General features: G+C 36.7%; 2 protein-coding genes across 3 annotated transcripts; both read left to right on the top strand.

Moving 5' to 3' along the window:
* The first annotated feature begins 30993 nt into the window (after positions 1–30993).
* Positions 30994–216861, top strand: LRRC28 (leucine rich repeat containing 28). 2 transcript variants are annotated; one of them, XM_082837704.1, is made up of 10 exons: positions 30994–31065; positions 34686–34913; positions 50494–50534; positions 63422–63459; positions 64122–64259; positions 153824–154030; positions 168224–168326; positions 183366–183541; positions 185287–185446; positions 216138–216861. In XM_082837704.1, the coding sequence occupies exons 2-10, from the start codon at positions 34746–34748 to the stop codon at positions 216208–216210; spliced, it is 1104 nt and encodes a 367-aa protein (XP_082693830.1). In that variant the 5' UTR covers positions 30994–31065; positions 34686–34745; the 3' UTR covers positions 216211–216861. The 2 variants fall into 2 exon arrangements, with proteins under 2 accessions (XP_082693830.1, XP_082693831.1); XM_082837705.1 differs by lacking the exon at positions 30994–31065 and adding an exon at positions 34175–34244.
* On the top strand, positions 154335–155437 carry LOC309962400 (protein O-glucosyltransferase 1). The gene has a single exon (XM_082840235.1). It carries the CDS (start codon positions 154434–154436, stop codon positions 155385–155387), a length of 954 nt encoding a protein of 317 aa, XP_082696361.1. The 5' UTR covers positions 154335–154433; the 3' UTR covers positions 155388–155437.
* Positions 216862–228590: the final 11729 nt, after the last annotated feature.

Below are 228590 nucleotides of genomic sequence, written 5' to 3'. Positions count from 1 at the left end.
CTGTGCAGCCCGCCACTGCCAGGGTCCCGTGATCCAGGGACAACTTCCCTGGGAGAACACACAGCATGCCTCAGGCTGTTGCAAAGTCACGCTGGTCTCTGCCACCACAGGCTCGCCCGCATTCCGTAAACCTCCCTTCCACAGGCCTAGTGAGCCGGAGTTCCCTAATCAGCTGCTCCTTTAACCCCATCCTGTCTGGGGGAAGAAGAGACGCCCTCAGGCGACCTACATGCAGAGGTGGGGCCAAATCCAAAGATGAACCCCAGGAGCTGTGTGAACAAAGAAGAGAAAGGGAAATTTCTCCCAGCAGCCTCAGGAGCAGTGGAGTAAATCTCCACAATCAACTTGATGTACGCTGCATCTGGGAATACCTGAATAGACAATGAATCATCCCAAACTTGAGGCAGTGGACTTTGGGAGCAACTGTAGACTTGGGGTTTGCTTTCTGCATCTAATTTGTTTCTGGTTTTATGTTTATCGTAGTTTAGTATTTAGAGTTTATTATCATTAGATTTGTTTATTGATTTGATTGCTCTCTTTCTTCTATATATATATTTTTTTTCATTTTTCTCTTTTTGTGAGTGTGTATGTGTATGCTTCTTTGTGTGATTTTGTCTGTATAGCTTTGCTTTTACCATTTGTCCTACAGTTCTGTCTGTCTGGTTCTTTTTTGTTTGTTTTGTTTTTTTAGTATAGTTTTTAGTGCTTGTTATCATTGGTGGATTTGCTTTTTGGTTTGGTTGCTCTCTTCTTTCTTCCTTTTTTAAAATTTTTAATAATTAAAATATTTTTTATTTTAATAACTTTCTTTCCTTTCTTCCTCCCTCCCTCCCACTCTCTCTCTCTCTCTCTCTCTCTCTCTCTCTCTCTCTCTCTCTTTCTTTCTTTCCTTTTCCCTCTCTTTTCTTCTGAGACTTGTGGCTGACAGGGTCTTGGTGCTCCAGCGGGGTGTCAGGCCTGAGCCTCTAACCTGGGAGAGCTGAGTTCAGGACACTGGTCCACCAGAGACCTCCCAGCTCCACGTAATATCAAATGGCAAAAGCTCTCTCAGGGATCTCCATCTCAACGCTAAGACCCAGCTCCACTCAACGACCAGCAAGCTACAGTGCTGGACACCCTATGCCAAACAACTCGCAAGATAGGAACACAATCCCACCCATTAGCAGAGAGGCTGCCTAAAATCATAATAAGGCCACAGACACCCCAAAACACACCACCAGACGTGGTTCTAACCACCAGAAAGACAAGATCCAGCCTCATCCACCAGAACACAGGCACCAGTCCCCTCCACCAGGAAGCCTACACAACCCAGTGAACAAAACTTAGCACTGGGGGCAGACACCAAAAACAATGGGAATTACGAACCTGCAGCCTTTGAGAAGGAGACCCCAAACACAGTAATTTAAGCAAAATGAGAAGACAGAGAAACACACAGCAGATGAAGGAGCAGTGTAAAAACTCACCAGACCAAACAAGTGAAGAGTAAATACGCAGTCTACCTGAAAAAGAATAGAGAGCAAAGATGATCCAAAATCTTGGAAACAAAATGAAGAAAATACAAGAAATGTTTAACAAGGACCTAGAATAACTAAAGAGCAAACAAACAATGATGAACAACACAATAAAAGAAATTAAATGTGCTCTAGAAGGAACCAATAGCAGGATAACTGAGGCAGAAGAACGGATAAGTGACCTGGAAGATAAAATAGTGGAAATAACTAGCACAGAGAAGAAAAAAGAAAAACGAATGAAAAGAACTGAGGACAGTCTCAGAGACCTCTGGGACATTAAATGCACCAACATTCGAATTATAGGGGTCCCAGAAGAAGAAGAGAAAAAGAAAAGGACTGAGAAAATATTTGAAGAGATTATAGTTGAAAACTTCCTTAATATGGAAAAGGAAATAGTCAATTACGTCCAGGAAGCACAGAGTCCCATACAGGATAAATCCAAGGAGAAACACGCCAAGACACATATTAATCAAACTATCAAAAATTAAATACAAAGAAAAAATATTTAAAGCAGCAAGGGAAAAACAACAAATAACATACAAGAATCACCATAAGGTTAAGAGCTTATCTTTCAGCAAAAACTCTACAAGCCAGAAGGGAGTGGCAGGACATATTTAAAGTGATGAAAGGGAAAAACCTACAACCAAGATTACTCTACCCAGCAAGGGTCTCATTCAGGTTTGATGGAGAAATTAAAACCTTTACAGACAAGCAAAAGCTAAGAGAATTCAGCACTACCAGACCAGCTTTACAACAAATGCTAAAGGAACTTCTCTAGGCAGGAAACACAAGAGAAGGAAAAGACCTATAGTAACAAACCCAAAACAATTAAGAAAATGGTTATAGAAACATACACATTGATAACTACCTTAAATGTAAACGGATTAAATGCTCCAACCAAGATTGGCTGAATGGAGATAAAAACAAGACCCATATATATGCTGTCTGCAAGAGACCCAAATCAGGCCAAGGGACACATACAGACTGAAAGTGAGGGGATGGAAAAACATATTCCATGCAAATGGAAATCAAAAGAAAGCTGGAGTAGCAATTCTCATATCAGACAAAATAGACTTTAAAATATAGACTATTACAAGAGACAAAGAAGGACACTACATAATGATCAAGGGATCAATCCAAGAAGAAGATATAACAATTGTAAATATTTATTCACCCAACATAGGAGCACCTCAATACATAAGGCAAATGCTAACAGCCATAAAAGGGGAAATTGACAGTAACACAATCATAGTAGGGGACTTTAACACTCCACTTTCACCAATGGACAGATCATCCAAAATGAAAATAAATAAGGAAACACAAGCTTTAAATGATACATTAAACAAGATGGACTTAATTGATATTTATAGGACATTCCATCCAAAAACAACAGAACACACTTTTTTCTCAAGTGCTCATGGAACATTCTCCAGGATAGATCATATCATGGGTCACAAATCAAGCCTTGGTAAATTTAAGAAAACTGAAAATGTATCAAGTATCTTTTCCAACCACAATGCTCTGAGACTAGATATAAATTACAGGAAAAAATATGTTAAAAATACAAACACATAGAGGCTAAACAATACACTACTGAAAAACCAAGAAATCACTGAAGAAATCAAAGAGGAAATAAAAAAATACCTAGAAGCAAATGACAATGAAAACACGATGAACCAAAACCTATGGGATGCAGCAAAAGCAGTTCTAAGAGGGAAGTTTATAGCAATACAATCCTACCTCAAGAAACAAGAAATATCTCAAATGAACAACCGAACCTTACACCTAAAGCAATTAGAGAAAGAAGAACAAAAAACCCCCAAAATTAGCAGAAGGAAAGAAATCATAAATATCAGATCAGAAATAAATTTAAAAAGAAATGAAGGAAATGATAGCAAAGATCAATAAAACTAAACGCTGGTTCTTTGAGAAGATAAACAAAATTGATAAACCATTAGCCAGACTCATCAAGAATAAAAGGGAGGAGACTCAAATCAATAGAATTAGAAATGAAAAACGAGAAGTAATAACTGACACTGCAGAAATACAAAGGATCATGAGAGATTACTACAAGCAACTATATGCCAATAAAATGACAACCACGAATGGACAAATTCTTAGAAAAGCACAACCTTCCAAGACTGAACCCAGAAGAAATAGAAAATATACACAGACCAATCACAAGCACTGATATTGAGACTGGGATTAAAAATCTTCCAACAAACAAAAGCCAAGGACCAGATGGCTTCACAGGTAAATTCTATCAAACATTTAGAGGAAAGCTAACACCCATACTTCTCAAGCTCTTCCAAAATATAGCAGAGGGCAGAACACTCCCAAACTCATTCTGTGAGGCCACCATCACCCTGATACCAAAACCAGAAAAAAAGTCACAAAGAAAGAAAACTACAGGCCAGTATCACTGATGAACATAGATGCAAAAATCCTCAACAAAATACTAGCAAACAGAATCCAACAGCACATTAAAAGGGTCATACACCATGATCAAGTGGGGTTTATCCCAGCAATGCAAAGATTCTTCAATATACGCAAATCAATCAATGTGATGAACCATATTAACAAATTGAAGGAGAAAAACCATATGATCATCTCAATAGATGCAGAAAAAGCTTTTGACAAAATTCAACACCCATTTATGATAAAAACCCTCTAGAAAGTAGGCATAGTGGGAAATTTCCTCAACATAATAAAGGCCATATATGAGAAACCCGAAGCCAACATCGTTCTCAATGGTGAAAAACTGAAACCATTTCCACTAAGATCAGGAACAAGACAACGTTGTCCACTCTCATTACGATTATTCAACATAGTTTTGGAATTTTTAGCCACAGCAATTAGAGAAGAAAAAGAAATAAAAGGAATCCAAATCGGAAAAGAAGAAGTAAAGCTGTCACTGTTTGCAGATGACATGATACTGTACATAGAGTATCCTAAAGATGCTACCAGAAAACTACTAGAGGTAATCAATGAATTTGGTAAAGTAGCAGGATACAAAATTAATGCACAGAAACCTATTGCATTCTTACACACTAATGGTGAAAAACCTGAAAGAGAAATTAAGGAAAATCTCCCATTTAATGTTGCAACAAAAAGAATAAAATACCTAGGAATAAACCTACCTAAGGAGACAAAAGACCTGTATGCAGAAAACTATAAGACACTGATGAAAGAAATTAAAGACGTTACAAACACATGGAGACATATACCGTGTTCTTGGATGGGAAGAATCAGCATTGTGAAAATGACTATACTACCCAAAGCAATCTACAGATTCAATGCAATCCCTATCAAACTACCAATGGCATTTTCCACAGAACTAGAACAAAAAATTTCACAATTTGTATGGAAACACAAAAGACCTTGAATAGCCAAAGCAATCTTGAGAAAGAAAAATGGAGCTGGAGGAATCATGCTCCTGGACTTCAGACTATACTGTAAAGCTACAGTAATCAAGACAGTATGGTATTGGCACAAAAACCGAAATATATATCAGTGGAAAAGGATAGAAAGTCCAGAGATAAACCCACACAAATATGGTCACCTTTTTTGATAAGGAGGGAAGAATATACCATGGAGAAAAGAGAGAGACTCTTCAATAAGTGGTGCTGGAAAAACTGGACAGCTATGTGCAAAAGAATGATATTAGAACGATTCGTAACACCACACACAAAAATAAAGTCAAAATTGGTTAAAGACCTAAATGTAAGGCCAGACACTATAAAACCCTTAGAGGAAAATTTAGGCAGAATACTCTATGACATAAATCACAGCAAGATCCTGTTTGACCCACCTCCTAGAGAAATGGAAATAAGAACAAAAATAAACAAATGGGACCTAATGAAACTTAAAAGCTTTGCACAGCAAAGGAAACCATAAACAAGATGAAAAGACAACCCTCAGAATCAGAGAAAATATTTGCAAATGAAGCAACTGACAAAAAATTAATCTCAAAAATTTACATGCAGCTCATGCAGCTCAATATAAAAAAATTAAGCAACCCAATCTAAAAATGGGCAGAAGACCTAAATAGACATTTCTCCAAAGAAGATATACAGATTGCCAACAAACACATGAAAGGATGCTCAACATCACTAATCATTAGAGAAATGAAAAACAAAAGTACAATGAGGTATCATCTCACACCAGTCAGAATGGCCATCATCAAAAATATCTACAAACAATAAATGCTGGAGAGGGTGTGGAGAAAAGGGAACCCTCTTGCACTGTTGGTGGGAATGTAAATTGATACAGTCACTATGGAGAACAGTATGGAAGTTCCTCAAAAAACTAAAAGTAGAACTACCATATGACCCAGCAATCCCACTACTGGGCATATACCCTCCAAAAACTATAATTCAAAGAGAGTCATGTACCACAATGTTCATTGCAGCTCTATTTACAATAGCCAGGACATGGAAGCAACCTAAGTGTCCATCCACAGATGAATGGATAAAGAACATGTGGTACATATATACAATGGAATATTACTCAGCCATAAAAAGAAACAAAATTGAGTTATTTGTAGTGAGGTGGATGGACCTAGAGTCTGTCATACAGAGTGAGGTAAGTCAGAAAGAGAAAAACAAATACCGTATGCTAACACATATATATGGAATCTTAAAAAAATAAGTGGTTCTGAAGTACCTAGGGGGCAGGACAGGAATAAAGACACAGATGTAGAGAATGGATTTGAGGACATGGAGAGTGTGAAGGGTAATCTGGGACCAAGTGATAAAGTGGCATGGACATGTATACACTACCAAATATAAAATAGATAGCTAGTGGGAAACAGCTGCATAGCACAGGGATATCAGCTCAATGTTTTGTGACCACCTAGAGGGGTGGGATAGGGAGTGTGAGAGGGAGACGCAAGAGGGAGGAGATATGGGGATATATTTATATGTATAGCTGATTCACTTTGTTATAAAGCAGAAACTAACACACCATTGTAAAGCAATTATACTCCAATAAAGATGTTAATGAAAAAATAAAATAAAAAGATAATCAACTATTTAAACAAAAAAAATGTACTGTGGGGCTTATAACATATATATGTATATATATGTGTGTGTGTGTGTGTATATATATATATATATATATATATATGAAATGTATGACCAAAGTTGTATAAAGACTAAGAGGGGTGGATGGAACTGTGAAGTTCTTATACTGTATGTGTAATGGTATAATATTACTTGAAGGTAGACTGAGATAAGTTAAAAATGTATAGTATAAACCCTACAGCAAGTATTAAAATAAAAAGAGTTACAGGTAGCAAGCCAACAAAGGAGATAAAAATATAGTCATAAAAATAATCCAATAGAAAAAAGAGGGAAAAGGGAACAAAGAACAGCTGGGACAAATAGCCAATAAATAGCAAGGTGATAGACTTAAATCTAACTATAACAATAACAACATTAAATGTAAATGATCTAAACAACCCAGTTAAGAGAAAGACATTGACAGATTGGATAAAAATGCAAAACCCAACAATATGTTGCCTATAAGAAATTCAAAGACACTAAGATTAGAAGTAAAAGAATGGAAAATAATATTCTAAAATTAGTCAGAAACAAATTTGGAGTATCTATATTAATATCAAAGTAGATTTTACAGCAAAGAATATTACCATAAGGAAGGTCATTTCATTATGATAAAGAGTCAATTATTCAAGAGGACATAACCATCCCAAGTGTTAATATACCTAATAACAGTTTCAATATATAAGACCCCAAACTGATGAAACTGCAAGGAGAATGATCAAATCCTCAATTATAGTCAGAGATTTAAATACCTTGTTGTCAATAATTGGTACACCAAGTAGGCAGAAAATCAGTAAAGGATACTGAAGACTTGAACTACATCATCAACCAACTTGATTTGGCATTTACTATAACACTCTACCAAAAAGCACAGAATATCCATTCTTTTCAAGTGCATATGGACATTAACTAAGACAGATTCTATCCTGGGTCATGAAACAAGTTTCAGTAAATTTATAAGGATTCAAGTCATACAAAGTACATTCTATGACCACAAAGGGATTAAGTTATAAATCAGTAACAGAAAGATATCTGGAAAATGTCCAAATATTTAGAAACTAAATAACATTTTTCTAAAAAAATAAAAAGCCCCATGGGTCAAAGAAGACATCAAAAAGGATATTTGAAAGTAGTTTAAACTGAATGAATATAAAAAGACAACATACAAGAATTTGACAATGCTGCTAAAGCAGTCATTATGGGGAACTTTATAGCATTAAATGCCTGTATTAGAAAAGTAAAGTAAAAAAATCTCAAAATCATGGTCTTAAACTTTACCTTCAATGACTAGAAAAGGAAGATCAAATTAAACTCAAAGTAGGCATAAGAAAAGAATTAATAAAATAAATAATAAAGCTAAATTCACAAATTACAGTAGAAAAATAGAGAAAAACCAATGAAACCAAAACCTGCTTTTCTGAGACCAATAATGCTGATAAATCTCTAACCTGACTAATCAGAAAAAAAGGAAAGAAGACACAAATCACCAGTATCAGGAATGAGAGAGATACCATCACTGCAGATTCTACAAGTGTTGAAAGATTAATATGGGAATGTTATGAACATGTATGCCAATAAATTTGACAACTTAGATGAATGGAAAAATTCCTTTAAAGACACAAAATACTAAAGCTCACTGAAGAAAAATATATATACCTGACTAGCCCTATGTCTATTAAAGAAACTGAATTTGTATTTTAAAAACCTTACAAAAAACAAAACAAAAGAAACAAATAAAAACCTCTAGGCCTAGATGGCTTCAATAGTAAATTCTACCAGATATTTAAGGAAGATATAATACCAATTCCATACAACCTCTTTCAGAAAATTGAAAATGAGAATATTTCCTAACTCATTCTATGAGACCCTCATATCAAAACAAGACAAATATATTACAAGAAAAGAAAATTTCAGATCAATATGCCTCAGGAACATAGATGCAAAAATTTAAAGTAAAATTTTAGCAAATTAAACCCAGTAATAGATAAAAAGGAAAATACATCATGACCAAGTAGAATTTATCTCAGAAATGTAAGATTGGTTTAACATTCTAAAAGCAGTCAATGTAATTCATAACATTAATAAACTAAAAAAGAAAAACTGTACGATCATCTTGATAAGCACACAAAAAGAACATGACAAAATCTAATATCCATTTCTGATTTTAAAAAATCCTTACAAAGTAGTAATAGAATTGTACTTTCTCAACCTGATAAAGGGCACCTGTGAAAAACCTACAGCTAAATTAGTGAAAAATTGAAGGCTCTTCCCCTAAGGTCTGAAACAAGACAAGGAGGTTCACTCTCAACACTTCTATTTAACATTGTACTGGAGGTTCTAGCCAGTGCAATCAATCAAGAAAAAGAAATAAAAGGTAACCAAATCAGAAAGGAAAAAGTAAAATTGTCTTAAGTCACAGACAGTATACCTCTATTATCATCTGTGTAGAAAATCTGATGGAATATGAAGAAAATCTCCTAGAATAAGTGAGTTGAACAAGGTTATAGAATATAAGAGCACTATACAAAAATTATATTCCTATACATTAGCAATGGACCTTCAAATTGAAATTAAAATACAATACTACATGCAATAGCATCAAAATATGAAATAAGGAATAAAGCTGCATTATTTATTTAAAGATGAATATGACTTGCACAACTAAAACTTCAAAACATAGCTGAGAGAAATTAAAGAAGACTTAAACATTTACCATGTCCATGGGTTGGAACACTCAATATTATTAAGATGTCAATTCTCCACAAGTTGATCTATAGATTGAAAGCCTTCCCAATCCAAGTCCTTGCATTTCTTTTTTAAAATAGAAATCAACAAACTGTTTCTAAAGTTCATATGAAAATTCAAAGGACCTAGAACTCCCAAAACAACTTTGTAAAAGAACAAAGTCAGAGGACAAACACAACTTTTTATCAAGATTTATTATAAAGCTACAGTAACCAAGGCAGTTTGGTATTGCTGTCAAGATAGACAAATAGATGAATGGAACAGAATGGAGAGTCCAAAAATGGATGTCTGCATACATAAACAATTGATTGTTGACAAAGCTGCGAAGGCAATTCATAGTCTGTTCAACAAATGGTGCTATAACAACTGGATGTTCACGTGTAAAATCAAAACAAAACAAAATAAAAATCTTTGATCCATACCTCGCAGCATGTACAAGAATTAACTCAAAATGAAACATAGACCTCTATAAGAAAATCTTTGTGACCTTGGACTAGGCAAAGATTACATATATATGACATAAAAAAATTCATAAAAAGAATAAAATGACAAATTGGACTTCAAAAATTAAAAATGTCTGCTCTTCATAGAAACTGTGAAGAGGATAAAAAGACAAGTCATGGGCTGGGAGAAAATATTTACAAAATATGTATCTAATAAAGGACTTGTATCTTAAATATATAAAGAATTCTCAAAATTCAATAATAAGAAAACAAACAGCTCACTATAAAATAGGCAAAATTTTAACACATATTTCATCAAAGAAGATATATCAGTAACAAATAGGCACATGAAAAGATGCTCAACATCACTTGTCATTAGGGAAATGCAGTGAGATACTACTCATAACAATTAAAATAACTAAAATTTAAAAGTCTGTATTAAGTGCTGGTGTGGAGGTGGAACAACTAGAACTCTCATACGTGTTGGTAGGAATGTAAAATGGTACAACCACTATGGTAAACAGCTTGGTAGTTTCTTAGTAAGTTATGATCTGTCCATTTCACTCCTAGGAATTTACACAAAAGAAATGAAAGCATATATCCATACAAAGACTTATGTACAAATGTTCATAGGAATTTTCTTTCTAATAGCCCAAAACTAGAAACAACCCAAATGTCCATCAATAGTTAAATGGATAAACAAACTGGTATAGCTATATAATGAAATATTACTCAGCAATATAAAGGAACAGATATGCTACAACATGAATGAATCTCAAAATAGTTATGCTGGGCTTCCCTGGTGGCGCAGTGGTTGAGAGTCCGCCTGCCGATGCAGGGAACGCGGGTTCGTGCCCCGGTCTGGGAAGATCCCACATGCAGCGGAGCGGCTGGGCCCGTGAGCCATGGCCACTGAGCCTGCGCGTCTGGAGCCTGTGCTCCGCGATGGGAGAGGCCACAACAGTGAGAGGCCCGCGTACCGCAAAAAAAAAAAAAAAAAAAAAAAAAAAAAGTTATGCTAAGTCCAAGAAGCCAGACCAAAGAGAGTACATACCGTATGAGTCTATTTATATAAAATTCTAGGAAATGAACATCAGTGTTTAGTGACTAGATCAGTGGTTGTCTCAACCTGAAGGGCGTGAGATGGTGGAGTGGTGGGGCAAGGAGGAGATGTGGGGAGGAGTGGGATGGAGAGATTACAAAGAGGCATGAGGATATTTTGGGGGGTGATGGATATGTTCATTTTCTTGATTGTGGTGGTAGTTTCATGTGTGTATATACATTCATGTGTGTTTTTCAGATTGTGCACTTTTATGTCAATTAATAAAGCTGTTTTAAAAAACCATATATATGTATCAGCCTTTCAGAGATCCCTCCCCATTAACACTACTCCCCATGTGGATACTTCAAACTCCAATTCTATAATTTACTATGGATAACTTATTTAAAATTTCACTTTATTGTCATTCATTTATTTATTCATTCAACAAATATTTATTGGATTCCTATTATAAGCAATGCTAGAAGTGTGGGTAGTGGTAAGAACCCAGAAATGTGAACATTTTCTGTTGCTGCAACTCAGCTAGTTTGATTGAAAAGATTTCAGAGAACAAGGGCAGAGAAGAGAAAGCATCCCAAGTAGAGTGAATAATTAGCAAAGGCTCAGGGGTGTTAAGTGAAATGGGTATATGACTAACTGCTGGTGGTTCAGTTTGGCTGGTATGTTTGGGGGCTAGGGGCCATGGATGTAGAATAGCATTTTCCAAACCAATTTCTGTAGTTCACTAGAGTCACAAGACATTAATGCACAATCTATGAGGGAAGGTTACTGCCAAAGATGACCAAATAAGCTGGGAAACACAAATATTGGTTCCACAAAAGAAGGGTTCTAGGACCAAATAAATAGATAAACATGAACAGGTTTCTTCACATTTTCTCAAAGGCTTTAATGTGGTGTAATTCCTTGTGAATATACTGCAGAGGGGTATAGTATGTAGCACTTTCCCTAACTTTTTTGACCATGAAATCTTCTTTTTCTAGAGAATCTATTAAATCTTATGCAAGCATATTTTGAGCATTGTTTGGGAGACCCTTGAGGTAGAGGAAAAATAGAAGGGTGAAGCGATGTTTAGAAGACATTGATATCAGGCTAATAGTTTGACTGACTATTTGGCAGGTAGTGGTGAGCCCCTGAAGGTTTTCATCAGGAAAGAGAAATGAAAATGCTCCTATGAGACTAATCTGTAATTAGTAGACAAATATATTATAATGGAAACCACTGGAGGGAAAGTGATTTTCAAACTTCAGATATTCTAGTACCTTAACATATCTGTATTCTGCCTGCAATATTGTTAATTTTTTCTTTGAATCTGCACAGTTTTTAAAACCTTAAATACTTGCTTCAGCTTCATCCTAATAAACAATAAGTGACATTATGAGTTTGATGTTATATTTTCTCCTAATACACTTTAAAATAAAAACATACATATTAATATTTAAAGTGTTTGTGCTCCACCTAACATCACATTAAGCATCACGAAATGTAAGCACTACACACTTCAGGAATTTCTAAATTTGAGCAATGTTTCACGACCATTTTTAACCATGATCCATCACTCAAGAAGATTTCATCAAGTTTTACTTTCTATAGTTTATATTCTGACAAAGTAGGCATTTTCCCTAAAAATAAAATGAGAATATTCTATATGGTTCTTAAAACTTCCCCCAAGAAATTCTGATACTTCTTCAGTAAATGAATATGGTCCTGAAGCCATCTTCTTACCACAAGTTGAAAAAAATCACTGGGTGAGTATGTTACTGCAATTGTAGAGAATGAATTCAGGGGCATAGTAGCAGGGGGAAGGAAAGTGCAGGGAAGGGAGGGATGAGGGGGATTACGGAAAGGAATAATTATTGTAATTTGAGAGCTATTTGGATGTAAAAATTAAAGAAGGGGGACAATCAAGATGGACTCTTGATATTTTCAATCTGAGACTCTGGAATAGGGCTTGGCACATTTTGGCAATGGGACAAATCCTGCCCAGTCTGTTTTTATAACTAAAGCTTTATTGGAACACAGCCCTGTTCATTCACTTACATGCTGTCTATGGCTGCTTTCACAATACAACAGCAGAGGTGAAGAGTTGTAACAAAAACCCTATGGCCCTCATGGCCTAAAATATTTACTATCTGTCTCTTCACAGAAAATGTTTACCAACCCTTAAAAATGGTGATGTCATGAACAGAAGTAGCGAGATAGAGAGCAATTGTCCTATTGATTAGACAATCAATTTGGTCTCAGCCAGATTGAATTTGAGGTTATGGAAGAAAGTTTATATATAATGTCTAATTTAGTAGTTAGAAACAGATCACTAGTTCTGAATGACACCTTTAAAGTTAATAATTTTTCCTTTTCTTTAAAAAAATTATAAATTATTCCATGCCTATTTCCAAATAAGATTTGAGATGGCTACAGGCAAGTGTTGAAGTGTGCCCTCTCCTTAATAATCCAAAATAGAGCTTTACATTTTCACCAGGAAGGAAGTAGGAGCTTTTCTTTTCTTCATAAAGCAATATAGAATGAAAATATCAAACATAGCAGGAAGGAACAAGCCTAAGGTCAAACTATGAGAAAGATACAGAGCCTGAACTATAATCCGGGCAAACCCCTCATTCCTGGGTAGCCCTTCAAAATGTGAAAAGCGAATCTTTCAGGTTCAACATCTAAGCTTTGCCTAAGCCGCACGGTACAGCAGCTCCAATTCTAACATGACTTTTGGATGACTTTTTTTTTTATAATAAGCTCTTGCCCTATTGGCAAGATGAGACAAACAATTCAGTAGGTGCTGTGGTCTAGAGAAACAGCAGTAGCTTGGGATGGGGAATCTGAGATTCCAGAACCTGTGCTGTCCCAACTACTCGTGTAATGTGGGAAATACCAGAACAGATATTTACATAACACTTTATACTTTCACATATTTTATCTCATGTGGCCCTTACCATAGCCATGTGAGGTACAGAGGCAGGTATGATTATCCCTATTTTATAAATGAGGACAATGAAGCTGAGAGATGTTCAATTACTTGCCCTATGTTGCATGGCCAGAATCAGGACCCTGGTCTTCTAATAATTTGGTGGTTTCCCATCACATCATTCACCCTTTCACTGACCACAATCTATAGTAGTAGGAATCGAATGCTTTTGCTTTGTAAACCTAAGAATGCAATTTTAAAGTAATCACATTTTAACAATCAGAAAATGCAATATCTTTACCAGATTTTACCACACTTTCTTATCTTCTGTTTAGGGGAAGCAGAGGTGAAATTTTAAAAGCTACATAAGTAATATGTCCTGCAGTATCTGCTATTCTGGGCCTCTGAACTTAGTGTTAAACTTTGAAATTGATTTTTCTTTTTCTTTTTCATTTTCTTTGCTCAACTTTTGGTTTGTTTCATGCTCTCTCTTAATAGTGAATCCTTAAAACAGAGGTTATAATCTGAGCACTCACATGTTGGATCTAATCCCTTTACTTCCCTTTTTTTTCCTTTTGGCCAGTTAAAAAGTTGAGCCATTATTTAAAAATTAGAAGTTTCACATAAAGATCTAGATTTCTAGATTTCTGGCTTCCTTTGAAGACACCTAACACTTGTCAACACTGGGCCTATGTCACCACAGGCAACAATTAGGTGGGGGAGGAGGTGAGAGGCAGCTGCCCCTGGAGGTTGGATGCACTCTCTAGTTTGCCAGTTGCCACTGCTATTTATTCCTGGACACAGAAGCAACAAAGTAGTTGCCATTTGTCATCCCTCCTGTGTTGTTGTTTTTCTCATTGTAGAAGAATAGGTCTCTGTATCCATACCTCTCTTTCAAAGTGCAAGGCTGACATAAAAGGATGTGATTTTCCTGGCCCATGCCACTAGCCACTCATTTCCTGAACTGAATTTAATCTAAAACATCTGATTATGATACACTAGTATTTTATAACACTAAGACAGAAACAACACTGCCATTAAACTATGACTTACCATTGGTTGTAACATGAATTCCAGTTTCAGAGATGTTTAGATGCCAAAAGAAATGTGCATCTCTGAATCAATGAAATGAGGAATGTTATGAATACCTGCCTGGCTTCTGGAAGCATTTGAATTAGTGACCTTTCTTTAAATATGTGTCTGTTTCAATGTGTGTGGCACCATATAGTAACACCTTTAGCACAAAGACACACTTTTCAGTTCACTTACTTTGAGCTACCCGCTTATCATCAGTCACTTTTCTTTTCTTTGTAATAGCCATAGCTGGGATTTAAATTTTCAGTATAAATCAGCCCAGGCCCACACATTACCCTCTTGGGCTGGGCTTCCCAGGCCTCTCAATCCACTGGCCCACAACTGCCAGTCAGACATACCCAATCAATTGATACTATTTCTTCTGCCAGACCTGCCCAGTAGAATGCTGAAGCACATGATCAGCACCAGATCAAAGTGGGAGGAAGTAGAGGTCTGAAGCAGGGTCTCAGTCTTCCATTTCCAAGAGATGATATTCAAAAATTTAATAACTGGTATAGCAGGAGGACCAACTAATCCGTATAGATGGCAACTATGCTGGAGCTGGGTTCTGAATGTCCCCTGCTGTTAACCCAGGTGTTAACCTTTGGGTGCTGACTTGTGGGGAGCTGTGGGGAGGCTTGAGGAGGTTACTGGCTCCTAGGAAATAACAACCATTATGACTGTATGAGAGTGTACTAGTTAAACACCAACTTTACCAATATGTAAGCTGAGGCATCAAAAAGCTGTGAAATTGAAAAACACCCTATAAAGATACAAAATACCAAAACTGAATGAAAAGGAAATAAAAAATCAGAATAGAATTATAACAAATAAATTAGTAACTGAAAATATTCATACAAAGTTAAACCCAGGCCCAGACAGCTTCATTTGTGAATTCTACTAAACCTTTCAAGAAAAGAATAATGTGTACCTTTTGCAAACTCTATCAGAAAAAAGAGGAGGAACCCTTTCCAACTTATTCTACTAAGCCAGTATTATCCTGATACTGAAGCCCATGTTATCCTGATACCAAAGCCAGACAAAGATAACCCATGAAAACAACAAACCAATACCCTTGATAAATATGGGCACAAAATAATCCTCAACAAAATATTAGCAAATGAAATCTAGTGACATATAAAAAGGATTATACCCTATGACTGAGGGAGATTCATCCCGGGAATGCAAATTTTTTTTAACATCTGAAATCATTAATGTACTACACCATATTAATAGAATAGTGGACAAAAACTGCATGATCATCTTGATAGCTGCAAAAAAATTATTTGGAAAAATCCAACACCCACTTATGATAAAAACTTCTTCAACCTGATAAAAGTCTTAATTTTAAAAATTTAAGGCTAACCTCACACTTAACACTGAATGTTTGCATGCTTTCTTCCTAAGGTTGGAAACAAGGCAAAGATGTTTACTCTCACCACTTGTATTCAAGGTTTTAACAGATGTTCTAGCCAGTGCAATAAGGCAAGGAAAAGAAATAAAAGGTATGCAGATCAGAAAGGAAGAAATAAAACTTTATTATTAGATGACATGATCTTCTGTGTAGAAAATCCTAAGGGATCCACACAGAAAAAAAATAAAATACAAAACAAAAACAACAGTAAAACCCTATTAGAACTACCAATTTCAGCAAGTTTGTAGGATACAAAAGAAACAAAAATTGTATTTCTGTCAATCTGAAAATGAAATTAAGAAAAATTTTCATTCACAATAGCATCAAAAAGAATAAAATACTTAGGATAAATTTAACAAAAAAGTACAAGACTTTCACTCTGGAAAACATTACTGAAAGAAGTCAAAGAAGATCTAAATAAATGGAGAGACATTCCATGTTCATGGACTAGAAGCCTTAATAATATTAAAACAGCAATACTCCCTAAATATTGATTTATAGATTTAATGTAATCTCTATCAAAATTCCAGCTGCCTTTTCCCCACCAGAATTTGACCTTAAATTCATATGGTAATGTAAGAGACCTAGAATAGCTAAAATGATATTGAAAAAGAAGAACAAACTTGGAGGAATCACACTTCCCATTTTAAAAAACTACAAAGCTACAACAGTCAAAAGAGTGTGGTGCTGACATAAGAACTGACATAGAGTTCAATGGGATAGAATTGAGAATCCAGTAATAAACACTTACATTTACTGTCAATTATTTTTTGACTAGCATGCCAAGATAAATCAATTAGGAAAAAATAGTCCTTTTAATAAATGGTGTTGAAACAATTGGATAGGCAGATGCAAAAGAATGAAGTTAGAGCCTTACATCACACCATATACAAAAATTGACTCCAACTGGATCACAGACATAAAAGTAAGAGCTAAAACAATAAAACTTTCAGAAAACATAAAACTATGCATGAACTTGGGTTAGGCAAATATTCTTAGATACAACACCAAAGGCACAAGGGATAAAAGGAAAAAAAATAGATAAATAGGACTCTATCAAATTAAAAACTATCGTTGCTCTAAAAGAAAACCCACAAAATGGGACAAAATATTTGCAAATATATCATATACCTGATAAAGGACTTTTATCTAGAATACACTTACAACTCAATAATAAGACAACACATAACCCAATTAAAAAATAGGCAAAAGATATTTTACAAAGATGATATATGAATGGCCAATAAGCACATGAAAAGGTACCATTATAAGTCATTAGGAAAATACAAATCAAAACTATAATGAGAACCACTTTACAACAACCAGAGTGACTATAAACAAAAAGACAGACATTTAGAGGTGTTGGTGAAGATCTGGAGAAGTTGGAACCCTCATTCAACACTGGTGGAATGTAAAATTATGCATTCACTTTAGAAAGCAGTTGCATAATTCTTCAAAAAGTTAAACACAGAGTTACTATATGACTCAGCAATTCCACTCCTAGGTATATACCCAAGAGAACTAAAAAGCACATTCACACAAAACCTTGTGAATATCTTCATAGCACTATTATTTACAATAGCTAAAAACTGAAAGCAATCCAAATGCTCATTAACTGGTGAGTGGATAAAACAAATGTGGTAGTATCCATATAATGGAATATTATTTTGCAATAAAAAGGAATGAGGAGGGAACTGATCAAGATGGTGGAGTAGGAGGACACAGAACTCACCTCCCCCCACAAATACATCAAAAATACATCTAAACGTGGACAACTCTCACTGAAAACTAACTGCAGACTGGCAAAAAGACTCCTGTACAACCATGGCTGTAAGAAAGATCCACACGGAATCAGGCAAGAAGAGAAGAGATGAGATCAGGTCAGTACCTGTGCCCCTGGGAGGAGGTTCAGAGGAAAAGGGAGATTACACAAGTAGAGATCCTCCCTGGGGAGTGAGTGGTTTGAGCAACATATTGGGTGCCCCAGCCTTGGGGTCTGACACAGGGAAGACAAGTCCCCATGACTGGTTGGAATGCCAGTGGGACTAACGGGAAGGCTGTGGGAAGCCTGAATTCCACTCACAAGTATCATGTGCCCACTTGATTGCTCCCAAGGCAGGGCAGAGGGAGCAGACTGAGGGCTGTGCAAGTGACTGGTTGGTTTCCCATGATTACTATGGTGTGCGCCACAGCCTGAGCCGAGTGAATATTGAAGTCCTGCTTGGGAGCTTAGCTGTGAGACACAGACTTGGCTCAGACCTGAAGCAGCATCTAGAGGGCAGGGGCAGCCACTGCTGGTGCTAAACATAGCTCATCAGAAAAGCCGTGTCTCTGACTGTGGCTGGACCACCACAGTTCACACTCCGACACATGCTGAGACTCCACGCAGGCCCTGCCTGCTCTGTGGTGCATCTATCTCCATACTAGGGCAGGGGTGGCTGAGGTTATGCGGAGAGCCCAGCTGTGAGAGACAAAGGAGTCTTGGGCCTGAGGTGGCATCTGAACAGGGCAGGGGCAGCCATCCTAGCTGCTTACACAGGCAACACATCAAAAGTAGTCCAGATCTCTGACCCCAGCTGGACTCACAGCCTGCGCCCTGACACATGTCGAGTGACCACACCAGCCCCTCTTGCTCAAGTACAGCTCCCCTCTGGGGCAGTGGTGCCAGTGCTGGGAGGGAGGAGAGCACACACTTGAAGGGAACTGAGGCAGCTTGGGCCCGAGCCTCAGGGTTTCTGCTTCAGGAATTGACACCCACCCCCAACCCCAATATGGTGGTAAAAGCCACTGAGCAGAGGGGAAGCCTTGGCTCACACCTGGCTCTGGCTCTAGCCCCTCCATCTCCAGCCTCACCTTTTACCAAGGTGATAGCTGCCAGTTCACCTTGAGGAAAGACATGACTTGTGTTCACGCCAAATCCCGCTCTCCCACCAAGGCTACTGGGGACATGCAGACTGTATAGGGATGCTTCCACATAAGGACACCCCTTCAAGACTGCAATAGGTTACTATTTCACCTAATTTCATAGAAACAGAGAAAGTTAAGCAAAATGAGAGGACACAGGAATTTGTCATAATTGAAAGAGCAAGAGAAAACTCTTGAAAAAACAACTAAAGAAACAGATATGGGGGACTTATCTGGTGTGCAGTGGTTAACAATCTGCCTGCAAATGCAGGGGATGTGGGTTCGATCTCTGGTCCAGGAAGATTCCACATGCTGTGGAGCAACTAAGCCTGTGCACCACAACTACTGAGCCTGGAGCCCGCGAGCCACAACTACTGAGCCTGTGCATCACAACTACTGAAGCCTGCGTACCCTAGAGCCTGCGCACTGCAACTACTGAGTCCATGTGCTGCAACTACTGAAGCCCGCGTGCCCTAGGGCCCACAGGCTGCAACTACTGAGCCTGCATGCTGCAACTATTGAAGCCTGCATGCCTAGAGCCTGTGCACTGCAACTAAGAGTAGCCCCCACTCACCACAACTAGAGAAAGCCTGCATGCAGCAATGAAGACCCAACACAGTCAAAAAATAAAAAAGAAAGAAATAGATATAAACAATTCACCAGATAAAGAATTCAAAGCATTGGTAATAAGAATGCTAACTGAATAAAGAATAGATGAACACAGTAAGAATTTTAACACAGAACTAGAAAAATATAAAAAAGAACCTGTCAGAACTGAAGAGTAAAATAACAAATGAAACACACACTAGAAGGAATTAATAGGAGACTAGGTGATACAGAAGAATGCATAAGTGGAAGATAGAACAATTTAAGATAGAATAATGTAAATAGAATAGAATAATGTAAATCACCCAATCAAACAGCTAAAAGAAAAACAAATTCATAAAATGAGAACAGTTTAAGGGACCTTTGGGATAACATTAATGTTACCAATGTTTGCATTACAGGGTTCCCAGAAGGAGAAGAGAGAGTGAAGGGGGTTGAAATTTATTTCATGAAATTATAACTGAAAACTTTCCAAACCTGAAGAAGTAAACAGATATTCAAGTACAGGAAGCACAGAGGGTCCCAAACAAGATGAACCCAAACAGACCTATACCAAGACATATCATAATTAAAATGGCAAAATTTAAAGAGAGAATTCTAAAGCAGCAGGAGAAAAACAAAGAGTCATATACAATGGAACCCCCATAAGACTAATCAGTTCATTTTTCTGAAGAAACTTTGCATGCCAGAAGGGAGTGGTGTGATGTATGAGTGGTGTGACATACTCAAAGTGCTGAAAGGGAAAAATCTGCACCCTAGGATACTCTACCCAGTAAGATTATCATTTAGAATTGAAGGAGAGATAAAGAACTTCTCAGACAAGCAAAAACTGAAAGAGTTTATCAATACTAAACCTACCCTAAAAGAAATGTTAAAAGGTCTTCTCTAAATGGAAAAGAAAAGGTTATAACAAGAAGTAAGAATCTATAGGAAAGGAAAAATACCACTAGTAAAGGCAAATGTATAGTGAAGACTGAGGATCAACCACTTAAATAAGGTAGTATGAAGATCAAGAGACAAAGAAATTGTAAAATCAACTATAATGACAATAATCAGTAAAGGGATAAAAATGAAGATGTAAACTATGACATCAAAATCCAAAATGTTGGGGTGGAGGGAGAGAAAAAACTGTAGATCTTGTAGAATGCATTTGAACTTAAAGGACTACCTTTTTAAAACAAGTAGATATAGTTATAGGTCAACATATATATAGGTAACCACAAATCAAAAACCTATAGTAGATACACAAAAACTAGAGAGAAAGGAATACAAGCCTACCAATAAAGAATATCATCAAACCACAAGGGAAGAAACAAAAAAAGAAGAAATAAACAGAGAACTACAAACACAACTGGAAAACAATTAATAAAGTGGAAATAAGTACATACCTATCAATGATTACTTTAAATGTCAATGGACTAAATGCTCCAATCAAAAGACATAGAGCGGCTGATGATAATAAAGCAAGATCCATCTATATGCTGCTTATAAGAGACTCACTTCAGAACTAAAGACACACCTAGACTTAAAGAGAGCAAATGGAAAAAGATATTTCATGCAAATGGAAACAAGAAAGTGGAGACAGAAAAACTCGTATCAGACAAAATAGATTTAAAAACAAAGTCTATGACAAAAGACAAAGAAGGGTATTATATAATGATAAAGGGAAAAATACAAGAAGAGAATATTACACTTGTTAACACATATGCACCCAATATAGGAGCACCTAAATATACAAAGCAAATATTAACAGACATAAAGGGAGAAATTGACAATAATACAATAATAAGAGGGGATTTTAACACCCCCTTACATCAATGGACAGATCATCCAGACAGAAAATCAATAAGGCAGCAGTGGTCTTAAATGACACCACAGACAAGTTGGTCTTTAGAGATATCTACAGGACATTCCATCCCAAAACAGCAGAATACACATTCTTTTCAAGTGTGCAGGAAATGTTCTCCAGGATAGACCATATGCTAGGCCACAAAACAAGTTTCGACAAATTTAAGAGGACAGAAATTATCTCAAGCATTTTCCCAATCACAATGGTATGAAACTATAAATCAACTACAGGAAGAACAATGGGAAAAGCACAGCATATGGAGACTAAACAATGTACTACTAAAAATCCAATGGATCAATGAAGAAGTCAAAAAGGAAATCAGAAAATACCTTGAGACAAATGAAAATGGAAACAAAACTTTCCAAAATCTATGGGATGCAACAAAAGCAGTTCTAAGAGTGAAGTTTATAGTGATACAAGCTTACCTCAAGAAACAAGAAAAATCTCAAAGCATCTAATTTCTCATCTAAAGGAATTAGAAAAAAAAAATGAAGCCCGAAGTCAGCAGGAACATGAAAATAATAAAGATCAGAGAGGAAATAAAATAGAGACAAAAATAGAAAAGATCAATGAAACCAAGAACTATTTTTTTAAAAAAGATAAATAAAATTGATAAACCTTTAGCCATGGTCATCAAGAAGAAAAGAGAAAGGCCCCCAATAAACAAAGCAAGAAATGAAAGAAAAGAACAACTGCTATCAAAGAGATACAAAAAAATTTATGACACTAGTATGAACAGTTATATGCCAAAAAATTGGACAATCTAGAAGAAATGTACTAATTTCTAGAAACACACCTCCTGCTAAAACTGAAACAGGAAGAAATAGACAATCTACACAGACTGATCACTAGTAGAGATATTGAATTTGTAATAATAATTAAAAAAACCTCCCAACAAACCAAAGTCCAGGACTGAATGGCTTCACAGGGGTATTCTGCCAAATATATAAAGAAAAGCTAATACCCATCCTTCTTAAACTATTCCAAAAATTGAAGAGGAAAGAACACTCCCAAATTCATTCCTTGAGTCTCCCACTACCCTGATACCAAAACCAGACAAGGATAGTACAAAAAAGGAAAATTACAGGCTAATATATCTGATGAATATACATGCAAAAATCCTCAATAAAATAGTAGGAAACCAAATTCAACAATATATAAAAAGGATCATACACCATGACCAAGTGGAATTTGTTCCAGGGATGTAAGGATGGTTCAATATTTATAAATCAATCAATCTGATATACCACATTAATAAAAGAAAGAATAAAAATCACATGATAATCTCAATACACACAGAAAAAGCATTTGACAAAATTCAACATCCATTCATGATAAAAACTCTCATCAAGATTGTTATAGAGGTATCATATCTCAACATAATAAAGGCCATTTATGACAAACCCACAGCTAACATCATACTTATTGGTGAAAAGCTGAAAGTATTTCCTCTAAAATCAGCAACAAGACAAAGATGTCCACTCTCACCACTTTTATTTAACATAGTATCAGAAGCCCTAGGCATAGCAATCAGAGAGGAACAAGAAATAAAAGGCATCTAAACTGGAAGGGAAGAAGCAAAACTGTCACTATTTTCAGATGACATGATACTATACATAGAAAACCCTACAGTCTCCACCGAAAAAACTATTAGAACTAATAAGTGAATTCAGCAAAGTTGCATGACACAAGATTAATATACAGAAATCTGTTGCATTTCTATATACTAATAATCAGAGAGAGAAAGCAAGAAAACAATCCCATTTAAAATTGCATCAAAAAGAATAAAATACATAGGAATAAACATAACCAAAAAGGTAAAAGACTTAAATTCTGAAAATTATAAAACCTTGATGAAGGAAATGGAAAGATATCTTGTGTTCCTGGATTCAAAGAATTGGTATTGTTAAAATGTCCATATTACCCAAAGCAATCTCCACAGTCAATGTAATTTCTATCAAAATACCCATGAAATTTTTATAGAACTAGAACAAATAATCCTAAAAATTATGTGGAACAACAAAAGACCCTAAATTGCCAAAGTAATCTTGAACAAACTGGAGAACAAACTGGAGTTATCACACTTCCTGACTTCAGACTACTACAAAGCTACAGGAATAAAAACAGCATGATACTGGCACAGACACATAGATTAACGGAACAGAATAGAGAGCCCAGAAATAAACCCACACACTTATGGTCAATTAATCTAAGACAAAGGAGGCAAGAATATACAATGGAGAAAAGACAGTCTTTTCAGTAAGTGGTGCTGGCAAAACTGTACAGCTACATGTAAAAAAATGAGACAAGAACATTTCCTCACACCATACACAAAAATAAAGTGGATTAAAGACCTAAATGTAAGACCTGAAATCATAAAACTCCTAAAAGAGAACATAGGCAGAACATTCTTTGACATAAATTGTAGCAATATTGTTTTTGGATCTGTCTCCTCAAGCAAAAGAAGTAAAAGCAAAAATAAACAAATGGGACCTAATTAAACTTAAAAGCTTTTGCACAGCAAAGACAACCATTGACAAAATGAAAGACAACCTATTGAATGGGAGAAAATATTTGCACATGCTATGATCAATAAGGGGTTACTATCCAAAATATATAACCAGCTCACGTAACTCAATAACAAAAACAAACAACCCAACTAAAAAATGGTGAGAAGACCTGAATAGACATTTTTCCAAAGAAGACATACAGATGGCCAACAGGCACATGAAAAGATGCACATTACTAATCATCAGAAAAATGCATATCAAATACACATGAAATATCACCTCACACCTGTCAGAATGGCTATCATCAGAAAGACCACAAATAACAAATGTTGCAGGGATGCAGAGAAAAGGGAATCCTTATACATTATTGGCGAGAATAAATTTGTGCAGCCACTATGAAAAGCAGGATGGAGGTTTCTCAAAAAACTAAAAATAGAACTACCATATGATCCAGCAATAATTCCACTCATATATCTGAAGAAAATAAAACAAAATATACATTCACCCAATGTTCATAGCAGCATTATTTACAACAGCCAAAATTTGGAAGCAACCATCAACAGATGAATGTATAAAGAATATGTGAGATATATACACACACACACACACACACACACACACACACACATACAATGGATTATTACTCAGCCATAAAAAATAATAAAATTCTGCCATTTGCAATAACATGGATGGACCTAGAGGGTATTATGCCTAGTGAAATAAGTCAGACAAAGACAAATACTTGTTATAACTTACATGTGGAATCTAAAAAAATAAAAGAATTGAATGAATATAACAAAATGGAATCAGACTCAGAGATATAGAGAACAAACTAATGGTTACCAGTGGGGAGAGGGAAGAGGGGAGGAATGAGATAGGGGTATGGGGTTAAGAGATGCAAACTACTATGTATCAAACAAATAAGCAACAAGGTTATATTGTACAGCACAGAGAAATATAGCCATTATTTTGTAATAACTTTAAATGGAGTATATAATCTGTAAAAATATTGAATCACTATGTTGTATAGTTGAAACTAGTATAATATTCTAAATCAACTATACTTCAATAAAAAAACAAAAGGAATGAAGGACTGACACATACTACAACATGGATAAACCTCAATAACATTATGCTGAGTGAAAGAAGCCAGATGTGAAATACCACATATTGTATGATTCCATTTGCATTAATGTATTAAATGTCCAGAAAAGGCAAATCTATAGAGACAGAAATTTTATTATTGATTGCCATGGCTGGGGGTAGGAATGAGAAGTGCTTGCAAATGGGCATGAGGTATCTTTTTATAGTGATGGACATTTTCTAAAATTGGAATGTGGTGATAGTTACACAGCTCTGTAAATTTTCTAAAAAAATCATTGAGTTATATCCTTAAAGTGAGTGAATTTTATAGTATGTAAATTATACCTTACTAAAGCTGTTAAAAAATAGCTATGAAACCACCATGCAGTTTTATATGTAATTCTGACTTTTATACATCTTATAACTACAAGACTTTCATAAGATAGGGCAGCACTGATTCCCAAAGACAATATGGCACAGGCTCCAAAAATTTTGAAAATCAATCTTAACATTCTGGCTCTACGAATAGATGGGTCACATGGTATTATTGCCTGACACCTAATAGGCCTCAATAAATGTTTACTGGATGAACAATTAAACCATCTTTATAGTGTGATTTCCCCCAAATGTATCATCTACCTGATAGATGAAACTCAGTTGATTAGGGCATTTTTTCTTAAGAAAACTGAAATAAATGAAATGCCGATATCCTCAGGGGAAAAGCTGATAAGAGCTTAGGCAGTCAGCATCAGTTAGGCTATAATGAGGTAAGACACTAACTCCTACATGCTACAGACTCACTTGATTTAGTAGGGGTGGAGATGGAGGTGGGGAGTGGGAATGTCTGATCCACAGTCTTTCAGAGATCCAGGCTGACCAAGGTTTAACTGTACATCAACAGGAGTCATGGTAGACTAACAGAGATTGAAAAACTGTGTATGGGCTTTTCACTACCATTACCCTTAAGTGACCCACCTCACTTCTGCTAATATTTCATTTGCTCCCTAATTCCAAAGAGGGCTAGATATCCAGGGGAGTAAATGGAATATTTGGCGAGCAATGCAGTCTGCCACATTTGTCATCAGGGGACTTTGTCTCAGGATTCTTTTCCACAGCTAGAGATAACCTCCTTCTCCATCTATCTGATTAGGAACCACTGATCAAGAATTTAGAATAGTAAGACAGATAGCTAGTGGGAACCTGCTGTATAGCACAGGGAGCTCAGCTTGGTGCTCTGTGATGACCTAGATGGGTGGGATGCGGGGGTGGGGGGTGTGGGTGGGAGGTCCAAGAGGGAGAGGATATATGTATACATATAGCTGAGTCACTTTGTTGTACAGCAGAAACTAACACAACATTGTAAAGCAATTATACTCCAATTAAAAAAAATTTTAAATAGATGAACTTCAGGTTCTTTGAAGCAAATTTTGAAGCAGGAGACAAATACCCTGCTTGGTATCCCTGAAGCTTTTTTGGGAGGAGATGGTTCTTGATTCACCTTTTTTTGCCCAACACTGAGGATATCATCTGGTACATGGTAGCAGCTCACTGAGGTATGGAACTGAGTTTTGTCTCAGAGAAACAGATCAGGTGAAAGCCTACAGTCTGAGTACAAATATCTCCCATCTTCCCATGGTGTTCTTCAGTCACAACTTTTTTTTTTTTGGTTGAAATTCCTTCAATTCGTTAAATAGAAACAAGAAACCGTTAAATTCTGAGGGCAAAGGAGCAAGAACTGATGCAATGTAAACAATTACTTTTACTGTTTTATTACACCACAACTAACACCTCATCTAATAAAATTTATATTTGTAGTGTTTAACAAAAAATAAGCTCAATGCTTCAGAAGAGTAGAAAGAAATGCATCAAGATTTATATTATTCAACCATATGAAGGTATTTGGAGAAAATGTCTTATGAGGCTGTTACCAATCTGCACTCCATTATTTATAGTATTTAGCCCCTTAGCTTCTGGTCTCTGTTCTTGCAATGTCAGTTTTATCTTTTACAAATATTAATTTAAAACACAAGACCAAACTCCTTAATTCTGGCAATTTTGACTTTTCGTGTAACTTTTCATGCTTTTTAAAAAATTTTTATTATACCAAGGTCCCCAAATGAAGCTTTTGCTGCGTCAGAGCTAATTATTCTCTATTCTTTAGGCTGCACATATTTGCTAACAACTCTCCCACTACCCGGGATGCCATTTCTTTTCTTTTCTATCTACTGAAAGTTTGCTCATTGCTGAAGCTCAAAATGTGTCTTAACCCTACTGTGAAACTCTCCCTGAATATTTCTGCTCACACTGATCTGAGCACCTGAAGCATCTAGGGTCTACAGCAGTCATCTATGCACCAAAAACTATCCAGAAGTCTTCATTTAAACTTTTTGCGTCTCTTTCTCCCAGCTAGAGTATGAGCTTCTTGAGAGACTGTATTTTATTACTTTATATCCCCATATATGGATTAACAGAGGACCCTCAAGAAATATTTATTGCATACCTACTCTGAGTTAGGCCTTGTAGAGGTATAGATGTGCTACTAGGTATTATATTTACTAGCTGAATTAATGTTTGAAGAATCTTTAAGATGCTATATTTTGGAATTTTTTATTGGGCTGGATTTTTTTAAAATGTTGCTATTTCAAATATGTTTTAATATACATTATCCTCATTTATCAGTATTTCCTGAACTTTTATATTTTAGTTTTAGTGAAAATATCATTTTTGAAAGTATAAATGCTGGATTTCATTTTTGAGAATTTATCCTTACATTCATTACCTACTGATTCTGTTTCATACACCAATATTATGTTTTCCTTTGTTGTTAGCAGATCTGTCCCTGGATCTCCGAATCTACAAATATACACAAAACTTGGGTCCAAAGATGATGATAATTTTCTCTTATATCTTGTAACAGCTGGATTGTCTATTATGCTAGGTAAGACAATATACATACAAAAATATTCATTTCCTCTGATAATTACAATAATATTACTGTGTTCCTCTAAATCCATATTAAAGCAACAAAAAACCACAGCTTCTTGGAGTATAAAATAATCTATTATTAATCTTACTACCTTTTTCCCTTTACCATTCAAAAATCCATTACTGATCTGCGAATAATGTTCTTTCTAAAAACACCCTCTGAAACTCTCTTCATGCCACTCTTACATTATGCCAGCATTTTATCTGCTTTTCCTTTGACACTTACTCCTTTAAAACTAGCAAAAAAAAAAAAAAAATCAGAAAAGTTTAACTCTTACATCTCTCACTGTGTTGTAAAATCCTTTGTCAAATACTCGATGTGCTTGAGAGGTTGTCCGTTTCTTTTTCGATCGAATTACACAATGTCCCGGCAGCCTGATTTATCAGTTTGGTCCACGCTGTATCAGTTTGGTGATTCTTTGTACAGATTGATAACCAGAAAAAGTCTAAAGTAGGGCAATTCCAGACTAAATTGGCGCAGCCTTTTCCCATAAAGCAACGTAGTATCTCACAAAATTCCAGGGAGAATGAATGATAGAGCATGCACCAATAGGGAGTGGAGAAGAGCGTTTTATCTAAGTTTGCAACCCAATCCTTGGGAGCCAGAGGTGGGAATTTTAAAATGGGGCTGTCCTTTCCTTGGAATTTTCTTAAAGTGGTATCGCTGCCTGATGATGTTAAAGTTTGCCAAAGATTGTCCAATCACTAGTTTGTATTAGAGGATTCCCCCCCCCCTTTTTTTTAAAGACCTTTTGATGTGGACTTTTTTTCTTTTTTTAAAGTCTTTGTTGAATTTGTTATAATATTGCTTCTGTTTTATATTTTGGTTTTTTGGCCAGGAGGCCTGTGGTATCTCAGCTCCCCCACCAGGGATAGAACCCACACCCCCTGCACTGGAAAGGGAAGTCTTAACCACTGGTCTGCCAGGGAAGTCCCTCCCCCTTGTTCTGAGGGAGGCAAATTGTGAAACTGACACTTGACAAATTTAGAGAACTTTAAAGAGTGGCCATAGGATAACATACTAATACGAAGAATCACATGGCTACTTTTGTGTCAGTTTCAGAGGGCAGAAGTTGTTTTAAGATGATTCATTTTTCATGATCAAATATCAGATGTCAAATTAATGCATTAAAATATTTCGTTTTTTAAGAAATGAAAACTAAGAGACTAACATTGATTACTTTTTAAAAATTGCTCTATCTATAGTTGCCTTTTTGTATGTGTGACTCTTCAATATTAGGAGCAAATATATATTATTTGGGTTGATCTTTAATAACCGAAAGATTTTTGTTTTTACATAAACTGAGGATTTCCTCATTTTAAGTCTAGCAAAAAAGTTCTAAGTACTACAAATTCTTAAGTATTTGGAAACCTGTATAAAAGGTCTTAGAAGTACATGACATATACCATCCATATACTTCAGTAACTTCTGAAGACCAGGTTTACTAAATAGATAATTGGTAAGTATTTCATTATAACTCATACTTTGTTTTGAGATAGGTCTTATTTTTATTTAATATAACTCTGCTTTCTAGGTTATTTACCTCTAACAGTAATTAAATAAACCAACGTAAATCTATAAAGTCAGGATATCTTGACAATGAACTGCTACATTATAATCAACATCAAGCTTGCCAAAGAACAATAAATAACAGTATCTATAAAGTCAGGATATCTTGACAATGAACTGCTACATTATAATCAACATCAAGCTTGCCAAAGAACAATAAATAACAGTATCTATAAAGTCAGGATATCTTGACAATGAACTGCTACATTATAATCAACATCAAGCTTGCCAAAGAACAATAAATAACAGTAGTTTCATGAGAGGAAATTTTTAAAAAACTTCATTTCAGAAGAAAAGTTGTCATGTTAACAAGCAAGGTACTTAAAAAAATATTTTTTTGCTGTTCCTTAACAATGCTTTTTTTTTTCTTTTTACCATCATAAAGGTCTCTTCCTTTGACGACTCCTTCTGCTGACATAGGAAATTCCGTCCTGAAGAAATATTTATTGATGGCCTACTCAGTCATGCTAGGAACTGCCAGAATATTTAACTTACAAAGTTGTTATTGTTGTTTTAACGATTGTTTCTCACAGCTGTTATTGTCGTTTTAACGATTGTTTCTCACAGCAGACCTACGGTATTTCAAGAGCAGAAACTAGGTTACTGCCTCACTCTTGGAACGAACCTGCCAGCGTGCAGTGACTTCTTTTATACTGGGCTTAAGCTCACTACTTGATTACTAACCTTGGCCATATTACATAAACCTACCTGACCTAGGTTTTTCATCCGTCAAACGAGTATAGTAATAGTACCTGTGTCATAGGATTGTTGTGAGGGTTGAGATAACCTATGCACAGATCTTAGAACGCTGCCTGGTATACAGTAAAGCGACTGGGTGTTATTACTGTTGTAATTTCTCAACGTATGCATTGAACGAGAGGACGAGTGCGTCAGTGAATGCATGAATGAAAGAACTGATCAGTTACTGACGGTCCCTGAAGCTGCAGCCGGCTAAACTACCCCCTCAAAATTCTGAGCAAAAAGCTGATCTCAACAACAAACCCGGAAGCCGGAGCCGGAAGCAAAGACAGGGCTAAGGGCGGGGCCAAGTCATGGAGAAGCCACATTGTTGGCCAATAGGCACATCGCTTGGAAAACAAGCCTCTCGTGCGATCTATCGTAAAAACCGCGAGAACGGTGCAGCATTATCGCGAGGTTTCGTCTTCCTCTCCTCCGCTCTGTCTTCCCCCAACCCTCTGAAGTGAGGGTTCCGCCCCGTCCCGCCCCGCGTCGTCCGCGCCCCGCCCCGTCCCCTCCCGGCGCCCCGCCCCGCCCGCCGAGTCCCGGCTTGCCGTCCAGCGCACCTGTGCCCGGGAGCGCTGGCTCCGCTGGTCGAGGTGAGTGTGGCGCTTCGCCGTTTCGGGTGGCTCACGAAGCAAGGCCCTCTGGCCCGACCCCCGGCCCTGAGGCCGGGTCTGGCAGAAGCGTCCGGGCTGCAGCCAGTGGAGCCCGGCCCGAGCGGGCCCGCCCGGGCCTCGGGTCGCCACAGCTGCCGGGCCCTCCTCGCCCTCGGTGGTCGGAGAATCCCGATACCGGGTCTGTGAAATCCCTGCCACTGGGCTCACTGCTTCCAAACTCTAACAACCAGAGTGTTTCGTTAACTCGGGCAAAACGGCATGTGTTTTAACTAAGACTTCTGACAGCCTTCTTTTCAGTACTGAGAACATAACCTTTAATAAATGCTTTTAATGTGCGGGTTTTAATTCATTAATCTACAATATTAGGAAATTGGAGTGGGTATTCCACTCACTTAAGTACGGAAGTCAATCTAAGGGACTCCTTTCCCTTAAAACACACCTGTTTTAAAATGTGTGGAATTTTCTTAAGATGGAAAGGTTAGTTTGCTTTAAATAATAATAGAGTGGATTGGTGTTTACCTGTCAGAAAACTGTTATGCAGGTGCAGTTGTATACAGCTAATATTAAGTATACCATTTGCTTTTAATCGTAGATAAGAGGTAGTGAAGGGAATATGTGTAAGAAAATTATGCTGGTAAAGGCTGTGCATTGCCAGTGAATGCATACGGAAAACCATTACCATTATTTATTATTGAAAGCTTTCAGATTTCATTTGTGTAGATTTCATCTCCCAAACTGCCTTCCTAGCAAAATGCATTTTAACAGAGTGTAATGACGTTTTAAGGGCAACCAATCCCACCCATCAGGATTCAGCAGGATTAGAAGGAAAGCCATCAGGTTACACTGTATTCTCTTATTGGATCTTCCCATCAGGGAGTGTGGGTTTTGCTTTGTAGTCTTAGATTTGCATAAGCTTTGCCTACCACTTAAATAATAATAGGAAGAAGCACAGGCCCCACTGAAGTTCATGGAAGTCTGCCTTGTAGAGCAATGCACAGGCTTTGGAGTTGAACACCTGGGTTGGTATTCTGGCAAGTTATCCTCTGAGAAACTCAGTTTCCTCATCTATAAAATAGGCTAAATAATGTCTATTGCAGTGCAGAGTTTTAAGGATTGAGAGATCTTTATTGCACATAGCACGCACTCAGCATATAGTATCTGCAAGCTGACTTTAGATCAGAGGTGAAAAAAAATCTACCTTACAATATTACTCACATGTCCTACTGTCAGTTGTTTATCAGCTGTTTGAGGGCCTGCTTTGTGCTAGAGGCAGGTATACAAATGTAAAGAAAACAGCAAGGTCTCTGCCCTCAGGAGTTTACGGTACAGTCTCTTGGCTAGATTGACGATAGATAGATGCACCGATAAATATATAGATTACAAATTGTGAAGAGTCCTACAAAGAAAGAGTAAGAGAGAAGACTTTAGCTTGGGATGGGGAAGTGATTTTTACATTGAAACCTGAAGGGCGTTGGGATAGTGCTTTCAAAGGCTAAAGGAGAGCAGGAAGTGGTGTGAAGAGTTTAGCACTTCGAAGCACTAGAAAAGCCCAGGAGTTTGGTGAGAAGCCAGGGAGGGTGCTGCCAGTCTGGAGAAGTGGGTGGGGCCAGATTGTGAAGAGCCCTCAATACTTGGTAAGTTTGATTTTTCTTAATAAACTTTTGAAGGGTTTATTTAGAATGCATGTGACTAGGGAGCAAGTTTACCTGAGAAAGAGAGGCAGACATAGTTGGATTTCTTTTTTAAAGGCTCCCAGCTAAGTGATTAATGTATTGCAAAGTGACTCGAGTGGACACAGGGAGACCAGTAATACATATGGCAGGGCAGGAGATGACAGTGGCTTTCCATCTGGGCAGATGGAGAGATGTGGATAGATTTGAGGTGTATTTTGGAGATGGAAACCATACGCCTTGTGATAGATTGGAGGTGGTGGAGGAATCATTCATGACTTCCGGCTTTCCTGGTGGTTGGAAAGACTGGGGAAGATTTGGATTGGTGATGAATATCAAAAACTGTTTTTGAATCTGTTAAGTTTGAGATGCTTGTGAGACATCTAAACGGCTTCTAGTTTACTATTTCAGTGAATAATTACCCAGAAAGCTTCCCTTTCTAAATACAATCAACGATGTTATTTGTAGCCTAGTTCCCCTTGCTTTACAGGGAGAGAACTAAGATGTGGAAAGGTTGAGTATCTTGTTCAAAGTCAAGTAATATGTCTCATAAAAATAGGTAAGTGAGTAGCTAGTATAAATATGGGAAGGTACTGGACTCTCATGTTGCATTAGGGATATAATTGAATACTCCATATTCTCTGACCTTTTATATAAAATAGCAAATACTTTCTTATTAGTTGGGAATTAAGAGTTTGGAAATAATAGAAAATAACCAAAAAGTTAGAAAACTCTGCTTATTGAAAGCTTATGTTACTGAATTTTGTATTAACTTGGTATTAATTCCCTGTGAAAATAGTTTTTCTTAAGAAAAAACATTTTCTTTGAAAGGTACTTCTCTTTGGAGAGTTTGAGAAAGGGTGCCCAGGAAAACCAGAGTAGAATCTTTGAACAAAGCTCAACTTGTTTTTAGTGTTTTAGCATTTTCTTAGTATCCTGTGGAATCCTGTCAGTCTGTGTGTATAAAGACTTCAGGCTTTGAAATCCACTGGACACCCTTCCCCAGCCCAAGAAAAAAAAATCCTTGTTCCCTTATGAACTGTTTGACCTTGGACAAATTATTGAATCTCTGAGTTTGTTTCTTCTTGTGGTAAGTGATGTGAAGTTTGTTTCTGCCCTGTGCCTAGTTGGTAAGATGGGAAATGTTATTTCTCTTCCTATCCTTGTCAATTTGGAGCTAGAAAGGTATTTAATCTGTTCTAGGTTCTGGCCCTTACCAATAAATTGCTGTCTCCATTTTATGTAAGGCAACTAAGGCCCAGAAAGATTGTAATAGAAAAGTACAGGATTCTTATTTCCTAGTGCAGTATTTCTTCTTTCATTGAAATAATTAAGTAAAACTCTATGTTCCCAGGCCTGTTTCTTTGCTACTTCTGATCATCTGCAAAGCTAAGAAGAAAGAAAGAAAAGAGAATAAAGAGATAAAAGAAAGAAAATATTCGCATATAGGACAATATTTAGGTAGTAAGAAGTGAAGAAAATGAAGTTGTAAGTGATCTAGTTATATTATATATTATATACATTTAAATATTTTTAAAATGTTTTAAGCTAAAGACAAAATGAGGTAGTTCGAGAAGGAAATGGGTTTGCTGTGTCTAATTTTTTAAGCTCTTTCTTTGGTTGCATATTATGAAACTGGTCTCTGTTCTCTTAGTTAGGGATTCCTATCTCAAGTTAAAGAACTATTTTTTTCAAATAGGACTATTTCTGCTAAGTAGTAAATATTGCTTAAATAGTGAGAGTATTTTTATTAAATAGTTATTCATTTTAATCTCCTTCTAAATATGTGTGAAAATTTAGTTGTTAGAAAAATATAGGAATTGATGTATAACTCTTTTTAATGTCTGCAAATAGCTATATATGCTAACTGGTTTATTTGGCAACGTTTGTTAGCAGTATCATAATTTTCCATTTTTTTGTTCTCTTTAGAAATGGACCAATTTTGACAAGATGTAGTGCTGCAGTGTGCCTGATGGGATATGTTCAGTCATGGCATCCGAACTTTGTAAGACGATCTCTGTGGCAAGGCTGGAAAAGCACAAGAATTTGTTCTTAAATTATAGGAATCTGCAGCATTTCCCATTGGAGTTACTAAAAGATGAGGGACTACAGTACTTGGAGAGACTCTACATGAAAAGGAACTCCCTTACAACCTTGGTACAGTATTATGTTGCATTAAAAAAAAAAGTCATTTATAATGTGGTTCTGACCAAGATATATTTTATATATCTTAAGATATTCAGACCAAGATTTGTATCCCCTCTTGTTGTATAAACAGGTAATAGAAGTACACATACAGGGGGTTCTCATTACTTGAGAATTCATTATCCAAGTTCTTGCAGTTATGAAGTTTCAAGAGTCGTGTAGGAAAGCAAAATATTCACTAATATACCACTTATAAAATTAGTCCCACACACTACTACATATAAGATAGATAACCAGCAAGGACCTACTGTATAGCACAGGGAATTCTACTCAATATTCTGTGATAAGCTATCTAAGAAAAGAATCTGAAGAAGAATGAATACATGTATCAATATATGTACAACTGAATCACTTTGCTATACACCTGAAACTAACACAACATTGTAAATCAACTATACTCCAATAAAATTTAAAAAAAAATTAGTCCCTATTCAGAAACCCCTCTTCACTTAGCCTGTGCATCTCTCTGGGCCTGTGCTTTCTTTGTGTGTTAAGATTCTTAGATGATTTATGGATGTTACAGTACCCAACAGATCAGTTAAAAAGTAAAGAAGAGAAAGACCAACAAGGATGACTTTGATTTAGGCGTATTTAAAAAGGGAATGATTTGAAGATTAAAATATTAAGACAGGCATTAGGAGGCTTGATGTAGCCTTTGAGTGTTTTGAAAAAACCCCCAAACCAAAAAACCTTCTTTATGATTGCACTGTGAAAATCAGATGACTTTGAATTGGGCTGTCATCCAATTTGTTGGAAAAATTTTTGCCACAAAAGCCAACATTTGATTCACTCTTTTTATGTTCTAAGAATAAGCACATAGTTATCGTTATAACCTAAATTTTATTACATATGAGATTAAACAAACTAAAATATTTTTCAAGAGAGTGTGCATGTCAAACTTTTTATTCCCGCTGTATCATGATATTTGGTCTCTGTTTTAAATGGATTTTGCTTTATGTGGCCTTTTCTGATTATCACTGAACTTCATTTAAGTCTTACACTTTGAATTCTAGTTCTTTTTCACTTTAGATGATTTATGAATTCTTGTTGTTTCTTTGTGAACAGACCCATTTTTCATTCCCTTCTCTGAAAGTATCTGAGTATCTGAAAATATGCCTTACTGGCTTCATATATATGGAGTGTTTTTCTGGAAAAGTTTTAGTTAATCTGTGCAAAATACCTACAATGTGTAGAAAGCATTATAAAATTTGTTTATCTTTGTTGTGTCTGAAAGTAAGTGCAAGTATATCTTTCATTTTTAGTGTTTGACATATTTGTATATATTATTTTGCATGCCTAATTAGATTTTTTTAAATTAGATTTTTCACTTTCCAAACTTTAATAATCTGTATATAGTTATATTGACCCTTTTTGCGAGATCATCATTGCATGAAGCGAAACCGTATTTACCTAGTGTTTTTCTGCCCTTTGGAGAAGTGGTGTAAGAAATAATTTGTCAAGGATTACAGCCCACATTTTCTCATGTTTATTGTTGATGTACAAAGAAAAAGTTGTGAGTGGATTACTTCTCAACCATCAGTTATAGTCCACGGGTAGAAGAAATTGACCTTTGCTTATAAATGTTACAATAAACTTTTGGTTTTGTGGCCATTTCTTGGCTGCAGTTTTCTATTTATGAAAATATTTAAGTATCTACTATACAATTTTAACTGATATAATGGCTCCCAAGCATACATTTCAAGTTCATGCTTTGCCACCTTTGTAGTCACTGAAGATTAAATTGTTGCATATGTTTATAATGGTAGGTGTATATATTTTATTTTAATGCTTTGTCTTAGCTGGAACATTTCATTCCTTTGTATCAAAGAGCTTTTTAAACTGTGAAGTACCATACAGATATCGGGATGGTGGGAATGGTAGCAGCCATACCATTCCGTGACTATACTGAGTCATACCATTCCGTGACTATACATTCATATACAACCATACCATACCATTCCGTGACTATACATTCATATACAACCATACCATACCATTCCGTGACTATACATTCCGTGACTATACTGAGTATAGGACAGCTTACTTATATCTGTATATATATATATATATATATATATATATATATATATATATATATAGTCTGAGAATGGCATACTGCACAGGTTTTCAAAGCTGATGAAACAGTACTTGCCCTTGAGTGTTCCAAACTAGTGACTGCAGGCTTTTAGAATGTTTGCTGGTGTTATTGATAAAGTATATTTCCTATAGAAATAATAGAGATTTAGTATGTAAAATTTGACTTAAACTGCAATACTGTCCAAAGGAAAAAAACACATTATTGGAAGCATTATACTATCTCAAACACATTATGAGTTAATTGGCCTTTTTTTTTTTTTTAGAAAAGCTTGGGAACCTGCCAATCATTTCCATTTCCACATTGTTTTATTATTTCTTATTAACATTGTTTTATTGTGTTTAAATGTCTTCTCCTCAGCATTCCCCTTCTCCCCTCTTCGTATGAAGCCTCTTGGTGAGGAGTCACTAATGCCCAACTTCTGTCCTTCCTTTTTCCCTTCAAGCTGCTCAGTATTGCATTATGGTTTATATTTGTAGGATGATTGTATGTCAGATGCTTAGAACTTGGGAAATGCCCATATTAAAATTAAAGCACAGGGAAAAGCCGTTTTTATATACAAAAGAATAAACTGTTCATATTTTACATATAAAAATATGTGCCCTTATAGCAACCAACATAAGAAATATATGGAAAGTAGTAGTTTCTCTTTCTATTCCTCCAATTCTGTGCTTTGGAATAACCAGTGTTAATAGTTTGGTTGTGTCCTTCCACTCCTTTGCTTGTGTTTATGTAATTATGTACTCTGTATTTTTTTCCCTTTTTAAACAACAAAAGGGAATCATACTCTACATATTTCTCTGCAGATTTCTCTCTTCACTTCATTCTCATTCCACTAAATTCTAGGCCAAGAAATATATATACATCCTTATATTTAGGATCAGGTCTCAAAAGTAGGATTGCTGGGTCAAAGGGTAGGAACATTTTATATTTTAAAGTACTTTTTAGCAGTATTTCATTTTACAATATTACCACTTATTTGTATAACTGAAAAGTCTTAAAACTGTTTAAAATATAATGAGTCAATTTATATAAGAATCCAGTTATATAATTAATAGGTGAATAAGAAGTAGTTAGGAAACATTATGATTTTGGTTCCTAACATTTATCTTAGAAAGTGATTTAAAGAATTTTTCTATAATTATTTTAAATGCAGTTCAAGAATTATTAAGTCTCTGATCTTTGTGGTAGTTTGAAGTTAATAAGAGAATAGGAGATACAGGTTCTGTATTTGATAGGCATCCACATAGTTGTTGAATGAATAAATAAATGAATATAAAGTAGAAGAGCATAATGTCTATAGTACAGGTATAACAGATGCAGACTGAGAGTCTTTGAGGGCAGGGAGTCTGTCTTAAATTCTGTATCCCCAGTGCCTGGCTACTGTCTAACATTGGTAGGACACATAATCTAATTCTGTGTAGCAGGATTGTAAAAGATTTTTTAAGGAAGGTGCTATTTGCATTGACCCTGAAGAATAACTTTGTCAGGAGCCTGGGAGGAAAACTATCATTTATTCATTTATTTATTGAGTACTTTCTGTGTATCCAGTACTCTACAAGGCACTGACATAGATACATCATGGAACAAATTCTTACTCTCATGGAATTTTTGTTTCTTGACATCCCAAGCTGAAGAAAAAAATATCTGAGATTCAGTGGCAGAAGATTAGGATCAATATTTGTCCAAAGACTTTAGTGACAAAGTGATGGTGACTATGATGGTGACTATGTTAGAAGCTCTGGAGAGTAGAATGCAAGTTTGAGGGGTTAATTGGTGAGAAGGAGATGAAAAAATAGATAACAAGGTAGATGGGTCTTCAGGTTTGGTTTTGATGTGGAAAAGCGGTCATAGCTGGAGGGGTCTTGACAAAAAAGGAGAATTTTTTCTTCTTTCTCCTTTTCTCTTTCCTCTTCACCCCTCTTCTCTTTTCTAAGAGGAAAGAGTTGAGCCTGTGTAAATGCTGATGGGAAATCTCCATTAGAGAGGAGTTGAAGATTCAAAAATAAGGAACAATTAAAAGTTCAAGATTCCTAAGAAGGTAGGAAAGGATGGGCTCCAGAGCACAATTGGAGGGAAGGACTTAAGCTGTGACAAAGCGAGAGAGAGGCATGGACATATATACACTACCAAACACAAGGTAGGTAGCTAGTGGTAAGCAGCCGCATAGCACAGAGATATCAGCTCCGTGCTTTGTGACCGCCTGGAGGGGTGGGATAGGGAGGGTGGGAGGGAGGGAGACGCAAGAGGGAAGAGATATGGGAACATATGTATATGTATAACTAATTCCCTTTGTTATAAAGCAGAAACTAACACACCATTGTAAAGCAATTATACTCCAATAAAGATGTAAAAAAAAAAAAAACCTTACACGGGGACCACATCTGGGAAAACGTCGCAGCACCCTCGTAAGTTACAGGGGGAGAAAAAAAAAAAAAAGAAATAGTATCTCTTCCGCCTTTAACAAGAGAAAGGAAGGATAGGTGCAAAGGAAGATTCAGATTGTCGGGGAGAGATTTCTTGTCTGGTGACTACCAGGCAAGGCCAGCTGCTTAGGGAGTGAAGATTTGTGGAGATTGCAGGTTTGAAATTATTGTTGCGAAGAGTCACAGCAGTTTGGTTAGAGAAAGGTAGTCGAATCATTCAGCAAGCAGTTGATGGCTAGGCTTATGCTGGGGAACCATCTGCTTGTTTAGGGAGTTTTCTCCTGCAGTTCTCAGATGTCTGAGGTATGAAGAAGTTGGGATGTCGCATTTATGCAGGCTTAGGTTTTTGCCAGGTATAGAGGGACTAAGGAGGTTTAGGATTTTGGCAAGAGTGATTAAAATGATGGGACATGGAGTCTGAGGTGGATTGGAGGCAAAGAAAGAAAGGAGTGAGTGAATAGGGAAAATGGAGAGGGTCCAAAGGATCCATTGATGTTGAAGACTTATTATACTGGGCATGATTGAGTAAGCCATCTGGGAGGATGGGGTATTGTAGCTGTGGAGAGAAACATCAGTCATGGAGAAGTTTCAGATGATGACGGGATATGAGTGTGCAGGCTGGAGGGGGGCTGAGGTAGAGCCTACCTTGTCCCCTTGCAGCCTAATCCCCACACCCCCTCCCTGCAAGTAGCTGGGGTCTTTGTAAGCGTTAGAGAAGGAATGAAACATGGAAGCAGGAATTAGCAGTGGAAGCATTTGAGTTCTGCAGTCCCAGCAAGAGAGTGTTTCATTGCTTGGTAGCACAACTTAGTACTAGGAAGTAATAGACCAAGATCCTATGTGCTTAACCTCTTTGAATCTCAGTTCCTTCATTTATAAAATAAAAAGCCACAAGCGACTTGGAGAGGAAAAGAAAAAAACTCAACTTGGAAGCAAAATCACTTAATGGATCTGCCAGCTTCTCTTAATGAGTGTAGTAGGCAGCAGGTCTTCCTGGGGATGTGGAAGAGTGACCTCCCCAAATACTGATAGAGCTCTCATCTCACCTGTTGACAATTTTATTTATAAATATGAATGGATAAGAAAGAGGCATCTAAATTTTAGTGAAAGAAGGGAGTTTGGCTTATGGCTAAGAGCAGTAAGGGTAGATGGATCCTGATTAAGCAGTTAATCTATGTAACAGGAGAGAACTTAAAAATGATATCTTTCTGAGATTCAAGGGAAGAAGAGGTATGTCCATCACAATCCTGAATTGGGGTGGGGGGATGAGGTGGGGGATGAGGATGTTATTTCTTTCCTGTTGACCCAGGAGAAAATTTTCCTGACCTCCCCCCATCAAATATAAACAGGCAAATCATAAAAGAATACAGATAGTCAAAACAAAAAAATGTTTAACTTTCAATAGAAGTGATAAAACATTGATCATCCTTACCTAGTAATTAGAAAAGATTTAATACCTGGTGTTGAAGATTATCAGTGCCCTCTGTTGAAGATAATGGGGAGAAGATGCTCTCATACACTATTGGAAGGAGTGGAAATTGGCTCATTACTTTGGTGGGTGGTTAGACCATATCTAGCAGAATTTTACATGTGCGTATGTTTGAACCAGCATTTTCACTTGCAGGAATTTACCCAACAGAAAAAATAGTCAAGTGGACAAGGATACTCATCACAACATTGTATATGATGAAAAATTGTGAAAACCTAAGTGTTCATCAATATGGGGTGGGTTGAAATCTGGTAGCAGCTACCATCGTTTGAGTCTTTACTAAGTGCCAACCACAGTTTTAAGTGATTTATATGTATTAATCTGATTAATCTGCAAGACAGTCCTATGAGGTAGGCACTATTATTCCTACTTTATAGACAAATAAACTAAGGCATAAAAAAAGAATACATCAAGCAATAGTGATTATAGCTGTGGAAGAGGGGAGGGCACAAGAAGGGGGGTGGGAGCTGGAATAAACAGAGCCTTACATTTAAGTGTTTACTGTAAAAGGGAAAGTTCCTACTACTAAATTTGTTTTATATTCTTTTCAGTATATGATTTTTATAATTAAAAATCAAAATAAGATTGTTGGAATTTAGTGCCACTAAGATCTTATCCAGCTCTCAAATTTTATTAATCAGTGAGTCTAAACGTTTTGATTTACAATGATGGTCATGCCTGCGTTTATGCTCCTTGCAACTGGTGGCTGGGTTGAGGGTGAAAGGGGTTGATGACTGAGAAGTCACACAGCTACACGCTCTACCCACTTTGAAATTGGTAGGAGTAGGATCTGGATCAAATGAATATCAGAACACCCTGAAGGGAAAAACAATAAGTTAAAGAGATGGTAAAAAAAAAAAAAAAGAGCACCATGCAATCAAGTGTGCCAGAAGAAGTAGGGAGAGGGAATGGTTTTGTTTCTGTTTGATTGGTTCATTTTGAATTCCAGCACAAGGGCTTCTTGTTTTTCCCTAATCTGTCGGACCCCTGCAGCTTCCATTGCTGCTAGGGTGTAGGGCCTCCATAATCACTGTGAATACTCTGTTCTTGAGTTAGCTCTGTATAAAAACATCTTAGTTGTTTCTTAAATTGAATGTGTGGAAACGACTTATGTCAAATGGTAAAGCATTCTGATGCTCTGTTTATGTTTTAATGCTTATAGTCCTGCAAAACATTCATTACAAATGTACCCCGTCTCAGTAATATACCTGTGCCTGAAAAGTGTGGGTTTTGTTATAAATCAAAGCTATTTTTCCTACTGAATTTTCAGATTTAAGTAACTTTTCCTCATTGTTACTGGTTGGTTGACAGTAGCTCCTTGTCAAATACTTAATAAACTATTTGAAATAGCTTGGAAAATGAATGTCTGACCTATAATTTATTCTGTTGAATCATAGAACTTCAAAGCTATATGGAACTTTATAGATGATTTAGGCAGTTTTTCTTTTTTGAGGTAAGTAAGCTTAGAAGAGGTTAGTAGATGGGTCTAAAGTCATTTTTATGGCCAGTTAGAGCAAAAATGCAGGTCTTCTAATTTGTAGTCCAGTCAGTATTGCTTTTTTAATTCTGCAGGTATTTATTGATGACCTGTTTCTAGCCTAGCACCATGTAGTTAAAATTTAACCACATTTAGCAACTGTGGAGCAATGAGGTGTTCCATGTTAGGTGAGTTTTCCTAGTTACCTCTTTGAAGTTTACCTCTGAGTTTTACTGTGAGTCTAACTGTTTTGATAGAAATACTTTTACAACATGCATCATTCTATACTTTCGTAAAGAAATATGGGGAACATGATTTAACCCACTCTTTGTGATTTGTAGTTTTTGCCTGGGGAATTAGGAGGGAGGGTTTAGAAGGAGGGGGCAGGGATACAGATCTTTATCTAACACTAGACCATATCCTTGTCCACTTGAGGGATTCTGTGTACAAGCAGAAGACTCAGAAGCCATTACTTTGTATATGTTTCCACAAGTTTAAATTCATTTTCAAGCATTCACTATACTAAAAATGAGGTACCTGTGCACTGAGTGAGATACCAATTTTTAAATGTTAGCCCCATCGAATCAGTCTCTGTGTCTCCCTCTCCCTCTCTAGATAGATAGATAAATAGATAAAATGTATGTAATGTGCTTAAAATATCATACATTGAGCTTAGAACACTGTTCCCTCCTAAAATAAACAATTATGTTATAAGCATATAGAATTATAAAGGGTAGGTATATTTTTAAATGGTTGATCTGGCCTTATGGAAAAAATGTTTAGTATTCTTTTTTTGTGTCTATTTTTGTTGCTTTGAAAATTCCATTTATAAAATCATACTTACTGAATGCATATTAAATAGGTTTTTTAAAAAATAAAAAGTAGGTGGGGGCATCTGATGATCTAATCTTCAACCCTTGTTTATGATACCTATATAGCTTTCCTTTTTAAACAAATATTTTTAATATTAATACTTTACAGAAAAATTTAAAAAAATATTTATTTATTTGGTTATGTTGGGTCTTAGTTGTGGTACCCGGGATCTTCATTGTGGCACGCGGGATCTTTTCGTTGCGGTGTGCAGGCTTCTCTAGTTGCGGTGTGTGGGCTTCTCTAGTTGTGGCGTGTTTTGCAGTTTTGCAGATACTTAACATTTATTTATTTATATTTTTTAAGGTGATAATTTTAGCCTCTATAAATGTCAAACAAATATTTCATCATTTTGAAGGAAAAAAATCTAAAAATTTTATCATTCATGCAGTTAAGTAGTTCTTTTATGTTTTATATCTAAAAGAGCTGATTTTAAGTGAAAAATTGGTAGTGAGTGTAATGATATAAATTTTGCACTAACATTATAGCTACTAGTTATGTGTGGTACTAATGTTTAAATTATTGATATAACAAAATAATACTGAAAATTCAATTCCATAGTCACAGTAACTACATTTTAAGTGCTTAATGGCCACATGTGGCTAGTGGCCACTATATTGGTCATGTAGCTAGAGAATATTTCCATCATTGTAGAAATTCTGTTGGACCAGTGGTGTGAGTGACTGAAAAAAAAAAAGAATACCTTAAAATTGGTAGTAGCAACTCATTTTTATCATGAAAGTCAAACTGCCACTGTGTTAATGCTACAGAATTGTAAAGAAAAACTTTCCCAGAATTCTTTTTAGACACCTCAAAGACAACTTTAGAAACAAAAGAACTTGTCCACATTTTGAAAAATTTTCCTTTCCTCAATTTCCTCCCCTTTCCTTCCCTTTTGAAATGGCTTTATTTTAATATTTGTAATGCTTGTATTCAATGAATTTCCAATGAAATTTTTGTTTTAATGAACTTGGGACATAAAATATCTGTGATTATTTTGATGGATGCATTCCAAGAAATTTGGGTATTTGCCATGGTTTTTCATTGTTTTTCTTTTAGAACCAAGAAAATAAACAAAAAACCCTAAAGATGCTATGCTTTCATATCCAAATAATCAAAATTTGCACTTACCCATAAAACACTGACATATGTTTGGGATTATCTTTTTGTATTGCTTATGACTAGATTACTCATTATTTGCCCAGTGTAGTCATTACATTTTTGCTGGGAAACAGGATGTCAGTGGTAACTTCTAGTGGTCCTTGACCTAACAGTGATTGCACAGCCCTTGTTAGGAGGGGTTAGTGAGCTGTTAATGCTCTTAAGCACGTTTCTTATTGCCTCTTCTCCCTCTCCCTAGCACCTCCCCTCATCCCTCTCCTCCCAAAATGTGTGTCAGGCTTTCTAGGATAATTCACATGAAAACGATACTTAATAACATTCCTTTGTGTCACTCGTTTCAGAAGAAAGGAATTTAACCATCAGAGATTTTGATGATGGTAGATGCAGATATTGAGAATCTGATGTGTTTTTCTATCTCCCGGAAACACCAAGGAAATATGACAAGTGTTTAAGACAGGCTCATGCTTTTTTGGTCTGCTTAATGTTTATTTGGAGAGAAATTTTAAAAGAGGAAAATGAGTAGTTAATGGGAAGTGAGCCAAGAGACAAGAGGGTAAATGGTAAGGGACATTGGGGAGCAAATGGTGAGTAGGACTGTGGAGGGCCTTTCTGCTATTGGGGACAAGGAAAGGTGGTGCTGCTAATTTCTCTCTGTTCCCATTAGCCTGCCGGAGCTTCTGACTTTCCTGCTGAGAGATCCTCCTCTATAGCATATATAAAAGAGGGAGAAATACTGGAGGAGGAATGAAATAATATTCCTGGTAGTAAAAGAGGTTTACCTTAGTTGTTCTCATATAGCCACATGGTATTTAACCATTGCTGTATGCTTGCCCAGAAGCAGTAACACCAGTAATGCAACTAGAAAGCTTGTTGAGTATGTTGTGGTGGTTTTTGAATGAAGTACTTTTTGCCTTCAGTACCAAAACTGTATTAACTTTATTAAAATTAAAAATAATTTATTGAGGTGAAATTGACATAATGTAAAATTAACCATTTTAAAGTGAAAAATTAAGTAACATTTAGTATATTCACAGTGTTGCACAACCAGCACCTCTTTCTAGCTCCAAACATATCCATGACTCCAAAGGAAAACCCCTTATCCATTACGCAGTTTCTCCCCACTCTCCTCCACACCCCAGCCCTGCAACCAGCAATCTGTGTTCTATCTCTCTGGATTTATCTATTTTGGATATTTCGTATAAATGGGATCATTCAGTATGTCACCTTTTGTGTAGGGCTTCTTTTCACTTAGCAAAATGTTCTCAAGTTTCATCCAAGTGGTAGCATGTATCATTCCTTCGTTCCTTCTTATGACTTAATTAGATTCCACTGTATGAGTATACTATAATTTGTTTATCTGTTAATCCATTGATGGACATTTGGGCTGTTCCCACCTTATGGTTATTATGAACAGTGCTGCTATGAGCATGGGTGTACATGTACATGTTTAAGTACCTGTTTTTAATTATTTTGGGTATATATATAGAAGTAGAATTATGGAGTCTTATGGCAATTCTATGTTTAACTTTTTGAGGAACAGCCAAACTGTTTTCTACGGTGGCTGAACCATTTTACATTACTGCCAGCAATGTACAAGGGTTCCAGTTTCTCCACATCCTTGTCAATAGTTGTTATTTTACATTTTTAACAAATTATGGCTATCCTAGTGGTTTTGAAGTGGTACCTCATTGTAGCTTTGATTTGCATTTCCCTAATGCTAATGAATTTGGGTGTCTTTTCATGTGCTTTTTGACCATTTGCATATCTTCTTTAAAGAATGTCTTTTCAAATCCTTTGCCTGTTTTCAATTGGGTTGTTTGTTTTTTGTGGTTGAGTTGTAAGTGTTCTTTATATATTCTGAATGCTAGACCCCATTGGATATATGATTTGCAGATATTTTCTTCTATATATTGCCTTTTCACTTTCTTGAAATGTCCTTTTATGCACAAAAATTTTAAATTTTGATGAAGTCCAGTTTATCCATTTTTTCTATTGTTGCTCCTGCTTTGGGTTTCATATCTATGAATCCATTGCCAAATCCATGATCGTGAAGATTTACCCATGTTTTCTTCTATGAGTTTTATGGTTTTAGCTCTTAGATATAAGTCATTGATCCGTTTTTAGTTAATTTTTAGTTAACTTTTGTATATGGTGTGAGGTAGAAGTCTGACTTTATTCTACTTTTTATAACTGCTGTAAAAACTATGCACTTAATTCATGACTTCTTTTAAATGTGTTGTTAGAGGCTGGATGGCAGGTTTTGCAGAACCCTGAATCCTAGTGGTTTGTAACAGCACAATGATTTCTCATTCATGCTGCACTACTCTCTCAGATCTCTCGGGGACTTTGGTTCATGGCATCTTTACTCAGGGATGAAAGCTGATAAAGGTCACTGTGGACCTTTCGTGCTCAAGCTCTCTAAGGCCTCTACTTTGACATAATTCCATTGACCGAAGCAACTCACTTAGCCACGTCGAGCTTGAAGAGAGAAGTGTAATCCTACCAGCTGCCCAGAAGGAGAAGAAAAGAAAGTAAGTAGTGCACAGTCACTACAAGAGGACAAGATTGAACATGTGTTTGCAACATATTTGAAATATTTGTTCCAAGATACACAATTTTAAAACATTCCCATTTAAGGGGGTTGAAAGTTCTCCGTAAAAGGACATGGTAAAGCATCATTGATTCAAAATTTGAGGTAAATTTTATACTAACTGTGCTTGCTGAAGTTTACCTTTACATTATTTGTAAAGAAAAAATTGTTCAGTTAAGTGATAGTATGAGATTTAATGAAGAGAATTTTGTCTTAATTTATAAAACAATTTTTAAGTAGTTTAGTAGGAAGTATTCATACTCAAGGAATTTGGATACAGGTTGTTTATTAAAACTTTTGTATGTCAAAATTGTGAAAAAGAAGGAAATATTAGTAATAACAGTTTTGCAAGGCACTTTAAGGTTATTCCTTTTTTTTTTTTTTTTTTTTTTTTGCGGTACGCAGGCCTCTCACTGTTGTGGCCTCTCCCGTCGCGGAGCACAGGCTCCGGACGTGCAGGCTAAGCGGCCATGGCTCACGGGCCCAGCCACTCTGTGGCATGTGGGATCTTCCCGTACCGGGGCGCGAACCTGTGTCCCCTGCATCGGCAGGCGGACTCTCAACCACTGCGCCACCAGGGAAGCCCTAAGGTTATTACTTTTGTCTATCAGGATTTTAAAATTTAAAAACATTTTAAAACTTAATAGACTAAATCCTATAAATCAAGATAAACTAGTTTTGTGTGGCATCTGTAATCCAGCATTAGAGCTTAGGTACCCGCAGAGTAACAAAAATGTTGATGTTAACATATAGTTGTCCAGTCTCTTACCCACTTTTCATAAACTATGGAAATAGAAAAATTAAAATGTATAATATTTCTCTTATATTATTTAGTTACATTGCTAAAATGTGCCACTAGATAGCAGAGAATGTATTATAGAACACCAGTAGGTGTCAGCCACAGCCTTTGCAGTAGGCTGATTATTTACCAGGCTTTTGGGGTTTTTTAAAACCCAGTATTCTGATGAACTGCAATTTTCTCAAGGTTGGTGTGCTTATTTTTAAATTAAAACTCAGGGTACTTACTAATAAAGACATAGTGATGCACTAATGGCAGCAGGAACATTATTCAGTGCTTAATTGTGTGTGTAGCTAAATAGCTCAAAGAGGTAACTAGTTTGTCATGGAAAAATTGCGATACTGTCTGATGGAGACAAGTAGGCATCCGGAAAGAATGACCATGGGTCCTTTAGTTAGCCAGATATGATACTGATATTGTAGCAGATCAAACTAGATGAGGGTCTAATACCACTTCTTTTCTGGACAAGCCTTTCCTTTTTAGAGGAACAACTATTAAGCCTCTTACCTCCCCTCCACCACCCACAGAGTGCTTTAATTTGCCTGGGATGCTTTGTAAGTATGCCCATAAGTGGAAGTGTATATTCCTCTTACTAGACGAGATACCAGTACTAGAAGCAACATTTTGGGGACTTGGACAGATCCAAGAGCAACATTCAAGGAAAGACCATTCATGAAGGACCTCATTGCAGATATTGATGTCAAAACATGGGGGAAAGGGAATCACAGCATTCAGCATTTGAAAACAAAATGTGGTTTTATCAAAAGTGGGAACTCAATAAATGTTTCACTGACTTCATAAACAGTATTCATATTCAGTGCTATTTTATTGTAAAAGGGCAAGGATATTATATGTGTAAGTAGCTTGGGATACTGTTGCTAAGTATTTAAATACATCAATATACCTATATGAAAATTAATAGTTTTATTTCCTTGATTAAAATAAACTAGTGGATTTCCATTGTGTTCAAGATTTTTAAAAATAGTTTTTCCTCAATATAAAATATAAGCCCTTAGTGATATGTTCCTTGGTACTCTCTGCAAAATCATATACCTTCATACCTGATGGCCCAGAAATACCAAACTAATGGCATTTCTCTTATTGAGTGTTTAGAACCTAAATTGTGTATCACATGATTGGTTACTCAATTATGTAGCAATTTAAATACTACATTTTAAAATTTAATTTTTTTTAATTTAAAAGACATACATGCTCATTGTTAAAGGTTCAGATGATAAAAAAGTAGATGGAGAATAGCAACACTGGTCCTTTTCCTAATGATAATCACTGTTTATAAGTTTCTCTCAGAAAAATTATTCGTTACAAATCTAAAACTTTATAGTCCCCCAAACTTTTGTTTTTCTGTTGACACAATTGTTTTTATAACAGGTGTTTGAAAATATAAGATTTTTGTCATGAGTACTGTTGGGGAGTTACAGCAGAAAAAATTATATTTTTGATTTCCCAAACATACCTCTCTCTCTTTTTGTCTTTTCATATGTTGCTTCATGCGCCTACAAAGCTAACCAGAACTTTCTCCTCCCCGCTCCATGGCAACCTCTGATAATTTATATTTGTCTTTCAAGCCTCAGGTTAGACATAATTTCTTTTAAAAAGTCATTCCTGATTCTTTGTTACTGATATTTAGCTTAACTCTACAGTATGTTTTAATGTAGAATAAAAAAAAAATTACTCCTAACTCAGTGTGCTCCTTTAGCTTTAACAACTCCTGTCTTTGTGTTTATGTGTATCTGTGTGCATGTGCATGTGTGAGAGATGCAGGCTGACTTTCAGTTACTTACAGGAGGCTTTTCCTTCTACCCAGGGCCTCCAGCAGAGAGAAGTCTGCTTTCAGTCTACGACTGGAATTTTTCTAGGATTCTTTTCATGGAATAGCCACTTCCAGAGCTATGACTCTGTGTAAGAGACCTAGACCCATCTCCCTTCCTCTCCTCCCAATGGCCAGTTTCCTATCCCTGCCACATCACACTCCTACTCCGAACTTAGAACTTGGGCCAGATGTGACACTCCCTTAGACCACCTGAGCTCCAGCTTACTCTTTTTATCCTGAGTTTGGTTAGGTTTTGATGTCAGCCCCCTGGGATTTTAGTTTCTTCCTCCTGAGGTGCAATTTGGGATTTTGGTTTGGTGGGGGGTAGGTGTTATTTTCTTAGGGCTGCTATAACAAATTACACAGGCTATGTGACTTAAAATAACAGAAATTGATTGTCTCACAGTTCTGGAGGGCAGAAGTTCAAAATCAAGGTGTTGGCTGGGTTGGTTTCTTCTCGTGGCTCTGAGGAAGAATCTGTTCCTTTCTCTGAGCTTCTGGAGGTTGCCAGCGGTGTTCCTTGACTTTGCAGCTGCATCACTCCAATCTCTGGCTCCGACGTCACATAGTGTTATTCCCTCTGTCTTTGTCTATTAAAAACATTTTCATTTCTTCCATGATTGTGGAGTATGAGATCTGGTTTCTGTTCAAATGTATAAATTTAAATTGTAGTATGGTCTATGTAAGTATAAACCCAGACCTGCTGATTTATTATTTTCACATTTTCTGAAAATTTACAGCCCTTCAAAAGATAGTACTTTGTGTTTAAGCTATTTAGAAATGTTTATACATTTTTCAAAAATAAAATTTAATTCTGAGTTTTTAATTTTCAGCCAGAAAACCTTGCTCAGAAGCTTCCAAACCTTGTGGAACTGTGAGTCTGCTTATTCAAATTTTTTTAAAAGACAAGAATGAACATAATTTTAAGTTATTTGAAATAATGGGAAATACAATTTTAATGTATTATTATTTTTAGGTATTATGATCATGGTGCTCATGTAGGTAGACCTGTGGTTCTGCTAAACCCAATAGTATTTTAAAGTATTTTACCATTTAAATTTGTGTTTTAAATATCTTACTTCAGGGTAGTGAAGGTGATGAAAGATACATTTTTTTCTGGGGGCAGCATCTTTGTCACAGAATCCTTCTGGATAGTCCATGTAATTGGGAATATTTATTATTATTATTGTTACTACTGTACTACATGTGATACTGATATAAACAGTCTGATGGTATAAAAGATTTAAAATATAGAGTAAAAGCCCCCTTCCTTACATCCTACATTTGTTTTAGTTCTGTTGATGATTTACCTCCATAATACTAAATAATGTTTACACCTTTGTTTTTTAGTACATCAACTTCAAGTATCTGTTCACTAAAGAAGATAAGAAATTTCAATATCTTGTATTTCCCTTTCTTTCTACCTGTCTAATTCCGTTGAAGGAGGAATTTGCATCACCTTTCCTTGTTCCTTTTATTATTTGGTATGATTTTCAGGAGGTAAAGTAGGGAAAGCTAACTTTACACCTTCCTCTATAAGCCGGGAGTCTCTGTCGTTTTCTTTTTTATCCATCCTTTTATTTTAAAAAATATCAAACCAACAAAAAAGTTGAAAGCATAGTACAATGAGCATCCATACAATTGATTCTTGAACAACATGGGGGTTAGAGGTGCCACTCCCTCATAGTTGAAAATCCAAGTATAACTTTATAGTCGGCTCTCCATAGCCACAGTTCCACATCTGTGGACTCACCCAACCTCAGATGGTGTAGAACTGTAGTAGGTACTTGTTGAAAAAAAAAATCAGAGTATAAATGGACTTGTGTAGTTCAGACCCATGTTGTTCAAGGATCAACTGTTCAGTCTTCACCTAAATTTAACCACTTAACATTTTGCCACATTTCCTTTCTCTCTTTGCCTTTCCTACCCTCTGTTTACTCTCGCTCTCTCCCTCCGCCTTCCTTCTCTCCCTCTCTCACACACATTATGATACTTTACCCCTAAATACATTAGTATGTATCTCCTAAGAATAAAGACGTTTTTGCACATAATTGTATTGTTTTTAGGCCTAAGAAAAGTAATATTATTTCAATAATATCATCTAATATATAGTTTGTATTTAAATTATCCCAATTTTCCTCCCAAAATATCTTTTTGAAGTAGATGTCTGGATTTGTCTGATTGTTTCCTCTGGATTAGTTTCAGTTTAAACATCTTTGGTGATGTTCTACCCCATTTGCTTTATCAAGTTTTTGCTTTCATTCTCTTTATACATATTATATGTGTATTTATTTTTTTTCTGAAGCTTTTGAGAAAAAGTTACATACATTGTGGTTCTTTACCCTTAAATACTTCAGTGTGTATTTCTAAGAACAAGGATGACTTAACATTTTTTTAGGTCTACTTTTCTGTCTTTAATAGGTGCTTTATATTTTTCTTCATATAGATTTTGAACATTTCTAATAGTTTGTTCCTAAATATTTATTTTTTTTGCTGTGTAAATGATTTTTCTTATCTGTTATATCTTCTAACTGGCTATTTTTTGTATATAGGAGCACTATGGGTTTTTGCATGTTAACTTTATATCTTGCTCCTTCCTGAAATCTTTTATTGTTTGAGTTAGTTATATCATTGATTCTCCAGAGTTTTCCAGGTATACTCTCATGTCTGAAAATACAGACAGTGTTATTTCTTCTTTTCCAAATCTTTAATTATCTTCTCTATTCTGATTGCATTGGCTAGTCCCTCATCAGGGCAGTGTGAAATTGTACTTGAGGTAGTGGGCATCCTTGTCATCTTTCTGACCTTAGTGGGAATACCTCCAGGTTTTCCCCGCTAAGAAAGATGCTGGCTTTACAGTTAACACAATTCTTTTGTGTTCAGTAAATATCCATCTGTGTTAGTAATCTATTGCTGCTTAACAGATTACCCAAAATGTACTTGCTTAAAATGTAGGTGTGCTTAAAAGAATAAACAATTATTCTCTGATATTTTCTGAAGGTCCAGAATCTGGGCTTGGCTTAGCTGGGTGCCTTTGCTTCAATGTCTCTTTCAAGTCTCTAATCAAGATTGTTGCCCAGGGCTTCTGACTTACCTGAAAGCTCAACTGAAGAAAGATCCTCTTCTGTGTTCACTCATGTGGTTGTTGGCAGGATTCAACCAATTTCTTGCAGTTCGTTGGACTGAGGGCCTCAGTTCCTAGCTGGCTGTTGGCCAGAGAACTCCTTTAGTTCCTTGCCACTTAGCCTCTGTTATGTTGCTCACAACATGGCAGCTGATTTCCATCAGAGTGAGCAAGCAGAAGAGCAAGAAAGGGTATACAAGACAAGAGCCATAGTCTCTTTCTGACCTAATCGTGGAAGTGGCATCCTGTCACTGTTACTATATCTGTCCTTTAGAAGGGAGCCACTAGATATAATGAACACTCAAGGGGAGTCTATTACACAAGGTCCTGAATGCCAGGTAGCAGAGATCACTGGGGACCATCCTAGGGGCTACTTACCACACTATTAATTCCTATTTTCTCAAGATTGTTTTGTTAGTAATGGGTGTGAAATTTTTTCAAAGGTTTTTTCAGACTTTAAAGCTAAAGGAAAAATTCTTGGGGGTTTCAGGCAAAAAGGTGAAACAATCATGAAGATGAAGAAGATTGCACCATAAGACTCCACACTGAATTATCTATACAATGGCTGTTGAATTTTAACTTGACGGTTTTTATTTCTTTGAGCCCTTTAAAAGTATTTGTCTCCTGAGGTTGCTGTCTTTTCTTGAGGTTGCTATCCATTGTTGTTGTTGACATTTTTCTGGGTTTTCATATATTGAGTAATTTTAGATTATATTCTGACAAATGAGGACATATGTTTTGGAGACTGGAATCTGTTATATTTCATCAAAGAGTGTTGATGTTTTTATTGGGCTGGCCGGAAAGTTTGTTTGGGTTTTTCCATAACATCTTATGGAAAAACCTGAACGAACTTTCCGGCCAGCCCAATATTTCAGTGATTAATTTACCTGGTTTGACTCAAGCAGTAAACAGCCTCTTGGAAGGCAGCTGAAATCTCAGTCTGGTTCTTTTATCTTTAGTTGTAGTTTCTTCCACATGTAAATGGTTTTGCAGTCAGCCACTGATTTAGGCAAAGTTTATACATAGGATTTGGGGTTTCCCCTCCCTGGCTTTTATTTTTTTTTCTGGTATTCTCCCTTTATTTGTCAGGGGCCATGGTTGCCCTGAACTCTGTCCTCCTTTAGGCTAGCAACACTGCAGTTTTCTATTGGAATTTTAGCCATTTTTTGTGATAACTGTATCCTTCCTTAGACTAAATGCTTTTTTTTTTTTAAATGAAACCCAGAATCACACAGTGCCATTCTTTCTTATAAGTTTTGACTCTCCTTCAGAATTGGCTTTTTTGTTTACTCTTGCAGTGCCTTAGGTTCATTTTGTCTGTGTGTGTTGTTCAGTGTTTTAGTTGCCAGAGGATTGGTCCAGTAGGAGTTTATTCTGCTGTACTGGAATTAGAACTTGCATTCTTTTATTTTAATCTGTTTCTGCCTCTATAACTCAAGTGGGTTTCTTGAGGTCAACCTTAGTTGGTTCTTTGATTTTGACCAGTCTAACAATCTGGCTCATTTAACTGGAGTGTTTAGACTGTTTATGTATAATATGATTACTGATATGATTGAATTTAAGTTCACCAACTTAACAGTTTGTCTTCTGTTTGTCCCAGTTGTTCTTTGTTATTTTTTCCCTCTTTACTTTTCTTCTTTTAAATTATTTTTGTGTTATTTAGGATTAAATTTTACTACTATTATTGATTTATTAACTCTACTTCATTTCAATGTTGAAAGGTTCATATTATGTTTCTTTAACCTATTATAATCTACCTTCACATAATATACTACTTCACATTTAATATAAGAACCTTAGATCAATACTTTCAGTTCATCGCTCCTATCCTTTGTGCTACTGTCCTGTGTTTTACATGTGTGTGAGTGTTGTGAGAGAGATAGATCTATGTATGTATAAACCATGTATATATTAGTCAGGGTCCAGTTAGGAGATAGAAACCATAACCCTATTTAAGCAGGGAGAATTAATATAAAGAATTGTTAACTAGTAAAATGTTATTAACTACTAAAAGAGGTAAAAGAGGACTCCATGGTATTCATAATTAATTAGTAAGTACAAAAAAGTAGATCTGGACCAAGAGAAAGTAGACAATGAAGGAACTAAAGACTTAGGAGAGCCCCAAACCTAGGCTGAGATTAGACTTCTTCAAATAAGTTGTGGCTGCCACAAAACATACAGTGCTCTGGTGGTGAAGAACCTTGCCATCTGGTTAGGCCAGAGCAGATCTGTAATATCAGCTCACTGTTGCAGGACAGTGTTGGTAATGTAGAGCTGATCTATTAGAAACAGTCTGACTGGTAGGAAGGAGGCAATTGCCTGAGAGCATGGCAGAGCTAACGCAGAAGTAGCCACAGGGTGGGAAGACAGTTGCTTGAGGCCAACTGAAGTTCTTTATAGAAGTGCATTGTTGGATGGGGAGAGTGTGGCCTGAGGATAATAGCCTGAGATGCCACAAAAGTGACTTCATGGTCACTTTGAGAATGTAGTTTAAGGTTGTCCAAGAGGACTACTGGGCCTTGGCTGTGTGCTGAATAAAAAATTGAAAGGGGACTAGACCCAGAAGGGAAATGCCTTCCTGCTACTCTCATCTTGCAGAGTCACTCCAGTACCCTCTTTTGATAACATTAGGCCTAACATTAGATCAGTTGGCAAAGGAGAAATTTTGACAGGGTCCAGCTCCAATATGGCATAGCAGGTAGATTTGGAGCTGAGAGACAAAATTGATAACTGGCAAAATACACTATTATAATTTTGAATTTAAGTTGTTAATTAAAGAAATTTTAAAATGAGAAAAAAAAGTCTTTAATATTAATTCCTATATTCTCTCAGATTTGGTTTGCCTGAAAAATGTCTTTATTTCTCCTTTTTTAAAAATTAAACTTTTTACTTTGAGATAATGGTAGTCACACGTAATCTTAAGAAATAATACGTAAACATCCTTGTGTACTCTTTGAGGTTCTGCCGGTGTTCATGTCTTGTATAACTACAGTATAAGATCACCACCAGGAAATTGACATTGCTACAATCCACTGATATTATTCAGTTTTCATCATTTTCTACCCTTTTATAATCACATTCCCCCTGTCCCCCAAACCCTGGCAACTACTACTCTGTTCTCCATCTCTATGATTTTGTCATTTTAATTTGTTATGTTATATAAATCATATAGTGTATAACCTTTCAGGACTGGCTTTTTTTTTCATTGAGCGTAATTTCCTTGAGATCTATTTAAGTTGTTGCATGTACCAATAGTTCCTTTATGTTGTTGGGTTATATTTCACAGTATGGATGTAATGGAGTTTGTTCATCCACTCACTTATTGAAGGACATATTGGTTGTTTCCAGTTTTTAGCTATTATGAAATTTTAGCTGCTATGAACATTCATGTACATGTTTTTTTGTGTGTGAATAAGTTTTCATTTCTCTGAGATAAATGCTTAAGAATGTAATTGCTGAGTCACATGGAAATTGCATGTTTCATTTTTTAAACTGAGATATAATTTACGTACCATAAAATTTTAATCATACACTTTTAAAGTGTATGGTTCAGTGGTTTTGGTATATAAACAAGGTTGAGCAACCATTATCACTGTCTAATCCAGAACATTTTCATCACCCCAAAAGAAACCCATCAATAGTCATTCCCCTCCGCCAATTCCTTGTAACTCCCTAATAGGTGTGAACTGGTATCTTGTAGTTTTCATTTGTATTTTTCTAATGACTAATGATGTCTTTTCCTGTGCTTATTGGCCATTTGTATATTTTCTTTGGGGAAATCTATTCAAATCTGCTGTCCGTTTAAAAATTATTATCTAAGAGTGTTTTATGTATTTGGAATACCAGACCCTTATCATATATATCAGCAGTCCCCAACCTTTTTGGCACCAAGGACTGGTTTTGGGGAAGACAATTTTTCCATGGACGGGGTGGGGGCAGGTGGTTCAGGTGGTAATGCAAGCGATGGGGAGCAGTGGGGAGCGGCAGAGGAAGCTTCTCTTGCTCGCCTGTCGCTTACCTCCTGCTGTGTGGCCTGGTTCCTAATAGGGCACGGACAAGTACCGGTCTGCGGCCTGGGGGTTGGGGACCCCTGATATATATGATTTGCAAATATTTTCTCCCATTCTGTGGTTTATCTTTCACTTTCTTGATAAATTTTTATTTGGTTGCTTGTGTTTTGTTGTCATGTCTGAGAAACTTTCTAATCCAATGTCATGAAGATTTATCCCTCTTTTCTTATTTGAGTTGTATAATTTTAGCTCTTACATTTAGGTCTTTGATCCATTTTGAGTTAATTTTTGCATATGATATGATGTAGAAGTCTATGTTCTGTTTTTGCATGGGATATCCAGTTATCTCACCACCATTTATTGAGAAGGCTACTCTTTTTCCCCATTGAATTGTCTTGGCATGTTTGTTAAAAATCAGTTGACCATAGACACATGGGCATGTTTCTGGATTTTCACTTCTGTTCCATTGATCTGTATGTTTTATCTTTTTGCCAGTACTATGCAGACTTGATTACTCTAGCTTTGTAGTGAGTTTTGAAATTGAGAAGTATGGATCCTCCAACATTATCCTTATTTTTCAAAATTGTTTTAGCTATTCTAAATCCCTTGCATTTCCATGTGAATTTTAATATCCACTTGTCAATTCATGCAAAAAAAAAAAAAAACGCCAAATGTGATTGTTGATAACAACTACACTGAATCTTTAGATCAGTTTGTGGATTATTGCCATCTTAACAGTATTATGTCTTCTAATTTTTGAATGTGGGATATCTTTCTATTTATTTAGGTCTTCAGTTTCCTTCAACAGTTTTAAAATTTGAACATTGAACACTTTTCAGTGTAAAAATGCTGAATTTCTTCTCTTAGATTTTTTCTTTTTGATGCTATTGTACATAGAACTATATTCTTCTTTTTTTTTTTTTTCCCCACGGGCCTCTCACTGTTGTGGCCTCTCCCATTGCGGAGCACAGGCTCCAGATGCGCAGACTCAGTGGCCATGGCTCACGGGCCCAGCCGCTTCGCGGCATGTGGGATCTTCCCGGACTGGGACACGAACCCGTGTCCCCTGCATTGGCAGGTGGACTCTCAACCACTGCGCCACCAGGGAAGCCCAAGAACTGTATTCTTAATTTCACTTTAGAATTGTTCAGTACCTAGTATATAAAAATACAGTTGATTTTTGTATATTGATATTATATCCTCCAACCTTGCCAAATTCATTCATTAGCTCTTTTTTGTTGTTGAATTCCTTGGGGTTTTCTATATATAAGATCAAGTCATCTACCAGTAAAGAGTTGTATTTCTTCTTTTCTGATCTGTATGCCTTTTATTTCTTTTTCTTGCTTAGTTGCCCTGGCTAGAACATAGAATGTTGAATAGAAGTGATGAGACAAGACATCTTTGTGTTGTTCTTGTGCTCAGTTACCTTAGTGGTCAGCTAATGATCAAGCAGAGATTTCCTTACCTACCTGAATCTGCTAAGTCTCCCAGTCCTTGCTGAGGGTCTCTGTATATGTATTGTGGCATGCTTTCCCCTCTCATCTAGTTACTTGACAACTTTGCCTTAGACTTCACTTCTTATGTAGAACTTCAAGTCCAGCAGAGGTGAGAGCTTAGGGTCTTCTCTGGTCTTTCCTGAGCATATGTGCAGCTCTGGGCATGCATGTGACCTTCTAGATTTCTAGAAATATGTCAGTTTTTCAAAGTTCCTCTGGAAGGAACTCCCCAACGTTTTCATTTAAGGTTTTTGGTTGTCTATTGTTTGCTCCAGCTGTTATCTAGTGCCTCAGGCACCAGGGAAGTTAAACAATTGCCTGTAATTTATCTCAATTGGGGAAAGGGTTTTTGTACTGGGCAAGCTTCTAGTCAGATCAAGTTAAAAACAGCCTTGCAAGTGGGGTCTTTCAGAGATCCATGAGACAGTCAAATGACAGTTCTCTGGAAATGAACTCCAACTTGGTTCTGCCCCTTTAGGTACTAGCCAGGCTACTGCAATTGAAGTGAAAAGCAAAGTGATTTTCCAGGCTTCTGCAGAGGTGGAGAGTAGGGTATAGGACTGGGGCAAGTAAAAATACCCCAAAGTTCACAGCTTAGTCTTCTTACTGAGATTTTTGCCATTTTTCTTACATAAACCCTCCCTGTATTACTGCAAGTCTTTGGTTAATTTCCAGAGTTCTGTACATGTAGCTTCTGATAATTTTTGCCAATATTATTGTTGATTTTACAAATAAAGAGAATTTTTGGAGGTCCTTATTCTGCCACTTTTGATCTGAATTTGTAGTTTCATTAAAAACTGCCAAATAATTTCCCAGGTTGGCTGTACCATTTTACATTCTCCCCCGGCAATATGTGATTGTTCCAGTTTCTCCACATCTCACCTGCATTATTTTGTTGTCATTACTTAAAATTTTTGTCATTCAGATAGATGTGTGGTTTTATCTAATTATGGTTTTAATTTGTATTTCTCTAATGGCTTATAACGTTAATTTAACATCTTTTCAAGTACTTGTGATCTTTGTCTTTTCTTCAGTGAAATGTCTGTTCATGTCTATTGCTCATTTTCTATTTGGATATTTTTCTTTAGTTGTAAGAGTTTTAAGAGTTCTTTACATATTCTAGAAAACAGTCCTTGGTTGTATAGGTTGTTTACAAATATTTTCTCCCTCTGTATAACTTCTATTTTCATGTTCTTTTGTAGAGCAGAAGTTTTACATTTTGATGAGGTCCACTTTGTCAATTTTTGCTTTTATGTATCATGTTTTTAGTGTCAAATTTAAGAACTTTGTCTAGTCCTAGACCCTGAAGATTTTCTCCTGCTTTTTTTCTCTAAAAGTTGTATAGTTTTTTGCTTTACATTCATCTTCATAGTTCTGAAATGTGTATGTTTTGCCTTCTGGAATTAGAGTTCTTGGTTGTCAGTTACTTTTTTTCTTTCAACATTTTCATGGTGTTTATTGTCTTCTGGCTTGCATACTTTCTGAAGAGACATCTGCTGACATTCCTATATTTCTTCCTCAGTATGTAATGTGTCTCTTTTCCTTGGGCTACTTTGAAGAATGTCTGATTCTTCTATTGGTTTTCAGGGATTTGATTTTGATGTACTTTGTTGTGGTTTTCTTTTTCTTTATCCTTGACATTCATTGAGCTTCTTGGGTTTGTGTCTTTATAGTTTGCATCAAATTTGGATTTTTTAAACATATTTCTTTAGATATTTATTTCTATACCCTTATCTCTGGTCCCTGCTTCTGGGACTCTTACATGTTTGTTAGTTTAATATGGTCCCATAATCACTGACACACTGTTCAGTTCTATTCTTTTCAGTCTTTTTTTTTTTAATGTACTTCAGTTAGGACATATTATATTTCCCTGTCTTCAGGGTTGGTAGTATTTTCTTCTTCAGTATCTAATAAGTTGTTAGTCCAACCTAGTGAGATTTTCACTTAGTTTGTTGTATATTTGATCTCTAGAAGCTCTATTTGGTTCTTCTTTATATGTTAACATTTCTCTCACAATGTTTATATTTTTCTTTGAATACCCGAATATAGTTGTTATAGTTGTTTTGTTTTAAAGTTCTTACTTGCTAATTCCATCATTTGTGTCATACTGGTTCCGTTTGTATTAACTGTTTTTTATCCTAGTTATTGGTCACATTTTCCTAATTCTTAGCACTTTTTGGTTAGTTGCTGGGCCTTATGAATACTTTATTGTGTCTACACTTTGTTGTCTTCCTTTTTGTGGTGCTTTGTTCTGGCCTGCAGTTATTTGCAATTTAATTTGATCCTTTCATGGCCTGTCTTTATGCTTCTTAGGACAGGTCTAGAGTAACTTCTACTAAAGGGATAGTTTAGCCCTATTACCCACACAGGACCTTTCTAGAATCTCGTTTAAATGAACCAAGTGATCAACAAGGATTTGGTACACTTGCTGCTCAGAACTTGAATGCTTTCTAGCCCTGTATGAGCTCTGTGGACTGTTCAGCTGATAGGTTTTCAGTTACTTTTTGACTGGAGTGCATTATAGAATTCAGCTAAGAGTCAAAGGATCCCTTGAAGTTTTTTTTTTCAGTAGTGCCCTCTCCTCCAGAACTGTACCCACAACTTCCAGCTGCCTCAGGTTCCCTGAACTCTGATATGTTTCTTCATAACTCAGTGAGACTTCATTCTTTGTTTGGGATCCCATTTTTGTACCACAGTGCACAATTTGCCTCCAGGCATAAATCTGTGGACATAGTGTGGCTCACCTCACTTGTTTCTTCCCTCTCAGGGAACATAGTACTAGTTGCCTCTTGTCAGTATTAGAAAATAATTGTTTCATATATTCCATCTGGTTTTCTTGTTGCTTATAGCAATTAGGTAAATCTGGTCCTTATTATTTTGTCATGGCTGGAAGTATAAGTCCTGTTCCTTTAATAAAATTTTTTTTTTTTTTATTTTGGAGCAGTTTTTATTTACAGAAAAGTTGTAAAGATAGTAAGTACAGAGTTCCAGTATGCCCAGGTTTCTCCTGTTGTTAACATCTTACAATTTCATTGAACATTTGTCAAGACTAAGAAACTGACATTGCCATATTACTATTAAGTAAATATCTATATTTAATTTTATTAAAAAACTGCCAAACCATTTTCCAAAGTGGCTGTACAGTCATGCATTCCCACCAGCAGTGAATGGGAGTTCCTGCATTATTTGAGTAGAAAAATAACATGATGAAAACCAGTTACGTCAAAACACCAACATTTTAACTACTTTGAAATTACAAAAATTAAGTAGACAAAAGTGACTTAAAATTGCTAAGCCTTTGATTACAAATGACTTATGATAACAATAATAATTATAACAGTGGCATTCATGGAACTCCGTTCTAAGGGCTTTACATTTATTAATTCATTTAATGCTCACAGCATCCCTATGTTGTTGGTGCTGTTATCCTCTACTTCGGTAGATTAAGAAAGTGAAAAGGTCAGTAATTTTCCCCTGGTCACATAGATATTAAGGTACAGGTGGTCTGGCTCCAGAACCTACTCTGATCCACTTTACCAGTGATGATTCTTCATCAGCTGCACATCAGAGCAACTTGAGTTGAGATGGCCTTGGACATCTATATTTTGAAGACCACTGGTGATTCTAACGTGTAGTCAGGATTGAGAACATTCTAAACTACCATTTACTGCTTTTCATTATAATGTAGATAAATTTATTATGTTAAAATATACTTTTTGATTTTAATGATAATAGTACTTTAGTTCATATTTTGACTTGGACATTTTAAGGTCCTTTTTTGTAGGTAGAATTGGAGTTGAGGCAAAAATTTTGTGGATTACTGAAAAATCAGTTATCTATTTTGGTGTCTAGGCACTCTGCCTTTTGTGTAATACATGCAAATGTGTGTGTATACTTATATATATATATATATATAGTCTTTCGGCATAAAGAATTTTTAGAGTAATCTGTTAAAGTAGTTAGATATTTCTTCCTAAAAGTAATGTTTAAAGAATATTGATTTTAAAATATGGAAACATTCTAAAAAAAGTAAAATATGGAATCATTCTTTATACACAAAGCAAGGAATAAAATGAATCATAGAATGATGTAATTGTTTAAATTGTGTTAGGCCCAGCAAGTTAATACCTACACAGAATTGATTTAATCCAGCATATAAAAATCTTCTTAAATTTATTAATTTTGTATCTTTCTTATTCTGTGTCATTGACATTTTAACATTTGATATCAGGCTAAAATATATAGAAGAAATATTTTAAATTCTATTTAAGATATACTATATGAAGAGTGATTATGAGGTATAATAAATAAGACAACAGGTTTGAAAATACTTTATCAAAATCTAGTTCTCTGGCCTCAAAATCAATGATCTAAATTTATTTTTAAAATTATTATTATGTGATTTTCATTGGTCACTGTTGTTTTGCTCTAAATAGTTGGCTGCCGACTATTGCATGAAGTCTCCACCAGAGAGTGCTAAAGATACTTCTTTAGTGGGGAATGTTATTTACTTAGACTTGCCTGGACTTGTCAGCCGGGTAGACTTTTTTTTTTTCTGAGAAAAGAATTTGATTTCTTATTTACAAAATTCCTCTTGCTGTGAAATATATTATGTACCTTGACAGTTGAATATTTCTACAGATATCATAAATGATGAGTATTTAATTGCTTCATTTTTGGTTCTCCATACTGGCTTGAAATATCTTTGATTATTTTGTGAAGTTATCCTTTAAAAACTAAAAGTTGCATTTTCCTTTGCACAATAGGTGTTGACTTTTCTCTACACAATAGATGTGTTTTTGAAAACCTGAATAATTTAAAATGAACTAGAGAAACTAGTAATTTGTTTTATGAGGTTGAAAAAAATACTGTATTGTGTGTTTTAATTTTAAAATAGCAACTAAATTAACAAATAGTTTTAATATTTGCAATTCTAGCATACAATATTATTCTCAAAGTATTATTAATTATCCGTGATGACCATATAGTTTGTGTTACACATTTAGAGTAGGGTATGAAAGAAAATCTGGTCCCTTTATATTTGATAAATCTCTAAGTGAGCATTTTACAGAGTGATTATCTAGCAGAAGTACTGAATGATAACAGCTGTTTTTCCCTTCTTTTCCTCTAGGTATCTTCACTCAAATAACATAGTTGTGGTTCCAGAAGGTACGTGCACTTCAAGTTTTTAGTTAGGAGGTGCTATAGTTTAAATAGTAGAACAGATAGTATGGTGCTATTATAGTTTATAATAGTAGAACAGATTGTCTCTTTAAACCAATTTTGGTTGGAAAATTAGGGAATTTTAATTATAGAGCATCTTTATTAGTTTCAAAGCTTTTTTTCCTCTAATTAGTAATCCAGTTAACTGTTACGATTAAATTAAATTTAAGAAGTCTAAAATGGTTATAATGGTTAGGTAAAAATTTATTATCAAATAAACTGTCATTGGGTAAATAATAAAATGATAACTTTTAAGTTTAATAAATCCAGTTAAGCATTTTGGTTAGATAAAAAAGACTTTATATATTTCATGAATTATTTATTCAAGTAATTTTTACATTGTTTTAACATTTTTATTCGTGCTGTTTTTAAACTTACTTTATATCAAGGTAGAAGTGTTATCACTTCATAAAATTTAGTTTGATACTATACTCTAATAAAAATTTTTAAAAATTTTAGTTTGATATATGTTTTTACTATTATGTCAGCCCTGGAGACAGGGATATTAAGCATTAAAATATTTAAATTTGGGGTACTTGCATTAAAGTTTGGTGTTAAAACACTTGGGTCAAATTAATCATGCTTTTACCCTTCTTTTCTCTTCGAAGCCATTGGGTCCCTTGTAAAACTACAGTGTTTGGATCTTAGTGACAATGCCTTAGAAATTGTTTGCCCAGAAATTGGTCGTCTGAGAGCTTTACGTCATCTTCGATTAGCTAATAACCAACTGCAATTCCTACCTCCAGGTAATCATAGTCTGTAGCACACGAGCTTTTTGTATATTACAAGTCTATTTTTATTAATATTTCTTACTTTGTGTCTAGGCAGTGGGCTTTAGATATATTTGTAAGTATTTGATTGTCTACTTGTTTGAAGATGACACTAAGGAATGTGGATGAAATATGACTCAGAGTCTTTTCCTTGATGCAGGTATGAGAAGGTGGCATTTATGTTTTCAGCTACAACTACTACAGTTGTGCATTGGAATCAATGCTCCTTCAAATCACTGTCCTGGTGAAATATTTGTATCAAAAGCTACTTCAGTTCTGAATTTCACATAGGAGAATCTATATGAACTTTGCATTTTAGTGTCCCAAAAGCAGATACATACAGTGTTTTCTCTCATTCTCTAGTGAGATAAATGATGTACATTAACTTGGATTTAATGTGAAATCATACTAGAATTTAGTAGCAGAATTTAAGTTTGAGTCCTAGAATTGTCAGTTCTGCCTTCTGGTCATCCTATTAGATTATGATGTACCTATTGATAGTACCAAAATCCTGCATTCTCCTGAGCTACCATTAAACCCTTTGACTTTCTTACAAAGTGTATTCAGAGACCTTCCTTTGTGAACCCACACATTTGCAGATTCCTCTGTCCTGTGTCATTTCGCATATTTTTTAAAAAGTGAAGTATGATCTTAAAAAAAAACTTGTGCTTCAGGTATTACATAAGAGTTACTCTGCATTCAAAAATGAGCAAAAAAAATACAGATGTCACTCACATTGGCTGGGATTATTTCTTCCTAGTAACTCAGGAATACCAGCTAGTCTTTTAGTGTATCCGAGTGAAATGTGTGACTCAACCAAAATTACAAATTACTACCTGTCACAGAACTTCAGGGACATGTGAAACTGTTAAAAACTATTCATGTTAAATCCATGAATGAATTTATAATTTAAAAAATACTTTCTCCAAAGTTTTTCAAGTACAGAAATTTCTAAATGAAACACAGTAGCTGATTAATTTTTAGACTTTATGTGCTGACTTTCATATATAGGTTCAATATTGTATACAAAAATGATAATTAGTATAGCAGTTGACTCTGCTTAAAAAAATATTTTTTAACCTCATATAATAAGAGTCTTCCTTTTTCCAACTCTACTTAATACAAAAATTTTCAGTATGGTGTGGGAATATAATCTTTAAATTTTATTGTATGTAATCAGACTCAGTGGTGTTTCATCATTCTAGCTTTCATCAAGTTTATGTATTCACATACTCAGGAAATTAGATTCTCTTTCAGAGATTGTCTAGAAAATATATCAACAAAGATAACACTTTAGATTTTCAGGGTATTTTCATATATGAAACTTACACAAGATACATTATAGAGTCAAAACGCATGGATATAATACTGAATATTTTAGATTTTCATAGTATTTTCATATATGAAGTTTATACAAGATATGTTGTAGAATCGAAATGCAGTATAGGTATAGTACTGTATTCATAAGCCCCTTTTTCGATACATTTAAAGAACGTCTGAGTAACACAACTCTCTGTTAAAACATTATTCTTTGTTTTCCATTTTCCTGTCTTTTCCTGTAATGTAAGAACATTTTGTGGTAAAATGTGGCCATTTCCTTCCATTATATACTCTCAGAGGTTAAGGATATATTACTAATGTCATTGACTGCTTCCTAGTAACCAGTGGAGGGTATAGGTTTCCTGACTACTTTAATATGATTTTAAATTTATATTTCACCTGTTTCATAATAGATTTGAGGCATTTACTTCTGATTTTATTTCCCTAGCTTATTTCTTTTGTTTGTGTTTGGTTTTGCTTGTTTTGAGTAAAATTGCATACAGTAATAGCTGTGTATTTTGAGTAGAAACTTTTGATTAAACTATGTATAGACTTTTTTTTTCTAGGCCATCATAAGTAGCAATGCACTAGATCTTACTAATTCTTTGAATAACTTTATGTATCTCTTTATGAGGTAATTTCAAGTGTTATGATTTGAATGGTAGAGGGGCTAGGTACACATCCCCCAAGTGTTTGACCGTCTTTGGGGACATACTATGGAAAAGTTATTTTAACTGCAGTAAAAAATGTGAGGGACTGCCATATAGTGTCCATTTGATGACAGTAGACTCCAGTTGATGTCTGATCGTTAGCCTCTTCTACCTAGTCCATGTTATTAGTATAGACTTCTTACGTGTTATATTCCTGTGAAAGACTTAATATTTTATTATGTGTATTTTTTTGTGGTTGAAAAACCGTTGAATGTAATTTCACATTCAGTATTTAAAATTTGAAAATTTAAGAGCAGTATTTGAAAAATTTTAAGCATTTAAAATATCTAAATGGATAATAGAGAGTTTTAAAATTAGGATCTAAGAATGGATTACAGGGGCTTCATGAATGCCCTCAAATTGTATGGACAGTTTGGTGTTTGTGAGTGTGTACATATTGCTGTGAAGAAGATCCAATGTTTTTATCAGTTTCTCAAACAGATCCATTACTCATATAGTTGATTCTCTTGGGTTGTTTGCCAATACCCATTCTTTGGGAATGTCCCTTTCCCCCATTCTATTGGATTGCAGAGTACTGCCGTTTTTCTACCTTGTGACATTGCTTTCTCTCCACAGTTGATTGGTCCTGGTGTAGGTACCTGACCCAAGCAGGACCATTTCTCTCCCTGGGCATTTTGAAAAGGACAGTGTGGGAGAAGGAAAGAGAACAAGAGAGAACAGTGGAGGCTGAGAAAGAAAATCAGGCTCTATTTCTCTCTGGGCTTCTATACAGTACTGTATAATCTTGTGAGGTCTGGGAGTAGCCATGTGGACTGGGAAACAAGGAGAGAAAGATGAAGTAAATAACTAGAAAGAAGATGGAGGCAGAGACTTCCTAAGTTTTCTTTAATTTCCCAATCACTGATTCTGTTCTTAAGGCCCATAGACTTTGCGCTTAAGCTAACTCTAGTTGGCTTCTGTGAATTGTCAACAAAAGAGCTCCATGTAACATAGCTGCCCCAAAGGCTTAAAACAGCCTGTCTTGGGGTATAGGATTAATTGTATATTGAACTCCCTATTTACTTAACTGTTATGCTTTGAAATTGCAAAAGCTCTTATTAATAGTAGGAAGTCCAGGGTTAGCAACAGCACGATCAGTAGTATGCCTGTGAAGTGGTTCATTCTGTCATCTGTTTTTTCCTTTTTGTAGTATGCTTTGTACCCTTTCTATTATATATATATATATATATATATATATATATATATACATATTTTTTTTTTTTAACCTGAACTCAAGTAATTTTGGAGGAAGTACAGAGAACATTGGCGTGGGGTGATGATGGGTATAGAAATGTGAAGACAGGCTATAAAGAGTATGTTGTTAAGTCAGTATAGGGAAAGTGTACTGCCCTCTTTGGCCCCATAGCTGGGCCTGAGAAACTGACGTTAAGACAGATTAACAGCAGAAAAGTATACAGATTTTATTTAGTAATTTTTACATGTACACAGGAGCCTTCATAAGAAAAATGAAGACCCAAAGAAGTGTAGTTAGAACCAAACACATATATACTAGGTTGGACAATGAGTAATAAATTGTGAAAATGGACAAGACAAAGGAGTTTGTGCAAGGGCAGTTATTTGCAGAAAAGTGACTAGGAAGATAAGGTTTGGTTTAACAAGGTTTGTTTGTTGTTTGGCCTCACCTCCCTGTCTCTGGTCATAAGAATGTCTTCCTTCCTCCTGGTATGGGGGTTACACCTTTTGCATGGGAATTTTATCTCCTGCTTTCAGGAAGAAGAAGGAAGCTTAGAGTGCCCTTCTTGCATCTGCTGTTTTTCAGTGCCTTTAACTTAAAATAATCAGTACACCAGGATGGCATATTTTGGGGTGGCATACTCTGAACTCCTACACCAGCCACCACAGTGGGCAACTAGAGCTTAATTCTGTGTGAAACATATCCCTCAGAATCATCACACTAAAGTGCTGAAAGAGCTACAGTACTTCAACATCAACTTCCAAAAATTATGGTTGAGAGCTGATTGGGTGGGAGGGTGGGTGTTAATTCTCTGTTACTTCTGGCATGCTGCACATGTACACACATGGACAGAGCAGCAGCCTTCTGCAGTTTCAGAAAAGTCCTCAGCCACAGTGATATGGATACTGGTAGTGGAGCTATGGCCAGAAAACACTGAAGTGGTCCACCTAGGTAATATGTGTGGAGCTCTGACAAGCTCTCACAGACATCATGAACCATGGATGGAGAGAGGTGCTTGGTACATCTGCTTTCAAAATCTTCCAGACTTGGTCCATAGACCCCAACCTGAAAGATAAGACTAATTTAATAGTTTGGGTTTAACTTGGTTCCAAATTACCTCCCCCCCAAAAAAAATCTTCTGGCTAATGTTATTGAAATCATAGTCTGTGGTGTAAGAACTTTGGAACCTGAAGCACTATTTTTCTGAGCAGATCCAGTCCCTCCTCCCTTTTTTTCAATAACTTTGTATATTATTTGGCAATGAGTATTGTGGGTTTATATTTTAAATACCATATGGAAAAGGTTAAATGAATATTTTGGCTTTTTTTTTACTGTGATACTTAAAAATTTTTAATTTTTGTTTATTTTTCACAAGTAAAAATTGTACATATTTAAAGTATACAGTGTGATGTTTTGACATATGTATATATTGTGAAATGATTACTACAATTGAACTAATTAACGTATTTGTTACCTCCCAGAGTTACCTTTTGTGTGAGTGTGTGGTGAGAACACTTAAGATCTACTCTCTTAGCAAACTTCAAATACACAACACACTATTATTCAGTTGCCTTTTAAAAAAACTTTTTATTGTGGTAAATTTTAAGCACAATCAAAAGTAGACAGAATAGAATAGTAAGCCCCCATATACCCAATACCTAACTTTAACAATTACCATGGCTTTCTCCTCTCTTGTATTATTTTTCTTTTAACTTTTGTTCTTCATATTTTTGTCCTCTCAAGGTTTTTTTTTGTTTTAATTGGGGTAAAATTTACATACAGTGAAATGCTCAAGTGTACAATTCTTGAATTTTGATAAATGTATATACCCATGTAACCAACATCTTATTTGAGATACAGAACATTTCCATTAACCCAGAATGTTCTCTTACGCCATTTCCAGTCAATCAGTTTGCTATAGGCAAACCCTATTCTGATTTCTCTTACCATAGATTAATTTTGTCTGTTGTTGAAAATAATATAAATGGGAACATATAGTATGTTCTCTGTTTGACTTCTTTCACTCAAAATAATGGTTTCAAGATGCATCCATGCTGTTGCATGTGTCAGTAGTTCATCCTGTTTTATTGCAGAGTAGAATTCCATTGTATAAACATACAATTTATAATTTACTTTCCTCTTAATGGACATGTCAGTTTTTTCTAGCTTTGGGCTATTATCAGTAAAACTAATATAAACATTCTTGTATAAGACTTTTTATGGATATATGTTTTTATTTCTCTTGGGTAAATACCTATTAGCAGAAATGTGATTCATAATATAGGTATATGCTTAAGTTTATAAGAAATTGCCCAGCAGTTTTTAAAATAGTTATACCATTTTACACTTCTCACAGAAATATATGAGAGTTCTAGTTACTCTGCATGTTTGCTAGTATTTAGTGTTGTCTGTTTTTGGCTTTGTTTATTTTAGCTGTAGTAATAGATGTGAAGTTACATTACATTGTTTTAATTTGTATTTAATTGAATGTGTCTTTCCCTCTTGACTAATGGTATTGAGCACCTTCTAATGTATTCGTGGACTATTCCAAATCTTCTTTTTGAATTGTAGGCGGTATCTCCCTACTTTACAGACCAGTGGCCAGATTTAGGTTGCTGAAGAACTCTCTTTGCTCTCTAGTTCTGCCCCTTGCTTTCTGTGCCTTGAGAGCTCTTTTAGCCCTGCTGCCCCATCGTTGGCCTGTGTATGGCTGCCCTGTACTCTGAAGGTGGGTCTTGCCTCTGCAAAGTTTCTCTTGGCTTTCCTGTTATCTTCCATTCCTCAAGTCTTCCTTAGCTCAAAGCCTAGAGGACTTTAGAGAGATGATCTCAGCTCTCTTCTCTTGCCCCCATTTTTGGTGAAAACTAGTGGAAAAGAGTTTGTGTGAAGGGGGGCCAGGTAGTTCATACAGCCTCTCTCTGTGTCTGGGGCTGCTCTGGATTCTATGCTGGTATGCCAGTCCCCACATAGCCCTTCAAAGTTAGACTGGTTTCTTTTTAGTGCTTGTCTGTGGCAGATTCTTTGTCCTCCCATTACAGTCAAGGGTGATAGCAACTGGAAATCTCTTCTGTTTTAAAATGGGCTTATCACTTTTTGGAGTTGATTTTGGTTTCTGGGTGTCCTCAGTCTCTGAAAAATTTTAAAAACTATAATTATGTAGCTTATCCAACTTCTTTTCATGGTTAGGGTGTAAGTGACAACTCTTTTGACTTTTTATTTTCTTACTGGCATTAAGTTCTCCTCCCTCACAGGCTACCACAATTTGGTTTTTGTTCCTCTCTACTTTTCTTTCTCTACCTACTTTCTGTCTTCTTTTGGATTACTTGAGTACGTTTTAGTGTTCCATTTTATTTCCTCTACTGGTTTTTCTTTACAGTTTACAATATGCACCCTTAACTTATTACAGCTTACTTAGGATACTGTACCACTTAATATAAATTTTAAGAACCTTCCAGGGACTTCTCTGGTCGTCCAACGGTTAAGAATCCACTTTCCCGTGCTGGGGATGCGGGTTTGATCCCTGGTCGGGGAACTAAGATCCCACATGCTGTAGGGCTACTGAGCCTGCGTGCCACAACTAGAGAGCCCATGTGCTCTGGAGCCAGCATGCCACAACTAGAAGTCTTCGTGCTGCAATGAGGAGCCCATGTGCCGCAACTAAGACCTGAAGCAGCCGAAAATAAATGAATAAATAGTAAAATAAAAAAGAACCTTCCAATAGTATACTTCCACTTACCCTCCTTCCTTTGTGTTATTGTATCATGTATTTTATATCTATATATGTTATGAACCCCACAATATAATGTTTATTTTGCAGTGGTCAGTTATCTTTAAAGGAAATCACAATAATTTTTTAAAAAGATATTCTTTGTATTTACCCATATATTTACCATTTCCTGTACTCTTCATTCTTTCTTGTAGATCTCTTTTTTATTTGGTATCATTTCTCCTCAGCCTAAAGTATTGATACTTTAATATTTCTTGTAGTGCAGTTCTACTGTCATAGTTCTACTGAACTATGTCACTTTCTCTTAATGCAAAAATGTCTATTTCACCTTTGACTTTGAAGCATGTTTTCTCAGGATATAGGGGTCTGGGTTGACAATTTTTTTAGCACTTTAAAAGACAGCTTTCCATTGTCTTCTGATCCCATTGTTTCTGATGAGAAGTCAGTTGTAATTTGTATCATTGTTAGCCTATATATGTCTTCTTCTATGGCTATATTAAAATTTTTCTCTTTATCTTTGGTGTTAGCAGTTTGTCTATGATGTACCATGATGTAGGATTTTTTATATTTATCCTGCAAGGGCTTTTCTTGATTCCCAAATTGGGAAGTTTCCTGTTACCTGTTATTATTTCTTTATATATTTTTCTGCCCCACATTTTTTTTTTCTTTCAAGAACTCCAGTTACACACATTAGATCATTTGATAATGTTTCACAGGTCACTGAGGCTTTTTTCTTTTTTAATCTTTTTTTTTTCTCCTTATCTAGAGGTTGGATGGTATCTGTATATCTGTCTTCTACTCCAGTAACTTCTTTTGTGATCTCGCATATGTTATTTATTAAGCCCCTCTTCACCGTCTCACAGCTTTTTCCTCTTTGGTACCTTGTCTTGCATTTTCCAGCTGCTTCAGCCTCCCAAACTGTGATCTCTGTCTCTTTAGCACTGTGAGACTGCAAGGTTCTACTTGGGTTCCACTTCCCTGTGTTGTGGGCAAGAAAGCCTTGTCCAGCTTGGGACACAAGGGGTGTTTACCTTATTTCAATGATCAGAGTCCTTTGTTTCCTGTTTGTTGCTTGAAAGCAGTTGCCTCATATATTTTTGACTAGTCTTATTGCTATATTTTGGTGGGAGGGAAGTCTGGTGTCAGTGTCCCTGTCATATCTGGAAGTGGAAGTCCTATTAGATGTTCTTTGATTTCTCATCTTATTGCTTACCTGCATTCTTATATATATATAACTTGTATGCCATTTAAACATTTATATGTTGCCTTCTCATACTTCCAGTATCAAAACTATAACATTATTTGTTACAGAATAAATTTAAACTCATTTTCTTCCAAAGGCTTTTTCTAACTTAAGTAAAATTACATTATCTATTATGATATAATAAAGGGTTACTGGAGAAAGATTTCCATCGGTGCAGAGCAACTTGCCAAATACTTTGTGATTCACCATTGGCCACAAAGGCCAATGGATATTAGAAGAATCAGAAAATCCAGCTGCCCCTTGATAGTAAAGAGAATCCTTATGCTGTGATTCACTATAAACTCTGTGAATTCCCATGAGAGAAGATTATGGTAACAGACAAACAACAAAATGTCACTGGGAGTCAGAAAAGATGTTGCTTACATCTGCAATATAAATCAGCCTGTTATTTTTTTAAATGGTTTTATCTTTGAAAAATTGTTCTGCATACCAAGAAGGGAAGGATTTTTTAGCCCAAATTGAAAATATTAAAGCATTCTAGAGGCTTCCCTGGTGGTGCAGTGGTTAAGAATCTGCCTGCCAATGCAGGGGACATGGGTTCGAGCCAGGTCTGGGAAGGTCCCACATGCCGCGGAGCAGCTAAGCCCGTACGCCACAACAACTGAGCCTGCGCTCTAGAGCCCACGTGCCACAACTACTGAGTCTGCATGCCATAACTATTGAAGCCTGCTTGCCTAGAGCCTGTGCTCCACAGCAAGAGAAGCCACCGCAATGAGAAGCCCTTGCACTGCAACGAAGAGTAGCCTCCGCTCAACGCAAGTAAAGAAAGCCCGCGTGCAGCAACGAAGACCTAATGCAGCCAAAAATAAATAAATAAATAAATTTATAAAAAAAGAAAAGCAGTCTATGTTGTACTTAAATGGATAAAAGCATGCAAAAACAGAAATACATACTACATATAACTAGCATGAATTGTTCTAAAACTGAGGCTTCAAGTATGGTCAAGTTTATCATTTTTTCTTAAAATTTATTTGTCCTCCAGTTGAGCCTCTGTTGCTTTATTAAAATGAAATTTAGTATCTCTTCTTAGCTCTGTCCTGTTGCCACCAAATTATTCTGAAATCTTTATGCTCACTGGTCTAATGTGGAGGTTGGGGTCAGCCTTCTTCCTACAGAGGACAGGCTTCCTAGGAAGCCCAATCACTCTGGAGCTTCCCCTGTTGCTTGCTGCCCACCTGCTGAAAATTCATTGACATAGTCTGACAGATAGTAGTGAAGGCTTCTGTGACTCTTCAGAGGTGCTGGCCCCGCTCCTGTAGGTACAGGCCTGGTCAGAGGTGCTCCACGTTTGCATTCTGTGGGTTTCAGTTTCTAGGAATGATGGGTGGCCCTGGGAACACTGGGTCAGCCCTGGTTTCACTGTGCCTGTGCTCTTTCTTCTTTAGTGATCAACTGAAAGGGAGAAGAGAGCAGCTTTCTTTTTGAATCCTCAAAGCACAAAGGATCTTACTGTGCCACTACCGCCAAATAATCAAGGTTGTTCACCCCCCGTACTACCCTCCTTGGGTGGATACCATAGTAATTCAGGGTGATTTACCCTCCTAGTGAGATAGCTTTTCACTGATTACACATCAGTACTGGCAAAATAGCTAGCTAGCACTTTTCTCACTAAAAAAATGTAAATAATTAATCTCTGGCAGAGTCCCATCTGGTGTTACCAGGCTATATGTGTATAGTCATCAATATATGTAAATAGATTTTCTCTATTTTACAGGGTTATCTACATGACCTGGGGCACTTACTGTTTCACCTACTCAACAGAAAAGTATTTGTTGGTTCAAAATACCATACTGTGTACTAGAGGAACTGGGGACAGTGAAGGGGGACAAAATCCAGAGCCAGGTTTCAAAGGAGCTTATAATATTTTATTTATTTTTTGGCGGTACGTGGGCCCTTCACTCCTGTGGCCTCTCCCGTTGCGGAGCACAGGCTCCGGACGCGCAGGCTCAGCGGCCATGGCTCACAGGCCCAGCCGCTCTGCGGCATGTGGGATCCTCCCGGACCGGGGCACGAACCCATGTCCCCTGCATCGGCAGGCGGACTCTCCACCACTGCGCCACCAGGGAAACCCAAGGAGCTTATAATATTTTATTGTCAAATAGTTTAAACTGTGAACTTCCAAGAAGAGACTAGGTGGAGAAGAGAGAGAAAGAAGTATTGAGTAGTTGGTCATTATCTTGGTAGTGTGCCAAGTGGTTCAGATATCCACTTTGGCAACTAATGGATAGAGGGATAAAACTCTAGCAATCTACCTACCCTCGGTTTGCTAGGTGACCACTGAATAAATTGTCTACCAGAGTCCTAAACTCATATTCATAACCTGTTCTTTTAGTGTCTCATAGAATTCTATCTACTTTTTTAGTCTCTTTGTAGCACATATAGTACTTTATTTGTAAAGTTAACTTTATACTATATAGTTAAACATATATTAGTAACTTTATAGTATTATATAGATTTTTAATTCAGACTTTTACATAAAATTATTTTGGTGTACTAGATTAGATAAAACAGATTTATCAGAAAAAAATTCTGTCAATACTATTACACATTGTAAAATCTGTTTACAAATAGAGTTAAAACTTTTAAATTGTATTTAAAAACTTACAAGTTTTGAAAATTCAGCAAAAGTCTTAGAATCAAAATGACCATTAAAATTCTTCTAAAAGTAAAAATTGTTTTCTGGACTGTGCGTCCTTCTCAGTGCAAATAGATACAGAAAATACTCCTTTTTAGGAAAGGTGTGAAGGGAAGTGCTGGAAAACTTCCCAAATGTCAGAAACACAAAAGTTCATTCTGTTGATACTTTAAAAAAAAAAGCAAAAGGAGAGTAGTTGGTCCCTCAGACTTGGAAAGCCTCTCCCATCATACAATTGGCTAAGGCATGTTGAATTCCTTTCTGTGGCCCATTCCTTTGTGAAAAGATTTCAAAGCAGCTAATATCATCACAGCAGTGGTCTAATTTAAAATCTTTTAAGGGGAATACTGCCAAATTCACTTCACACGCGTGCTGCTTCTCTTCCCTTTCTGTACACAGTTTTCTACTCCATGGTCTGTTACAAGCTTGGTGCTGTATGGGAACCTTGAAGACAGTACTGAGGTCAGTGAAGAGAGTTTAAAGAGAAGTCAGGCATGATGTGAGGGAATGAGCTGATATTTACGTGGTGTGCAAGAGCAAATGACTTGGAGTTGGATATTTTCCATTATTTTGTCTTTGAAATGTATCTGTCTCATAGTCTATCATACACACTGCTTCCAGGATCATCCTTCTAAAATACAGATTTAGTAAACTACTTCCCCAATTAAAATCCTTCAAGGATTATATCAGTCCTTCACTGAAATAATTTGCTAAAAGTGTGTGGTTGCCGGAATAGAAGCCCGTGTTGGGTAGTAATCATTTGTTTATTTTGAAGACCAGGAATTAGAAATATTAAAAGAAAAAAAAAACTCTGATAATTGTAGAAGTGTTCTTTTTTTGATTTCTTTTTTGATGTGGACCATTATTAAAGTCTTTATTGAGTTTGTTACAATATTGCTTCTGTTTTGGTTTTTTGGCCACGAGGCATGTGGGATTTTAGCTCCCTGACCAGGGATCGAACCCACACCCCCTGTATTGGAAGGTGAAGTCTTAACCACTGGATTGCCAGGGAGAGGCCCTATAGAAGTATTCTTAATCTTCTGGAATAAACTTTCTTCAGAACTTATGTATTTTCTTAGGCACAACATATTAATGGGAATTCAGAGATTTTATTTTTGTATTCAAATCAACTTGCAGTATTTTGGAGGTGGCAAGGAGTAATTTCTATCATACCTTTTGATATGGCAAAACTTGGGTTTGTAGTTCATTTTTACGCAGTTCATTCATAGCTTTCAAGTATTCAGCATGTTTTTCTTAATAGAATGATTTGATATATTGCATTTATTAAACAATCTTTGGGAAAGGCAAGTATTAAATAGATACATAAACAAAGGTTATATTTTCATGGTGGTTGTATGGTTTTAATTGATTTTTCTACCTTGATTTCAGTATACTGTTGTTTTGTGACATCAGAAAATTACAGTTTCATGTTAATACAATTGTGGAGAAAAATTAACTGGCAGAATATAGATGATGTGCTAAAATATGTATTTCTTAAAAATAATGTCTTCAATGTGTAAAATATTTTTTTTTGTTTCTTCATGTGTTATTTGAACATGCTTATTGGTTACTTCATCTCTTTTATCTTGTTAAAGGTTTTAATTTAAATCAGATTGTCTGTTCTGCAAGTAATTTTAAAGTTAATGATTGTTTTAGTGCAGAAAAAGCATTATGATCTGCCAAGGATTGATGTAATGAGAAGTAATTAAACAAAATTTAGTTTGCTACCAAATTCACCCTGCCCCCACCCCACACAATTGGCATCACAGTTCTTTGGGTTTTTTTCAATTTCTTTATAAAAAATCAACATATTAAGCAGATACATTGATGTTTTTGAGCAATTTGTTGTAGTTTTCACTGGGTATTTATAAGGTGGTGAGAGAACTTGAAATAAAAACTGTGGCTATGGAAGTGACAAAGCGTTCAAAAAATGAATGTCCTTATATGCTTATAACAAATGCCATTAGTTGGTTGTATGTCTCTTCTACTTCTTAGCTGGATCTGCTGACTTCCCTGCTCCTGACTTATTCTGAAAGAGAATCAAAGTCTGGCAGGTCTGTTTTGAGGACTTTTTTCTTTTTAATTTAAAAAGTTTGGTATTCATCACTTTAGTATGAATTTATAGTACCAATATTAGTGCCTTATTATTTATTTTTTTTAGGAATAACAGCAGGTTTTGTAGGAGTCATATTATTTACACATACATTTAGGTCCTAACACGAAAGTTTGTTGGAAAAAATAGCTGAAAGATATATAGATGTTTAGAGTAATAGATCTCAGAATTTCTCTTTCCTTCATCCATTTTTACCTCTTTTTAAAATATAAATGTACATTTTTATGAAGGAAAGTACAAGTTTCTTACGAGTAAAATAAGGTTAAAATTTTAATTATTAAATCTTCAGTCAAGTAACCAAAGAAATATTCTTATAAATGCATTAAAAAATGCTTTTTTTTAACGTTTTATTTTGTATTGGGGTATAGCTGATTGACAATGTTGCGATAGTTTCAGGTACACAGCAAAGGGACTCAGCCATACAGATACATGTATCCACTCTCCCCCAGACTCCCCTCCCATCCAGGCTGCCACATAACATTGAGCAGAGTTCCCTGTGTTATACAGTAGGTCCTGTTGGTTATCCATTTTAAATATAGCAGTGTGTATATGTCGATCCCAAACTCCCTAACTATCCCTTCCCCCCCATCCTTCCTCCACTCCAGGTAACAATAAGTTTGTTTTCTAAGTCTGTGAGTCTGTTTCTGTTTTGTAAATAAGTTCATTTGTATCATTTCTTTTTAGATTCTGCATATAAGTGATATCATACGATATTTCTCTTTCTCGACTTACTTCACTCAGTGTGACACTCTAGGTACATCCATGTTGCTGCAAATGGCATTATTTCATTCTTTTTAATGGCTAATATTCCATTGTATATATGTACCACATCTTCTTTGTACATTCCTCTGTCGATGGACATTTAGGTTGCTTCCATGTCTTGGCTATTGTGCTGCAGTGAACACTGGGGTGCATGTTTCCTTTTGGATCATGTTTTTCTCCAGACATATGCCGAGGAATAGGATTGCAGTGTCATATGGTAGTTCTATTTTTAGTTTTTTAAGGAACCTTCATTCTGTTCTCCATCAATTTACATTCCCACCAACAGTTTAGGAGGGTTCCCTTCTCTCCATACCCTCTCCAGCATTTATTGTTTGTGGATTTTTTGATGATAGCCATTTTGACTGGTGTGAGGTGATATCTCATTGTAGTTTTGATTTGCATTTCTCTAATAATTTGCGATGTTGAACATCTTTTCATATGCCTCTTGGCCATCTGTATGTCTTCTTTGGAGAAATGTCTATTTAGGTCTTCTGCCCATTTTTTGATTGGGTTGTTTGTTTTGATGATATTAAGCCTTATGAGCTGTTTGTAAACTTTGGAGTCTAATCCCTTCTCAGTCACATCATTTGCAAATATTTTCTCCCAATCTGTGGGTTGTCTTTTCATTTTGTTTATGGTCTCCTTTGCTGTGCAAAAGCTTTTAAGTTTAATTAGATCCCATTTGTTTATTTTTGTTTTTATTTCCATTATTCTGGGAGATGGATCGAAAAAGATATTGCTGGGATTTTTTTTCTTTTTTTGGCTGCATTGGGTCTTTGTTGCTGCACATGGGCTTTCTCTAGTTGTGGTGAGTGGGGGCTACTCTGCGTTGCGGTGCATGGGCTTCTAATTGCGGTGGCTTCTGTTGTTGCAGAGCACAGGCTCTAGGCACATGGGCTTCAGTAGTTGTGGCACACAGGCTCTAGAGTGCAGGCTCAATAGTTGTGGCACATGGGCTTAGTTGCTCTGCGACACATGGGATCTTCCCAGACCAGGGCTCGAACCCATGTCCCCTGCATTGGCAGGAGGATTCTTAACCACTGCGCCACCAAGGAAGTCCACATTTAAGTCTTTAATCCACTTTGAGAGCTTATTTTTGTGTATGGTGTTAAAGAATGATCTAATTTCATTTGTTTTACATGTAGCTGTCCAGTTTTCCCAGCACCATTTGTTGAAGAGACTGTCTTTACACCACTGTGTAGTCTTGCTTCCTTTGTTGTAGATTAATTGACCATAGGTGTGTGGGTTTATTTCTGGGCTTTCTATCCTGTTCCATTGATCTATATTTCTGTTTTTGTGCCAGTACCATACTGTTTTGATGACTATAGCTTTGTAGTATAGGCTGACATCAGACAGCCTGATTCCTCCAGCTCCATTTTTCTTTCTCAAGACTTCTTTGGCTGTTTGGGGTCTTTTGTGTATCTGTACAAATTTTAAGATTTTTTGTTCTACTTCTGTGAAAGATGCCATTGGTAATTTGATAGCGACTGCGTTGAATTGGTAGATTGCCTTGGGTAGTATAGTCATTTTGACAGTATTGGTTCTTTTAATCCACGAAATGGTATAGCTTTCCATCTGTCTGTGTCTTCTTTGATTTCTTTCATCAGTGTCTTACAGTTTTCAGAGTACAGGTCTTTTGTCTCCTTAGATAGGCTATTCCTAGGTATTTTATTCATTTTGATGCGATGGTAAATGGAATTGTTTCTTGAATTTCTCTTTCTGATCTTTCGTTGTTAGTGTATAGAAATACAACAGATTTCTGTGTATTAATTTTGTAAACTGCAGCTTTACCAAATTCATTGATGAGTTCTAGTAGTTTTCTGGTAGCGTCTTTGGGATCTTCTATATATAGTATCATGTCATCTGCAAACAGTGACAGTTTTCATCTTCTTTTCCAGTTTGGATTCTTTTTATTTCTTTTTCTTCTATGATTGCCATAGCTAGGACTTCCAAAACTATGTTGAATAAAATTTGTGAGAGTGGACATCCTTGTCTTGTTCCTGATCTTAGAGGAAATGCTTCCAGCTTTTCCCCATTGAGTATGACGTTAGCTGTAGGTTTGTCCTCTATGACCTTTATTAGGTTGAGGTGTGTTCCCTCTGTGCCCACTTTCTGGAGAGTGTTTATCATAAATGGGTGCTGAATTTTGTCAAAAGCTTTTTCCGCATCTATTGAGATGATCATATGGTTTTTATTCTTCAATTTGTTGATGTGTTGTATCACACTGATTGATTTGCGGATATTGAAAAATCCTGCATCCCTGGGATAAATCCCACTTGATCATGGTGTATGATCCTTTTAATGTATTGCTGGATTTGGTTTGCTAGTATTTTGTTGAGGATTTTTACGTCTATGTTTGTCAGTGATATTGGCCTGTAATTTTCTTTTTTTGTAGTATCTTTGCCTGGTTTTGGTATCAGGGTGATGGTGGCCTCATGGAATGAGTTTGGGACTTTTCCTTCCTCTGCACCTTTTTGGAAGAGTTTCAGAAGGATAGGTGTTGACTCTTCTCTAGATGTTTGATAGAATTCACCTATGAGACCATCAGGCCCTGGAATTTTGTTTACTGGGAGTTTTTTAATCACAGTGTCAGTTTCAGTGCTTGTGATTGGTCTGTTCATATTTTCTATTTCTTCCTGGTTCAGTTTTGGGAGACTACCTTTCTAGGAATTTGTCCATTTCTTCCAGGTTGTCCATTTTATTGGCATACAGTTGCTTGTATTAGTCTCTTATGACCCTTTGTATTTCTGTGGTGTCCGTTGCAACTTCTCCTTTTTCATTTCTAATTTTGATTTGAGCCATCTCCCTTTTTTTCTTGATGAGTCTGGCTAAAGGTTTATGAATTTTGTTTATCTTTTCAAAGAACCAGCTTTTAGCTTCATTGATCTTTGCTGTTGTTTTCTTTGTCTCTATTTCATTTATTTCTGCTCTGGTCTTTATGATTTCTTTCCTTCTACTAACTTTAGGTTTTGTTTGTTCTTCTTTCTCCAGTTATTTTAGGTGTAAGGTTAGGTTGTTTATTTGAGGTTTCTCTTGTTTCCTGAGGTAAGATTGTATTGCTGTAAACTCCCCTCTTAGAACTGCTTTTGCTACATTGCATAGGTTTTGGATCATTGTGCTTTCATTTTCTTTTGTCCGTAGGTATTTTTTGATTTCTTCTGTGATTTCTTCGGTGATCCATTGGTTGTTTAGTACTATATTGTTTAGCCTCTACGTGTTTGTGGGTTTTTTTAAAAATAAATTTATTTATTTTTGGCTGTGTTGGGTCTTCATTGCTGCATGCGGCCTTTTCTCTAGCTGCGGCAAGAGTGTGCTACCCTTTGTTGCGGTGCGTGGGCTTCTCATTGCGGTGGCTTCTGTTGTTGCGGAGCACGGGCTCTAGGTGCACGGCTTCAGTAGTTGTGGCATGTGGGCTCAGTTTGTGGTTCATGGGCTGTAGAGCGCAGGCTCAGGAGTTGTGATGCATGGGCTTAGTTGCTCCGCGGCATGTCAGATCTTCCCAGACAGGGCTCGAACCTGTGTCCCCTGCATTGGCAGGCAGATTCTTAACCACTGCACCACCAGGGAAGCCCATTTGTGTTTTTAATAGTTTTTTTCTTGTAGTTTATTTCTAATCTCATAGGATTGTGAGCAGAAAAGATGTTTGATATGATTTCAGTTTTCTTAAATTTACTGAAGCTCTCCTTGTGGCCCAGCATGTAGTCCATCCTAGAAAATGTTCCATGTGCACTTGAGAAGAATGTGTATTCTGCTGCTTTTGGATGGAATGCTCTATAAATATAAATTAAGTCCATCTGGTCTAGTATGTTATTGTAGGGCTGTGTTTCCTTAGTCATTTTCTGTCTGGATGATCTGTCTGCTGATGAAAGTGGGGTGTTAAAGTCCCCCACTATTATTGTGTTACTGTTGATTTCTCCCTTTATGGCTGTTAGTATTTGCCTTATGTATTGAGGTGCTCCTATGTTGGGCACATATATATTTACAATTGTTATATCTTTTTCTTGGATTGATCCCTTGATCATTATGTTGTGTCCTTCTTTGTCTCTTATTAGAGTCTTTATTTTAAAGTCTATTTTGTTTGATATGAGTACTGCTATTCTAGCTTTCTTTTGGTTTCCATTTGCATGGGATACCTTCTTCCATCCCCTCACTTTCAGTCTGTATGTTTTCAGTCTGTATATGTTCCTCTTGTAGACAGCATATACGTGGGTATTGTTTTTGTATCCACTAAGCCAGTCTGTGTCTTTTGGGTGGTGCTTTTAATCCATTTACATTGAAGGTAATTATCGATATGTATATTCTTGTTGCCATTTTCTTAATCGTTTTGGATTTGTTTTTATAGGTCTTTTTTCTTCCCTTCCTATTTTGTTCTCTTCTCTTGTTTGATGACCCTCTTTAGTGCTGTGTTTGGGTTGCTTTTTCTTTTGCATGTGTGTATATATTGTAGTTTTTGGGTTTGCTGTTTCCATGCAGTTTTTTTTTTTTTTTGTGGTACGCAGGCCTCTCACTGTTGTGGCCTCTCCCGTTGCAGAGCACAGGCTCTGGACGCACAGACTCAGTGGCCATGGCTCACAGGCCTAGCTGCTCCGTGGAATGTGGGATCCTCCCAGACCGGGGCATGAACCCATGTCCCCTGCAATGGCAGGCGGACTCTCAACCACTGCGCCACCAGGGAAGCCCCCCATGCAGTTTTGATAAAATAGTCTATGTATGTACAAGGTTTTTTTGTTTGTTTTTTTGTTAAGTTGCCAGTCTCTTCCCCGCCTAGAGGAGTTCCTTTAGCATTTGTTGCAAAGCTGGCCTGGTGGTGCTGAATTCTCTTAGCTTTTGCTTGTCTGTAAAGCTTTTGATTTCTCTGTCAAATCTGAATGAGACCCTTACTGGGTATAGTATTCTTGGTTGTAGGTTCTTCCCTTTCATCACTTTAAATATATCATGCCACTACCTTTTGGCTTGCAGTTTCTGCTGAGAAATCAGGTGATAACCTTATGGGAGTTCCCTTGTATGTTATTTGTCATTTTTCCCTTGTTGCTTTTAATATTTTTTCTTTGTCTTTAATTTTTGTCAATTTGATTACTATGTGTCTCAGTGTTTTTCTGCTTGGGCTTATCCTGCCTGGGACTCTCTGCACTTCCTGGGCTTGGTTGGCTGTTTCCTTTCCCATGTTAGGGAAGTTTTCAGCTATTATCTCTTCAAATATTTTCTCGGGTCCTTTCTCTCTCTCTTCTCCTTTTGGGACCCCTGTAATGCGAATGTTGGTACATTCATTGTTGTCCCAGAGGTATCTTAGGCTGTCTTCATTTGTTTTTATTCTTTTTTCTTTATTCTGTTCCGTGACAGTGATCTCCACCATTCTGTCTTACAGGTCACTTACCCATTCTTCTGCCTCAGTAATTCTGCTATTGATTCCTTCTAGTATATTTTTCATTTCATTTATTGTATTGTTCATCTCTACTTGTTTGTTCTTTAGTTCTTGTAGGTCTTTGTTAAATATTTCTTGCATCTTCTCAATCTTTGCCTCCATTCTTTTTCCAGGATCTTGGATCATCTTCACTATCATTATTATCAATTCTTTTTTTGGAAGGTTGCCTATCTCCAGTTCGTTTAGTTGTTTTTTGGGGGTTTTATCGTATTCCTTCAACTGTGACATAATCCTCTTCCTTTTCATCTTGTCTACCTTTCTGTGATTGTGGTTTTCGTTCTGCAGGCTGCAGGATTGTAGTTCTTCTTGCTACTGCTCTCTGCCCTGTGGTGGATGATGCTATCTGAAAGGCTTGTGTAAGCTTCCTGATGGGATGAACTGGTGGTGGGTAGAACTGCATCTTGCTCTGGTAGGCAGAGCCTTTCTCAGTAAAACTTTAATCCGCTTGTCTGCTGATGGGTATGGCTCTGTTCCCTACCTCGTAGTTGTTTGGTCTGAGGCAACCCAGCACTGGAGCCTACAAACTGTAGGTGGGGCTAATGACGGCCTCTAGGAGGGCTTACACCAATGGGTACATCCCAGTTCTGCTGCTGTCAGTGCCCTTGTCCCTACAGTGAGCCACAGCTGCCCCCCGTCTCTGCAAGAAAGCCTCCAACATTATCAGGTAGGTTTGGTTCAGTCTCCTATGGGTCACTGCTCTTTTCCTCTGGGTCCTGTTGCGCACAGGACTTTATGTGTGCCCTCTAAGAGTGGAGTCACTATTTCCCCCAGTCCTGTGGAAGTCCTACAGTCAAATCTCACTGGCCTTCAAAGTCAGATTTCCTGGGGATTCCTAGTCCCATTGCTGGACCCCCAGGCTGGGAAGCCTGATGTGGGGCTCAGAACCTTCACTACAATGGAAGAATTTCTGTGGTGTAATTGTTCTCCAGTTTGTGGGTTGCCCACCTGGTGGGTATGGGATTTGATTTTATCGTGATTGAATCCCTTCTACTGTCTCACTATGGCTTTTCCTTTGTTTTTGGATGTGGAGTATCATTTTTGGTGGGTTCCAGCATCTTCCTGTCAATGGTTGTTCAGCAGTTATTTGTGAATTCAGTGCTCTTGCAAGAGGAGGTAAGTGCACATCCTTCTACTCTGCCCTCTTTGATGCTTTGAAAAATATGTTTAACTTAAAGCAGAGCAAATATACACTGGACAGTATTTTTTAAAGTATGCACAGTTATGCATGTTGTTGTATATATCTCAAACCCAAATTATGATTTTTGTGGTACAATTCTTCTATAACCTGAGATCATCAGGAGGCTGAACACTACACATTTGAAAATGTGAGACAGTTTTTCTGTATCAGTGCATAACCAGTGAAGGAAGAATCACTCGTACTGTCTTGTGTATATGGAGTGTTGTCTTCCAGTCTTTATACCCACAAGTGGGGTCTTCAGGGATAAATTTCCATGACTTTTTCACTTAAAGTGAAATGATCCAATGGCATAATTGAATATGTATTCTACACATAGCAAATTCCTAAATTATTTAGCAGTTTAAGAACCAAATACTTATATATATTTTTAGGGAGTGATATATGAAATACAGACTACAGAATACTGTTAATTTTAAATACAGGAAAAATGAAAGTTTTAATCTTTCTGTCTTTTCAGGTTCTTAATATAGTAGATCAAATCAGATCCATAAATCAACAATTAGTAATAATTTTACCTATTCTATACTTCTTTTTTTTTTACATCTTTATTGGAGTATAATTGCTTTACAATGGTGTGTTAGTTTCTGCTTTCTAACAAACTGAATCAGTTTTACATATACATATGTTCCCATATCTCTTCCCTCTTGCATCTCCCTCCCTCCCACCCTCCCCATCCCACCCCTCTAGGTGGTCACAAAGCACCGAGTTGATCTCCCTGTGCTATGCAGCTGCTTCCCACTAGCTATCTATTTTACGTTTGGTAGTGTATATATGTCCATGCCACTCTCTCACTTTGTCACAGCTTACCCTTCCCCCTCCCCATATCCTCAAGTCCATTCTCTAGTAGGTCTGTGTCTTTATTCCCGTCTTACCCCTAGGCTCTTCATGACATTTTTTTTTTCCTTAGATTCCGTATATATGTGTTAGCATACGGTATTTATCTTTCTCTTTCTGACTTACTTCACTTTGTATGACAGATTCTAGGTCCATCCACCTCACTACAAATAACTCAATTTCGTTTCTTATTATGGATGAGTAATATTCCATTGTATATATGTGCCACATCTTCTTTATCCATTCATCCGATGATGGACACTTAGGCTGTTTCCATCTCCTGGCTTTTGTAAATAGAGCTGCAATGAACATTTTGGTACATGACTCTTTTTGAATTATGGTTTTCTCAGGGTATATGCCCAGTAGTGGGATTTTTGGGTCATATGGTAGTTCTATTTGTATTTTTTTAAGGAACCTCCATACTGTTCTCCATAGTGGCTGAACCAATTCACATTCCCACCAGCAGTGCAAGAGTGTTCCCTTTTCTCCACACCTTCTCCAGCATTTATTGTTTCTAGATTTTTTGATGATGGCCATTCTGACTGGTGTGAGATGATATCTCATTGTAGTTTTGATCTGCATTTCTCTAATGATTAATGATGTTGAGCATTCTTTCATGTGTTTGTTGGCAGTCTGTATATCTTCTCTGGAGAAATGTCTATTTAGGTCTTCTGCCCATTTTTGGATTGGGTTGTTGTTTTTTTGTTATTGAGCTGCATGAGTTGCTTATAAGTTTTGGAGATTAATCCTTTCTCAGTTGCTTCATTTGCAAATATTTTCTCCCATTCTGAGGGTTGTCTTTTGGTCTTGTTTATGGTTTCCTTTGCTGTGCAAACGCTTTGAAGTTTCGTTAGGTCCCATTTGTTTATTTTTTTTTAATTTCCATTTCTCTAGGAGGTGGGTCAAAAAGGATCTTGCTGTGTTTTATGTCATAGAGTGTTCTGCCTATGTTTTCCTCTAAGAGTTTGATCGTTTCTGGCCTTACATTTAGGTCTTTAATCCATTTTGAGCTTATTTTTGTGTATGGTGTTAGGGAGTGTTCTAATCTCATACTTTTACATGTACCTGTCCAGTTTTCCCAGCACCACTTATTGAAGAGGCTGTCCTTTCTCCACTGTACATTCCTCCTTCCTTTATCAAAGATAAGGTGACCATATGTGCATGAGTTTATCTTTGGGCTTTCTATCCTGTTCCATTGATCTATCTTTCTGGTTTTGTGCCAGTACCATACTGTCTTGATTACTGTAGCTTTGTAGTATAGTCTGAAGTCAAGGAGCCTGATTCCTCCAGCTCTGTTTTTCATTCTCAATATTGCTTTGTCTATTCGGGGTCTTTTGTGCTCCATACAAATTGTGAAATTTTTTGTTCTAGTTCTGTGAAAAATGCCAGTGGTAGTTTGATAGGGATTGCATTGAATATGTAGATTGCTTTGAGTAGTAGAGTCAGTTTCACAATGCTGATTCTTCCTATCCAAGAACATGGTATATCTCTCCACCTATTTGTATCATCTTTGATTTCTTTCATCAGTGTCTTATGATTTTCTGCATACAGGTATTTTGTCTCCTTAGGTAGGTTTATTCCTAGATATTTTATTCTTTTTGATACAGTGGTAAATGGGAGTGTTTTCTTGATTTCACTTTCAGATATTTTATCATTAGTGTATAGGAATGTGAGAGATTTCTGTGCATTTATTTTGTATCCTGGTGCTTTACCAAATTCATTGATTAGCTCTAGTAGTTTTCTGGTAGCATCTTTAGGATTCTCTATGTATAGTATCATGTCATCTGCAAACAGTGACAGCTTTACTTCTTCTTTTCCGATTTGGATTCCTTTTACTTCCTTTTCTTCTCTGATTGCTGTGGCTAAAACTTCCAAAACTATGTTGAATAAGAGTGGTGAGAGTGGGCAACCTTGTCTTGTTCCTGATCTTAGTGGAAATGCTTTCAGTTTTTCACCATTGAGGATGATGTTGGCTGTGGGTTTGTCATATATGGCCTTTATTATGTTGAGGAAAGTTCCCTCTGTGCCTACTTTCTGGAGAGTTTTTATCATAAATGGGCATTGAATTTTGTCAAAAGCTTTCTCTGCATCTATTGCGATGACAATATGATTTATCTCCTTCAATTTGTTAATATGGTGTATCACACTGATTGATTTGCATATATTGAAGAATCCTTGCATTCTTGGAATAAACCCCACCTGATCATGGTCTGTGATCCTCTTAATGTGCTGTTGGATTCAGTTTGCTAGTATTTTGTTGAGGATTTTTGCATCCATGTTCATCAGTGATACTGGCCTGGGGTTTTCTTTCTTTGTGACATCCTTGTCTGGTTTTGGTATCAAGGTGATGGTGGCCTTGTAGAATGAGTTTGGGAGTGTTCCTCCCTCTGCTATATTTTGGAAGAGTTTGAGAAGGATAGGTGTTAGCTCTTCTCTAAATGTTTGATAGAATTCACCTGTGAAGCCATCTGGTCCTGGGGTTTTGTTTGTTGGAAGATTTTTAATCAGAGTTTCAATTTCAGTGCTTGTGATTGGTCTGTTCGTATTTTCCATTTCTTCCTGATTCAGTCTTGGCAGGTTGTGCATTTCTAAGAATTTGTCCTTTTCTTCCAGGTTGTCCATTTTATTGGCATAGAGTTGCTTGTTGTAATCTCTCATGATGTTTTGTATTTCTGCAGTGTCAGTTGTTACTTCTTCTTTTTCATTTCTAGTTCTATTGATTTGAGTCTTCTCCCTTTTTTTCCTTGATGAGTCTGGCTAATGATTTATCTATTTTGTTTATCTTCTCAAAGAACCAGCTTTTAGTTTTATTGATCTTTGCTATCATTTCCTTCATTTCTTTTTCATTTATTTCTGATCTAATCTTTATGATTTCTTTACTTCTGCTAACTTTGGGGTTTTTTTGTTCTTCTTTCTCTAATTGCTTTAGGTGCAAGGTTAGGTTGTTTATTCGAGATGTTTCCTGTTTCTTAAGGTAGAAATGTATTGCTATAAACTTCCCTCTTAGAACTGCTTTTGCTGCATCCCATAGGTTTTGGGTCGTCATGTCTCCATTGTCATTTGTTTCTAGGTATTTTTTGATTTCCTCTATGATTTCTTCAGTGATCACTTCGTTATTAAGTAGTGTATTGTTTAGCCTCCATGTGTTTGTATTTTTTACAGATCTATTCCTGTAATTGATATCTAGTCTTACAGCATTGTGGTCAGAAAAGATGCTTGATACAATTTCAGTTTTCTTAAATTTACCAAGGCTTGATTTGTGACCCATAACTGGAGAATGTTCCATGAGCACTTGAGAAAAATGTGTATTCTGTTGTTTTTGGATGGAATGTCCTATAAATATCAATTAAGTCCATCTTGTTTCATGTATCATTTAAAGCTTGTGTTTCCTTATTTATTTTCATTTTGGATGATCTGTTCATTGGTGAAAGTGGGGTGTTACAATCTCCTACTATGAATGTGTTCCTGTCGATTTCTCCTTTTATGGCTGTTAGTATTTGCCTTATGTACTGAGGTGCTCCTATGTTGGGTGCATAAATATTTACAATTGTTATATCTTCTTCTTGGACTGATCCCTTGATCATTAGGTAGTGTCCTTCTTTGTCTCTTGTAATAGTCTTTATTTTTAAATCTATTTTGTCTGATATGAGAATTGCTACTCCAGGTTTCTTTTGGTTGCCATGTGCGTGGAATATCTTTTTCCATCCCCTCACTTTCAGTCTGTATGTGTCTCTAGTTCTGAAGTGGGTCTCTTGTAGACAGCATATATGTGGGTTTAGTTTTTGTATCCATTCAGCCAGTCTGTGTCTTTTGGTGGGAGCATTTAATCATTTACATTTAAGGTAATTATCAATATGTGTGTTCCTCTTCCCATTTTCTTAATTGTTTTGGGTTTGTTATTTTAGGTCTTTTCCTTCTCTTGTGTTTCTTGCCTAGAGAAGGTCCTTTAGTATTTGTTGTAAAGCTGGTTAGGTGGTGCTGAACTCTCTCAGCTTTTGCTTGTCTGTAAAGGTTTTAATTTCTCCATCAAATCTGAATGAGATCCTTGCTGGGTAGAGTAATCTTGGTTGTAGGCTTTTCTCCTTCATCACTTTAAATATGTCCTGCCAGTCCCTTCTGGCTTGCAGAGTTTCTCTGAAAGATCAGCTGTTAACCTTATGGGGATTCCCTTGTGTGTTATTTGCTGTTTTTCCCTTGCTGCTTTTAATATGTTTTCTTTGTATTTAATTTTTGACAGTTTGATTAATATGTGTCTCGGTGTGTTTCTCCTTGGATTTACCCTGTATGGGACTTGCTGTGCTTCCTGGACTTGATGAACTCTTTCCTTTTCCACATTAGTGAAGTTTTTAACTATAATCTCTTCAAATATTTTCTCGGTCCCTTTCTTTTTCTCTTCTTCTTCTGGAACTGCTATGATTCGAATGTTGGTGCGTTTAATGTTGTCCCAGAGGTCTCTGAGACTGTCTTCAGTTCTTTTTATTCTTTTTTCTTTATTCTGCTCTGCAGTAGTTATTTCCACTATTTTATCTTCCAGGTCACTTAACCGTTCTTCTGCCTCAGTTATTCTGCTATTGATCCCTTCTAGAGTATTTTTAAGTTCATTTATTGTGTTGTTCATTGTTGCTTGTGTCATCTTTAGTTCTTCTAGGTCCTTGTTAAATGTTTCTTGCATTTTCTCTATTTCCAAGATTTTTGATCATCTTTACTATCATTATTTTGAATTCTTTTTCAGGTAGACTGCCTATTTCCTCTTCATTTGTTAGGTCTCGTGGGGTTTTATCTTGCTCCTTCATCTGCTGTGTGTTTTTCTGTCTTCTCATTTTGCTTAACTTGCTGTGTTTGGGGTCTCCTTTTTGCAGGCTGCAGGTTCGAAGTTCCCGTTGTTTTTGGTGTCTGTCCCCAGTGGATAAGGTTCATTCAGTGGGTTGTGTAGGCTTCCTGGTAGAGGGGACTAGTGCCTGTGTTCTGGTGGATGAGGCTGGATCTTGTCTTTCTGGTAGGCAGGACCACGTCTGGTGGTGTGTTTTGCGGTGTCTGTGGACTTATTATGATTTTAGGCAGCCTCTCTGCTAATGGGTGGGATTGTGTTCCTGTCTTGCTAGTTGTTTGGCATAGGGTGTCCAGCACTGTAGCTTGCTCGTTGTTGAGTGAAGCTGGCTGTTGGTGTTGAGATGGGGATCCCTGGGAGATTTTTGCCGTTTGATATTATGTTGAGCTGGGAAGTCTCTTGTGGACTTGGCTCTCCTACCTCAGAGGCACAGAACTGACTCCTGTCTGCAGCACCAAGAGCCTTTCATCCACATTGCTCAGAATAAAATGGAGAAAAAGAAGGAAAGAAGGAATTAAGGAAGGAAGGAAGGCAGGAAGAAAGAAAAGAAAGAAGATAAAAATATAAAATAAAGTAAGATAAAATAGTTATTATAATAAAAAATAATTGAGAAAAAAAATTTTAAAAAAAGTAAAAAAAAAAAAAAAACAGACGGATAGAACCCTAGGACAAATTGTGAAAGCAAAGCTATACAGATAAAATCTCACACAGAAGCATACACATACACACTCACAAAAAGAGGAAAAGGGGAAAAAATAATAAATCTTGCTCTCAAAGTCCACCTCCTCAATTTGGGATGATTCGTTGTCTATTCAGGTATTCCACAGATGCAGGGTACATCAAGTTGATTGTGGAGATTTAATCCGCTGCTCCTGAGGCTGCTGGGAGAGATTTCCTTTTCTCCTCTTTGTTCCCACAGCTCCCAGGGCTCAGCTTTGGATTTGGCCCCGCCTCTGCGTGTAGGTCGCCCGGAGGGCACCTGTTCTTCACTCAGACAGGACGGGGTTAAAGGAGCAGCTGATTTGGGTGCTGTGGCTCACTCAGGCTTGGGGGAGGGAGGGGTGCAGATATGGGGTGAGCTTGCGGTGGCAGAGGCTGGCATGACGTTGCACCAGCCTGAGGCGCACCCTGTGTTCTCCCGGGGAAGTTGTCCCTGGATCCTGGGACCCTGGCAGTGGCGGGCTGCACAGGCTCCCCAGAAGGGAGGTGTGGAGAGTGACCTGTGCTCGCAAACAGGCCTCTTGGTGGCAGTAGCAGCAGCCTTAGTGTCTCATGCCTGTCTCTGGGGTCCGCGCTGTTAGCCATGGTTCACGCCCGTCTCTGGAGCTCCTTTAAGCAGCGCTCTTAATCCCCTCTCCTTGCGCACCAGGAAACAAAGAGGGAAGGAAAAGTCTCCTGCCTCTTCGGCAGGTGCAGACTTTTCCCCGGACTCCCTCCCGGCTAGCTGTGGTGCACTAACCCCCTGCAAGCTGTGTTCACGCCGCCAACCCCAGTCCTCTACCTAAGCTCCGACCGAAGCCCGAGCCTCAGCTCCCAGCCCCTGCCCGCCTCGGCGGGTGAGTAGACAAGCCTCTCAGGCTAGTGAGTGCCGGTCGGCACTGATCCTCTGTGCGGGAATCTCTCCGCTTTGCCCTCTGTACCCCTGTTGCTGTGCTCTCCTCCGCGGCGCCGAAGCTTCCACCCTCCGCCACCCGCAGTCTCCACCCGCGAAGGGGCTTCTGGTGTGTGGAAACTTTCCCTCTTTCACAGCTCCCTCCCAGAGGTGCTGGTCCCGTCCCTATTGTTTTGTCTCTGTTTATTCTTTTTCCTTTTGCCCTACCCAGGTACGTGGGGAGTTTCTTTACTTTTGGGAGGTCTGAGGTCTTCTGCCAGCGTTCAGTAGGTGTTCTGTAGGAGTTGTTCCACTTGCAGCTGTATTTTTGATATATCTGTGGGGAGGAAGGTGATCTCCGTGTCTTACTCTTTCGCCATCTTCCCTGCCGTCTCCTATTCTATACTTCTTAAGAATTTTTTTTCTAAAGTGCCAGTCACCATATGTATTTTAGTTGACTGTTCTTGGTTTGCCTATGGTGTCCTGTGAAATTGCTTTTGAACTTAATAGATAAAGCTATTTCAAGTTTCCCATACCTAGAATGCCATGGAACTTTATGAACTATCACTTTCAATAAAACAACAGCCTATAAAATTAATGTTACTTGATCCCTGCTTCTCCATTTTCTTATCCAATATAGTAGGTAGGTTTTAACTTGATGGGTTCTGATATTCCTTCTCTCACTAATATGCAACATACTTAATTTGTACTGACTCTAAAGATTTAATTTTATAAAAGGTATAGAATGACAGTCTTGAAAATTTGCTTCTCCTGCTAAAAGACATGACATAATAGGGTATGAGGGTTTACATACTATGTCTGTTTATTTCCTATATATATTTTATATTTCTTCTTCCAAATCAGAAACACATGTAAAGTTATGATACATAAGTGGTAAAGCAAGGAATAGAACTTTGATTTCCTTATCTCTAGGGCAGTATCTAGAACTGATTTACAAAGTGTGATGTATACATAACGTTTTTCCTCCATATCACTTTTAAAAGTCTTCTAGACAATATCTTTTTAAACTTTATGACAATGTCAGTAATTTTGTTCCTAGCATGAGTTAATAATTTATTTAAACTGTTGCCCATTGATCTTTTAAAATAGCTTTATTGAGGTACCATTTGCATAGCAGAAAATTTATTATATGTACAGTTTCTTGAATTTTATTAATGTACACAGTTGAGGAAGCCTTATTACAGTCTAATTTTAGAATATATCCATCATCCCAGAAAATTCTCTATTGCCTGTTTGTTGCTAGCCCCTGTTGTCACCCCCATCCAACTATTAATCTTGTTTCTATTTTTTTTTTTTTTTTTTTTTTTTGCGGTATGCGGGCCTCTCACTGCTGCGGCCTCTCCCCCTGCGGAGCACAGGCTCCGGACGCGCAGGCCCAGCGGCCATGGCTCACGGGCCCAGCCGCTCCGCGGCACGCGGGATCCTCCCGGACCGGGGCACGAACCCACGTCCCCTGCATCGGCAGGCGGACTCTCAACCACTGCGCCACCAGGGAAGCCCTTGTTTCTATTTTTATAAGTAGCTTTGACTTTTCTAGAAATTTCATAAAAATGGAATCATGTACAATAGTATGCAGTCTTTCCTGTCTGGCTTATTTTATACTTAGCATAGTTTTTTTTACATGTATGTTTTTTTAAATTAATTTATTTATTTATTAATTTATTTATTTATGGCTGTGTTGGGTCTTCTTTTCCGTGCAAGGGCTTTCTCTAGTTGCGGCGAGTGGGGGCCACTCTTCATCGCGGTGTGCGAGCCTCTCACTGTTGTGGCCTCTCTTGTTGCGGAGCACAAGCTCTAGATGCGCAGGCTCAGTAGTTGTGGCGCATGGGCTTAGTTGCTCCGCGACATGTGGGATCTTCCCAGGCCAGGGCTTGAACCTGTGTCCCCTGCATTGGCAGGCAGACTCTCAACCACTGCGCCACCAGGGAAGCCCCATGTATGTTCTTTTATGTTTTAGTAGGTTGTCTCTTTTTATTATTGAGTTATATTTTATTGTATGGATATGCCATATTTTGTTTACTCACCAGTTAATTGACCATTTAGATTGTTTTCAGTTTGGGCTGTTATGAATAATGTTGCTAACAACATTTGTGTACAAGGATTTTTTTTTTTTATTTTAGATTTTATTTCTTTTTTGTGTACAGGCTTTTTGTGGGCTTATGTTTTCTTTTCTCTTAGGTAAATACCTATGAGTAGAAGTGCTGGTTTGCATGGTAAACATATTTTTAACTTTGAAAGAAACTGCTAAACTGTTTTCCAAAGTATCTGTACCACTTATATTCCCACCAGCAATGTATGAGAGTTCCAGTTCCTCTATATCCTTGCCAACATTTGGTATTTTCAGTCTTCTAATTGTGGCTATTCTAGTGGCTATATAGTCAGCTCATTATTGTTTTATTTTGCATTTCCCTCAAAACTAAAGACTAAGCATGTGTTGGTGTCCTCATAAAATTCCTATTTAAAATCTTAACCCCCAAAGTGATGGTGTTAGAAAGTGGGGCCTTTGGGAGGTAATTATCAGTAAGCCATAAGGGCAGAGCCCTCATGAATTAGATTAGTGCCCTTATAAAGGAGGCTCTTTATAAGCTTCCTCACCCCTTCTACCAGGTGAGATTGCAGTGAGAATTCCACAGTCAATGAGAGGGCAGGCCCTCTTTAGACACTGAATCTGCCAGCACCTTGATCTTGGACTCCCTATCTTCCCAAACAGTGAGAAATAAGTTTCTGTTGCTTTAAAGCCACCCAGTTTATGGTAGTTTTGTTATAGCATCCTGAACAGACTGATAGCATCTTTTTCATGTACTTATTTGCCATTTCTTTGGTGAAGTTTCTATTCAGAAATCTTTTGCCCTGTTTTACACTGAGTTGTTTGTGTTATTTTTAGTTGTAAGAGTTCTTTATATATTCTGGTGTTAAAGGATAATTTTCACACAGAAAGTTAAGATTATGACTCCTGTATAGATATAAAACTTTTTTAATGTGTTAAAGTTTTTATTTAACCTGTTAATGAGAAAACTGGTAAGGTGTTATAACCAGTTCAAAGGAGGATCCAAAGAACAGACACATTTATAGATCAAGAATCTTGAAATGAGCATTCAGATGGAACCAAAGGAGGTTTTTTCCCACAATGGCAGAGGGTGTCTCTCCATTGTGGGATATAATTTATTTTTGTGTTTATAAATAAGGATTATTTTAAATTTTATCAGGTTGTAATCTACAATACAAATTACAGAGTTGTAAAATAGCCCTCATAGGATGAGAATCAGATCACCTGGAACGAAGCGCTATAGAGCAGGGCTCAGCAACTCTGACTTGTGGGTCGAATCTGACCAACCACCTGATTTTGTAAATAAAGTTTTATTGGAAGACACCCATACCTGTTCATTTACACATTGTCTGTGGCTGCTTTTGTGCTACAGTGGCAGAGTTGAGTAGTTGTGACAGACTGTATGGCTCACAAAGTCTAAATTATTTACTAAATGACCTTTTACAGCAAGGTTGCTGATCCCTGCTTTTTCCTGGGTAAAGTCCTTTACCAGATATGTTATTTATAAATATTTTTTCCTAGTCTGTGGCTTGTCTTTTTATTTTTTTAAAAACATATCTTTTGAAGAGCAAAAGTTTTACATTTTGATGAAGCCCAATTTATTAGCTTTGTGTTTTATGAATTGTGCTGTCAAACAGTTTGCCAAACGTAGGATCACAAAGTTTTTGTCTTATGCTTTCTTATATAAGTTTATATAAAATTTTATCTATTACATTTATGTCTATGATCCAGTTCAAGGTAATTATTGTGTATGATGTGAGGTAAGGGTTGAGATATTTTTAGATGTGGGATATTCACTTGTTTTAGCATAATTTGTTGAAAAGACTATCCTTTCTTTGTTGAAGTACCTTGGTACCTTTGTCAAAAATCAGCTGACCATAAATATTTGGGTTTATTTCTGGAGACTCTCAGTTCTGTTCCCTTTGTCTTTATGTTTATCCTTATGGCAATACCACATTAACTTGATTACTGTAGCTTTATAGGAAGCTTTGAAATGAGGCCATGTAAGTTCTCAGCATTTTTCTTCTTTTTCAGATTTCTTTTAAAAATATTAAATTTAATTTATATTTTTCAAACCAAAGAAAATTATTTTTCCTCTTTTTTGGGCGTTTCATCTGTATATATATATTTGTATGTATGTATGGGTAGCAGTAAGAAGATAAAGATGAAGGTCTGGAGGACCTTTCAACAAAATGACCTATGGGGATCATTACACTGTTCAGTATCATTTCTAACTACCCAGTCTATTTCTTGCTTTCATTTTTAATTACGTAACTTATGACTTTAAGCTTGCTTCTCTAATTTTATTGTGCCTCCCACAACAGTGTGCCTCTTATCAATAACAGGGACAGTGAAGGGCCAGACAAGGCCAGTGATCTGGTCTACATTGTGCCTCCAGTAGGATGGATGGTTGAAGGACAGACAGACTTGAGACTGAGGGAAACTGTTTCTGCTTGTCCCCCCACCCAACTGTGGACCTGCTTCTCCTCTTCACTGATGGCCAGATCTTGGTGGTGGGAGTTGAGCAAAAGAAGGTAAAGACTGAGTTTTAGCTCACAGCCAATCACCACAAATGCTTTTCAATGTCCTATAAAGATTATATAAATATATATAAAGAGATTAGATGAAAGGATACCAGACAGTGAGGATGGTTACTGGAAGAGTTCTTTTCTCTGTGGCTTCTTTATAAATATGAATGAATTTCTGTATTGCTAAAGATTGGGAAAGTAAATATTGTGAACATCTTTCTTTTTTTTTTTGGTCATTTTGGATAAGCCATTCAGGGCCTATCATAGCACTCAGACTTTGTTATTTAATTTTTCTATAATTTCTAAATTCTGGTATTTAAACAGCCTTCATCCATATAAAAATACAGATTTTATAGCAAATAAATTAATTTTAAAATTCTTTCATAGAACTAAAGTAAAATAAATACTACTTTGAAATTTATCAATATTTAACAGAATGTTTATAAGAAAAGTTCAGCTATTGCTAGAACTAAAATTGTCCCAACACCTTTAGGATACAGGCTTCAGCTATTGACAAAGTATTGGGATATGTTTAAAGTATGTTTATACTTCATAGAATGTTAATTATCAACCACTGTCTTTTTAAACCCCCTAATGTGCTAATTAGAGGCAAATAAAGGTGGAAAATTATGTATTTTTCCTTCTGTATTTTTGTCATTTTAAAATTATTTTGGAAGTAAACACAGTGGCTTTGTTCTCTTCAAATCCTTCTTTTTGTTTCATCCATTCTCTGAATGCTCTACTTACTTTCTTTAAACAGTGCTTTACATAAAGTATATTAGTAAATCTTTGTAAAAATTATGATGAATAACTTCCCGTTTCTTCCTCACTGCCTAGAAAAAGATGGCAGTATTTTAGTGTCAGTCACTGAGACATTAAGCCTTGAGTGGTAGTAGTTAATTTATTTTCAACATCATGATTAAGGCTCTTCAGAAGAATGCCTTTGTTAAATGTTTGTATTTCTCCCTTTATCTTCATTTAATTATTTCTTAGTATTACTCCTTATTAGGCTAAATTATTTCGGTATCTCTAATTAAAACTTAAATATCTTACAATGATCCGGCTTTTAAGAAGACATGCCGACTAAAGATGCTGAACCTTTTTCTCTTTGCTGTAGGCCCAGACATTGCCCGCTTTGGTTTCCTAATTTAGTAACAGAAATAAAACTATGCACGACTGGGCAGGTTTGGTATGCTGGCACCCAGCTGGGAAGCATGGGTTTCTTAAGTAAATGGACCAATGGGGATTTGCGGAAAACACAGATTAAGTTACAAGAGCTTTGCACTTCGCAAATTCCTAGCTATTTAAAGGAACTCACCCACTGCCACCTAAATAAAGCTCAGTTTTGTTTAAACACACAGACACACTAAATGATGTATTGTTTCCTTTTCCAAAATTACCCCTCATCTTTGTGCTATTAATTTCATATTTTTGTACACTTTTAAAAAGCACTTTCTCTTTTAATAAATAATGCATCAAAATTAGTTTATTCAATTATTTTGTGCGTTTGTAATACCTTTCAAGATAGCATAATATAAAACAGTCAATAATATAGATATGTAATGTGTTTCTGTGTGAGAAAAATGAAAGAAAGTTCTGACAGAGATAAGTTAAGAAAAATTTTTTAAAAACATGGTTTTGCACACTACCTCTGGCACCTGCTTGGCTGGATGGCCTTGATTCCTGCTGTCTCGTCCTCCACCACAGATATTGTCAGTGCTCTGCATCATGCAGCGCACACTGCTCGGGTGGGTTTGCAGTGGGTGCTTTCTTGGAATGTTTGAACACAGACTGCTTTCCTGTCTGCTGACACTTTTCCTTTTTGCTGCTGCTTTTTATCTGGCATATTCCTGGTCTTCTTTTCTTTTCTTTCTTTTTCATCTTAGTCTTCTTAAGGTCCATTGCCTCTGAATTTGGGGAAGAGTCTTGAGGCCCAAGGATTAACCCACTTCTCCTTCAAACCTTTATGTATTTCTTCTGGCCACTGTCTTTCATTGTCAGATGAGGGCCAGCTGTCCACCCTGGTGATCTTTTTTTTAAATTTCTTTTAGACTGTTTATAAACTCTGGAGGCATATTCTGAGGTGTAATTTCATTGAAAGAGAGAGAGAATATGAATGAATGAGAATCTCTCATTTCTTATAAGACTTCTTTTTTTAATTAATTAATTTTGGGGGGCTGCATTGGGTCTTTGTTGCTGTGCACGGGCTTTCTCTAGTTGCGGTGAGCGAGGGCTACTTTTGCTGTGGTTTGTGGGCTTCTCATTGTGGTGTCTTCTCTTGTTGCAGAGCACCAGCTCTAGGCATGCGGGCTTCACTAGTTGTGGCACGTGGGCTCAGTAGTTGTGGCTCTTGGGCTCAAGAGCACAGGCTCAGTAGTTGTGGCGCACGGGCTTAGTTGTTCGGTGGCATGTGGGATCTTCCCAGACCAGAGCTCAAACCCGTGTCCCCTGCATTGGCAGGCAGATTCTTAACTACTGCGCCACGAGGGAAGTCCCTCTTATAAGACTTTTGACAAATAGGAATGGACAGTTAATTCCAGTACTTGAGAGAGTATAGGTGGTGTGTGGAGGAGGATACAGTGTGCATTATAATCATACTTAAAGCAGTATTAGTTCACAATTAGAACAAAAGGGATTTAATATAAACTTTAGTCAAATTACATTGACTTTAGGATCAATATGATTTCCCATTGTATGAATGCAATCCAAAATATAATAAAGAATACTAAACATCACAAATACTTTGACTGAAAGTGGTCAGAAGGTTACTAATCTATAAAAAAGTCAGTTTTTTAAATGATCTATTTCTTGACTTTTGTGAACATCTGAATAAGGCAGATGCCCAGTCCTAGCATCAGGGTTCCTCCCTCTTGACTTCCTTCCTTACCCCATTCTCTGCCTTTCACACCCAGTGGAGACTGGTTCATAGTTTCTCTGCTACTGACCTTTCCTTTGCTTTCCTGAGAGAGAGAAGACATTGGTCTTACAAGGTTTCCCTGACAAAGGGAGGGGGCGTCTCTGCTGTCAGAAACTTAAAGTGGCATCTCTTGGTTACTATGTAATTCTAAACATTAGTGAAGATCTAATATGTAGATATTTTTGCTCTGTCTTAGTAATTTTGATTTCTTAAATGTATATATTCATGCTATTGTTATTGCTTGTAATAATAATCATATCTTAACAGTTACTGTAAAAAGTGGTAACTCTCCAGATAATCAAGAGATTATTATTGTTGTTAATACATTTATTAAGTGTTTAAACTAGGCCAGTCATGTTAAATGCTTAACTCTTTTCTCTATTAATTGCCACAATAATCAGACAGAATAGGTATTATTGTTTTTCACTTCTTTTAAAGATGGGGAACCTGAAGTGTAGCTATTAAATGGGGGATCAAAGATTCTAATCCAGTTCATTCATGTTTTAAAAATGTAAAAGTTGTTACATATGGAAAAGTACACAGATTTAAAGTAATACTCAATGAATTTTCACAAAATAAATACACTTTTGTAACCAGAACCCCATAAGCCTGCTTGCACTTCTTTCCAGACACTCTCACCCCTCTTCTAGGGTAACTACTATTCTGACTTCCATCACCCATTCAGTTTTTTTTTTTAATTTAATTTTGTTTTTTTATACAGCAGGTCCTTATTAGTCATCAGTTTTATACACATCAGTGTATACATGTCAATCCCAATCGCACAATTCATCACACCACCAGCCCCACCTCCCCACCGCTTTCCCCTCTTGGTGTCCTTACGTTTGTTCTCTACATCTGTGTCTCAATTTCTGCCCTGCAAACCAGTTCATCTGTACCATTTTTCTAGGTTCCACATATATGCGCTAACACACGATATTTGTTTTACTCTTTCTGACTTACTTCACTCTGTATGACAGTCTCTAGATCCATCCACGTCTCTACAAATGACCCAATTTCATTCCTTTCTATGGCTGAGTAATATTCCATTGTATATATGTACCACATCTTCTTTATCCATTCGTCTGTCGATGAGCATGTAGGTTGCTTCCATGACCTGGCTATTGTAAATAGTGCTGCAATGAACATTGGGGTGCATGTGTCTTTTTGAATTATGGTTTTCTCTGGGTATATGCCCAGTAGTGGCATTTCTGGATCATATGATAATTCACTTTTTAGTTTTTTAAGGAAGCTCCATATTGTTCTTCATAGTGGCTGTATCAATTTACATTCCCACCAAGAGTACAAGAGGGTTCCCTTTTCTCCACACCCTCTCCAGCATTTGTTGTTTGTAGATATTCTGATGATGCCCATTCTAACTGCTGTGAGGTGATACCTCATTGTAGTTTTGATTTGCATTTCTCTAAAAATTAGTGATGTTGAGCAGCTTTTCATGTGCTTCTTGGCCATCTGTATGTCTTCTTCGGAGAAGTGTCTTTTTAGGTCTTCTGCCCATTTTTGGACTGGGTTGTTTGGGTTGTTTTTTTGTTTGTTTGTTTGTTGTTTTTCTGGTACGCGGGCCTCTCACTGTTGTGCCCTATCCCGTTGTGGAGCACGGGCTCTGGACGTGCAGACTCAGCGGCCATGGCTCACGGGCCCAGCCGCTCTGCAGCATGTGGGATCCTCCTGGACCAGGGCACGAAACCATGTTCCCCGCATCGGCAGGCGGGCTCTCAACCACTGCACCACCAGGGAAGCCCGGGTTGTTTGTTTTTTTAATGTTGAACTCCATGAGCTGTTTATGTATTTTGGAGATTAATCCTTTGTCCATTGATTCGTTTGCAAATATTTTCTCCCATTCTGAGGGTTGTCTTTTCGTCCTGTTTATGGTTTCCTTTGCTGTGCAAAAGCTTTGAAGTTTCATTAAGTCCCATTTGTTTATTTTTGTTTTTATTTCCATTACTCTAGGAGGTGGATCAAAAAAGATCTTGCTGTGATTTATGTCAAAGAGTGTCCTTCCTATGTTTTCCTCTAAGAGTTTATAGTGTCTGGTCTTACATTTAGGTCTCTAATCCATTTTGAGTTTATTTTTGTATATGGTGTTAGGGAGTGTTCTAATTTCATTCTTTTACATGTAGCTGTCCAGTTTTCCCAGCACCACTTATTGAAGAGACTGTCTTTCCTCCATTGCATATCCTTGCCTCCTTTGTCATAGATTAGTTGACCATATGTGTGGGGGTTTATCTCTGGGTTTTCTATCTTGTTCCATTGATGTATGTTTCTGTTTTTGTGCCAGTACCATATTGTCTTGATTACTGTAGCTTTGTAGTATAGTCTGAAGTCAGGGAGTCTGATTCCTCCAGCTCTGCTTTTTACGTTCAAGACTGCTTTGGCTATTCGGGGTCTTTTGTGTCTCCAAACAAATTTTAAGATTTTTTGTTCTAGTTCCGTAAAAAATGCCATTGGTAATTTGATAGGGATTGCATTGAATATGTAGATTGCTTTGGGTCGTATAGTCATTTTCCCAATATTGATTCTTCCAATCCAAGAACATGTTATATCTTGCCATCTGTTGGTATCATCTTTAATTTCTTTCATCAGTGTCTTACAGTTTTCTGCACACAGGCCTTTTGTCCCCCTAGGTAGGTTTATTCCTAGTATTTTATTCTTTTTATTGCAGTGGTAAATGGCAGTGTTTCCTTAATCTCTCTTTCAGATTTTTCATCATTAGTGTATAGGAATGCAAGAGATTTCTGTGCATTAATTTTGTATCCTGCAACTTTACCAAATTCATTGATTAGCTCTAGTAGTTTTCTGATGGCATCTTTAGGATTCTCTATGTATAGTATCATGTCATCTGCAAACAGTGACAGTTTTACTTCTTATTTTCCAATTTGTATTCCTTTTATTTGTTTTTCTTCTCTGATTCCCGTGGCTAGGACTTCCAAAACTGTGTTGAATAGTAGTGGTGAGAGTGGACATCCTTGTCTTGTTCCTGATGTTAGAGGAAATGCTTTCAATTTTTCACCATTGAGAATGATGTTTGCTGTGGGTTTGTCATATATGGCCTTTATTATGCTGAGGTAGGTTCCCTCTATGCCCACTTTCTGGAGATTTTCTGTCATAAATGGGTGTTGAATTTTGTCAAAAGCTTTTTCTGCATCTATTGAGATGATCATATGGTTTTTATTCTTGAATTTGTTAATATGGTTTATCACATTGATTGCTTTGCATATATTGAAAAATCCTTGCATCCCCGGGAAAAATCCCACTTGATCATGGTGTGTGATCCTTTTAATGTGTTGTTGGATTCTGTTTGCTAGTATTTCATTGAGGACTTTTGCATCTATATTCATCAGTGATATTGGTCTGTAATTTTCTTTTTTTATAGTATCTTTGTCTGGTTTTGGTATCAGGGTGATGGTGGCCTCATAGAATGAGTTTAGGAGTGTTCCTTCCTCCGCAACTTTTTGGAAGAGTTTGAGAAGGATGGGTGTTAGCTCTTCTCTAAATGTTTGATAGAATTCACCTGTGAAGCCATCTAGTCCTGGAATTTGGTTTGTTGGAAGATTTTTAATCACAGTTTCAATTTCATTACTTGTGATTGGTCTGTTCATATTTTCTATTTCTTCCTGGTTCAGTCTTGGAAGGTTATACCTTTCTAAGAATTTCTCCATTTCTTCCAGGTTGTCCCTTTTATTGGCATAGAGTTGCTTGTCATAGTCTCTTAGGATGCTTTGTATTTCTGCGGTGTCTGTTGTAACTTCTCCTTTTTCATTTCTAATTTTATTGATTTGAGTCCTCTTCCTCTTTTTTTTGATGAGTCTGACTAATGGTTTATCAATCTTGTTGATCTCAAAGAACCAACTTTTAGTTTTATTCATCTTTGCTATTGTTTTCTTTGTTTCTATTTCATTTATTTCTGCTCTGATCTTTATGATTTCTTTCCTTCTTCTAACTTTCGGTTTTGTTTGTTCTTCTTTCTCTAGTTCCTTTAGGTGTAAGGTTAGAAGGTTTATTTGAGATATTTCTTGTTTCTTGAGGTAGGCATGTATAGCTATAAACTTCCCTCTTAGAACTGCTTTTGCTGCATCCTGTAGGTTTGGGATCATCGTGTTTTCATTGTCATTTGTCTCTAAGTATTTTTTTATTTCTTCTTTGATTTCTTCAGTGATCTCTTGGTTATTTAGTAACGTATTGTTTAGCCTCCATGTGTTTGTGTTTTTTACATTTTTTTCCCTGTAATTCATTTCCAATCTCATAGCGTTGTGGTCAGAAAAGATGCTTGATATCATTTCAATTTTCTTAAATTTACTGAGGCTTGATTTGTGACCCAGGATGTGATCTATCCTGGAGAATGTTCCATGTACACTTCAGAAGAAAGTGTAATCTGCTGTTTCTGGATGGAATGTCCTATAAATTTCAATTAAATCTATCTGGTCGACTGTGTCATTTAAAGCTTCTGTTTCCTTATTTATTTTCATTTTGGATGATCTATCCATTGGTGTAAGTGAGGTGTTAAAGTCCCCCACTATTATTGTGTTATTGTCGATTTCCTCTTTTATAGCTCTTAGCAGTTGCTTTATGTATTGAGGTGCTTCTCTGTTGGGTGCATATATATTTATAATTGTTATATCTTCTTCTTGGGTTGATCCCTTGATCATTATGTAGTGTCCTTCCTTGTCTCTTGTAACACTCTTTATGTTAAAGTCTATTTTATCTGATATGGGTATTGCTACTCCAGCTTCCTTTTGATTTCCATTTGCATGGAATATCTTTTTTCATCTCCTCACCTTCAGTCTGTATGTGTCCCTAGGTCTGAAGTGGGTCTGTTGTAGACAGCATATAAATGGGTCTTGTTTTTGTATCCATTCAGCAAGCCTGTGTCTTTTGGTTGGAGCATTTAATCCATTCACGTTTAAGGTAATTATCAATTTGTATGTTACTATGACCATTTTCTTAATTGTTTTGGGTTTGTTTTTGTAGGTCCTTTTCTTCTCTTGTGTTTCCCACTTAGAGAAGTTCCTTTAGCATTTGTTGTAGAGCTGGTTTGGTGGTGCTGAATTCTCTTAACTTTTACTTGTCAGTAAAGCTTTTGATTTCTCCATCGAATCTGAATAAGATCCTTGCCGCGTTGTGTACTCTTGGTTGTAGGTTCTTCCCTTTCTTCACTTTAAGTATATCATGCCACTCCCTTCTGACTTGTAGAGTTTGTACTGAGAAATCAGCTGTTAACCTTATGGGAGTTCCCTTTTATGTTATTTGTCATTTTTCCTTTGCTGCTTTCAGTAATTTTCTTTGTCTTTAATTTTTGCCAGTTTGATTATTATGTGTCTCAGCATGTTTCTCATTGGGTTTATCCTGTATGGGACTCTCTGCACTTTCTGGACTTGGGTGGCTATTTCCTTACCCATGTTAGGGAATTTTTTGACTATAATCTCTTCAAATATTTTCTCAGGTCCCTTCTCTCTCTCTTCTCCTTCTGGGACCCCTATAATGTGAATGCTGTTGTGTTTAATGTTATCCCAGAGGTCTTTTAGGCTGTCTTCATTTCTTTTCATTCTTTTTCTTTATTTTGTTCTACAGCCATGAATTCCACCATTCTGTCTTCCAGGTCACTTATCCGTTCTTCTGCCTCGGTTATTCTGCTGTTGATTCCTTCTAGTGTAGTTTTCATTTCAGTTATTGTATTATTCCTCTCTTTTGTGTTTGTTCTTTAATTCTTCTAGGTCTTTGTTAAACATTTCTTGCATCTTCTCCATCTTTGCCTCCATTCATTTTCTGAGGTCCTGGATCATCTTCACTATCATTCTGATTTCTTTTTCTGGAAGGTTGCATATCTCCACTTCATTTTGTTGTTTTTCTAGGGTTTTATCTTGTTCCTTCATCTGGTACATAGCCCTCTGCCTTTTCATCTTGTCTATCTTTCTGTGAATGTGGTTTTTGTTACACAGGGTGCAGGAATGTAGTTCTTCTTGCTTCTGCTGTCTGCCCTCTGGTGGATGAGGCTATATAAGAGGCTTGTGCAAGTTCCCTGATGGGAGGGACTGGTGGTGGGTAGAGTGGACTGTTGCTCTGGTGGGCAGAGCTCAGTAAAACTTTAATCGGCTTGACTGCTGATGGGTGGGACTGGGTTCCCTCCCTGTTGGTTGTTTGGGCTGAGGCAACCCAACACTGGAGCCTACCTGGGCTCTTTGGTGGGGCTATGGCAGACTGTGGGAGGGCTCATGCCAAGGAGTTCTTCCCAGAATTTCTGCCAGTGTCCTTGTCCCCATGGTGAGCCACAGCCACCCCCTCCTCTGCGGGAGACCCTCCAACACTAGCAGGTAGGTCTGGTTCAGTCTCCGTTGTGGTCACTGCTCCTTCCCCTGGGTCCCTATGCGTACAGTACTTTGTGTGTGCCCTTCGAGAGTGGAGTCTCTGTTTCCTGCAGTCCTGTTGACGTCCTGCAATCAAATCCCACCAGCCTTGAAAGTCTGATTCTCTAGGAATTCCTCCTCCCGTTGCCGGACCCCCAGGTTGAGAACCTGATGTGGGGCTCAGAACCTTCACTCCATTGGGTGGACTTCTGTGGTATTAGTGTTTTCCAGTCTGTGAGTCACCCACCCAGCAGTTATGGGATTTGATTTTACTGTGATTGTGCCCCTCTTACCATCTCATTGTGGCTTTTCCTTTTTCTTTGGGTGTGGGGTATGTCTTTTGGTGAGTTCCATTGTCTTCCTGTCGATGATTGTCCAGCAACTAGTTATGACTCTGGTGTTCTCGCAAGAGGGAGTGAGAGCACATCCTTCTACTCTGCCATCTTGGTTCCTAATCCTCCACCCATTCAGTTTTAAAAGTAAATTAAAGATACTACAATTGAGGGGCTTCCCTGGTGGCGCAGTGGTTGAGAGTCCGCCTGCCGATGCAGGGGACACGGGTTCATGCCCCGGTCCGGGAAGATCCCACATGCCACAGAGCAGCTGGGCCCGTGAGCCATGGCTGCTGAGCCTGTGCGTCCAGAGCCTGTGCTCCGCAACAGGAGAGGCCACAACAGTGAGAGGTCCGTGTACTGCAAAAAAAAAGAAGATACTACAATTGAGATTTTTGCTAAGGTGTAGTACACAGGTTTTTCTCAATGTGGTTACATCTTACGAAGCCATTGTAAGTTGAAAATACCGTTAAGTAGAAAATGCATTTAATAGACCTAGCCTGCTGAACACCATGGCTTAGCGCAGCCTACCTTAAATGTGCTCAGAACACTTACATTAGCCTCCAGTTGGGCAAAATCATCCAACACAAAGCCTGTTTTATAATGAAGTATTGACTATCTCATGTAATTTATTGAATACTGTACTAAAAGTGTAAAACAGAATTGGTCATATGAGTGCAGAATGGTTGTAAGTGTATCGGTTGTTTACCCTGATCATCTGGCTTACTGGGAGCTGTGGCTCACTGCCACTGCCCAGCATCACAAGAGATTTATAAGATCAAAATTCAAAGTATAGTTTCTACTGAATGTGTATTGCTTTTGCAGTATCATAAGGTTGAAAAATTGTAAGTTGAACCATTGTAAATCAGGGATCATCTGTACTACTCAGCTGGACCTCTGTATCTGTGGATTCTGTATCTGTGGATTCAACCAATGGTGGGTTGAAAATATTTGGGGAAGAAAAATTCCAGAAAGTTCTAAAAAGCAAAACTTGAATTTGCAGCACTGGCAACTATTTACATAGCATTTACTTTGTATTAGGTATTATAAGTAATCTGGAAGTCAGTTAAAGTATATGGGAGGATGTGTGTAGGTTATACTCAAATACTACTCCATTTTACATAAGGGACTTGAGCATCCAAAGATTTTGGTATCTGTGGGGGTCCTGGAACCAATCCCCCTTATAAACCAAGGGGTGAATGACTGTACTTATTAAAGACTTGGTCATTATGGACTTTATTCCAGATGTGATGGAAAGCCACTGGAAGATTTTGAGCAGAAGAGTGATATCATGTGACTTAGGTTTAAAAGTATCACCCAGGCAACTGTGTAAAGAAGGAGCCAAGGATAAAAACTGAGAGATGAGTCAGGAATCTACTGAAATAAGCCATGTGAGAGAGGATGGAGGCTTACACTAGAGTGGTATCAGAACTGTTGATGAGAAGCAGTTGGATTTTGGTTTATTTCATGCTTTGTAACGCTCACAGTGCTTTACTTGTTTTCTATCATCCTCAGGGCTGGTTTTACCCCTGCTTACAAATAAGGAATCTTGAGGCTCTGAGAGGTTATGAACCTTACACAAGGTTACTTAGTAAGGTAGAATCATGGCTTTCACCATGTCTTTTGATTCTCAGTCCTGTGCTTTTTTCTAACGTGTTACCGGAAATACATAGTCTTTTTAAAAAAATGTCTAATTCAAAGATTTATAAGATTGAGGAAATTAAATTAAAAGCATGTACTAGCTTGTGATACTATATTAGTTATCTACTGCTGGATAACAGATGACCACAAACTTCGCAGTTTAAAAAACACAAATTTATTATCTCATTGTCTGTGGATCAGGAGTCTAGGCACAGCTGAGCTAGATTATCTGCTTTGGTTCTCACAAGGCTGCAGCCAGCGTTGGGTTGGCTGAGGCCTGTGATCTCATCTGAGGCCTGATTGCTAGTTACTGTGAAGATCTTTTAATATTGCTTCTGGTGTGTGAGATGGGGACAAAAACGGTTGAAGTCATATAATGAAGTTTAGTATGTCAGCCATCTAACAAAAGGAATTTTTGACTGTTTTTGCTGCCCAAAGGAAAGAATTCTATTAAAGAACGGTGCCCTTGTCTTTTTTCCCTGTAGGATCTCTCCCTTTTTACTTCAACTTTAGATGTATATGCTTAGCATTTGGAGTGTTAAAAACTTGTTCATTCCATTCTATAAGAATCTTGGTATCCAGACGGTGTGTTGGTGGGTGTTATCTGGCTCCTCATTTTGCTGCCACTGCTAAACACACTAATTAGGCCTGTTAATGGTTATTTTCCATTTCACTTTTACTTTTGTTCTTAGTCCAGTGCCAGTGTGATATTTTGTAGCTTCTTTGACTGCTGAATTAAGAAAATTAACTTTGGAACCAACTTCTGGGTTCAGGGAAAAAAACACTGAACAGTGATTTGAATCTCCAGTCCTGTAGCTTTTCCAAATTTTACTGCAGTTTAGTTGATTATTCTGAACTAGTCTTCCATTTTATGACATACAGCAGAGGAAAGCAGACTTTAAAACGCTGGTCTTGGTACTCTCTTCCACTAATATATTATTCTGTTAGTCTGTTTCTTTGTGCTTTCTGCTTTACTTACTTTAGGACTTTTACTTACAAAATTGGCAGACTGGGTAATTCAAACCAACCCTCCTTTAAGGTCAGTTAGAAAAACTGGAGGGAAAAAGTCTGTTTTGAAGGCACTTGTGAGCTAACAACGTACTGAAGAATTCCCAGGCCAAAGAGATTGCAGTTGTTACACACTGTTTTACACTAAAACAAATCTAAGTTGCTTGGTTGAGGCATAGCATGTAAAAGATGCACCTGGGATGTCTTGTGCCAGAGAACAGAAAACCAATCAAAGACTAGTGGGGTCATGTGTAAATAATAGAGGAGTCAACACTGGACAGTTTGACCATCAAAAAGAATGATGATTGAAATGGATTAAAAACGCATCAGATATATAAACTTCTATGAGTTCATAATGATACTCTTTAAAAAAAACTAGTTGGTAAACGGCAGGTTGATAGGGTAAAGGGAAGAATCAAACATTATTATGCCTTTTCTAAACCAGTTGTATTTCAGGGTAACTAAATAATTGAATGAAGGAGAGTTTTTCCATATGGAATAATGATACCTAATAAATATAGAAGGAATGATGCAATTAGAAAAACCAACATTTTGGAATATCTAATGAAATAATTGATTGCAGCAAAGATCATAGCTTCCTGAACCATTAGGTAAGAAGTTGATACAGAACTTTGTGCTGGATGGATCAGGCTGATGACACCTGAATCCACTGATTAATCTTAACATCACTAAAGGTGTGTGAAACAGACATTATATCCTTCCCAGTGTGATGTAATCAGAACTATAAAGCCCCACCCTTAAGATCTAATCTTACCAAAGAAAATTGAACCTGAATCTATTTAAGCTTTTCTAACTGCCAGTTTATAGGGAATACAAGGGGTGCATAAATATTTTAAATGACACCATAAAGACATAATAAACCAAGTTTAGAATGTTAGAAATTCTACAAAAAAATCCACTTTTTAAAGTAAGTGAAACATGAAGGAAAAGGAGGGAGAACTGTTATAAATGTTAAAAAACTTAGGAATCATGTCAGCCAAATGAAGTTGTTGGACCTTGTTTATATTTTGATTCAAATAAACTGGTTACAAAAACAATTTTTGTGACTATCTGGGAAAATTGAACATGGATAGGGTATTAGACACGTTTAACAAGTTCTTGATTTTATTACGTACAATAAAGGTATTGTGGGTTTTTTAAAACATCTTTATTGGAGTATAATTGCTTTACAATGGTGTGTTAGTTTCTGCTTTATAACAAAGAGAATCAGCTATACATATACATATATTCCCATATCTCCTCCCTCTTGCATCTCCCTCCCACCCTCCCTATCCCACCCCTCTAGGCGGTCACAAAGCACCAAGCTGATCTCCCTGTGCTATGTGGCTGGTTCCCACTAGCTATCAATTTTACATTTGGTAGTGTATATATATATGTCCATGCCACTCTCTCATTTTGTCCCAGTTTGCCCTTCCCCCTCCCCATGTCCTCCAGTCCGTTCTCTACGTCTGCGTCTTCATACCTGTCCTGCTCCTAGGTTCTTCGGAGCCTTTTTTTTTTTTTTTTAGATTCCATATATATGTGTTAGCATACGGTATTTGTTTTTCTCTTTCTGACTTCACTCTGTATGACACACTCTAGGTCCATCCACCTCACTACAAATAACTCAATTTTGTTTCTTTTTATGGCTGAGTAATATTCCATTCTGTGTATATGCCACATGTTCCTTATCCATTCATCTGTCGATGGACACTTAGGTTGCTTCTATGTCCGCTATTGTAAATAGAGCTGTGATGAGCATTGTGGTACATGACTCTTTTTAAATTATAGTTTTCGGAGGGTATATGCCCAGTAGTGGGATTGCTGGGTCGTATGGTAGTTCTGTTTTTAGTTTTTTAAGAAACCTCCATACTGTTCTCCATAGTGGCTATAACAATTTACATTCCCACCAACAGTGCAAGGGGGTTCCCTTTTCTCCACACCCTCTCCAGCATTTCTTGTTTATAGATTTTTTGATGATGGCCATTCTGACTGGTGTGAGGTGATACCTCATTGTAGTTTTGATTTGCATTTCTTTAATGATTAGTGATGTTGAGCATCCTTTCATTGTTTGTTGGCAGTCTGTATATCTTCTTTGGAGAAATGTCTATTTAGGTCTTCTGCCCATTTTTGGATTGGGTTGTTTGTTTTTTTGATATTGAGCTGCATGAGCTGCTTATAAATTTTGGAGAATAATCCTTTGTCAGTTGCTTCATTTGCACATATTTTCTCCCATTCTGAGGGTTGTCTTTTGGTCTTGTTTATGGTTTCCTTTGCTGTGCAGAAGCTTTTAAGTTTCATTAGGTCCCCTTTGTTTATTTTTGTTTTGATTTCCATTTCTCTAGGAGGCGGGTCAAAAAGGATCTTGCTGTGATTTATGTCATAGAGTGTTCTGCCTATGTTTTCCTGTAAGAGTTTTATAGTGTCTTGCCTTACATTTAGGTCTTTAATCCATTTTGAGTTTATTTTTGTGTACGGTGTTAGGGAGTGTTCTGATTTCATTCTTTTACATGTACCTGTCCAGTTTTCCCAGCACCACTTACTGAAGAGGCTGTCTTTTCTCTATTGTATATTCTTGCCTCCTTTATCAAAAATAAGGTGACCTGGGACAATAAAGTCAACATCTTCACAGGCATGGACTAAGTGGCCCTTAGGGTGTAAGTTTTTCATCATAAAAAAAAGTCTTAGGATTTACAGAAGTGGAGAGAGGAGGTCAGCAGATGTGAAGCCCACAAGGTCCGTGAAATGCCGCTCTTGAAATCGTCCTGCTTGGTCTGAGGAGCTTGTGTCTTGAGGAGGAATGGGCCAGGCTGGGACTGGTGGACAGCTGCTGCCCAGCCCCAGTGAACACAGTGCTTTCATGGGATGTTCAGCTCATGGGTGGAGGTGGAATAAGAGACTGAAAGAAGTTTTTTCAACTTTAAGGTAAATTAAAATCACACTTGAAAAAAAATAATAAGATGACCATATGTATGTGGGTTTATCTCTGGGCTTTCTGTCCTGTTCCATTGATCTATATTTCTGTTTTTGTGCCAGTACCAAACTGTCTTAATTACTGTAGCTTTGTAGTATAGTCTGAAGTCTGGGAGCCTGATTCCTCCAACTCCATTTTTCTTTTTCAAGATTGCTATGGCTATTCGGGATCTTTGGTGTTTCCATACAAATTGGAAATTTTTTGTTCTAGTTCTGTGAAAAATGCCAGTGGTAGTTTTATAGGGATTGCATTGAATCTGTAGGTTGCTTTGGGTAGTATAGTCATTTTCACAATGTTGATTCTTCCAATCCAAGAACATGTTATATCTTTCCATCTATTTGTATCATCTTTAATTTCTTTCATCAGTGTATTATAGTTTTCTGCATAAAGGTTTTTTGTCTCCGTAGGTAGGTTTATTCCTAGGTATTTTATTCTTTATGTTGCAGTGGTAAATGGGAGTGTTTCCTTAATTTCTCTTTCAGATTTTTCATCATTAGTGTGTAAGAATGCAAGAGATTTCTGTGCATTAATTTTGTATCCTGCTACTTTATCAAATTCATTGATTAGGTCTAGTAGTTTTCTGGTAGCATCTTTAGGATTCTCTATGTATAGTATCATGTCATCCACAAACAGTGACAGCTTTACTTCTTTTCTGATTTGGCTTCCTTTTACTTCTTTTCTTCTCTGATTGCTGTGGCTAAAACTTCCATAAATATGTTGAATAATAGTGGTGAGAGTGGACAGCTTTGTCTTGTTCCTGATCTTAGAGGAAATGGTTTCAGTATTTCACCATTGAGAATGATGTTGGCTGTGGGTTTGTCATATATGCCCTTTCTTATGTTGAGGTAAGTTCCCCCATGCTTACTTTCTGGAGGACTTTTATCATAAATGGGTGTTGAATTTTGTCAAAAGCTTTTTCTGCATCTGTTGACATGATCATATGGTTTTTTCTCCTTCAGCTTGTTAATACAGTTTATCCAATTGATTGATTTGCATATATTGAAGAATCCTTGCATTCCTGGGAAAACACCCACTTGATCATAGTGTATAACCCTTTTAATGTGCTTTTGGATTTTGTTTGCTAGTGTTTTGTTGTGGAGTTTTGCATCTGTGTTTATCAGAGTTACTGGCCTGTAGTTTTCTTTCTTTGTGACATCTTTGTGGGGTTTTGGTATCCAGGTAATGGTGGCCTTGTAGAATGAGTTTGGGAATGTTCCTCCCTCTGCTATATTTTGGGAGAGTTTGAGAAGGATAGGTGTTGGCTCTTCCCTAAATGTTTCATAGAATTCACCTGTGAAGCCATCCAGTCTGGGGCTTTTGTTTGTTGGAAGATTTTTAATCACAGTTTCAATTTCAGTGCTTGTGATGGGTCTGTTTATATTTTCTGTTTCTTCCTGGTCAGTCTCAGAATGTTGTGCTTTTCTAAGAATTTGTCCATTTCTTAGTGGTTGTCCATTTCATTGGCCTATATTTGCTTGTAGTAATCTCTCATGATCCTTTGTATTTCTGCAGTGTCACTTGTTACTTCTCCTTTCTCATTTCTAATTCTACTGATTTGAGTCATCTCCCTTTTTTTCCTGGTGAGTTTGGCTAATGGTTTATCACTTTTGTTTATCTTCTCAAAGAACCAACTTTTAGTTTTATTAATCTTTGCTACTGTTTCCTTCATTTCTTTTTTCATTTATTTCTGATCTGATCTTTATGATTTCTTTCCTTCTGCTAACTTTGGGGTTTTTTTGCTTTCTTTCTCTGCTTTAGGTGTAATGTTAGGTTGTTTATTTGAGATGTTTCTTGAATTAGGATTGTATTGCTATAAACTTCCCTCTTAGAACTGCTTTTGCTGCATCCCATAGGTTTTGGGTCATCTTGTTTTCATTGTCATTTGTTTCTAGGTATTTTTTTTATTTCCTCTATGATTTCTTCTGTGATCTCTTGGTTATTTAGTAGTGTGTTGTTTAGCCTCCATGTGTTTGTATTTTTTACAGATTTTTTCCTGTAGCTGATATCTAGTTTCATAGCACTGTGGTCAGAAAAGATACTTGATATGATTTCAGTTTTCTTAAATTTACTGAGGCTTGATTTGTGACCCAAGATATTATCTATCCTGGAGAATGTTCCATGAGACCTTGAGAAGAAAGTGTGTTCTTTTGTTTTTGGATGGAATGTCCTATAAATATCAGGTAAGTCCATCCTGTTTAATGTATCATTTAAAGCTTGTATTTCCTTATTTATTTTCATTTGGGATGATCTGTCCATTAGTGAAGGTGGGGTGTTAAATTCCCTTACTATGATTGTGTTACTGTCAATTTCCCCTTTTATGGCTGTTAGCATTTGCCTTATGTATTGAGGTGCTCCTTGTTCGGTGCATAAATATTTACAATTGTTATATCTTCTTCTTGGACTGATCCCTTGATCATTATGTAGTGTCCTTCTTTGTCTCTTGTAATAGTGTTTATTTTAAAGGCTATTTTGTCTGATGTGAGAATTGCTACTCCAGCTTTCTTTTGATTTCCATTTGTATGGAATATCTTTTTCCATCCCCTCACTTTCAGTGTGTATGTGTCCCTAGGTCTGATTTGGGTCTCTTGTAGACAGCATATATATGGGTCTTATTTTTGTATCCATTCAGCCAGTCTATGTCTTTTGGTTGGAGCCTTTAATCCATTTACATTTAAGGTAGTTATCAATATGTATGTTCCTTTTACCATTTTCTTAATTATTTTGGGTTTGTTATTGTAGGTCTTTTCCTTCTCTTGTGTTTCCTGCCTAGACAAGTTCCTTTAGCATTTGTTGTAAAGCTTGTTTGGTGGTGCTGAATTCTCTTAGCTTTTGCTTGTCTGTAAAGGTTTTAATTTATCTGTCGAATCTGAATGAGATCCTTGCTGGGTAGAGTATTCTTGGTTGTAGGTTTTTCCCTTTCATCACTTTAACTGTGTCCTGCCACTCCCTTCTGGCTTGCAGAGTTTCTGCTGCAAGATCAGCTCTTAACCTTATGGCGATTCCCTCATATGTTATTTGTTGTTTTTCCCTTGCTGCTTCTAATATTTTTGCTTTGTAGGTAAGTTTTGACAGTTTGATTAACATGTGTCTTGGCATGTTTCTCCTTGGATTTATCCTGTATGGGTCTCTCTGTGCTTCCTGGACTTGATTGACTCTTTCCTTTCCCATGTTAGGGAAGTTTTCAACTATAATCTCTTCAAATATTTTCTTAGTCCCTTCTTTTCCTCTTCTTCTTCTCGGACCCCTATAATTCATATGTTTTTGCATTTAATATTGTCCCAGAGTTCTCTGACACTGTCTTCAATTCTTTTCATTCTGTTTTCTTTATTCTGTTCTGTGGTAGTTATTTCCATTATTTTATCTTCCAGGTCACTTATCTGTTCTTCTGCCTCAGTTATTCTATTGATTCCTTCTAGAGAATTTCTAATTTCATTTATTGTGTTGTTCATCACTGTTTGTTTGCTTTTTAGTTCTTCTAGGTCCCTCTTAAACATTTCTTGTTATTTTCTCCATTATGTTTCCAAGATTTTGGATCATCTTTACTATCATTACTCTGAATTCTTTTTAGGTAGACTGCCTATTTCCTCTTCAGTTGTTTCATCTGCTGGGTTTTTACCTTGCTTCTTCATCTGCTGTGTGTTTCTCTGTCTTCTCATTTTGCTTAACTTGCTGTGTTTGGGGTCTCCTTTTCGCAGGCTGCAGGTTCGTAGTTCTTGTCGTTTTTGGTGTCTGCCCCCAGTGGCTAAGGTTGGTTCATTGGGTTGTGTAGGCTTCCTGGTTGAGGGGACTGGTGCCTGTGTTCTGATGAATGAGGCTGGACCTTGTCTTTCTGGTGGGCAGGACTGCGTCCGGTGGTGTGGTTTGTGGTGTCTGTGACCTTATTATGATTTTAGGAAGCTTCTCTGGTAATGGGTGGGGTTGTGTTCCTATCTTGCTAGTTGTTTGGCATAGGGTGTCCAGCACTGTCGCTTGCTGGTCGTTGAGTGGAGCTCGGTCTTAGCATTGAGATGGAGATCTCTGGGAGAGCTTTCATCGTTTGATATTATGTGGAGCCGTGTGGTTTCTGGTGGGCCGATGTCCTGTTCTCGGCTCTCCCACCTCAGAGCCACAGGCCTGACACCCGGCCAGTGCACCAAGACCCTGTCAGCCACGCGGCTCAGAAGAAAAGGGAGGAAAAAAAGAAAGAAAAAATAAATAAATAAAATAAATTTATTAAAATTAAAAAAATATTAAAAATTAAAAGAAATAAAAGCCATAAGAAAAAGAAAGGAGAGAGCATCCAAACCAATAAACAAATCAACCAATGGTAACAAGCACTAAAACTATTCTAAAAGAAAAAAAAAACGAAAAAAAAAGGGACAGAGAGAGCCATAGGACAAATGGTAAAAGCAAAGTTATACAGACATAGTTACACAAAGAAGCATACAGGTACACTCTCACAAAAAGAGAAGAAGGAAAAAAAAATATCTATATATTAAAAAAAAAAAGGAAAAGAGCAACCAAATCAGTAAAGAAATCTACCAGTGTTAATAAATTGTGAATTCTAAACTAAGGTAAACGTAAAACCAGAAACCAGTTAGTTGCAGAAAGGCAACCCCAAGTCTACAGTTGCTCCCAAAGTCCACTGCCTGAATTTTGGGATGATTCGTTGTCTATTCAGGTATTCCCCAGATGCAGGGTACATCAAGTTGATTTGGAGATTAATCTGCTGCTCCTGAGGCTGCTGGGAGAAATTTCCCTTTCTCTTCTTTGTTCACACAGCTCCTTGGGTTCAGCTTTGGATTATGGCCCCGCCTCTGCATGTAGGTCGCCTGAGGGCCTCTGTTCTTCACTCAGACAGAACGGGGTTAAATTAGCAGCTGATTATGGGACTCAGGCTCACTAGACTGGGGGCAGGGACTCGTACGGTATGTGGGGTGAGCCTGTGGCGGCAGAGACCAGCATGACGTTGCAACAGCCTAAGCCACGCAATGTATTCTCCCGGGGAAGTTGTCCCTGGATCATCGGACCTGAGTCTGAAATCTTACTCTTCTTTTACCACAGTGCAATTAAACTAGAAATCAATATACTAATGTAACTAGTAATTCCCCTGGATAATGCAGGTGAATTTCTTCATGTCCTCAGGGTAGGGACTTCTTAAAACAGGATACAGAATGCATAGGTATAAAGGGAAAGATTGACTTGACAAATTTAGAAAGCATTTTCATTACCTGGATCTGGGATTGGCAAACTTTTTCTGTAAAGGGCCAATTACTCTGGCACTACTGTCTTTGTCCCAGCTACTCACCTCTTCCCTTGTAGCATGAAAGTGAACAAAGGACAATATTTTAATGATGTGTAATAAATGTTAAGTGAAACTTTATATACAAAATTAGATAGTGGGCCAGAATTGGCATGTGGACCATAGTTTGTGGCTATTTGACATAGATCATCAAATAAGGAGAAGGTACGTCTCACCATGGGAGAAGATATTTGCAATACATATAACTGACAAAGGACTTGTATCCATAATGAACTCCTGCAAATCAATATGAAAAAGACCAACAACCCAGTTTAAACCATTTGCAGTGAACTTGAATAGGTACTTTTCTAAAGAGGAAATCCAAACATCCAGTAAACATGTTAATATGCTAAGCTTTGTTAGTTATCAGAGACATGCAAATTGAAACCACAACAAGGTTACATTAAATAGCAACTAGACTCACTTAAAGACTGACAAAACTAAGCATTTATGAGCTTGTGGAGCAACAGGGGCTCTCATACCCTATAATGTTGATGATATGCATACTCTGACCAAGCAGTTCTCCTAGATTTATTTTCATATGAACTAAAAGACATGTAATAATGTTCATTAAACTCATAATATTCATAATTGTCCCAAACTGCAGACAACACAAGTGTCCTTTAACAATAGAATGGATGAAACTGGTTAATTCATAAACTGGAATATTAGACAACAATGAAAAGGAGCAGGCAGCTACATTCTACAATACGTTTGAACCTCACTAATATAATGTTGAGCAACAGAAGCCAGTCACAAAAGAACGTACATTATATGATTCTAATTATATAAAGTTCTGAAATAAGCAAAATGAAATAAGTTATTTTAGTATAATACTATGTATTATATATAATATAATTTAAAAATTAATATAATAATAGGGATGCTTAGTTGGCTGGTAAGAGTGAAAAGACAAAGAGATGATTTTCATGAAAGTCAGGATTGAAAAGCCTCAGAAACTTGAGCTTTCAAGGAGGATGTAGTTAGTTGAGGCAGGCCAGTGATTCCACAGTAATAAACAGGGTAAAACTGGGTAAGTTTCAAAACTCCTGTTTTTAAAAGCCTCAGGAAATGGAAGCTGTTTGGGGACAGGAGGTGATTAATCTTATTTATCTTTGTATCTCCCACAGTTCTTGGTGCCCTGCCTTTCTCATAGGTAGTTCAATTAATAATGAATGAATGAAAACAGAGTGAGAGGGAAAAGGCACATATCTGGAATGGAAGATGGAGAAAAATGTTTGCTCTTTACCATAGTCAAAGTTTAAGTAGAAAGGACTAAATTATCTGGGTTCCCAAGAGAGAGAGACTTGTAACACTGTATCCTTCGTAGAGCCTAAGATATTATGCTATAAGAATTTGATGTTCTTGTTTAAGTCATCTGTTAAATATGTATGTGTATGATATATGAAATGCATTTTAAAACACACCCATTATTTATAATGCTTTGGGACATTAAATTTTTCTGTCTTGTAGTCTTACCTCTTGTTATCTTTTGTAGTTTTCTCATAATGAAATTTTCAGGAAGCTGTTGATGCTGGTTTGTTACCTTTGGAATCCTAGAACTTTAGCACAGGAAAAGACCTTATATAGAATTTGCTATTTCCTCGTGATTAGATTGAGGTTTTACATTTTGACAAGAATATCATAGAAGTGATCTTGTATCCTTCTGATTGTGTCATATTGTGAGGTACATAGTATTGCTGTGTCTTGTTGCTAGTGATGTTAATCTTAATCTCTTGGTTAAGCTGTTGGCTACTGGGTTTCCCCACTTTTTATTTTCCCTTTGTAATTGTTAAGTAGTTTGGAGATACTTTGAAACTACATCATTATGCCGTTTCTTCTCAGACCTTCATGTCTGATTTTGGCATTCATTGGTAGATCTTGGCTGCAGCAGTGATTACTCTGATGTTTACTAATTGTGCCATTTGTATTTCCTTCATTCCTTCTACGTTGATCAGTTGGAATTATGTAAAGAATTCTCCCTCTTTTATTTATTCATGCCAATAAGAACTCTTGGATATTTATTTTATTCTATGGGTTATAATCCAATGCTGTTATTACTTTGTTGCTCAAATTGTTCCAGTGTTAGCCACTGAGAGTTCCTTCTGGTTGGCTCCTGTGTCTTTTTGACATGTCCCATCTTTTTTCAAGCACTTCCTTGTTTGCTGCCATCATAAGTAGTTCCAGGATCATTTTGTATTTTCTGTTGGAGAGTGGTATTTAGAAACTCAGATCTGGGTGTTAAGTGTGCTCTCTGCTACTGAGGTGATGGATGTTGATGATGTGGTTTTTATTTGGGAGTGGTGGATGTAATGTTGTTTCTCCATGTTTCTTGGTGCTTATGTGTGAGAGCTTTTGTAAGGAAGTGCTTCCCAGTCCTTTTCATGTCATGGTACATGCTGAAAATGGTGTTTTTCCAGCATGTTGAAGTAAACTGGAGGAGATTGGAAGCCCTGTGTAAAGCTGCTCAAGTCAAAGGTTACCCTTCTGGAACCACTTGAAGGGCACAAGAGAAGAGCAGCTCCTACCTAGGGTACATTCATCAGAGTAGAATTGCTAGTTACAGGGAATATATATGACTCTCCATGGTGGTTGTAGCAATTCACACTCCCACCTAGAGAGTTATTATTTTTGCCAGTAACATTTTTCCTAATATTTGCCTTTGTGAAACTTTATTTATTTTTAAAATTTATTTTGGTTGCGCTGGATCTTAGTTGCAGCAGGCAGGCTCCTTAGTTGCAGCACATGTGCTTATTAGTTGTGGCCAATGGGCTCCTTAGTTGCAGCTCATGGGTTCCTTAGTTTTGGTATGCGAACTCTCAGTTGTGGCATGCATGGGGATCTAGTTCTCTGACCAGGAATTGAACCTGGGCCTGCTGCATTGGGAGCTTGGAATCTTAACCACTGCGCCACCAGGGAAGTCCCGTGAAACTTTAAATTATTTGTCAATAAATAGATATAAAATCACTTTCAGTTATGATTCTGTCAGTTGTCAAACTAGCTACCCCTCCCACTTTTAAATCACTTACACATTTGAAAAGCAAGTCCTCTGTGTCTTTACAAAAGTAACTGATAAAAGTGTCTAACAGGATAGAGCCATACAGAAGAAACCTATAATACTTTACCTTTACGTCAGTGGTTTTAATGCTAGAATCTTGATGAATTATGATTATGATTATCCTAATCTAGTAACCTTCTTTTAGTTTGTTATTAGTAGCTCAGTCTAAACTGGGTCCTAATTAGTACCACATCCCTTTTGGTGAACATTTTATAACAGGTTTATTGAGGTATAACTTACTACATACCATAAATTTATGATATAAAGATTCAAGGTGTTTCAAATGGCAATTCTAACTTCTAAATTATTAGTGAATTTATCAGTTGTGCCACCGTCACCATGATCCACTTCTAGAACACTTCCATCATCACAGAAACTTCCCTCATGCTTAATTGTAGTCAGTCCACTCTCACTCTATGACACAACTTCTGACCTTCTTTCTGTTTCTCTTGTTTTGCTTTTTATACAGATTTCATATAAATGGAATCATAACATGTGTAGAATTTTGTGTTTGGATGCTTTCACTTAGCTTAATGTTTCTGAGGTTAATTTGTGTAGTTGCATGCCTTGGTAGTTCATTCCTTTTTGTAGAGCTGATTTATGTTTTATTGTATGGATATACCATATTTTCTTTATCCATTTGCCAGCTGATAGACATTCGGACTGTTTCCAATTTTTGCCAGGTATGAATAGTGCTGTTAGGGATGTTTGTGTACAGGTCTTTGTGTGGACATATGTCTTTATTTTTCTTGGATAAATAAACTACAAGTGGAATCTCTGAGTCCATCATAAGTGTTTGTTTACCTTTTTAAGAAACTGTCAAACTCTTTTTAAAAGTGGCGTTACCATTTCACATTCCCATCAGCAGTGTGTATGAGAATTCTGTTTTTGCCACATCCTCATCACCACTTGGTATTGTCAGTCTTTTTTTTTTTTTTTTGCGGTACGCGGGCCTCTCAGTGTTGTGGCCCCTCCCATTGTGGAGCACAGGCTCCAGACGCGCAGGCTCAGCGGCCATGGCTCACGGGCCCAGCCACTACGCGTTATGTGGGATCTTGCCGGACCAGGGCACGAACCCATGTCCCCTGCACCGGCAGGCGGACTCTCAACCACTGCGCCACCAGGGAAGCCCTTGTCAGTCTTTTGATTATAGTCTTTCTAGTGGGTTACGTAGTGATGTCGCTTTGTGGTTTTAAGTTGAATTTCACTAATCACTAATGATGCTGAGCATCTTTTCAAATGAAAACTTTCCATTAATATGTATTCTTTGCTGAAGTGCTTATTTCTTAACCGTGTTGTTCATCTTCTTATTGAGTTTTTATAGTTCTTTATATATTTCAGATACAAGTCCTTTATCAAATGTATGTTTTGCAAATATTTTCTCCCAGTCTGTGACTTCCCTTTTCATTTTCATAATGGTATGTTTCAAAGAGCAGAAGTGTTTAATTTTTATGAAGCCCAGTTTGTAAATTTTTTCCTAAATTCTTTTGTGGATTTTTCATAGTTTTATCTCTTATATTTAGTCTGCTCAAATTTCAGGTGACTTTTATGTTTGATGTGAGATTATGATCTAAGTTTGTTTTTGAATATGGATATTTTCCAACTATTCTAGCAGCATTTGTTGAAAACTTTCCTCATTGCCTTGGTACTTGTATTCATAATAAGTCTTGAAATCAGGTAGTATCAATCTTCCAACTTTATTCTTTTTTGCAAAATTGTTTTGTCTATTTTGGGTCCTTTCATTTCCATATAAATATTAGGATTAGCTTGTAAATTTTCTTTAGGATTGGTAGTTTTATTTTAAAATGTTTGATAAAATTTATCTATGATAAATGGTACCTGTTTTTCTCATTGTATAAAGATTTTGTTACTAATTCAGTTTCTTTACTTGTTTTAGTTCTACTGAGGTTTCCTTTTTCTTTAGACCCTTTCATCATTTTTTAGGAATTTGTCCATTTTTGTCTATACTGTCTGGTTTTGGGCATAAAATTATTCATACTGTTCCATTACAGTTATTTTAATTTCTGTAGAATAAGTGTTAATTTTGGTAATGTGTGTTCTCTTTCTTGCTCTCCCTCTATCTCTCTTGCTCTCACCCTCTTCGGTTAGTCTAGGTAAATGTTTGCCAATTTTGTTGATCTTTTAAAACTACCAACTTTTGGATTCATTGGCTTTCTCTGTCATTTTTCTGTTTTATATTTTATGGCTTGTTGCCCTGATCTTTATTATTTCCTTCCCTGTACTTTCTTAGGGTTTTATTGCTCTTCTTATTCTAGCTTCTTGAGGTGGAAGCTTATATTATATGGTTTTAGATTTTTCTGGCTAGTGAAAACATTTAAAAGTATAAATTTCTCTATTAAAGCACTGTTTAGCTGCTTCTTATAAATTTTGTTATGTTATATTTTTGTTTTCATTTGAGTCAAGATATTTTCTAATTTTCTTCATTATTTCTTTTTTGACCCATGAGTTATTTAGAAGTGTGTTGTTCAATTTCCATATGTTTGGGAATTTCTGAAATTTCTCTTTGTTGGTGATTTCCAATATAATTCTGTTATGCTCAGAGAATATTCTTGTATGTTTTCAGTGTTTTTAAAAATTTAGTAAGACTTGTTTTATAGTCTAACACAGGGGTTGGCAAACGGTAGCCCATAAGCCAACTTTAGCCTGTGGACATTTTTTTTTAATGACCTGCAAGGTAACAATGGTTTTTACATTTTAAAGGGTACTTACATTTTAAAGAGACAGAGAAGGTTGTTATATAATGATAAAGGTGCTAGGCCATCAAAAAGATACAACAATTGTAAATATTTATGTGCCCAAAAGCAGAACACCTAAATATATAAAGCAAAAACTAACAGACTAAAAGGAGAAATGAACAGCAATACAGCAATAGCTGGGTACTTTACTGTTCCACTCTCAACAAAGGATAGATCATCCAGACAGAGAATCATTAAGGAACCAGCAGATTTGAATAGGCATTGAAGACTAAATGGACCTAACAAACATATACAGAACATTTTGTCCAACAGTAGCAGAATACACATTCTTCTCAATTGCACATGGAACATTTTCTAGGATACACCATGTTACCCACAAAACCTTCAATCTTAGCAAATTTAAGAAGAATGAAATAATAATCTACTCTGACCACAGTGGCAAGAAACTAGATATCAATAACAAGAGGATGCTGTCTGCCCTACTTTTGAAATCAGGCCTGGGTGAAAGAGCACTTCTGACTTACTATGATCATGCTCACGAGTACCCTTCCTGGTCGTTTTGTTAGCGTTAAGATCAAGACTATTTATTTGGAATAGCTACAACAGTGTTTTCCACTGTACTTCATTTGCAAAAGCTGAGAATAGCCTTCCCTACTTTTTGCAAAGAATTGATATTCCATATTGGATTCTCCAAGACTTTGATATGGTGAATCTATAAAACCTAGAAATTGTCTTTCATCCTTTCGTGACTGTGGCATGAGTTCCCAACCCCCTCCCAGTTTTTAGATGAAACTCTTAGCACAATTTCAGTTATTTACACATTCAGCATCTCTTGAGTATGTATGTTGAGCCATCAACCCTCACAGCTGATTCAGTAACCAGCTTCCTGCTATCATTCACACTCACTACTTATACTGTCATTGTGACAGTGTGGAGGAAATAAGTTTCCATGTGTGTCTGGGAAGCATTATCCATTTGTACATTTTTTTATACTCTGATTCTGTAACATTTCTGAGTTCTGTTTTTGTTTTACAGAAAAATAAATAAATAGAAGTGATACAGCAATCAGAAGACAAGAGGTTTACTCTCAATACTTAGGGTTGTCTGACCTCTGGCCAGTAGTCCTACATAGCCAAATTAATTACTAGAGTAATAAGTTTTCAAAAGCCAATTTTTTTCAATGTTTTTTCTGTATGAAACTGCCAATATCATGAATAGAAAGGGAGAACCATAGAGGAGAAAGCGATGTTCAGTTGTGTTTGTGTTATCTAAAGGAGCAGTGTGGAAACAGGCACAATCCACTGAACTTTAGGGACCTGATAGTGTTGCTTTGGAGGCATCCGTACTTGCATTTCACATTCTTCATATGTAATCATATTGCCAAAGACAAACTGTTTCATCGTCTATTTTGAATACCACTTTTCCCCAGACCTACCATAAAGTTTCTGTGATGTATTGTCTTCCAGTTGCGATAAAAATTACTGAGCTGCATCAATTAAAAAAAAAATAACAGGAGGAAAACTGAAAAATTCATGAACACATAGAAATTATACAACTCTTTCCTGAACAACCAATGACTCAAAGATAAAATTAAAGGGGAAATAATTTCTTGAGAGAAATGAAAATGGAAACATAACATACCAGAATTTATGAGATATAGCCAAAGCAGTTCCAAGAGGGAAGTTTATAGAAATAAATGCCTACATTAAGAAGTAGGAAAGATCCCCCTAAAAACAACCAAACTTCATGCCTTAAGGAACTAGTAAAACAACAACAAACTGACCCCAAAATTAGCAGAAGAAAGGAAACAATAAAGATTAGAGCAGATATAAATGAAATAGAGAACAAAAAACCAGTAGAAAAGACTACCAGGGCTTCCCTGTTGGCGCAGTGGTTGAGAGTCTGCCTGCTGATGCAGGGGACATGGGTTCGTGCCCCGGTCCGGGAAGATCCCACATGCCGCGGAGCGGCTAGGCCTGTGAGCCATGGCCGCTGAGCCTGTGCGTCCAGAGCCTGTGCTCCGCAATGGGAGAGCACACACAGCAGTGAGAGGCCCGCGTACCGCAAGAAAAAAAAAAGAAGATTACCAAAGAGTTTGGTTCTTTGAAAAGATAAACAAAATTGACAAACCCTTAGACTAACAAAGGAAAAAAGAGAAAGGACCCAAATCAACAATATTATAAATGAAAAAGGAGACATTACAACTGATACCACAGAAATTTAAAGGATTATAAGATGTTACTATGAACAACTATATGCCAACAAACTAGACAACCTAGAAGACTTGGGAAAAGTCTAAGAAACATACAACTTTCTAAGATTGAATCAGGAATAGAAAATCTAGAAATGGACCAATTACTAGTAAGGAGGTTGAATCAGTAATCAAAAATCTCCCAACAAAGAAAAGCCCAGGACTAGATGGTATCACTGGAGAATTTTACCAAATGTGTGAAGAAGAATTAACACCAGTCCTTCTTAGACTCTCCCAAAATATCAAAGGGGTGGGAGCACTCCCAAACTCGATTTACAAGGCCAGCATCCTGCTTGATGCCCAAACCAAAAAAGGACACGATTAGAAAAGAATACTACCGGCTTATATCCATGATGAATATAGATGCAAAAATTCTCAATAAAATACTAACAAACCAAATTCAGCAACACATTAAAAGGATCATTCACCATGATCAAGTGTGATTTCTCCCTGGGGTGCAAGGATGGTTCAACGTATCCAAATCAATCAATGTGATATAGAAGAATCATTTAGGCCAGACCACCAACAGGGAAGTAACATAGCCCCACCCATCAGCATACAGGCTGCTTAAAGTCTTTTGAATAAACACTTTCCTGGTAAACACAACCCTTGACACAGACCTGCCCACCAGAGGGACAAGACCCATTTCTACCTACCAGTGGGCAGGAACAAGTCCCTTCCACCAGGAACCCTGCACAAGCCTCTTAGACAGCTTCATCCACCATGAGGGAGACAGCACAGGCAAGAAAAACTACAACCCTGCAGAATGAGGAACAGAAATCACCATCACAGAAAGTCCGACAAAATGAGACAGCAGAGGACTATGTCTCAGGTGAAGAAACAAGATAAAATGCCAGACGAACAACTAAGTGAAGTGGAGATAGGCAATCTACCCAAAAAAGGGATTCAGAGTAATGATAGTAAAGATGATCCAAGATCTTGGAAAAAGAATGGAGGCACAGATTGAGAAGATACAAAAAAAGTTTAACAGAGACCTAGAAGAACTAAAGAACAGAGATGAACAATATAATAACTAAAATGAAAAATACATTAGAAGGAATCAATAGCAGAGTAACTGAGGCAGAAGAACAAATTAGTGCCCTGGAAGACAGAATGGTGGGAATCACTGCCTCAGAACAGAATGAGGACAGTCTAAGAGACATCTGGGACATTAAATGCACCAACATTCACATTATAAGGGTTCCAGAGGGAGAAGAGAAAGAGAAAGGAACTGAGAAAATATTTGAAGAGATAAGAGCTGAAAACTTCCCTAACATGGAAAAGGAAACAGTCACCCAAGTCCAGGAAGCACAGAGAGTCCCAGGCAGGATAAACCCAAGGAGGAACATGTTGAGACACATAGTAATCAAATTGACAAAAATTAAAGACAAAGAAAAAAACATCAAAAGCAACAAGGGAAAAGCAGCAAATAACATACAAGAGAATTCCCATAAGGTTATCAGCTGATTTCCCTGCAGAAACTCTGCAGGCCAGAAGGGAGTGGCACAATATATTTAAAGTGATTGAAGGGAAGAATCTACAACCAAGAATACTCCACTCAGCAAGGCTCTCATTCAGATTCCACAGAGAAATCAAAAATGTTTTAGGACAAGCAAAAACTAAGAGAATTCAGCACCACCAGACCACTTTTATAATAAATTCTAAAGGAACTTCTCTAGGTGGAAAAGAAAAGGCCACAGCTAGAAACAAGAAAATTACAAATGGAAAAGCTCACCAGTAAAGGCAAGGATACAGTAAAGGTAGGAAATCATGCACACACAAATATGATATCAAAACCAGCAATTGTGAGGAGAGTACAAATGCAGGATATTAGAAATGTATTTGAAATTTAAAAACCACCAACTTAAAACAATGTTTTTTATATATAGACTGCTATATCAAAACCTCATGGTAACCACAAACAAAAAATCTACAATAGATGCACAAAAAAAAGGAATCCAAACACAGTACTCAAGTTAGTCATCAAATCACAAGAGAAGAGAACAAAAGAGGAAGGGAAGAAAAAAGACCTACAAAAACAAATCCAAAACAATTAACAAAAGGGCAATAACAATATACATATCGATAATAATGTTAAATGTAAACGTACTAAATGCTACAACCAAAAGACGTATACTGGCTGAATGGATACAAAAATAAGACCCATGTATATGCTGTCTACAGGACACCCACTTCAGATCTAGGGATATGTACAGACTGAAAGTGAGGGGATGGAGAAAGGTATTCCATGAAAATGAAATCAAAGAAAGCTGGAGTAGCAATACTCATATCAGACAAAATAGATTTTAAAATAAAGACTGTTACAAGAGACAAAGAAGGACACTACATAATGATCAAGAGATCAATCCAAGAAGAAGCTATAACAATTGTAAACATAAATGCAGCCAACATAGGAGCACCTCAATATGTAAGGCATTTTTCACTAGAACAAAAAACATATTAATTGGTATAGAGACACAAAAGACCCCAAATAGCTAAAGTAATCTTGAGAAAGAAAAACGGAGCTGGAGGAATCAGGTTCCCTGACTTCAGACTATACTATGAAGCTGCAGTCATCACAACAGTATGGTACTGTCACAAAAACAAAAATATAGCTCAGTGGAACAGGATAGAAAGCCCAGATATAAACCCTACACCTATGGTCAATCTATGACAAAGGAGGTAAGACAATGGAGAAAAGACAATCTCTTCAACAAATGGTGCTGGGAAAACTGGCCAGCTACATATAAAAAATGGAAATTAGAATATTCCTTAACCCATACAAAAAATAAACTCAAGATGGATTAAAGACCTAAATGTAAGGCCAGACACTGTAAAACTGTTAGAGGAAAACATAGACAGAATACTCTTTGACATAAATCACAGCAATATCTTTTTCAAGACGTCTCCCAGAATGATGGAAATAAAAACAAAAATAAACAAATGGGACCTGATTAAACTTAAAAGGTTTTGCATAGCAAAGGAAACCATAAACAAAACCGAAAAGACAGCCCACAGAATGGGAGAAAATATTTGCAAAGGATGTGACAGACAAGGGATTAATCTCCAAAGTTTATAAACAGCTCATGCAGCTCAATATCAGAAAAACAAACAACCCAATCAGAAAATGGGCAGAAGACCTAAATAGACATTTCTCCAAAGAAGGCATACAGATGGCCAAGAGGCACTTGAAAAGATGCTCAGCATCACTAATTATTAGAGAAATGCAAATCAGAACTACAATGAAGTATCAACTCACACCATTCAGAGTGGCCATCATCAAAACGTCTACAAATAATAAATTCTGGAGAGAGTGTGGAGAAAAGGGAACCCTCCTAAACTGTGGGTGGGTTTGGCACAGCCACTATAGAGAACAGTATGGAGGTTCCTTAAAAAACTAAAAATAGAGCTACCATATGATCCAGCAATCCCACTCCTGGGCATATATTGGAGAAAATCATAATTTGAAAAGTTACATGCACCCCAATGTTCATTGCAGCACTGTTTACAATAGCCAGGACACGGAAGCAACCTAAGTGTCCATCGACAGATGAATGGATAAAGATGTGGTACATTATATAATGGAATATTACTCAGTCATTAAAAAGAGTGAGCTAATGCCATTTGCAGCAACATGGATGGACCTGGAGACTATCATACTAAGTGAAGTAAGTCAGACAGAGAACGACAAATGTCATATGATACCGCTTATATGCTGAATCTAAAAAAATATATACAAATGAGCTTATTTACAAAACAGAAACAGACCTACAGACTTAGAGAATGAACTTATGGTCTTATGATTACCAGGGGAAGGGGGGGGGAGGGATAGACTGGGAGGTTGGGATTGACATATAAACAGTGCTATATTTAAAATAGATAAAACAACAAGGACTTATTGTATAGCACAGGGAACTCTGCTCAATATTCTGTAATAACCTAAAGGGAAAAGAACTTGATAAAAAAAATAGATATGTATAACTGAATCAGCTTGCTGTACACCTGAAATGAATACCACATTGTTAATCAACTCTAATATAAAATGAAAAATTTTTTAAATCAAGAAAAAAAGAAAAGAATCATATGATCATCTCAATAGACACAGAAAAAGCAGCTGAGAAAACTCTAGTATCCATTCATGATTTTTTTAAAAAAGCCTCTTAACAAATTAGGCATAAAAGAAACATATTTCAGTGTAATAAGGGCTATAAAAGTTCAAGCTAACGTCATTCCCAATGGTGAAATATTGAAAGCTTTTCCTCTAGGATCAGGAACAAGACAGGTTTGCTCATTCTCACCACTCATTCACATAGCATGGGAGATCCTGGTTAGAGCAATCAAGCAAGAAAAAGAAAAGTATCAGAATTCGAAAGGATAAAGTAAAATTGTCTCTATTTGCAGACGAAATAATTTTATATATAGAAAATCCTAAACACTCAACCAGAAAACTGTTAGATATAATCAATGAATTCAGTAATGTTGCAGGACACCAAATTAACATACAAAAACCAGTTCCTTTCTATAAACTAACAACAGAATTTCTGGAAGAGAAATGAAGAAATTGATCTCATTTATGATAGCATCAAAAAAAGTAAATTTCCTAGGAATAAATTTAACTAAAGAGGTAAAAGATCTCTACAATGAAAACTACCAGACCTTTGATGAAAATCACTGAGGAAAACACGTATAAATGGAAAGCTATCTTGAATTCATGGATTGGAAGATTTAATATTGTTAAAATGTCAGTATTACCAAAAGACATCAATAGACTCAGTGCAAGACCTATCAAGATTCCAGTGGCATTTTTTTTACAGAAGTAGGAAAATCACTCCTAAAATTTATGCAACCCCAAAAGACCCCGAACAGTCAAAGACATCCTGAGGAATAAAAAAGTAGGAGTCCTTACCCTTCCTGATTTTAAGCTGTACTATAAAGCTATAGTCATCAAAGCAGTAGTGTACTGGCATGAAATCAGAGAAATATACCAAGGTCAGAAAGAAGCCCAGTCATATATGGTCAACTAATATTTGATGATGGAGGCAAGAATAGTTAATAAAGACAGTCTCTTCAGTAAATGGTGCTGGGATAACTGGATATTCACATGTAGAAGAATGAAACTGGACTCATATTGTACACTGCTCACAAACATTAACTTGAAATAGATTAAAGACTTAGATGTGAACCTGAAACTATGAAACTCCTAGGAAAAAAACATAGGAATAAATTTCCTTGAATGGGTCTTGGTAATAATTTTTTGGAGATAACACCTAAAGCACAAGCAACAGAGTCAACAGTCCACAAGTGGGACTACAGCAAACTAAGAAGCTTCTGCATAGTCAAAGAAACCATCAACAAAGTGAAAAGACAACCTATAGAATGGGGAAACATATTTTCAAACCATATATCTGATGAGGGGTTAATATCCAAAATACATAAAGAACTCATACAACTCAATAGCAAAAAATTCAAATATTCCAATTTAAAAATGGGCAAAGAAAAATAAATAAATAAAATAAAAATGGGCAAAGAATCATAATAGACATTTCTCCAAAGAAGATATGTAAAAGACCAACAGGCACATGAAAAGATGTTCAACATCGTTAGTCATCAGGAAAATGCAAGTTAAAACACAATGAGATACCTCACACCTGTAAAATGGCTGTATCATGAAAAAGAAAAGGGATAACAAATGCTGCCATGGATCTAGAGGAAAGGGAACCCCTCTGCACTCTTGATATAATTATAAATTGGTACAGCCACTATTGAAAACAGTATTTAAATTCCTCAAAAAATTAAAAGTAGATCTACCATAGCATTCAGCGGTTTCACTTTTGGCAATCTATCCAAAGGCAATGTCAACACTAACTTGAAAAGATGTCTGTACCCCCATGTTTATAGCAGCATTATTTACAATAGCCAAGACATGGAAATAATCTAAGTGTACCTTGATGGTTGAGTGGATAAAGAAGTTGTGATACAAGGAAATACTACCGTTTGCAACAACATGAATGGACCTGAAGGCATTATGCTACATGATGTAAGTCAGACAGAGAAAGGTAAATACTGTATGATCTATGTTTCTAAACTCATAGAAACAGAGATCAGACTTGTGTTTATCAGAGACAGAGGGTGGTGGGAGGGGGAAATGGAGAAAAGTGGCCAAAAGATACAAACTTCCATTTATAAGTTAAATATGTACTAGGGATGTAACGTACAGCATGATGACTATAACTGACACTGCTGTACAATATATGGGTAAATTGCTAAGAGAGTAAATTGTGAGTTCTCACACAAGTAGAATTCTTTTCCTTTTCTTCTTTTTTAAATTGTACCTATGTGAGAAGGTGGATGTTAGTTGGACCTATTGTGCTAATCATTTTTACCATATATGTAAATCAAACCATCATAGTGTACACCTTAAACTTATACACTAATGTATGTCAATTATTTTTCAATGAAACTGAGGGAAAAAAACCCAGTAATATGCAGCAGATACTGTATGTGACCTGCAGAGCCTAAAATATTTACTATCTGACCCTTTATCAAAACAGTTTTCCAATCCCTGTCCTAATATATGGTCTAATTGCTTAGGATATATAAAAGCTTGATGTATATTTCTTAATTTCTTTTAAGAAAACAAAGATTTCTTGAAGCAATAGTTATAACAATGAGAAAGGTGGAAATGGAGCTATACTGGAGCAAAGTTGCTATATTTTACCAGAATTAAGCCAGTATTAATCTGAAATACATTGTTATTAGTTAATGATATGTATTGTGGTCCCTAGTACAGCCACTAAGGAAATAACTCAAGAAGTACAGCTAAAAAATTAAGAAAGGAAGTTAAAATAGTATATAAAAATACATAAGACAAAAGATTTAACAAAAGAGAAACAAGACAAGAGACATAATAAAAATAGCAAAATCAGATATAAATATAACCTTATCAATAATTGCATTAAATGTGAGTGGTCTAAACACTGCAATCAAAAGGCAGAAATTTTCCAACTTGATAAAAAAAGCAAGATCCAACTATATCCTACCAAAAGAGATACATAGAGCCAGATAGATTGAAATAGGTTGAATAGGTTCAAATAAGTTAAAAATAAAAAGCTGTATCTTACAGACAGTATTAGGTGCAAAAACTACTTTGAGAACAGACAAAGTAGACTTTAAGATAAGAGTCTTACTGGAGTTAAAGAGGGAAAATTCATAATGATAAAAGGATCAATACATTAAAAATATGTAACATTATAAATGTATATCTGCTTAACTACTGAGACCCAAAATACATGAAGCAGAAAATGACAGAATTAAAAGGGGAAATAGACAACTCAACAGTTATAGTTAAGGATTTTAATACTTCTTTCTTTTCATGTGATAGAACAACTAAGCATATAGAAAACTTGTACAACCCATTGACCAACTTGAACTTAAATATATTTCTCTACTTAACAAGAGCAGAATACATACTCTTTTCCAGCACACATACAACATTCTCCAGGATAGATCATATGCTATCTCATAAAAGAACTTTCCTTCCTGTTGATTTATTTACCATCTGGTATTTTTTTTCAGCCCTACAAACTTCTTTTAATATTTCTTATAGGGTAAGTCTACTAACACCTTATTTTCTCATTTTGTGTTCATCTGAGGGTGTCTTTTCTGTGACTTCATTTAGCCCTGTATATAACTCTTGATTAACATTTTTTTTCTTTCAGCATTTTAAACATGTCATTTCAGTGTCTTCTGACTTCTGTGGTTTCTGATGAGAAGTTAGGTTTTAATTGTATTGTTACTCTTCTATATGTATGAGTCACTTTTTCCCTTGTGACTTCAAGATTTTCTGTTTGTATTTGTCTTTCAGCAATTTGCCTATGGTATGTCTAGGTGTGGATCTCTGTGTTTATCCTACTTGGAATTCATTGAACTTCTTGGATCTGTAGATTAAGTTTTTCATCAAATCTGGGATATCTTTAGCTATTGTTTTTTCACATATTTTTTCTCCTCTTCTGGGACTCCTATTATGCATATGATGGTATCCCACATGTACTGAGGCTCTGATTATTTTCCCTTGATTTTTTTTCTCTTCAGATTTGATAATTTCTATTGATATGTCTTTGAGTTTACTGATTCTTTCCTCTACCATCTCAAATCTGCTCCTGAGAACATCTAATAATTTTTTCATTTCAATTATTATATGTTCTGCTTTAGAGTTGTTCTTTGGTTCTTTTTATGGCTTGTAGTTTTCTATTTAGATTCTCTATTGAATCATTGTCATCATATTTTTGTTTAATTTTTGGACATAGTCTCCTTAGCTTCTTTAAACACATTTATAACAACTTCTTTGAAATCTTTGCCAAGTTCAACAGCTGGACCTATTCAGAGTCAGTTTCTGTTGACTCCCTCCCCCACCCCTCTCTCCTGGCTATGTGTCACAATTTTCTGTTTCTTTGTATGTCTTGTATTTTGGTGGTTGTTGTTGAAAACTGGAAATTTAGGTAATATATCAAATTTAGGTAATATGTCCACTTTGGATTTTGATTTATTTTTCTGAGAGTTGTTTTTATTTATTTTTTGTTACTTTGGGTTTAAAGTGGAGAATCTTCCCCTGCTGTAGTGTGTAACCTCTGATGGCTCTGCTCAGATTTTATTCTTATTTTTATTTTTTAACCTAGTTTCCTAGTGGTTGTCACTGTGTCTCTATAGCTTAGGGTAGCCATTGATTTGAAAAGAGGTTTGTTCAAACACGTCAAGCATATAAGGCTTCTATCTTTGCTGTTTGAAACGTGTTTGAATTGAGGAGTGCATTCAGGGTCAGTCAGTTACTTCATCTGCCTTGGCTTTTAATTTCTGTGGACTCCCTTGAGTCTCCCCTGCACATCCACATAGTTTCCTAGCTGTCTAAGGACTTGTAGAGAGCATATCTAGCACTTGCTTGGCTCTCTCACTTCCATAATCTCCCAGTTCAATTTCTGAGTGTTCAATAGCTCATTCCAACTGGGTCTGCAATTCCAGGCTGGCAAAGCTGATGCTCTGTATTTTCTTCATTCTTTTCCTACAGAGTTTGCCACTTTTAGCTGAAAAAGATGTGGGATTTTGTCCCTTGCCCCAAATCGAAGATTCCCTCTCTGAATGCCAAGCTGCTTGTTTTCATAGTCAATCTTGCCTTGGTAAACTGACATTCTTGAGATTGAACTTGGGGATAGGATGGGAGAGGGGCCACACCAAGCCAGAAAAGGTTGTAGACGCCCACTATTTTGGGATGAAGCTTTAACAGGTTTTCAAGAATAAACATTTCTGAATTTGTCTGCCTTTGGTTGATTTCTAGAGCCCTGAAATAGTTGTTTTTTCACAGTTTTGTCCAGCGTTATGCTTATTTTTGGTGGAGAGATTTCATGGAGCTCTTCACACTACCCTAGGCCCCCACTCTTAAAATATTCTCAAGCCATTTGTGTAATTAGCTTTTTAAACCTTTGAAGGGGCTCATGGAGCTACAGAATCCCTATTTTTATCATAATTTTTTGACAATATCTTCCCATTCCTGGGTCTTTGTCACTTCTAAAGTTATTGGACAAGGTCCTATGTCCATAGTTTTTGATAAAAACACTGAGAATATGCTTGTTATGTTCGTTCAGTATCTCGGGATGCTCTTTCTCTGAGTTTGTAAACTGCTCTAAGATGTGTGAAAATCTTCCCAGCCACTTCACCTAACCTGGGCTTTAAGTTTGTCTTTAGGATGTTTGAACATCACTTTCTTTGGTGGAGAAGGTGGAAGCCTTTTATTGGTCATTTGTTAGCTAATTATTCTTGCTTCAAGCATAGCTTGAGAAATCTTTTTGGTATCTTTAGCATTTTTCTGAGGTGTGGTTCATTCAGAACAACAGAGTTACTTCCATTCTTGCAGATTCATGTCTAAAACTATAATCAAAGACAAATGTAGTCTTTGATTATAGTTTTCTCAGGTAGCAATAACGTGTATATATAAGTCAGGCCTTGGATTTTATTTACTTAATGTATTATTTAACATTTTTTTATGTTCTTTACTCAAAAGGAATAAAATAATAAAAGCTAAAAAATGCTTTTTATAGATTTTCAACTCTTCAGAGAATGAAAAATTGAGAGTTTATCCTATTATGGATTTAAACAATAAGTATGCAATTCATGTAATAATTCTTAGAAGAGCACAGTACAATTCCAGTGTTGACTATTTATTTAAAATATGAAACATTATTGAGTTGTTGAGGACAACAGCAGATCAACAGATAATAATATCCTGGCAACAGAAAAGGAAATTGATTCATTTTACTGTTTTAGGTGCTGTTTCTGTATTAATTGTTATTGTGATGCCAAGAGTGTCTTGGTGTTTTGAATCACCAACCTAAATAACTTTCTTAACTGTCTTAATTGTAGGCTTAAAATGAACTTCCAGTGGAAAGTTGCTACTGTCCTAAAATTTTTATGGTAGGAAACAGAGTTCCAGGATTGTACGCCAGCAGTGCCATTGGCAGTTCATATGTTTGTTTGCTTGTTTATTAAACTTTTAATTTTGAGGTAATTGTAGATTTCCATGCAGTTATATGTCCATATGCTTTGACCCAATCATGTTTTTTTCTTTTTTCCAACCATTACCTAGTTTTGCAAAAATTAGTTATTGCTACTTTGTGGGTAATGAAAGGGGCCTTGCAGAAAGGTTTGAAGTTTTCTGAAACTCTGTGATACTAATTTGACTAAGCACCAACTATGACAGTGGTCATGATTAAGATAAGATGTTAGAAACACTGTCTTTGCCTACTAATAACCTGTCTCTTAGCCATGAAGCTTTTACTTTAAAATATAAATTTGTAACAAAAAGTATTACATTTGAAAAAATTAAAGCATCAAGTTTTCAACTTTTCTGTACCATTAATGGAAAAAGCTCATGCTTTCTGCAAATTTAAACACCCCATATAAGTGTAATTAGTTCTAATGCCATATTTGCTCAACCAGTAAGCCTTTTACAATGTTTGTAGTGACTGTGTTCAGTCACTCATAAAATAAAATTTATGTCCTATATACTGTTATTGTATGTTAATGAAAATGAATACAAAGAAATGTTAATAATTATTTGAACAGTAGTTGTACCCATATTTTTGTTGAGTCATTTCAAGCCAGGATGACCTTTTTTCCTTTTTAGTTTCATTTATTAGTTTTCTGTTTGGAACTTTTTTCTGAAGAATTTCCATGGTAGAAGCTATTTGTCTAGGAATAATGAAAGTCATATATTTGTGGAAGGATTTGAAGAGATCATGTATGTGGCTTGTTCTATATTTTATAAAAAACTTTAAAGTTACTAGTGTTATAATGGCAGCATGGGCCATAAAGGGCTGAAATGCCTGTTTACCTAGAAGGAAGAAAGTGTAAAGTTGATGGGTGATGGGACAGGGTTATAAAGATAGATTAGGCAAGATTTAGTTTTAAAATTCTCTGAACATTCTTCGGAAGGGCTTCAAGAATAAAATTAAAATATCTGAAAAATTGTGTTGAAAAGACCATGGCTAATACAGGCTTGGACCTCAGGGGAGTAATTTTTAAGCTGATAACCTGAGGTTATGATAATCATGGTCTCACAAATGTCATATGTACACATGTTACAATGACCATGAGTATTAAAATAAAGTCAGAGTTTAGTGTCACATTTTAGTTTTCTCTTGAGCAGCGTTCAACGTAATTATTCTTTTTTGCTTTTCCTATACAAAAGTAAAAAAAAAAAAAAGATCACTACTACTGTTTTGAGTATTAGACCTTTCTTACTGAGTACATAGGGGGGAAAATGCCTTAAATGCTGATTATCAGCATTTTCCAAACTCTATATGCTCTGTGAAAGAAGTGTACCATGGCCAATTGAATGGGAAACTGCTGGTGAATCACAATTAAATGGGTTTCCTGACTGGCTAACTGTTATTTAATAAGCTAATGTGTATTATGATAAGCAGTATAGCATGTACTTTTTCCTAAACTTATTTGTCCATGGGTACATCCCTCTAAACTGGTGTTCCTGTGAACGTAGTTGGAGTAAACACTGCTCTAGGTAGGTGGTGTTCCAAAGCTGTGTCACAACTATTATTGGAAAGATTTGTTTTTGATAAAAATTAATATAAAAATTAAATATGGGCTTTTTTTATTTCTTTTTTTTTTAAGTTGCTTTTTGGGTATTGTTTTTTGTTATTTTTGGGGTATTGTTTTTTACGCAGGCCTCTCACTGTTGTGGCCTCTCCCGTCGCGGAGCACAGGCTCCGGACTCGCAGGCTCAGTGGCCATGGCTCACGGGCCAGCCGCTCTGCGGCATGTGGGATCTTCCCGGACCGGAGCACGAACCCGTGTCCCCTACATTGGCAGGCGGACTCTCAACCACTGTGCCACCAGGGAAGCCCCTGGGTATTGTTTTAACATAATTTCTTATTTGGTACGAAACTGCCAGTTCAAATAATAGGATGAGTAGATCCTAAAATAAAGTAATTTGGAAAATGTTAATATTCTTAGAAATTTTATGTACAACTAATTTTTGAAAGAAATACAAGTTATAGAGCCATAAGTCATCTGTTCACATTGAACTGTTTAGTATTCTTTATGTGCTTACAAGTTTTTATCATTCTTTTTGTTCCACTATTCTGTTGCTTCCTGTTATTGAGGGGCATTTGAAAGCTTTTGTTAATGCAGTACACAACAAAAGGTTTATAGAGCGCAAGAAAAGATTTTGAACTGCAGTGTATGTTGACTGACTTGCAGCAAAGCAGTGGTACTACTTTGTAGTATTTTTTCAAAGATTGGGGAACAAATAGAAATCTGAGAAAATATATTTTTATGTATTCTCTTTAGAAGCACCATACAATTTTCTGTAATATTTAACAGAAATTGTATAAACTTTTTTCATTTTTTTCATTTTATAATGACAGAACTTGTAAACTTTCAGCAATATAGGTTTGCTTAGCAGCGCTGTATGTATATATCTGTTAAATATTTCTTTTCTGTTGCACTGTAGTTCAGTGAACTGAAATGTCATTAGGAAATCCAAATTCTTAGAATTTAATCACGGATTTCTGTGTGATCCCTCTTAGGCAAAATAAATACAACTATTAAGTTTTTTAAAAACCCCAGTGTAACAGGTGTTTAGAATTGTGGCATCTCTTACTCAAAGGAATCCCAAAGTTATGTGATGAAGTATCATATTAGTATGTGATACTATTTTAGTTTTTGTATTATTATAAAAGTAATATTTGAGCATAGAAATAAATAAACAGTACAGGAAAGTTAAACAATGGAAAGTTAACATCTTTCTATGACCCTGTTTCATTCCTGTCCTTCATATTAATCACTATTGAGTACTTTTTGTTTTCATTCTGTTGGTGGTTTCCTCCTTAACTCTAAACAATAGCAGGTAGTAAATCAATGAACTTGCTTTTGTATTAAGATTGACAATCAACATGTACAAATTAAGATTTCTCTAACATAAAATTTCTCATGTCAATAATGGTAATGTGAGTTTATTTTAAAGAGTGTATATTTAGAAATAACAGTTATATTTTGAATTAAATGTAGAATTCTTTTAATTAATAGAAAATTGTTTTTAAAACTATGGTTCATATGTTGAGCATGGTATATTTTTCCATTAGTTTCTAAGTGTTCTATCAGTGGAGGTCATTCTATTATCAACCACTTTCTATTTTCTCATGGGAATTTCAAAGAAATACACTAGAATGAATCAATTTGAAATGTATTTATGCTAAAAATTTTCTCTTTAAAATTTTTCCCTATTTTGAGTTTAGAAGGTGAGATGAAAGCAATCTTTTTTTTTTTTTTTTTTTTTTGCGGTACGCGGGCCTCTCACTGTTGTGGCCTCTCCCGTTGCGGAGTACAGGCTCCGGACACGCAGGCTCAGCGGCCATGGCTCACGGGCCCAGCCGCCCCGCGGCATGTGGGATCTTCCCGGACCGGGGCACGAACCCGTGTCCCCTGCATCAGCAGGCGGACTCTCAACCACCGTGCCTCCAGGGAAGCCCGAAAGCAATCATTATTATAACAATATTATTCTTTTCAGATAGTGAAATATGGATTGCTTGCAGCTATTCTCTGCAAAGTAGTAAAATGAAAAAATAAATTTTTATTCTGGGCTATGATATGATACTTCTGAAGCAGTGATTATAATAGTCTCATGCCAACAATGGACAGCTGGTGGTCTCATTCAGGTCAAAACCTAAAAACTCCATCGTGCTACCTTAGTAAAGAGGAAAGAAGCCTACCTAGAAAAATATCTGTGAAATAGACAATCACAAACATAAAGTGAAAATCTGCGTAGGTTGGCTCCATAAATCTTACAGAATGAGGACTATAAAAGATTTTTCCAAGTGGTCATCCATGTACTGACACAAAGCAATAATAAAGTATAAAGTTTTAGAATAAAGGCCTTTAAATTTCTAAGACAGAATATATCTGAAGAAGAGACATGTTATTTCTCTCTAGTAGTAGTTATAATTGCCACTTAGCAAGAATACTTTCTTAGATACTTTTTCTTATCTTCTGCAGTATTCTCAGTGACATTTTGCTAGGTACAATACCTCAAATGTGATATTGTGTTGGTTACATAAATAATTAACACCTGGCAAATAACTTATTTTGAAGAACATTCAGTGAGAGGTCTAGTGCATAATTTAATCATAGGCAAAGCACCAGGTAAAATGTCAAAACAATGTGATTTTCTTTTTTGAAGCAATGTCTTTAACATTTTAAAATTTCTATTGGGAACTAATTGACAAGCTTGATACCCAGACATAAATATTTAAGTTAAATAAGTTTCTATTGTGCTTCTTAGATGTCCTATGTTTCGGAGCATTTTATTTTGAAACTCCCAAATAACATTTAATTGTTTTTCATAATTAAGAGGACTTCTTAATTGCTGGTTTGCTGTTCTTAACTTAGAAAGTTCTTTTTGTATATTGCTTATAACAGACAAATGCATAGTTAATAGATTTTCTCAGTGAACTTTTTGGTATTGTCAATTTTATTCTCCATTATGATTATTTGTTATTAAACATAACCTGCCACACACAAAGTTATGAATATATTGCAATCCCGTTATAGGGACAGTTTTGTCCTATGCCAGAAGACCCTAGGTAGTATATTACTAAGGTTATTAAAAATGTTTATAAATTCATGTTTAATTTTTAAACCATTATCCCTCAGAAACAATATAATTGGTGAATAGGTTCCAAAGCAAGTCTTGTAACACCTGTTTAACTCACGGTGCCCTTGAAATAATTATGCTCCTGCTATCATAGGAGGGAACACATGCAAGTAGGTATGAAACTATAGTGAAATATGATAAGAGTGAAGATGGGAGAAATATGCTGATACTGTTTGAGCCCCTACAGATAATCACTCCCTTAGTCTTACTGTATCATGATGTGAACCAAATTCAAGCTGTTTCTGGCCCATGATATGAACCAATTAAGGAATGGATTTGGATTTTCCAAACTGGATGGATATGGTCACACCTTCCCAAATGTGAAAAGGATGTAATAGTTGAACAAATATACCCAAATTCTAAATTCACAAAGCCAAAATCATTGTTAATTTCTTCAAATTATTCCAGTAAGACTCTGTGGTTTACCTTTTGATAGCGTTTCTGAATATTCCCCAAACCAAGAAAGCATCATTGCTATATGAGTGCCCCTGAGCTGTCATTGAACACATTCAACATATGTTATTCTGGGGATGCCAGTCTTCTTTAAACCTTTTTAAAATTTTTTTCTTTTTGACTTGCCTTCAGAGTTTGAGGCATGTAGTTTTCAATGAAATTGATGGTGGCAAATCCTTATCCTTTTTGGGGTGGATTTGATTCCTAGTATCCATGAATTAATTCTATATCAAGATCTTAAGGCAGTTACAAAATAGGAATTTCAAAAGATATGAAAGAAAAAACACATAATTGTATTTGCTTTGCTGGCTGACAACCTTGAAGGACAATATTTATTTACTTACCTAACTTCTGAAATTCTTGCTGAAATTTTAGGTACATTATTTTGTAGTCACTCTTTGTAAGTTATATACATTATATTTTTTTCTCTAAAATTGTATCAAATATAGCAAATCATACACAAGAGTTTGAAAATGCATGAGAGTCTGGGACAGCTAGTCTTCTGTCAATAATCTCTTTAATCTCATAGAGTACTCCCATCAAGTTCACAGAGATAATTATAAGGCATTGGGGAAAACAAATTATATTCAGTATGCAACAATCCTCTGGCAGTCTTGGATTTCACATTTACTTTTTCAAGGACTTGTGAGTTGTCTCAAAGTTCCACAACAGATTTGAGTCATAAATTGTGAGGCTTCTGTGCAGCTGCGACTCAGGTCTGTGGTTGCTTAACAAGTGAGACAGTTTAAGAGTTTTAAATTAATCTTAATTCTTTGGATTAATTAATCCAAAGAATATTTACTGAGCACCTACCATGAGTTAGACACTGCTAGGTGGTAGGAATATAGCAGTACAGAAGACAGTCAAAGCCCCTGCCTGTTCTTATGACATTTATTTTCTAGTGGGAGGCACAGACTATGTTTTTTAAAAAATTAATAAACAAAATAACTAAAGATTGCATTAAATGCAGGGAAAGAAATAGCTACAATTGAGAAAGAGGGGTCCTATTTAATTAGAAAGTCTGGGAAGGTCATTGTGAGAATTGTGATAGTGAAATTCTGAAAAACAGGAATGAGCTCACAGTTTGAGGAGTTAGGCAAAGAACATTCCTGGCAGAGAAAACAGCAGATTCTAAGGCTCTGAGGGATGAAGTTGCTTGACACTTTCTCGGGCCAGAAAGAAGGGCAGGGTAATTGGATTGTAGTGAGGTGGATGAGAGGCAGGCCAGGACTGATTGGGGGACCTTGTTTGCTAATAAGATGGTGTTTAAGATTTTATTCATGTACAGTGGGAAGCCAGAGCAGAGTTTGGCACAGGGAAGGAATGTGATCTATGTCTTAGTATCACTTTAGCTTCTGTGTATAAAATGGATTGGAGGGGGCCTGGAAGTAAGAAGACCAGTTAAGGAGGCAATTTGGTGAGTTCAAGCAAGAGAGAATAGTGGTGCTGGGCTCAGTGTGGTAACAGTGGAGGCAGAAAGGAGACAGATTTGATACATATTTTGCACGGTTTGTCACAGGACACTCAACAGCCTTTGTTCTCTATTTGTCTCTACCTGTAGAGGAAATGCCAAGTTATAGTACTGTTCCCAGATTTGGTCATTACCCAGTTCAAAAAAATATCATCCATAAAATAAGATGGTTTATTATATACTTTCTTTTGTTTTAATAGATCTGGTCATCTGTTAATTACTTATTCTGCATTTCTGCTTCTTTGATCTTTGGAAAGAGCCAACAAGTTAGGCAAAGTATTGTGTGATCAAAAGATTTGAAAGGTGTGCTAGGGCCAGAGATGAGTAGAGCCTGGGGGTACTTGGTTTAAGGTTAATGACAAGACAAAGGGGTGTCTCCTGCAGAGAACTCTTTGCTGCAGAAAGCTTTTTCTGCCAAAGGCTGCTTACAAAAAGATATTTATATTCAGATTTTACATTTAGAATATTATATAGTATGGTGAGCTGAAAAAAATAGAAATAAATATTTATTGATTTTCTGCCATGTACTATTGAATTATGTGAAATATTTCATCTAATCACTTGAGGTATGTGCTATTCCATCTCTTCTTTTTTACAGATGATTTATAAATTTAACATCAAACCAATGATCTAAATATTTGAGTAAATAACCCAAAGTTGCACAGCTGATGGTTTGAACCTATTTCTACATACCAGAATATGTACGTTTCACAGCCCAATCAAGAGAAAAAGAATGAATCTAGAGAGGGACACTTACTGTTTATAGAATGGAGTTTGGCTGGCATTGAAATATTGTCTTTTATTTCTCTGTATGCTCTCCCTAACCCAGTGTGCTTTGGATCTCAAATTAGAGATGTTTTTAGGGGTACCAGAAAAAGCCAGTGCTTGAAAGTATCAAGCCTTGTTATTGACTCTCTGTGGTCACTGGCTTGGCATGGAGTGGGTGGCTTCCCTCCCATTCCCATTTAAATTTTAGGTTAGGTCAGTATGCATCAGCAGAGAATGATGATTTAAAGGAGACTTACTGTTTTTTCGTTTGAAATTGGCACTCTAATGTTATTTTTATGCTTACTCTAAGTACTTATTGTGTGGCAGTAATGAAATCATTTTCAGGATATTCTATAAGTAGCTGAAAAGTTAAGGTATTGTATATTTAGCATGAAAGTAAACAGTGCAAACAACTGAAGTTAGTATTATTCTGGGCACACTAAAGAAATAAAGTGTTCAAACTGATGTTTACTCCCTGAGAATTGGTGTGGTGACCCGGAGACCAGCTGAAAAGAGTAGGATTCCCCTTGTATTCCAAAAAGAATGCATTGTAACTTTACATCAGTAATACTACATTAATTTCAAGATGGCATAGCAATAAATATTTCGGAAGGTGTCAGTAAACTAATTGGTAATAAAATGAATTGTAAACAATTTTATTAAAAAGAAACATAATACCATACTGAAAAAAGACTCAAAAAGTGCAGGTAACATATTGTTAGAAATAAAAACAGCTAAGAACTGATTAAATTATATGAATTTATGCTAAGAATAATTATTCTGATTTACAATGTTCAGATGATCAGTATATGGAATTTTTAAATATACATGTTTAATTTATATATTATATTTAATGGAAATATTTTTAGCTTTTAGAAAGAATTTTTTAAAAAATAATTTTTGTGTTACTGTTTTTATTTTTTATTTTAACATACAGGAAAATTCACCCTTTGAGTTACATAATCACCATCACAATCAAATATAGAAGAGTTCCAGCAGCCCCCATGATTCCTTTATGCCCCCTATGACAGCCTTCATACACCCTGCCAGGCCCTGAAACCACTATTATATTTTCTACTTGTATAGTTTTGCCTTTTCCAGATTATCATATAAATGGAACCATACATTAGTACCCTTTGAGTTTGGCTTCTTTCACTTAGCATAATGCATTTGAGATTCAACCGTGTTGTTACGTATATGTTATTTCCTTTTGTTACTGAGTAGTATTTCATTATATGGATATGCTAAAGTTTGTTCATTCACTGGTTGAAGTGTAATTATTTTTCTTTTGCAAAATTGTTTTGGCTATTCTAGGGCCTTTGCATTTCAAATATAAATTTTATTTTTTTTGACATCTTTATTGGAGTATAATTGCTTTACAATGGTATGTTAGTTTCTGCTTTATACAAAGTGAATCAGCTATACATATACATATATCCCCATATCTCCTCCCTCTTGCATCTCCCTCCCACCCTCCCTATCCCACCCCTCTAGGTGGTCACAAAGCACCGAGCTGATCTCCCTGTGCTATGTGGCGGCTTCCCACTAGCTATCTATTTTACATTTGGTAGTGTGTATATGTCCATGCCACTCTCTCACTTCGTCCCAGCTTACCCTTCCCCCTCCCCATGTCCTCCAGTCCATTCTCTACATCTGCGTCTTTATTTCTGTCCTGCCGCTAGGTTCTTCAGAACCAATTTTTTTTTTTTTATTTTAGATTCCATATGTATGTGTTGGCATGCGGTATTTGTTTTTCTCTTTCTGACTTACTTCACTCTGTATGACAGACTCTAGGTCCATCCACCTCACTACAAATAACTCAATTTCGTTTCTTTTTATGGCAGAGTAATATTCCATTGTATATATCTGCCACATCTTCTTTATCCATTTATCTGGGGATGGACAATTAGGTTGCTTCTATGTCCTGGCTATTGTAAGTAGAGCTGCAATGAACATTATGGTACATGACTCTTTTTGAATTATGGTTTTCTCACGGTATATGCCCAGTAGTGGGATTTCTGGGTCATATGGTAGTTCTATTTTTAGTTTTTTAAGGAACCTCCATACTGTTCTCCATAGTGGCTATACCAATTTACATTCCCACCAAGAGTGCAAGAGGGTTCCCTTTTCTCCACACCCTCTGCAGCATCAAATATACATTTTAAAATCAACTTGTTAATTTCTACTTAAAAAAGCCTTTTGGGGGCTTCCCTGGTGGTGCAGTGGTTGAGAGTCCGCCTGCCGATGCAGGGGACACGGGTTTGTGCCCCAGTCCAGGAAGATCCCACGTGCCACAGAGCGGCTGGGGCCGTGAGCCGTGGCCGCTGAGCCTGTGTGTCCGGAGCCTGTGCTCTGCAACGGGAGAGGCCACAACAGTGAGAGGCCCATGTACCGCAGAAAAAAAAAAAAAAAAAGTCTCTTGGGATTTTGATAAGAATTGTGTTATAGCAGTTTGGAGAGCAAACTGTCTTAACCAGTGTTAAGTCTTCAAGTCCATAAACATGAACTGACTCATTTATTTAGATATTCTTTCAGCAATATTTTGTAGCTTTCAGCAGATAGTTTGTCTCTCAGCAGTATTTTGTAGCTTTCAGCAGATAAGTTTATTCTCAAGTATTTTCTTTTTTGGTGATGTTGTTAATGGAATTGTCTTTTTTTTTTTTTTTTGTCTGTGTTGGGTCTTCATTGCTGTGTGCAGACTTTCTCTAGTTCGGGCAAGCAGGGGCTACTCTTCATTGTTGTGCACAGGCTTCTCACTGCGGTGGCTTCTCTTGTTGCGGAACATGGGCTCTAGGTGTGCAGGTTTCATTAGGTGCGGCACGCGGGCTCTAGGGTGCATGGGCTTCAGTAGTTGTGACCCGCGGGTTCAGTAGATGTGACTTGTGGGCTCTAGAGCGCAGGCTCAGTAGTTGTGGTGCACGGGCTTAGTTGCTCCACAGCATGTGGGATCTTCCTGGACCAGGGATCAAACCCATGTCCCCTGCATTGGCAGGCAGATTCTTAACCACTGCACCACCAGCAAAGTCCTGGAATTATTTTCTTAATTTAATGTTTGGATTGTTTGCCTTGGTATATAGAAATACAATTGATTTTAAAAATATTGATCTTGTATCCTGCAACCTTGTTAAAAGTGTTGGTTCCCAGTGCTAGATCATGCCCAGTGGACTGGTGTGTTTGTAAGGTGCTGGCTCTCCGCCAGTCCCTGTGCACCCCTGGTGTAGGCTTATCCCCCTGGGTGTGTGCTCCGCACCTTGTGGAGCAGGAAGGACCCCGTGACTGGCCTGGATTTCTGAACCTGCAGAATGAGGCTCAGAGATGTCAAAGGACTTAACTGTGGACACACAGCAATGAGCCTGGTTAGGAACCAGGCTTCCTGCTCCCTGGGCCATGGGCTGTGTCTGGAGGGTGGGGACAAGGAGGATTTGGAAGGCAGCGTCACATGGGGCAGCGACTTTAAAAAAGACAGAGCTCTTCATTTGGTCAAATAACGGCCAGAGGGAGCTTGGGCGCATCCTCAGCATACAAATACCTGAGCTGTTAACACTAGACCCCTGGAACTTCAGTTTTTAGACACCTGGAGGCCTCATGGCAAAGGGAAGGGAAGAGCATGGACTCTGGAGCCAGAGACCTGAATTCCAGCCCGGCCTTCACCAGGCTCTACATGGGTGATCTTGACAGTGACTGGTTCTATCTCTCTGAGCCTTAGAGGCCCCATCTGGAAAATGGGGCAATGATGCCCACCCCCTCAGAACTGTTGTTGAGATTGAGGGTTACGGTGTAAGTAGGGTACCTCACGGCACACGGTGGATGCTCCCAGGAATGAATTTCCCAAGGAGAAATGCTTTATTCCATTGAGGTGGAGAGTCTCCTTGTACTGGGGTTTAGGAGTATTTCCCAGCCCCCATCTTTCTCCCCTCCCCCCACTTCACACCAGCTCAGGAGGGCTTTCCTCCTCTTCCTGGGTGAGGTAGGAAGAGTTCCTTGGTCCCAGTAGAGGATTTAGAACACAGAGCAATTCCCCAAGGAAACAAAAAAAAAAAAAGTGTTTATTAGTTCCGATAATTGTTATTAATTGCTTAGTATTTTCTACTAAGGAGCATGTCATATGTGAATAAGGAAAGTTTTACTTCTTTTCCAGTCTTGATATTTCTTCTTAGTTTATTTGTTTTGCCTTATTGCATTTGCTAGAAACTTGAGTAGAGAGAGTGCTTCTTCTTGCCATGTGTGTATTGTTCCCCTAAACATAATAAGTAATTATTCTCTTGCTGTTTTCAAGATTTTCTGGTCTTTCACAGTTTATGATGTGTATAAGTGTGGATCTCTTTGTGTTTAGCCTACTTAGTATTTATGGAGTCTCTTGGATCTTTAGAGTAATATTTTTCATCAAAATTTGGAATTTATGGCCACTATTTTTTCTAATATTTTTTTCTTCTCCTTCATTCTCCTTTTCTTTTTATGGGAATCCTGTCACACATATGTTTGTGCAGTTGATTTTGTCCCACAGATCTCTAACCCTGTTCACTTCACTTCAGTGTTTTTGGCTGGTTTCTGTTTGGATAATTTTTGTTACCTGTTTATCACTGATTTCTTGTTTGCCTATTTGGACCTACTGTTGAGGCTCTCTAGTGAATTTTTCTTTTCAGTTGTACTTTTCAACTCCCAAATTTCTGTTTTCTTACCTCTCTTTATTGAGAATAAGTTTTCTGTTTTTTGAGTCATTGTCATCGTAATTTCCATCAAGTCTTTAAACTTATTCTTTTAGTTCTTTCAACATATTTATTATAGCTGCTTTTTATTATAGCTGCTGTCATTGTCTGCTAAATCCAACATCTGGGTCCACTTAGAATCAGTTTCTATTTACTCATTTTTTCCTGAATATGGGTTACCCTTTCCTGTTTTATTGTATGTCATAATTTTTTTAAAAACTGTACATTTTAAATGATATATTTTAACAACTCTGGATCCTGATTATGTTTTCCTACCTAAAGATTGTTGCTATCTTATTTATTTATCTTAGTAATTTGCCTGGACTAAAACATGAAATTTATTTCCCCCACAGTGACTGATGTCTCTGTTTCATGTTTTTTTTATTGTTGTTATTATTTTTGTTTTAATTTTTAAGCCTAGCTTTCTATGATTTGGCCCTGTGTCTGTATAACTTAGTGGTTGAACACCTTAAGCTAGTAAGGCTCCTATCCTCTGCCAGTGGATCTGTGTGTAGATTCAGAAACACATTTAATGTTTAGGCAGTTTTCAAGTTTACCCCAGCTATTCTTTTCTGTTGGGCCCTCTCTTTTCTCCTCTGTGCATGTGTGCAAGTTCTGTGTAGTCCTGGGATATGTAAATAGCTGGAGCCCTCTGTGGTCTCCCTTGTGCTTGCTCACCACCTCCTTTCAGCCTGGGATATGTGGAGAGTCTGTCAAATACTTTCTGACTGCTTTGTATCCCATTCTTCGTTGTTGCAGTTCTGGCTTATCTGCCCATTCCATTGCTTTCCCCAACCAGGAACCCCTCAGCCTCATAAAAATCATTGGTCTTTCATGTTTGCTTGTGACCAAGATTACTAATCATTACTGACAACAGTACTGGGTACGGGTTTTTCACCTTTTGTTCCAAATCGACTCCCTGACTTTTGTTCCAAGTCAGCTCACTCTGTCAGTGAAGCTGTTGGTTCTTTGCAGCCTGCCCTGCCGTATTAGAACTATTGTCCTAACCAAGCTGGATGGGGGAATAGGAGCCACCCCAAGGAAGCATGCCACAGATTTCTGTTCTTCTAATCTGAAGTGCAGTAGTTTTTCATGAGTAAGCTCTTGTCTATTTGTTGAAAAGCATAGGTCAATTTCCAGAGTACTGAAATGGTTGCTTTTGATAATTTTGTGTAATTTTTATAGTTGCTTTTTCAGCAGAGGATTTGGCATCCTTCTCAATCCATCATACTGGAAGTTCCAGCTTTTGGGGGGGGTCATTGTTTGCATGGCATATGTTTGTATTAATTTATGTTTTATCTATCTATGTATTTATATTTTAAATGGATTCCTTTTAGATAGAATATACTAAGGTCTTATTTTTAAGTCCAGTCTGGTCATCTCAGGCTATTTACTTTTAATGTTATTATTGATCTTGTTAGATTTAGGCCTGCCATTTTATTATTAGTTGTCTGTTTGTAACATCTGGTTTTCTTTCTTTGTTCCCTTTTCCCTGCCTTTTTTGGTATTATTTGAATGTATGTTTTGTATTCTGTTTTAATTCATTTATTGGCTTTTTGGGTTTATCTTTTTTTGAGTGTTTATCTTATTTTTAGTTATTGCTTTAGGGATTACATTATACAAATCTTTCAAAATCTGCTTTGGAACTCCTTTTACATTACCCCACTGACCTTTGTGTTACACTTATAAGTAGTACGCCATATATTGAAATGCTTTCAGCAGTTATGCAAAACTTAACTTAAAAGGAGAAAAGTGATAGTTTGTTATATTTACCCAGATATAATAATTCTTAAATTTGAAGACATAATGTCTAAAACTTCAAAAATTTGGTGAAAGACATAAATTTACAAATTTAAAAAGGTCAGCAGACTCCAAATAGGATAAGTTCAAAGAAAGCCATTTACAGATACATTGTAATCAGTCTGCTAATGACTAAAGATAAAGAACAATTCTTGAGAACACCTAAAGAAATAATGATTCAAATAATTGTGGATTTCTTCTCAGACACCACGGTGACTGGAAGACAGTGGAACACCATCTAAAAGTACTGAAAGTAAAGAATGGTCAACCCTGAATTATGTATCTAATGAAAACAATTTCTAGGAATTACAATGATATAAAGACATTCCCAGGGAAACTAAGAGAATTTGTTGCCAGCATACCTACTCTAAAAGAAATAAAATTTCTTCAGGCTGGTGGAAATGATATAAGCAGGGTACTTGGATCTTCAGGAATGAAGGAAGAGCAGCAGAGTATATAAGAGTATCCTGTTGTCCTGGCCTCAGTGTAGGTTCTGAACTTGACCAAATTTGCTAGATTTATGTTTGGCTGATAGTTTTCCAGTTTTTAACTTGAGCTCACACTTTGGGCTCTGTTTCTTTATTCCTGCATGATATATTGCTACCCCAGGTTTATTTCCTGTCTCTTGTGTTTAAGTTAGAATCTTAGATAAAGGTTGTTTGACTCTCTTGTTTTCTAAAAATGTGCTTCCCATTAGCTGAGCTTAATAAGTATATATTTTAATTTTGTTAGAATAAAGATGCCATGTATAGTCTTATATTTGTGGCCTGTTTTAAAATGGTCATGAAAATTATGTTTATTTCACTCCACCTGAGAAGCTATTTAATTTTGTTTCTCTCTCTTTCCCAAATACTTTCGTAGGATGACAAAATCGTTAATTTTCCAGCTATATTATATATAGTATTTTACTCAGTATTGTAATTGGAGTAATATTATAATTAGCTCAGGTTTTTTTCTAACAAATGGAAAGGCCTATATATTAAGTTACTTAGACAAAAATGTCCTTTTGTTACATTTGTTCATTTAATATATGCAGTCCTGCATGTTTAAGTCTTATTCATCACATATAGGAAATAAGAAATGTCAGCTCCTGTTTCCTCTTCCCATTCCTTAGTATTTTGACCTTTGATACTGACAGTATGTGTTCTTTTCTTTGTCAAAAGTGTTATTAATTTTAATATCTGAAAATGTATGTGTATCTGTTAAAGCAGCATGTGAATACTGATCTGTTAAAAGTAAATAATCAAATTATAGAAAATTTAAATTCATAATCACATATTGTTTCCCCATTTCACAGTACAATAAGGCAATGCTGAATAAAAATGGTGGACAGTTGCAAGCCTTAGTAGTTTGTTGTTGTTGTTGTTTGTTTTCTTTTTGCGGTACGCGGGCCTCTTACTGCTGTGGCCTCTCCCGCTGCGGAGCACAGGCTCCGGACGCGCAGGCTCAGCGGCCATGGCTCACGGGCCCAGCCGCTCCACGGCATGTGGGATCTTCCCGGACTGGGGCACGAACCCGTGTCCCCTGCATCGGCAGGCAGACTCTCAACCACTGCGCCAGGGAAGCCCGCTTTAGTAGTTTTTGCAGCCATGTCAAAACACTGTTTTACACAGTTAATTATTTTTGAAATAATGATGAAAATAGTTTATTTTGCTTTACTCCCATGTGATTTTGATGGATTTTTCAAATTCTTTTAAGTAGCTGACTTATAGGTACTACAATTCAGAAGTATTGGTATAATTAACATTTTTTTTCTACAGAAAGATTAAGCTTTTAGCATTGGCATCACCATACTTAGAGTATAATAGTCTAGAAACTTGAAAATTATCTTTGACTTTTTCCTGTTTCACCATTTTCCATTTCCAACCAAGCATACTCTCTGCTTTTCTTAAAATATCTCTGGAATTTACCTGTAAGCTCTGTCACACTGCCTTCATTCTCATCAACTGTCTACTTGTTTTCTCTGCCTATAATCTCTTTCCATTTCATTGCTTTCTGCATATTTACCATTTTCATATTTCCAAAAGAGTCCTTTCATCCTTTGAGAATCTTCAGGAAGTGTTATGTTCTCACTGTGATAAGTCCAAACTTCTCTACCCAGTATTCATTATCATCAATGTCTCCACCAAGCCCTCTGTACTGAACTTATTTTCTGCTTTTTTTCCCATCAGTATCTTTGGTACTTGCCGGGTCTCAAATAGTCCATTGTGCATGTTGTATTTATTTTTTCACTTGCATGCCTTTCCTCATGCTTTCAACCCCATCCCCATGCCTCGCTTGAAATGCTATATCCATTTTATTTTTGACCTATTCGAGTTCTCATTTCCTTCAATAAATTTTGCAAAAGTTTCTCCAACCCTTCATCTAACTCTTCTTTTCCTGAGCTCCTATCACACAATGTCTTTTATATGTGATGTGATTCTTAGTGGCAGAAACCTTGTCTCATTCTTCTCTCAGCACCTGGCTCTGTGGTGTGTAAGCTGATTCGTTGCATTTCTGTCCCATTTCACTCCCCTAATAACTTTATAAAGTGAGGTCGGGAAGATTTCTTGTTTCTTTTTCTTTTTATTCAGTTCTAAAACATGTTCTTCTGTCAACTCCCTCACCCCCACACGCCCCATCAGAAGCAATCTGAAATAGATAGGCAGACAGACTTGGCTAGAGGAAATACTGTGCTAATGGAACCAAGAGTGAAATTGACCCCCATGTGCATCAGTTAGGTGAAAACAGAACAAAACTCCCATTGGGAGTCACAGACTGTTCATTGAATCCTACCTCCTGTCTCCAAATATGTATTTGTGTAGTATTGGGGAAATAAGAAAATAAAGTGTGAACTTCCTAGCACAAATCCCTTCTATATATTAGTAAAATAACTAGAAATTAATGTATTTTTGCACTTGTATTACTTTTATAAAAAATAGTTATTAAAAACGCTCCTGTTAAGAGTAAGTGTATAACAAAGACCAGCAAACTTTTTTTTGTAAATGGTGAGATACTAAATGTTTTTAGGCTTTGCAGGCCACATATGGTCTCTGTCATATGTGTGTGTGTGTGTGTGTGTGTATATATATATATATATATATATACATTTTTTTTTCTTATCGTTGTTGTTGGGTTTTACCACACTTAAAATAACCAGTCTTAGCTTGCGTGCAGTACAAAAGTGGGCCATGGGCCACATTTTGCCTGTGAGCCATAGTTTGCCAAGCTGTTTGCCAATAAGAAAAGCTAATCTGTGTAACTGGACATCCAAGAGGCAGAAGATTTTCTCTCCAATAGAGAAGACATTGCTCATACTAATCCAAGTCCTGAACAAACTGGAATGTGCCCAGTGGGGTGCATTCAAGTTGGGAGGATCATGAGAAACCTTAACCTGAGAGGAACAGCTTGTTGAACAGGGTCAGGTTGGAGAAGTAAGAGGTGGCATTACAGTGGTCTTCAATACAGAAGTTCCGTGATACGAGCGAAGCAGACTTGTCCTGCGCAGTGCTCCCTGTAGAGCCTCGAGTGCAGTGTGCTGTCCTGGACAGAGTAATGTCCTTCCCCTAGAGACTGGTTAGCAGAACCTCCTCTGCTCTGAGTGCTTCCTGGTGGTTTTCCCTGAGAAGGACAGAATACCTTATAAAGAACTTCCCCCCTCTTTCAGAAGTGGTGATTTGGTGTATGCCATGTCTCACCATGGAATAGATTACAAATATATACAAATATATTACAAATATAGACACCAATAATGAAGGAATATTGGAGTAAATGGAAGGATTTCATTCAGGTGGGATTAAAGTAAATCTTCATAGGATTTTGGGTTTTAAAAGAGGAACCACATGGCTAGACAATATCTAAAAATATTACCTTACAATAATTTTATTATTATAATCTTAACTGTGGTGAAAATTTCAAAAGCCATCCTCATTCTTAGTCCAGAAATTTTCTACTTAGTTCACATGAACAAGGTGCACTTCCTGGGATACTATAATTTATGTTTTTAAGTCTCCTACTATCTACTTAGATAGAAGGTAAAAACCACAAAAGTAGCAAGAACCAGTTACCATGAAGTGACTGTAATTGTTCTTCTTTCACATTTGCAACAACTTTTGATTCATCGGGAAGCAGAAGCCATAGTAACAGACTTTTGGCTCAGATTCATCACTTTGTGTTTCTCCTTTCTCCAATGCCAGCACTTTTCCCTTTTTAAAAAAATTCTGGCAGACTAATTTAAAGACACCTACTTAAGTTGGATTATTTGCATACTGGACCTAAATCCTGCACTTCAGTATTAATGTCTATGGAAATATTTGCAGCTACTAATTTTATTTGGTTGAACTGTTACAGTGTTGATTCATTTTATTTAATTAATTCATTTAATCAGGATGCAATTTATCTTGATTTTGGTTGTAGAGGTTGGCGATTTGAAGGAGCTGCAGACACTAGACATTTCTACCAATCGTTTGCTAACTTTACCCGAGAGGCTTCACCTGTGCCTTTCTCTGCAGTACCTCACTGTGGACCGAAATCGTCTGTGGTGTGTGCCGCGTCATCTCTGCCAGCTGCCCAGCCTCAATGAGCTCTCCATGGCTGGAAACCGTCTTGCATTTTTGCCGCTTGGTAAGTAATCATGTTTATGTGGTAAAGCAAAACAACTAAAGAACAAGATGGAAAGTCTTTGTTTCCTTAACTAGGAAGGATTAGTTAGTTTTTTTCATTCTGCTTATCTTGAAGATGCTTCTCTAAATCCATTTTTGCAGTGAACAAAGCATCATTCCCAGTTTAAAAAGTTTATTTCTGTTAGGGATTTCATATTTTAAAAAACTTGTGCTCCGCTCGCGCTGCAGCCTGGACCCGGCAGTGGGAGGGCTGGCGATGGAGCGGTTCAAAATGGAAAGTATTTATTGACCAAATTAACAGGGCTTTGGAGATTTATGAATCATGTTCAAGTCAAAACTGCAGCTGCTACCATGGTGTCATAGAAGAGGATCTGACCCCTTTCCGAGGAGGTATCTCCAGGAAGATGATGGCGGAAGTAGTGAGACGGAAGCTAGGGACCCACTATCAGATCATTAAGAACAGATTATACCGAGAAAATGACTGCATGTTCCCCTCAAGGTGTAGTGGTGTTGAACACTTTATTTTGGAAGTTATTGGGCGCCTCCCTGACATGGAGATGGTGATCAATGTACGAGATTATCCTCAGGTTCCTAAATGGATGGAGCCTGCCATTCCAGTCTTCTCCTTCAGTAAGACGTCAGAGTACCATGATATCATGTATCCTGCTTGGACATTTTGGGAAGGAGGACCCGCTGTTTGGCCAATATATCCTACCGGTCTTGGACGGTGGGACCTCTTCAGAGAAGACCTGGTAAGGTCAGCAGCACAGTGGCCATGGAAAAAGAAAAATTCCACAGCATATTTCCGAGGATCAAGGACAAGTCCAGAACGAGATCCTCTCATTCTTCTATCTCGGAAAAGTCCAAAACTTGTTGATGCAGAATACACCAAAAACCAGGCCTGGAAATCTATGAAAGATACCTTGGGAAAGCCAGCTGCTAAGGATGTCCATCTTGTGGATCACTGCAAATACAAGTATCTGTTTAATTTTCGGGGTGTAGCTGCAAGTTTCCGGTTAAAACACCTCTTTCTGTGTGGTTCACTTGTTTTCCATGTTGGTGACGAGTGGCTGGAATTCTTCTATCCACAGTTGAAGCCATGGGTTCACTATATCCCAGTCAAAACAGATCTCTCCAATGTTCAGGAGCTGTTGCAGTTTGTAAAAGCAAATGATGATGTAGCTCAAGAAATTGCTGAAAGGGGAAGCCAGTTTATTCTGAACCACTTGCAGATGGATGACATCACCTGTTACTGGGAGAACCTGTTGACTGAATACTCTAAATTCCTGTCCTATAATGTAACAAGAAGGAAAGGCTATGATCAGATTATTCCCAAAATTTTGAAAACTGAACTCTAGTAGTCATCATTGAGCCATAGTCCTCTCTATGGCAGCAGATCTCAGACATCCTGTGGTGAGAAGCTCACTGTGTGACACCTATACCTTGGATACTGTTACCAAGCCAAATATCTGGTTTTCCTTATCATGCTGCACCAAGAGCAACTTTCGAGAAAGATCCAAAATATGTTTAATATAAATATGAAGCAGCTCAACACTTTGGCTGAATAAGGACCAGAAATCATGAGATGTGGGTTTTGAACCCGATTCTGCCTTTCATTTTCTTAGGACCAATCACAACTTGTGCCTCAGATCATCCACATGTGTATGTCCCTCACTTTGGAACTGACTGTGCCCATGGGATGATGCCCCTTGTCTCATTGTTTGGAGTAGAAAGTCAATCCTTTGGAACGAGTACAACTCATCACCACAGTTCTGCAGTTATTCTACACTTGATTTCTGTCGCTATATTTTAATGTAGAAAGTCCTTTAGGGTTTGTGAAAAATACTTGGGGATTATTTCCTAAAAGGTCAAGGAAGCAGTAGTGTGCCATGCCATGATGTAGGAGATCTCTTTTGTCAAAGCCTAAACTCTTTGGTACTCAGGAGATTTCTATAAAGCCACGTAGAAGGGGGCCAATTGCATAAGCAATTTTTGCAATTGGATTTCAAGTTCCCTTTATGTACCTTCACACCCTTCTTTATGTTCTCTTTCAAAAAGAAGAGATAAAAACCTCTTAATAAATTTAGGAGATGGTCCTTACTTTTTAGAGGAACTGTGCATAAAAAAAAAAAAAAACAACTTGTGCTAAAAGTTTGTTTAGAGACAAAATATATGAGATATGAGATGATTTACTCAGAGAAAGGAATTAAAATATATGTATTATATATGTATATTTTGTATATATAAAATTATAAAATTGACAAGAGGTATTGAGCAATATGAAAGAAGAGCTACTGTACAAATGTATCTGCTTACATGTTGACTTCTAGGTAAAAAAAATTTTATTGGGTATCCTAATGATTAGTATTGCCAGATAACCAGACTAGAAATTTTTAAAGACTTTTGAACTGCCTGCTGAGCTAGAAATGTCACCCTGGCTAATAAATAACATACTTTGCACTGTAGATCTCTGTAGCTGGCCCATTTTGATATATGTTAAAGAACATAGGCCTTTAATAAACAATATATTTATTTTTACAGAGAATTGAATTATTTTGTTAACTTGTAAGAAACAAAACTGCCATTTAAAAAAATTAAAATTTGAAGGCCCACAGAACCCTAAACTGTTAGAATAAGCATCATATAATCTTATTCATAAAAGCATTTTTTATGAGTAATTTATCTCTGAGGGCAATGAAGTGAATAATTTACTAGCCCCTAAAAGGAAATATTTTCTACCATAATACAGTATACATATTATTTTCAGTTAAAAACCTCTTTAAGAAAACTTGAAAATCCTGAGAGACATGAACATCAATTTGAGTAATAATAAATAATTATCCAATTTAAGAAGATTACTTTTCTATAAATATAATTAAATTCTATTTAGAAATTAAGAAAATAAAGTAAAACCATTTCAGAAGTAACCTACCTTTCTAAGAAATCAGAGTTTTTTTTCAAGTGAGAAAATTATTGAATATAAATTGATATTAGAAAATAAATATACCTGCTGCATAAACCACAGGTTGTAGAACAGTTATAGTGGACAAGCATCAAGTTACAAATCTAAAGATACAGGTTCTAGATTAGCTCCACCACTTTGTAGAGCATTACCTGGAGTAAATCACCAAAACCTCTCTGAGCTTCATTTTCCTTGTCTGTAAACCAGAAATAACAATGTTTATCCTGCTTACTTTAGAGTTATTTTCAAGTTGAATAAAATAGCTGTTTTTTTATCCACTCCAGCTGTGGTTCCTCATCCCCCTAGTCAATTGCTACTCATTCCTACCTGCTGTTTCACCAGTGACACAGTCGAGCATGTGCTGTGGTGGCAGTGGTGTTGAGAGAAGAGAGGGAAGCCATTCCAGTAGGCGGCTGACCACTGTTAACAGTTGGGTTGCCAAGGAGTGACATTGTGTGTCCTGCTGAGTGGTTACAGCAGCAGATGACCTGAGTGGCAGTGGCTAGTGCAAAGTGATAGAAATGGCTGTGGGGTAGAGGATAACTCGAGTTCACTACACTTTGCCTGGCTGCTTTCTGCTTTCAGTTATGTACTGGGGCATCTTCTCTATGCACTGTGGTGAATGCTGCTGTGGCTACAGAAGTGGGCATCCCTTCTTCAGCACTCAGTGTTCAGTGGTAAGGACAGCCTAACAAGTTAGTTTCTATCTCCAGGTTTCTTGTCACCCACAAAGCCTTGCCTCTGTGATAGAGGAGGTTTTCCTTTGTGAACTTGTTAATATGTTATCAAAGAGAGGCAAGAGGGGGCTTCCCTGGTGGCACAGTGGTTGAGAGACCGCCTGCCGATGCAGGGGACACGGGTTCGTGCCCCAGTCCGGGAAGATCCCACATGCCGCAGAGCGGCTAGACCCATGAGCCATGGCCGCTGAGCCTGCGTGTCCGGAGCCTGTGCTCCGCAACGGGAGAGGCCACAACAGTGAGAGGCCCGCGTACCGCAAAAAAAAGAGAGGCAAGAGGGTCTTCACTGAGTTCTGAGGAGGGTCCCTCCCAACATTCAAGGTCACCGTAACTCTCAAACCTGGGACCGTGTACAGCCCAAGATATGAAAGCAGCTTCCACACTCCCCTGGGTGCCATCTCAACTCACAAGGCTCACAGCCCTGACAGGACACAGGCCTGTGGGCAGGCTTTACTCTACTTTAGAAAGACATACAAGCAAGAGGATGGTGATGAAGATCATCCAGTGAGAAAGAAACAGGCTGCCTGAAGCAATGCTCTGCCCTGGTCTCAGAGAACAGCATGAGTAAAGGGCCAGGGGGCCGAGACAAGCACTGGTGGCCTTTCTATATTGTTGGGTTGGATGATCTTTGTAAAGAAATGGGTGGGACAACTAGAGAGCTACAGTATGAGGTTGCCCAAAGAGGGCTTCAGAAGAGCAGAGACAGCATAATCTATGAAGATGAGGAAATTGAAGCTGACAGAAATAACAATCTTCTCAGTCTCATTTTGGTTTTTGATTTTTGTTTTTGACACCATTGAAGGTGGATTTGGAAAGGGAATTCAATTAAGTCTTTAGGAAGAAAATAAGTCCATAGCTGTCCTTCCATGGAGTTTGTGTACTTGAAACCCTTTCCTTGAACTCCTTTCTGATACAGCAAAGCCATCTAATGCTAAGAACTATGCGGGACAGAGTCAAATGAAGCAGGCAGCTGCTGGCACTGCCTTTCCTCAGAGAACTGAACTGTTCCTGGAAACTTAGCATATAGGGATGCCTCTTTACAGTAGTTAGGAGATACGGTGTGTATACACATACACATAACTACAGTTTTCAAATAGAAGCCTCCTATGTTTAACCGTGATTCTAATGTAGAACTTGAGTGTTTATGAAATGGGTGCTTTAATATCACTGCCTGTGATTGGAGGTAGGAGTCTTATTTTGGGGAGCTACTCGCTGAATTCAGTTTCTTGCCAAAGAACTTTGACTTAGGAGAAAAGCAGTTTTTTATGGGGCTTTTTAAAGGAATGTCAGATTACAGCCTCTTCAAAAAGTGACTACAGAAGCTATAGTAAGGATGACTTAAATCACTTGTAATACTATCAAAATCATTAACACTCGTGGAGGGTGTTCTTTTTAAGAAGAAAAGTTGTATCAAGAAAGAAGGATGTTCCTGCTATAACTATACCATGACAGCTGAATGACAGATTAGTCTACACACAGAAACTCTGTTCCCACTGCTGTCGGTGAGGAGGTGGGGAAATTAATAACTTGAGCCTCATGCTATGAGACTTAATAGAGGCCTTGAAACATGAATATTTGTTGTTGATTCAATATAGCTCTGTTGACTAAATAGCTCATAAAAATCTGACTCACCTCTGGGCTTCTGAAAATTTAGGAAAATACAAAGAAAAGGGTTTTTTCCTGTAAGGCTTTTTTACTAGGTTTACTGGTTTCTCTTGCATAATTAATAAACCATTATTCAGTAATGTTTACAACTTATTTAATGTTGAATAATAGATACAAGTACTGTGAGGTTGCCCATGTACAGACTAACTATGGAAGAGCATTTTTTAGTGAGCCCCCAGGAAGTGCTGTGTCAGCTAAACTCAATGTCAGGAACTTCTGTAGTTTAAGAAAACAAAAGTTGCGCCCACGGTGGCAGGTGGAATTTTTGAGTGCTAATTTAGAAAACAGTGAATGAATTCTTAGCTAAGAACAAATGACATTGAGATTTACGGAGTATCCTGGTGTGTAAACTAACATGTAGTAAACCCCAAAGTTAGTGAGAAAACAGCTTCCTACCAGTGGATAATTATTTGTGTTTCTAAATCAGTCCCAGGGTTGTTCCTTGGACATTCTAGTAGTGAAGTATTTATTTTCTCAGGAGAAGTTATTCTGTGTGCCAAGGACGTGTGCTATGAGTGAAATGACAGCTCCTTTATTGCTGTGGGTTATACCCTATAACTTTGATAAGGATGTAAAACTGGCCCTTTATCACATAACAGGAGATCACTCCAATTTTTTGTAGTAGCTGTAGTCGTTTTTCCTTTGTAGGAGCTGGATACATTGTGTAGGGGGAAAAAAAAGTTTATTCCAAGTATTGGTGCAGTTTTATTTAGAAAGTAGCTTGTAGGCATTTTCAAACCCATGTTGAAATCTCTTCTTTTGTTGCAAATGGCATATAAAAGACACAAATTTTTAACTACACTTGTTTTTTCTATTACTTCTCATTCCTGCTTTCTTTGTATCTGCTTAGAAGGTCAGGAAAAGAATTGCTGTTTACTGTTTTTCAAGGAAATACTTAAGTCCACAAAGTGAAGCTATTAGAACTTCAACTCTAGGATGGAAACCAGATGGAAACCAATTAATAATTCCTTAATCTCAGACTTAGAGATGCATGTAAACTGTACTTTACTGAACCATGGAATGTATTTGATCTGCAGCTTGAAGAAGTACTGCCTTGAGGTCATTGTTTAATGGGAATAGTTTGCAAAGTTTGTAGCCTTAAATACGTTTCAGTGCTAAAATATTTCTTCTGGCTCAGACCAGAAGTCCCAGAGGTTGGAATCAGTCTTATTTTTGAGTCGAAGGTATCTTGGCTTTCCAAGGAGGGACCCAAACATGCCATTAAAATCGTGTTCTGTAGAGACTGTTGGGCAGGTCTCTAATCAAAGGCATAATGAAAAAGGAGAAAAGAAAGGCTTGAAAACAAGGTCCAAAAACTAGTAGTGGGAAGAAATGAGAGAGAAGTATTCTGTTAACTAAAGTTTATATGACCCTATTTCAGGAGCAAAGTTGTAACTCTGCAATGTATATTTGTTCAAGAAAATGGATGTGCAGTGCTCCTTTTTGAGCTCTATCTTTTTGCAAGTATTTATAAAAAAAATTTTTCATCCTGGTGCTGCTTACTCATCTGACTTTTTCCACTGTCTTAATGATCCCCTCTGCTTTATTTTTTTTATCATATCAGGCATTTACTCTTGCCTTAAGGTTTTCTTAGAGCATTAACAGGATTATTTAATATGGCTGACAGGATTATTTAACATGGCTTCTACAGTGTGGGCAGACATTGACTTTACTATGCTAATATATGAAGAGAAAAGTTCACCTAGAGTAGGTGAACTTTAAAAGGACAAATGTATATTTTTCTCAAAGTTTTGGAATAGGATTTTGGAGTAGGCAGTGATTAATATGAAAAAGTGAACCTGTTTTCCTCAGATATCAATTTTAAAAAAGAATTGCTGCTTATTCTTAAAAAGGTACAGATGTGAAACAAAAATAAGTAGTGTGAGGGCTAGATTCATGAGCGGAATCTTTGCTAGCGAGGTTATTGTTAATTTGGTTTTCTAAATAGTGGCAAGAATGTATGGTACAAGCAAAGTCTGGAAGACGTTGTCAGTTGACTTTAAAGCAAGAATCTGGAGTTTCTGTCAGTCTTAGTTTTCAGCCAAGTTCTTAAATTTGGGGAGAGGGAGGACAGGTCCCAGTCCAGCTGAGCAAGAGCTGAAGGTAAGATGCAGAGTGAAGATGTTTTGCTCTCCGCGCTGGCTGCCCTGGCCTAGAAGATGTGTTGCTGTAATGCCCAAGCCTGTGCGGGACAGTCAGCGTGAAGGCTCCTTCTCTAGGATCTTCTCTGAAGGAATTCTTGGTATTTCTTGCAACTGCAGCCCTAAATCTGTAAGTCAGACCTACCCCATCTTTTAACAGAAGCCAAGGGATATTTTGTTCATCATTTATCTCCTTGTCATTGTCTCCTGACGTCACACCTGGATGCTTGGGCATGCCCGTCCTCAGGTGCCTACTGCACCCATGCCGCCTGCTAAGGTAGTGTCACTTCCTACATTATGTGGGAGTGCCCTGCTTATATGGAAATGATCTGTTAAGGGAGGCTGCCTAACTAACGTCATGGTAAAGCAGGCAGGCATGCTTTTAAATTCCAGCTCTACCATTTAATAGCTGTATGATCTTGAGCTTAGAAAAGCTATTTAATTTGTCTAAGTCTCAGTAATGGGGTAATATTAATACCTACTTCATAGCACTTTTGTGAGAACTAAATAAGATTTAAAACACTTCTATCACTCATAAATACTACATAAGCACACAATCAATATAAACTTTTATTGTTTGACTAGACTGTAAGAAAGGGTTGAGACAGCTTATGTCTCATACCCTAAGCATCTAGCACAGTATCTTGCCCATTGCTTATAATAATTTCTTTATTACTTGACTGTGCAACACAAGTAGAGATGCTAATGCTTGAATATTTAAACCAACTGCAGAGGAAGCCTTCAGTCATTCAAATTCATTAAAATCAATTTATTTTAATTTAACAGTTGATGATCTACTGTGTGTAAAATATCTTATTAAATTCACTGTGAAATCTTATTTGGTAAAAGTTGAATATATCAGGGAGACGCAAGAGGGAAGAGATATGGGGACATATGTATATGTATAACTGATTCACTTTGTTATAAACCAGAAACTAACACACCATTGTAAAGCAATTATACTCCAATAAAGATATTAAAACAAAAAGTTGAATAGATCAGAAAGAATATGATTATGTAAAAGATTTAATGGAGTGTGTGTGTGTGTGTGTGTGTGTGTGTGTGTATTTAGAGAAACTAGCACTTTAAAAAATTCATTATTCTGAATAAGTAGTCAAAAAGTTCTCTTTGTCAAACGCATCATGTAGGTAATTTAATTAGTTTTAAAGATAATTTTGGAATACACTGTAAATTACTCTGAATTCATTGTGAAGAAACCCAGTTTTTATAGTAATTAAAAATGTAATTGTGACTAATAATCTGTCTGATTTATTGAACCACAATAATTGGAATTACATTGATAGAGCATTCCAAACAACCTGTTTTGATGTATTGCTTTCATGTGTGGTTTCTATTACCCCATCATTTTGTTGAAGAGAATACATCATTCACCTTTTGATAAAATAAATGAGTTTCATGCTGGTTAGTGTGCAGTAAACAGATCCTATTTGGTCTGGCGCATGCTGTCATTCTATGCTTGCTTTTACAGTTACAGTTAAAAGAGCAACAGCCTCAACACACAAGAGGTTTTTGTTCCATCTTCAGCCATGTGGACTGCATATGCCGGGGCCTTGAAGTTTAAGGAGGGAGAGAGAATTGGAGTTTATGCAGGACTATTAGCTTTTGCTAATTTTTAAGTAACAATACTTTGATCTATGAGTCTGGAAGAAAAAAAAGGGAAACATTTTAGACACAGTACACCACTTTAAAAAGCCACATGAAAAAGTTCTTTGTTGCTTTAGCATCTTTGCAGATGGACAACTTCCTTGCTTTACATAGTTCACATACTTAGCAATTTTTGCACAGGAACTTAAAAAAATATTACTGCATGATATATTTATTGAACACTATTGGTCCATTGAAATTAAGAGAAGGAAAAAACAAACCAGTTTATTAGCTAGTAGATTAACGGTCTCTTCCAAAGTTAATTATTGAGTGAGGATTTTCTTTTTTAAGAATAGAAGAAATAGCTCAAAGCTTTTTCATGCAGAAGGTACTTATATTTCAGCCTCATTATGATTAAAAATGCCATTCCTTTGTGCTTGGGGTTTTGCCAGCTGACGGCTTTTTGGCAAGAGCACACTCTCACAGCCGTGCCTGTGTAGCCTGTGACCTTGCTGGGTGTTTAGTTGTCTTAGCCTTGCCAGCAGGCTGTGCTGTGTCAGCTAAAGCAAGGGTTGCCTGGTTCTCTTTAGAATCATACACTCTGTTTTGTGATCTTCACTTTATATTCAGGAGAGAGAGATAAAAGACTAAGATGTATTGAGTACCACTCTTATGCAAGGGACCAAGCTTGACATTATATACATTGTTGAATCTTTATAACAAGCTCATGACATAGGTATTATTATCTTCATTTCACAGAGGAGTAACAGGCTTGGAGCATTTGAATTGGAAAGCCAGGTTTCAGAGGTCTGACTCCAAAGCCCACTACATCTTGTAATTTCAGTACTGCTTTTTCTTACTCTATTTGAGATTGTGTTATTTGCAAAGTTTAAATGTTTGTATTAAATACTCTTGTCTGTGTGATAATATACTGGCTAATGTATAATAGATTTGAACACAGCTGATTTGTGTTTTCTTTCAGCTTCAGTAGAAAGTAGTTCATTCCATTATGGGCATGTATAAAAAATTATATTCCCCACACAAATTGGTCAGGAGGTATAAACAGAAATCTTTGGAATATTGAAAACCTGAGATAAGGTCTAAACCAAATAGCATTTTAAAATCATCAACTCTTCATTTTTTTCCTATAAAACTAGGATAGGAAAGAGGACTAAACCATATAAGAAGTAGCAAGTGCCAAATTTTATTTAACTTTGTATTATGATCTTTGCATGTAGCCTCATTTAATTTGGACAAGCTCTTTTGTGTATATTAGAGGAGAGAGGTGTTTCCTCTGTCATGTCCCATTTTGTGTCCTTGGCTCAGGGAGATGAATTACTGTCTCTAGAGGCTGTTGCCTCCAACTCTTTTCTGTGCAGTTAAAGTATAGAAAAGAGTACCTTTTGCTGCATGCCAAAGAGAATTCTCTCTTAATTGGCCTTCTACTGTAGGCCACACTTCCAAATGTGTCACTAATAATGAGAATAATAATAACTGCCATATACTGGAGAAGGCTGTATGCCAAGAATTCTGCTTGATAATTTATGAACTTTGTTAGTAGTTTTCACTAAAATTAAGGGACAGCATTATTTTTCTCTTTATACAGATGAGGAAACTAAGGACACACATTTAGTAAATAGAAGAATGAAGATTCAGACCCAAGTTCTCTGACTCTGAGAGTGTGTTCCTGCTCCATTAATTAGTATCCTATATTCCTTACCACTGCATAAACTCAAGTAAAGAATCTTTCCCTGAAACCCCTGTAGGCTCTGACAGTCATATCTGAGACCAGAGCTCATTTATATTTTATCAGTGTAGTTTCAATTTTTTAAAAATTCCAAACTTTTCTATATGCCTTTAAAGTCTGCAGACTTCTATATGTGATGAAAGGATTTGTATACAGTCAGAGAAGTAGTGAAAAAATATAAAATAGGAATTTTTAATGTAATTTTGAGGTCTCTTTCATTGCAAGTAGATTCTGATATTTCTATGTATATTTTTTCCATCTATGTTTTATAAATTTGTAGCCTTTTATACCAGTAGAGAAGTTTATACATGTTTACTAAAGTAGCAATACATATTATTGTGGTAATTATGTATTCTTATGCTTAAAAAAACATACTGTATAGTGATTTAAATTTTACAGATTACTTTCACATTCGGTTTTAACAACTTGGTAAAGTTGAGGGGTTAGGCACTATTATGCCATTTTAACATATGTGCAAACTGAGGCTCTGATCACATGGCTAATAAGTGAAAGAACAGACACATAAGATATGAACAGACAATTCACAAAAAAGAAACTATGTAAAAATGGCCCTCAGACACATTGAAAAATGTTCACACTGGTAATTAGAGAAATACAAATTCATAATGACAGAAATTTTTAAATAAGACAACATGTTTTAAAACTTGGTGAAACTGTGGGAAAACCAATGCTCTCATACATTGATGAAGGGAATGCAAATTGGTGTAACTCCTCTGGAGGGAAATACCAAAGAATCTACACATCTACACATGTATTTACCTTTTGACCTAACAAGTCCACTCCTAGGAATCTATGATGAAGGTATACTTCCAACAATATAGTTGTATATGTATACATGAGTTAGTATACTTACATATGTTTTGTAGATCTTTCTACTTAGGGATCCTAGAAGCAATGTCATTCCCATAGTAATGAGCACACCTAGCACTCAGATCTTGGTTTCTAAACACCATACCCTATTAAAAGGAATTAAGGCTCCTTGGAGAAGTAATTGATTTCAGGGCTATAGCAGGGAAAATACAAGCTGAGCTGGGACTGTCTTGTGGTGCCAGAAAGTATGATGATACTCAAAAAAGGATGAAAACTTGTTGAAAGAACATAAGGACCAATTTTAAGTGTTCCTAATTGCCAAAACTGAAACATTTTAACCACCACAATGAACAATAATGGTATTGGGTTTTTAGTCCTTACAATAAAATAAATATCCATGAATCCATACTGTTATAAAAATCAAATAAATGGGGGAGAAGGGATGGCTCTTCCTTACAGAAGAATTCCAGTTAATAAATGTAGACAGAAAGATGGTAATCGAAAATCACCACTAAATGAATACCGTGTAATAATTGTTGCAAACAAGACCCATTGATGAATGCTAAAATTAATGGGCAAAACTTTGAGAAGGAACAGGATATTTACATAGTCTTGGGGCTGTAGTAATCTGAAGACTTGACCTGGGGCTTGGGGGAGCTGCTTCCAAGGTGGTTTACTCACATGGCTGTTGGCTGGCAGTCTCATTTCCTCTGCTGGAGGGCCCTCATGACAAAGGAGTTGTCTTCCTGAACAAGCGATCCAAGGGAGAGAGCAAAGAGGAAGCCACAATGCCTTTTGTGACTTACTCTGAAATCACAAAATCACACAGCAGTTCTGCTTATTGTGTTTGTTAGATATATTACAACCACCACACTGGGAAAGGGCATCTCTAGCTAGTAGGCCAGTAATTTTTTTTTCTCCCTAAGAGTTGCCACTTCCCAGTGCTTTTGTTGCCTGTTCCCAGTGCTGCCAATTTTGGTTCCTCTTTTTGTAACTTGCCCCAGTGCTATTCCTGGGCAAGAATACTGTGATAGGACTTGTAGTGGAAAAGAGGAGGTAATGTTCACCTTTTCCTACCCATTTCCATGGCAAACCCTTCCTTACCTCAATCTTATATTATCCCCCTCTCACTTAATGTAACAAATTATCCAGAACCCATCTGTGAAACACAGACTTTATACAAGCCTCTTAATAGCTGTGATATTATGTTACAGTTATCATTTTTCATGTCCGTCCTCAATATATTCATATCTGAATCCCCAAGGCCTACCATAGTGCCTAAAAGGTCCTTAATGGGTGAATGGGTTTTGTTTTGAAATATAAATATGCTTAAGAACCACCTAATTTAGCTTTCTGGGCCTTTGTCTTTCCTAACTGTAGAAGGACAGGGGAAAAAGAGAGCTCCTTCAGCCTATTTCCTATTTTCACAAGCAGAATTATAGTTTGAAACTTTTCAGAGATTGAAAACTTTTCAAAGATTATGTTCTTACTTCAGGAGGCAGAGGGTTGGCAAGGCTACTGAGGATTCTGTTCTGTGCCTCTGTAACGATGAAGACAAATAGCTCTACGCTGTGAGTGATAGGAGTGGAAAGGAAAGCTGGTCGAACAATCTTGGGCACACAGTAGACAGGAAGGGATGACCTCGGCACTTGGAAGTGTCTCTGCTGCCTGTGATGGCCAGAGATCACCTTCAGTACTTTGTGCTTTGTTTCCTCACTGAATCCTCCTCCAGTCTTTGCTCCCCCCTTGTCTGGCTACTTCTGCGAAACTTCTGGATTCTCCCTCTTTCTGGCATACTTGTTCCTATTGCAGATTCTTCTCTTTGGGCTTCCTTTCTCACCTCTTCCCATTCCTGGTACAAACCAATTCCTGTCCCAGCTTCCTGGCCTGCAGGTCTTGTCCATCCGTCTGTACCTCACACCTCACTGAGGACTGGGATTTGGGGTTCCCTTTGCTTCTTCCTGCCCCTGCAGCCATGGGCAGTTCCATCCATTCTTAGATCCACCTGGCTCCTGAGGTCCAGCCCAGCCAGGGTCAGATTGATCCCTAGCCCTCCTTTACCCCTCCTCCCATCTTTCTGCCCAGGGGAGGTGAGACACAGTAGGCTGACCTGCCAACTTAGTTTGTGTAACACTTTTTCCTATGGAGAAAAATGAAACTAAATAAACGACCTATAACAAACTTAATAAATAAATAGAAATTGTTTATTAAAAGTCATAGAATTTTTATGTGGGAAGGAAATCTAATAATATTCCATTCCCAGTACTCATTTTACAGCTTAAATGCTCAAGGTTCAGGTGGGTTGAGTAATTTTTCAATAGTCATGTTTTCTGATGTAGAATCTCATATTACAGCTGACATAATTTCACACCTAGTTAAATCTGCAACACTTTTTTTCTTCCAGAGTAGAAATTTGAATTATTCTAATATTATGTATTAAATTTTATGTTTCACATTATATTGGTGTATATTTATAGGAATTATAGCACTTTTCTTTCTAATCCAGATTTAGGTCGATCTCGAGAACTACAATATGTGTACGTGGATAACAACATTCATCTGAAAGGCTTGCCGTCCTATCTGTACAACAAAGTCATCGGGTGCAGTGGGTAAGGCTGATTTCACATTTTATACTATCACTCACCTCCTTTGCTAGCTTTGTTTCTACTTCAGTATTTAGTCCTGATAAAACTCAAAAATAGATGAACTACTTTTGATAATCCTGTTCAGTTTTGTTTTGGGGCTTAATATGTTAAACCAAATACCCTTAAAAGTAAAGAATATTGAGCAAGCAATTTAGAGTATTGTACTTCAAGTTTAGTTAGTAAGCTGTAAATTTGGTCAGTAAGTTGTTTGTTATTTTCCAGTCAAAAGAAAAATTAATCTATGCATACCATTATAAGCTCAATAGTATCAGTCACAGAAACTGGAGGAATCTGCATTAACGTAAAAGGTTTTCTTTCTCTGCACTCCATTGCAGTGACAATTTTACTACATTAGTATCTAGGACTATACCAATTGAAAATATTTAGAGCTCAACATTTGAAATAGTCCCTCAAAACAAATCATGATTCTAGCAACCAAAACGTATGTTTCAGTTAATAAGAAACGATAGGCTTTTATTTTCAGAGCAGCAATGATCTTTCATTCTCAGTTAGGCTTTTAGAAAGATGGCTTCAGCTTCTCCTTCTATAGCAGTGAGAAAGAACCAACCCTAAGGTGGTTCCCAGAGTGGCGTGGGCTTAACACCGGACAACTCAACTGCCAGAACCTGCTTTTGACTGGCCTCACTTAAGCAGCCAAAGGATACTTGGAACACCTTTGAGGGTACTTAGCCAGCATGTTGACTCTCTCCTTATAATTTCAAACATCCTGCATAACGTGGCTCATACTGTATGTAGTTCTGGCAAGGAAAGGGATGCCAATAAACTTGTGTGTAGCGACAGCCATTCCCCTGCTGGCATGGCTCCGGGGGATGGGCATTGAGCAGTGATTGCTCCAGAGAGGGTAATCCTAGTGGCCTTCCCCTAAGAAAAATTATACAGTTGTTATCTTGGGAGAGCCCTAGATGAATTCAGTGCCTGTATAGGCTGATGAAATACAAGCCCAGAGACATATTCCAGAACCTTCTATGAAGCATAGAAAATAGAATATGTAATGGAGTTTTTAGCTCATTGATTTTTCTACAGCTGATCATGTGACAGCTACGATCCTACTCACTCGTTAATCATAATGAGTTTGTAAAAGATCTATAATATAGCCTAATTTTTCCAAGTGGTGAGTGAAATACCCTCAATCACCAAGATACACAGAATGATGCAAGTAGGCTCCAAAGCTGAAGGCAATTTTCTTGCACCAAAGCCTTCAGAGACTGTACTGAAATATGATTTAAATCTCTACCACAATTAAAGAATAGCTCTTACTTGAGGTAAAGAGCCTTCTTCTTTGGTGTTTAGACATGGATATTACTGACTGCCAGAAAGTTCTATTTGTGCAGAGTAGAGAGATAGTATATTTTATTTTATTTATTTCATTTTTGGCCGAGCCGTGCAGCTTGTGGGATCTTAGTTCCCTGACCAGGGATCGAACCTGGGCCCACGACAATGAAAGCACCAAGTCCCTACCACTAGACCACCAGGGAATTCCCTTTTTTTTTTTGATATATTTTAATTGTTGACTTGGTATCTGGTAGCAGAGGTAGTGAATTTTATGAGAGTTCCAAATCTTTGAGAAAACAGTAAGGCAGAATATGCAAATTACTAGCAGATAGTCTACATTTTTTATTATCATTAGCATCTTCCTTTGGTAGTAGTAATAAGAAGATAAATAAAATTTTTAAAAAGACAGTTATCAAACAATCAGTTTTCTGATATTAATAGATTTTGGAGTGTTGGCAGTCCCACATACAAATAAACAGTGATCCAAAAGGTATTTTTAATCTGTTGGTTTAACTCAGAATGCATCTCTTATAGAAGCAGTTCTGGTGGTTATACTCCTAGACAGCTCATTAAAAGGTCATTTAACCCATTTTGCACCCCCCAAATTATACTTACTTATAAAATATTTCTGTGGCAAAAATGTATTCAGAATTCTAATACATGTGACTATTGAAGTCTTGGCAACAGAATTTAGGGGCTCCCCTTCTTTTATCTCTTTTATCTGTTGTATATGTGCAAAGGGACTCTCCCATTCCAAGTCAAAGTGGGGGTGCTTTGGGAAAAGGAGGGGCAAGGTCTAGAACAGGGTTCTAAGGTAAATCTTATATAAAGAGCATAAGGGTATTTGAGGCCTAGAAAGTGTACCTTTTGATTCTGAACAAGGATCTTGGTTCGGTTGTTTATTCAGTGCGTATTTATTGAGCAACTACTCTGTTTGGTCACTGTCTAGACAAAGGACATACAATGTAGGAGCCAAACAATTCAAGTACCTGCCTTCCTGGACCTCATAATCTAGCTAGGGATCCAAGTGAACAGTCAATAATTAAACAAACTCAGTGCTAATTCTCTCCAAGGAGATGATACTTAAGCTGAGTATAGAAGGATCAGCACACTTGGTTCTCCACCACCATCACATGTTCTTTCTAGCCCAGAGGTAGGTCTGGAATAAAGAACACATCAGCTCCTGCTGTACTGTGCTTTCTCTGAAAGAATTGTATTACCCTTCTCTGATTAACAGTCTAAGAAAATTAGAGCAAAATGAATACAGCTTTAGGGACCTGTGGCATGATATAAAAATGTCTGACGTATATATATATAATTCACATCTCAGAAGGAAAATAGAGAACCAGGTATAAGGCATATAAAAAGGTATAAAAATAGCTAATAACAAATGTTGCAGTTTCAAGAAATCTCAGAAGTCTCACAAAATTATCTTTGATATTCATAGAAATGTGAATAAAGTTAGCTCCTCCTTATTCTATGTTCATTTATTTGTCAAGTAATTATTGAACTTTAGCAAGTCAGCACTGTGCTAATAATTGTAGAAAAGATAATTTAGATGTTTATCCTAATATATAAAAATAACTGTAATACAAAAAATAAATACCCTAAGAGAAAAGTAGAGTGGTGAAAATTTAGAGCAGGGGACTGCCTCTTTATGTCCTAGCTTTGAAGTCACACACTGCCATTTCTATTATATCCTGTTGATTACACAGGTTAACCCTATTCATTGTGAGAGGGAACTTCCAGGAGGGGAGCAGCATGGGAGCCATCCTGGAGGATGGCTGTCACAGATTCTTTGCATTCATTCTCTTTGCTAGCCTCTTGGAAAAGTATAATTTTTATTTTGTCTGGATTTTTCTTATTGTTACCACAGAAACAAATGTCTTCCATTCTTCTATATTTTACCTTGAAAGAGAAGTCCTTCCCATGTTAGAACTTTAAAAAGTGGTAATTGGCACATTTGCTTACTCAGGAGAACTTAATGGTAAAAGTGGCCCAATACCAGAGTTATTTTCTCAGTTGTCTGATTATGAGAAAAAGAAACCAAGACACTGCTTTGCTTTTTCTTATATAAATAAGCAATTATAGCTGGATTTGGGTACAAATTGGATAAATGATTTGGTTAAATGGTTTGTTAATATAACCACTCAAGGTAACAGAGTTGTCTTTATGAGAAATGCATTCAGAGTTCTGAGTTAAATCAGCATACTAGAAAATATCCTTTGGATCACAGTCCATTTTTGTGTGGGGGCTGCCTACACACAAAAAACAAACTGTACTAGATACTTGAACCACACCTCCATGTGGCAGGCACAAAGCAGCCTAGCTACATATTAAAAAAAAACTGAGGTATGATTTGAGCTGTCACTCAAGTGACAGAGTTTGTTGTTTGATTCCAATGTAGTAATTAATTGCTTATTAAAACAAAAATAGTGACACTCCTTTTAAGTTTTAGAGGAATATAACAGAATCCAGAGTATCCACAATATAACTTTCAAAATGTCCAGGGTACAATCCAAAATTAAATAACATTTGAAGAATAAAGAAAATATGACCTAGTGTCACGGAAAGTAAAAACTTTACTTGATGAGCTTGACACAGAATGGTATAAGAGAGGAAAAGTCAGTGAACTTGGAGGTAGATCAATAGAAATGATTCAGTCTGAAGAACACACACAAACACACACACACACACACACACACACACACAAAGACTGAAAGCAAGAATGAACATCAGCATCATCAGGGACCTACCAAACAGTACAAAAAAACCTGATATTTGTCATCCCAGAAGGAGAATAGAGAGAAAATGGGGTGGTAACAACAAAATTGTTTGAAGAAATATTGTCCAAAAATTTGCCAAATATGATGAAAGACATAAATTTACATTTTCAAGAAACTCAGTGAACTTAAGTAATATAGATTACAAAGAAAACTGTACCCAGTCAAAGCTGCTGAAAACCAAAGATAAAAAGAAAATCTTGAAAGCAGCCAGAGAAAAATGACAAACTACATACAAAGAAATAATTCAAAAGACCATTGCCTTCTCATCAGAAATTTTGAAGGACAGAAAACAGTGGAATGATATTTTTAAAGTGCCAAAGAAAAACACCAGTCAACCTAGCAACCAGCAAAAAATACCTTTCAAGAAGTAAAATAAATGCATTCTCAGATGGAACAAAACTAAGCCTTAAAGAGGCTCTGCCAAGAGGACAGACGTTTTATCCAAACCAAGGCTTATTCTATCAGGGTGACATAATTTCTTTCCTTCTCCATATCTACTTTTTCCCTTTACTTTTCCTCTTATTTTAAGCTGAAAAAAAAAAACTTTTTTGCTAAAAAGGGTTAATCTGGTAGCAGTTCCCCCAATAATGAGCATGTGGATGACAGTGTATTTTCTGAAGTATAAAAGACAGTTACTTGCGTTCTTTTGGTAAGGGAATTGAAACTAATTCTTTACTCTTAACACTTTGGTTGGTGGCATGGTAAGTTTGAAAATGCATATGGATTAATTTGCTACATCACATACATGTTTTGGAGCATAATCTCCGTGGCAAAATGATGTTACCATTCATTTAGCTTGTTTAGGTTTAAATGCTGAATGGCAGCTCTGAAAACATTGAGTTGAAAGGGAATTGTGATAATTGTTATAAATTATTTATGTAACTAAGCCAAGGGTCCTGACATTTATAACAGACTTCAACTCATTTTAATAACTCACTTAAGGGTTCAGGTGTACAGTCTTTTTTGTAACCACCTCAGCATTTATTCTAAAGTAATAAAAACTATCGAGTTAGAAATCAAAGATGCCAAGGCTTAACAATTGCCAGCTACTAGTTGTTTCATTTTATTGTGAACTGAGCATATCATGGAGCTTCCATCCCTCTTTACTGACAGTTCATTTCATGATTACTTCTTATTGAGATGAGCGACACTAGCTTTCAAGACAGGTACCTTTCCAGCCTTCTCTCCCATTTGCTGTTCTCTTCCATGGACCTGAGAGTCTGGCCACTAGAACTGTTGTGTAACCCCATCTGCCCTGTGCATTCACAGAGCTGAATCCCTGTTCCCTTTCTCTGGAATATCATCATGTTAATCTTAGTTTTCAACAGTAGATAGCTTCAGAGCAACATCTAGACTAGTGTTTGACCAAATATCTGGGTGCCGTGGCCTAGCCAAGTTAATACAAAAATTTAACCATCACACCATGTATATTATCCCCCAAAATCATTTATTATAATAATAAAGAGAAAGCACAGCTATAAACGTTGCTTAAACTTTACTGTGTACCAGGCAGTTTACTCATTGATTTATCTGCGTATTGCACATTATCCTCCCAGCAACCCTTGTGATAATCGTCCTTATCTTAGAAATGAAGAAACCAGAGCTCAGAAAGATTGTCTCAGGTCACAAAGCTAGATGGCAGTAGAGTTATTATCTGCTTCATTGTCCACACTCTTAACCACTGCACTACATATACTGTCTCCCTCTTCTCCTTGGTCTAGAATCACCTCTATATGTTTGAGCCCCTCTACTAGCTTCTTGAGAACAGGGATGAAAAATACCTTTCTTGTTCCTGCATCATTCCATGTAGTGGGGTGGATATTTGGTATCTGATGAGGTCAAGGGAGGTTGACTATGGCCAACAGAAAGATTACTAACTCATGTGAATTCCTGCCTTGTAGCCTGCATTCTACATAGCTGCAACTCTTCTCCAGTGTTAACTAGAGAAGGCATTTAATAGAAGTATTGTAAAATGAATTTAATTAGCTGTTTACAGCCAGTGGTGAAGAGTAGGAACTTTTGCTGAAAGAATTGTCAAAGGGAAATTAGACCTTATATAAAATGAGGATCCACATACTTGTTAATGTGAGTCTTTTCAGCAGTTTGTCAGAAACCTAATCTTTCTAATTATTGGAGACAGAGGAAGCATTAGGAAAAGTCTGGCTTTCAGTTTTCTAAACCTTTATTTGTTATTGTTAAATTCTTTGGACAGTGTTCCTTACAGAGTTCATCAACACTTGTAAGGTTAAGAAGCAGCAGCTGTTAAGGCAATAGCAGTATGAAGTAATTATTCATGAATCGCTTGCTTGCTTTTTACCCTATATTTTTATTGTTCTATGATTTTGCCCAGGATTCTCATAACTAAAATATGGCTATAAAGTTTGGAAACAAATAATATGCTTTACCATGAGTATTAGGCTTCTCCATAGCAACAGAACCAGTAGAGAGAGAGAGGGGTGTGTGTGTGTGTGTGTGTGTGTGTGTGTGTGTGTGTGTGTGTGTGTGTGTGTGTGTGTGTGTGTGTGTGTTGTGTAGCTGGGGGGGCTTGCACTGAGAGGAAGAGGGAGATTGATTTATTTTAAGGAATTGGCTCACATGATTGTGGGCACTGGCAAGTCTGAAATTCGCAGAGCAGGCTAGAGACCGAGGGAAGAGCTGATGTGGTAGCTTGAGTCTAAAGACAGTCTGGAGGCAGAATTTTTCCTTGGGGGACCTCAGTCTTTTCCTCTTAAAGGCCTTCAACTGATTAGACAAGGCCCACTCAACATTATAGAGGGTAATCATCTTTATTCAAAGTCTACTGTTTTAAATGTTAATCTCATCTTAAAAATACCTTTACAGAAATATCTGGACTGGTGTTTGACCAAATATCTGGGTGCCCTGGCCTAGCCAAGTTGATACAAAAATTTAATCATCACACTATGTATTACTGTATATCATCAAAAGAGTCACTAATTATGTGCTTGCCTGTGTTTCCAGACTTAGTGGCCATACTGCATAATAGCATATTGGATATGATCCTCTCATCTTAATTTTCTCCATATTGAGAAACAAATAGTAATTATACAGTAAAATTTAAATTTATTTCCTCATCTTCACAAAATGCTTCATAAGGGTAATACCTTTCTAACCCACAGAAATACTCATGCAAAGTCACAATTGTGCTGCTACAGACTCTTCATGTTTATGTGATCACATAGGGTCAACTGAGGTTTTGAAAGTAAGAGGGGTAAAGGCAAAGTAGCAAATCAAAGAAAAATATCATAGAAATTTTGACACCAGTTGGCAGGCCACTGTGCAGCTGCTTTGCACTAGTGTATCCATACTAGCTGTTAAATTATTGACAGTATTGAAGTATTTCTACACAAGTTAATGAATAGCTATTGAACTAAAAGCCCCTGAGGTCCCCCACTGCTGTGTCTGCCTTTCCCCTAAGATCGCCCCATAATCCAGCAACTAAAAGGCTAATGACCAGCAGAACAGAGGGCTCTAGAACTGTGCTTTAGCACAGTTTGGTTTTTGCTTGTTTTATTAAACTATAATTTACATACAGAAAAGTTCACCCTTTTTAGTGTATAGTACTGTGAATTTTGACAGATGCATACAGTTGTATAGCCACCACTATGATCAAGGTTTAGAACAGTTCATTCACCCCCAAAATGTCCCCCATGTCCCTTTAAAATGAACCTTTTTCTTCGGGAGACACCTCAGCCTCTGGAAACGGTTATGTTTTGTGTCCCTATGTTTTACCTTTTCCAGAATGTCATATAAATGAAATGACACAGGCTACTGCAAACATTCATGTCTGGGGCTTTGTGTGAACATAATTTCATTCCACTTGGGTAATATCTAAGAATGCATTTGCTGGGCTATGTAGTAAGGATACATTTAACTTTATTAAAAACTGCCAAAATGTTTTCCAACATGGCTGTGCTGTTTTGTATTTCATGAGAGTTCTTGTCAGTTTTTTCTTCTTTCAGACATTCTAATAAGTGGGTACTATCTCATGGTTTTAATTTGCATTTCTCTAATGACTGTTGTTGAACACGTTTTCATATGCGTATTTGCCCTCCATGTACAGTTGACCCTTGAACAATGCGCGGGTTGGGGCGGACTCTCGGCACAGTCCAAAAACCACATATAGCTTATAGTCAGTCCTCTATATCCGGGGTTCCTCTGCATCTGCAATTCCACATTTGTGGATTCCACCAACCCTGGATCGTGTAGTATTGTAGTACTTATGATTGAAAAAAATCCATGTTTAAGTGGAACCACGCAGTTCAAACCCATGTTGTTCAAGGGTCAGCTGTATCTTGGGTGAAGTGTATTACAGTCTTTTGCCCTTTTTTAAAAAACTGGATTGTTTGGGCTTTTTCTTACTGAGTTTTGAGAGTTCTTTATATATTCTGAATACATGTTTCTCATCAAATATGTGATTTGCAAATATTTTCTTCCAGTCTGTGGCTTGTCTGTCATTCTCTTAACAGATTTAACTAGCCTATATTGTGGTTCTTCATAGTTCACCACTGATAAACACACAACTCAAGATATATTTAATTTAATCCATAAATGAGACATTTTCCATTTGACAGATTACTATATTTTCCTAAATAACCATTTCCTTAAATGTTGCCATCATGGTGGGTAACCAAATACAGATAATGTGATGCTCATATCTTTTTGGCACATCTGCTCCTGAGACAGACTGGACCCCCACGAACTACCCCAAAATTATTTCCTTTTTGGCACCATGTGGATGACTCAGTATTCTTTTCACCATTTCCTTTTTATCTTTTCTCTTTCAAATTTCTTTCCCTGTGTGTGAAGACTCAAAACAACCAATCTGTATTTGGAACTGCTTAGGCACCAATATAGAACTGCTAGATAGAAGAGAAAACTGATCACATTCAATGAGTTAACAACAGAACTTCCATAATACAGTTAGATAATGTGTGATTTAGAAACATCAAACGTTGTGACATATCATTGGTAAAAGATGATGTCAGGAGAGACTTTATAAAGGAATTAGATTTGGGGAGGAGTAAAATTTGTATCTGGAATGACAGGATATAGAAAATTCCAGGCCCAATTTGGCCTGTAGGCAAGAATAGCCATGGCTCATTGAATACAGTGTTGCTTGTGTTAAGGGGTATGATTCAGAATCCACAAGGAAATGGTAAGGCTACCAGCATCCATGGGATACCTTTCTGCTTAAGTTCTCTCCCTTTTGCATCAACTAAGGTAAGAGGGTCATTTCTTAAAATTTGACTAGAAAGCTTCCGTATTTTGACCCTGCACATCAGTGTAAATATCATTAACTTACAAAATTAACATTACTAACAATTTTGAAGCCCCTGTATGGTTCTCTCCCATGTATGCTCCTCCTTCTTCTCCAAGGTTAGCCATTACTCTGAATTTTGTATTTATCATTCATTTTCACTGAGTTATGATTTTAATATATGTAAATACATCCCCATATAGTGTATTGTCAAGTTTTATATCTTTTCTTTAACTTCGTGTACATTGAATGATGCTGTATGTATTCCTCTATGGTGTACTTCTTTCACATAACCTTTTGTTTTTATTCTCCAACTTCTCCACTATTTTTCTGCTTCCCTTTAGAGAAAAACTCTTTGAAAGAGTTGTCTATACTCACTTTCTCCACTTTCTATTCTCTCACACCAGTTAGGCTTTTATCCCCATTGCACATATATAAAGTATATATATAATTTGAAAAGTTTTGATGTATATATGTATACACACACACACATACGTACCTCTGAAACCATCACTGCAATTAAGATAATAAACATATCCACCACCACCCAAAGTTTCCTCGTGCCCCTTGGTAATCCTTCCTTCCTTGTCTTCATCCTATCTCCAGGCAACCCTGATCTGTGTTCTGTTAACTGTCAATAAATTTGTATGTTCTTGAGTTTTATATGAATAGAATCAAACAGTATATACTCTCTTTTTCTCTGTCTTCTTTCACTCAGCATAGGGATTTGGAGATTTATACATGATATAGTGTGGATCAACAGTTCTTTTTTTTATTGCTATGTAGAGTTCCATTGTATGGATATATCGCAGGTTGTTTCCATTCACTTGTTCATGGACATTTGTGTTGTTTCTAGTTTTTGGCTTTATTACAGATAAAACTGATGTGAACAAATGTAGACTGTCTTTTAAAGGTCCTAGACTTAAATTTCCTTGGATAAATACCTAGGAGTGGAGTGTCTGGATCATACAGTACATGTATATTAAATTTTTGGAAGAACTTCCAGACTTTACAAAAATAACTGTAACATTCTACATTCCCACCTGTAATATAAGAGATTATCAGTTCTTACATATTTTAAATTTTATTCTAGGTGTGTAGTGATTTTTCCATTACGTTGTTAAATTTCATTTCCCTAGTAAATAAGGGTGTGCATCTTTTTATGTTTTATTTGCCATCCATATATCTGCTTTGATATCGTGTCTAAGTCTCCCATTTTTTCCTTGGGTCTTTGTGTTCTTATTATTGAGTTCTGAAAATTCTCTATAGATTCTGGATAAAAGTCTTTTATCATATATATGCTTTGGAAGTATCTCCTCCCAGTCCATGGCTTACCTTTTCATTTTTTCACAGGGCCTTTTGGAAAGCAGACATTTTTTATTTTGATAAAGTCCAATTTATCAATTTGTTCCTTTATCGATCTTGCTTTTAGTGTAACCCAAGTCACAAAGATTTTCTCCTATGCTGTCTTCTAGAATTTTTTTTTTTTTTTTTTTTTTTTGCGGTACGCAGGCCTTTCACTGTTGTGGCCTCTCCCGTTGCAGAACACAGGCTTCGGACGCGCAGGCTCAGCAGCCATGGCTCACGGGCCCAGCTGCTCCGCGGCATGTGGGATCTTCCCAGACCGGGGCACGAACCCGTGTCCCCTGCATCGGCAGGCAGACTCTCAACCACTGCGCCACCTGGGAAGCCCTGTCTTCCAGAATTTTTAAGGAATTAAGTTTACATTTAGGTCTATGATTCATTTTGAGTTAATTTTTGTGTATGGTATGAGGTATGGTTGAAGTTCCTTTTTTTACATATGGATATACCAGTTGTTCAAGCACCATTTGTTTAAAATACTATCCTTTCTCTACTGTATTTCCTTTGTATGTTAGTTGAAAATTAGTTGTCCATATATGTGTGGGTCTATTTCTAGATACTCTGTCTGCTCCATTTATTTGTCTGTTTTGACACAAATACAGCACTGTCTTGATTACCATAGTTTTACAGTAAGTCTTAAAATTAAAAAAAAAATTTTTTACTATTCTAGCTGCTTTGCATTTCTATATAAATTTTAGAATCAAAATTTCAATTTATATATATTTTTAGAAGCCTGTGATTTTAATTGCATTGAGTCTTTAGATCAATTGGAGGAGAATTAACATCTTAACAATATTAAGTCTCCCAGCCCATGATCATAATAAATGTCTAATTCCTTGTCTTAGACATCTTTTGTCTGATTTATCTCTAAGTATTTCATATTTTTCATAGTATCGTATATGGTATTTAAAGTTTTTTAAATTTCCAATTGATTGTTGCAACCATATAGAAATACAAATGATTTTGTATAACTGATCCTGTATCTTCCAAACTTGCCAAGCTCACTTACTAGTTCCAGTAGGGTTTTTTTTAGATTATCATGGACTTTCTACATACACTCATGTCTTCTGGGAAGGAAGTCAGTTTTACTTCTTCCTTTCAAATATGGTCATGTTTTATTTCTTTTTCTTTCATGACTGTACTGGTTAGAAGCTCCAGTACAATGTTAAATAGTAGAAGCAGTGAGAGCAGACATGTTTGTCTTGCTGAACTTATGGGGAAAACAGTCTTTCAACATTAAGTATATATTGACTGTTGTTTTTTCATACATATGCTTTATCAGATTAGTAAATTCCCTTCTATTCCTAGTTTGCTGAGAGTTTTTTAAATTACGGATGGGTGTCAAATTTTGTTAGACCCTTTTTCCACATCTATTGAAATGATTATATGGTTTTTCTTTTTTAGGTTTTAACATAGTGAATTACATTGATTTTTTTAAGGTTAATATAATCTTGATTAATAAGATAAACTTCATTTGGTCATATGACTTTATACATTGTTAAATTCAATTTGCTAAAATTTTGTTTAGACTTTTTCCACCTATGTTCATGAATGATACTGGTTGTTTCTCTTTTCTTGTGTGTTCATCTGGTTTTGGTATCAGGACAATGCTGGCTTCATAGAATGAGTTGGGAAGTATTCCAACCTTTTAACTACAAATTCAACTTCATTAATAAATGTTGGGTTGTTCAACTTCTCTGTATCTTGAGTGAGCTTTGCTAATTTTTGTCCTTCAAGGACTTTTTATTAGCATAAAGTTGCTTCTTATATTTTATTATAAATCGGACAACACCTCCTTTCTCATTTCTGATATTGGTAATTTGTGTCTTCTCTCTGATTAGACTAGTTAGAGGTTTATCGTTTTTATTGATCTTCTCAAAGTTCCAGCTTTTGTTTTCACTGATTTCTCTCTATTCCTTTCTTCTATGTCATTGATTTTCTTTATGCTCTTTATTATTTCTTTTATTTACTTAGGGCTTAATTTGCTCTCTTATTTCTGGTTTCTTTAGGTGAGAGCTATGTATGCAACATGTCCTTCTATGCAGTAATTATAATTATTGTTATAATGACCTTTTCTGCCAGTTTTAACATCTGTCTTGGTTGTTTTCAGTTGCATTTTTTTTTCCTCATCATAGGTCATATATTGAAAAGCCTGGTAATTTTTGGTTGGATGCCAGACAGTGTGAATTTTATGATGCTGAGTGCTGGATATTTTTGTATTCATGTAACTATTCTTGATATATGTTCTGGGATACATTTAACTGGAAACAGTTTAATCTTTTCAGATATGGCTCTTAAGGATTTGTTAGGTGGGAATGGAATGGTGTTCAGTCTAGCACTAACTATTCACCACTACTGAGATAAGACCTTTTTGTGTACTCTACACAATGCCCCTTGAATTATGACGTTCAAGTCTGACTGATAAGAGCAGACACTATTTCCAACCCTCTGTGACTGCTGGGCACTGTTACCTTTAATCTTTTCAGCTCGTCCTTTTTCCAGTCTCAGGTAGTTTCCTCATATGTGCTGATCAGTACTCATCTGAATACTCAAGCGGAACCTTTGCAAATCTCCAGAGTTCTCTCTCTGTACATCTCTCTCCCCTAAGGTTCTCTGTCCTGTGAACTCTTGCTGCTTTGGACCCCTGAACTCTTAGTTCCTTGTCCTCAGTTTAAGGTACCTACCGGGCTGTGACTGAGTTCCCCTTCCCTGAGTTAACTCTTCTCTTCAATCAAGTCTCTGCTGAAATGTCACCTCCTCAGAAAGACTTTCTTTGATTATATTATCTAAAGTAGTACAGCTCTCACTCCCCTCTTCACTCTATTTTAGCATGTGTTTATCTTTTAATTGTCCATCTCTCCTCACTATAATAAGCTTCATTCTGATCTTAAGTATGTCCCTAACAGAATTTTATGCTCATATATATTAAATAATATATACAACAAAGTTCATAATAGCCCCAAACTGGAAACAGCCCATATGTTTACCAGTACTACACAACAATGAAAATGAATAAGCTATAGTACGTACTGTAGGGTGGATGCATCCCAGAAAGAATATGTTGACAAAAGGAGCCAGATACGGGATTCTTCATGCTATTGAAGAAGGCAAAACCCAACTATAATGTTAGAATTTGGAAAAATGGTTCCTTTTGGGATAGAGGTTTTGCTTAGTAGAAGGGCCAGCGTGGCCTTCTGAGGTTCTTTTTTCTTGAGCTGAGTGGAGAAATTGAGTAAAATTAATTGAGTTCTAGGTCAGATACTGTCTTCTCTGTAGACCCTTCCCTATTTCCTTAGAAAAAGTCAGTTCCTCCACCTTCTCTGACCCAATATTAGAATAATTATATTGTAATTATTACATTTTTCAAGGGAAGGGGGGTCATCTTTTGTTTTTTTAAGTATTTTGACTGGCGTATAGTAGGTGCTCTGGAAACATTTTCTGATGAAAGGAATGAGCAAATGCAGGAACTTGTAATGAACAAATAAGCTGAGGGCTTCTGCCTTCCAGTCCTGTGCCTCCTTCATTGCCTGTTTCTAGTTGAGGGTAGGGAGATTATCTCACGTTGTATCTGGAGAGCCAAGGCTTGTTGGCATCTGTTTGTCGTTAGAGAAGAAAAGTGTTGAGACTTTTAGGTAAGCTGGTGGTCTCAGACAGGAGGTAGAATGAGATTGGACTCCTGAGTTTTGGTAACCCTGTAACTAAAGGAACAAGGATGCCTCTGCCTTCTGGTTATGAGTGGCTGTAGGGAATAGGATGTGACTTGGCTTATTCAATAGGCTTTGCCAAGAATATTTTCTTCACAGGTTTATGGAAGGACCCAATAAAGTTATCTGCTATCATTACAGATCTGTTTGCTTTGTAGGGTTTTGTTCCCCCAACACAAAAATTTTGTTAAACCATGGTACTGTAACTAAACAGAGTACTCTTTGTTCCTTTTAATTTTGAAAATTTCAATAAACTTGGAAAGGGTAAGAAAATGAGGATGAATAGAGCTTACAAAGCAAATTGTATAGATCCTATGAAGGAAATTTCTTCTAAGTTTGTCCTTACTGGAAGTGCCTGGACCTCAGTGAAGATTTAGCTGAGTTCCAAATGATGCATCTAAATTTCTATGCCAGGTTTTATTAAGGAACCCAGAATAGCATCTGTTCACTTTGAAAAGAATTCTGCTAATTCATCAGTGTCTTAAAATTTTAAATGTATAGTTTGATTAACATATTTTTATTGGCACATATAGTCATTTCCTTTTGGCTAATACTACTGTGAATGTGTGTCTTTCTGTAGCTGTGGTGCTCCCATTCAAGTTTCCGAGGTGAAGCTGCTTTCCTTTTCATCAGGGCAACTAACAGTTTTCCTCCCTGCTGAGGTGAAGGCCATAGGGACAGAGAAGGATCACGTCCTGCCGCTGCAAGAGCTGGCCATGAGGAGTCTGCATCACACCTACCACAGTTTTCTAAAAGGTACCCGGGACTTTTTTCTTTTCTTTTCTTTCCTTTCCTTTTCTTTCCTTTTCTTTTCTTTTCCTTTCCTTTCCTCTTTTCTTCTCTTTCTTTTCTTTTCTTTTTTCTTTTCTTTTCCTGCCTCTTATTCAGTGAGCTTAGGAATTGTGTTTTATGTTGTTTTAGTGTTCATTTTTCAAAATTGTGGTAAAATGTACATAACATAAAATTTACCATTTTAACCATCTCTAAGTGTTCAGTTCAGTGGCATTAAGTACATTTGCGTAGTTGTGTAATGGAACACTTTTTATAAGAGAAAAGTTTTAATATTTTATTTTAATATTAACATTTTATATTTTAATATTAAAATATTTTATCAACACTGAGCCCTTCAGCACCCCCTATAGACACAGAGAAGCATTCACTAAATATGGTCTTCAGTCACAAAGAACAGAGGTTAAAAGTTAAACTATGCAGTTTAAATGAGAGAAATTGGTGTTTGGGAGCACATATTTGGTGGAAGTGAGAAGGCTGGCAGAGGTACTTTCTTCCGTATCGAAAAATGTGCAAAGATCTTATCCTTAAAGCAAAGTTGGGTACTTCTTCCAACAGAGCAAGTTTTTGCCTTGTAACCTCCTTACACCTGAGAAATATATATACCTAAAGGGAAATTAATTTCAGGAGCCTTTGGCAGTGTTACCACAGGATTTGGCGGTGTGTAGATGTCATAGGTGACATGGAGTGGACCTGTGATGCTTTAAGAAAGCACTAGGCAACATTAATAAGAAAATAATTTCAAGTGCTTTTAAAACTACTAAATGTTTTGTCTTTGCTTTAAAAAAAAAAAAAAAGATGCATACAGAAACCTCTAACATTAAACATCCAGAAATGTCTAATACAAATTAAGTTGCTTTTAAAAACTAAACAGAAAACTGAAATTATTCACCTATGAGCAAATTACATTTTTCAAAATGGTTATTGATAAGTCTGGACAGATATAAAAGATGATAAGATAATTTGTATTTCCTTCCTCAAGATGATTCAGTGATTTTTAGGTGTCACCTCATCATGACCGTTTCTCTCTCTAGATGTTTTACTCTCAATAGCAACCCAGTGTACATTTGTGCTCAGGATTGCCTGGGCCATTGGGATGTTTTGCTTTAAACGTTTCTTTTGTGTAGCTCAGACTAAACTGAGGAGGAAACACCCTATTTTTATTAGTGACAGCTCATGGGAGTGAGACAAGGAAAAGCTTGGTTTCATTATTTTTCATTTTCTTTGATTTCTTTGTTTCCCCTTTTCATTCTTTTCAGTAAATATAATTTAGCTTGAAAGATTCTAAATGCCCAATAGATTTAGGAAGAATTTAATGAAAGTCTGTTTTAGTCTTCAGTCCCAGTCTTTTTTTTATTCTCTGTCTCTTATAGAAGTTTACAGACCCTCCCTCGGTAAACGTAATGCCTTTTCAGTCTTTGTTCTTAAAGAATATTTGGTCTTATTCTTTCCTGGCCTCTATCTCAGCACAGCTCAGGTTGCTCTTAAAAGAGTAGATTAAGGTTTTCTCTTAGTATCAAAAATGTAAAAAAGCATCTTTCATTTCCAAATAATGTTACATTTTTATTCAATGCCTGTCGGATAACAGAATTTTCAACATGCAGTACTTTTCACTAACTGAACTTATTTGCTAACAATAAGAAATATTTTAAGAAGCCAAGTTTAAGGAAATCTCATTTTTTATTTGTGCATGATTTTCTCTTGTGTTCCAGATCTGGACTTTCTGTCTCCAGTCTCGTTACCCAGAAGTCTTCTGGAGCTGCTGCACTGCCCCTTGGGGCACTGTCACCGGTGTAGTGAGCCCATGTTTACGATTGTTTACCCCAAGCTATTTCCCTTGAGAGAGACGCCAATGGCAGGACTGCACCAGGGGTAATCATTCCTAAGTGGACACCAGGGCTTACACCTGGGGGAGGGGTGGGAACGTGGGGAAGGGTGGGGGACACACATAAAAGTGTTGGTAAGTCAGCAGCTTTAAAGGGGCATAGAATGCTTCCTGCCATACAGCTAAATGAAACAAATGCACATTTTCAGTATCACAAGAAAACTGGATTTCTCTTTATTACATTTTTGGTCTTATACAGAACAGTTTTATTGTATATGTTATTTAGAGTAGCTCATTCTTTGTAGGAGTGTTTTCCTGCTGTTTCCCTATTCACAATAGTCTTTAGGCAATAAGGAATGTAAGAACAAAATATTTGTTATATAATGGGTCCAGCTCAGCTCTTCTGTTCAATTTGCATTGCTAACTGAAAGTATGTGGCTGAGCATTGTGTGTGTATGTATTTCTGTTTTGAATTTCTAACCCTTCCAAATAGCATTCTCTTACCACTGTCTGTTTCTTGGCACAGTGCCTTGAATTTGCTAAGAATGTTAACTAAGTAAAACCCCCCATTCTGGTAGTTTATTAAAAGAATATCAGACAATTAAAAATAGGACATGAAATGAAAAAATCCCCCATTAGCACAGTCTCAGCTTATAGATTTTCTAAATTTAGGATCTTCTAAGTTCACATTTTTCAAAGATGAAAAAAAATACTATAATACCTCACTTATCCATCAAATGTGGTATTTTGGGTTAGTACATTTTTCAGGATAACTGGTTACCCCTATTCAGTCCTAGAAGCGTTTCCTTTATAATCATTTTTGTAGAATGAGAGCAAGCGTGGGCAGGGTGCTGAACCTCTCAGAGCCTCAAAATGGGGAAAGAACAGCCTGCTGGGCAGGGCCATCTAAGGATTAGCAGATGATGAAGGCAAACACTTGGCATATAATGGGTGCTCGGCAAATGGTAGTTACCTTTTCCATCTCTCTACCCACTCCTTCCCAAAACTGCATTTGTCTTTTTCTTACCCTGAATAATCCTATTTTGCTATACTTTCAGTTCCTGTTTCAACTTTCTGTATTTTTAATGTTTCCTGCTTTACTGTGCCTGCCTACAGAAGCCCTCCTCCAAACCTTGCTAATCTGCTACTTCTGATCAGAGGTGATCAGATCACCAAATTTAGTAAAATTCCATTTTAAATTAGAGTTGAAAGGACTGAGTCAGGATTTGAGTATGTTACTACATGAATAAAAACTAATAAAATAGGCACATCTATGAGGAGCAGTAGGGAATATCGGTCAAGTGCACAGGCCCTGATTCTGACTTTCCCCTGGGAGACCTTGGGCAAATTACTTAACATCTCTGAGCTTCATCTTTTCATCAATAAAATGAGCATAGTAATAATATCTATTTAATAAGGTCATTGTGAGGATTAAATGAGATCATTTATGTAAAGAGCCCAGGATGGTGTCTGGTATGTAATAAATATTAAGTGACTTAACTATGATCTCTTTTTGTAGCTCAAAGACTTTTAAAAATTTATTTTATATATGTGTCTTTAGCAAATCATCTTCATATTAGTAAGATATCATCATAGGAAAATCTTCCATTAAACTACAGTAAAATCCTCCTGCATTGTTGTTGCACAATTTCCTATAGAAGATATTTTCTTACTAAAAATATGAAAATGAAAACAATTCAGTATGGTAAGGATGCTCTGTTAGTAGCTGATAAAATTCTAAATAACTGTTTGAAAAGATAAACTTTCTTTCTATCATGGTAATTAATTTGTGCAAATAAAGTAGATCCCTTAAATGAAGTTATTTTTGTGTTATCTTTATATGAAATTTGGGAAACTTGTTCAATAAGTATTTGCATATTTACTGCTACTTATTTCTCTGCTTGAACCTAGAAATTCAGTGTGAATATCTTATATTGCTTTAGAACATAAAATATAATAGTGTTAGTTTAATAAAATGAGTGTATCAAATACATAGGACTTAGGCAATGCCCTTTTGTTAAGAAAAGCCAGAAGTGCCCACGTTAATAGCAAAAAATGAAATACCAAGATACAAACATGGCTTTCTGTGGCGAGTTAATGCTAAGATCTGAAACTCAGAATTTGTGTCTTTCATTTGGTCCACCAGACTTTGCTCCTTCCCACGTTGCTATGGAGATTGTGTTAAAAACTTTGACTTCAGTTTCTACCATAGTTTTTAAAGTACTTTCTTTTGTAATTGAAAACCAAATACTTGAATCTCAATAGCTTATTGCTAAAAATAAAATCAATATTTTTAGTATCATAAACTCTAAAAGGTCTTGATAATATTATTTTTAAGTTTTCTAATATATTCTGTTCAGTGTTCATTGCTTCTTATAAAATAATACATTGTATCAGCCAATATCTAAATTAATGTGGACATCTGTCATTATTTTAAAAGAACATACTGAATATTCTTCTAAAATACCAAGTCCCATACGAGTGTTAGTTCCAACTTAAATTTAATACAGTCAGTTAAAAAGAAATTACAGTATTTTGCATAAATAGTAAATACCCAAATCTTCAAATATTTATAGAAGAGAATAATGGCTAGTATGTTCATAACTTTTGATCATGACAGGCATAGCAAATTTTCATTCCCCCAGATTACTGTTCATTTTTTAAAATGGAGAATGTCAACTCATAGGATTATTTATTAGTATAACGTGTGTCTGACTTTTCCCACACATGTATGCATCTCATAAGTTTTGTATTTCCCAAGGTTTTTCAAGGGTATTTTATGAGTTTCCTAGGGATACCTCAACAAAATACCACAAAACTGGGTGACTTACAGAGCTTCTATAGATATTGTCTCAGAGCTCTGAAGGCTAGAAGTCTGAAATCAAGATGTGGCAGGATTGGTCCCTTCTGAGGGCTGTGATGGAAGGATCTAATCCTTGCAGATGGCCATCGTCTCCCTTCTTCTCTTCACATCATCTTACCTCTATGTGTGTCTATCTCAGTGTCCAAATTTCCCTTGTTTATAAGAGCACCAGTGACACTTCAATAGGGCCCTCCCTAATGACCTCATCTAACTAATTACACTGGCAATGACCCTGTTTCCAAATAAGGTTACTGTATTACTCTGCTAGGGCCACCATAACAAAATACCATAGGCTGGGTGACTTAAACAACAGAAATTTAATTTCTCACAGTTCTGGAAGCTGGAAGTCTGAAATCAGGGTGCATGTGGTTAGGTTGTGCTGAGGGCTGTCTTCCTGATTTGAAGATAGCTGCTTTCTTGCTGCCTCGAGTGGCAGAGAACACGAGCACACATGTTCACAAGCTCTCCAGTGTCTCTTCTTATAAGGGCACTAATCCTATCATGAGGGCCCCACCCACATGAACTCATCTAAACCTAATATCTCCAAAAGGCCCCATTTCCAAATACCATCACATTGGAGATTAGGACTTAAAATATGAATTGGTGGCAGGATGGGGGGACACAATTCAGTCCATAGCAGTCACATTCTGGGGTTCTGGGGATTATGACTATAACATGAATTTGGGGGAGATACAGTTCAACCCATAACAGTCTGTCCTCCAAAAATCCATGTCCTTCTCAGGTGCAAAATAAATTCACTCCATCCTAACACCCCCCAAATCCTAACCCATTCCAGCATCAACTCTTAAGTTCAGAATCTCATCTTAAGTATCTAAATCAGGTGTGGATAAAACTCAGGTATAACTCGCCTTGGGACAAAACTCCTCTCCATCTGTAAACCTGTAAAAACAAACTGGTTATCTGCTTTCACTATATATTGGTGGGACAGGCATAAGATAGACATTCCCTTTACAGAAAGGAGAACAAGAGGTTCCAAAACTTAAAAGGGCAAATTCCATTAGATTTTAATGCTTGAGAATAATCCTCTGGCTAGATGCTCTGTCCTTTAGGCCCACTGGGGTGGTGGCCCCACCTCCTCAGCCCTAAGTGGGGCCCTGCTGTCTAAAACCAAGGAAGTTGCCCCATCCTCTGGAATTGAGGAGGTGGCCCCATCCCCAGGGTTATTCTTCCCTTTACTTGATAGCTTGTTTCCTGCCTGTAGAATCCCAGAAGGCTGACAGCATGTCTTCACCCTGTCCCATCTCTGTCCTCTTTGATCCAAGCTGTCAGCCTTTCTACTGAAATGGTTGACTGGATCCACAAGTCACATGCCTAATCTCTTTAGAAAAGGTTGTCCAGCCACATCCTTGGTGTTCTCTCCAGAACGTGCTTTCTCATTTTATACAATGTAGATAGCCTGAGAATTTTCCATATCCTCAAGTTCTGGTTCCTTTTTGCTGAACAATTCCCTCAATTTATCTTCCTCCTCTCACATTTTACTGTAAGCAGCAAAGAGAAACCAGGCCATGCCTTCAATGCTTTGCTTAGAAACATCCTCAGCTAAATATAGGCATACCCATCTTTTTGTGCTTCATTTTATTTCACTTCACAGATATTGCACTTTTTACAAATTGAAGGTTTGTGGTAACCCTGTGTCAAGAAAATCTATTGGTACCATTTCTCCAACAGCATTTGCTCACTTCCTGTCTCTGTGTCACCTTTTGGTAATTCTCACAATACTTCAAACTTTTCATTATTATTATGCTTGTTATGGGGATCTGTGATCAGTAATCTTTGATGTTACTACTACAGTTCACTGAAGGCTCAGATGATGGTTAGCATGTTTAGCAATAAATTATTTTTAAATTAAGGTATATACATTTTTTTAGATATAATGCTATTGCATACTTAATAGACTGCAATATAGTGTAAGTATACTTTTATATGTACTGGGAAACCAAAAAATTTGGGTGACTTGCTTTATTGCTGTATTTGCTTTATTGCGGCAGTTTGGAATTGAGCCTGCAATATCTCTGAGGTCTGCCTGTAACCAAGTTCATCACCTAGCAGTTCTATTTTCCATCCAACAGAACACAATTCAGTCAAGTCCTCTGTACTTTATAACAAAGATCATCTTTCTCTCATTTTCCAATAACACATTACTCATTTTTGTCTGAGACCTCACCAGAAACACCTTTAACACTTGTATTTCCAGCAACATTCTGTTCATGACAATATGTGTATTCTCTAAGACAATAGAAGCTTTTTCTATAGCTTTCCTCTTTCCTTTGTAAGCCCTTACCAGCTCTCCTTTAACATCTATATTTCTACCAATAGTCTCAAGGCAGAACTCTTCTAGCCTCTGCTACTTAATTTCAAAGCCACATCTAGATTTTTAAATATTTGTTACAGCAGCATCTCTTACCAGTAGCTGAACTTGTATTAGTTAGCAGTCTGCAGAGAAACAAAACATATATCTATATCTGTATTTGTAAATAATAAATATAGACAGAGATTGATTTTAAGGAATTGGCTCACATGACTGGGGAGCTAGCAAGTCCAAAACCACAGGGCAGGCTGACAGGCTGGAAATTTAGAAAAGAGTTGATATTGCAGTCTTAAGTCTGAATTTCTCAGGGCAACAGGCTAGAAACTCAGGGTTTTTAAGTTGCTGTCTTAAGGAAAAGTCCTTTTACTTCTTTGCTCTAAAGGCCTCCAACTGACTGAGTGAGGCCCACCTTATGGAACGTAATCTGCTTTACTCAAAGTCTACTGATTTAAATGTCAGTCACATCTAAAAAATACCTTCACAGCAAAATCTAGACTGATATTTGACCAACCAACTGGGTACCATGGTCTAGCCAAGTTGACTCGTAAAATTAACCATCACAGACATTCAAAAGGCTCACTTAAATCACCAGGATGTTTTGAAACAGAAATTGCCAATGGCCCAGAATCCCAGTGTTCCTTCCCATATCGCTTGGGTTAAGTTTGGGCCATAGCAGATATTAACAGTGTACACTCAGGTGTTGGTGTGGTGACATCTCTGCTTTTGTACAGTGAGGCCCTGGGCTGGAATGAAAGAACTTACAGGCCTTAGGGGTCAGGAGACCCAGCTGGAAGTTGAGCTGTGTTACTTAGTACTGTAAGATAGGTACCATTATTAGATTGAACTGTGTGAATCATATGCCTTCCATGTGGTTCAACCTAATATAACCCCCATGTTACAGGAGTAGGAGGGTGTGGAACTGAGGGACAGGAAGATCAGAAACTGGGCCAAGCCCTCATAGCAGAGCTGGGATTTGATCCATAGCAAGTCTGGCTCCAAATCCATGTTTTAGACACTATGCTGTAATTAGCTACTGAGTGAATCACTACATATGAAGAAATTTTGAAATGGTACTATAAATATAAAATGAAAATAAGCTCTAATCTGAACAAGATACTTTTGAAATATGTATGTGTGTACACATAGACATATATGTGTGTGTGCTCTAAAGAAATCCAGCAGGATGTAGATCTAACTCTAAACTGTGGTTACCTTGGAAGGGAGGAATGTAGGCTTGTGGAGTAGTCAGGTGGGGACTTTAATTTTCAATTCTATATAATACAGAATCATTTGAATATTTTCAATAAGGATGTATTTTTATAAATACACAAAATAACAATTAAAAAATAGTATGTATCTAAAGGAACTTTAAAAAATCCTTTGCTTAAAGCTTTATATAGGTTAAAAAAGACAAGGAAGGGTTCTTGGAGCAATTTTTTTTTAAGTTTAGGTAAAAATGTTTTTAAACTGGTTACACAATGATATCCAATTTTTGTCAGCTATGGGTATGTGTATATATATATATATATATATATATACACATACATATATAGTCTTTTACATATATATGTGTATATATATATATGTATATATATAGTGTTGGCCAACAAAGTTCGTTTGGGTTTTTCCGTAACATCTTACAGAAAAAACCTGAGCAAACTTTTTGGCCAACCCAAAAGTTTAAATTGTTAAATATGTAGAAAACGTCTTGAAGGCTCACTGAAGGAACAGTGGTTTTCGTTGAGTAGTGTTGAATTTTTACAACAAACTGGTGTCACTTTAAAAATTAAAAATAATGTTTAATTATTAAAACATTAGTAGACCAGTGATTTCTTTTCTACTTATTTATTTGGGGGGAGACAAAATAAATCTGTTCAAGTCATATGTTATCATCAAAGCAAAATTAGGAAATAGAATTCTGCAAAAGGAAATTGTATCAAATGGAAGTACTGCCACTGGAAATGACAATGGTTAATATTTTAGCTTAAAGTAGAATATCTCTTAGTTGACTTCCTAACTGAGGATCCAGATTCTTCATGCTTCCTATTCCTTTTTTTTTTTTAATTGGGGTAAGAACATTTAACTTGAGATCTACCTTCTTAACAAATTTTTAAGTGCACAGTATAGTATTAACTGTAGGCACTATATTGTACAGCAGCTCTCTAGAACTTATTCATTTTGCATAACTGAAACTATACCCATTGAACACAACTCCCATTTCTCCCTCCCTGCAGTCCCTGGTAACTCACCATTCTACTCTCTGCTTCTGAGTTTGACTATTTTAGATATCTCATGTAAGTGTAATCATGTAGTATTTGTCCTGTGACTGTCTTATTTCCCCTACCATAATGTCTTCCAGGTTCATCCCGTTTTTGTTTTGTTTTGTTTTGTTTTGTTTTTTGTGGTACGCAGGCCTCTCACTGTTGTGGCCTCTCCCGTTGCAGAGCACAGGCTCCGGACGCACAGGCTCAGCGGCCATGGCTCACGGGCCTAGCCGCTCTGCGGCATGTGGGATCTTCCCAGACGGGCACGAACCCGTGTCCCCTGCATCGGCAGGCGGACTCTTAACCACTGCACCACCACGGAAGCCCCCATCCCATTTTTAAGGCTGAATAATATTCCATTGTATGTGCATACCACATTTTTTTAATCTATTCATCAGTCAATAAACATTTAGCTTGTTGCCATATTTTGGATATTGTGAATAATGGTGCAGTGAACATGGGAGTGCAGATATTTCTTTGGGACCCTGATTTCAATTCTTTTGGATATATACTCAGAACTGGGATTGCTGGATATGATCATTCTAGTTTTAATTTTTTGAGGAATTATTTTGCATAGTGGCTGCACCATTTTACATTCCCACCAACATATGTAAGGATTCCAATTTCTCTACAGCCTTGCCAACACTTATTTTTTTGTTTGTCTGTTTTTTTAGAGCAGCCATCCTAATAGGTGTGAGGTGATATCTCATTGTGGTTTTGATTTGCATTTCCCTGATGATTAGTGATGTTGAGAACCTTTTCATATACCTGTTGGCCATCTGTATGTCTTCTTTGGAGAAATGTCTACTTAAATCCTTTACCCAGTTTTAAATCAGATTGTTTTTTTTTTTTTTTTTTGCTACTGAATGATAGGAGTTTCTTATATATTTTAGATATTAACCCATGATCAAATACAGGGTTTGCAAATATCGTCTTCCATTCTGTTAGTTATGTTTTGCTTTTGTTGATGGTTTACTTTGCTGCTTAGAAGCTTAGTTTGATGTAGTCCCACATGCCTATTTTTGTTTTGTGGCTTGTGGTTTTGGTGCCATAGCCAAGAAATCATTGCCAAGACTAATGTCAAGTAGCTTGTGCACTATGTTTTCTTCTAGGGGTTTTAAAGTTTCATGTCTTCTGTTTACGTTTTTAATTCATTTAGAGTTGATTTTTTTGTGTATGGTGTAGGATAAGGGTCCACTTTCATTCTTTTGCATATGGATATCCAGTTTTCCCACACTATTTGTTGAAGAGATTATCCTTTTCCCATTGTATATGCTTGGCTTCCTTGTGGAAGATCAGTTAGCTGCATATGTGTGGGTTTATTTCTAGCCTGTCTATTCTGTTCCAGTGGTCTATGTATCTGTCTTTATGCCAGTACCATACTGTTTTGATTATTGTAGGTTTGTGGTATATTTTGAAATCAGGAAACATGATGCCTTCAGCTTTGTTCTTTTTTCTCAAGATTTGTTGGACTATTCAGGATCTTTTGTGGGACCATATGAATTTTAGGATTTTTTTTTCTATTTCCATTTTTAAAAAGCCATTGGAGTTATTTCCAAATAGCTCAGAATAATGCATCCACTCATTTACTGATTTATCCACTCAGTTAGCAGACATGCATTGAGCATCTACTGTGAGCAGGGCACTGTGGTAGTGATGACAGCATGGCTTCAGTCGGCTGCTTTGAAGCTCAGATTTACAGAGCTTGGTTCTTTCAGGAATTCTCCATGGTCTTTTAAGCCAGAGTAATTACATGAGAGGACCAGATGTCTGGGTAACTGTTGTGCCTTGCAATAGAGACCCATTTGTTACAGGGCGTGCAGAACTGTCTCTGTCTTATTACTTCCCTTTGTCTGTTACAACAGCTTAATATTCCTTCCTCCCACTCACTAGTAGTTTATTTTAAAATAATATCTTCTATCTAATACTTATATGGTTAAATCACTTATCACATATGAAATGTTTCACATTTCCTTACCCTTGCTTTTTGTGGGTATTACTTTCATTTACTTTTTTTTTAACATCTTTATTGGAGTATAATTGCTTTACAGTGTTGTGTTAGTTTCTGCTGTATAACAAAGTGAATCATCTATATGCATACTTATATCCCCATATCTCCTCCCTCTTGTGTCTCCCTCCCACCCTCCTTTTCCCACCCCACTAGGTGGTCGCAAAGCACTGAGCTGATCTTCTTGTGCATGCAGCTGCTTCCCACTAGCTGTTTTACATTTGGTAGTGTATATATGTCAGTGCAACTCTCTTACTTCCTCCCAGCTTACCCTTCCCCCTCCCTGTGTCCTCAAGTCCATTCTTTTTTTTTTTTTTTTTTGGTACGCGGGCCTCTCACTGTTGTGGCCTCTCCCATTGCGGAGCACAGGCTCCGGACGCGCAGGCTCAGCGGCCATGGCTCACGGGCCCAGCCGCTCCGCGGCATGTGGGATCCTCCCGGACCAGGGCACGAACCCGTGTCCCCTGCATCAGCAGGTGGACTCTCAACCACTGCGCCACCAGGGAAGCCCAAGTCCATTCTTTATGTCTGTGTCTTTATTCCTGTCTTGCCCCTAGGTTCATTAGAACCATTCGGGTTTTTTTTTAGATTCCATATATATGTGTTAGCATACGGTATTTGTTTTTCTCTTTCTGACTTACTTCACTATGTATGACAGTCTCTAGGTCCATCCACCTCACTACAAATAACTCAGTTTCGTTTCTTTTTATGGCTGAGTAATATTCCATTGTATATATGTGCCACATCTTCTTTATCCATTCATCTGTCGATAGACACTTAGATTGCTTCCATGTCCTGGCTATTGTAAATAGTGGTGCAGTGAATATTGTGGTACATGACTCTTTTTGAATTATGGTTTTCTCAGGGTATATGCCCAGTAGTGGGATTGCTGGGTCATATGGTAGTTCTATTTTTAGTTCTTTAAGGAAACTCCATACTGTTCTCCATAGTGGCTGTACCAATTTACAATCCCACCAACAGTGCAAGAGGGTTCCCTTTTCTCCACACCCTCTCCAGCTTTTATTGTTTGTAAATTTTTTGATGATGGCCATTCTGACCGGTATGAGGTGATACCTCATTGTAGTTTTGATTTGCATTTCTCTCATAATTAGTGATGTTGAGCATCTTTTCATGTGTTTGTTAGCAGTCTGTATATCTTCTTTGGAGAAATGTCTACTTAGGTCTTCTGCCCATTTTTGGATTAGGTTGTTTGTTTTCTTGATATTGAGCTACATGAGCTACTTGTATATTTTGGAGATTAATCCTTTGTCAGTTGATTCATTTGCAAATATTTTCTCGCATTCTGAGGGTTGTCTTTTCATCTTGTTTATGGTTTCCTTTGCTGTGAAAAAGCTTTTAAGTTTCATTAGGTCCTATTTGTTTATTTTTTCTTAATTCCATTTCTCTAGGAGGTGGGTCAAAAAGGATCTTGCGGTGATTTATGTCATAGAGTGTTCTGCCTATGTTTTCCTCTAAGAGTTTTATACTGTTTGGTCTTAATTTAGGTCTTCAATCCATTTTGAGTTTGTTTCTGTGTATGGTGTTAGGAAGTGTTCTAATTTCATTCTTTTACATGTAGCTGTCCAGTTTTCCCAGCACCACTTATTGAAGAGACTGTCTTTTCTCCATTGTACACTCTTGCCTCCTTTATCAAAGATAAGGTGACCATATGTGCGTGGGTTTACCTCTGGGCTTTCTATCCTGTTCCATTGATCTATATTTCCGTTTTAGTGCCAGTACCATACTGTCTTGATTACTGTAGCTTTGTAGTATAGTCTGAAGTCAGGGAACCTGATTCCTCCAGCTCCGTTTTTCTTTCTCAAGATTGTTTTGCCTATTTGGGGTCCTTTGTTGTTTCCATACAAATTGTGAAATTTTTTGTTCTAGTTCTGTGAAAAATACCATTGGTAGTTTGACAGGGATTGCATTGAATCTGTAGATTGCTTTGGGTAGTATAGTCATTTTCACAATGTTGATTCTTCCAATCCAAGAACATAGTATATCTCTCCATCTGTTTGTATCATCTTTAATTTCTTTCATCAGTGTCTTATAGTTTTCTGCATACAGTTTTTTGGCTCCTTAGGTAGGTTTATTCCTAGGTATTTTATTCTTTTTGTTGCAATGGTAAATGGGAGTGTTTCCTTAATGTCTCTTTCAGATTTTTCATCATTAGTGTATAGGAATGCAATAGATTTCTGTGCATTAATTTTGTATCCTGCTACTCTACCAAATTCACCGATTAGCTCTAGTAGTTTTCTGGTAGCATCTTTAGGATTCTCTATGTATAGTATCATGTCATCTGCAAACTGACAGTTTTATTTCTTCTTTTCCGACTTGGATTCCTTTTATTTCTTTTTCTTCTTTGATTGCTGTGGCTGAAACTTCCAAAACTTGGAAGTGGGCAACCTTCTCTTGTTCCTGATCTTAGTGGAAATGCTTTCAGTTTTTCACCATTGAGAACGATGTTGGCTGTGGATTTGTCGTATATGGCCTTTCTTATGTTGAGGTAGGTTCCCTCTATGCCTACTTTCTGGAGAGTTTTTATCATAAATGGGTGTTGAATTTTGTCAAAAGCTTTTTCTGCATCTATTGAGATTATCATATGGTTTTTATCCTTCAATTTGTTGATATGGTGTATCACATTTACTGATTTGCATATATTGAAGAACCCTTGCATTCCTGGTATAAACCCCATTTGATCATGGTGTATAATCCTTTTAATGTGCTGTTGGATTCTGTTTGCTAGTATTTTCTTGAGGATTTTTGCATCTATGTTTATCAGAGATATTGGCCTGTAGTTTTCTTTGTTTGTGACATCTTTGTCTGGTTTTGGGATCAGGGTGATTGTGGCCTCGTAGAATGAGTTTGGGTGTGTTCCTCCCTCTGCTATATTTTGGAAGAGTTTGAGAAGGATAGGTGTTAGCTCTTCTCTAAATGTTTGATAGAATTCACCTGTGAAGCCATCTGGTCCTGGGCTTTTGTTTGTTGGAAGATTTTTAATCACAGTTTCAATTTCAATGCTTGGATTGGTCTGTTTATATTTCCTATTTCCTCCCTGGTCAGTCTCGGAAGATTGTGCTTTTCTAAGAATTTGTACATTTCTTCCAGGTTGTTCATTTTATTGGCATAGTTGCCTGTAGTAATCTCTCATGATCCTTTGTATTTCTGCAGTGTCACTTCTCCTTTGTCATTTTTAATTCTATTGATTTGAGTCTTCTCCCTTTTTTTCTTGATGAGTCTGGCTAATGGTTTATCAGTTTTATTTATCTACTCAAAGAACCAGCTTTTAGTTTTATTGATCTTTGCTATTGTTTCTTTCATTATTTTTCAGTTATTTCTCATCTGATCTTTATGATTTTTTTTCTTCTGCTAGCTTTCCGTTTTTTTTGTTCTTCTTTCACTGACTGTAAGATTAGGTTATTTGAGATTTTTCTTGTTTCTTGAGGTAGGATTGCATTGCTATAAACTTCCCTCTTGGAACTGCTTTTGCTGCATCCCATAGGTTTTCGGTCATCGTGGTTTCATTGTCATTTGTTTCTAGGTATTTTTTGATTTTCTCTTTGATTTCTTCAGTGATCTCTTGGTTATTTAGTAGTGTATTGTTTAACCTTCACATGTTTGTATTTTTTAGTTTTTCTTTTCCTGTACTTGATATCTAGTCTCATAGCATTGTGGTCAAAAAGATAGTTGATATGATTTCAATATTCTTAAATTTACCAAGGCTTGATTTGTGATTCAATATATGGTCTATCCTGGAGAATGTTCCATGAGCACTTGTGAAAAAAGTGTATTCTTTTGGTTTTGGATGGAATGCCTTATAATTATCAATTCAGTCCATCTTGTTTAATGTGTCATTTAAAGCTGTGTTTCCTTATTTATTTTCATTTTGGATGATCTGTCCATTGGTGAAAGTGGAGTGTTAAAGTCCCCTACCACCATTATTGTGTTACTGTCAATTTCCCCTTTTATGGCTGTTAGCATTTGTATTGAGGTGCTCCTATGTCAGGTTCATAAATATTTACAGTTGTTATATCTTCTTGGATTGATCCCTTGATCATTATGTAGTGTCCTTCTTTGTCTCTAGTAATATTCTTTATTTTAAACTCTATTTTGTCTAATATGAGAATTGCTACTCCAGCTTTCTTTTGATTTCCATTTGCATGGAATATCTTTCTCCCCTCACTTTCAGTCTGTATGTGCCCCTAGGTCTGAAGTGGGTCTCTTGTACATAGCATATGTATGGGTCTTGTTTTTGTATCCATTCAGCTAGTCTTTGTCTTTTGGTTGGAGCATTTAATCCATTTACATTTAAGATAATTATCAATATGTATGTTCCTATTCCCATTTTCTTAATTGTTTTGGGTTTGTTATTGTAGGTCTTTTCCTTTTCTTGTGTTTCCTGCCTAGAGAAGTTCCTTTAGCATTTGTTGTAAAGCTGGTTTGGTGGTGCTGAATTCTCTTAGCTTTTGCATGTCTGTAAATGTTTTAATTTCTCCGTTGAATCTGAATGAGATCCTTGCTGGGTAGAGTAATCTTGGTTGTAGGTTTTTCCCTTTCATCACTTTAAATATGTTCTGCCACTCCATTCTGGCTTGCAGAGTTTCTGCTGAAAAATATGATGTTAACCTTATGGAGATTCTCTTGTATGTTATTTGTTGCTTTTCCCTTGCTGCTTTCAATATTTTTTCTTTGTATGTAATTTTTGATAGGTTGATTAATATGTGTCTCAGCATGTTTCTCTTTGGGTTTATCCTGTATGATTCTCTCTGTACTTCCTGGACTTGATTGACTCTTTCCTTTCACATATTAGGCAAGCTTTTGAATATAATCTCTTCAAATATTTTCTCAGACCCTTTCTTTTTCTCTTCTTCTTCTGGGACCCCTATAATTCGAATGTTGGTGTGTTTAACATTCTCCCAGAGGTCTCTGAGACTGTCCTCAATTCTTTTCATTCTTTTTTCTTTATTCTTCTCCCTGGCAGTTATTTCCACCATTTTATATTCCAGCTCACTTATCCATTGTTGTGTCTCAGTTATTCTGTTATTGATTCCTTCTAGAGTATTTTTAATTTCAGTGATTGTGTTGTTCATCACTATTTGTTTGCTTTTCAGTTCTTCTAGATCCTCATTAAATGTTTCTTGTATTTTCTCCATTCTGTTTCCAAGATTTTGGATCATCTTTACTATCATTACTCTGAATTCTTTTTCAGGTAGGTTGTGTATTTCATCTTCATTTAATTGGTCTTGTAGGTTTTTACCTTGCTCCTTCGTCTGTAACAAATTTTTTTGTCATTTCATTACTTTTTTTTTTTGGATGGGTGGTGCTGTATTCCTGTCTTACTTGTTGTTTGGCCTGATACCTCCAGCACTGGCGTTTGCAGGCAGTTAGATAGAGCTAGGTCTTGGTGCTGAGATGAGGATCCTTGGGAGGCCTCACTCTGATTGATATTCCCTGGGATCTAAGGTTCTCTGTTAGTCCAGAAGTTTGGACTCGGAGCTCTCACCACAGGAGCTCAGGCCTGACCTCCAGCTTGGGAATCAAGATCCCGCAAGCCAGTCACTGAGGGTCCCTCCTGTCCCCTTAGGTGTCCATGGTCCCCCACCAGTGCCTGGTAGGTGCCCTAGTTGTGTCGGTATTACTTTCTTCTGTGAAACCAGTTGACATCAGTAATACTGACATTAATTGCTTACTTACGTTTGGGTTTGGTTTTTTTTCTTTCAGCAGAAGCCTATTTGTTGGCACCAACTTAAGGTAACTTATGCAATTTTGCATGGGTAAAATATTCCTCAACAAATTTAAGTAAATTGTTCTTAACTTTTTCTTTCTCATTGTATCACTAAACAATCATGTACTGACCATCTGCTGGGTGCCAAACTCTTTACTAGGTATTAGGGGTTCAGTTATGACCAAACCACCTGATACTTCTTTTCCCATACATATCTCACCCGTAAAGTTCTAGGGCATGGGCAGATCTAGTAGAGAAGCATGTGTATATTTAAGTCTTTGGTTCTGCACACAGAATCTTCCCATGAGAGACAGTCATTAACCATAAATGTAACAAGAAATACCGTATGTTATTAGATGATTCTCACATAATTCTCTTACATGGTAATATGTTCACAGGCTTGGGATTTCATCTGATCGATTCTTTCTAATATTATTTTTCTTCTGGCTTGAATTTCTGTATGAGTCAAGGATATGCTTTTTGTTTCTAATCAGAAAATAGGTTTATAAAGAAAACACCACATTTCTTATGATTTTTGTGGGCTCCAATATATGCAACAACATTGTGATTTTTTTCTTAAAAATAATGGTATTTATTTTAAAACTAAGCTGAAATGCTCTTTCTTCTGCCTTGCCTGTAAGTATGCTCAGAGATTCTAAAGCAACAAATGTCATGTCTGATGTTCTTTGTAGAATTTATCAGCATCTTTTTCCTAATTCTAGAGTTTATTGCTTAGCTAAAAGTTTCTCCCCTGAAACTATCATGTCTCTGGTTCCACAGTTCTGTAATTTTTTTAAAGGACCTAACCAACACAAATGCATTGTTAAGGCAGTAGACTTGTTGACGTACTTGTAACAACTTAGATCATTAATGAAGCAAGCAGATACAGTATGCTCTTAGATGAGTTTCCCAAAAGTAAATAAGTACACATATTACTCAGCCATTGAAAAGAATGAAATAATGCCATTTGCAGCAACAGGGATGGACCTAGAGATTGTCATACTGAGTGAAGTAAGTCAGACAGAGAAAGAGAAATATTGTATTATATCGCTCATGTGTAGAATCTGAAAAGAAATGATACAAATGAACTTATATACAAAACACAAACAGACTTAGAGAAGGAACTTATGGTTACCACTGGGGAGGGGATAGTTAGGGAGTTTGGGATTGACATGTACACACTGCTATATTTAAAATGGATAACCAACAGGGACCTATTGTAAAGCACAGGGAACTCTGCTCAACATTATGTAACAACCTAAATGGGAAAAGAATTTGAAAAAGAATAGATACAGGAAGGAATTTGAGAAAGAATAGATACACGTATATGTATATCTGAATCACTGCTGTACACCTGAAAGTAACACAACATTGTTAATCAACTATACTCCAATATAAAATAAAAAGTTTTTTTTAAATAAATAAATACACAGGCTTGGGATTTCTTTGTAGCACAAATATGACACCTCCATGTTACCCACCCTACCCCCTTGAGCATCATAAGGAGTTAATGATGATCCAGTGAGCAGTATGCATCAGTGAATAACAATCCCATATCTTTATGGAATTGGATTTTTTTGCTTAGAACCTTAATTTTTAATTAAATGGTTGTGGCATGAAGTGCATCACTTCTATGAATGATTTTTTAGTTAACATAATTATCTTTTTAAAAAACAGGAAGAAATAAGTTTAGGTAGCTGATCCTCAAAATTGCACTTGCCTTTTAAGATCATTTTGTGCCTGAGTTTCATTTTAGTTGTTATTTATACAACCATATATATTCTGGTGTAGCAAATTATCTGAACTAGGGTTCTAACCAACTTTAGTTTTTTTTTTTTAAAGTAAGGTAATACAAAGTATCTAATAACTTAAAATTCACATAACTTCCTGAATTAAGAAAATCTCAAAATTGATGCCTGCCTTTTCATTTTCTTACGAGTATAATTTGCAAAGTAGAAAGTTTTAATTTTGATCAAGTCAAGTTTATCCATTTAAATTTTATAGCTAGTGCTTTTTGTGTCCTAAGAAATCTTTACCTACTGCCAAGGTCATGAAGATATTCTCTTATATTCTCTTCAATTTCATTGATCTGTGTCTTTCTCTCAGTCAGTACCAAACTGTCTTGATTACTGTAGTTATATAGTAGGCCTTAATAGCAGGTGAAGTGATACTTTCACTTTAATCTTCTCTTTCAAGATTGTCTTAACTATTCTAAGGTCTTTGCTTTTCTGTAGAAGTTTTAGAATAAGCTTATCTTTGTTTCCAAAGAACAAAGATAAGCTGGATTTTGTGCTGGATTTTGATAAGAATTGCATTTAATCTATAGATTAGTTTGGAGAGAATTGACATCTTTACTATTTCTTAGTCTTCCAGTGCATGAACACAGTATGTCTCTCCATTTATTTAGGTATTCTTTTATTTCTTTCATCAGCATTTAATAATTTTAAGCATCCTTAAATGTTTTAAGTTTATGCCCAAGTATGTCACTTTCTTTGTGTGATTATAAATGATATTATATTTTAAAAATTCAATTTCCATGTGTTTATTGTTAGTATACGGAAATATGATTAATTTTTATGTTTTGATCTGATGTGCTTGCAACCTTGCTGAATTTGCTTAAGAGTCTAGGAGTATTTTTTATAGATTCCTTGGCATTTTCCATGTAGATATGTCATCTGAAAGTAGGAATAGTTTTTATTTCTTCCTTTCCAGTCTGTATGCCTTTTATTTCTTTTTCTTGCTTTATTGACTAAGGTGGTGAAAATGGACATCACTGTCCATTTTGTATGGACATTTTGTATGATGTAAGCAGTACATTTTATCAAATATTTATCAAATTGAGAAAGATCCCCTTTATTCCTGGTTTGCTGAGAGTTTTTTTTTTTAATCATGAATGGATGTTGTCTTTCATTAAATACTTTTTGAGTTCATTGATATCATACTAATTTTTTTTTGTTAACCTGTTGATGTATTGGATGACATTGATTTTCAAATATTGAACCAGCTTTACATACCCAGAATAACTCCCACTTGATTGGGGTGTATAGTTCTTTTTAGAATACATTTCTGTATTTAATTTGTTAACACTTTCTTGAGGATTTTTATATCTCTGTTCATGAGAGATATTGGTCTGTAGTTTTCTGGTTTTGTACTCTTTGTCTGGTTTTAGAGTCAGAGTAATACTGGCCACATAAAATGAGCTGGGAAGTGTTCCTCCTCTCCTATTTTTCTGAAAGAGACAGTGTAAAAATTCCTCTTAGTACTTCTTTAAGTGTTTGATAGAATTATCCAGTGAAACAATCTGGGTGGACCTGGAAATTTCTCGTTTTTAATTACAGACTCAGTTTCTTTAATAGTTATAGGACTATTCAGGTGGGCTATTTTATCTTGGTTGAGTTTTGGTAGTTTGTGGGTTTCAAGGGATTCATCTGTTCTCAGTTGGCAAATTTATTAGTGTGAAGTTGTTTAAGGTATTCCCTTATATCTTTTTAATGACTGCAGAATATGTATTAATATCACCTGTTTCATTTCTTATATTATTTTGTGTTTTCCTTTTTTAATCTTTGTCAGTCTTGCTAGAGATTTATCAATTTTATTGATCTTGTTAATCCTAGTGAAGGTTTTAATTTCATTGGTTTCTCTTCTTTACTTCCTCCTACTAGCTTTGGATTTATTTTGCTCTTTTTTTTTTTGGAGGGGGAGGTTAGGGTAGAAACTTAGAGTATTGATTTAAGACCTTTCCTATTTTCTAACTTAAGCATTTAAAGCTATTAATTTCTCTGTCAGCACTGCTTTACTATGTCTCAGAATTTTTGATATGTTGTATTTTTATTTTCATTGTTGAAGTTTTTATACCTTTGATACCTTTTATACCTATACTCCTTTTATACCTTTGCTGTCATTCATTTCACTATTCATCTGTTGTAATCATGCTACATTGTTACCCTTATTACGTGAAACAAGTTAATTTTTAGATCAATTGAAAATTATAAAAATAAAAGATTTTATTTAACTTTATTCTTTCTCCAACAACCTTCCTATTTATTTATTTATTCATTTTATTCGGAAGAATGTTTTTATTTTTATTGACGTATAGTTGATTTACAATACTACATTAATTTCAGGTGTACAACACAGTGATTCAATTTTTTATAGATTATACTCCATTTAAAGTTATTATAAATACTGGCTATATTCCCTGTACTGTACAATATATCCTTATAGCTTATTTATTTTATACATAGTAGTTTATGCCTCTTAATCCCCTATGTCTATCTTACCCCTTCCCCTTTCCCTCTCACTGGTAATAACTAGTTTGATCTCTATATTTATGAATCTGTTTCTGTTTTGTTATATATATTCTTTGTTTTATTCTTTAGATTCCACATATATGCGATAACACACAGTATTTATCTTTCTCTGTCTGACTAATTTCACTTAACATAATATTCTCCAGGTCCATCCATGTTGCTGCAACTGGCAGAATTTCATTATTTTTTATGGCTGAATTATATTCCATTCTGTATCTTAGCTATTATAAATAATGCTGCTATGAACATTGGGGTGTATGTATCTTTTCTTGTTTTCTTTGGTTGTATACCCAGGAGTGGAATTGCTGGATCATATGGTAGATCTATTTTTAGTTTTTTGAGGAACCTCCATACTGTTTTCCATAGTGGCTGCACCAATTTACATTCCCACCAGAAGTGTGCTAGGGTTCCCTTTTCTCCACATCCTTGCCAACATTTGTTATTTGTAGACGTTTCGATGATAGATGTTCTGACAGATGTGAGGTGCTGTCTCATTTTGGTTTTGATTTGCATTTCTCTGATGATTAGCAATGTTGAACATCTTTTCATGTGCCTATTAACCATCTGTATATCTTCTTTTGAAAACTGCCCATTCATGTTTTCTGCCCATTGTTTAATCAGGTTGTTTGGTTTTTGTTTTTGTTGTTTGTTTGTTTTTGATACTAAGTTGTGTGAGCTGTTTATATATTTTGGGTATTAACCCCTTATTGGTCATATCATTAGCAAATATTTTCTCCAATTCAGTAGGTTGTCTTTTCATTATGTTGATAGTTTCATTTGCTGTGCAAAAGCTTTTAAGTTTAAGTAGGTCCCATATGTTTATTTTTGCTTTTGTTTCCTTTGCCTTAAGAGACAGATCCAAAAAAAATGTTGCTGCAATTTATGTCAACAGTGTTCTGCCTATGTTTTCTTCTAGGAGTTTTATGGTTTCCAGTCTTAAATTTAGATCTTTAATCCATTTTGAGTTTATTTCTGTATATGGGGTGAGGAAATGTTCTAATCCCATTCCTTTACATGTAGCTGTCAGTTTTTCCAGCACCACTTACTGAAGAGACTGTCTTTTCTCCATTGCATACTCTTGCCTCCTTTGTCATAGATTAATTGACCATAAGTGCATGGGTTTATATCTGGGCTTTCTATTCTGTTCCATTGATCTATGTGTCTGTTTTCATGCCAATACCATACTGTTTTGATGACTGTATTTTTGTAGTATAGTTTGAAGTCAGGAAGCATCCAGCTTTGTTCTTGTTTCTCAAGATTGTTTTGGCAGTTCAGGATCTTTTGTGGTCATACTGAGTGAAGTAAGTCAGACAGAGAAAGACAAATATCATATTTCACTTATATGTGGAATCTTAAAAAAGGGCACAAGTGAACTTATTTACAAAACAGAAGTAGAGTCACAGATGTAGAAAACAAACTTATGGTTACCGGGGGCAAGGGGGGAGGGATAAATTGGGAGATTAGAATTGACATATATCTCCTACTATATATAAAACAGATAACTAGTAAGGACCTACTGTATAAATGTGAATGGATTCAATTCCTCAAAAGAGATTCTTATGTCTTAAGTTGTGTTAAGGCAGAGAGAGGGAGGGAGAGAGGGAGAGAGAGAGAAGGTGAAAGCAAGAGAGGAAAGAATACCTTAAGACAAAATTACTTAAACTTTTGAAGACAAAAAGCTAAATTACACCAAAACAAGACAAACAAACAAGGTGGGAATGGCAGTATTATTATTGACAAACTAAAATTCAAGTTGAAAAGTATTAAATGAAAAAAATAGATTAAAAAAGTAAATTTTAGAATTATTTGTTCTAGTTCTGTGAAAAATGTTCTGGGTATTTTGATAAGGATAACATTAAATCTGTAGATTGCCTTGGGTAGTATGGACGTTTTAACAGTATTAATTCTTCCAATCCATGAAAAGAAGGTATCTTTTATATGTATCATCTTCAATTTCCTTCATCAATGTCTTGTAGAGTATAAGTCTTTCACCCTCTTGGTTAAATTTATTTCTAGGCATTTTATTCTTTTTGATGCAATTGTAGAAGAGATTGTTTTCTTGAATTCTCTTTCTGATAATCCATTATTAGTATCGATAAGCAACATATTTCTGTATATTCATCTTGTATCCTGCAACTTTACTGAATTCATTTATTCTAATTTTGTGTGTGTGTGGAGATTTTAGAATTTTCTATATATAGTATCATGTCATCCCTAGTTTTATTTAGATCTGAATTTTTTTTTTTTTTTTTTTTTTTTTTTTTGCGGTACGCAGGCCTCTCACCATTGTGACCTCTCCCATTGCGGAGCACAGGCTCCAGATGCGCAAGCTCAGTGGCCATGGCTCACGGGCCCAGCTGCTCCGCATCATGTGGGATCTTCCTGGACCGGGGCACGAACCCATGTCCCCTCATCGGCAGGCAGACTCTCAACCACTGCGCCACCAGGGAAGCCCTAGATCTGAATTTTTTACCTATACCCTTTTCCTCTCCCTGAAGAACTCCTTTCAACCTTTCTTGCAGGACAAGTTCGCTGGCAATGAATTCCCTTAGTTCTCAGTTTGTTTGAAAATTTCTTTATATTCCTTTACTTTTGTAGGATAATTTCACTGGATATAAAATTCTAGGTTAGTGATTTTTTTTTCTTTGAGCACACTAAATATCTCACTCCACTCTCTTCTTGCTTGCATGGTTCTAATAAGAAGTCTACTGTGTCTTATACTTGTTGCTCTATAGGTAACGTTTTTTTCTCCTCTGGCTTTTTTCTAAGATTTCCTTTTTCTTCGGTTTTCTCCAGTTTGATATTTCTTTTTTTCATTGAAGTATAGGTGACTTACAATGTTGCTATACAGAAAGTGATTTTCAGTTTTATATATATATATATGTGTGTGTGTGTATATATACATATATATATATATATATTCTTTTCTATATTCTTTTCCATTATGGTTTTCACAGAATTATGAATATAGTTCCCTGTGCTATGCGGTAGGACCTTGTTGTTTGTCCATTCTATATTTACTAATTTGCATCTGCTAACTCCAAACTCCCAATCCATCCCTCTTCCACTCTCTTCCCCTTTGGTAGCCACATATCTGTTCTCTATGTCTGTGAGTCTGTTCTGTTTCATAGATATGTTCATTTGTGTCATAGTTTAGATTCCACATATAAGTGATAGAATATAATATTTCTTATGTGTAGTGTTTTTGTTTTTGATTTTTATCCTGCTTAGTGTTGTTAAGTTTCTGGATCTGTCATTAATTTTGTAAAGTCCTTAACCATTATTACTTCAAATTCTTCTCTTCTTCTCTTTTATCTCCTTTTCTTTCTAGTATTCTAATTATGCATATCTTGCACCATTAGAAATTGTCCCACAGATCGTGGATTTTCTGTTCTATTTTTTTTTAATTCCCTATGATAATTCTAACATCTCTGTCATATCTGAGTCTGGTTCTGATGTTTTCTTTGTCTCTTCAGCATGTGCTTTTTCTTGCCTTTTGGCATCTCTTGTAATTTTTTGTTGAAAGACAGACATATTGGGTAATAAGAACTGAGCTAAATAGGCATTTAGTATGAGATTTTATTTTAATCTGGCTAGGAGCTGAGCTCTGTTTTATGTTTGTTGTAGTAGGTACTAGAGGCTTCAGATTGAAATTCAGATTCATTTAGTGTCCTTTTATGATTCTCCTTGCTTAACTTTGGGCTTCCCTGTATACTCCTCAGAGAGCCTGCATCTTGCAGCTGTTTTTGTTTTTAAATGCAAAATTTTAATGGGAATGCATTTATCTCATAACATTCTTCATTCTCTCCTATTTTCTCATGACTTTTCTTCCATACTCCTGTATAGTTTAAAAACTAGATCCTCACCTCAATATCCTGTCAAGCCCAGGCAGCACTGTTGGTAAATGAGCTTTAGGAGCATGGTGAGCCCCCTTCCCCCAGCACCCTCAGGACTGCCCACTGCACCCCCTGCAGGCCCCTGGGTGGGCCCAGTAAGATGAACCCAAGGTTTAACAGTGCTGGGATTTTATTTATTTTGCTTTTTTATTTTTATTAATTAATTTATTTTAAAATTGTATTTTAGAGTATGGTTGATTTACAATGTTGTGTTAATTTCAGGTGTACAGCAGAGTGATTCATTTATACATATACATATTTCCATTCTTTTTCAGATTCTTTTCCCATATAGGTTATTACAGAATATTGAGTAGTTTCTTGTGCTGTATAGTAGATCCTTGTTGTTATCTATTTTATATACAGCAGTGTGTATTTGTTATTCCTAATTTATCCCTCCCCACCACGTTTCCCCTTTGGTAACCATAGTTTGTTTTCAATGTCTGTGAGTCTGTTTTGTAAACAAGTTCATTTGTATCATTTCTTTTAGATTCCACATATAAGTGATGTCATATGATATTTGTCTTTCTCTGTCTGACTTACTTCACTTAGTATGATAACCTCTAAGTCCATCCATATTGCTGCAAATGGCATTATTTCATTCTTTTTTATGGCTGAGTAATATTCCATTGTATATATGTAGTACATCTTCTTTATCCATTCCTCTGTTGATGGACATTTAGGTTGCTTCCATATCTTGGCTATTGTAGACAGTGCTGCAATGAACACTGGGGTCCATATATCTTTTCGAACTACGGTTTTCTCCAGATATATGCCCAGGAGTGGGATTGCTAGATCATATGGTAGTTCTATTTTTAGTTTTTTAAGGAACCTCCATGCTGTTCTCCATAGTGGTTGCACCAATTTACATTCCCACCAACAGTGTAGGAAGGTTCCATTTTCTCCACACCCTCTCCAGCATTTATTGTGTGTAGACATTTTGATGATGGCTCTTCTGACTGGTGTGAGGTGGTACCTCATTGTAGTTTTGATTTTCATTTCTCCAATAATTAGTGATGTTGAGCATCTTTTCATGTGCTTTTTGGCCATCTGTTTGTCTTCTTTGGAGAAATGTTTATTTAGATCTTCTGCCTATTTTTGATTGGGTTATTTGTTTTTTGATATAGAGCTGCATGAGCTGTTTGTATATTTTGGAGATTAATCCCTTGTCAGTTGCTTTGTTTGCAGATATTTTCTCCCATTTTATGGGTAGTCTTTTCATTTTGTTTATGGTTTCCTTTGCTGTGCAAAAGCTTTTAAGTTTAATTAGGTCCCATTTGTTTATTTTTATTTTCATTACTCTTAGGAGGTGGATGCAAAAAATACTGATGCGATTTATGTCAAAGAGTGTTCTGCCTATGTTTTCTTCTAAGAGTTTTATAGTATCCAGCCTTACATTTAGGTCTTTAATCCATTTTGAGTTTAGTTTTGTGTAGGGTGTTAGAGAATGTTCTAATTTCTTTCTTTTCTTTTTTTTTTTTTTTTACATGTAGCTGTTTAGTTTTCCCAGCACCACTTATTGAAGAGACTGTCTTTTCTCCATTGTATAGTCTTGCCTCCTTTGTCATAGATTAATTGACTATAGGTGCGTGAGTTTATTTCTGGGTTTTCTGTCCTATTCTGTTGATCTATATTTCTGTTTTTGTGCCAGTACCATACTGTTTTGATGACTATAGCTTTGTATTATAATCTGAAGTCAGGGAGCCTGATTTCTCGAGCTCCATTTTTCTTTCTCAGGATTCCTTTGGCTTTCGGGGTCTTTTGTCTATACAAATTTTAAATTTTTTTGTTTTCGTTCTATGAAAAATGCCATTGGTAATTTGATAGGGATTTCATTGAAACTGTAAACTGCCTTGGATAGAATTGTCATTTTGACAATATTGATTCTTCCAATCCAAGAACATGGCATATCTTTCCATCTATTTGTGTCATCTTCAGTTTCTTTCATCAGTGTCTTACAGTTTTCAGAGTATAGGTCTTTTGCCTCCTTAGGTAGGTTTATTCCTAGGTATTTCATTCTTTTTCATGCAGTGGTAAATGGGATTGTTTCCTTAATTTCTCTTTCTGATCTTTCATTGTTAGTGTATAGGAATGCAAGAGATTTCTGTGTATCAATTTTATCTGTAATCCACTGTCCTTATTCTGGAGGCCATTTACTCTGGTGGTAAATGAGGGAGGGAAATGTTCTAAATTTTATGATTATATCATTATTTTAGTGGGCCTGTATTTCTAGGCTGTGACCTTCATAAATTTTTCTCATCTTGCATAGTTTGCTTTCCCCTCTTAGGTGGGATGGGCAGGCTAAAGGGGGCTGGGGTGGGAAGAATGCCCTTCCACACCTGGGATAAGGCTCTGGTAAACTTTCTCTGGAGAACTGTCCTTTGTTATGGAGGATTCTCTGGACATGTTACGTAATGACTACTCTTTTTCTCTTCCTGAATGAGCAACAAGGGGATCTTTTACGGATTTTCACCATGATAGCCTGTAGGGTTTCTGTAGGTAAAACCTAAGAATGTGTATATCACCCTAACATTGCAGCCTCAGGAGTATCTCACTCTCAGGCTTGTCCACACTCAGCCTCCAGCAATTCTAGCATCTTCTGTCCAGGTAAGCAAGTCTCAGCTGTGACTCTGGAGGTACCTGTCTCACCAGATTTTGAAGTTGCAGTTTGCCCTATGACCTCAGTTCTCTGGTGAGTGGAGAAAAGTTGTTGATTTTCAATTTGTTCAGCTTGTTCTTGTTGTAAGAACAGGAGTGAGGACTTCTAGGCTCTTTATGTCAGAGATGAAACCAGATGTGTTCTCTGTATATAATTTCAATTCTTTCAAATTTGTGAGGCTTGTTCTTTGGCACAGAATATAGTCTGTCCTGGTGAATATTCCATGGGCTTTTAGGAAAAAAAAAAAGTGTACTTTGTTGCCTTTGGGTGGAGTGTTTTGTATATGTCAATTAGATTCTTTGGTTCATTGAGTTGTTCAGTTCTTCTACACCCGTGCTGATTTTCTGTCTGGTAGTTCTATCAGTTGCTAAGAGTAAAGAAGTTGAAGTTCCCACTCTAATTGTGAGTTTATCTATTTCTCCTTTTAGTGCTATTATTTTTTAACAGCTTTATTGAGACAATTTACATATCATACAATTCACCCATTTAAAGTATACAAATCAGCAGTTTGTACTGTAGTCACAGATAACATGCAACTAATACCACAGACAATTTTAGAACGTTTTTCTCACCCTAAGAGAAACCTTGTACCCTTTATCTATCACCTCTCTCTTTCCCCATACCTAGCCCTAAGCAACTAGTTATTTACTTTCTATAGAAATTGATGGATTTCTCTGTCCTAATCCTTTGGATAGGGATAACAAGCTTTTCTTGGAGTTTTTTGGGGGGGTTGTTTTTTTTGTTGTGTTTTGTTTTCTTTTCTTTTGGTTTTTTGACTCTGCCTGTTGGTGGTTCTGGGTTGGAAGTTCCTACAGCATCCTATCTGAAGTATATGGGAGGCAATAAGGAAGCCACGGGAGTTTACCATTGCTGTGTTGCTTCTTAAGTCCCAGGGTCATAGTCTGTCTATCTTCATTATGTCTTTCAGAGTCTTCCAGTGCTTGTTTGTTGTATTATGACCAGGGTGTTTTAGTTGTAAGAGAAAGGACCTTGAAAGATTGGGGCTCCCAAAATGTGTTTTGCCTCCAAAATCCAAAGGGACCCACAAGTGTGTATCTGTTTCTTCAAGTGGGCAGTTCTGGGTGTAACTCTTCTTTTCTGTTTGAAACTTTACCAATGTAGCAGACACCTGAGCTTTTGCAGGCTTTCTCTCTCACCTCTAGTAGGCATGTGTCATATTAAGTATCAGATGTGCTTGCTACTTCCAGTTTGATTTCCCCTCACCAATACATATATTAATGTCTTAGTGAAGGGGCTGTCTTCCTGACCCTCCCAGAGGTTTCCAGGTGGTGGCTAAGCAGGTTAGGCCACATTGGATCCACTTCAACATTCCCATTTCTCTAAGCCTTTGATCTCCTCCCTCTAGACTGTGCAGTGGAAGTTCTAGCATCTCTGTCTCATTGACTGTAGGCCTCTACTGAAGCAAGACTTCTATTAACCATTATAGGTACTCATACTAACACATTAAATGCTGAGGCCTCGTGAAACACCCTTCTTGGCCTGATCCAACCTTAGACTTATTCTCACTGGCTAATGTATTATACTTAGACTCCATTTCCATGCTTACTCTCCAGATTTCTGCAAATAAAATTTGACAAGATTCTACAACTCCTTCATGTACATAATCTCTCCCAGGAGCAGCCCTTGCAATTAACTCTCTGAATCATGCTGGGATTTTGCCCTCTCTGTGGCCCTAGAGGCAGTGAGTATTGTTCCTGCCTGAAGAAGATAGGAATTTCCTTTTTAGGTAACCACACCAGATGAAGTCAGTGAAATCTTTTTATTCAAGTGAATGCTTGTTTTCTTAATAGTAAGAAGGGCTGTTTCTGATGTGAAGAAATGTTTAGAGATATTAGAGGTTTAAGGTCCTTAGCTTTGTGTCTACACAAAGGTTTCCATCTCAATTCTTAAGTCCTCACCTCTTTCCACAAGAACCTTTACCTTAGCGTAAGAGACTTAGCATAAGTATACTTTTACCTAGCATGTGATTCTGCAGCCTGTACATTCAGGCCTCAGGCATGTCCCTCCCACAGCTTCATAAAATAAGAATTCCTTTAAAGCCACCATAGAAACTTTCTGATTCTCTACCTATGCCTTGAGTTGAGAGTTCAAGAAGGCACTAAGCTTATCTTTTTTTTTTTTTTTTGGAAGGGGGTTGGGATTTGGGGGAATCTTTTAAAGCAGTCAAAAGAAGCCATCTCCCTCCACAATCTTTGAATTCACCATGATGCCACAGCAGTCAAGTGCCACAGCACTTGATCTCCCAGTGCCTTACCCTCCACTGGCAGTCTTAGTGATAATTTGAGTAATTGTGATACCACAACTTCGAGTAATCAGTGATGTCCCATTTTTCCCTGGTAATGAGGTCATTCATGCACTTACCAACCCAATCCCAGAATCCCACTTTGATGGACTGTTTCCTTAGACTACTCCCTACTAAATCAATCAGGGTACTGGCCAGAAAACACACAGAAGCTGGGATTTTGAAGAGAAATTAATGGAGAAGGACTATTTACAGAAGTTCAGGCAGGGTTCAGAGCACCCACAAGGATGATAAAGTACCTGGGAACTTACAGCAGTAGGAAGGTTTACCGTTCTTAATCTTTTAGCATGAAGGACAAAGGAAGATCTGGAGGCTGTTGAGACTTAGAACCAACAGGAGGGGCTGCCCAATAAAAGCTCTGGTCAGAGATGTAGAGATGGAGTGGGATAGAAATAGTCAACCTTTCCATAAAAGCAATGAAAAAACTGGCAAAACTTGTCAGAATTGAATTTTTCAGAACTCTGGAAATTAACAAAAGGCTTACAGCAATCCAGAGTGCATTTATTCAAGAAAAGTAACTGAATCTCAAAAAGAACAGAGACCTTTGTGATATTTTAACCTATAGTCCCATCTTCTAGTCTTAACCTTGAAAACCAAGAATCTGCCATCACAGTTAAAACCAGCAGCGGGGCAACAATTGGAAAGGGGTGGAAGGAAGTTGGAGCATCTTCAAAGGGTGTTTCACTGAAAAACCCTACTTGCAAGCCTGTCTTTATTTCCTCAGAGATCACCAGTGCAAAAAGCCTCTTCTCTGAGGGTATTTGTCAAAAATTGTCAAAACAATTATAGGCAATTGCTTAACTTCACAGATGCCTGAGGCAGTGGGTAACTGTTGGGGCAAACAATAGACTAAGGTTTCCACGGGGGCTTTGAAAAGCACTAACATATTCCTAGGGGTATGTAAGGTCATGTGCATGCAAAAGGATGTGAGCATGCTCAGAAAAGACCCAAGAAGGCCCTGAGCGCTCACCTCTGCTTGCAGGAAGTGAGACTCTGTGCAAGCAGGAAGTGAAGGCTAAGGCAGAGTTGTCAACTGCCTGGTTGAGTGTGACTGGAGCCTAGTGAGAACTAGAGCCATACAGGAGGGTCCATCCAGGGGAGCTAGCTGGAACTAGTTGGTAAGGGAATCCTGGATTAGTACAAAAATCTAAGGCAAGAGAACCCATAGAAGTAGGTCTAGCTCTTGCCTTGAGATCTTTGATTATCCAAGATGAAATAATGGCAAAGCCTTTTTTGGAGGATCGTGGTGGCCCAGGGAAAAATAAAGCTCACGGAGAAACAAAATTATCAATGGTTACCAGAGACTTGTCAGGGGGTTTAGGGGATGGGGGTTGGCTGCAAGTGGACACAAGGAACATTTGGGGATATGAGAAGTATTTTATATCTTGATGGTGGTGTTAGTTAAATAATTGCATATATTTCAAAACTCATTCAACTGTACACTTAAAATGGGTGAATTTTATTGTATGTTTGTATGTAACTATACCTCTATTAACTAGACTTTTTATAAAAAAAGAAGAAAAAGAAAATATTCAACTTTTCTCTCTTCCTGCCCTTTACCCTCCTGCTATACCTTCCTTGTCCTAATTCAGCCTGAAACCAGTGATCAGGCAGCTTTGGAGGTTGGGTCTGTAGAGGTCACCTTGTTGGATTACAGAGAAAGGCAAAGACTGAGTTGAGGGGTGGAGAAAAGAGAAAACAGTCAGCACAGGGGGTCCTGTGAAAACAACAGTAGATTAATATCTCCTCACCAGAGGATAGCACTTCTGGTGGGAAAACAAGGCATCCAACAACTGGAGCTGCCCAGATTGGGATCAGAGGGCTCATGACTCGCTGCAGAAAGATGCCAAGCAGGAGTCTGAGATGGGATTCCTCTGTTGTGTGGGAGAAGACCCTCAAACTACATGATTCAGATTCTGAAATTACCTCTATAAGCAATCTGTGGGCATACATTTGTAGGATAAATTCCTTAAAATTATGTTTTTTAAGCTCTTCGATATATATGTGTTCTAGCTAAATTGGTGACTTTTTCTATTACATGACTTTTATAACGTATTTCAAATTCTGTCATTGCACTGGTTCTAGTAAGCCGAATTCAGACTGTAACATGGAAAAAGCTTACTTTTCCTTTGCTGCTAACATAGGGATGTTGCGTCATCTGAAAACTGCTAATAAAATAAGCACACACATACCTCACCTGATTCCAGTGCTCAGTTTTAAAAGGAATTTATATTTCTGTTGTGTACTCTGTTGACCATCCTAATCCTTTATTTTAACAAAGGAAAAGACTGTCTCTAATGGAAAGAATTCTGAGACTTTCCTTTTGAACTCACAGTGTCCTTCTCCCCCTCTTTCCCCTTCCAGGAGGACAACTGTGAGTTTTGTGGCTTACTGCTGCTCCACCCAGTGTCTGCAGACTTTTGACCTACTGAGTTGATAAACACTCAAGAGCCTCAGGAGTGTTGCCAGCTTGACACTGCAGTTGCCTGCATATCGCACAGTGTGACAGAGGGACAGGAGAGTCCAGCCAGGCCCAACAGGCCCTTCCGATCTGTCCTGTCACGCTTGGGGACTGCAGGACTCTGGAAATGTCATGATCGAGCTTCAGAGCTGAAATGCCTTCACCCTTCCCCCAAGTTGGAATATATCCTTCCCCAAATTAAGAACCCTTTGTCTTCCGTGTTTTTCTTTTATGTCAGCGAGTCTCTTATGCAGACTATTTAGTTTGATGTGCCTCCCCAAATCTAATTTAGAGCAAGTTTAAGCTCCCTGAAGAACTGTAATTTGATAATATAACCAAATTAACTTTTGAACACACATACTTTCAGTGGTATCTGTAATCTTCTAATCTCTCTTTCTTTCCCCAGAGAATTATTCCCCAGAGGTTATTCTCCATGCTTTTAACAAATTTCAGTAAACCCTGTGACCTCAATAGTATTGAATAGCAGTGTGTGGGGGGGTGGGGGGGCGGGTGCCTGAGTTGGCTTCCAAGTTAGACTCCAGTAGGGGCTTCATGAGGGTCCTGGCACATACCCTCTGGAAAGTTACAACCTTGTTTATAAAGTTTTGCAACATATTAAGAGACTTTTGTGAGGGGGTTTTAAAAATAAAACTGTAGATTATAAATGAAATACACACTTATTTTGAAAAACTACAGAAAAATAATTTTTGAATTTTTAATTTCCTGATAAGATTTTTTTATATGAGAAGAGGGACATATGAGGCTTTAAAGGATCTGATCCTTTTCTTTCTAGATTTAAACATTTTCTGGCTACTGAGAAAGGGAGAGAAAAAACACATTAATATATGATCTCTGGTGTTTTTTGTTAGATGGGTTATGGTTAAATTTATATTGACTTTGAAATATTTTTGTTACATATGACAAACAGGCTTCAGCTACTTCTGCTACTAGTTTTTAGCAAGGTAATTCTAAGTACAGCCTGTGCACATTTATTTAAATACCTGGTGCATTAGATCATCTTCATTTTGACCTTAGGTTTCTTATGTACTTGACACACTGTTGTCCAGATAACATTGAGAAAACACAGGAAAAAGCAGGTCCAAATTCAGCCTTGGACTTTTGCAAAAAGGCCATAAATGGAAAGTGTGAGATTATGCTCTGACATAAGATAATGCTCTTAATGGAGGACTCACATACTTGCTCTTCCTTTGAAAGGATGGCATTTTAATATTGCTTTGCTGCCAGATGTTCATCTGGTTGCTGTGAAGTGATTCTTTTTTTTACTTTTTTAAAAAAGTTTAATTATACATAGTTTTCTCTGAGACAGGACTAAAAGGGAACCAAGAAGTTTTACTTGGTAGGAAAATTATTTTCAAAAAATTTCAGACTTGTCAAAAATTTGGTTTATGGAATTTTATTAGCTGCCCTAAATCTGTAATGCTAGGCTCTAACAGTGCTAAAAATCCTACATAGTTACTGACAAATGTGTGATCTTTTCACAGTCACACCACCTGCTGCCTGGAAAGCAGACTATCCACATAGAATGGTGAAGGCAGAACATTATCAACTGTATTTCCACTGTTCTTACTTCCTCTTGTCCCTTTCATAACTTGGCCTCTTCAGCCTTAATATTTCAAAGGCTTATGGTATAATAGAAACTGAAGATCTATATCAAAATGTAACACTTCTTTCATCCTTTGGAATAATTGAAGTTTTAGTGTAACCCCTCCATGTATATAAATTGGGAGGTGAAAAATGTGGCATGAAATTTCACAAATGTGGTTCAGGCCTATGTGGCTGCTACCTATCATTTAAGTGACAGTAATATGTTTCAACATCTTTCTACTTTACCCTCTACAATCATATGTCTTAAAATGGAACTATGAAATTTGCTAACCTGATATTCAGGATTCTGTTGAGATAAGGATATGTAATACTTTTAACTTGTTTGAAATTTTACAAAGACACTTGCAGTCCAAACAGCCTCTGTACAAGCAATGTGTGTTGAACACCAGCAGTGGGCTAGGCAGACAACCTTTGGGTGGCCTCAGCCTTAATCCTTGATGCAGCACCCAGCTTAATTGATGAGAAATGGAACTTATAATTTGGCTTCTTTGGTGCTGTTCATTATAAAAATTTTGTACTGGATTCACTGATGTCTTTTGATATTATAAAGAAGTGTTGTAGACTGGAGAAGATTTGCCTACAGTCTAAATATTTAATTGTGTCCAGAGCTTTGCAGAAAATTCTAAAGTTACTATATATATGTTTTCTTGAGCAATGGTTATATTAGGTAGAGAAATAATTCATGCAATTATAATAATGCCCAAAAAAGTGAGTTATTTGGAAAATACAGTCTGTTCAGGTAAGTTTACATCAGTAATCTGATATGTGGTTAATGGTAAATTTTAAAATACAGGATACCCTGTTGGGCATAGGCCTTCTTATGATATAGTACAAGGGGGGGGTCCATTTAAAGTGGATTACCCTATCAGTGTTCTTCAAAATGCCCAATTGTTATCATACCAAAATCTTCAATTACATAACATTGTGTAGATGAATGAAATGTTGCATCTTCAATGAATAAAATATATATTTTGAGCACACTTTAACATTTTTTAAAATGATCAATACAAAAGAGTCCTGGCTAGTGGAGGATACATTTTGGTTAATAGAAAAGAATGATGAACTGCTTTGTTACCTGGCCCTCCTTTCTGGAAAAGCAAGGTCTGCATTAAACATCTTTTAGTCAACGTACTCAACACTCACTAAAACCTTTCACACTGGCTTGTCTGCCTAGTTTAAGGTACCTCTCACTTTTCTTCCACATTAAGCATTAAGAATTAAAATGTTTACAGTCTAAGAAAAAAGCCTTCAATACCAGTCAGCTTACGAGGCTTTGCACAGTTTTCCCTAAAATATATACCTATTTTGTAATCTCTTTCAAAGCCAATTTTAGAAATCATTAATAGTAAAATTAGGTTTCTGTTCCCTGAATTGAAAAATCAAACATGTTCATCTTAAACACGATACATTGCTTCAGGAGAAATCAAAACATTTTTATTCAAATGATTTATGAACATGGATTCCTAACTGATGTAATTAAATATTGAGATGTAAATTCATTTCATAGACTTGTAATATTATTTAAAAATAAGGAATCTTGTTTTAAAATGTATCCTTACATAACCCTGGACATTTTATTATGATTTTATTATTTTTGTGGTTTCCAGCAACTATTGTTTGCTCCTAATGAGGCTCTTCTACATTTCTCCAGGAATTAAGTGAATATCTTGCCTTCTCTTAAACTGATGGGCTTTTTATAAGTCCGTATTCTTGAAGATAACTACATGTCTATCTAAAAATCATTCAAATCTCACTATCCCTACCCAGGAAGTACCTCCCTGTGCTGTTAGCCAATAGATCTGAAAGTGATGCAAGTGTCTCTAGTAAAGGAATTGATCATAGCTGAGTGAATGCTATCCTTGGTCAGGAAAAGAGATTGCTTTACAGCCTAGGATATTCTCTTTGAAGCATGACTATATGGTCCCTTGTACATCAGAGACAGAAATGTACTGGCAGTCCAGTGTGGTGGCTGGACAGAAGGTGGAGCATTTGGAGGTCATTTCTATATGTAATTAAGAGACTTGCAAGGGTTGGCCAGGTTTCTGCGCCCCCCCCCCCATTCATCTTACAGCAGAGTGTGGATTATGCTTTTTACCTGTCAGGTTTTGCTTCTCATAGCAATTTTGAGACTATAGTAATCCAAGATCATTCTTTCTTTCCTTCCTCCCTCCCTCCCTCCCTTCCTCCCTTCCTCTCTCCCTCCCTTCTTTCCTTCTTTCTTTTTTATATAATGAAAAAATTTTCTAATACTCTGAGTCTGCCTACTGAAACATTTTGGCACCATTCATTTGTAGTGTGGACATTTTCTATATTTCATACTATATCCCGTTTAGTTGTTCTCACAGATACTGCTGTTTATAGAATAGTTGAGCTTGAACCATGCGAATGCCTAGAAATATCAATGGTGGTGGCTTTATTGTTTTAACCAGATTCATTTTGCTAAGAAAAATAAAAGGACATTAAATACTTAAAGCCAGCCAGAATGGGGGAATAAGGACCTCTGAAAATTCTCCTCTCCATAAAGACAAGGAGAAAATTTGCAAAGATTGTCAGAATCAACTTTTTTCAGAACTCTGGAAATTAACCTCATAGCAACCCAAGGAATATTTATGCAAGAGAAATAGCTGAATCTCAGTAAGAACAGTAAGCTTTATGGCATTTTAACTAGTCCTATTTCCATTCCCCCTGCCCATTTCCAGCTCTGCTTATCCTTGAAAACCAACAGTCCATAATGTAGAAGCCACTGGAAGGGGCAGAGTGGGGTTGGAGCTCCTTCAAAGCCTCATTCCCAGAGAACTGTCTGGTGGTTCCCTGGAAGACCTCACTTGCAAGGCTGTCTTTATTTTTCTGATCAGAGCTTGCCTGGTATGAAAAGCCTTTTCCACAGGGGGAAAAAAAAAATTTAATGAAAAAAAAAAATCAGAAGCAGTTGTGGCTGCCTGAAGTAGTGAATAAACATTGGAGCATACAACAGGCTAACCATAAACTTAAAAAAGGAAAAGCTGAGGAATGAGATATTCATAGAGGCTTTGGAAACGCTCTGCCATTCCTGGGAATTTAGATGGTCATGTGCATGCACATGCCAAAGACGTTGCTCAAGCCAAGGATTGTTACTCCTGTTCAGGAAAGACCTGGGGACCTCCTAAACTGCCACCTTAGGTTGATCTTGATGATCTGCCCAAGCAGAAATTGAAGGTGAAGGCAGAGCTGTCAACTTCCTGGCTGAGTGTTGAAGTGTGTCCCAACATGCACACAAAGCCGTCAGCAAAGACCGTGAGAGTTAACTGGTTTCAGGTGTTTAAGGAAATATCTGTCCAATCATTAGTTCACTAAGAAACTATCTGAGCAAGACTTCAGTGTCTATCTAATAGACTTTAAAGAATTAGTTCATATGACTTACTAGATAAACAAAAACCAGCAACTACATCAAAACCTTGGCAAAGGGGTTAGTAAATCTAATTCCACAGTTATCCTATTATTTAAAATGTCCAGGGCTTCCCTGGTGGCGCAGTGGTTGGGAGTCCGCCTGCCGATGCAGGGGATGCGGGTTCGTGCCCCGGTCCGGGAAGATCTCACATGCCGTGGAGCGGCTGGTCCCGTGAGCCATGGCCGCTGAGCCTGCGCGTCTGGAGCCCGTGCTCCGCAATGGGAGAGGCCACAGCAGTGAGAGGCCCGCATACCACAAAAAAGAAAAAGTTTTCCTCAGAAAATTATGAGACATGTAAAGAAATAAGTATGTCCCATACACAGTGGAAAAAGTCAATAAACTGTACTTGAGGAAGTCCAAACATTGGAATTTGCAGGCAGAGACTTTAAATCGGCTATTTAAAATATATTCAAATAACTAAAGTATGAAAATGATGTCTCACCGAATAGAAAGCATCAATAAAAAGATAGGAATTATTTAAAAGTAACCATATATAAATTGTAGAGTTTAAATACAATAACTGAAATGAAAAATTCCCTAGAGATGCCCAACATCATCTGCCTGCCATTGAGCAGGCAGAAGAAAGAATCAGCAAACTTGAATATAAATCAATTGAGATTATCCAGGCTGAGGAACAGAAAGAAAAGAGAATGAAGAAAAATTAATAGAGCCTCAGAAACTCATGGGATACTATTAATTGCACCAACATATGCATAATGGGAGTCAAATAAGGGGAGAAGAGAAAAAGAATATTTGAAAAAATAATAACCAAAGACTTCAAACTTTGATGAAAAATATTAATTTACATACCCAAGAAGCTCAATAAGACTGAAGCAGGATAAATTCAAATTCATGCCTGGACATATAATCATACTGTCAAAAGATAAATACAAGGAGAATATCTTGAAAGCAGCAAGGGAGAATTGACTCAGATGCAAGAAATTCCCATCAGAAACTGGAGGCCAGAAGGCAGTGGGATGACATATTTGAAGTGCTGAAGTAAATGACTATCAAACAAGAATTTTGTATCCCCAAAACAATCCTTTGAAAATGAAGAAGAAATTAAGGCACTCCCAGATAAATAAAAACAAAATTCATCATTAGCAAGCCTGCCCTACAAGAAATAATAAACAGAGTCCTTCAGGCTGCAATAAAAGGACAATAGACAGTAACTCAAATCCACATGAAGAAATAAAGAGCGATCATATTTACATAGGTAAATATGAAAGACCATAAATGCATTTTTGTTCATAACTCTTTTTTACTCCTATCTGATTTAAGAGGCAACTCCATTAAAAAATTATAAATCTGTATTGATGGTCACAAAGTGAAAAAACACAGAATCTGTGTGACAATAACTGTACAAAGGAAGGGGGAGGGAACAAACCTATATGGGAACAAAATTTTTGTATACTACTGAAATTAAGTTGGTATTATTCCAAACTAGACTGCTGTATATTTAGATGTTAATTATAATCATCAGGGAAACCACTAAGAAAATAGCTAAATATATAGTAAAAGATACAAATAGGGAATTAAAATGGCACACTAAAAAACATACAACAGAAGGCATGGAAGTAATGGAAGAATAGAGGAACAAAAAGACATAAGACATAGAAAACAAGTAGATGTCAGACTAAATCCTACCTTATCAGTAATCACATTAAATGTAAATGAATTAAACACTCCAATTAAAAGGTAGAAATGCCAGAATGGGTAAAAATCATGATCCAACTATGTGCTGCTTACAAATCAATAACACAAACAGTTTGAAAGTAAAAAGATGGAAAAAGATATACCATGCAAACTTAACAAAAAGGAAGCTGGAGTGGATATATTAATCTCAGACAAAAGAGACCTTAAGGCAAAAATTGTTACTAGAGACAAAGACACTACATAACGATAAAAGGATCAGTCCATCAAGAAGACATAATCATGTACATATATGTACCTAACAACAGAGCTCCAAATACATGAAGCAAAAACTGATACAATTGATGGGAGAAATATCCAATTCAATAATAGCAGTTGGAGACTTCAGTGCCTCGCTTGCAATAATGGATAGAATAAGTAGAGAGAAGTCAACAAGGAAATAGAAGACTTGAACAACACTTTAAGCCAAGTACCCCTAAAAGACATACATAGAACAATCCACCCAACTACAGCGTGTGCACATTCTTTTAAAGTGCACGTGGAACATTCCCTGGGGTAAATCATATGTTAGGTCATTTTGAAAGCCTCAATATTTTTAGTAGGATTGAAATCATACAAAGTATGTTCTCTGACCACAATAGAATGAAATTAGAAATAAATAACAGAAGGAAATTTGAAAAATTTATAAACATATGGAAATTAGAACATTCCTAATTAACCAATGGGTGAAAGAAGAAATCACAATCATAGACTAATGGTTGCCTGGGTAGGGGGAGGGGAAAATGGGTCGTGACTGCTAATGGGTGTGGAGTTTCTTTTTGGGTGATGAAAATGGTCTGGAGTTAGATAGTAATGATGGTTGCACAACCTTGTGGATATACTAACAACCACTGAATTGCACACATTAAAGGGGTGACTTTTATGGTATGTGAATTATATCTCAATTTTAAACTCAAAGCCAGTGATGCAACTTACTTTACATATCTGTTAATGAACTATTTTTGGATAGACCAACAACCATTCCAGAAGCCATGAATGGAACTGCAGTCACTGTGTCTGAAGTGGATGGAAACTCAGTATTAACACTCATCTGGTTTCAGAGTCTGTGCTCACTGGTTAACACCAGCATCAGGCCAAATCTATAGTAATTTAAAAATCCCAGTTGGTAAGGGTTCCAACTCAATCCATTGAGCAAACAGTCACCATTCCAGTGAGGGCTCCTCAAGGACTAAAGACCACTGAAAGTAAAACACCAAGAAATTAATGTGTTTGAAAATATAATCAAGTGGAAAATTCTGTAAAGTACTAGGAAGTACTGTTCTGTAAAGTACTTGGAAGTCATACTTGCTTTTTTCCCTGGTTTGCAACACTATGGTACCATTCATTTATTTAAAAAAAAATTATTTATTTGGTTGTGCTGGGTCTTAGCTGCAGCAGGTGGGCTCCTTAGTTGTGGCATGTGAACTCTTGGTTGCAGCATGTATGTGGGATCTAGTTCCCTGACCAGGGATTGAACCTGGGCCCCCAGCATTGGGAGCACGGAGTTTTAACCACTGTGCCACCAGGGAAGTGCCCTGGAACCATTCTTTATCTAGAACAAAAATTTACAGGGAGGTATTATTTACTAAAGGTCATTTCATATCTTTTCAGCATAATTACAGATATATGTTTATTTTATAATGTATTTAAAAAGTACCTCAATCTAAGACTATTCATAATTCTCTGAAACTGATAAAAGTCACTGTTAAATTTATTGACCAAACAATTACACCCACTTTGAGGGTATGCAGTCTAATTCAGTAGACCAAAATGATGTCTAGATTTTAAATAAAAAGATAGGGATTTTGTAATTGTATATAAGAAACAGGAGTCTTGCACTCTTCAGGTTTATTTTCTTTATTTGTGGTTGATTGGTCTGGTAAAAAATTTTAAGAGAAAAACCCAGTTGTAATATTATTAGTATGATCTTACTATTTGAAACAATCCAGGTAAATTGTGTTTTGAGCTATGACTAATGAGTCCTGTACATTGATTATATAATCCAATCATGCATAAAAGCACTTGGTAGACAGCCCTAAAATGAAAACCTGCTCTTTTTTATTTAAACCCAGTCTTCCTGCAAGAATTCTCTATCCATGTAATTTTTTTACAGCTTGTAATTCACATTAAAGTAGCCTTTTCTGATTACAAAAGCAACACTGCAGCCTAGAGAAAAGGTTGAAGAAAAAGCTGACCATCCCAATAATCCCCCCATATTTTGGTGAGTATTTGTCTATCTTTTCACTCTTTTCTATGAATGCTACACATACACTTGTGGGTTTACTTAAATGGCATCTTAGCATATATACTATTTTATAACTTGCTTTCTTCAACTAATATTTTGTGAAAATCCATATCAATAAAAATACATACATAATCACTGGCTGCACAGTATTACATTTCTACCAATACTATGTAATATATATATATTTAATATATTTTTTAACAAAAAAATTGTTTCCATTGTATTTGAAAATATCAATATTTTTTAGTTTCTTTATGTGGTACCAATTTATTTGGGAAGGCAGATGGGAGATTAATTTTTTTATAAGCAAGTATTAGATTGCTACTAGTTTTATAAATATATATCATCAGTTTAGCTCTTTTCAACTAGAGCAGTCTTGGAAAATTTTAACCTTTTATTTAGTGTCAAATTCATTGTGACTAGAGCCCAGAAGTAGGATTTAATTCAAAATGTACTTTTATTTGTGTAACTGTCTAGTATGCCACGACCACTTACAGTTTTCAGTAAAGAGATTTCCCCCAAAACGTTTCCATTCGGCATATTTTCTCTAGAACAACAACAAAAAATGATCTGGGATTTGATCAATTAAGCTTTTGTTTAATATTAAATTCAAAACATTGCTTACATCAGATTCGCAGCCAAAATATTTATAGTTAGCATAATAATCTGGGATCACTGCAAAAATAAGAATATGGGATACAGCTTTAGTTAAAACAAGCAGCTCACAGAAAGAAATGTGTTAATGCCAATGAGAAAATGGCATCGAAAAAGACTAGGGTAGCAGCAGGAGGGGCGGGGCGTGTGTCAGCTGCAGAGGAGCAAACCAAACCCTTTGGGGGAGTTTTCGTGGCTCACAGTCAAGTGGCTGAGGAACTCTGCAGACTTAGGAAGTGTGAAGAGTGAAGACATAAGGGTCGAGGAGAAAAGAAAGGGGGTGGGGGTGGGGGTGGGGAATGATGAAAAACACCACTGCTTCAGGAAGAAGGCATTACTTAAAAGTGAGCATAATTTTACCAGTACCTGTGTTTTCTTTCCATCCTCTTTTGCTTTAACAATATGCACATTGCTTAGGGAAACAGAATCCAAATTTAAGCAAAGAAATTGAATTTGATACTGTCGGTATTCTCCTCTGCCTCTAGCAAACCAGCGCTACTATGACCCGACTCACAATGCCCTGGTTTTTTCGGTGCCAGGTGTTCACCTCCCGGCAGCAGACCCGAGATGCTCATCGGCGAGGGAGTGGGCGGCTGCGGTGTGTCTTGATGGCTATGGTGGTCGTAGTTCCTCTGAAGAACTTAGGAAACCTAGACTGAAAGTGAGTGCCTCTGAAGAACTTAGGAAACCTAGACTGAAAGTGAGCGCATCTCTCTTTCCTGTAGGAGGCTGAGCCAAGTGAAGATCTGAAGATGAAGGGAAGGCCCGAAGTTCTCACATCGTTAAAGAAGAAATGGTGCCTGATCCTTCACAAAAAGTCCCTGGACTTGCAGTGTTTGGCAGAGGAAGAGATATGGGGAAATACTGAAACTTATTCTAAAGGTAAACATGGAAATGTGAGATTAAAGAGCAGAATCATCTGATACCACAAATATCAAGAAGAAAGCAAGAAATGACTTGATTATCGCCTGTGCCTGTGGCCACCCCAAGGAGTTGTCTTCACATGCCACCTTCCTTTGGGACAGTCCTGCCCAGTCCCATATCTTTGCGTGGATCTCACTGATGTGTCTGAATTGGCAAACTCACCTCAGAGGATGTGGAAAATTCCTTAAATAGAATTCATCACGTCCTGCCCCACCTCACCCTCAGGTTTCTCACAGGTTCCTTCTCAGCCTCTGCCAAAATTGTAGATAATCTGTGCAAGCGTGGATAATTTCTACTTTGGATCAGTTACTCCCTTTCTGTTAGATGACTCCCATTATTTGTAGATAAATATTTTAATGATCTTAACCAGGAGTTGTAGGGACCATAAACTGCAAACTGCATTTTCCACTTTACCAATATTAAAATCACCTGTATTCTACTTGTATACAAAGAACCTTCTAGAAAAATCTGAAATTTCATTTTGCACCACTTTTATGTCACGTTTTTTTCTAAAGTCTTAAAGATCCAATGTAGCTAGCTAGAGCCTTCATCTGAAAACATGCCATCTGGTACTTCATCACAGTAAGCTGCTGAGACACTGCACACTTCATAGTTTTAGTTAGACAAATGCTTCCTTTTTCAACCTGCAGCTTTATCATAACAAAAACTTTAATGTTATTTTTACTATTTGAAGTAACATATAAAACATTCACCTCTTAAGTGATATCATGGTGCCTCTCAATAAAAGAAAAAATCCAAATGAAACCCAAATCTAGGAAGGGAGCCCACCTAGACCAGCAAAACCAGAGGGAATTGAAAAAAAGATGTTCAGTGTACACCAAGTTTGTAAAACATTAAAAAAAATTCTCCTCCCAATCCTAGCCCACCTGTACTTAGGAAGAAAGAAGGCAGGGTATAGATAATGAATGAATAGAATAAATAGCTATGGTGTTGATGACATGTGTAGAAACAACCGGTCATGCTTTTAGACCCATGAAGTCAATTCTCTAACTATGTTTTGCCCTACATAGAGGTTTAAGAATATTCAGACATGTATCTGTTACACAAAATAATCACTTCAGTTCTAAAAATACTCTCCTGCTACTAAATTTTTTAAAAACAAAAAGTGCAGCAGAAAAGCTTAATTAAACTTGCTGGTTGTTAAAGCTCTGCTTACTGAAAAAAATACTATTCTTAGAGTCCCACAGTCCAATTGCAAGAAACAACTAATATATTTTCAGTCAAGAAATAGTTCCTGTCTTATGCTTAGCACTGAGGCCACTGGATGGGATTTTTAATTGCGTAAACCCAAGACTGTCCTGGGCAGCTGAAGAGAACTCTGTTCCGCTAGTAACATCAGCCTCGGGAGAGGGGAACTGAACAGAGGCCAAATTCCTCCAGGAAATTTGGGACTAGTTGAAACCATTCTACTCCACCTTGCTTTGATGATGGGATTGATGATAAGTTTTCATTTTTCAGCACCTGGTGTTAACATCACAGGTTTCACAGCTCCAAAGCAACAACAAAGAACTAAAACATCATTTACAGATTGGCAACATGTTCCAGAGCCCACAGGGGAGCAGAATGTAGCAGGGTGAGGAGAGAAACTTGGTTCCCTATTCCAGAATTTACAAATGAGAAAAGCCACACAAGACAGGAAAGAAGCATGTTGTTTGGGGCTCTGGGAAAAGAGACCAACAGGCAGGGCCAGGTTGGCTTTGAGTAGATTCAAAGGCTGTGCCCCCAAGAGATGCAGCCTGGGGACAGCACCTTGTCCCCCAGGCATCA

This window comes from Leucopleurus acutus (genome assembly GCF_964270905.1).
Source record: "Leucopleurus acutus genome assembly, chromosome: 1".
In the NCBI taxonomy this organism is placed as follows: domain Eukaryota; kingdom Metazoa; phylum Chordata; class Mammalia; order Artiodactyla; family Delphinidae; genus Leucopleurus; species Leucopleurus acutus.
The sequence above is the reverse complement of the archived record's forward strand: the minus strand, read 5'-3'. Positions and strand labels throughout refer to the sequence as shown.

Bases quoted from the DNA above. Each gene is read 5' to 3' on its own strand.
- LRRC28 (XM_082837704.1), top strand. From the start codon at position 34,746: ATGGCATCCGAACTTTGTAAGACGATCTCTGTGGCAAGGCTGGAAAAG. The intron at 183,542-185,286 runs GTACCCGGGACT...CTTGTGTTCCAG, and splicing joins CTACCACAGTTTTCTAAAAG to ATCTGGACTTTCTGTCTCCA. The intron at 185,447-216,137 runs GTAATCATTCCT...TTCCCCTTCCAG, and splicing joins ATGGCAGGACTGCACCAGGG to GAGGACAACTGTGAGTTTTG.
- LOC309962400 (XM_082840235.1), top strand. From the start codon at position 154,434: ATGATGGCGGAAGTAGTGAGACGGAAGCTAGGGACCCACTATCAGATC.